General features: G+C 48.4%; 13 protein-coding genes across 23 annotated transcripts; 6 read left to right on the forward strand and 7 right to left on the reverse strand.

Annotated features, from left to right (window-relative positions):
• The first annotated feature begins 11,353 nt into the window (after positions 1-11,353).
• Positions 11,354-12,997, forward strand: AVPI1 (arginine vasopressin induced 1). Its single transcript, XM_065894843.1, has 2 exons — positions 11,354-11,640; positions 12,838-12,997. Exons 1-2 carry the CDS (start codon positions 11,354-11,356, stop codon positions 12,995-12,997), a joined length of 447 nt encoding a protein of 148 aa, XP_065750915.1.
• A 1,441-nt stretch (positions 12,998-14,438) lies between these two features.
• On the reverse strand, positions 14,439-41,344 carry PI4K2A (phosphatidylinositol 4-kinase type 2 alpha). Its single transcript, XM_065894611.1, has 9 exons — positions 40,897-41,344; positions 33,593-33,793; positions 29,093-29,224; positions 28,573-28,726; positions 24,132-24,193; positions 22,295-22,394; positions 21,189-21,322; positions 20,628-20,687; positions 14,439-16,866 (listed from the first exon to the last, which is right to left on the reverse strand). Exons 1-9 carry the CDS (start codon positions 41,329-41,331, stop codon positions 16,705-16,707), a joined length of 1,440 nt encoding a protein of 479 aa, XP_065750683.1. The 5' UTR covers positions 41,332-41,344; the 3' UTR covers positions 14,439-16,704.
• Positions 41,345-54,177: 12,833 nt separating this feature from the next.
• Positions 54,178-57,209, forward strand: MORN4 (MORN repeat containing 4). The gene is made up of 4 exons (XM_065894631.1): positions 54,178-54,244; positions 56,177-56,291; positions 56,702-56,811; positions 57,061-57,209. Exons 1-4 carry the CDS (start codon positions 54,178-54,180, stop codon positions 57,207-57,209), a joined length of 441 nt encoding a protein of 146 aa, XP_065750703.1.
• Positions 57,210-59,861: 2,652 nt separating this feature from the next.
• On the reverse strand, positions 59,862-81,126 carry HOGA1 (4-hydroxy-2-oxoglutarate aldolase 1). Of its 2 annotated transcripts, XM_065894612.1 has the most exons (7): positions 80,547-81,126; positions 69,703-69,831; positions 69,373-69,500; positions 68,745-68,879; positions 68,390-68,486; positions 66,540-66,673; positions 59,862-60,827 (listed from the first exon to the last, which is right to left on the reverse strand). In XM_065894612.1, the coding sequence occupies exons 1-7, from the start codon at positions 80,755-80,757 to the stop codon at positions 60,678-60,680; spliced, it is 984 nt and encodes a 327-aa protein (XP_065750684.1). In that variant the 5' UTR covers positions 80,758-81,126; the 3' UTR covers positions 59,862-60,677. The 2 variants fall into 2 exon arrangements, with proteins under 2 accessions (XP_065750684.1, XP_065750685.1); XM_065894613.1 differs by lacking the exons at positions 68,390-68,486; positions 68,745-68,879; positions 69,373-69,500; positions 69,703-69,831 and having other exon boundaries at positions 60,678-60,827; positions 80,547-80,757.
• C16H10orf62 (chromosome 16 C10orf62 homolog) lies at positions 76,074-76,778 on the reverse strand. Its single transcript, XM_065894933.1, has one exon. The coding sequence runs from the start codon at positions 76,776-76,778 to the stop codon at positions 76,074-76,076; it is 705 nt and encodes a 234-aa protein (XP_065751005.1).
• Positions 81,127-81,541: 415 nt separating the features above from the next.
• On the reverse strand, positions 81,542-91,350 carry ANKRD2 (ankyrin repeat domain 2). The gene is given in 10 exon segments (XM_065894614.1): positions 81,542-81,847; positions 82,855-82,953; positions 83,064-83,162; positions 83,798-83,896; positions 84,264-84,362; positions 85,849-85,956; positions 86,064-86,222; positions 87,746-87,850; positions 91,001-91,090; positions 91,092-91,350. Coding segments are annotated over 10 exon segments (1,086 nt in total). The 5' UTR covers positions 91,170-91,350; the 3' UTR covers positions 81,542-81,697.
• A 1,355-nt stretch (positions 91,351-92,705) lies between these two features.
• Positions 92,706-144,312, reverse strand: UBTD1 (ubiquitin domain containing 1). Its single transcript, XM_065894551.1, has 3 exons — positions 144,050-144,312; positions 95,183-95,410; positions 92,706-93,810 (listed from the first exon to the last, which is right to left on the reverse strand). The coding sequence occupies exons 1-3, from the start codon at positions 144,117-144,119 to the stop codon at positions 93,425-93,427; spliced, it is 684 nt and encodes a 227-aa protein (XP_065750623.1). The 5' UTR covers positions 144,120-144,312; the 3' UTR covers positions 92,706-93,424.
• A 657-nt stretch (positions 144,313-144,969) lies between these two features.
• Positions 144,970-176,800, forward strand: MMS19 (MMS19 homolog, cytosolic iron-sulfur assembly component). Its single transcript, XM_065894980.1, has 31 exons — positions 144,970-145,104; positions 156,071-156,119; positions 158,079-158,179; positions 158,923-159,008; positions 159,399-159,473; positions 159,883-159,952; positions 160,335-160,463; positions 160,549-160,610; positions 166,447-166,533; positions 166,960-167,034; positions 167,444-167,521; positions 168,040-168,178; positions 168,428-168,582; positions 168,848-168,926; positions 169,339-169,464; positions 169,660-169,741; positions 170,039-170,136; positions 170,241-170,390; positions 171,909-172,064; positions 172,877-172,976; positions 173,462-173,564; positions 173,715-173,783; positions 174,011-174,137; positions 174,831-174,931; positions 175,073-175,129; positions 175,277-175,463; positions 175,787-175,869; positions 175,995-176,159; positions 176,242-176,301; positions 176,592-176,692; positions 176,773-176,800. The coding sequence occupies exons 1-31, from the start codon at positions 144,993-144,995 to the stop codon at positions 176,798-176,800; spliced, it is 3,090 nt and encodes a 1,029-aa protein (XP_065751052.1). The 5' UTR covers positions 144,970-144,992.
• A 611-nt stretch (positions 176,801-177,411) lies between these two features.
• ZDHHC16 (zinc finger DHHC-type palmitoyltransferase 16) lies at positions 177,412-186,066 on the reverse strand. 6 transcript variants are annotated; one of them, XM_065893960.1, is made up of 11 exons: positions 185,878-186,066; positions 182,685-182,932; positions 182,309-182,503; positions 182,070-182,158; positions 181,640-181,668; positions 180,885-181,018; positions 180,701-180,748; positions 179,764-179,849; positions 178,986-179,109; positions 178,730-178,800; positions 177,412-177,959 (listed from the first exon to the last, which is right to left on the reverse strand). In XM_065893960.1, exons 2-11 carry the CDS (start codon positions 182,925-182,927, stop codon positions 177,878-177,880), a joined length of 1,101 nt encoding a protein of 366 aa, XP_065750032.1. In that variant the 5' UTR covers positions 182,928-182,932; positions 185,878-186,066; the 3' UTR covers positions 177,412-177,877. The 6 variants fall into 6 exon arrangements, with proteins under 6 accessions (XP_065750032.1, XP_065750033.1, XP_065750030.1 ...); XM_065893961.1 differs by lacking the exon at positions 180,701-180,748 and having other exon boundaries at positions 177,412-177,992; positions 185,878-186,050; XM_065893958.1 differs by lacking the exon at positions 185,878-186,066 and having other exon boundaries at positions 177,412-177,992; positions 182,685-182,928.
• Positions 186,067-186,251: 185 nt separating this feature from the next.
• EXOSC1 (exosome component 1) lies at positions 186,252-192,344 on the forward strand. Of its 5 annotated transcripts, XM_065894257.1 has the most exons (8): positions 186,252-186,306; positions 186,414-186,529; positions 188,342-188,416; positions 189,911-189,999; positions 190,785-190,818; positions 191,323-191,373; positions 191,503-191,587; positions 191,924-192,344. In XM_065894257.1, exons 1-8 carry the CDS (start codon positions 186,276-186,278, stop codon positions 192,028-192,030), a joined length of 588 nt encoding a protein of 195 aa, XP_065750329.1. In that variant the 5' UTR covers positions 186,252-186,275; the 3' UTR covers positions 192,031-192,344. The 5 variants fall into 5 exon arrangements, with proteins under 5 accessions (XP_065750329.1, XP_065750330.1, XP_065750331.1 ...); XM_065894258.1 differs by lacking the exon at positions 188,342-188,416 and having other exon boundaries at positions 186,276-186,306; positions 191,924-192,030; XM_065894259.1 differs by lacking the exons at positions 191,323-191,373; positions 191,503-191,587 and having other exon boundaries at positions 186,276-186,306; positions 190,785-190,822; positions 191,924-192,030.
• Positions 192,345-196,025: 3,681 nt separating this feature from the next.
• Positions 196,026-203,168, reverse strand: PGAM1 (phosphoglycerate mutase 1). The gene is made up of 4 exons (XM_065894110.1): positions 202,913-203,168; positions 198,781-199,055; positions 197,908-198,088; positions 196,026-197,117 (listed from the first exon to the last, which is right to left on the reverse strand). The coding sequence occupies exons 1-4, from the start codon at positions 203,049-203,051 to the stop codon at positions 196,948-196,950; spliced, it is 765 nt and encodes a 254-aa protein (XP_065750182.1). The 5' UTR covers positions 203,052-203,168; the 3' UTR covers positions 196,026-196,947.
• A 12,735-nt stretch (positions 203,169-215,903) lies between these two features.
• On the forward strand, positions 215,904-243,587 carry RRP12 (ribosomal RNA processing 12 homolog). Its single transcript, XM_065893742.1, has 32 exons — positions 215,904-216,042; positions 216,590-216,822; positions 218,582-218,665; positions 220,648-220,764; positions 221,835-221,973; positions 222,062-222,189; positions 223,129-223,227; positions 223,871-223,962; positions 224,527-224,638; positions 224,848-224,945; positions 226,160-226,274; positions 227,285-227,427; positions 227,645-227,766; positions 228,716-228,780; positions 228,868-229,030; positions 229,460-229,614; positions 229,881-229,948; positions 230,508-230,601; positions 231,446-231,604; positions 231,740-231,820; positions 232,039-232,144; positions 232,369-232,476; positions 232,990-233,147; positions 234,163-234,254; positions 234,428-234,586; positions 234,705-234,877; positions 235,112-235,240; positions 238,215-238,264; positions 240,459-240,528; positions 242,008-242,075; positions 242,387-242,469; positions 243,087-243,587. The coding sequence occupies exons 1-32, from the start codon at positions 215,904-215,906 to the stop codon at positions 243,187-243,189; spliced, it is 3,705 nt and encodes a 1,234-aa protein (XP_065749814.1). The 3' UTR covers positions 243,190-243,587.
• Positions 243,588-265,455: 21,868 nt separating this feature from the next.
• FRAT2 (FRAT regulator of WNT signaling pathway 2) lies at positions 265,456-266,139 on the forward strand. Its single transcript, XM_065893896.1, has one exon. The coding sequence runs from the start codon at positions 265,456-265,458 to the stop codon at positions 266,137-266,139; it is 684 nt and encodes a 227-aa protein (XP_065749968.1).
• The last annotated feature ends 6,894 nt before the right edge of the window (positions 266,140-273,033 follow it).

The raw sequence follows: 273,033 nt of genomic DNA on the forward strand, positions 1-273,033 counted from the left end.
TGGATGCAAACAATCTGGGTGTGGAATGCAGGAATGAAGAGGACCCATGCTTGCCCTCAAAGTGTTTGCACTCTGCTGGTAGGGGAGGGACAGATGTGGACACAAATGGACACAAAAAAGAGGCATGGATGAGAATTATAAGGAAAATACAAAAGGGAAAGAGTATCGTGATGGGAGGGCTGAGGAAAGATTCAAAAACGAAGTGTCATTTGAGGATGGATAGAGTTTTGACAAGCAGAAGTGGGGGATAGGTGTCTTGGAGGAGGCAGTCTCCCATCAGGCAGGTCCTGAGCATCCCTGAATGTTATCACTGAGTATGCCAAGAATGCAAGGCCATGACAGCTCTTTCCGCAACCATTTCTCAGTGTTGTTTTTGCAGCCAGCAGCTTTGAGGGATGAGGGAACATCTTCTCCCAGACACAGAGCAGACTCACTTATTGCTTACGATAAACGTGGTGAGGTAGGAGGGGACTGTGGTGGATTTTGCGAGCTCAGAGCCCCGGAGCTGTGGCGCGAACCCACTGCGTGTGTAGTAACATCCACCCGGGTCCCTCTGTAGTGCCCTCGAGAAACTTGAGAACAAGGGAAAGATGTGTAACGATGGTGCTAATGCTGCTCGCTGTGCCAACAGCGGCCAATCCTTTGTCTCTGACTGAGGAATCCTGTGTCTTCTGCCAGCATTTATGAAACGACAGCAGGCTAGCTTTTTAGCTTATAAATGCGGTAAATCCCAGCCCCTGACAGGTGTTCTAGGCAGAGGGAACAGTGTGAGCAAAAACGGGGCTAGCTTGTCTAGGGAACAAGTAGTGACACTAGATAGATACTGTGTGCAATGACATTCGATATGCCCAGAGGGGGAGGCAACCTGTAATAAGGAGGAAGGTGTAGCCCACCCTGAGATCCCACGATCAGCTCTTACTGTTCACAGTCAGATTCTATTCTGTTCTCAGTCTCTGGGCTACTGTAAACATACTGCATATATAGACCCAACTCACAGTGGTTTAACACCTTTTATGTCCCAAGCCCTGAGCTGGCACTTGACCCAAATCAGTAATTGTGGCGCGCAGGCTCAGTAGTTGTGGCGCACTTAGTTGTTCGGCGGCAATGTGTGATCTTCCCGGACCAGGGCTCGAACCCGTGTCCTCTGCATTGGCAGGTGGATTCTTTTTCTTTTTTTTTAAAGGAATTTTGCCTTTTTAAAAAAATTATTTATTTATTTATTTATTTTTGGCTGTGTTGGCTCTTCGTTTCTCTGCGAGGGCTTTCCCTAATTGCGGCAAGTGGGGGCCACTCCTCATCGCAGTGTGCGGGCCTCTCACTATCGTGGCCTCTCCCATTGCAGAGCACAGGCTCCAGACGCGCAGGCTCAGTAATTGTGACTCATGGGGCTAGTTGCTCTGCGGCATGTGGGATCTTCCCAGACCAGGGCTCGAACCCGTGTCCTCTGCATTGGCAGGCGGATTCTTAACCACTGCGCCACCAGGGAAGCCCCTGAATGGTGTATTTTTTTTCATGTTTCTATAATGCACCATTTGCCTGTAGGACTTTGTTGTTTTCAGCCTGTTCAGTTTGTAAGTTCACAGAAGAGGGTTGTTGTAAGTTGCTTTTTGTAACGTCCTAAGCAGAAGGATGCTTTTTAAAAAGTTTAGAATGATCAGGTCATTTATCAAGAAAAACGGAGTTGACTCAAGAGTCCCACTGTTGCTTGTCAAGTGAGTGTGGAAGTTCTCTCTGTTCTCCCCAGAACAGAACATTCAGCAATAACAAACCCATGGAAACAAGTCTCAGCCCCACTGGGGGATCATTTGTGACGGTCCAGCTGCTTGAACAATTCCTGAAGCATAGATAGGGAAGGAGTCGAATGCTGCTTTAGTGTCTGTAGCAAGGTTTATATTATGCACTGTGCCTATAGCACCTTACTTCATCCTCACAGCAATGCTCAGAGGTGGGTATGATTATTCCCATTTTATAGATGAGAAAATAGAGAAGCAGGGAGGTTAAGTTATTTGCCTAAGGTTAAACAGCTAGAACCCCTTTCCTAGACTCTACTCCCCTAAAAACTAGCACCTTGCTGAGCCATATTGGAACCTAGGGCGAAAGGAAAAATGTGTGCCCCTATGTGTACTTATCAAAACATCCTTCCATATTTTGAACCAAATGGAAAAAGTGGATAAAATCTCTACGATCAAAAAACACAACCATAGGGCTTCCCTGGTGGCGCAGTGGTTGAGAGTCCGCCTGCCGATGCAGGGGACACGGGTTCGTGCCCCGGTCTGGGAAGATCCCACATGCCGCGGAGCGGCTGGGCCCGTGAGCCATGGCCGCTGAGCCTGCGCGTCCGGAGCCTGTCCTCCGCAACGGGAGAGGCCACAACAGTGAGAGGCCCGCGTAACGCATAAAAAAAAAAAAAAAAAAAAAAAAACACAACCATATATAAAGCCCTGTGTTGCCCAATCTGTTCGCACAATATTGTCAACACTCACAAAGCCAATTGGCAGGAGACACAATGGCGGCCTTCCTGGGAACCGCGGGCTGATTGGAGATGACTGTTCCCATTGCAAAATGATAGTGTCATAAAACAAACAACAGCCTGTCTTTATGTTAAATGTCAATACTTTGTTCATCATGGATATTTTGCATTATTTTGATTTTTAAAGATATTACATTAAAATATTTATCCTAATTATGGAGTTTTTTGTTGCCCTCTCAAATATTGCACCCAAGGAGTGTTCCACTTGCCTCACCTTAATCTGATCCCTGGTAAAGCCAGGTCTTGGCCTGAATTACCCCAGGGCTCCATTCCCCAGGGTAGGCCTTCACTAAACAGGGCCCTGTTGGGGAGTGGATCCCAGATCCCCTACTCTTGCATGGCCTTACGGAAGTGCCTCATCTTCTCATCAGAAATATTGAATCACAAAGCTGTAGCAATAGAAATGGTTCCATTGTGTGGTAAGCACACAATGGTCACATGCCTGCAAAGATGTCTGGAGGCACCAGATATTCTCTACCCAGCCCTACTCACATCTGACCCAGAAGCCACAAGTCCCCGATTCCTACCCTGATATGCTCAGCAGAGCTCATGGCATCAGAATTCTTAGCCTCTCCAAGCACTGATATGCCAAGAGTTTGGCTTTCCTATTGTGGGGAATGGAGTAGAAGGAGTTCCTGGTTCAGAAGCCCAGATTCCTGGTTTAACTGTCTGCACAGTACTCTCCTTAGCCAAGCAGTTGGATGAAAGGCTTTGCAGCAATACTTTCTATTGGAGATGAACATTGCTGATTTCTTCATTCTTTTCAATATTTCCACAGGGCTTCAGGAAAGCAAAGAGAAGCCACTGTTAAAACCCTTTAAGCTACAATAAAGCACTTGCTGATAACTGTTTTTGTGCAGGACACAGAGAGGAATTAGAGACTGTGGGATGAGGAAGAACAGCTCCCAAACATACCCTCCACCTTGCCAAAAGGGACCCACAATCCCAGTGTGCTGGCTCTTACTCTTCCCCCCTGGGAACTTTTACAGAAGAGAACTCAAATGACTACAAAGGTCAGCTTTGAAGTGAAAAAGAAGTCAGGGAGACTCAGCTGCCTATTCCCAGGTGCCCTTTGTGACCATTTTTGAACCAGTGCACAAACAACTCATCTTCCAACGAAGCAAACAAGCACTTATCAAGGGCCTACTGGACACCCTGCATCCACTCCTGTCCCCCTAAGTTTCAAGCTGCAGCCAAAGTGAATTTCTAAAAACACAAATTTGTCCTGAGGATGAAATGAGCTACTATTTGTAAAGTGCTGACTGGCATCACTGGCACATAGTAACTGCTATAACGAATCTATTAAATAAACACATACAATGCTATTCCCCTCAGAGGACCAAATGGAAACTTCTTCACTACCTGCCTCTGCCTTCTGCTTCCCCACCTCTCTCTCCCTTGCTAACCTTACTCCAGGCCTCATTTCAAGTCCTCCTGAGTCAAGCTGCCTCCTGGCCTTAGCATGTGGCTTTCTCTCTGCCCAGACCCATTCCTCTTCATTTGATTAATTTCAACTCCTCCTTCACAACTCAACTGAAATGTTACTTCTGCCTTCTAGGACCTCCCCAAGGGAGCTTAGGTTCCTTCATGTTTATCACAATTGTAATCACAACTAAACGTTTTCAGTTTTTAAATGTCTGCCTCCCTTACTAAGCTGTAAATTCCCCCAGGGCAAGGCTTATTAAAGGTGTCTCCAGTTCGCTGCTGGTCAAGGAACTCGGACAGGGTGAGTCCCTAATGGACCACTGTCGAAGGAATGAATGAAACCTTTTTAATAGTGTCTCATTAGGAGGTTGGCCCGAGATTGCACAGCTGATTCAAGATTCGAACCCACGACATTCTGGCTTTGAAACCAAAGGTCTGACCACCGCACTGACTGTCCCTTCCTCTACCGCAAAGCTGCAGCCAGAAGACAAGTGGTCTGGGAGTTGAGTTTAAGGAGCTGCAAGTCTATTTATTTGCAGAGGGCCACATGCTGCAAGGAGCTCGGCGCCGCGCGCAAAGGCCTCGGGCCCAGGGGAGGGGGGCATCCGTCACGTGTAACCAGCAGGGCCAGCCGTCGCCGCACCCCAGGGCAGGAATGCGGCACCGCCCTCGCTCCCGAGCCAGCAAAACCGCGCTCTTCCTGAGGACTGACGTCAATGAAGGGGGCACCTCCGCGCGCTGAGCGAGGGCCGCCTGGGGCGGAGGGAAAGGGCCCGGGAGGACACGCCCCTCTCTGCTGCTCCGCCGCTGATTGGACCTGGGGCTTCTTCGCACTCGGATTTCGAGGCCTTGGGAAAGAAGGGGTCTAGGCGGGAAACGCCCCTCACCCCTCTGCCGCCGCCGATTGGCTCACGGGGTCTCCGCGTTCGATTTTGGAAGGCTCGCGGGGCGCTCACACCAAAGCTCGGCAGAGGATTGGCTGTTCCCGAGCCAGGGAGCGCTTTCTCTGGGCAACCGCGGCTGTGACCGAGGTGGCCCGCCTCAGGCGGCCAGGTACGTAGGTTCGGCAGCCTGGCTTGAGCTGCGGTGGAAGCGAGTGGGCGGGCCGTCAGAGCAAGGTTGTCGCCGGGACCCGAATTCCCAGGCCCACTTAGAGCCCGTCGTTGTGCGAAGCGGCCACGTCTGAGCCCGGGGGCGGACCCGTGCTGGGGATATCGCCGTGTGACCTCGACCAGGATACCCCCTCCCAAGGTCTTGTCCTGTTGATGAACGCCGTCTGGTCCCTGTAAGCACCGTCGAGGCAGGAAGCCCGCCCTTTCGAAAGCCGTGCAAGGGGTTGGGGTGGGTGCATCTTAGCTGACCCCATCCCGATTTGAGGTCTGTCGGCTCTGCCCTTCAGCGTGGTGAGTAATCGTTCTAACTCCCCGCGGGGCGGTGGAGTGTCGAGGGCACAGAGGCTGGCTTGGGAGACCTGACTTTCGATCCCTGCGCCTTCCAAAACCCGCAGAAGCAGATAGGCCGTTTCAGAGCCTCCTGGGTCCTTCCTCCCCCAGAAGACCTCGTCAGCCATCCGGCAGGAACAAAAATAGCAGTGGTTGAGAGCGTGCCCACGATCCCAGCCTCGTCACCCACCACCTGTGTGACTTTGGGAAGTTACTTAACCTTTGTGGGCACAGCTTTCTCATCTATAAAATGGGTGTAACAATAATAGTGTCTTCATAGGGGTGTTGTGAGGCTTAAAGATATTACTCCTCAGAAAGTGCTGTTCTGCACTTGACAGGGAGCAAGATGCCTCAACAGCAGCGATGATTTAAAAGTCCACAGATGAATCCATCTCCCTTTACTCTCTTCTCCCAAGAGTGAAGGTCCCTTTTGAGGGAGTTTCATGACAGTAGTGAGGATGAAAATGGCAACGATTCTATAGTCCCTGGTGGTTAAACAGCCTCTCCCCTGCATCATTCATTCACGATGTAATGTACTGGCATAGATGCTTTGGCATATTTTATCTCCCTATCCCCTGAGGGTTATTTATTCTCACCATTTTGATGATGTGCAAATTGAGGCAGGGGAAAACCGAGGCCTGCCAAGGTACCCAGTTATCAGAGGCAGAGCCAGAATTCAGGGTTCTTGAACTCTTGAAAAGAGTTATTCCTAGATCTAGCAGGAGTTTACTTCCAGATCATATCTGAGACTTGATCTGGGGGAAGGGTCCATTTCCTTTCTTTACCTCCTGGGACACAGAATTGGAGACCAGCCTGTGTCCAGTTCTCTCCTGGCTGAGCTAGGCCCACAAGGCCATTTGGACTGAGCCTCCTGCTTGAAGGAGCCACTGATTTTGGCTGCTGTCCAGTGGCATGTCGGTGCAGGGAAGCAGGCCAAGACCACAGGTGTTGATTTGGGCCTTGGGCCAGAGCCTCCAGTTCTTTTTCTAAAGAGGCCCTTGGCCTCTGATTACAGATTATTACCATCACCAGCATTATCTGAAGTGGGTGAGTGAGGGCCCAGTTGCCTCCCAGGTCATACAAGTGTGTTGTGCCTGTCATAGTTGCCTGTACCTCCCTGAGACTACAGAGAGAATGGCTGTCTGAACTGAACTTCATACGTTACAGAGAACGTTCAGCTGGGCACCATATTTATGTACTGCAAATTCAGTGCATGGTGAGTCACCTTTTAAATATATTTCTTTGTAAGAGCCCTGCAGTTCATTTATTGCCTGTTTCAAAACAAGTTGAACTTCATTTTCAACATTTGATATTTACTTTGGGAGTTCGTTTCTAAGCTAGTTTGGATCAAATTGAAGTATTTCACAATTAGTCTTTACGCATTTGCTCACAGACCCATACCTATTTTTTATGTCAGCTCTGAAATGAAAGATCCATTTATAATCTTTTAATAGATCCGTGGTTTCACTTTCCAGTTTAAAAAACTGCCATTTGTTCAAGTACACACTGACTTCCCTGGATTCAGGTCTTGTCCAGGAAATTCGTGGGAAAGTAACACATTGAATAAGACAGGAAATTTTTTTCTGATAATAAAAGTGTTCTGATTCAGTTTTCTCAAAGTTTAACAGATAGTCCTATGTGAAATCCACTGATGTTTATTCCCAGCCTCACTCTGCTGTCTGAATCCCAGAGTGGGAGGCAGAGCCAGGAGTGAGGGGCCTCAAAATCTGGAGGTGCCAAGGCCTCTCGAGATTCATGGAGGCTGTGGTTGAGGCTGAAGGCTCAGACTCTCCCAGATGGTTCCTTGTTGGTGTGTTTGTAACTCACTGTAACTCTATAACTGGCCGCTGGAGGCTAGAGGCAGGAGGCAGGGCCTTGCAGGGCCTTGCAGCCCTGGCAGAGGTGGCTGGACCATCTGGGATGTCAGGCTCCGAGCCACATCCTCCCTAAGGCAGACGCTGCTACTTGATCCCATTGCCATTCTCTCTGAAGGGAGGGTGAGATTGCCTGAGTCTTAAGAGGAGAACTGTCACCCCTTCTCCCACCACCAAGATCAGTCTGCTCGTCTGCTCCAGGCTTGGCCATAGCCAGCCTAGGTCACTAGAATGCTTTAGAGCAGTGAGTTCCCTGTCTTCTACCAGACCCTAACCCCACAGCCCACAGCAGCACAGCAGGGTCTGGCCTCCAAGAAAGACTGAGGAGGGCAGAAAAGGGAAGCTACTGGTGGGGAAGTTCCCTGGCACTTAATGAGCCAGACCTGTCCACACATGTTGCTCCTGGGCCCTGGCAGACAAGCAAACCCATCTCTGCTTCCCTACGGACCTAGCCTTGTCATGGAATCATTGACTCAACACCAGCACACATCCTTGGAGACCACAAGCATCAACCTGTCCTTTGAGATGTAAGAGGGAAACAGGCCCACAGAGGCCATGTGAAGTGCCTGAGGCCTTTCAGCCTGTGAGTGGCAGAACTAGGGCTCGAACCTAGTCCTCTGACTCATAAGCCAGTGCTCTGTGCACTGGGCTGGGTTGCAGTTCCAGATTTCTTTTGTGGAGGCTGGGGATCTTCCTCTTCAGAGTGCCACAGGTTCATGGCTTCAAGGCTGGGGCAGCCTGTCACCTGGTAAAGAGCTCTGGTGCTAGTGAAGATTAAAATAAATTCCACAACCCCACTCCTGCCTGGTATGTGGGACATTCACTGTTCTTCCCTTTCCACTGGCAAGTTTACCCTCTTTGTGAATTAGATAAGAATAGTGAAACAGTCCTCACAGAAATGATGGGAGGAACTGTGCTTTGAGCTGCCTGGCTGTGAGGGCAACTTGGTGGTTTAAAAGCTCGGGCTGCAGTCATTAAAATGAGGTTCTGGCCTCTGCTGAGCCAAAGATATGTATTTCAGCTACTCTTTAGTCCCCTTTGAATGGCAATGAGGATAACAGTGCCTGATTCCTAAGAACTGTTTTGAGGATGAAATGATATCACGCATGTCGCTGATTCAGAATAAACACCCCATAGTTAGCTCTAATTTCTCTTTATCAGCCTGAAAGTGTTACTTGGTGACTGTTGTTGTCTGGTCACAGTATATTTATATCATCCAGCACTGGGGGTTTAATTACCACGCATATTAGGTCTTAACTGGATTCTCATAATTGTGCCTATGGAGAGGCAGATTTTTTTTTTTTTTTTTGCGGTATGCGGGCCTCTCACTGCTGTGGCCGAGGCAGATTTTAAAATTCCCATTTTCCAGATAACAAGTACATTGTTTTTTAAACTTTTTTTTTTTTGGCCACGCCACGCAGCATGCGAGATCTTAGTTCCCTGACCAGGGATCGAACCCGCGGCCCCTGCAGTGGACGCACAGAGTCTTAACTGCTGGACCACCAGGGAAGTCCCCCAAAAAGCACAGTTTTTATGAAGTTAATTTATCTGACAGTCTTCTGAAGGTTTATTTTAGTTATTAAATCTTTTCAAGAGAGTGGGATTCTTATGATAGAAGGCCTAGAAACTGGAACAGGGTGAGTGTGGAAATTACTGGAAGGAGGATGGCTACTGGGATGAGGAGGGATGGCCAGGGCAAGGAGGGGGACAGTCATATCTGAGGAGTCTGAATGAGAAGGAGAGATGGCTCAAATTCTCAAGAGCATAAAAAGCAGGTGAGGGCTTCCCTGGTGGCGCAGTGGTTGAGAGTCCGCCTGCTGATGCAGGGGACACGGGTTCGTGGCCTGGTCTGGGAGGATCCCACATGCCGCGGAGCGGCTGGGCCCGTGAGCCATGGCCGCTAAGCCTGTGCGTCCGGAGCCTGTGCTCCGCAACGGGAGAGGCTGCAGCAGTGAGAGGCCCACGTACCGCAAAAAAAAAAAAAAAAAAAAAGCAGGTGAGACTAAGGGTTACTTCGGCAGGTGGGCTGAGGATGGATAGGAAACTGCTGATGCTCTTATTTATATGATTCTGTTTTTTTTTAAAAAATAAATTTATTTTATTTATTTATTTTTTGGCTGTGCTGGGTCTTTGTTGCTGCACGTGGGCTTTCTCTAGTTGCAGAGAGCCGGGGCTGCTCTTTGTTGCGGTGTGCGGGCTTCTCATTGCGGTGGCTTCTCTTGTTGTGCAACACAGGCTCTAGGCACGTGGGCTTCAGTAGTTGTGGTTCACAGGCTTAGTTGCTCCGCGGCATGTGGGATCTTCCCGGACCAGGGCTTGAACACGTGTCCTTTGCATTGGCAAGCTTAGCCACTGCGCCACCAGGGAAGTCCCTGATCCTGTTCTTTTGCACTTTTTACAGTGAGCATGTACATTTTTAATTTAAATATATTTTAAATTTGATTTCCCCCTTTGTAAGCCAGTTGCTGTTTGATAGGTATCTCTATAGCTGGCTGTGGAATGAGGTCTGACTTAGCAACCAGGCCTTCCTTGTTAGGCCCAGGACTGTGAAGGGTGAAGGGAGCACAGGCAGGCCTTCAGCTGGCTCAGGCCAGGCTGCTCAGAGGAAAAGGAGGGTCTACATTACACCCCTGACCCAAGTAAAAAAGTCAAGGAGGCCAAGAAGGGGGGCATTTGCATTTATTTAGCTCCCATTGGGGACCTGATACCACACTAGACCCATTTAATCCTCACAGTAATCCTGAGAATTGATTATTAGCCCCATTTTACAGTTAAGCAAACAGGCTCAGAAAGGTTGAGTAACTTGCCTAAGGTCACAGCCAGGAAGGTGGCAGAGCTGGGATTCAAACTCAATTCTGTGTAATGCCAAAGTCCTTGGTCTCCTGGTCTCCAGTCTATTTTCCAATGCCATAGCTTTTTCAGGCTGTAGTGAAGATAAGGATAAGGTGGGTGAGCCTCTTATCCCTTTATCATTGAAAAACAACTATCTAGAACTGAAGTAATTCGATTTTCATTTCTTGCATGTGAGGAGGCAGGGGCATTGACCAGAGCCTAACTTTTATTGAACTTAGTATTGATTTCTGCCTCTGCCCTGATAGGATATTCTAACCCTGTAACCCCTTCTTCTGCCCCTACCTTTGCCTCTGTGGTGCTCTGGGCTGTGGTTAGATATGATTGGTCTATTTCATACTGTGTTTACTAAATTATATGGACTAGGTTCATCCCCAGGGTCTTGAAAATAGAAAATGAGATGACCCTTCTCAATGTTGTAGATGGAAAAGCAAATGAGTGGTCTTAATGCTTTATGTGTCTTCACTCAGTCCTCACAGGAGCTCTGCGAAGTAGGTACTAGTATGGCTAAGTTACACAGGAAGCAGATGAGGTGTGGAGGGTCACCCAGCCAGTAAGTGGTGCAGGCGGCCAGAAGCCGGATTCCCACCTGGGGTGCCCAAGTCCACAGCCCCTCTCTTACTTCTGTGCCACAAAGCTTAGGTCTCAGCATCAGAGTATTCTGGATTGTTCTTCAGTTTCCTCATCTGTGACATGAGGAGGTTAAAAAGTACCTTCCTCATAGGGCTGTTGTGTTCACATTTCAACGATGTCATGTGAATACAGCTCTTACAGTGAAGCATGATACGTAAGTGCTTAACACGTTTCAGCTGCCGCTGCTACAGGCATTATCACTAGGACCCGGGGTCTGCGTGGACTCCACAGCCAGACAGACTTGGGTTCTACTTCTGGCTCTGCACTTACACATGGCTTTGTGCCTGCAAGAAAGTCACTTAACATCTGGGGTGCGTTTCTTCATCTGTAAAGTGGAGATAAACAATCCTCACCTTCTGTGACCCTTAAGTTAATACATACGTCAGGCACATAAGCACTTTAAAGTTTGACTGTCATCATCATTATTATTTCCCCAAGGTGCTGTGGGAAATTAGAGTGATTTTAAGTCAAGACTTCCTCCACTTCGGCTCCTGGAGGATAGAAACACCAGAAGCCCTTGCGTTAGTCAGGACCCCAGGGCTTGGGAAGGGCCCGCTGAGCTGCTGACGTCCCTCCCTGTTCCTTCCTCGGCACCCAGGATGGGTACCCCCGCCTCTGTGGTGAGCGAGCCGCCCCCTGGGCAGGCCCCGACGGAAGCCCGGGGCCGCAAGCAGGCCTCAGCCAACATCTTCCAGGACGCTGAGCTGCTGCAGATCCAGGGCCTGTTTCACCGCAGCGGGGACCAGCTGGCCGAGGAACGAGCACAGGTCGTCTGGGAGTGTGCAGGGGACCACCGTGTGGCGGAGGCCTTGAAGAGGCTGTGCAGGAAGAGGCCCCCTCGGCAGAAGCCCCTGGGCCCCTCGCTACACCACTGCAGCCGGCTCAGGTAGGCCCCTGGGGCTGGAGGGCCGCGGGGAGGAGAGCACTAACACGCCCACTGTACCCTTTCCTGGCTCTGGGGCCTGGAGCTGCTAACCTGGCCTCACCTCTACGTACCTACCACTGGGGTTGTTGTGAGGTCTACACAGCGCTTACTTACCACGTGGTTGACACTTAGAGGTTGCTCTTACTACTGGAATCATCTCTGACCCTAACCCTACTCCCATGGGAACGGGTGCCTGGGTCCTCTCAGTGCCACCTCATTTCGCAGTGATTCTCCACCAGGTGCGAGGGACTATGGTCTGGAAGAAAAAACAATCCTGTTTACCTATTGCTGAACAGGTAACATTCAAAAGTAAGCCTGGTGAAAACCTTGGCTGTGGGATTACTAAGAAAATAGCATAAGAGAGTACTGTAGAGACATCAAGGGTTAAAAACGGTTGAGAAACTTTACCTTAAACTTTCCCTAGTCCTCCACCTCTTTGCTTATTAGGTCACTGCCAGCTCAGGAACAGCAAGCCCCAAGAGATGGAGTTGAACCACATGGCCTAACCAATCACTGTGGGTTACACGCTGGGCCCACACTCAGAATATCGGATCCGAGCAGGCCTTCTGAGATCATCAGGTCCAGGGGCAGCAAATCAGCTTCATTGCTCATATTAGTTCCAATTGATTAGTAATCCCTACTGAAATCATCTTGAGATGGATACTTGCCCTCTGGTCTTGTATCAGGACAGATTAATGATGTCTGCCATGAGTACAGGATGAGGAAGACGCAGAAATGCTGAGTGTCTCACCCCCTGATCTAGCCCCACTCTCTTTACAGAAGAGCAGTCTGAAAGCTTTGCCTTGTCATGCAGCTCTTTGGCCAGAGATAAGACCAGGGCCCTGGTCTCATTTGGCCCTGAACAATGTTTGTTTTGTTTTTTAATATTTATTTGGCTACGTCAGGTCTTAGTTGCAGCATGTGGGATCTTTTAGTTGCGGCATGTGGGACCTTTAGTTGCGGCATGTGGGATCTAGTTCCCCGACCAGGGATCGAACCCAGACCCCCTGCATTGGGAGTGTGGAGTCTTAGCTACTGGACCACCAGGGAAGTCCCCCTGAACAATGTGTTTTAATAGTTCACCATGACCAAAATCTCTTCAGTCCCTGTACTGTCCTTCCTATTGATGTTGGCTTAAAACACACTTGTTCCCTGCAGAATCACAGAGCCCCGCACTCCACCGGCCGACCCACAGAGCACTGCCATGGAGATGGCTTCCAGCGGGCAGTATCTGAACTCCAGGAGGACCAATGCCAGGATCCGCCGGAACTGGAGGAAGCCAGGTCCCCCAAGCTACCTTCATCAGATCAGACACTGATCCGGGGAAAGGGCTGGGAACAGCTCTATCTTCCCCAGGATTCATAGGGACTTTTGCCAAAAGGTCTGGGGAAGCGAAGAAGGAAGAGAGCTGAGGCAGACAGCCCCACTGCTGGCACCGGCCTGCTCGAGTCAGAACAGGCCCGGAGGCTTCCACTGAGCTGTTATATGGGACCCATTCCTCACCAGATTGAGGAGAAACAGTGACCGTTCCTGCCTCAGCCCTTCTCAGTTTAACACTATACCTGGGCTGCATGATATTCCCCTGGGAGTCAAGGACAGGCACTCAGACTCAGCATCTCACCACTCCTGCTACCGACCCTCCTACTACTACCGTAACCCGTGGTCCAGCAGCTTGTCCCACACCCCTGCCCCTTCAGGCCAGCACAAGGAAACCATAGTTTAAGTGGCAAAATAAAACCATTTGCATCAAGAGCTTTGTGAGTCTGTCACAGAAGGGGAAGATCCAGAATGGACACTCCGGAGCTGGGGGTGAGGCACTGGGCTCGCTGCAGGGGGGGAAGGAAGGAGAAAATAGGGCTGGCCTCCTTTACCAGAGGCAGTCAGACTGGGAGGCGAGATGGAAGCCTCTCCATAGGCAGTCCTGGTCCAAGATGAGGAGAGAGGGTTCTTGGCCCCTAGCCAGCTCTGGAAGGGGAGACTATTACAGTCAGCCCTGCGTAGTGGGCCGTGACCCTAGGCCGGATGAGTCTGCTGTCAGTGTAGTGGGCACCAGCTCCTCAGCTGGCTTCTGCATCCCTGTGGAGCAGCCATCCTGAGGCAGCTCGACAGCTGCACCAATCATGCCTTTTGCATTACTGAGGTTTCCTGTAGCCTGAAAACCTTGAGGTGAGGATTTTTGACTACTATTCTACCTTTGGCTCAAAAGAAGCCTACTGTATGTTCATTAGCATTCAGCTCCCCTCACACCCATCCTATCTGCTTGATTATCCGTCACTTATAGGAGCCAGGGTTCAAATTGCTCCAAGTGGGCAGTGATGCACACACAGAGCAGAGCTGCCCTCTTATGGCCAAAAAGAGAAGCCAGTCCACATTCCTTACCCCAAACCTTTGGGAGAGATGATTTTGTAATTTAGAAATTTTTGGCTTTTAGAAAGGAGTTATTGCAAAAACTGTATAATCCCTATTGGGGGAGCATATCATAACAGAACACTAATATTTCTGCAACAAATATTCACAGTAAAAGGGATACATGATGATTACAAATAGCTTTGCATCTGTGTAGGTGCAAGTCAGGTGTTGGTGTCAAATGAGTTATGAAAATATTTTGGGAAATGAGGACCTGTACCTTCCTCTGCTAGAGGAAAAGAGACTCAGGAGCCATATCTCAGTAACTCCATGGCAACACAGGGTTCTTTGTCCTTAAAATTGCATCCTACCTTGTCTTCCTTCCACCAAAGAAAACTAGACAAAAAAGGTCAGAATTGGACTTGTTATTCATACATCTGCATTGATTTAAATACATTACATACAATTTCTACAGTGCATTAGAACAGTACAGAGGCAGCAGCACTCTACAGCCCAGCCTCTACTCCCTGACACTGGGAGACAGGGCCTGTGGCTGGCAGAGGGCCGGGCGGTTCCTCGAGTGCCGCCCAGAAGCCTGCCCCGGCACTCTGGGCCCTAGCTCTCCCAAAGTCCACATTCAAGGCAACCTGAGTACAGGCTTCAAGGAGAACGGATGTGGGCCAGGAAAGGATGCCCCATACTCTTTGGCCTGCCAGGACTGGGACCAGCTCCCTCTTACATTGGACCCAATTTCCTTCTCATCCCAGAGCTGGTCTGCCTGAGGACAATGTGCAGATCTGCTCGGTGAGGGAAGCACCGGGCTCTTTAGACTGCTCAGGCTCTCTCAACACCCAGGTGGGGGCTTCACAAACACGTTTGCACACAGATGTCTGGAGAGTTAAACACACCTGGGTCCCCTCCGGCCTCTGGGAGCCCTGCTGCTCCCATGTTCTCGCAAAAATGATCCCGAAGGCCAAAGTCGGGGTCGGCTCAATGGGATTGTCAGGGCTGGGGCCAGCGGGGAGCTGTGCCTTGTCCACAGGGCATGCGTACCCAGCTCCAGAGACTTCCTGTCAGCAGGGTGGAAGCCTAGGATAAGCTGGCTCCTGGGGGCTGGACTGGAAGGGGCCCAGCCTGGCGCAGCTGACGAGAGAGCTGCACATCTCCTGCATGGTGGGAGCTAGGCAAGCAGAGGGAACACAGCCATAGTCCTTGCTCCCTTTCTTTGGTTGTTCTTCAAACCTTTGAGATAGTTTCTTTCCAAAGCTGATTGACCAATCGCAGGACGCCGGAAACTTGAAACGTCCAGTAGCACAGGGCTGCCCCACAGCCACGGGTGGCACCCTCTTTACTCCCCCCTGAGGCCATTCTTTGCTTTGGTGTAGAAAGGGCTCGGACAGCTGGTAAGGGGGACAGCTGAGGGAAGAGAGACATGGAAGCAAGAAGATGCACACTGGATTGGGCAGCCACCAGGGGGCAGTGTGAAGGCCTCTCTCCTTAGGGCCCTGCCTTTCCCAAGAAGCCGTGGAAAAACTGGCCTGGAACAAGAAGTGGGGGAGCAAAGGGAAGCTGCCAACCAGGAGGCGGAACACCAGTCCTGTTACCTCCAGCAAGCAACAGTGGTAGCGGAAAAAGAAGTCCAAGGACCTAATATCCTGTCCTCTTATGTGCTGAGACCCACCCCAGAACCCTCATCGAGAGCCACTCCAGAACCCAGAACTGAAGCACTAACTCAAGAGTTGAGAACAAAACATCTAAAACAACAGGAACAAATTAGCAGACTGGGAGAGTTTACCTTTGGCTACGGCCAAGGACTAAGGAAGCAAGGCTCGGATAAGTTCACCCATAGACCATTATAGTTCCCAGCATATACCCAGGTGGTATGGATCACATTTGCATGCTGGGGAGTCAACTTCCTCCCTCCTGCCTTTGCCTGAGTGACAAGCAACCTACAGGCCTAGACTAGAGGGGTTGGGTCCCCAGCAGGGAAGGGAGCAGAGGTGATCTATACCATCACTGTAAAACTGCTGGGAGTTCTAGAGCAAAAGTCTCCCCACTGTGAGAATCGTGTCTGGAGTCAGCCTGTTGCACCAGTGGGAGGAGAAGGGGAAGAAGACTTGGCAGAAAACCAAAAGGAAGTGTGGCTTCTGTCTGTCCCAGCACTGCGAGTCACCTAGCTGCCTTGGTCCGTGGGGGTAAGGAACTGTGAGACACCTGGATGTCTGGGCCCATGCAAATTTAGGTCTGGATCAGAGGTTTTCTGCTATAAGAGGTTCTGGGATTCTGCCTGGGTTTTATATTTAAATTTGTATTTGTTTTTTTCTGATGCAGAATATAATGAGGAATAGCTACAGAGCAGGGTGTCAGGAAGGGAAGGGAGTTTCCCAGCCTTCCCCCAGGAGATGCTGGAAGGGAGATGCTCCTTCCCGGGCACCTGGACTACTTGCACGGAGTGCCAGCCCCCCTACGCCAGCTCTCAGAAGGGCCCAACAGCACACACTGTCCTTCTGATTGTGCTTCTCCCTGTGCTTGGGAAAGCTCTGAGGGGGTGGTGAGCAGACAGGGAGGGCTCTTAAGGGCACTGATCTCTGCCGGCTTCTCTGGCTCTTCCTGTAACCTGCTCCCCAGGCTTTCTCCCAGGCCAAGTCTCAGACAATGTGCCTTTGTCTGCCTCTGGGGCTACCACCATGAAAAGAAGGGCTTCCGACTCTGAAAGCTCTGTGTGTAGGACTCGCTAGCAGATCGCTGGTGGGAACGGGCCGTCTCGACAATCACAGGTGGCATCTGGACGAGGTGCAGGGGACTCTTGTTGTCTTTCAGGGCCTGGGTCAGATTTAGGATCTGCAGTGGGAAAAATGAGATCAGTGAGGGCAAAGCCTAGGCATTCTGGTCTGCCTCTGAAGGGAGACCTGCAGATAGAGTGCTCCTATGAATCAAAACAAAAATAAACAATCCACTAATGGAAAATTGTACCAACAGGCTATTTACTAAAGTAAGAATATAAGTGGGCAATATACAGAAAATGGAAACCTCTCTACTCGCTGAAAAAAAACAAATACCTCCTATTTTTTTGCCCTTCTAGTTAGTAAAGATACAGAAGACGACGACGACTCAGCTGGGGAGAGTTCAGAGACATGGCTGTGGGACTGGATCGTGGGACAGTTTTTCAGAAAGGCAAGTGGAACATAAAGGCTTAAAAGTGAACAGGCCCTCTGACTCAGCAACTCCATTGTTAAGGACTAAGGGAACAATCGCTGACATGCACAAAACACTTAGTTTCAATCAACACAGTGCAGTATTGTTTGTAACAGTGAAAATGATATAAATACCTGAGTATGGGATCAGCTAATAACTTAAGGGATTAGAAACAAGCAGTTAAAAAATATATTCTCTTGGCATGGAAAACGGATCACAAAGTCTTAGATGGAAAAGAAAGGAGATAAGGAACCAGTATTATAGTGTGACTCCACCTTTATTTTCTTATCTACTTATCTACAGAGAAAAAAAGTCTGGAAGTTGGCAGTGATTATCTCTGGGTCAAGGAAGGTGACCTAGAGATAGGGTGATTTTTGTTTATCCTTATTTTCTGATTTTCCTACAAGGACCATGTATTAAACAAAAAAAAGCCATTTCAGTTGAATTGTCCCTTTCATGCTGTCTTTTCATCTTTTTTTTAAATAAAACTTTTACTTTGGAATAATTTTATACTTACCGAAAAGTTACAAAGATAGTACAGACAGTTTCTATGTACCATTTACCCAATTTCTCCTAATTTTATCATCTTATATAACAGTGGTACATTTACCAAAACTAGGAAATCAACATTGGAACATTAGTATTAACCACACTCCAGGCTTAATTCGGATTTCATTAGCTTTTCCAGTACTGTTCTTTTTCTGTTCCAAGATGCCACAGTGCATTCAGCTCCTTTCCAGTTTTTGTCTGTATTTTACATGTATTTCAGATATGTGTCCAAAGGAACACATTTTCTTCCCCTTGTCAAAATCACAGTCACCACCATTTATCGTCTCTGGTAGGACAGTACAAAAGCTGAAGTTGTCCTATGACAGCCTTCTTTAAACCACTGGATGTTGAAGATTTTCACAGCCAGGCCAGACACATGGGAGGGGAAGCTAGGCGGCACCCCCATATCACACAGGCCTCAAGCCATAAATATCCTTGGCCTACAAGTGCTGCCCCAAAAGAGGCAGAGATTCACCTGGAACAGAGGTCAGAAGTGAGAAGTTGATCCTACCAGTAATTAATTTCATTTTTACTTCATTGTTTAGGTATTGCCAGCACCCTACACTGCTTAGAAGAGCCTTGAGTACAAGATCAGGCCAGAGAACTAAAAGGAGCTTCAAATGGAATCAGTGAATTGTGCAGGAGACCTGCCCAACTTAAGAGACAGGAGTTCACACCTGCCCTGGCTGGGTCTCCCTGTGCTTTCTTTGGTTCTTCGGGTTAAAAGCCACCTTTCCAGCATGTTTAAAATGGGGTAAAATGTCAAACTGTCTACAACTTACTTTCAAAAGATTTGGCCAAAAACAAACAAAATCTATCTATCTAGGGAGAGAGACAAATTATATAGATACATTAAAGAGAGAAATTATATAGATATATAGAGATAGATACTATTCAGATAGATAATATTTAGAGAAATAAGATAAAGCAAACGTGGCTAACTAAATGTAACAATTGGTGAAGTCTAGAAGACCCCACTCATTCTTTCAATTTTACTGAGGTTTGAAGTGTTTCAAATTAAAAAGTTGAAGAAAAATGTATAGCAGGCACATAATGCCAAAAAAAGAAATACTGTCTTTGAAAATGTTATCTAAAGAAGCTTTCCCTCAGACTCTGCATTCTTTATCTAACTCCTGGTTAGAAGCCTTTATGGTGAGGAACAACTTCTATCCCCCAACTCCATCTCTCTGGGGGTTCCTCATTCTTCACCTTTGACTCTGGGCCATTGTACAGCCCACTCTGTGATTACAGCTCAGGTAGGTAGAAGGTGGTGCCTTCCTTTCACCTGCATGCTAGGAGGAGGAGCTGGACGCTCACGGAACCTCATGGTTTCAGAGGGAGGCACTCTAGGTTGTAAGATGCCACAGGCCCTCAAAGGACATTAAGAGCACAAGTTGGAAAGAAAGCTAAGATTGCACTCTCTCAATCCACGCCCCCACCCTGCCTTTTGCTACTCTAGATAATGGTCCGAATTAAATATCATGAGAGGAAGATTGCTATGATGTTGGCAGGAGACTGGAGTTGGGAAGGGAGTAGAGAAGAAACTACAATAGGGACAGAGGTACAGCCTACATAAACTTGAGAAGTTTGTTCCTTTATGCTGAGTTCCATAATACCAGACTACATCACGTGGCTTTTAAGGTTTCTACAAATTCTGCCAGCCTAACTGGGCCCTTACATTATTTGGGAAATGTAGGAAGACCATGTTATGGTATTCAGGCAGCTATAATAACTGCAGCTCTTAAAACCCGTCTGTCCCATATCTAGAGAAGATGGGCTTGGTAAGCTCAAGAGTTGCTCTCACCAGAAGCCTTTTGCTAAATGGAAGAAAGAGGTAAATGTATAATTATGACCGAGAACACCCTCTTGTCCTTCAAAGATGTGAGAAGCTGTATACAAAGTCATAATCAAAATAGCTAACCCATATTGAGTACTTCAGTACACCAGCACTACTCCAACTGTTTTCAATGATTTATCTCATAATAACCCAACGAGGTAGGTGCTGTTATTAATCCCATGTTACAGATGGAGAAACTAAAAGAAGGAGAGATTAAGTAACTCAACCAAGACCTCATAGCTAGTAAATGGCAGAGCCAGGATTCAAACCAGGCACTCTGACCAGTTTGTGCCCTAACCACTAAGCCATCCCAGCTATCTTTAAGACTTCAAAGTGATAAGCAGAATGTCAGTGTCCTACAGAGTTTTTAGACAATTTTCAAGCTATTCTTTACTATGCTTTGGAAGGTCAACAACACCCTGGGGGTTTCCTTGATTCTCTATGAAGGTGAAGTGGAGAAAAAAGAAATATGGCTTGTAACTATAACAACAAAAATTATAACCATGACCAGCATCTGAGTGCTTACCATGTGCCAGGCATTGTTTTTACTAAACACTTGATACACATTATCTTATGTAATCCTCTGGCCAACTATGCAAAGTATGATTACTGTCCCATTTTATAAAGAAGAAAGCAGAGACTTCCTGCCCAAGGCCATAATGCTGGGAATGGTGAAGCAGCAGTCTGACTCCGGAGCCTAGCTCTTAACCACCAAGGCACATGGCTGCCTTGCACAACTTGAGGACACAGACCATCAGGTAAATTTACCAATGAACTATCCAGCAAGGGGCACAGAGCTAAGCACATAGTAAGTGCTTCACCAAGCACCAGATACCACGGAAGAGGTGGGAGATTTGGGATGGCTACCTTTCCCCCTCAGGTGTTAACAGAGAGTTACAAGTATGTATGGCATAGACTAAAATGGGTTTAAAATACAAGCTTTACACATTTACTCAACATGAGCATAAAACCCTCTCAGAGAGATCCCAGGGATGACACCAGGAGGATGTCCCAGGCTTACCTGTCCCCGCATGACAGCAATCTGCTTATGGAACTGGCCCCTATCGAATCCAGGATCTTTCTGCAAAAGAAGGGCAGAAGGAGATGGAACCTGCATGAATCCCTCAGAAGAACCCGTTTTCCTCCCCCAGTTAGAAACTTTCTAATAAAGAGAACCTACATGAAGCTTCAGAGACTTAGTGAAATTAACCACCACCCCAAGAACTCCCTGTTTCACAGATGGGGAAATAGAGAACAAGTAACTATTTTGTCCTCAGTCTCTTTATTAATGCTAGAGAACTCCAGGTGCTAGTGCTCCATTTGAAAATGAGAGCTCTGCAGATACACTGCAGCCACATGACACAAAGGACACAAACCAGTGTGATTCATCACAGCTGCCAATTTTTTTCAAACCAACTCAAACCAGGTCTTGCTGTCCACAGGGGGGAATCTTGCTCTTCATTGGCTAACACAAGCCAGAAGGGTGTTTCCATTCTCTTTGGGCTTGTATCAGGACCAATTAGAAAAACCACTGGAATTCTTTCTTCTATATGGTTATAAGGCTGAGGTTCCCAGGGCTAACCTTGAAGAGTTCATATAGGTCCTCCTCCAAGTCCTTGACGAAGTTAGGGTCTGATATCTTTGGAAGAATCAGATCTTTGATCTCCTGAGAGAATGGGACTTTTGCCTGGGGCAACCAGGCCCAGTAAAAAGGATCTGAAAAGAGGAAAAGTCAAAAGCAAAGCTGGTGTTGAAAAAATCCCTGCCCATCTATGTCCTCCACCTATCAGAGCACTGGCAAAAGTAGGATACTGCTCTTATTTGAAACACAACAGAAAATGGAAGTTATAGGGGGGCTTCCCTGGTGGCGCAGTGGTTGAGAGCCCGCCTGCCGATGCAGGGGACACGAGTTCGTGCCCCAGTCCGGGAAGATCCCACATGCCACGGAGCGGCTAGGCCCGTGAGCCATGGCCACTGAGCCTGTGTGCCCGGAGCCTGTGCTCCGCAACGGGAGAGGCCACGACGGTGAGAGGCCCGCGTACCGCAAAAAAAAAAAAAAAAAAAAAGTTATAGGGGCTGTTAACCCTAAAGGTTACACAGTAAGTGGAGAAACTGGGCTTCAAACCCAGGTCTGCCTAATCCCTGAGCCTGTGCACTTTCCCAGACATTATATGACTTTCCAAGATGTAAGCCTATCTAGAAGCAATTACTTGCCACCGAAACATTGAGATGCTCCTTCTGAAAAGACAGACAAGTACTGCAAAGGGACTAGTGACCCTCTACTTGTATCTTTCCCTTTCTAAAGGTTTCTCAGTTATAATGGAGCAGGGGCTGGCTTCTAGAATGTCAACATGGAAGACAGAACACTGACAGCAGCTTGTATTTAGAAACACAAATAGAATAAATTATGATAAGACAGTCCTCAGAAAGAATAAGAAAAATGCAAAGCAGAGATGCGAAAACTCAACTCTGTGCTTCAAATGGGAATAATGTAAGGTAAAAATTATAATAGCTTACATTATGGAGTAGTTGCCATGTGCCAGCCATTGTGCTCAAGTGCATGAGCTGCATTATTTCATTAATTCTTAGAACAATCCTGTGATAGAGGAATTATTATCTTCATTGCACACATAAGAAAACTGAGACTGAGCAAGAAAAGAGCCAGACCACAGTGGTCTTGAGACTTACACGCCCTCCAGGAGTCAGGATGTTTCAGGGGGAAAGCCAGCCCATTGTCTATGGCAGCCACCTTGATAACAGGCTCCTTCACCACCACCCAGTCTGTGTCCTGAAGAGCAAAGGAAGATTAAATATTTATTGAGTCCCACCTGCCCCAGGCCCTTTAAAGTAGTAGCAAAGCATCCCATCTCAACCTCCTCAGGCATCAGTTCTTACTCAACCTCTGAACTGGTTTCCATATTGTTACCTGACTTAATACATTCATGGCACTTTGATTTGGCTAATTCAAGCTTCCCGGAGTCCCTTTCTTATCTTAGAAAAGGTGCCCTTCCCCAAGAGTTGCCACAGTCCTTGGTAACATGGGAAATGACAATAACAAAAGATAACTATAAGCCATTCCTCCTAGGGAAAGGCAGTGAGAATCCTGCGAGTATAAAAAAAAAGAAAGAAAAGTCAATTATCAGTCAGCCAAGGTCCTTTGGTGTGGACCTTGACTCAGATGCCACTTCAGTGGTGGTGACCACATTTTCTAGTAAGATAACAGAACCATGGAAGATAACAGCTGGCTGCTCTTGCATAAGGGAGTCTGTTCCCCTGCTTCAGTGATACATTAAAAGGAAAAGGACAAGAGCTGAATGCAGAGAGAGCGGAGCAGACTGCCTGTGACAGCAGCCCATGTCAGACATTCCCATGACTGTCTACTTGGCTCTATGTTCAGGTTAACTAGTGCCACCACAGGAATAGGGCATGTGGGTCCAGGATACCTGCATCAGAATCCTCTGGGATACCTTATTTAAGGTGTGAAATCCTCAGTTTTACCCCAGACCTAATGGAGGAAAGGCTTATACTTATCTTACGGAAAAACCCGAGTGAACTTTTTGGCCAACCCAATAAAATCTGTACTTTTTTTTTTGGCCACTCTGCACAGTGTGTAGTATCTTAGTTGCCCAACCAGGGAGTGAACCCGCACCACTTGTACTGGAAGCACAGAGTCCTAACCACTGGACCGCCAGGGAAGTCCCCTGAATCTGTACTATTTTTAGTAAGCTCTTCAGGTGATTCTGATGTAGAGAATTTGAGAACCACTATTACAAAAGGAAGTAAAAACACTATGAGGATGTGTTAACTAATCTTATCGTGGTAAACATTTTGCAATATATACATCAAATCATCACATTGTACATCTTAAACTTGCACAATATTATATGTCAATCATATCTCAATAAAGCTGGAAGAAAAAAAAACACTATAAAGAATAAAAGCCAACCTCACTCTCCTTCTCCAGGTAGCCCTCCTGCTAATTTTTTTAAAAGTGCAGATTGAACAGGGATGGGGAAGTGTGGTGGAGTATAAAAGCAATGAGAGGGTAAAGAAAGTTGCAGGAAGCAGCTTTTTCTAAACTGATGTTCTGTGGTATTGTATTCTTGTAAGAAAAGTATTCCATGGTCAAAAGGTTTAGAAATCACTGAGCCAAACAAAATCACACAGAGGCACTAACGCACTATTTCTCAGACCTGTACTGTGCTACTATGCAATGTGAATCTCCAAAAAAGGCACAAAGTATGTAATATGTTCCAAACTTATTTGTACTTTTCTTCATTCTATCCCTATCATTATTCCTTAAAAAACAAATTGAGAAAAGCTCTCAATTTATTCTTTTAAGAATTTATTCTTAAAAAACAAATTGAGAAAAGCTCTTCCAAATATTAACCTATCAATTTTAAAGACATGTGCTATCCTGATTCCTCTGAACTTATGTGACCTAAATATCACCCCACTACATGCTTTCATATTATGCATATACTACACCTCATCCTCTCCTTCAAGATATAGATCAACCACTTACCCGAGAGCTAGCACTATCCATTGGACAGTCATATTTAATCAGCCAGTTGTCATTGCCTCGATCTGTGAACAGAAATATGAAGTTAGTAGAAAAAACTGGGGTGATTTTCACTTTCAGCAATGATGAACTAGATACTCTGGACACTTGGGGACCAATCATCCTACTAAGAACAACTACAAAAAAACAGATAAAATATTTTTATTCTTATTTATTTATTTATTGGCCATGCCACATGGGATCTCAGTTCCCTGAACAGGGATTGAACCCACTCCCCCTGCAGTGGAAGCGTGGAGTCTTAACCACTGGACCGCCAGGTAAGTCCCTGGATAAAATATTTTTAAATCTCTTGAAGGCACTGGAGATTTTATAAGACCCTTAAGAGTTAAAGTGTCATGATCTGGGAGAAAAAGGTAATCCAGAGAGGGGAGTCCAGCATTCGTGACTTCTTTTCTCTTACAGCACCTGCTGATTTGGGAAGAGGTGGCTGTGAGGTAGAACAGTGTTCTAATAGCACTGGGGACCTAGGAAGACAAAGTTGTAGCCTGATGATGGATAAGGTGGGGGAACCCTGATAAATCATCCATGCTTTTGGTTGAAACCTGAAAGGCTACAACCCTGGAAGTAAGCAGAATTTCCCAGCAATACCTGAAGTTAAAGTGATCCTGGGTTGCTGATGACCCTAGCTGCTTGCCAAAAGCAAACATCTCCTTCCAGACAGGATTTATACCAACATCTTAGGCCTCCAAATGTTTCTATAATTTCTGATATACGATATCTGACAATTAAAAATAATGAGGTATACAAAGAGACAACATGACACAAATAAAAACAAGAAAAACAAAAGAAAATTAAAACCAAATCTACAGGGGCCCCAAATAATGAACATAGAGACTCTGAAATGTTCAAGGTAAAATCCTTAATATGTTTAAGAAGATAAAAGGTAAGATTAAGAACATCAGCAGAAAACAGGAATCTATGAAAAGAATCAAATAAAAATTCAAAAAATGAAAAATACAGTTAACAAAATTAAGAACTCAGTAGATAAGTTTAATAGCAGATTGTGCAAAAGAAAGTAGTGATTTAAAAGACAGACCACAAGAAATAAATCAGAATAAAGCACCCAGGAAAAAAAGATATATACATGAATGTATACCTAACAACATATAATTTGGAGTCCCAGAAGGAATAGAGAGAAAAATAGGCAGAAGTAATATTTAAAGAGACAATAGCTGAGAATTTTCCAAAAGTGACAAAACATATCAAACTATAGATTCAAGGAAGCCTGTATATACAAAGGAAAATATACCTAGGTATATCACAGTAAAAATGTTGAAAACCAAACACAGAGTAAATCTCAAAAAGATCTAGAGAAAAAGACAGATTACATTCGAAAAGGCAACAGTAATATGGACAACTTACTTCTCCACAGAAACCGTGGGAGCAAGAAGATAATGGAATTTTTTTTAAATACTGCTAAAAGAAAATAATTGCCAATCCCAAATTCTATACCCAGCAAAAATATTCCTCAAAAATGAAGCTGAAATAAAGATATTTTCAGACATCAAAAAATAGGAAATTAATCACCAGCAGACTAATAAATAATAAAAGTCATACATGAAAAACCCACAGCAAACATCATACTCAGTGGTGAAGAGACCAAAAGCTCTTCTTCTAAGATCCTGAACAAAGCAAAAATGCCCACTTTTACCATTTCTATTCAACATAGTACTGACAGACCAGAGCAATATGCAAGAAAAAGAAATAAAAGGCATCCAAACTCCAAATAAAAAGGTAAAATTATCTCTGTTTGTAGATGATATGATCTTATATGTAGAAAATCCTAAAGATTCCACAAAAAACTGTTAGAACCAATAAATAAACTCAGCAAAAGTATCAGGATACCAAGTTGACCGCAAAAATCAGTTGCATTTCTATTCAATAACAATGAACAATCCAAAAAAGGAAATTAAGAAACAAATCCAGGGACTTCCCTGGTAGCGCAGTGGTTAAGAATCTGCCTGCCAATGCAGGGGACACAGGTTCAAGCCCTGGTCCGGGAAGATCCCACATGCTGCAGAGCAACTAAGCCTGTGCACCACAACTACTGAGCCTGTGCTCTAGAGCCCGCGAGCCACAACTAGCAAGCCCACGCACCGCAACTACTGAAGCCTGCACGCCTAGAGCCTGTGCTCTGCAACTAGAGGAGCCGCTGCAATGAAAAGGCCACATACCGCAATGAAGAATAGCCCCCACTTGCCACAACTAGAGAAAGCCTGTGTGCAGCAATGAAGACCCAATGCAGCCAAAAATAAAAACAGAGAAAAAAGACTCTGTGCTCCCAGTGCAGGGGGCCCAGGTTCGATCTCTGGTCAGGGAACTAGATCCTGCACGCTGCAGCTAAAAGATCCCGCATGCCACAACAAAGATCCCATGTGCCACAACTAAGAGCAGCAAAGATCTCATGTGCCACAACTAAGACCCAGAGCAGCCAAATAAATAAATAATTATTTTAAAAACGAAAGAAAGGAAGAAATCCATTTACAATAGCATCAAAAAGAATAAAATACTTAGAAATTAGTTTACCAAGGAGGTGAAAGACTTGCATAATGAACACTACAAAACATTGCTGAAAGAAATTAAAGACATAAATAAATGGAAAGACACCCCACGTTAATAGAATGGAAGACTTAATATTGTTAAGACATCAATACTACTTGAAGTGAAGCAACCTAGAAATTTAATGCAATTCTATAAAAATCCCAATGATCTTTTTTGCAGAAATAGAAAAGCTCACCCTAAAATTCATATTGAATCTCAAGGGACCCCAAATAGCCAAAACAATCCAGAAAAGGATCAAAGTTGGAGGACTCACATTTCCTCCAAAACTTTCAAACTTACTACAAAACTTACTACGAAGCTATAGCAATCAAAACAGTGTGGTACTGGCATAAAGACAGACCAATGGACTAGAACAGAGACTCTAGAAATAAACCTTTGCATTTATGATCAAACAATTTTTGACAAGGATAGGAAGACCATTCAATAGGGAAAAGACCGTATTTTCAACAAATGGTGCTGGGAAAACTGGATATCTATATACACAAGAACGAAGTTGGATCCTTACCTAACACCATATACAAAAATTAACTCGAAATGGATCCATGACCTAAATCTAAGACCTAAAACTATAAAATTCATAGAAGAAAACAGAGGGCAAAGCTTCATGACCTTCGATTTGGCAGTGATTTCTTAGATATGACACAAAAGGCATAGATTAAAAAAAGGAAAAAAAATACTTCATGAAAAATTTTCAATTAATTGCATCAAAAGACACTATCAACAGAATAAAAAGGCAACCCACAGAATGGGAAGAAATAGTTGCAAGTCATGTATCTGATAAGGGATTAATATCCAGAATATATAAAGAACTCCTACAACTCAACGAAAATAAAACAACCCGATTCAAAGATGCGCAAAGGACTTGAACAGACATTTCTCCAAAGAAGAAATGCAAATGGCCAAAAAGCACATGAAAAGATGTTCAAGATCACTAATCATTAGGGAAATGCAAATCAAAACTACAATGAGATACCACCTCATACCTATTAGGATGGCTACTATCAAAAAAACAGAAAATAACAGGTGATGGTGAAGATGTGGACAAATTGGAACTCTTGTGCACTGCTGATGGGAATGTAAAATGGTGCACCTGCTATGGAAAACAGTACGGCGGTTCCTAAAAAAATTCTCAGCATAGAATTACCATATGATACAGCAATTCCACTTCTGGGTATACACTCAAAAGAACAGAAAGCAGGGTTTCAAAGATATTTGTACACCCACGTTCATAGCAGAATTATTCACAATAGCTAAAACGTGGAAGCAACCACGAAGCAAGTTTCTGTAGACAGATTAATGGATGAGTGAAATGTGGTATATACACACAATGGACTAGTATTCAGCCTTAAAAAGGAAAGAAATTCTGACATAGCCTACAATATGGATGAACTTTGAGGACATTATGCTAAGTGAATAAGCCAGCCAGAGAATGAAAATGCTGTATAAGTCCACCTAGATGAGGTATTTAAAGACAAAACTGTCAAGTGATAGGCCAGGCTACCATGAATGACTAGAGATCAAGGATAAGAGGACTCTTCGCGTTGCTTTGGGAGAGCCAAAGTGTCTTCTGTCTGGGACCGGGAAAGAGGCAAAGATAAAACGTAAATACTCACCACTCCTGATAACTACACATGATGTGCCTGAACAAGGCTTGTCTAGGAAAAGTATTTTCAAGACCCTCTCCAAATGTGCATAACCCTTATGTCTTAGACTAAACTCATCCTGATAGGGTACTCTGATACTAAGCTCTGCAAGCCTCCAGGCCTCCCCCGTGCCTCATCACAGTCTGGCACAGGGCACAGGACCACCCACAGCTGCTCACCAGTGTTGCGGATGATGTAATCCAGCACCACCAACCGCTCAAACTGTAGCAGTAGTTGCCGGTTAGTGTTCTCAGGGAGAGGTTCTGCTTCAAAACGACGTAGCCAGTAGTCTGCATCTTTGTACCCTTCAACAAAGAGCTGGAATGAACCAACCTGCAACCAAAAAGGAAGAATAAAGGTATTTCCCTACAGCCCAAGTGCAAAGATCCCAGGAGTAAGCCAGGTACCCACTAAGGCCCTGTGGAGTTTATATCAGGAAAGGGTTGTGACAGTAATTGCTCATCCAAATTCAAGAAGCCCAGCTAAATGGTCCAGAGGAGTAAAGTGAGAAAGTTAGGGTCTCTTTGGAGAATTATTCCTCAAACCTTAGGCCCTTAACAGAAATGAGCAAGACAGAAGCCTCCCGGCAGACTACTCAAGAGTCCGTAGGTAAGTCTGTTGACACCTTGCTTCATCACTTGGATGATTATGCCACTATAGATCATCACCTTTGGTAAGCCACCTAGGCGCAGTCTATACCTTTGGCGGTAGCCCGATGCGGTTAAACCGCTGCCCAACTTTTGGCACTTTTTCCAGCGCAAGCCGCTTGCCCCTGGACTTCACTCGGTCAATGGCACTGTAGTTGAAGGTCTCACTGGCCAGGTATACTACCTAGAGTGGAAATAGAAGAGACACCTAGGTTAGAGTCAAATTTAAGGAACTATACCACTATGGCAGAGAATAGCTAGATGTTCACCAATACTGTTCCTCTTCCGCACATAGAAGGAATGCATTTCTCAGCCTTTCTAGCTGCTGAGTATATGACTAGTTCAGGCCAAGAGAATGTTGACAAAGTGATGTATGCCCACTACTTCCAGGCCTGGCCCCCAAAATCTCCCATGATCTTTAGCTCACGTTCCCCAATCTGTGCCGCTGGAAATGAAGGGCTCTGAGATGGCAAAACCACATCATGGAAAGATCCCAGATCTCTTGCCGCCATCTGGAGTGACATGGGATCTAGGAGAGCTGCCTAACTGGCATGGGTCTTGATGTGAGCAAGAAATAAACTCCTACTGTGTTAAACCACTGCAATTCAGGGGTTGTTACAGCAGCTAGCATGAATTACCCTGACCACTACAGCTACCTCCTGGGTTAGGAGAAGATGGCCCAGTGCCTATTTTCTCTCCAAATAAAAACAAATTGCAATTTACTCTATACCCTTTTATTTCCTGTTGAATTCTGTACCATGTACAATTATTTACATTCAAAAATTAAACAAATATTAAAATTGGTTTTAATTTTTAGTGAGTTGCTATATATTTACATAGACTGTATCTAGAATATTACACAAGAAACTAGTAATAACAGCTGCCTCTGAGGAAGGAAACCAAGTGGCTGGAAGACAGGGGTGGGAGAGAGGCTAAATTACTCTTCTTTGTTTACTCTACTGTAATTTTTGCACTAGATGCACGCATTACCTATTCAAAAAAAATTTTAGGCCACCAATATTACAATTGATTGTCAAACTGCAGTGATATCACTGTAATCCATAATCCATATGTGTGTCCATTATCACACTTATTCACACTGTCTCGTGATTATCCATTTGTATATCTAACTTGTTTCTTAAGACTAAAGAAATGTGGGGTGGATGAGAACATCTTATTTACATTAGCATCCCTAGTACCTAACACAGTGCCTGGCACATGCTCATTTATTAAGTGAATGAATGAATGAGTTACGAGCTTCTTTCAGAGATAGCTATAAGTGAGTTTTACCATATAAATACCTAAAATCAAATTTATAAGAAAATTCTTTCTTTTCCTAAGCCTTGCAAAATTCATTACAAATAACTAATTATTTTGCCCCCGAAATCTCAGAGACAGCATAAAATAATTCCCTTCCTCCCATCCATCCATCCATCCATCCATCCAGTTTTAACAGAGTACCTAAAACGGATGTGCAAAGTACTGTAGGTTAGCACTCTCTGCCTTACAAATCTGGAAACACAGGCACAGGAATAAAGGGGAAAAAAGGCTTTCCTAAGACTACCTTGCCAGTTTCCATGGTGAAAACACTGGCTCTCAAGCCATAAACCACCCTTTCCCCCCATGAGATTTATTTTCGATCAATTTTTGTAACAAACCACTCTTTCCCTATGACTAATGAAACTATCACAACCTGAAACCTTGCAGCAACAGAGAGCAGAGATAGCGATCGAGTGAGAATTACAGCCTTACTGTTTGAAGCTCCATCTCAACATGAGCCCCGTTTCCATAGTGACAGATGCTCTGATCAACTGGATAGAATCCTGTCACAAGGGTGGGGACGGAGGGAGGGGAGAGATTTCCTCTTACTATTGTTCAACAGCTGTAATGTAAAGCTTGCAAATATATGTGGGTATTTTTGGCTTGTTTGTTTTGTTTTAGCATTATTTACTTATTTATTTATTTATTTATTTTTGGCTGCATTGGGTCTTCCTTGCTGTGCATGGACTTTCTCTAGTTGCGTTGAGCGTGGGCTACTCTTCATTGTGGTGCATGGGATTCTCAGTGCAGTGGCTTCTCTTGTTGTGGCTTCTCTTGCTGCGGAGCACGGGCTCTAGGAGAGCAGGCTTCAGTAGTTGTGGTGCACATGCTCAATAGTTGTAGCTTGCAGGCTCTAGAGCGCAGGCTCAGTAGTTGTGGCGCACGGGCTTAGCTGCTCCACGGCAGGTGGGATCTTCCCGGACCAGGGCTCGAACCTGTGTCCCCTGCATTGGCAGGCAGATTCTTAACCACTGCGCCACAAGGGGAGTCTCACAAATGTATGTTAAGCTTGCAAAGTTCTGTCTCATCTCAGTCTCATGGAAGACAAGTGTTTTTGTTGTTGATTTTTTGATGTAAAGGATCCTCAGGCCTCATTAAGGTTCTCTAACAGGGAAAGAGGAAGCCCAGAGATAAGGAAGAAAGGGATTGTGTGACATTAATGATTAGAATAGTCATAAAAATACCACAGGCGAAGATGTACGGAGTGTTTATACTGTGCCAGCTGCTGGGCTACATGTTCAACATGGATTAACTTGGGCAATCTTCACAGCCACTCTCTAAAGTAGGACCTCTTTACGTCCCTATTTTTATAGTGAGGAGACTAAATGGGCAGGGGATGTGGGGGTGACTTGCCCAAGGGTCACCCAGTAAAGCGCTGCAGCACCAGAATTTGGACTCAAGCCTTCTGATTCTTAGGCACGGCACTCGAGGAGCACAGGCAAAGCAGACAGGCACAGGGCATGGGTGGTCTGCTATTTACCCAGCAAAGAAAGGAAATTACAGTGATGAGATAGAAGCATTTCTAGACTCTAAGAGGGGCCTAGTAGGAGGATTTCAGGTTAGGCAGGAGATCTTAGGAGCTTTAATTATCATACAAGATGTTCAATGTGCCGTTTAACCATACGCACACAGAGAGAACTAAGTATAAAGGGAAGGAATGAGCTGCACAAGGCCAGGCAGTGACTCAGGTGTCAGATGGGAGCTACAAGCCCGGAACTACAATCAAACATTCTCTCCATTGGCCTGAGGTGGGGGATCTCTGTTACTGTTTTTTCATGGTTTGGTATCTATCCACTGATTCCGCTGGTACTTAAGGAATGCTTACTATAAGTATAGTACTTTGCTAGGTGCTAAGAATGAGAGAAGGAAATTTCAAGAAGTGGTCCCTGATTTCTACAACCTTAACAAATTAGTTGGCTTATTTGAAGTTTGGTGGCAAAGGAGCAGACACAGTTAAACATCCACAACAATCACATTTTCTTTTTTTTTTTTTATTATTATTTTTTTAATCACATTTTCTTCTAACATACCCTGGGAAAACAGAAAAAGCAGATTTGAAGGGAAGCTCCTGTCTGCTGATCAGGCTCTTTGCCCACAGCCTGCTATCTAAACCGGCAAAGAAAACCTTAAGCAGGGGTTTTTAATCTAGATCCTATGGGTCAAAGGGTGGACTTCAACTTGTCTATGAACCATCCTCCTGAAATTATATGCAATAATTGCAAATATATGTATTTTTTGTGGAAACAAGATTTATAGCTTTTATCAGATTTTCAAAGAGGATTAAGACCCAGAGATACAAAGATGCCCCTGCAGCCTTAAAGCATCAGATCAGAGTTCCACCTTAAATTGTTACTAAATCTCAGGGAGCCACATACTAAATGAGTGACGACGTGTCCTTAGATGTTCATATGCTGACCAGCAGACTTCTTCCCCTCAGAACCCTTGGAAGGTTTCATGAGACACCCTGTAGTACAGAGGTTCTTAACCTAGTGTCAGTAAACCTCCTGAAATTGTATGCAATAAATTCTATATTAAAGCATGTTTTTGAAAGGGGCGAGGGGGCGAGGGGGTGGGGGGCGGGTATGGTCCAGACCCTTCAATAGAACCTCACCTAAGTCTATAACACATACAAGGTATGTACAAATCCATTCTAAGTGTGGAATGTGGAATTGCCTGGATCTGGGAACCCGATTTTGTTATGTTCAGACAAGTACCAGAATTCCATAGCATAAAGATGGGTGAGGAGAATTCCATGTCAGTTCCCTGTAGGTGTTCAGGCCAGACCTTTACTCTAACCCTCAGCCAATCCTAAAGTCCTCCTTGGCATACCTTGCATTAGTGCTTAGCTGACATCAGCTAGTCCATTCTAGACTGTATCTAAATCCTGGAATAGCTCAGAAATCTAACAGAGTAAGCTACAAAAGTAGCTAGGTTTCTAACCAGCTTGGGGTTACCTGGGATCCAAAGACCCAGGGAGCCCATACATGGGCATCAGGTCAGTGAACTTCCTGAAACTGTGTGCAGAAAATTTATGTATATCCTTCTCAGGATAGCTTTCATCACATGATCAAACCATGAGCTGAAACCTACCACCCCTACCAAAAAAAAGGGCTGAGAACCCTAGACTCAGGGCACAAATAGCCGTCACTGGATCTAGCAGTCCCATTAACACGTAGCAGGGCTTAGGTCCAGGAAAACTCTGGCCAGGCAGTAAGGCTTCCTGGAGACTAACCTTTGTACGGGGTACAATGTTGAGTTCCAGTTTTTGGTCCACCAGGCTGGCCCCTGCCTCTGAGAGATAGCCCTGGTTGAGGACAAGGCAGTCACGGCCAAAGCAGCAGGGACAGCACAGCTTTTGTAGCCACTTGGTCCACTTAGGATTAAGATGCCCATATGGCTCTTCATTCTTGGGTTTGAAAACAGCAATGATTTTCTACAGAGACAAAAGAAAAAGAGGATGTTAGAGGCAAGTTGATTAAAGTAACTCACAGACCAGGTCAGCAGGAATCTAGAAAGAAATGAGAGGGCATAGGCAGACAATCCCTACGTACAGTTAGACACTGGCTTCTCCCCCAGCTTGTAAGGGGAAGACACCAGCTCACATGAGCAGCTGAGAGACCCCCTGCCAGAAAGGGCTGTGGCCAGAGAAGATGCCAAGTCTGGTATATACGGTACAACAGATTTTAACACCATCAAACCCCAACTTCTAAGGTACACTCATACATGCTGTTGTTCTGCATCAATTATGGAAAGACTCAAAAAAGTATCAGCTGAAAGAAAATTAGTAAGGTCTTATAGAATGAGGTTAAGAAAGTTCTTTCATCAATGGTAGTTTCCTCCATCGGCCTTACTATTCCACACCCACCCCCTCTGCGTGTTAACAAACCTTAAAAAAGTTTAGGAATGACAAACTAAGAAAGCAATGGAAGAGAAAAATCACAGCAGGAAAAAGGATCTGCTACCTGGTTAGAATGGGGTTCTTTTAAGTAATTCTGATAGGCAAGAGATCAGGACATGAGAGGCCACAAAGATTAAGATCCATCTTCTCTAGCAGACAGTAACTTAATCCTCAAAGATCCTTGGACCTATGGGATGCTGCTGCAATCTAGAAACTAAGGCCTTCCCTCCTGAAGGTTTCTTCCCCAAGCCAGTCAGCCCTCTGAGGTTGTTTTATATTTATGTCATTCCTTCCAGTCCCCAAGCTGGTACTTTCAAAGGAAGAAAAGTAAAGTAAATATGCTATTCAAGTGATTCATCTTTATATCATATGACTCTCCCTCTCCCCTCACCCCAGAGCCAACTCAAGCTAGTCTAGGTCATAAGTCATTTTCCTGTGGGTGTCACTTCCTGAATCGCTGGTCACAGCAAAAAACATAAATCCACCTGCCTGCATTAAGCACTCATATTAGGAATTGGCTAGGCACATGTCTAAAACAATAACTGGTCAATCTTGAGGACAGTCCCTTCAAGAAGCCTTGCAAGGATTTGAGAGGGCAAGAGAAATACAGAACTTTCCTCCTCCAAAAGAATCAATTTATTCTTAATGATAAACAAACTTACTTATTCACCAGAAAAAGTCAAATGCATATATTCATATTATTAGTCTTCAGAATTACATTCTTATCTAAAGTGGCTAGGAAGAGGCCTATTTTAGCAATCTTCCTCTCTGTCTCTGTACCCCTGGAACCCTGGGCTCTGAATCACACAGCAGCAGTAGTAAGTGGCTTACCATACAGAGAATGACTGATGACTCCAATGTAACTCTCTGGAACCTGGGCAGTGAAACCACAGTACAACTTGAGGCCCACCCCAGAACCCACCAGTCAGTTCAACTGAGGCACAATGTGGAGTTCTGCAAGCTGGTCCCCAATGAGAGGGAAACCAAGACATTCCTACTATTAGTGAGGCTGAAAAATAACAGGGCTGAGGCTTAAATACTTCCACTTAAAGAAAGCAGAATTCCCTGGCAATCCAGGGGTTAGGGCTCTGCACTTCCACTGCAGGGGGCACAGGTCTGATCCCTGGTCAGGAAACTAAGGTCCTGAAAGCCACACGGTGCAGCCTGCAGCCGGGGGGAAAAAAAAAAAAAGAAAGAAAAGAAAAGAAAGCAGAACTTGAAGGCCACCATTGCAGCCAAGCATCTTTTATAGACTGACCTCTCAAATTTCTCAATTTCCTTCCACCATAAGGAGAATCAGAAAGCACTTTGTTGACTCTAAAAGCATTAGTAATCGTGGTTCTCTCAGTATTACAAGGGTTTCATTAAATAATAATGCCTGGAATGGACAAATAGGGGAATGGCAGGCTGGGAAGGATGGAGGAACAGAAGGACATTCAGACAGAAGGGGAGACAAGTGCCTTTCAGGACTAAGCATTGCCTCAGTTCCATTCAATTCTGCCAACATTTGCTCAGTACCTAGTTCTTATAAGACAGTGCATCAGCACTCTGTGGGTTTCCTAGATAGACACATAAAGCAGCCCCTGGCCTAATTTCCAAAGCTAATGCTAACGTCAAATAATCAACTGTGTTACAGAACACTCAAGAATATTCTCCTGGGGCTTCCCTGGTGGCGCAGTGGTTGAGAGTCCGCCTGCCGATGCAGGGGACACGGGTTCGTGCCCCGGTCTGGGAAGATCCCACATGCCGCGGAGCGGCTGGGCCCGTGAGCCATGGCCGCTGAGCCTGCGCGTCCGGAGCCTGTCCTCCGCAACGGGAGAGGCCACAACAGTGAGAGGCCCGCGTAACGCATAAAAAAAAAAAAAAAAAAAAAAAAAAGAATATTCTCCTAATTCATAGAAAACAAACTCTAAAGCCACCCACCAATATTTGGTTGAGAAAGAAAATAACTACTGCCTAACGTTTCACCAACCTTTCTCTTCTTTAATATACTTTCAATTCCTTTATCACATTTAGGAGAAAGCTTCAGTTTGATGCCAATATTTTAAAAACACCCTCCCTTAACACCCACTTACTAAAACCCCTTTTAATAAAGGGGTTAAGGTGCAGGTAGCTCAAGTCGCAGCAATCCATGAACTTGGGGATAAAAACAGCACGGCACAAGGAAGCAAGGGGCCACTCACTGGCTGGTGCCAGACCCACAACCAGTTCCTGAAACCTGGAACCCAAAAGGGTTTCCTATATCTATGCAGCAGCCCCACGGAGGAGTGTACTATGCTGTGCTAAAATCTAACACAGTTCAAGCACATCACTCATACTATGCAGTGAAATATGCAAAAATAACGCATAATAAACAGGGGTTTTTTTAAGTTTGGTAAACACAAAGTGGACGGTTCTCAAACTTTTTGGTTTCAAGGTCCCTTCAAACTCTTAAAAACTATTAAAGACCCCAAAAGCTTTTATATACACGGGTAAAATCTATATTTGCTGTACTAGAAATTAAAACTAAAATGTTAAAACTATTTATTAATTTACCTAATCATAAAAATAAGCCTATTACATGTTAACATAAGTGACATGTTTTTATGAAAAATAACTATATTTTAAAAAACATTTAGTGAGAAGACTGGCATTGTTTTACATTTTGCAAATCTCTAATGTTTGGCTCAATAAAAGACAACTATATTCTCACATCTTCTTTAAAATTCAATCTGTTTCAATATCATACATCATGCGACCTCTGGAAATCTCTGCTGTACACTCATAAGGAAATGAGAGTGAAAAAGGCAAGTCTGTATTCTGTAGAGGTTGGATGCAAACAGCATTCTTTGACTTAGCTATTTAGGTAGAGAAGGCTTATTTACATGTTAACTTTTACAAAAGAGAGGGATGGACTACTCCAAATATATGAGACTCTGAAAGAAGATGGGATCTAAGTAGAATGTAATAAAAGAGATTCAGCCTGTATTTATTTTCCTATCCACTGCCATCGACCCAACCTGCCTCATCCATTACAACTTGCAGCCTGGGACAGCTCCCTATAACAGATGGCAGTTGATGCTTAAAAATCTCCAGAACTACACCTATATATGGTATACAAACATGACTGTGTCTTAACATTTTAGTAATCAATAAGTTACTCTGTTTGAGATCTTTATTCTTTATTTGGCTATTAGTGTCATTCTCAACTGAATGTTAGGACATCAAAATTTCCTGGAGGGCACAGGTGGTTAGAAGAAACACATTCAATATTACAACATAATTTTATATTTGAAAAATGGAAAATAATACTGTACTGTTTTCATGACAAACTCTTGGTGAATAAAGTATTTTTAAAAGGTTGAAAATTACTGATACAAGGCCAAGCTCCTAGAACATGTGAGCAGTACCTGTAGAATTGTGTCGCAAACACCTATGAGCATTATCTAATGAATTACTATTCTCAATATGAAAGGATCATCTCAGAATTATACTACTTTTGCTTTATTCAGTGCCACGTATCCAAGAAAGCCTAATCCAGAGGTCAGTGGGCATGTAACTTAAAAACGAAACAAAACACTCTGAACTCCTGCTAAGCACCAGGAATTAGGCCAGGGGCTTTCATGTGTGGTACCTCATTTACTCCTCCCAATAAACTAGTCAATCACATGCTGTTCTATGTTTTAGCAACATGAACACCTAGAATTACTAGCCTCTCAAAACAGAAAATTCTCAAAAAATACTTTCGTAGATGATTGAGCATGAGACCTGAAGCACAAGGATGTATGTAGATGAGGAGGGTAATATGAGCACTCTACCATGACTCCTGATCCAGCATTTTCCATCTTACTGTTCCAGGTCCCTTACTTGCTCATCCTGAGGAAGGAACCACCCTACAATGGGAAATGGAATCAGGGCTGTTATCTTTAAGAACCTTTCAGACTATCCAGCTCCAAAGTACCTGTGGCAGAAACTGCTGGTTCCCCCAATCTCTGTTCCCTCTTCTTCCTTGGACACAGGTCCCTGATTTTTAGCTGGGCAAAATAAAGACTACAGTTCCCAGCCACTACTGCAGCTAAGTTCTGGACGATGGGATGTAAGGAGAAGAGTCTGGTGCAACTTCTAGGAAACGTCCTACAGGGAAAGGGCATCCTCTCCCTCTTCCTCTCCCTCTCCTTCTTCCAACTGGCTGAAAAGCAGGCAAGATGTCTGCAGTTTGAGCAGCCATCTTGGATCACGAAGTGGAAGCCACATGCTAGGGATGGCTGACCAGCCGGACGGTCGGATGCATATTGTTCATACCGCGTCCATGACAAAGGAAAATGCCATCCCAGCTCTGAGCAGTCTGTAGACTTCTTTTAGGAGAGTCAAATGTACTTTTAGTCAAGTTATTATTATTTTAAATTTTCTGTCACACACAGCCAAATTTAGTCTTAACCAATATGGTAGCTGAAGAGAGAAACCAGAGATTCAGATGACTAACTCTGAGGCAGCAGGACATAGTAGTTAGGAGCATGAACGCTGGAGCCAGTCTGCCTGGGTCTGAATACTGCCTCCTACTTAATAGCTGTGACACCCTGGGCAAATTAGGTATACTGTGTGCCTCAGTGTCATCATCTGTGGGGGCAATAATAGTACCTACCTCTGAAGGTGTTATGAGTATTAAGTGAATTATTATTTGTAAAGCATTTTAAATAGTACCTGGCATACAGTAAATGCTATCTACGTATTTTTAAATAAAATAGTTAAACACATTTGCAGCAGGGCCAAAGATGACAAAACTAACTACAGTGAGTCTATGCTCCAGTATAACCCACCATAGCAGTTAGGGAGTGATCCTCTGCTCTGAACCACATTTTCCTCAGTGTGAACAGGATGGTTACACTAATAAGTTTTATCCAGTCATATGTGTCTTGACTTCCCCTCTAAGAAAGGACAGTGGCCAGGAAATTTGAGTGACTAAGATCCTGCAAATCACCAAGAAGCATACCCATAGTGTGTCATTCTCTGTGGCCTATGTACTGAGGTGGTAGTACTTTACCTGCCAGGTAGAATTGAGAGATCATATTACTCCCACCTGTCAGAGCACCAGAACACTTCTCTGCTGACCTGACACACTTCCAGTGTTACAGTGGAGCTGTAACAGTGTCATGAAAGAAAAACAAAAACCTTCCTCCTGCTTCTATACCTAACAAAGATAATCTTAGCCCATTCTTACATCAGCCAACAAGCAAACAACTACAAAATAAAATAAAATCCATTCATATCTTAGATCTCACTCTGGTTCCTAAATAAAAAAGATGAAAACATCTTGCTAACATTTAAACTTCAGGACACCCACATTTCTTTTCTTCTACAAGTGATGGTTCCTGTTTGAGCTTTCGATTTAACTCACTGCTGCCTTATTTGAAAGACTTACTCCTCTCAAAGCTTTCCCCCGTCTCAGTTTATGTTAACTGATTTGATGGCAGAATTGCTCTCTGGTTCTTGGTGATAATTCAGGGACAACAACATCTGGGAGAATTAACTGAATCCTTCAATGAACCTGACCAAGAGCTACAAGTCACAGTCCATCCTGGCCACTCAGCACTCCTGCCAAAAGAACACACCACCCATCTCAAGAGTTCACACAAGAGAGATGCAGAGAAAATGTGAGGGAGCTCTGATACCCATCATTTTAATAAGCATAACAATAATACATTTTCCCAATAAACCATTCTGGTCCATCTGAGAACTTTAACAGGGAAGATTTGATTTTTTTTTTGACTCATTGATATTCCAAAGATAACTCTAGTTTGATCTAAATGCCTTAAATTCTCCTATGGTTATCAAAAGAATAAAGGTCACTTTTCAGCCGCCCTGGTCACTCCATGCCCCATCCCATCCCCCTTTAAACACATACAAGGGGCAAAATAAAGGTCAAACAAACATTCCGTCTTTGTTAAAAAAGCAAACTGCTGACAGTCCTGGGTGAGAAATGAAAGTAAAAAGTAGCTGACAGTCCCATGTTTCTCAAACTTCACATTCTAAACTGAGGAGCCACAAGAAGGATTTGAACAATTTCCCAGAAGTGAGCAATAACCAGGACAAATGAAACTGATGAGTCCACCCACTCTTACAACAAACGTCTGCCAATAAGGGGCCTGGGTTGGTGGCAGGAGACGTCCTCACAACAGAGAAAGCTGGGAATGAACCCTCAGAGCCCCTGATGGGTCACCCGTCCTCCTCAATGAACAGCGACAACACTGGTTCAGTCCAAAAAGAGAGGACGGGCTCAAAGCTCAAAACAGTACGTCAGTGGCCGAATAAGGAACCTACTAGAAAGCAGCATCTCCCCGCGCGTCTCTGTCCAGAGGCCGACTGCCCCATCACACCGCTGGGCCCCTCGCCTGTATCTGGTCAATTTCCTCTTTTCATTCTCCGCTCACTCTTCCCCTACCAAATAAGTTCTGATTTATTTCTTCATTCCGGACAGCTTATCCGTCTCCAGTCCTCAGTAGAATTCCAAAATCCTGCCAAGGGGCTCTGCACTGTTAAGTTTCTCCCTTTCTTAGCCTTTCAAACGCCCGTTCTCCCTCTGGCTGTGCGAACCCTCAAACTTCCCCGGACAGGCCCACCCTCCCCGATGCCGGCGGTCGCGGTCCCCAGCCCGCTCTCACCCCCTGAGGGTCCTTGACGAAGTAGCTTCCGCTGGAGCCCTGGTAGATGCGCTCGGGAAAGATGCAACGCTCGATGGCCACCTCGGCCTGCCGCACCACCGCCTCGAACTCGGGGTCCTCTGGGAACTCGTTCCGCTCGCGGTGGGCCTGCGCGGCGTGCGCGGCCGCCGCGGCCTGGGCGGCCAGGGCTTGGGCCTGCGCCGCCACGGTTTGGGTTTGACACTGGGCCGCCGCGCCCCGGGCCCGATCCAGCAGTGGCTGCCGCTCCCGGTCGTGGCCTGGCGAGCCCTGCGGAGAGGGGGCCGGGCCGGCCACCGCCGCCACGCGGACCGCGCCCCCCGGCACCTGCGGAAAGTGAGCGGCCGAGGCGGACGGAAAGGTGTAGTCCGGAGGTTGGGCCCGCTCAGGGGACACGAGTGGACTAGTCTCGTCCATCCCTCAGGCCGCGGGCTCCAGGACCCGGTGCGCTTCACACAGCTGAGATCCCGGCTGGGACCAATCCGCGAAACCCCCAACCCTCCCCGGGCCAACCAGGTCCCGACGCCTCTTTGGCCCCGCCCCTACCTTCCCTGTTTACTTGGCGACGAGTAGACACGACCCCTCGCGGGCGAACGGTAGCCAATCAGAAACAACGCCTACGCAATAGCGTCCTCAGCACTTTTCGCTGATCACTTTCTGTGAAGACTGCGCATGCTCCAGGAGCCAGCCCCGGGTCAGACACTCCTTCTGCTCTTACCAGCCCAGCCCCGCCCCGCCCTTAGATTCCGATTGCTGGCCCTTGTTTGGAAGTTTACAATAAAGCAGCCAAGCTCCTCAGTCACACATTCTAGTGATGTATATATGTCATTCCTAATCTCCCAATTCGTCCCACCCTCTCCTTCTCCCCCTGTGTCCTCATGTCCATTCTCTACGTCTGCGTCTCTGTTCCTGCCCTGCAAATAAGTTTATCTGTACCATTTTTCTAGATTCCACGTATACGCGTTAATATATGATATTTGTTTTTCTCTTTCTGGCTTACGAAAGCACGGAGTCAAACTCTGGACCGCCAGAGAGGTCCTACATCATTGATCTTACAGGACTATATATTTGGTCAATCATTTCAAGTCAGCTAATCATCATTAATTTTATCAGGGGCTCAGTCACACATTTGGTAATGTGAGAAACAATCCTGTAAAACAGGCAGAATACAAGTAATATAGCTAGTAACATTAATAAAGTCGTAAGTATTTATGCTAAGAACTTCTCTTATGTGCAGGCTAGTATCTCCCCAGATCGTCTAATCAGTCTGTTCCTCACTAATCGCTATCTTTAAGGGAAATGATACATTGGAATTGTACATAAAGTTCACCAAATATGTCTGTACACACAAGGATTGAGAAAGGAATGTTATTTTCTAAGGAGTCATATGGTTGGCGCCAGAAGAAAAATTGATCTTGTATTTCTGCTATTGGGGAGGTCTGGTTAATGCATAATGCAGATGCATAACGCACACTAGAGAGGAAGAAAGCCCAAACTGGCAGAGAAAATTTTTAAGTTTTTCTTGTCTTGCCTTAAAATGTGAATGTTTATTTCATCATTGGGAAAAGAGTGAATCAAAGACGTTTGAGTTTGAACCCCAGCGCCACACTTATTATTTTGTATGTTACTTAACTTTCTAAGCCTCAGTGTCTTCCTCTATAAAATGAGAATAATCATCCCTTCCTCAACTGGTTAAATAAGAATCAAGATAACGTACATAACAACTTAGCATAAGGCTTCCCTGGTGGCGCAGTGGTTGGGAGTCCGCCTGCTGATGAAGGGGACATGGGTTCGTGCCCCGGTCCGCGCAGATCTCACATGCCGCCGAGTGGCTGGGCCCGTGGGCCACGGCCGCTGAGCCTGCGTGTCCAGAGCCTGTGCTCCGCAACGGGAGAGGCCACAACAGTGAGAGACCTGTGTATAGAAAAAAAAAACTTAGCATAGTGTTTAGTACATAAAAAGCACTCAACGAATGGTAGCTTTTTATCACTGCTCAGGTTATTGGGTTTTTTGAAATATTTATTTATTTATTTATGGCTGCGTTGGGTCTTAGTTGCGGCATGCAGGATCCTTCACTGGGGCGTGTGGCCTTCTCTCTAGTTGTGGTACGCCGGCTCCAGAGCGCATGGGCTCTGTAGTTGCAGCACTCAGGCTTGGTTGCCCCTCAGCATGTGGGATCTTAGTTCCCGACCAGGGATCGAACCCGAGTCCCCTGCATTGGAAGGCTGATTCTTAACCACTGGACCTGAGGTTATTGTTGATGTTGTTTTGGTTTTTACGTTTAAAGTAACCAACAGACTAGAGGCATGGGTTTTCTCAAAAGATGACCAGACCCCTAGTAACCAATATTTTAAAATCATTCTTTCTTGAATCTAATTATTGCCACAACTAAGTAGAAGTACTGAACTGAAAGAATTGTTTAATTGTACGTACGGTGTTAAAAAACAAAATTCAACTGGATAAATTTTAAAGATCTTACGGGCTTTATTCAATGATTCATGAATTGGGCAGCATCCCACGTAGCAGATAGAAAGGAGCTCTGAGGAGCTGTACAACGTGAAAGACCTTTATAGGCAGTGGGCCAAGGAAGTTATAGCTGAAAGCAGATTGGTTGTGGCAACATTCACCTTCCTTTCGGGCCGGGATGCAGGGGTCTATCAGAAAGATTACCTCACTAGTGCTGACCAGGTGAGTCCAGATTGCCTCGTTTAAGATTCCATGTCTGGGAGAGGCTGAAACTGTAATTAAGTAAAGTATTAAGTTTGGGTTTAGTGACATAGGGCTTAGCATAGGTGACTCCCTTTGGGGCCTGTTGTCTTGTTTTTAACAATAAGAATATCTTAAACTTTTTTTTGTCAAACAAACCATTCTAGGCAAAGGTCCATACAGATGGTTCAATTTCCCCTTTCAGTTACAAGACATGTTATTTCCTTTTCCTAACAAGACATCAAATAATTAACTAATACTTGCCTCTTATGTCCCAGAGGCCATAGCCACAGAGATGACCTCTTAGTATGATTCATCTCATTTAGCCCTTAAGCTTCAAATTATGGTCAAGGAAAGCTCCAAGATTCAGAGTTCTCCCTTGAATTCTGAGTTTTCTCTATGGAAAACCCTCAGAAATTATTTCTGTATTTACTTCTTAGAACTTGATTCTCCTTTTACTGAAAAGTGTCAATACATTCTCTATTGCCATTTAAGAGCTAGCACCTACCAAATGCTAGGCATGTGGCAAATATTGTTTTTTGTCCACTACACAGATTAAGCCACGTAACCGGCATTACAGCCCCTATGATGTTGGAAACTGAGTAAAGTAACTTGCTTGTGGTCATGCAGCTGGTAAGTGGCAGAACTGCATCAAAATCCAGGCAGACTAGCTCCATGCTTTTAACACTATATTGCTTCTTATTAATTAATTCTGTGAAATGTGTCTCATGTTTACCCCTTTCTTTCCATCCTCACTGATAGTGCATTAGTTTTGAGACTCTCAGGATGTCTTAGCTACATTATTGCAACAGCTTCTGAGTTTCTCTGCTTCCAATCTCTCTCTGATCATCTCTGGGTATCGCTGCCAGATTAATTTTCTTAAAACACTGGTTTTATTGTGTCACTGCTCTGATCAAGAAGCTACATTTTTTTATTATGGCAAAATATATGTAATATTTATCATTTTAACCATTCATAAGTGTCCAATTCAGTGACATTAAATAGATTCACATTGTTGTGTAACCATCACCACTATCTATACCCAAAGCTTTTTCATCATCCCAACAAAAACTCTGTACCTGTTAAACAGTAACATCCTCTTCCCCTGGCTCTTGGTAACCTCTAGTCTACTTTCTGTGTGTACAAATTTGCAGATTCAAGAAACTACATTTTGCAAACCGTATCTTCTACTTTTTCAGGTCTATCCATAATTTGACCACAATCTATTTAACCTTATTTCTTCATATTTTCTAAATACACATTCTCCAATCTAATATCTGTTTTCTTGACACTCCGCTCCTCAACTATTGTAATTATATCCATGGTTAACACCACACAGTTCAGCATGTTGAACCAGTGAGTTAGAGCTGGATTGAATCTTATAGATTTGCTAGTGCAATCTCATTTCACAGGCTAGAGAGCTTACCAACTTGCTTGAAGTCACACACAGTTGGTGGCAGAGATGGGATTTGAAAACAGAATCCAAATCTTTTAGAACTACAGTTTATTGAGCACTTACAATGTCAGACACAGTACTGAGCATTTTACATTGTATTTTCATACAAGTCTTGGGGAGACTTTATCATTATTACTATTATCATCCCTTCTACAGATTAGGAAATCCAAATTCAGAGAAGCAATTTGCTTACTCTCTTCATTCGCCTGCCTTCTCTTAATAATTAAGTATATAATAATTAAATATAGACTTGGATTTTTCCATGTACATGAACTTTTTCTTCTCCACATCGAGGCCGTAAATCCTATGAGAGCAGTGTTCATGTCTATTCTAGCCTGGCAGAACCTAGCATCATGCTGTATTCACATTGTTCGGTAAATAAACATATGGATAAACCGGTTGGTGTGCATGGTATTTGGGAGGATTTGTTCCAATCTTGGCACTATATTTTAAATACAAAGGATATGAGTCAAGACAACGGCAACACAAATCCGTATAATGAATGCAAAAGTGCCCTGGTATCATCACAATGCTGGCACAGGGCTGATACTCATGAAACTGCAGCTGCCCCATCCTGCGCTTCACAATTTACAAAGCCGCACCTCAAAGGTCAGTTTTGGGTTCTGTCCTTTAGCTCCGCGTCGGTGCCATTGACAACTGTGGAGATCGGAGCAGGATCGGAGCCGCTTGTGTAGGTGGTGACTGTTGCTTCTGACACAGGTTTGGTTTTTGTTTGGTTTGGAGTTGACATTTCAGCTAGGCTACCTCTTGGTAGGCGAGATCTGAGTTCTCTGGGTGGCTGAGGTGTCACCGTGGGTCAGCCCCACCCCTCTTTCTGGTATTTGGCCCAGGGTTCTCGCAACACTCAGCCCCGCACAAAGATGGCGTAGAGCCCAGGCTGGGCCAATGGGGAGTGGCGTTGCTCCCGGTTGCCTAGGTAACAGCCAATGGGCTGCGGGAATTGTGCCCAGTGCGGCTGCCCGGGATGGCGGCGTCAAGCGCGGCAGGCACTGGAGGTGGTGGCGGAGAGGCAGGTGGCAGGGGCGAGCCCGGCGGAGCGGAGGTCCGCCCCGCGTCAGGGCGAGACGGTCATCCCGGAAGGCCGAGCCCAGGTTGGCTGGCAGCGCGGGTGGGAGGGGGCCGGGAGAGTGTGGTCTGGGAGGAAGGGACTGAGGAGCCCAGCCCGAAATGACAGGGGCTGCGGGAGCGCGGCTCCATCCCGAGGGTTGCTGCCCCGGAGGTCCCAAACCCGGGCCTCCCGTCTCTACCGCGGGGTCCGAGGCCCGAGCCCATGGCCTCCGGGATAGAGATCGGGGTACGTGGGCGCTGTGTGCAGAGGAGATCGCAGACCAGTGTGAGCTAAAGACCCCTCCCGCCCTGGAGAGCGGACCCGGGGTGAGGGAAGTAGCGGTGCTGGAAAGCCAGAACCGGGTTGGAGAAGGAATGGGGAGGTCGACGAGTAAGTGTTGCCTTGTTGCGGTCTAGGGCTTTGTTTGCTCTGGGTCCGCCTCTGTCACACTCTGGTGGAGAGACGTCCCTCACACACATCCTTGGGAAGTAGGATGCTTAAATTAGTTGATGGTGGCATCCCTACTGTCTAGCATCTCCAAACTGCTTAGGTACCACCGGGAGTCACTCGGTTGTATTAGAACCCAGCCCAGGAATTTTACTTTCTCATGAAATAGAATAGTATCCTGGCAGTCCGCATCACCCCAAGGCGTCTGGGGTTTTTCTGTTTGTTTTGTTTTGTTTTGAGCTTCTTTCTGGTGTCAGGATTTTCTTCCCACTTTCTTCAGTCTAGCTGTCCCACAGTCTTCCTAAATAAGACCTTTATCTAGTAGCGGTACATTTGTTTACTTTTCCAGTGGAAGGAAGAATTACAGTGAAAGAGACTTACAGACTTAAAACAAAGACAGTTATTTTAAGCTCACTTAAAGTACTTTGAAAAGAACATTTGACTTTTTGTTCTAGGTCCATTACAAGCCTGATTTTTGTTCATCAAAGCCTTCATTTTCTTCTCTTTAGGATTCTAAATGCCTAAGAGCTGCTTTCTTTATAACTGAAAGAATTTCAAGACTGTCATACCCTGGGGAGGGTGGCTTTAGGGGGACAATGTGAAGCTATATGTAGATAGTTAAGGTGGATGCCTCCAAAAAATATTCTTAAGCTGAAAATCTATTCTCTTTTATGTTAGTTTTTTTTTATTAATCCTCTGGATTTGGACACAAGTTACTGAGGATGCATAAATATTTTTTAACCAGTTTGATTTCTGAAATTAAAAAAAAAAAACAAATGGAATGGAAACAAAAGTTCTCATTCCTGTCTTCGAGTTCTGTTTGGAAATGTCTGGGGTGGGAGAAAATAAAGATAGCAAGGATATAGTCTATTGTGCAGACTAATAGTGTGTTGGTTTATAGGCACAAAATAGTCATTTTCTTTTAGATAAATGTTTGGATTGATCCTTTGCAACCCATCTATCAAGAGAGAGAAAGGGTGGGCATCTGTTAAGAAGCACGAATCATCTTGGCTTTGTAACTAGATTCCACATGTAAATCTGAAGCCTAAACTCCTAGGCCATCTGTTCTCTTTAAAAAGATTTTTTGAGGGCTTCCCTGGTGGTGCAGTGGTTGAGAGTCCACCTGCCGATGCAGGGGACGCGGGTTCGTGCCCCGGTCCGGGAGGATCCCACATGCCGCAGAGCAGCTGGGCCCGTGAGCCATGGCCACTGAGCCTGCGCATCTGGAGCCTGTGCTTCCCAGCGGGAGAGGCCACAACGGTGAGAGGCCCGCGTACCGCAAAAAAGAAAAAAGATTTTTTGAATAGCTGATACAAATACCGATTTGCATTCCTTATTTTTTTAATATACATTTATTTATTTTTGGCTGCGTTGGGTCTTTCTTGCTGTGCATGGCCTTTCTTTTCTCTAGTTGCGGGCAGGCTTCTCATTGCAGTGACTTCCCTTGTTGCAGAGCATGGGCTTAGTTGCTCTGCGGCATATGGGATCTTCCTGGACCAGAGCTCGAACCTGTGTCTCCTGTATTGGCAGGCAGATTCTTAACCACTGTGCCACCAGGGAAGTCCCTGCATTCCTTTAAAGTATTGGTTTTTTTAGTCTGCATCAGCACTGGCTATACTTTATTAAACTAGATTTGTCTCAAGGACCATGGTTACTGATAGAGTTCTTTTTGGGGTCAGTGGCTATACAGCTATTAATTAGCATGGCTAACTACAGAAGTCATAAATGAAAACCCTGATTCTGCCTCAGGCAGTGACAATATCAATTATATGGACACACGTAGAAGTTTCAAGTCAAGTGTGTTAAACCATGGCCTGAGACACATGGAGTGTACATGTGTTTCCTTTAATTAGCACTTCTAATTGTGTTCTTGGGAATGGACATCGTTTTGACAAGCAGCTATTGAAGTTTGCTATATCTCCCTAGAACAAAAAGGAATGGGAATTTGTAGTATGTGCTTTTGAAAACAAATGGGAGAGGATGGTGGCAGGGATAGGTTGAGGGATGATGTTCCCATTACAATTGCTGTGTAACCAATTACCCCAAACTTAGCTGCTTAAAACAACCATAGGATGCTCACAGATTCTGTGAGTCAGGATTTGGGAGATAATCTCTCTCTCTCCTCCATGATACATCAGCTGGGATGTGGGCTCAGTGGCTGGGGACTGGAATCCCTGAAGGCTCCTTCACTCACTCCTGGTGCCTGGGCTAGGATGATTCAGAGATGAGGACTGCCAAATGGAAGCACCAGCACGTGTGACTTTTTATGTGGCTCGGCCTCCACTGAGCATGGTAGCCTCAGGATAATCAGACTACTTATGTGGTGGCTTAGGTCTCCAAGCTCAAGTTTACCAGTTAGCAAGATGGAAATTGCATTACCTTGTATGATCTGACCTCAGAACACACCATCGCTTCCATCACGTTCTATTGGTTGAAGCAATCACAAACCTCGCCAGATTCATAAATGAGGAGTTAGCCACTACTTTTTGATGGGGCAGTGGCAAGGTCAAATTGTAGAAGAATGTATAAGACAGGAGATATGATAGAGAATATCTTTGGAAAATTCAGTCCATTCTGTTTGGTAATGAGAAGCTAATCTTTCAAGTTTCATTGGCTTCTTTGAAATATTCAGGATATATTGCCCAAGAGCTAACAGCATACCAAAAGAGTGGGTAGGTTTACAGTTGGAGGGGCTGGGTAGTGCTCGGTCCCTAGATAATCCTCAAACTGGAGAAGAACCGTTCCCTTTCTTTCAAGTTCCTTCTACTGGTGGGATGCCACTGTTTGGAAGTGTCACATAGCCTTGAGAAAAAGTAAACGCACAAGGGGCTGAGCCCCTGTGTTGTCAGTCTGGCTCCTCAAATTGCACTGAAATAACTCCTTCCAAAACTTCGAGTGGGGCTTCCCTGGTGACGCAGTGGTTGAGAGTCTGCCTGCCGATGCAGGGGACGCGGGTTCATTCCCAGTCCAGGAGGATCCCACATGCCGTGGAGCGGCTGGGCCCGTGAGCCATGGCCGCTGAGCCTGCACGTCCAGAGCCTGTGCTCCGCAACGGGAGAGGCCACGGCAGTGAGAGGCCCGCGTACCGCAAAAAAAAAAAAAAAAAAAAAACTTCGAGTGAAGACAAATTAGTCAGCTGCTGCTGAACGTTGAAAGGAAATGTCCTTATCTTATCATCTTCCTGTAGAAATAATGATTTTGCATTTATGTGTCAGAACGGTTGTTTTGTTCTAAGATTTAGTAGAAGATGTAACCATTCATATTCTGACTTGTTTTGAAGGAATGAAATAGCTCAGATTTGTGCCATAAGCTGACTTTTAGTTCTCTGATGTAATTAGTTCTCAGAAGAGCTGATGGTGACCTCTAGCTGTCAACATGCCTTTCTGGACTGGAAAGCGTTTTCCTCTGTACTTTCGATGGAAAACTGCTTCTCTTCCTCTCATTAATGTTGTATTTGCAATAGAGTCATGTTGACCTCTACCCCAGGCATACTCTGATGCTGGGCTGATGATAAGAGGCTCGTGAGCCTGAAATTAGATGCTGACCTTGTGGAACATTGATGGGACAGAGATGGCACACCAGGTGCCAGCCACTGAGAAAATAGCCCCCCAGAGGTACTGCGGGGCATTAAGACAAGAAAATGATACTGATCTTGGGATATCTTCTACAATGAACATGGACCCTGAACATGGAGCTCCTGAGTAACTAGAAAAGTGAGAAAATCCCTGTTGTACCAATGGGAGTGACTCCAAACATCACCAAAAGAGCTTCCACAAAGCTGGCCTTCATTATGGGGGTAGAAATGAATGTCTCTCCATGTTTGGGTGAGAGCACAGGGCTTCTGCTCTGTTCAGGCCAGACTGTCTTCACATCAGACCATTTCTGAGCTTTCAGCATCTGCATCAAAATCATTATGACATAGGCCAAAATTAGAATGTCCCATAGGGTGCTTATAAAGAACAGATGAGTGGCTATAATTTACTTTTCCCCTACTTAGTACTTACCTCATTAGTCAAAATTGCTGATATTTTTTCAAAATGTCATTTGAATTTGTAAGGAAACACAAAAGATCCTGAATAGCCAAAGCAACCTTGAGAAAGAACAACAAAGCTGGAAGTATCACACTCCCCGATTTCAAACTATACTACGAAGTTACAGAAATCAAAATAGGATGGTACTGGCACAGAAACAGGCACATAGATCGATGAAATAGAATAGACAGCCCAGAAATGAACCCACACTTATATGGGCAATTAGTCTACCACAGAGGAGGCAAGAATATACCATAAGGAAAACACACTCTTCAATAAATGGTGTTGGGAAAACTGGACAGCTACATGCAGAAGAATCAAATTGGACTACTTTCTCACACCATATACAAACAAACAAACAAACTCTCAAAATGGAGTAAAGATTTAAATGTAAGTCATGACACCATAAAACTCCTAGAAGAAAACGTAGGCAGTATGCTCTTTGACATCAGTGTTAGCAATATTTTTATGGATACGTCTCCTCAGGTAAGGGAAACAAAAGCAAAAATAAACAAATGGGACTTAGTCAAACTAAAAAGCTTTTGCACAGTGGAGGAAACTATCAACAAAATGAAAAGGCCACCTCGTAAATGGAAGAAGATATTTGCAAACAATGTATTTGATAAGGGGTTAATATCCAAAATATACAAAGTACTCATAAAACTCAACATCAAAAAATCACACAGCCTGATTTAAAAATGGGCAGAGGTCCTGAATAGACATTTTTCCAAAGAAGACATACAGATGGCCAAGAGGCACATGAAAAGATGTTCAACATCACTAACCATCAGGGAAATGCAAATCAAAACCTCAATGAGATATCACCTCACACCTGTCAGAATGGCTGTTATCAAAAAGACAACAGGGGCTTCCCTGGTGGCGCAGTGGTTGAGAGTCCTCCTGCCGATGCAGGCGACACGGGTTCGTGCCCCGGTCCGGGAAGATCCCACATGTCACGGAGCGGCTAGGCCCATGCGCCGTGGCTGCGCGTCCGGAGCCTGTGCTCTGCAACGGGAGAGGCCACAACAGTGAGAGGCCCGTGTACCGCCAAAAAAAAAAAAAAAAAAGACAACAAATTACAGGTGTTAGGGAGGATGTGGAGAAAAGGGAACCCTCGTGCACTGTTGGTGGGGATGTAAATTGGTGCAGCCACTGTGGAAAACAGTATGGTGGTTCCTCAAAAAATTAAAAACAGAACTACCATATGAGTGGAAGTGGAGCACTTCCACTCCTGGGTATTTATCTGAAGAAAATGAAAACAGTTCTTAGAAAAGATACATGCACCCCTATATTCATTGCAGCATTGTTTACAGTAGCCAAAATATGGAAGCAATCTAAGTGTCCATCAATAAATGAATGGGTAAAGAAGATATGGTATGTGTGTATATATTCCATATATATATATATATATACACGCACACACACACAATGGATATATATATATATATGAATACTACTCAGCCATGAAAAAGAATGAAATCTTGCCATTTGTGACAATATGGGTGGACATAGAGGGTATTACGCTAAATGAAATAAATCAGAGAAAGACAAATGCCATATGATTTCACTTATACGTGGAATCTAAAAAACAAAGAAAAATGAATAAACATAACAAAACAGAGTCATAGATACAGAGAACAAACAGGTGTTTGCCAGAGGGGAGGGGATGGAGAAATCAGAGGAATAAGTGAGGGAGATTAGGAGGTACAAACTTCCAGTTACCAAAAAAAAAAAAAAGGAAAGAACGAGAAATAGGGATTGCATTTAAAAAAATATGTCAAATGATTCTATTTGTCTCTTTATATTTATTGATGTTTTGGGTATCTTAACTCCCTTCTTATAGAATATCCTTGAGTATAAATATTCTTTTACCACTCATATGAAGCTATACCTAGCCAGTCTCCAAATGTTACCAGGTTTTTTTGTTTATCCTGTGATATATCTGTGATAATCATTCCTGCTCCCATTACCCTGTTATCTCCCTAGTTCAGGCTTTATGATCTCATACCTGGGTATATCAGTTAGCTTTTGCTAGGTGTGTTATTACACACCATCCCCAAAACATAGTGCCTACAACAACCGTTTCTTTAGTCCGTGATTCTGTGGGTCAGTAATTTGGGGCTGGGCTCAGGAGGGCAGCTCTTCTAGTCTTGCCTGAGCTCACCCACGCATCTGTGGTCAGCTGGGACAGCTGCTCCACGTGGCCTCTCACCATCTGGCAGACTAGCCTGGGCTCATTCACATGGAGGCAGAACAGTTCCAAGTGCAATAAGAGAGCAAGCCCAACAAACAAATGCTTTTCAAACCTCTGCTACGTCACCTTTGCTAATGTTCCATTAGCGAAAGCAAGTCAGATAACCCACCCAGATCCAACAGGCAGAGGAATAAATAAGCTGCCTCTTAATGGAGGATCTGCCATGTCTGCAAGGGCATGGATGGAGGGAGAACACTTTGTGCCCATTTTTACAATTGACTAAATGATCACATCTCCTGCCTTGCAGCTTTTCTGGCTGTAGGCGTTTGCTGTTCCAGTCCATCCTGCTTCCTTCTGCCACATTCATTTTCCTTAGACTCTGCTTTCATATTTCGTATTATAACCCCCAGAGGTTTCTTATTTTTCATACCTTATCAGCTATCAACCCTTCTGCCTAGCTTTCAAAGGTCTCCTTAAGCTGGCCTGACCCTAAAAGCAGAGCACATGGTACAGGGGAAAAAGAACTAGCAGCAGTCAGGGGAGGCATGGGCATGAGTTCCATCATCATCATTGTTCACTAACTAGTTTTTAACCTCTTGGGGCTTCTGTTTCCTCCAAATGTTTCTCCCTGCAAAATGAGGGAGTTTGGATTAAATCTGAGAGGTTCTTTTCAGATTTAAGATTTAGGCTGAAAAAAAAAAAAAGATTTAGGCTGGGTGTACGTAGATGAATTTGTTTCCTGTTACTCCCTAAATAAACCTTCAACTCGAATAAGACCCGGCTTCTTAATTCCCACCGCACATGTCGTGTTTATATTGCTCTTTGTGCTTTCATTCCCCACGTTTTCTCAGTCTGGCATTGCCCTTTGCGTTCTTCACTGCTTGTTTTCAATTCTGCCCATCCCTTGTCTTTGTAATCTCTGCCATCCAGTTTGGCACTTAATTATATTATCTCTCCTATTCAGTGTTTCAGTTGTTAGTCTTATCAGCTAGATTATAAACTCAACGAGGAATGAGACTATATTTTATACATTGACTAAGCACATAGTAGGTATCAAGCAAATATTTACAGATTAATCCTAAATTTCCATCCCAGGTCTTAGAAAATTGGAACCGGCTGAAGACTTTTAAGACAAGTAGGAGGATAAGACTGCTTGGGCAGAGGTGGCGATGATGGTGGTGGTGGTTGGAGAGGGGGGATTTTTGTTAAATGTACTCAAGGTAGTTTATACTTACCAGGCTGGTAGCCTTTAGAAGGTATCTATAAAATTGCTTTACAGGCCTTTCCTCCAGCCATCCTATGACACTGGTTCTCCTCTGCTTATTTCTTGCAGTTTTCATCCTTCTGTAAGCTTGTCACCATGACCCTGACAAAAGGTTCCTTCACCTACTCCAGTGGGGAGGAATATCGTGGCGAGTGGAAGGAGGGTGAGAGGACCCGTGGGTAACATCCAGTGATGTACACTTCATTTGGCTGAAGGACGAATACATCAGGATATATATAAGACAACTTTATGAGTCTTCATTTCTAACTTCTAAAGCCAAAGAGTGCCTTTCCTTTATTTGATTTTAGGATTATAAATAAAGGAATTGGAAAATGCTATTGTTACTCCAATCTCCAGAAATAAGTTAAATCTTCCCACTTCTAAATTTAAAGTGTTTTAACACTCTTTTTTTTTTTTTTTTTTTTTGCCACACCTCGTGGCTTGCAGGATCTTAGTTCCCCAACCAGGGATTAAACCTGGGCCTATGTCAGTGAAAGTGTGGAGTCCTAACCACTGGCCTGCCAGGAGAACCCCCAACACTTTTTTTTTTTTTTTTTGCGGTACGCGGGCCTCTCACTGTTGTGGCCTCTCCCGTTGCAGAGCACAGGCTCCGGACGCGCAGGCTCAGCGGCCATGGCTCACGGGCCTACCCGCTCCGCGGCAATGTGGGATCTTCCCGCACCGGGGCACGAACCCGTGTCCCCTGCATCGGCAGGCGGGCTCTCAACCACTGCGCCACCAGGGAAGCCCCCCCAACAGTCTTTTACCCTTTAGTGGTATTACTTGGGAATTGTTTTTATAAATGCTAAGGTACCCAGCAGAGCAAAATGAATTATTTTTAGGGCCCATAAATTGCAAAGTACAGATTCATCGTAATGACTTGATTCTAGTGAATCTTAAGGAAGAAATTAGGGCAGACACTCAAGAGCAGATGACATTCATTGCCTTGAATTTCCTGTGACAGCTCATTACATCTGGAAGTATCTATTCATAGGAAGGGTAGAATTCCTCCAGCCTGAGGCTATACAGGAAGCACTTTAATGGTGTTCAGTTTGGAAACAGTCTGGCCACTTAAAAGTCTCATGGGTCCAGTCCTAGCAAACCCGGAACTGCCCCAAGGAGACTTGACTCTCTATAGTTGTGCCAAGGAAGAGCAGTTCACACCCTTTCCAGACGCCTCATTTCTTTTCATGGTAGATCCCTTCAGCTGATGAATTTTTGAGCCTTGAGAGGAGAAATTGTGCACATGGGATGTGACCTTGCCTCCGTACATCCACAGCCTTTTCTCCTGCCTCCGAAACACCTACTGTCCCCTTTAACGTGACCTTTTAAGAGGAGAGTCTTCTCGAGGCTCTGCTGGGCAGTCTCTATCCACCAAAAGAGCGCCCTTGTACCCGGAATGGCATTGCTGCTTCTCCAGTATCTTGCTCTGTTCTCTGGTCAGTTCAGTGGGTAAGCACAGCCCTATTGATGGAACAAAGCTCAAACTAGTATTGCCAGTCAGGCTGTTAGGTTTGCCCAGCAGCTTCATGGTGTTGGAGGGTACTTTAATTTTTTTCTCAGAGTGTCAAGGCAGTTAAGTGTCGAGGGCTCCAGAGTCAGTCTGCCAGCTGCATTTGCTGTCTTGCTCTACCACTTGTAGTTGCTCTGTGGTCTTGAGTAAGTTTTTAATCTTCTCCTTGCCTTGGTTTCTGCATCTGTTAATGGATTGGGCCTACCTCCTAAGGTTGTTGTGAGGATTAAATAAGATGATAAATACAAAGTGCTTAGAAGAGTGTATGGCACATAGTGAAGGCCCTGTGAAGTTAGCTATTGTGATTTTTATTTAAAAATTTTTTAGGCTATTGTGATTTTTCAGTGCTCTCTTATCTTCATACTTGGGGAGACCTGCTCCAAATCTGATGGTGTGACTTAAGAAGGGAAGATCTTAGAGGCCAGCTTATTACTCTGGGTAATAGTTCTCTGCCCTGCTAATGTCACTGCTTCTCTTCTTTCCTTTGTGGGTGAGGTGATGCAAGGCAAGGGATGTTGGACCGTGAGAGGGGACCCTGAAGCTGCCCCATCCCAACCTGACACCTGTCTTCTCTTTGCTCAGGCCGCAGACATGGTTTTGGTCAACTGATGTTTGCAGATGGTGGCACCTACCTGGGCCATTTTGAGAATGGGCTCTTTAATGGCTTCGGGGTACTAACCTTCTCAGATGGCTCGAGGTGGGTACTGGGTCATCACTCCTTTCTCAGCCTTAAACTAGGGAAGGGAAGTTCTGTTCGAAAAGGGATAGTGAGAAACATCTGGTCAAACCTGAGCTTGTCCCGGGCCCTCTGAAAACAGGCAAGGAGTAGCGTTCGTTCTTTTATTAGTTACTTTATAAATACATCTAAAATTTGAAATGGCAAGGAGGTCAGTGACCTCCCACCCCACCACTGTCCTCTTAGGTTATCTCCTTGAGATTAGAGCCTCGTATCATACACACTCTCTGACCCTTCTCTGCTGGGTGGGTGGGTGGGAGCCCTGGAAGAGTGGAATCAGCTTTGCTCCTTGGCGTTGATAAACCACATATTTGGTGTTGGCAGCTGCCTGACTCAGTTATCCTGAAGGCTGACATCTCGTGTTTCTGCAGGTATGAGGGGGAGTTTGCCCAGGGCAAGTTCAACGGCGTCGGAGTCTTCATTCGACATGACAACATGACCTTTGAGGGGGAATTTAAAAACGGCAGAGTGGATGGTTTGGGTAAGTTGCGGGCCAGCAGGACAGGTGACTGACAAGCATAAATGGGTGGAAGGACACCTTTGCAGCTTTAATCCTCCTGTGGATGCCCAGCAATGCATAGTGACTGGGCGCCGATGCCGGGTCATCGGACTCACCAATAGACTACCCAAGGGCTGCAAACTTTTCTCTCCCTCCGCCTCTACGTAGCAAGCAGACCTCCCAGCCACTAATGCCACTGTCACACCCATATTTTCTCTGTCCCCCTCAAAGGCCTGCTGACTTTCCCCGATGGTTCTCACGGAATACCCCGCAACGAAGGTCTGTTCGAGAACAACAAGCTTTTGCGGCGCGAGAAGTGCTCGGCGGTGGTTCAGCGGGCCCAGAGCGCCTCCAAATCAGCCCGGAGCCTCACCGCCTGACGTGGCGCTGCGCCCAGCTGACAGCAACGCCCCGCCACCCGCTGGGGGTGAACAAAAGAATCCGATGTGAGAGGAGATGAGAATGACCATGGAGCAGAAGTCCCGGGAGGGGCCCCGTCACCTGCCAGGCAGGGCTTCGGTTACAGAAGGTCTGAGGCTAGGGCCGCTGGCCTTGCAGCAGTGGTACCCGGTGTGCCCTGCCCTTCTCTTGCTCGTTGGTACTCTCTGTCCCTAACACCGTGGGTCAGCCAGTGCAGACCTGCTACTTCATTTTCTGCCAAGTGATACCGAGTCTCTTCCTTCTGCCTCTATTTGGGGCAGATGATCCCAGCCCCAGATTAGGGCCAGTGCTCTGTGCTGCCCTGGAGAAATAAGGAAAACGATAGGAGTGGCTCAGACAGTACAGCGGTCCTGAGAAAGTCAAGGCCAGAGCTGTTCTGTATGTTACCCCTGCATTCGCTTCTGGTTGGCATCATGGCCCCAAGCCTTCCACTTTGTCTGACCAGACTGGTCCTCGTGTCTACTTATTGCCCCTGTGAAGGGTTCAGTGAATGCTATTTCCGTCTCCCTTGACTTTACAAACAGATAATTTGTGCTCCTCTCTCCTTCCTTAGACATGGGAAAGGATCCCTTTAGTCAGAAAGAAACCGATATAAACAGTCATCTTATAACTTGTATTTATAACTAACTCCAGGGCAAGGGCAGATATCTGTGGGTCTCATCAGGCCCCTGTCATGGAGTGAACTAAATCCTTAAGGATGGCTTGGGCTGACACAGCTTCTTCCCAGTGGACCAGTAGGTCAGACCCACCTCAACCCCTTGGGGTTCAGGTAGAATTGGACCCATCTTGGGATGGCAGTGAACTAAAAGAGCATTTGGTTCACTGTAACTCTTCCACCATGAGCCTTGGCCATCAGGCCTAGGGATCAGATCTTGATCGACTGGATCCCTGCACAGTTCATCACAGAGGCCTCCAGTTACCCTGTGACCCAAACATGCCCCCCCTCAGCCCCTTATCCTCACACTGAATGTCTCCTCAACAGCAGATTGTGGTGGAAATTAGAGCCGTGTGCCTCTATTTATTCTCTGAATTGTACTGTAGAAACAAGTGCTTATGAGGAATAAACAAATCACCAGAACTGCCTATACTTAGTTTTCTTGACTCTCTTGCTGTACACCCTTATGAATATTGACCCATTTGCTATTTCTAAAAGTTAATTAGAGATGGGAGCTTGAAACTGACACTGCACACTTTACTACATAATATCATCTAATTCTGCAAGGTAGGAACATTATAAAAAACACACACACAAAAAAGCCAGGCAGGGCTTCCCTGGTGGCGCAGTGGTTGAGAGTCCGCCTGCCGATGCAGGGGACACGGGTTCGTGCCCCGGTGCGGGAAGATCCCACGTGCCGCGGAGCGGCTGGGCCTGTGAGCCATGGCCGCTAAGCCTGCGTGTCCGGAGCCTGTGCTCCACAACGGGAGAGGCCACAGCAGTGAGAGAGAGGCCCGTGTGCCGCAAAAAAAAAAAAAAAAAAAGCCAGGCAGGCTCAGGTTGCCCAAACTAGTAAGTGGCAGAGCTGGGTGGGATTTGTATCTGGGACTTTTTGACTCCAAAGCACTTTCCACTGAATTCCTCATCTCCTTGAACGTCAGGGTGCCCAAGTCCTGAGACCATTTATTGTCACACCTGTTGGGTTACCTCAGGCAAGTCTTTCTCTGAACATTCACCTTCCATGCTAACCCATTCACTTGCATGATCTTATAAGCCCTGAGAGGAAGGTACCATTATTATCCCTGTATTACAGATGAGGTTCAGGGCAGTTAAATAGTTTTCTAAGGTCTTGCAGACACTAAGGTGCAAATCCAAGAATGGAAATCCCAGAGACTGAGCTCTTCACCAGTATACTAGGCTGCCTCCCTAGCCCTAACTTTTTGCCCCATCCCTAAACCTGATTCTCCTCTGAGCCCAGATCTTCCAGAAGTTGCCTGTGAGAAGAGCCCAGGTGCTAAGCCCCAAGCTTCAGTGCCAACCAGATGCCCAGTTTCTGCTGAAGACTGATACCTTTTATATTCTCTCCTTTAGCCCTTGCCCTAAACAAGGATCTGTTTACCTTTCTTTTAAACGAGAGTAGTTTTTATTTATTTATTTATTTATTACGAGAGTAGTTTTTTAAAAATTCATCTCAGGTTTTCTGCCACTAGTCAGATATCACTGAATAAGGTTAAACTTTTTTTTTTTTTTTTTTTTTTTGCCGCGTTGCTTGTGGGATCTTAATTCCCTGACTAGGGATTGAACGCAGGCCCTCGGAAGTGAGAGCACGGATTGCTACCACTGGACCGCCAGGGAATTCCCAAGGTTGAACATTTTAGAGAAAGCAGCCTTTTAAATGAATGTGCTAAGTGTTTCTAAATATCTCACTTGAACCTATTTGCCTCTTACCTCTACCATTTAAAACGTCAATAACCTTTTCCCTAGGCCTCCAATAATCTAATGGTTATGTTTGCTCAGTATTCTTAGGGCCTCTCTCAGAGCTGGCAAAACACAGACCCTGGGAACTAAATTGCCTCTGGGAAGGTTCTTGATATCTGGGCTGGAAACCTAAGCTCTGCATAGCAGTGGAGTGTTAATCTGTACATAGCCACACTAATTTAACTTATTCAACTTTATTGCAGTAACAAAGTAATTGTTCCTAACAATAAAAGCAGAGTGTGTATAGGCAAGAGGATGGTCCTATCTCAGGCCAAGTCCCCTTTCCTAATGCTTCAGACCTGGGTTGGCTAGAATAGCCTTCTAGAATGGAACATCTATCCACCAGGTGTCATTATTTACCAGTTCTGGCAAGCCACTGGGCTGTCTCACTGGTGCACGTGATGGTTGGGATCAAGGCTAGAGACAATATGAGATCAATCAAAATAGATTTAGGAAAGGATTAGAATGCAGCTTGCGGGGGGCGGGGGGTGTCTTTGAGAGACCAGTGACACATTTCTGATCACGTTTCCCAACCTACTGCTTCCCCTGGAAGGAGTCAGAACTTGGCTTCTCAGGAGTCACCCTGGCTTCCTGCTGCACTGTGTTGGACTCAGGTTTGTACCCCCAAGTCTAAGCAGTCTTCCTTTCAGTAAAACATGGCCCTTCTGTGCCCAACTGCCCCGTGACTTTCCCCTCTGGCTCCTGGTTCACGTGTCTCAGGGGATAGAAAAGCACAGTAGAGAGACAAGTAAGTCATTGCTCCTTCCCAGACTGAAGGTCTCTAGAGACCCAGAGTTCAGGATACAAATGCGAGAGATCATGGGGCCGGGAGAACAGGAAACGAGCATGCATGGCAGCGCCTGGAGAGAGGCTACCTGGATGACTGAAGTAAGAAGAGGGGCCTTGAACCCTCGTCCCCCCGCGTTCCTCTTCAGGCTGCTACCGCAAGGCAAGAGGCTGGGATGGGCGCGATCCGGCTGTCCTGTCCTCACGCTCAGAGCCAGCCGTTGCTGGTGAAATCCAGGCGCAGTGCCTCCTCCTGGGCGGCGCTCAGCTCCCGCAAGGGGGCGCGGCAGGGGCCTCCGTAGTAGCCAAACCAGTCCATGGTTTTCTTCAGCCCCGGGATCCCGAAGCGCCGGGTCACCTGAGGAGCAGGGCCTGTTAGAAGAGACTGGGGAGTCCCCTGCACACACACATCTGGGACCCAGACATGTTTCACTTGCAGAAAGTTAGGGTTCCCACCCTTCCCTCCTGGTAAACTAACTACCAAATCTATGACACCCAGGGTAGGTCACCAGAAGGCAGGTCGGCAGTAGAGTACACAATGCCAAAACCTAGAATGAAGGAAGGCACCTGCTTTGGTTTTAGGAGAGAAATCCGCCCCATCGGGGAGGAGAGTGGCATTCGGTCCTCAAACTGGGATGGGAGAAGGCAGCAGCGCTGTGGGTCTGGGCGGTAGAGACTCACTGGTCTGTAGCCCAGTTCCCTGGAACCTGACTCAGGGCACACCAGGAGTGGAGAGTCGGAACAGCCCAGACCTCTACTGCCCCCGCAGCAGGGTCCCTCCCCATGCACCCATAGCTCCTCCCTGACCCCAACTCCAAATGCTCTCACAGGGAAAACAATGCATCCTTGTCCAAAGAAGTTTCACTCTGTAACCTTGTATCATTAACTTATCCCTGAGCAAGTTCACTTGCCTAAAACACGAGGGGGCCGGATAACACAATCTCTAAAGTCTTTTCCATTGTAGTGGGAGATCTAATTTAAAATCATGCATGGAGTTTTACAGAAAATGAAGAATCAAGTTTCTTTGTGTTTAGCATAGCAACGGGTTGTTTCATGCTGATGGGAGGTGTTAGATTAATCTTTGACTACCTAAAAACCAAGAAAGTAATTATTACTTAATAAAGTTTCATTTTGACGGAAATAAAATCTTAGAAATATGGGCTTCATGAAGGGTAAAACTAATAAAAGAGGTTGTTTGGGGTAAAGAGGCTGGGAACCACTGATGAATGACTGGCTAATAACTATTCACCACTAGAGGCCAGTAGACTTTAGCAAGCCTCCTCCCAGACCTGGCCCCCATCATGTTCTAATAACCTGAGCATTTCACCCAAAACCTGACTAGGGTGGGAAAGACGATGGAAACAAGAAGTACCTAGAGGAAAGCTTTCTTCCACATAAGGGTCTGAAGATCTCTGATTTGCCCCTCTTCAGATGCTGAGAAAGGGTTGAACACTTTGGAGGTAAAAAACAGGGAAAATCCTAAATATAGCCTGGGCAGGAGGCCGGCTGGGTGGGAGGGCAGTGGACGCACATTGTGTTCGAGCAGCGCAGGGCAATAAGGTGACATCAAGCTGCTCTTGGGGTGGCTGAGCCTAGAGCCCGGGCAGCAGAAAGGTGTTCCAGACATTCCTGAGTGTGTGCCCAGAGTTGGCACAGGACGGGGCGCAGAGTGAAGGGTAAGGCAGGATGGCATGCCAAGGGCTAGGAAGGCAGCAAGTATCCTCTCTTCCCAAAGGACAGCCCAAGCTGCTTCGTCTATCAAATTAGGAGGTAACAACATCTACGCCATGTCACAGAATTGGATGAGAAAAATGCCACTATTTAGGCCAGACCTCAAGCGGCCTGGAAACTCCTCTTCCTATCCGGGTGGTCTGCAGGTTCTGGGACCTTCTCTCTCACAAGCAGATGGGAGTGGGAGAGCAGAGGTCCCGCCCCAGTGGAATGTCAGAATGTATAGTACAGCCTGGGCCCTGATGGGGCTCAGCTGAAAGGCCCTCATTTCTGCAATTCTTACACCCTATCTGTAGCCCGTCCTATCCCAGGAGAACCTTCACATCCAGGGAAACTCGTGCTTGCCTCCTCAGCTGTCCTTTCTCTAAATCTGAGTTTATCTGTCCTTTTGAGGTAAAGATATAAGCTGTGAGGGAAATCTAGAGCCCGCCCACCACTTTCCCAAAGAAAACATTGCCAAGCTCCGTCTGGGACTATTGCCTCAGAGGCAAAACTCAGTCACAAGACAAATATTTAATGCAATATTAAAAAAAAAAAATGCAAGGGCTTCCCTGGTGGCACAGTGGTTGAGAGTCCGCCTGCTGATGCAGGGGACACGGGTTCGTGCCCTGGTCTGGGAAGATCCCACATGCCGCGGAGCGGCTAGGCCCATGAGCCATGGCTGCTGAGCCTGTGCGTCCGGAGCCTGTGCTCTGCAACGGGAGAGGCCACAACGGTGAGAGGCCCACGTACCGCAAAAAAAAAAAAAAAAAAAAAAAAAAATGTCAGTGGAGGCCACACAAGTAGCAGTAAGAAGGCACTTCTACCCCTTCCAGCTAGGGAGGTATCCGAAGAGGCCTAGTGTGGAGCCATTATTATTTCTAAACTCCCAAAAAAGAAATCTCCAGGCCCATATGGTTTCAATGGAGAATTGTTTTTTAATGTTTAAAGAAGACTTAACACCAATTCTCACAGCCTCTTCCAGAAAACAGAAGAGGAGGGAACACTTCCCAATCAATTAATGAAGCTATTTTTACCCTGATACCAAAATCAGACAAAGATAGGAAAGAAAGAAAGAAAGAAAGGAAGGGGTGGCAGGGAGGAAGGAAGGAAGAAAGAAAAAGGACTACATACCAATATCGCTCATGAATATAGGCAGGAAAAACCCTTAATAAAATATTAACAAATGGAATTTGGCAATATATAAAAAGTTATACACCATGTGCAAGTGGGGTTTATCCCAGGGATATAAGTCTGGTTCAATATTTGAAAATTATTAATGTAACTTACCATATTAACAGGCTAAAGAGGAAAAAAAATCACATGATCAAATCAATCAATGCAGAAAAAATTTGACAAAAATTAAACACCCATTCATGATTTTTAAATACTCTCTGAAAACTAGAATGAGGGAGAACTTCCTCAACTTGAAAAACAGCATCTACAGAAACCTATAGCTAACATTGCACTTAATGGTGAAAGGCTGAATGCTTTTCTTTAAGATCAGAAACAAGGCAAGGATGTCCACTCTCCCTACTCTTATTCAACATAGTGCAGGAAGTTCTAGCCAGTGCAATAAGGCAAGAAAGGAAATAAAAGGTATGCAGATCAGAAAGAAAGAAATAAAAAAAAAAAGAAAGAAAGAAAGAAAGAAAGAAAACATCCCCTATTTGTAGATGATATGATTGTCTATGTAGAAAATCCCAAGGAATATAGAAAAAAATCTCATGGAACCCATAAGTGAGTTCATCAAAGTCATACGATACAACATAAAGAAGCAAAAATCAACTGTGTTTCTATACATACTAGCAATGAACATATGAATAGTGAAATTAAAAATACAATATCATTTATAATCACTCAAAAAATATGAGCCACTTGGGTGTAAATCTCTCAAAACTTGTATAGGACTGGTTTGCCAAAAACTGCAAAGTGCTGATGAAATAAATCAACGAAGGTCTACATAAATGGAGACATAACCATATTCAAGGATTTGAAGACAACACAGTAAAAATGTCAATTGTTCCCAAGTTGGTGTACAGGTTTAACACAATTCCTATCAAAATTCCAGCAAGTATTCGTAGACATACACAATATTTTTCTAAAATTTATATGGAAAGACAAAGGATTTAGATTAGTTAAAACAATTTTTTGGGGAAAAAAAGAACAAAGTGGGAGGAATCCATCTAGCTTAAAATCTTAAAATCTGATTTTAAGATTTATTACACACCTACAATAATCAAGTCTGTATGGTACTGCAGAGTGATAGATCAATGGAGAGAATAGAGAATCCAGAAATAGACCTACACAAATACACCCAACTGATTTTTGACAAAAGTGCAAAAGTAATTCAGTAAAGGAAAGATCCATCTTTTCAGCAGATGGTGCTGGAGCAAGTGGATATCTACAGGCCAAAAAAGAACAGAAAAAAAATGAACCTTGATCTAAGTCTCATACGTTTTACAAAAATTAACTCAAAATGGGTCACAGGCTTGTAAAATATAAAACGTTTAGGAAAAAAATAGAAAAACTTTACAATCTAGTGCTAGGCAAAGAGTTCTTAGACTTGCATCAAAAGCATAAACATAAAAGAAAATATTGATAAATTAGACTTCCTCAAGATTAAAAACTTTTGCTCTGTAAAAGATCTATTAAGAGAATGATGAGACTAGCTACAGACTGGGAGAAAATCTTTGCAAACCACATTTTTGACAAAGCACTAGTATCTAGAAGGTATAAAGAACTTCCAAAACTCAACAGTTAAAAAAAAAAAAAAAATCCAGTTGGAAAATGGGCAAGAGACATAAACAGACATTTCATCTAAGAGGATATATAGATGGCAAATAAATACATGACAAGATGTTCAATAGCATTAGCCATCAGAAAAATGTAAATTAAAACCACGAGATGTCACAACATGCCTATCAGAATGGCAAAAAAAAAAAAAAAAAGTCACAACACCAAATGCTGGTGAGGATGCAGAGAAACTGGGTCATGCATACATTTACACTGATGTAAATACAATATGGTACACTCACTATGGAAAACAGTTTCTTAAAACACTAAACTTGCAAACAACATACGACCCACCAATTGTGTATTTATCCCAGAAAAATGAAAATTTATGGTCACACAAAAACCTGTTCGTAAATGTACATAGCAGCTTTACAACCAGCTTTCCTTCACCAAGAGAATGGTTAAACAAGCTGTTTATGGCCACACCATGAGCTACTATGCAGCAATAAAAAGGAACTATTGCTTACATGTGCCTGAATGAATCTCCAGAAAATTATGCTGAGTGAAAAAAGCAAATCTCAAAAGGTTACAGACTAAAAGAAAAAAGAAAAAAAAAAGATTTGTTCACAGAGGAAATAAAAAGGTTATAGGCTATCTGATCCCATTTATATAACAGTCTTGAACTGATAAAATTATAAAAATGAACATATTTGTGATGCCAGGGGTTAAGGAGGGGGTGGGGGCAGGAGGCGAGTAGGTGTGGCTCTAAAAGGATAACACGAGGGATCCTAATAGTGCTGGAAATATTCTGTATCTTGACTGTATACATGTCAAAATCCTGGCTGTAATTTCATGCTATAGCTTTTTAAGATGTTACCATTGGGGGAAACAGGGTAACGGGTACTTGGGATCTCCCTGTATTGTTTCTTATAATTTCACGTGAATCTACAATAATCCTAAAATTAAAAGTTTAATTTAAAATATGAATAAAAGCATGTCTCCAGGGACACACGTTTTTCTTTATGCCTCAGACTCCAATACGGCTCAGCACAGCACTGCCTGCAATTGACAAGCATTCCATCTTGCCTCTTCTCCTTGACTTGCCCAGCAGAGTTGGGGTACACAGTCTGACTACAGAATGGATTATGTGAAGACAGGACTTTCCTGGGAAAGCTGCGCTCTGAATACCTCCAGCCTTTCCACTCCTTTATTACTCTCAATCATTCTATTTTTCAGGATCTGGCCCCTTATAAAGCTGACATAAAGGCCCATGTTTCCCTCTCTTTAGGCAGGGCATCTCTAAGTAAGGTTCCAGGATTCCTGATGTCACAATCACCCAGGATGCTTGTCTCAATGACTGTTCCTGAGCCTAAAGGAGTAGAATTTTAACAGCTCCCTAAATGAATTCTAATGCATACGTAAGTCTGAGAACCAATGTGGTTCGACTTTGTTCCTGAAGTCAAGATTTTCTGGGGAGGCACAAAGAGTTCCCACACTGGGATGTTCTCTAAAAGGACTTTCTGAAAGGGAAGAGACCAAGTGGGGACCCCTGTGCCAGCACTGGCTCCTGTTCCAATGAGGACACAGACCACCCCCACTCTGGGTCCATTGGCTGGGAACTCACCGCAGTGTTTGGCTCGATGAGGCGGTGCTGTAGCTTCTGGGCATCTTCCCATTGCCCTGTGAGGCAGAGTCGCTCCAGCTGGCACACCTGAGCCCCCAGGACATTGGCCAGGGCACACACGCCCCCTACAGCTCCTGCCACAGAGTAAGATGCAGAATACCAGCCAGAGCCTCTGCCTGTAGAGAATTCCAAATCCTGGTCCCCAGCACCTCTTTGCTCTGGGCAGACAGGCTGTGCATTTCTAGGCCACTGGTTAGCCATATCTGAGACATGCTCTGTGAGTTCACAGATTTCCAGAGAGAACATTTCCAGCATATTCAAAATAGACTCCCACAGGCTGAGGGGCAGGGAGCAGAACCTGACGGCTTACTCAAGGACAGTTCCTTCCCTGCACACCCCTCCCTCCACCCCCCACCCCCTGCAGAGTAGAGTCCCACCTGCCAGTTGACACCTCCACGATCCTCCAATAGCCCCCTGACTCATCAGTCCTGGAAGGGGATGGAGTGGATGGGAAGCCTTTGCTCTACTGAAATTTTATTCCCCGCAGTGAATTCAGCCTGGGACAGCAGTGAAGGAGAGGTTAGGGGAGGGGAAAGAGCACTAGACAGAGGCAGGAGACCCGGCATTTCCTCCCACTGGCTGCATGAACTTGGACAAGTTATCAACCCTCTCCGGTTCTCTTTGTTCTCATGTGGGCAATAAAAACGGGCTGGCTGTGATCTCAGAGGTTCCTGCCACTTCTGCCAGCCTGTGAGTGTGATTCCAAAGCTAGTTAGGGGTGACTCAAAGCAGAGTGGCCTCAAGACTGGAGAGAGAGTAGACATTTCAAGCTAATGCTAATATAGCTCGAATGAGCTAATATAGATGCCATTTATTGAAAACCTACTATGTGCCGAGCACTATGGCAGACATAGGGCCAATGCTCTCTAATCCTCATAACACCTCCCTGCTTTGCAGAGTAGAAACTCAGGCCCAGAAAGGTCATGTACCTTGCCCTGTTGGTTCTCAGTGAATAAACGGCAGAGCTCGGATTCCAGCTCAGATCCCCAACTTTCAGAGCCTGTGATATTTCCATCTACCACACTCTCAGGAATGAAGCATAAACGGGTCCCTTCTACTCTCCCCTTTAGAGACTGTGACAAGGCAGAGGGGAGCTACACAGGACCTATACTACAAGTCAAAGTCTGCAGAGACAAGAGAGAATAGGAACCAGCATTTTCCCCTGCATCGTTGGAAAAGTAACTCAAATCTACACTCACTGGGGCTTTAGCTGAAGGGAGCAGATGCTTCCCTCCGCTCCATGGCTCAAATCCAGTCTGAACCCAAGGACCTTGACCCCAAGCAGATAAGAGCAGTTGGTCTAATGGTGACATTCCTAGGATCCTGGACTGGAACAGAGGCTGATCAGACAGCTGAAGATCCCCAGCCCAACCCCGCAGGCCTGACAATTCATTCTGGCCTGGACCCACGGAGAGAGGAAAATGCACTCCCAGACTAGTGGGAAGGGCCCCAAGGCCTCTTCCCTCAGAGAATGATTTACAAGGTGAGATTAAAGGAGCTGAGTTTGTCACCTAAGCAGGGAGCTTGGGACTTCGAGCAAACTGTAGGCATCCCCCCTACAGGCCAGGGATTGTACTCGGCCACACTCCTCTGCCCAACAAGGTCACCCACAAGCACCCACTATTCAGATAAGTAAGCGGTGTGCCAGACCTCTGAGGTTTCTGAGCAGGCAGGCTGGCAAAGGCCCCCTCTACACCCAGTCCTGGCCCTCACCATCTCTCCCAGCAGAACCCAGCTGCCTGTGTATATCTTGGTCACGCATCACAGTGTGCGAGCAGTGAGAGGCCTACCCACGGCATAGCTGGCCAGCAGGAAGCCAGCCGATCCAGCCAACACCTGGAAATCCTGCCTCCTGGTCTTGTGAACAATCAGCCCGATCCTGGTCACCTGTAATGGCAAACCTGGTGTGAGAGCTGGGCCAACAAGCTCTGCCACCAGCCTGGATGGGGGCTGGGCAAGTGTGGGAGAATGAGAGCCCAGGTCCCAGAGAGATGCCTCAAAGTTCAGGTGAGCCCCAGAGAGCCCACAGGACAGAGGGAACCCACACAGGAGCCCAGGACTGAAGCGGGTCCCAGAGCTGCCCGGAAGTTGGTAGCACAAGAGAAGAGGAGGAGGGCACCCCAGCCGAGAGCTGCTGCCACTCACATCACCACCGCTGTCCTTGATGCCCACGATATTCGGGTGCTGGGAAAGCGTGACCACCGCATCCACAGGCAGGTCCAGCCCCGTGTTGGCTGGGACACTGTAGAGCACCACAGGAATTGGAGACAGGTCAGCAACCTGAGGGGCACAGAGAAGAGAGGAGAGGGCAGCTGCCCCAGGCCTGAGGCGGTCCAGGCTTGGGTCTCTGCAGGGCTACCTGGACTGGCCCACCTGCTGGGCTAGGAGTCACAGTGCTATGCACCCTGATTGCAAGCACTAGTCCTGGCTAACACTTAGGAGTGCTTTCTGTGTGCCAGGCACAGTTCTAAGTCCTTTATGTTTTGATTGAATTTAGTCCTCACAACCACCCTGGAGGAAGATTCCATTATTCCTCCCGTTTGGGAGGGGCGGAAACAGCAATACAGCTTGGTTAGGTCAGTCACCCACTGTCACACAGCTGGTACCTGGTGGTATCCCTCCCCTTTCCCAAAGCTGCCATTCATGGGAAGTAGGCTCACCACTCTGCTCCCAGCTTCTCTCATCTCCCCTCCCCTCCCCAAGCAGTATCTCTGCCTCACCCAGCTTCCTCTTGGCCCCAGACCTCAAGCCCACACCCACCCCTCACACCCACCTTGGTGTAGTGGTGAATGAGGGCGGCGCTGTTCATGCGGCCGTGATAGTAGCAAGGAGTCACCACCATGGCGGCGTCAGCCCCGACCTGGGCCATGCTCACCGTCATCTCCACCGTGGTCTGAGTGGCTGCAGGAGGAAGGAGCAAGTCTTCCCTACAGGCCGCGGTGGGCGAGGGTAGGAGGCAGAGGACTGGGCTAGGACCCTGGGGCAAGCAAGGGGCGCAGAGCAGAAGAGACAGAGCAAGCGCTAGACCGGACCCAGCCCCGGATCAGGGAGCCCGCCCCCGCCCCCAGCAGCTACCGCCAGGGCCGGGGCATTAAGGCCTCACACTCGCAGCCCGAGCCGGCTAGCAGGAGCTTGTCCCTGGGCAGGGCCTGGCGCACGCGGCTCACCACCTCCAGGCGCTCACTGCTGGTCAGGAAGGGGAACTCGCCGTTGGAGCCCTGGACCACGAAGCCTGCAAGAGAGGCAACACCTTCCCACGTGCTTGTGAAAAAGCGGATGTTGGACTTATGCTCACCCAGGCTCCTACCTCCCCGACACCATCACACATTTCCTTCCCAGTCCTGATGCAGGCAGAGCGTGCTACCCAGTTGCCGTGACAGTGTTCACGCTATTTCTCTTTGTTTTAATGAGATATTTTAGGCATGCCAAAAAGAATAGTTAATAATAGAATCCACATCGGTGTACCCAGCACCCACGACACCTGCCCCCCACCCCGTCACCGTCCTCTTCCTCATCTCTGGCGTGTCTCAAGTGGTTATTGTTCCCATTCATGTCTTTATACCCTTAAAACATACATCTGGACCCATAAACAATCTATAAGATGGGTTTTGCCATTTAAAGCATTATAGAAATGGAATCACACTGACACAACATACTGCAGTTTGCCGTTTTTGCTCACCATTGTGCCGTGCACCTTGGCCACAGCAGTACAGGGAGCTCTGATTCGTTCACTTTCATTGCTGTATAATAGTCTCTTGTGAAGTTAGACCACAATTTACTTTTCATTCTCCCTTCGATGACATTTAGAATACATCCTAATTTTGCTATTACAGACAATGCTGAAACAAACACGTTTAAAAGTTTCTCTCAGTTTAGACACTTAGGCGTGTAAAGGCTGAGTCGCATGGAAATGCATCTTCACGTGCCAAAATTCTAATTAGCCAGTTCATACCCCAGCAGCACGTAGAAAAAAATGTTAGTGCTCATCCACACCAATACTGAGTATTGTCTGAACTAATTTTTGCCAATTTTCTGGGTGGAAAATGATGTCTCACTATTTTTTTATTTTTATTTTTTGCGTTACGCGGGCCTCTCACTGCTGTGGCCTCTCCCGCCGCCGAGCACAGGCTCAGCGGCCATGGCTCACGGGCCCAGCCGCTCTGCGGCACGTGGGATCCTCCCGGACCGGGGCACGAACCTGCATCCCCTGCATCGGCCGGTGGACTCCCAACCACTGCGCCACCAGGGAAGCCCACATCTCATTATTTTATTTTGCATTTTCCTTTTTTAACCATCATCTGTGAGATTTCTAACTTTACCAGATAAAGGTGTCAACCCTTTTATATCCATGAGAGACCAGTAGAATTGATGCTCTTCAGCTGAATCTAAACGGAATGTTAAACCATTTTCCTCTCAGCTTTTTTCGTTTTACTTTCTCTTTCCTATTCTTTCTCCTCTCCATTCCATTTCAAAAATTTTTTTCTTAAATACAGCGTACAATAAACGAAGATTATTAATAAATAGAAGACCGTTTGGGAGGAAGGAAAGAAAAGAAAGCCAGGGGCGATGTTGGTATACAAAATCCCCGCCATACAGTTCTGATGGGCCAGAAATTTGACTTGGAGCTTCCCGACAGTCAAAGCTAAAAGGGAAACGTGGTCAGCTGACAGATATGTAGAAATCAAGATAAAGCAAAGCAGCTGTCCTGGAGAAACACAGAGTTTCCTGGCACTGGGACAAAGAGAGATTGTTCCTATGAGTCATCCTTAAGGGGACACGGTGTGATGGGGAGACAACTTTACACCACAAATCTCTCTCTGTGCTGTTCGCTCTACCGTTAAAGTCCACTGAGTGGGCTGCCAGAAGAGCTCACCGGATACTGAGCATATTTCCCCCAGTTTTTGCCTTGGTAACATCGCAGCGAACATCTGAGGCAAATAGATTTTGGCTTCTGTTGCATTGCCTCCTCAGGATCAATTCCTCCGTGTCAGGCTAGGGGCCTACGGTGGGAGCCTCCTTCTGTCTTGCTCCATAAGGCCACAGTGATTTCCCAGTGCATCACCCCACTTGCAGAGTTGCCAACCCCAGAGAGGGCTCCAATCCAGCCACGATTGGACCAGCACCCTCTGGCTAAGAATTTAGAGAACAAGCTCTTGCCACTGCCTCCGCAACATTTCCTGCCAGCCCCCTTGAAGGGGGCTTCTTGCTTCGGACATGTCTCCAGACACAGTCACTCACTCCCAAGTCCCCTTTCATTCTGGTGGTCAGTTCCAGAAGCCTCCAGTCCCCACAGTTGGACTTGACCTAAACAGCAGGACAGCTGGGTCTTGAGCTCCCCCTGTGCTCAAGACTCCTAGTGGCTTCTCCTCATTTCATTTAAGGGAGCATCCGACCTGGGCCTGACTCCCAAGAAGGAAGAGATGCCAGGCTGGGGGAGAGGAAGTGTGATAGAGTCAGGCAAGCGCTGGACTCCAGTCCCTCTGGCTACTGGGCAAGTCACATCGCTCTCTGAGACCCCATTTCCTTTTCTTTGGGATGACAATAAAGTCACTTCAATCCTACCTTATAGGGCTGTCTTAAAGGCTCAAATGAGAAAATGTAGGAGAAAGCAAGCACTTTGAAATCTGTGAACTGATACTGCCAAGACCCCCCTCCTTCTCCTTGACCAGATGTCCAGTTTCAGGTCTAATGTGCCACCATGGTGTAGAGGTGGGGCTAAAGGAGAGGAAAAGGCCAGGGTTCCAGATGGGTGGGGAGTGAGGAAAGTGAGCGGTGGGGAAGCAGGGAGCAGCACAGTAGGGTCGTCAGAGCCCGGGTTTAAGTCCCAGTGTGGCCCCTCACCAGCTCTGAGCCCTTGGGCAAATGGTTTAACCAAACCTCAGCTTCCCCAACTGAAAAATGGGGGTAATATTGGTGCCCTTTTTCAAGACTTGTGAAGTTTCAATGAGATACTATTTGTAAAGTGCTTGGAATAGCTAGAACCTGGCATTCAATATGTTAGCTGTAATCATTATATTAGTCAGAGGAGTGCCCAAGCCTTAAATCAGGAGGGTGGAGGGTGGCAACTTTCAGTCTGAGGAGGGGGAGGATGGCTGGTGTGGGACGGGAGGCTGCACTCAGGAACCTCTCAGGCCCCCTCCAGCTCTAAGAGGAAAGAGACTCATTTCAGAAGCTTCTCTCCCTTGCCCCCATGGTTATTCTGGCTGCTCTGGGGAGCCAGAAAGGCTTGGTGAGGGGAGTAGGTCGGGGCTGAGGACACACAAGCAACAGGGTGATTTACTGTGGCCAAAAGGAATCACAGTCTCTTTTATGTAAGTAGTGTCCCCAGTCAGTGTTATACCCCTTGGCCCATCATCATTGCCACCTCCTCCGAGAAGTCTTCCTGGGATCAAGCCTTCACTGGACATCTCTCCTCTGAACTTCCATTACCTATTCCTTGTCCTTCCCTGCTGCCTACTCAAAAGTGCACAGAGATCCTCAGAACCCTTCAATCTGCCCGACCCCCACCTGTTGGGACTTGACAAAATTTCTCAAACTGGCCTCTGCTGTGAAATGAGGAAACTGGATGGGACAGTCTCTTAAGTTCTCTTTGCCTTGAGGCTTTGGAGTCACTTTTCGGGCTTTTCCTCCTCCCTTTTGCCTATCTCTGAATGTTCCCCTCCAGCCAAACTTACTATCAGAGTCCCCAGACACACTGCCATCATCCTGCCTCTACACCTTTGCTCCTGTACCTTTCTCTCTGCCCAGAACACCTCCCTAGTTGCAGCCCCTCAAATGCTGCAAGAACCACGAAGCCTTTCCTTAATCCCCCTCTCCCTTGTGCTCCATAGTATTTTGTCCTTGCCCAGCACTTGCCCTACCTTGTCTAGAAGCATCGAGATCAAAGATGGTGTCTTCATTTTGGCCTCCTTCGTGACACCCAGCACACTGCCTGTTGACATGTGCGTTGATAATTTGTTGTATAAAAGAAAAATTGTCCCAAACCTGGTCTAGGACAGAACTTTTTTGCATGATGTAATTCATAACCTCCCACTAGGAAGACATGAAAGTTCCTGATGAAATGCTTAAGCAATTTCCTAATGAGCTTTAATGGAATTAAGCCTTGGTCTGGGAAACCAGCCACTCTCCCAGCGGACTCTCAGACAAGAGTCTAGTGACTGTTAACCTCTCTTCTTTCTATCTAGTCTAACAATGATTTAACCATTCTCTTTTCTTATAAAAAATATCCTTTCCAAGAGTATATACTTGAGTCGGCTGCTTAGAAGCTATTTTCCTTACAGCACGACTGTAATAAAACTTTGATATCATCTCAACTAAATTGCCTGAAAACTTTTTTGACTTTTAATTTGAACTACTTTCCAATTTACATGAAAGTTGCAAAAATGGTACAGGGCATTTCCATACATCCCTCTCCCAGCCCCCCGCTAATGACAACATCTTACCTAACTAGAGTACAATGATCAGAACCAAAGACTTCACATTGGTACAATGCTAACTACACACTTTATTTGAATTTTGCCAGTTTGAAACTTTTTAAAAGTTAAGATTCCAAAGTCATAATTAGTTAATCTGAAATTTTATGTAATACGTTTTTAATAAGGGATTTAAGGTCTTCCAGGTAAATGCATGCATTTTATGCATTTGAACAATCACTTCAGAAGCCAAACCTCACCGCTCTCGCCTTCCGTCTAATTAGCAGCTTCCAACATTTTCCAGTATGATTGACCCCATTTTTTTCCAACTAAGATTTTTATTATGAAGTACTTTTTTTTTTGGCTGCGCTGTGCGGCATGGGGTATCCTAGTTCCCCAACCAGGGATCTTACCTGCGCCCCCTGCGGTGGAAGCGTGGAGTCTCAACCACTGGACCGCCAGGGAAGTCCCTATTATGAAGTACTTTAAATACACAAACACACACACACACACACACACACACACACACACACACACACACACATCAACATTTATATAAAGTCACTTATCAGTAATGTCAAAAATATTCAAATACTCGCAACTATGCTCCATAAAATCAGTTGACAACATTTAGGGTGTTTATATTTATAGATTTACCCATCCTTTGCAATGATTCTGGGCACCTTCTTCCTGGAGTTGGAGGCCCACAGGTTGGGAACCACTGGTAAATCCATAATAGATGCAAATGCTAAGAAAGTTCTATGTAAAGGAGACACTGGAGGTTAGACAGTGCCATGTAGCTGAGTCCTCTCAAGTTTCATGACAGCTGCCTCCCGTTAACTGCCTAACTGGGGGTCACTGCTTGCTCCAGAAATGACTTTGTGAAACCCAGGAAGAGGAGGCAAGGAGAGTCCCAGGCTTGCTGGAGGGCACAGCGAGTGTCAGGACATGTGGGAAGAGGACAGGGATAAGTATAAGAGAGATAGGCTCACTGGGGGATGGTGGGCATCGGACTCGGGGGCAGCACAGGGCAGGGGTTCGGGGTACGGGCTTTGGAGTTAGGCCAAGCTGGGCTCTGACCCCAGCAACATCACTTACTGTCTAGGCTGTCTCAGGAAAATTACACCTCTGAGCCTCACCTACAAAATGGAGATAACATAATACCTTCTTCATGGGTCTGTGCCGTAACACGACACAGAACATGGGATATACTAAACACTCAGAAAAAGGTGGGCAGAGCTACTGGTAGTACTAATCCTGCTACGGTTTAGCAGTACTGCAACAGAGGCAGCCCCAGAGAGAGTAGCATGAACAAGAAGAGAGCATATGGTACAGTAGCTCTGAAGGTAGGTGGTGGGGAGGCACCAACACGGATCCCAGTGCGCGCAGGGAGAGGGCGGTAGTACACAGGGTGACCTACATCCCACCCCTGCTTACTTCCTGGCTTCTCAAAGCCTGTCTCTCCCTACCCCTCCCAACTCCCAGCTGCTCCCTCCTTCCTTGGTAGCAGCAGGTCGGTGGCAGTTGAGCCCCCTGGAGATTCTCCACGCCCAGAAACTGAGACCCGGGAGGCCGAATTATGGAGTCTCGAGTCAGCCCACATGAAGAGGACTGTGGGAGGAGGAATCCTCTCCCCAGAGGCCCGCCCACACCTGGGGCTGGCCACAAAGCCCTCAGACCCAGAGTGAGGGTATACAAGGCTTTATTGGCTCAGTTCCAGGCAGCTGGCATCAGCGTGGTGCTCTCAGCTGCTCCTGGGATCTGCCTCGCGCATCTTCTCTTGGTGGGTCTTCCGTGGTCTGCGAGTCTGTCTCAGCTGCTTCAATTCTCCCCAGCTCTCCCTCCGTCAGGGGCCATCAGTGGCAGACCCTGCTCACAGAATCCAAGGGGCCCAGGACCCTTGTGAGGGCCTGACGAAGAAGGGATTTAAGCAGCATCTGGGCCACATAGTTTGCCCCATCGGAGAGACGGACCACATAGGATGCCTGTGATTGTGTGCCAGCCCTATGGGGGGAAGGGGCATCTCCATCTGTGGTTAGGTGGCTTTAAAGGGCTGGTAGGCCTAGTGGCTGCTGTTCGGCAGGCTGTGGCACGGGTGGCTCGGGTGGGTTGGATAACCCTGGTGGCCATGGTGGCAATGGCTATGGAAGGTGTGCGTGTGGTTGGCACCAGCTGTGGTGGTTTCCTGCTGGGTGAGGAAATTCCCTTTCAGCTTCATCTCCACCTCCTCGAGGGCCTTCAGCTCCTCCTGGCTGATGTCCTTGGACTCCAGGTGGCCTGAGTTCTGGCAAGCTGTGGCACGCTGCAACATGGAGATAGCCAGCTGCTGCCCCTTGGTGTCAATCTCCTTGGTACAGGCAGCCACGACGGCCCACGTGGCCTCATCCGTGGACGAGGATTTCCCAGACTCCTCGTGGGTCTCTTTGGTCACTGAGGTCCCAGACATCCTCTGCTTGCTGGTCAAGGGCTCCCGGTGAAGAGCAGTGCCCTCTTCTCCTTGCCTCGTGGTGAAGGTGTCCACACGAATCGTGGTGCTGGCCTCCCCGCTGCCGCTCTCAGGCTGGGCAGCAGCACCGCTGCTGCAGGCCCCGGCGCTATGGCTGCAGGTGGGGCTGCTGCCGGCAGCCAGCTTCTCTTCGGAAAGACAGCTAAAGTGCGATTTGATCCAGCTCTCCTTCCTTGCTTTGTCGCTTTCTGGTGGCTCCTGCTTGTCTTGTGCAGTCTCAGAATCCTTCTTCCTTCTCCTCTTCCTCTGCATCCACAACATGAGGACTCCACCTCCGAGTAAGAGGGCGGTCCCCAGTACCACCCTGCGTGATGGTTGCTGGATGAGCTCCAAGAAGGTCTCCAGGACCCCACGCCAGGCAGGCAGAGCTAAGAGCACACTGGGAGTCGGGGAGCCCAGATGGTATGGCTCATGCTTGAAAGGACAGGCTCCCCGAGGTTGTCTGGCAGGCAGGCCCCCCGCTGTGCCCTCCCTAGGCTGCCCCTCCCACCTCAGCAATGAACCCCATTGTGATGAAGGTGGTTGAGGGGCGGGGGCGGGGAGAGGTCACAGGATCCTTTATGTCTAGTCTGACAGGCATGGGCTGAGGCCTGGGACCTTTCTCCTACCCTGACAGCTGTCCCCAAGGTCAGTGGAAGGGTAGCTTCCCCAATTCTGAGTCCCTTCTGCCTCCTGCTTGTGACCTATTCTGCAACTCAGGCCTTCTTATCCTCCAGTCTTTGGTTTCTCTTCCTCCCCATCTGATGGCACCCAAGGGACAGAAGCTGCTGGGTCAAGCTGGCCATGGTTGAAAGACCCCCTTGGCTGGGCTGGCATCCATTCCTGGCTGCCTAAGGCTAGTGTCTCCCTCCATGAAGGGCCGAGCCCCACTGCCAGCTCAGTGCATTCCATCCCCACTTACAGCCCCCAGCCCCATAACAGAGAGGGTCTGGAAGCCAAAGGGGTCCAGAAAGGAGCTCATTCTGGAATAACATGAGGTCACAATTGGGGGGAAGACAGGCAGTAGGCTGAGAAGGCAGAATACGCAGGACAGGAGACTTCAGCCCGTCCCAGATCCTTGGGGCCATTTCAGGATGGGGGCTGCTACCTCTTGCCTTAATGCACCTGCAAACCCAGAATTTGCCCCCAACTCCGCTGTAAGTGGGCAGAGTTCAGGTTATGAGTGGGTGGGCCAGCTGGCCAGGCTCTCTGTGGGTACAGACAACTGAGAGTCTGACCGTCAATCCCAAATTATACCCAGGGCCTCTCAGGGCAGAAACAGGCCTGGGCCACTCCCAGAGGCATATGACACATTTTTCAATGCCAAATAGGGTTATAAAAACTGTGATATTTAGGGCTCCCCTGGTGGCGCAGTGGTTGAGAGTCTGCCTGCCGATGCAGGGGACACGGGTTCGTGCCCCAGTCTGGGAAGATCCCACATGCCGCGGAGCGGCTGGGCCCGTGAGCCATGGCCGCTGAGCCTACACGTCCGGAGCCTGTGCTCCGCAACGGGAGAGGCCACAACAGCAAGAGGCCCGCATACCACAAAAAAAAAAAAAAAATTGTGATATTTTAAACAAAATATTTTATTTAACGAACTAATGGCTTTAATATACACAAAATATTATACCTTATCACGAGAAACCATAGTCTTCCCTTCATAATAAGGGAATAAGACAGAAGCTTAAGGTTTTCTGGGAAACATCACCTCCCTGATCCTGCTGGAGTAACTCTGGGGTCATCCACTAACCTCATTTGGAAATAACAATTCAAAGTTCATCTCTGAGGTTGTTTGTGGGTGTGAGTTCAGGGACCAATGGCCCTTCTGCAAAAACCCTTCCCTCTGGTCTCCGGTTATAAGTTTTATTTAAAAAGAATACTCTTTATTCAAATAATTAGTACAAATTAACTATGCTGAAAAAAAATAAGTAAGTAATAAACAGAGCTGCACAGTTTCAGGCAATGCCTTTCAGAAGAATCTCTTAACTCTTCACTAATTCATCAAGGGCAGGTTCCCATCTCCTCTTTGGAGGACCTTTAACTCATTGCAGGAGGCCCTGGCAATGTGATACGTGATGGTTCCCTCCCCTGCCCCTGAGTGTGGGCTGCAAAAGGGGGTGAGGATCCAGCAAGAGAGACATAGATTTTCGCGCTAGAGTGGCTCATTGTTCCCTTCCCAGGCAACCTGGCTGCATCCTGGGAGCTGTGACTGGGCCCCCTGGCCCTATGTGCCAGGACCTCGGGTTTGGGTTCCTTGGGAGGACTATGTTGAATGCTATGGCCCAGTTGCCATTCTAAAATGAGGAAGCCGGATCAGAGGTTCAGTGATTTTTCCAAGGTCGCCGTAACTAGCAGAACTAGAACTCCTGCAGGTCTTCTAACTCCGGGTGTTGGGCTCTTCTACACAGTGCCCCACCGCACCTCCCATGTGCGGGGGTAAGAGAGAGCTGAGGTGGGAGCTGGTGCCTGCGTAGTTTACCAACGGCCAGCCTGCCAAACCCTCTGCAGCCTGTGCTCCTAGGCACCCCTGTCCCCACTGCAGCAGTGAGTTGGGGGGAGGGGGAAGGAAGGGTCCAGAGAAGAGCCTGGGGCGCAGGCAGACACTGGATGCAAAGTCTACCCTCCCCACCCCCTGCACTAGGGTGTCCTTGAAGCCGGGAGGTGAAGCAGAGTCTTCGTTTAGAGATTCAAGGAGCTTCTCACTTTGCTTCGAGAGATCTGGGCCTCAGCCCAAACCTTCAGGCTCCAATGAGCTGAGCCCCAGCAGAAATGTACTTAGAGTTTGTGTCACTGCTCAGTGTGGACGTCCACAGGGCATTCACTGGCCGCTAGGGAAGGTTCACATCGCCTCAGCACTGAGATACGAATGGGGTCTCAGTCACGCCAGCGGGCACCGTCACAACGCGGCTCTGCCCGCAGTGGCGATCATACTGTCATTCCAATCATCATTATCACTGGAATCCACACCTTCTAATGTACATACCCTTCACAACTTACAGCATGCTTTCACTTGCATTCTCTCAGATTCTTCTCCCCACCCTCCTATGATGTGGCCATTATTACTCCCACGTGTCAGATGGGGAAACTGAGCTTTAGAGAGATCTCACAGCTAAGTCAGTGGCCGAGCTGTGGTTTGAATCAGGAGTGCACGTTCCCAACTGCTCCACTGCATTACCCCAGTCGGAACCACTCCATTCCCAAGTTGGTGCCCATCAGGGTCTGTTTATTAGAATCTGACCTAGCGACTCATCATTCAGTGCAGTGGAGTGAAACCGAGCATGGCTGTGCAGTCAGACCTGAGTTCAAACCCCAGCTCAGCCATTTATTAGCTGAGTGACCTTGGGCAAGTGATCTCGTCACTCTGAGCCCCAGCTTCCCAGTCTGTGAAATAGGGCTATTGAGAGCACTGCCTCAGGGCACTGTCTCGGGTGATGGATGAGGGTGGGCAGGGCAGGATGGGCAGAATTTGCCGCTTCTTTTATCTTCATTTATCGTGCCTGTGGCTGTGTTGTATGTTGAGCGTCACAAATATGATCTGGTCCCTGATCTCAGGGAGGGGAGGCCCATGTGTAACAGGGGAAATGAGTCAGAGGATCCAGGACAGGAATTAATTTGGCCGAGGGAGGCTTTGCCCAGAAGAGAGTGTGCAAACAAGGCTTTGAGGGAGATGAGCCCGCTGGCGGGGCTGCCACGTGACACCCCGCTACCCTTACATGTGCGCAGAGTGCCTGGTTGACAAAGGCTTTCACACCCATTATCTAGCTTGATCCTCACAATAACGCTGGGCTAAGAACGTCAACAGTTTACAGCTGGGGAAACTGAGGCAGAGGAGATTCAACCCAAGATCACAGGCCAGCAGTTAGCTTCCTGCCTGTCTCCTGACTCCAGACCAATGCCCCCTGTTCCTCTCCCATAATAAAATGACTCCCAGGGTACCCGACTGACCAAGAGCAGCTCGAAAGAGCCTGTGTACCCTCCTCTGGTTGCTGGCTGAGGAGACCAGGGTCATTCACATCTCCCCAACTCCCACAGCGGACAGACCCCACTTACCTCGGAAGGGAAAGGTGCCCAGTTTGTGCAGATTCTCCTCCAGTTTCCCATAGTCCACCTCGGCCGTGGCAGTGAAGGGGGTGGTCACAGGGGGGTAGATGCCTGAGATGTCCACCTTCCTCCCCTCCCCTGAGGCCCAGCCCCCCACGGTGCTGGACAAAGCCCTGCTCAGCCCCTGCCTCACAGAGGACCAGACTCGGGGGCCCAGCATCTCCACAGGAGGCTCAAAGCCCAGCTGGTCTCTGCCCCCGAGGGATGCTGAATTTGGACTCCTTCCTACCCCAGTTAATGATCTATGTGTCTGGTTAAAAATTTGCTGCCCCCTGACTTGTTGGCTCTCAGGCACGCCCGGGCTGGGTGTTTCCAGGGTCAGAGGCTAGGCCTGTTGGCTCCAGGGAGGTCTTCCCTCCCCCTGGGGAGCAGCTAGAGAAATGCCACAACCCAGTGTCCCTGTGGCCAGACGGAGGACTGGTTCCTGGGGTCCTTACACAAAAGGGTGCCTCCAGTGGGGCCCGGCCCTCCTCCCACAATTCCCAGCCCCAAAGCCAGGAGCCAGGCTGGCTTCCCCGCTTCCGCGTGGCAGTTGAGAGCTTGGCGGAGCCGATTGGCCGAGCCGGCCCTTCCCTGAGGGAGGCGAGGCTGGCTGGATGAGACCTGTGATCTGCCGCCGGCAACTGCCCCACTCCCCTGCCAAGCTCCTCCCACCAAGCCTGCCACGTGACAGGCCCGTGCTGGTCACACACAGCCCCACAGGACAGCTGTCACCAGGAAGGGACCCCAGGACAAGTGCCCTGGGAAGCTGATCCACGCTGGAACTTGGGAAGTGGGGTGGCAGGAAAGAAGCAAAAAGAGGCCTTGTTAGGAAAAGCCGCAGGGCTGGCTCAGGGGGGCCAAAGGGCTCCAAGTTCCCCTCTTGCCTGGGCCCACCCTTGTCCCCAGTCTTCCTTCATTCCTAAATGTTTCAGGCACAAATAGAAATGAACATCACACACAGCAAAAATGACTTTTTTTAAAAAATTGCGGTAGCTTGTGGGTGCTCCCAGGGCAAACACAGAGGAATGGTGTGGTCCTCAGCTCTGGGGGCCATTCTTATGACCCTCCGGCTGTACGCAGGGGACAGGCCAGGTGCCTGGCTGGGCTGGGACAGTCGTTTACTGGGCTGGCACAGGCTGGGGGGTCTCCCGCCCACTCTCGGCAGACCCCTCCAGCCCGTTCTGCTCTGACCCCGGCTCCGGGTGCTCCAGAGCGTGCCGGGTGTCAGCCTGCCAGAGCTGCACCAGGTCCGTGGGGGTCTTTCCTTCCTGGGGGAAACAAGAGGATATCTAGTCACCGTTCAGAAGTCTGTACGAAGAGGTGCCCTCATCTACGCCAGTGGTTCCCAACTGGGAGCAACTGGCAATGTCTGGAGACATTCTTGGTTATGACACTGGAGGAGGGGATGCTACTGGCATCTTGAGTAGAGGCCAGGGATGCTGCTCAAACATCCGGTAATGCACGGACAGCCCCCCCACGACAAAGAATTATCCCGCCCAAAACGTGTGAGGTTGAGAAGCCCTCATTTACACCTTCCCCTTGTCTTCCTAACTTCCCCATTATCTCCTCAGCCTCTCTTTTTTCTTTCATATAGCTAGCTTTTTTTTAAAACATTGAAGTATAGTTGATGTGCAATATTATGTAAGTTACAACTTAGAGTTATTATAAAATATTGGCTGTATTCCGTGTTGTACAATATATCCTTGTAGCTTCTATCATACAGAACAGTTTGTACCTCTTAATCCCCTACCCCTATGTTGCACCCCCCAGCCTTTCCTGAGTCAAGGTCCCCCCTTACCCAATTCTCCTCTCTTCTGTGATTGCTCTGGGCCCCAAAGAAGAGCTTGGACGGGGGGGACATAGGTTCCTAAGGGAACTGGAGGACCACAGGAGCCAACACAGGGTGCTAGGAACAATCGTGCTGACTGAGTGCTTAGCTTCCTTCCGGCTCTGTCCCTCCACGATTTTGGCCTCCCTGAGCCTGGACATTAGGACCGCCTGTGGTCTACTTGGGGGCCTTTGGGAAATCCTCCTCCTGTCCCTTCCTGGCTGTTTTCTCCACTTAGATTTTCTGGATGTAGAGAAGCATAGAGAGAGTTGGGAAGCCGGGTGGGCCCCCAATCTCCTGGGGCCCAGAGAAACCCTCCACTGTGACACTGCCCCAAGGGCAGGCCGGCCGAGTCCTGCTCAGTTCTGTCTTTCTTCCGAGTGCCCAGCACAGGGCCTGGGAGGGCAGCGCACACTGTTTACTGAATCAGGAAAGGAGTGAATTTACCAGGTTCTTGCTCATCATGTCAGCCCCGTGCAGGAGCAGCAGTTTGATGATTTTGTAGCGATTGAGCCTCACGGCGTCATGCAGGGCACTGTCCCCTTCCTAGAACCAGTGAGACATTCAGCATGGCCCACGGGGGCATGTGGGAGCCCTCAGGGGGCATATGGAGCCCCCTGTGGTGGGGCTGGGCGTGAAGGAACCCAGACACTCACTCTGTCTTTGGCATTGATGTCCAGGCCCAGGGATAGAAAGTGTTCCACGATCTCCACGTGCCCCGTCCGGACTGCCACATGCAGGGGGGTGCTCAGCAGCTGGGTGGGGAGGAATCAGGAGATGCTGGCTGAAGGGACCTGGACTGTGATGCCTCTGGGAGGCGGCCGTCTTAACTCTAGCCTAATCCTTCTCCCAAGGAGGGGCAGGGAACGCTGTAATTTCCCATCACCCTATCTGATGATCAGCTCTAAGGCGTGACATGCCACCTCCTCGGGGAAGACTTCTATGATTCCCCTCTCACCCTATAAGACATTTTATAGATGAGCAACAGAGGCTCAGAGGCTGTCACTTGTTCAAGGTTATATACAAAGGATTGAGTGAATTAAAAATGGTGGATGAATAAGTAAGTGAACAGATCAATAAATGAATGGATGGATGGATAGATAGACAGATAGAAGGATGATGAACGACGGCATGGGTGAACAAATCCTGCATCTTTGGGTGGTTCCAAAGCCGCCAAGCTAGTGGAGCTCTTCTCCTCCCCTCTCCTCTGCTCTTCCTCCCATTCCCAGATGGTGGTCTCCAAGGGGCTGCAGCTGATGGCAAGGACCCATCCCTGGGCTCTGCAGCCACTCCAGAAACCAGACTAGCTCACTACCCTCCTGCTCTCTGCTTCTCTCCCCCCCACCCCTCCGCCCTGCTACCCCAACATCTGTGAGCATTATGGCCTCACCTTATCCCTCACGTTGGTGTCTGCTCCCCGGCTTTGCAGAAGCTTCACCACCTCCAAGTGGCCCCCACGGCAGGCCCAATGCATGGCTGTGCAGTCCAGCTAGAAAGGAAGGGTGGAGCCTAACTGCAGAGCTTCAGGGAAGAAAGTGCCCTGGGGGAAAGGACCCCAGCCAAGAGGGCAGGCAGATATCCAGGGAAGGATAGGGCCACTCCAATGACTGAGCAACGGATGCAGTGGAGCCGAAGAACCCTCGGGCTCCATCTCGTCCAAGCCAGATTTACAGAGGAGGCTCAGGGAGGAGATGGGCCCCCCCCCCCCCCGCCAAGGTCATACAACATACTAGAGGTGGAGCCTGGCCCCTGAGGCAGCTTGTTTATGTCCCAGGTTGGAGGTTTGCAGGGATAGGGAGTCTATGAGTGCTGGACCCACCTCCTGCCCCTCACCCAATACCTGGCCTCTTGCTCACCCGATCCTGGAAGTCCACAGTGACCCCACTCTCTAGAAGCTTCTCCAGGATCTCCATGTGGCCCTCCAGGGAAGCTCGGTGCAGTGCTGTCCGGTGGAACTGTCCCCAGAGAAACTGTCAGGGCCTAAACTCTGGCCCCAGGCCTGAGCCCATCGCCCACCCAAGTTGAGCCCAGGCCTTATCCCAGCCCTATTCTGACCCCTGTGCCGGGTCCCCATATCTTCCATGTTCCGCCAGTTCCTTCATGCTCTATCTGGACCAGCCTTGGAGGCCTCCTGTGCTCTGTGGACTCTGACCTTCTCACTGCCCCCTAAACACACGTTGCCTGTGCCCAAATGCCCATTTCGCCCGTACTCCCTGTGAGTGCTTGATGAATTCTTGTAACTCCATGAAGATGCAGCTCAAGTGTCATCGACTTCTTGAAACCTCTAGGCCATAGCTGTCCCAGGGGTCCAGACAACCCTCCACTGTGATAGACAGTCAAAGGCAAGCTGAGTCTTACTTGACTATTTCCCCTGAGTGCCTTGCCCAGGGCCAGGATGGGCAGGTGCACCCTGATTACTGATTCAAGCAGGGAATGAACTTCCTGTCCAATGCAGACGGCTTTCTGCTTTGGTCTCTTGACACACTCAGGCCAGAGGGCATATCTTTCCATATTCTAATGATCCGGTTGTGCAGCAGTCTCCCAGCTACTGTCAACCCTGGTCTTTTTGGTTTTGTGCTCCTAGCACAACACAGAGGCAGGAGATGCTTAGATAGACCAAGAGGACTAAAACTCTGGAATCTAAAAAGTGGAAAGGACATGTAGTCTAAGCCTGCAATAATGCAGGCTGAAGGGGGTGACCATTAATTTGCTCAATCCCAGGATATGATCTCGAGAGAGCATCCTACAAAGTATGAAAGAGGCAGTTTCAGGGAAAACAAAAAGAAGTATGACGGGTGACGGCAACGGAAACATTTTGAAAATCGTGGGGATGGGTGCACAACATTATAAGTGTAATTAATGCTGCTGAGTTGTCACTTAAAATTTATTTGGCGTGTCTCATGTTTTATATATTTTAACCATAAGATAAAAATAATTGTTAAAAGTGTGATGATATACAATGCAACACAAAATATCATATCCAAGCACGTGCTTTAATAGTGTTTTCATTCGATAAATATGTATTGAAGCACTAATATTCTATTTGATCCCCATAACATGCTCTGAGGGGAGGAGCCAGTTTTACGAAGAAGGAAACAGGCACAGAGAGGTGACGGGCCCAGCCACAGGTCACAGAACTAGGGAGTGGTACAGGTGGGATTTGAGTCCAAATCTCCTGGTCTTGGACTCTGTATTTGATTCCATTCCATTTTTTCCCCTAAAAATCCAGGTGTTTATTACTCTGGAGGTGGTTCAAGTTGGAAAGGGTCTAAGGATTTAGAAAAACTCCTGTGTGGGGAAGGGGGCATCCCACATCTTCTGAGGGGCCCCCTCCCAAAGGACACCCACGCCTCTTCTCAAAGAATGCACAAGCGGGCGGGGTGCAGGCATCAGCTCTGAAAGGGAGGCCGGCACAGGTGCAGGGCCCGATGGGAACATCACCTGATCGCAGGTGTCGGGGGAACCCCCGTCCGCCAGGAACTTCTCGATGACCTTCATTTGCCCCTCCACCGCCGCTTTCAGGAATGTCTCCGCGTCCACGGGGCCAGCCTGGAGAGAGCGAATGCAGTCCCTGGGGGCCGCTCCGCTGTGATCTGAGCCATTCCCCCTTCCCCGGCCTCCCCTGCCCACACAGGTGTCCACCCCAGGACCCTTACGATCTCCTCCGGCTCTGGAGGTGGCTCCTGGGAGGCTGCCAGGGCTTCCCGCTTCTTCTGCTTGCGTTTTTTCCGCAGCTGGATGAGGTTCTGGATCCCACCCACGTCGATGATCTCCCTCCGCAGGTCTAGGGATGTTTTACGCACGCGCTCTTGACCCTGCGTGGGGATAGCCAATCAAGCCCCGCACTGGGGCACAGAATGTGGGGCTTGGGGACCTCTGAGCTAGGCTGGAGGTGGAGGACAGGGAGAGCCTCTCAAGGGAGAAAGAATCCAGGTCTAGCTCTGCCGCCTAGGACTAGGTGAAGCCAATGAGACAGACACAGATGCACAGGGGGCTTGAGGGGGCTGCTTGGGAGCTGCCCAGCTCCAAGGCTCCACATAGAGTGGGAGTTGATGAAGAAATCTCAAGGGCAGTTCTTAGCCCAGGCCTCCAGAACAGGGTACGAATTCTCATCTCTCCATGCAATTCTCTCCCTCTCCCTCCCTCCGTCCCTCCCTGCCTCTCTCTCTCTCTCTCTCTCTCTGGCCATAAAAGTAATACAGAAACATAAAAGCTCTGAAGAGAAAGTCCTTCTCTCCCAGAGGAACTTCTATCATAGCTTGGTTGATGCCCTTTCCTACGGGATCAAACTCCACACAGTGGTCTGGAAACTCTGCTTTTCTCTTATCAGCGTGCAGATGTCTCCTGTCAGCACACACAGCCTCCCCCAGCCCACTAACACCTGCATCATGCCCTGTTGTATGGCTGCCCCATCACTGCAGCTTCCAAAATGAGTCCCCTGGGATCTCGTACACATGCAGATTCTGACTTAGCAGATGTGGGGAGGAAAACTTCCCCCCTCTTCACTTCTAAGTTCTTTGGCTGGTCTGATAATTAAATTGATGTAAGACGGATTAATAGGAGAAAAACAAATTTAATTTCATATGTATGGTAGTCCATAAAAATATGAGACTCAAAGAAGTGACCAAAGCAGGCAGCTTTTACACATTTTAGACAAAGAAACAATTTGTGCCACATTGAAAAGACAAAGGAGTTTGTTTTTGGAGGAACTAATTAGTGAAGAAACAAGTTTTGTTTATATAGCCTTCTCAGCCCTGAATTCCTGAGATCTAGTGATAAGGAAGCTTTCTACTTTCCTGATATAAGGAGGGTAACTTCCCATGGCAGATTTATTTACTACTTTCAGGGGAACAAAGGAGGGTCAGAGTGTCCTTCATGCACTGGCTGTTTCTCAGATAACTTTAATTAAAAATAATCAGTATGGGGCTTCCCTGGTGGCACAGTGGTTGAGAGTCTGCCTGCCGATGCCCGATGCAGGGGACACAGGTTCGTGCCCCGGTCCGGGAAGATCCCACACGCCACGGAGCGGCTGGGCCCGTGAGCCATGGCTGTTGAGCCTACGCGTCCGGAGCCTGTGCTCCGCAACGGGAGAGGCCACAACAATGAGAGGCCCGTGTACCGCAAAAAGAAAAAAAAAAAAAAAATCAGTATGCCAAAGTGGCATATTTGGGGGTGGCATATTCTGCTCTCCTTTACAAGTATGAGATGGGGCCGAGATGCTGCATCGCTAACATCTCGCAGGGGTGCTGAGCTGCTGGAGGAGCACCAGGAGGGGCAAGGCCGTAACTGCCTTGTCTGTCTCCGGAGCGTGCAGATACTAGGTTCTCCTAGCACTTACCTTAACCTTTTGTAAGGATGGACTCTGAGGCCTGTGGTGCTTCTCATCCTCCAACACCAGCATCTCCATGGGCAGCTTCTGATGGGTGGTGGTTCCTCTGAGTTTCTGGTGAGCCAAGGACAGGACGGGTTCCGGGCCTGCCTGCAGTGCCTCGGGGGCCAGATAGCCTCGCCCACAACAAATTCAAGGACCCCAAGGACCTCCTCCTGTGTGACCTCCCAGCCCGTCATCTGCCCCACTCCTGTCTGGTCCAGGAGGCCCCAGGTCAGAGCCAGCCTCCCTGGCCCCAACCCCAGTTCAAACACCTGTGTACTGACTGCCGTGTGTCCCCAGCAAAACAGGATTAAGGGCTACTGGAATGAGTTTTCATGAAATTAAACATACTCACTTTTTTCAAGCACTGAGGTTTTGGTTTTTTTTTCTTTTTGGCGTTTAAAATTCACTTTGATGAAATACTTGAGATGATAGTTTTTTTTTTTTTTTTAGTGGGCTTACTTGACAATACAAAAATTTGGCAGCTCTGTCAGTTACCAACTTCTTTCCCTCAGATTTTACTGATCCGTGAAATCCTAGAGCATGGAAACTGTTGCTCTCAGGGAACCTGAGGGGTGGAACCCGCAGCTCCCCAGCTCTCAGCTTGATGTGAACTCTAAGTATTAACCTTATTCTCGTTTTAATAATATGGGGGAAACTCTGTCCAAGTCTCCTCCCCACTTGTAGCTCCAACCTGCCTGGACTACTTCCTCATGGCCGCTTCCTCTCTTCTAAAGGAAAACACTCTTTGTTAAGTGCTGGCGCCCCTATCTCTGAAGTCCCCATGTACCGGAAACATTCGTCCAGGCTGGAGAGTGCTGAGTACAGGTGGCAGCTGGGGAGGAATGATCTCCCTTACAGAGCTCTCAGCTGCCTTTGTCGTTCGACACCGAGCTCCGGTGTTATACTCTTCAAGTGTCAGTTGAGGGCTGATTTTCCAGGTCTTTATTTCGAATGTTCTGTTGCCCACTGGCATCTCCCTTCCATGTCAGGCTTACATGGTTTGAGGTCTCCCCAGTGCCGGCCTCGCCTGAAACGCTGCACCCTCACCCGGGGACAAGATCACCTAGGGCTTCAGCTACTACTGCATGTGGAGCCCTGGCTGGGCTCCTGGAGCATCTAGAGTGGGCTTGGTCCTAATCATCTTGGCATCCCCAGCACCGATGACAAGAGTTAGCACACAGTAGGTGCTCAGCAAATGTTTGGAGAATAAATGAATGAATGAGTTCACGGATGGTGGCAGGCGGGCTCAGCAGCTCTGCACACCTCCAAGTCCTCAGTGATGACCTAGCCCAGTAAGGCCCCTGCAAGAGAGCCTCAGCCCCTGGGCTGGTCTCCAAGACCCTCCTTCCCTACCCACCCCATGAAGCGGGTGCAGGCGGAACAGCGGTTCTCCTCTAAGAATGCTGCTGGGCTGGGGCCTGGTGGGAACAAATGGGGACTCTAACGCCTGCCCACGCCTTACCCAGACTCCATAGCCCCTCGCTTCAGATTTGCCTCTGTAGGTTGGCATACAGTAGGTGCTCAAGAAATGTTTATTGAATTGGGTGTTTGTCGGTGAAACACAACCCAACAAAACTTCCACCTGACTTCATAGATGGTTGCACAGAGGAAATGAGAGAATGCCTATCCAATGCGTAGCACGGTGCCTGGCATGTAGGAGGCAGCAGTGGTGAGGGTGGCTCTGTGGGCACCCGGGGCCCTGACAGCCCTGCCGCTATATTTGTTGGATGAATGAATGGATGAGGACTGTTCCGTGTCCCCTTGCTGAAGGTCTCTGTGTCCAGTGGCAGCATTCCAGAAATGGCCCAGCAACATGACTCCCCTGCCTGGCCCTGGTGCACATGCCCTTGGGGGAGTGAGAAATGGCATTCCTGGAGATCCAGGGATGCGCCGGCGGGGACTCAGCAGGCTCAGTCCAGGTCCTTCCCAGCCAAACCTCCCCTCCCTTCCCTAGCCCTCATCTCTTCGTCCACCAGCGTCCTGACCCTTCCCTCTTCCTCACCTCCATTCAGTCACTCTTCCTTTTTTGAATGGAGTCTACATCTACACTGATTTATCTCCTCCCTCCCATTCCTGTTAGGGCCAGTCTTTCCCCCTCCAAGTCCTTCTCAGGGCTGTCAGAGCTGCCTTCCCCAAACAGGTCAGGTGGCACCACCGTGCCTCACTCAACAACATGCAGTGGCTCCCCACGGCCCCCAGAATAAGTATCTGTCACGTGGTCCTCACTGTCTGGTTTGTGCCCTGTCTCCCTTCCCAGCCTCAGCCCCTCCTGCCAGACTTTCTCCCGACAATCGTGCTTCCACTCACCCCGACGACAGGCGCCTGTTGTTTCCTTAGCCTGGAACACTCTCCCCCCTCCTGACCTCCATCCTTCAAGGGCCGTCCTTGAAGGCCTGGCTCAAATGCCCTCCTGTCCACAGAGAAGTCCTCGAGGGCCCACGGTCGGCATGCCTCACCCACCCTTGGTGCTCCTTCGCTTCTGAGTTACATCTCTATCTCACCCTTTTCCACTCTGCCTTGTTTCTTAGTTGACCGTGCACCTGGCAGATGTCGGCTAAAATGAACACAGAGCTGGTCAAGAGGAGGCAGGGGCTGACCTTCCTGAGCCTCTCATTCTTCCCAGCACTGGGCTCTTGGAAGAGTAGAGTCTAGGTGAAGTATTCATCTCCATAAAATGAAGAGTAGGACCAGCCCGCACCCCCCTGCCCGACTTCTTTATTCCAGAGAAAATACAACTGCCCGGAGCCCCAGTGCTCAGTCGCCTCCCCGGGTGTGGCTGGTGGTCCTAGAAAACCCATGCTTCCTTTGCCAGCATCCCTTTCTCACTCTGCTCCCCGTCTTTATCAAACACTGGAGCTTTTCCTGTCCCAGCCTCCCAGCTGGCAGCTGGGGGGATCTCAGGGCCCCAAGCTGCAGGCAGCATCCCAGCTGTCCTGCTCTGCACAGCTCAGCCTGTCTCCTCGAGGCCCAGGTGGGTGGACAGGGTCTCGAGGAACCCAGCTTGGCTCGCCCACTCCACTGTCTCTCAGATTTGGGGGCTGAAGCCCCCGTCTCCCACTGCCAGCAGCCCCCTCTCAGGAGCACCCTGCAGTAGAGCCAGCTGGGCCCCTGGGGACACCTGTCCTCCTTCCTTCCAGGTACGGCAGCCAGGCTCTTCCTTCCCTTGACAGCAGAGCTGGGTCTCCTCAGCACCCCCTTGGGCCCCACACCCCGCCCTACCTCATTCTCCTCCTCCTGTGACAGCCGCTCCTCGATGAGTGCCGTGGCCCTCTGCACCTCCTCGGAGCCCGCCATGGCACCGTGAGCAACCCGCCCCTGCAGGCCCCGGGGCCCCAGGGGCTTTATATGCCAGGGCTCCCACCCCCGCCCTGCTAGGCGCCTCTGCCATGAGCTCACCGGCCCAATTCTCCAGCCGCCTCCCGACCTGTCACCTTCACCCCAGGCAGCCCCGAGGAGCAGGAGGCGGCAGGGACAGTTGCCACCCCCCAACCCCTGGCCTATTGGAGCCGGAGGGCCCAGTGCCCCGGGAGCGAGAGCGAGGGCTGCAGGAAGGCGCCTGCCCAGCCTCTGTCCTGAGTGCTGAGGCCCAGATGGGCCGGGCAGCCGCGCTGCACAAAGGATCGCTGGCTGCCCTTAGCCCTGATGGCGGTGCCACCTGCTGGACGCCTGGAAACCCTGCCCAGCCCGTGCCAGTGAGGGAGCCTAAAGGCCAAATGTGGGGACCCAAGGTAAGCCCGCATCCCCAGGCCGTCCCATGAAAAGGCCCTGCCTGCTCTGGGAAGGGGCAAGACTCTGCCTCATCTGGGCTGGAGTGCCAGGCAGTGGGTGGAGGTAAGGGCAGCCGCCTGCCTCTTTGCCCGCAGCTCGCGCGGGCCTTTGCCTCTCTGGGGTCCCACAGCGCCCCCTAGTGAAGCACCGCAGCATTAGGCTGCAAGTCCACTTGTCCCTGACAGACCTCAGCCATCAGTCTGTCGCAGGGGGCCTCTGTGGGACTTACAGGGTCTTGCTTCAAGGAGCCACTGGAAGGGCTGGAACGCAGCGCCAAGCCCCGCTGACGAAGACACCAGCTCTGACTGATCATCCTGCCCTCCCCGGTTTCCCAGTCAGGCCAACCTGACCGGTGCTCACTGAGAAAGAAAAATACTATCAACTGGAGAAGCAGCAGACCTGTACTGCTCAGTTCCGCACCTGGAACTGTGGGAGCGAGGCCTGGGTCACCACGACCCAGGTTGAACCTGCCAGTGAACCACAGACACCACAGCCCTGTGGTTCCGTGACGCTCACGTGGCCTGCCCTCAGCTAAACCACCTTATCTAAGGTCCCCCTCTCTGCTTACGTGCACATTTTCCCCTAAGGAAGCACAAGACCCAGCTCCTTCTTCCCTCTGGTTCCCTTGCTGGCAAGGGATGAGCTGACACAGGCTCATCATCGAAATTTATCAGGGATCTTGCTGTCACGTCGCCAAGGGTGCGTGCAGCATCTGCAGGACATGCGCACATCTCAGCCCTGAAGGCCCGGCTCGGGGGGCTGGAGCCCGAAGCCAGCGCCCTCGTGCTGCAGGAGCCGCCTTCCTGAGGGGCTGCCTTCGCTTTCAAAGCGAGTTCACACCTGTTATCCCATGGAGTCCTGCCAGCAGCTGAGAGGGGAGGCAGGGCAGGCGGCATCACCTCCACTTTGAAGACAAGCCACGCGGGTTCGGAGGTTAAGTGGCTTTTCCGGAGGACCCACGAGAACACAGGCCCGCATACTGGCAGTTCACGGCTCGCTCCACCGTACTCTCTGCGGTGGAGAGCACGGAGCAGTAGCTGCTCTGCCCGGAACAGCTGGGGAGGCCGTGCACCCGCCTGCTCCCACCCCAGAACTGGCTCCAGGGCTCCAGAGAGCTACAGGAGAACCCAAAGCCAAAGCCAGGCAAGAGAGAAGGAAGGAGCAAAAGGCTTTATTGATAAATATGCAGACATGTCTGCACACAGGGACCTGCTGCGGGGCCGTGAGCGGGCTGCAGACCCCCCACTGCCGGGGTTACAGCCAGGAGATGGCCCTGTGCAGGCCTCTGCCATGACAGCCCAGCCATCGGCCACCACCTCATCTCTGCCAGCTGTGCTGGGGGCTGGGAGAGGCAGAGGCCGGCCTCAGGCTCCCCACCCCCGGGGCTCACGAGTGGTCCCCTCCCCTCTGGGGGGCTGGCACTGGGCCCAGGGCAGAGTCAGGGGGTAGGGGCGAGGGAGGGAGACAGCAGCTGCTTCAGACCCTGAGCAGAAAACCGGAGTGAGCACAGCCGGCAGCACCAGATGACAGATCTGGGCTCCAGGGGCCTCCGGGCTGGCCCTCGTGGCTTGAACCTGCCGCGGGGGAGAAGCAGGGTGGAGGGCCCCGGTTTGCCTTTTCTCTGACAAGGTTGGCAAGGCCTGTGTGTGGCAGCACACTGTTTCCTGGGTGCTGGGCACTGGTGGCCCACGGAGTCCCTGGGAAGCAGGGTCCCCTCAGGGCTCGCCCGGCAGCCATACACGGGAGGCTCCCCTGGAGAAAAGAACGGCTCTCAAAGGCAGCGGCAGGGCGGGGGTGCCTAGTGCTCCAGCCGGGAGGCCTCTCAGCCCTGCGGAGGCCTTCCCTGGTCTCTCTGCCCAGGGGTCCGTGGGCTCCTCAGTCCTGGGGCGGCGGGGGCTGGTTAATGATGACCTGGATGACAAAATCTTTCTGGATCTTGGTTTCCTGGAGCCGCGTGCGATCTGTGAGCAGCTTTCCAGAGAAGAACCATCGCTGCCAGGACGGCTCGATGCCCTCCTGGGTGTGCAGCTGCCTCTTGAGCTGCCCCACCGTGTCAGGCAGGCTGGCGCTGAGCCTCACGTCCTTGCCCGTGGAGAGGCGTACCTTCAGCGGGAACTCTCGGCGCACGCTGGGGGTGGGCTCGGGGGGGTCCAGGTTCTCCTCCTCAGTGTGCTCCAGAAGCAGGTTCACGGGTGGTGACAGGCAGTAGATGGGCAGCTGGTAGCGATTGCCCAGCTCATCGTAGCATTCACAGAGGGTGCCTGTGGGAAAGGCAGGGTGGTCAGAGTCGTCTTGGGGACCAACTGATATGGATTAACTTGTGTCCCCTCCACCAATCTCATGTATTGAAGCCCTAACCCCACCCCCACAGTGTCACTGTATTTGGAGATAGGGGCCTATATGGGAGTAATTAAGGTTAAATGAGGTCATATAGGTGGGGCCCTGATCCGGTAAGGGTTAGTGCCCTTACAAGAAGACCAGAAAGTTCAAGCTCTCTCTCTTCTCCCACAATGAGGACATAGAGAGCAGGTGGCCATCTACAAGCCAGGAAGAGAGCTCTCACCAAAAACCAAATCAGCTGCCACCTTGATCTTGGGCTTCTCGGACTCCAGAACTAAATTTCTGTTGTTTAATAAGCTACCCAGTCTGCAGTATTTTGCTATAGCAGCCTGAGCAGACTGATACACCTGTCATGGTCATCCCACAGTCCTCAAACCCACCCTACAGGCAGGTCTTCCTGGGACAGCTGGTGGGAGCTCAAGGTAGAGGCAGGAAGACCTGGGCTGACATTCTGGCTCCACCAGGTACTGGCTCATTCAACCCTAGAAAAGTACTTAACTTTTCGTTTGTTCATTCAACAACTCCTTCCTGAGCATATGTGCTGGGTGCTGGGGTTACAAGGATGAATGAAATAGCATAGGCCCTGCTTTTCATGACTTATACCCAGTGGGCCTCAATCTTCTTACTTGTACGATGTGTTACATATAGTAATATATTGATATTTACTGTATCTTGAACACCAGCTCAGTGCTGGGACTGGACTAAATGATGTTATGTGTATCTTGTTGAATCCTAACAGCCATCCTATGAGGTTGGTATCACCACTTTATAATTGTTTAGTCACTGAGGCTTTAAATTCAAGAAGCTCACGGTCACATAGCTAGGAAAGAGACACTTGGTTAAAACCCAGTCTCTGACTCTATAGAGTTTCCATTGTTGCCCTCTGCTTTACATAGTCCCAGGGGCCATTATGAAATTAAATGAGATAATGCAGCAGAAGCTTCTAGCTCGGTGCCCAGCACATAATAATACTCAACAGGAGGTTGTTACCTGAGATGTGCTGGGATCTCAAAGGGCCCTGAGCAATCTTTAGCTTGCTCTCATCACACCGCCTTGAGGTTTGCTGGTGTCTTTCCACGCCCTCGTTAGGCAAGTGGGAACTGTGTCTCATTTTTCTTGGTGTCCCACTCCTGGACCATGTTCATGAGGGCTGCTTGAATGAACAAGCGACTAGCCACACCTGCCACCCACCAGCCTGGATGGGAGCTCCTGACATGGGGCTGGCCACTGGCTCTCCTCCACCCTGACGGCCCCCTCACTCCGGTGGGGAAAGCCCCCGCCCTGCCTGCTCACCATGAGGCAAAGTGATGCTGGCTCCGTCCAGGATGGCCTGAGCCAGCTCGTGGTCGTTGGCCTCGGCTGCATAGGCGGCAGCCTTGAGGGCATCCCAGATCTCCTTGCGGCCCTCGAAGGCGGGCGCTGTGTCCCAGAACTCATCCCTCTTGCTCCGCAGCTGCCCATCGGTCATTGGGTAGTCGCTCTTCCACTTCAGCCGCTCCTTCTTCAGGGGCTCGTTGCGTCCTGGGCAGGACAGAAGGGAGAAGCTCAGCATCTAGAAAGCCAGGGCTGTGGTCCACCCTCTCCCAGCCCCGCCTCCCTGGCCCTCACTGCAGTGGCTCCTGAACGTTCGGGTCTCCGGGCCCTTTCCTGGAGTCAGTGAAGAGTCTGGAAACTGCACACACCCAACCTGGGGGTGTAAACCACTTCTGTTAGCAGACACAGCATGTACTGCCTTTGTTGTTGTTGCTGCTGCTGTTGAAGTCTTAATTTTACTCTCTTTCTTTGATAATAAAGTAGGACGTGTTCAGTATTTTTAAAATCTGTAAAGAATGTAAAAAAATTTTAATCTGAAAAAAATAACTGCCACGGTTTACGGAGCCAGCTTGTGCCAGATCACAGGCTGGCATTGTAGCCTCAAAATGCCCCGGCAGACGGGGAAACTAAGACCCAAAGAGCTCGTCATTGGTCTAAAGCCACACAGGTACCAATTTAATACCAGGCTTCCTGACTCAGAAGGCCACCCTCTGACCACTGTCTGTACCGTGCTGCCATTGGGGAAAACTTACTTAAGAATTCCACCATTCAGAAGTGACTACTGCTGACACTTAGACGTATTTCCTTCCAGCTTTCTTTCCCCCATTTTTCTCAGTAGAGTTGGGCTCATATCATACAATTTATTTTTAAAATATTCCTTGTTATAAAGAGGATTTTAAATGTTTTCATGCCAATATACAACTTTCTGTTTATTTCACACTTATATTACTGTCCATGTATATTCCCATGGCTAAAAATTATAAATGTTTTTCATGTCTTGTTATTAATGTTCCACTATAAAGTTACAAAGAATGTTTTTAGAACCATAACCAACCAACCAAAAAATCCCTGCAGCCTCTGAAGAAGAAAACAATTCTGTTAAATGTCATCATTCTTGTTACCCAGCTCCAAGACAACTCCAGACCTCAGTCAAGATTGAGGGAAGAAGCATCTCTCAAAGGCTTTCGGAAGCTCAGTCACCTCAAAGCTGAAGGCAGAATGAGCCATAGGAGTGAGGTCTAGAGTACTTGGCTCCCGCTATAACTCAGATCCTGGGCGAGATGCGGAGCTAAGGCTGAGGACTGCCCCCACGGGCTGGGGCAGGAGTGGCGGCTCCTCAGGGGAAGAGAAGGACATTCACTGTCTACCAACTGTGTGAAAGAAAACTGTGTAAGCACTTTACTTATATATATCATCCCATTTCACCCTTCCAACGGCTTTAGGTGGTAGGTGTTATTATTACTACTTCACAGATGATGGGACAGGCAGAGAGATTAAATGACTCGCCCGAGGTCACACAGTAAGTGACAGAGTGAGAGTTCCACCTCAGATCAGACTGAATCCACAAACGGCCCTCCTGTGGGTTTGCTGCTACCAGTGCAGACAGAAAACTCTCAAGCCAGACATTTAATCTGAAGTGTTCCTAAGTTAGCCGAAGGAAATGCAAATCCTCTTTGTAGGAAAATAACTTCAAACCAGGCCTCAAAGACTTCCTGAGATGAAGTTCCAAGAAAAACAAATAATAAGGTCATCGTTTTTTTGTTTTTGTTTTTGTTTTTGAATCACAGCATACAAAGAAACAAGGCAATATGAGTCTGAGCCAGCAAAAACACCAGGCAATAGAGTCAGACTCACAAAGACTTCAGATGTGGGATTCCTCAGACACGGATTACAAAAGAACTGAGCTTCAGAAAGGAGAGCCTTAACAATATGAAGAGGGTATGGGAAAAACACCCACATAACTGTCTTCAGAAGTATTCTGTGTGAGCAGTAGAGAAGAAACACTAGAGATTTTTCTTTATAATGGGCTACTGATAAATGATGTTGGGACTACAGGTTCTCCATATAGAAAAACATGCAACAGGAGTCCTACCTCATTGCCAGCCACAAAAATCAAAGCCAGGTGACTCGGGACTTCCGTGGTGGTGCAGTGGTTAAGAATCCGCCTGCCAACGCAGGGCACATGGGTTTGAGCCCTGGTCCGGGAAGATCCCACATGCTGCGGAGCTACTAAGCCCGTGCGCCACAACTACTGAGCCTGTGCTCTAGAGTCCACGAGCCACAACTATTGAGCCCGCGTGCTGCAACTCCTGAAGCCCGCGTGCCTAGAGCCCGTGCTCCGCAACAAGAGAAGCCACTGCAATGAGAAGCCCGCAGCCCCAGTTCACCGCAACCAGAGAAAGCCCGCACGCGGCAATGAAGACCCAACACAGCCAAAAATAAATTAAAAGAAAGAAAAAGAACAAAAAGCCAGATGGCTCAAAGGTTTAAGTGTGAACGACAGAAAGGAGGCAGAAGGCAGCACAGAAAATGACAGTATTGTCCATGTGCTTTTTTGAAAAGGTTTGGCCTGGAGGTGTTTCTGCCTGGATCAATCAAGTAGCTCTGCATCGTGATTTCTGACCCCCTTTCTCTTTGGTCCTTTAGCATTGATGACTCACTGACAAGAGCTTTGATCCATCAGGACTCACAGGCATTATGCAGTGACACCCTCAGGACCTCTGGGGTGCAGCATTTCTGCCTCTCCACTCAAGGACCCAGACGTCAGGCCTTTTTAACTTCTTGAGCTGTTTTCTAAAGTTTTCCTTTCTCCTTCCTCTTTGCCAGATGTCACTTCCTACTGGTCTCCATCCAACTGCAGCTCCTATTGGGTAGAGGTCAGGCCCAGCTAATGGGCCACTCCTAATCTGCTGAGAGTTGAGAAAGCTTTGTCAGCACTGTCAAAATTGAGAGCATATGGCTCTAGGAAAGAGGCTTCCTAAAGAAGAAAGAGACTAGGCTTCGGGACATGTGTTGTTCCTGCTCAGATGCCCCACCACCCCCTTACTTAAATGGTCAGGTTTTGGTTCTGTCCCTGACAATCAAGGTTGCTGGACTGGTGACCTCAGGCCACCTGACATGTAACTGTGTATGAATGCATCTCACTCTTTCTTTAATATGAACACAGCCCCATGGTGTCACCTTTCAAAGCTGTCACCTCAGGAGGCCCCCAGTACCTGAGGGATGCTTTGCTCGAATACCTGGCCTTCAGAGTCCCCTCCCCTCCACACGGAGAACAGCATGCTTTCCTGTCTGCGCTGTCAGAGACACACTTCTCACCCCAGGATGGACACGATGCCGGTGAGCCTCCCCAAGTATTAACTGCATCTCCATCACCCAAGACACAAGGGCTTAAAATTTCTTCGCCCTGCACGCTGGTCCTTTCAGGCTGAAAATATGAGAAAATATTAGAATGGGGTGGGGGTGGGGTTGGGAAGGGGGAGGGTTGATGTAAGAAAAGGGCAGCAGGAGCCCAGCTGTCTCAGCTGTCACTGCACTTCTCTGCCAGCAGGGGGCAGGCGCAGCACCTCGGGCCAGGGGCTGGCTCCCTTCACAGTGAGTCAAACACAGCACAAAAGTATGCAGCACAGCTTCCCTCGTGGCGCGGTGGTTAAGAATCTGCCTGCCAATGCGGGGGACACAGGTTCGAGCCCTGGTCCGGGAAGATCCCACATGCTGCAGAGCAACTAAGCCCGTGAGCCACAACTACTGAGCCCGCGTGCCATACTACTGAAGCTCACGCGCCTAGAGCCTGTGCTCCACAACAAGAAGCCTGCACACCGCAACGAAGAGTAGCCCCCGCTCTCTGCAACTAGAGAAAAGCCCTCGCGCGGCGATGAACACCCAACACAGCCAAAAATAAAAAAAATAAAAATCAGTAGCCCTGAAAAAAAAAAATATATATGCAGCAAAGTCCCCCAGGCCCAAGGCAAGCATGCATAAGAGACATGCCAAAATGTCCAGATCCCTACACACTAATGCTGACAATTTTAGGCACAAATATAGACAAGACAGAAAAGGAAGTTTTTACTCCAAACATTAAAAAAAGCAAATTGATGACGAGTATTTTAAATTTCATTTACTTAAAAAAAAATGTTTTATAGTTAGTTGAGTCAAAAAATATTGGGCAGTGGAAGGGGTGTGAACACTTTTATATGCTGTACAAATTGCTACAAACTTTCTGGAGGGTATTTGCTATGATACCAAAAAACTTAAAAGTGGGCTTCCCTGGTGGCGCAGTGGTTGAGAGTCCGCCTGCCGATGCAGGGGACGCGGGTTCGTGCCCCGGTCCGGGAAGATCCCACATGCCGCGGAGCGGCTGGGCCCGTGAGCCATGGCCGCTGAGCCTACGCGTCCGGAGCCTGTACTCCGCAGCAGGAGAGGCCACAACAGTGAGAGGCCCGCATACCACACACACAAAAAAAACACGTATGTAATATTATATATATTAAAAAGACTGGAAGGATTTACACCAAAATGTTAACAGTGGTTGTATCTGATTGACAGTTACCAATGATTTTACTTTGCTTTTATTTTCCAAGTTTCCAACAATAAGCATTAATTACTTTAGTAATAAGAATAATATAATGAAAGTTGTTGACAAGTAAAAAGGGTACATAAAGTTCTGAGGAGAGCCACAGAAAAGGAGGAAGAGTTTGGGGAGCTGAGGGGTGGGGTTTGAGGGTGGTAGTGAACTGAGAGCTCAAGGCCCACAGCCTCTAGGATTTCAGTTGCTGGCAGCTCTGGGTGACTCTGTTCAGGGCCAGGCAGGCTCTGTTGGTTTCAGCAGCAACAGCAGCAGCAGCATCTAGTGGCCTCTACTTATGTCTCCACCTGTCCTAGATAAGCTCCAGGTCAAAAACAGAGTAACAGAAATGGTCCTTATCCCCAGTGAAGTTGACAAAAGAGAGATTTAAAAACAAAATAAAAGATCAAAGTACACACCTGTATGGGGAGGGACAAAACACCCATGACAATCATGAGTCTCTATGATTGTGGTGGGAAGGGAACTGAGCAGAGAATGTATGTTTCTGAGTAGACGCAAAAGCTGGGGTGTTGAGGGTTGCCTGAAATACCACTTGTGTTAGGACCTGCTGAGGTGCTGGTTAAAAAGGCAGCTTCGGACTTCCCTGGTGGCGCAGTGGTTAAGGATCCGCCTGCCAATGCAGGGGAAATGGGTTTGATCCCTGGTCCAGGAAGATCTCACGTTCCGCGGAGCAACTAAGCCCATGCGCCACAACTACTGAGCCTGTGCTCTAGAGCCCACGAGCCACAACTACTGAGCCCACGCGCTGCAACTACTGAAGCCCGCACGCTCTAGGGCCCGTGTGCCGCAACTACTGAGCCCGCGTGCCACAACTACTGAAGCCCATGCGCCTAGAGCCCGTGCTCCGCAACAAGAGATGCACCGCAGTGAGAAGCCCACGTACCACAATGAAGAGTAGCCCCCGCTTGCTGCAACTAGAGAAAGCCTGCGTGCAGCAACAAAGACCCAATGCACACACACAAAAAAACCCAAAAAACAAAAACAGGCAGCTTCCCAGGGCCCACCTCAGACCCACTGAGCCAGAGTTGCAGGGCTAGGCTGGAGTAGGTACTCAGTTCTGATTGAAGAACGCCACTTGTGAGCACAGCAAAACAAAGTGGAAATGGCCTGCTCATCCATATGTTAACATCAGCTAGCTCAATGGATTGCCTCCAAAGTTGCTGCTGAGAGCAGATTCAGAGGGTAAAGGGGGAAGAGAGCGAGAGGGCACAATGTCTGGGTTGGGGGAGGATAATGATGGTGGACGCTGTGGTTTGGCCTGGATAATGAATGGTGTCTGGCAATACCACCCCCAAGGGACGGTGGTGAAAGGAGAGTGAGAGAGAGAACACTAAAGATCCTTTCCAATTTGCATAGAGCTGGAGTGCATCTATGCACGTGTGTGCATATGTGTGTGATTCACACTGCTTAACTCAGAATAACTACACAAGAGGGGATTCTCAAGAACCCACGGAAGGACAGCGGGCCTGGCTGCTTCCCTCTGAATATCCCTGGCCCAGTGCAGGTTCTCAGCAAGTGTCTGCTGAGTTGAAAATGGAACTGACAAATGCACAGTGAACGGTGTGGGAGCATGGTGGAGGAATCACAGCTGAGAGCAGCAGTGGGCAGGCAAGGGAAGTGGGAGAAGGGGCTGTCGTGAGGGAAAAGTCAGGCAGTCCCTTTGCTTGTTGATCTCAGACCCCAAGAGATCCTTATTGTGGCCTCCGGGACTGGCATACCTGAGTCACTGGGACGTGACACCAAGTCTGAGACCAGCCAAGGGAACCAGAGATTTCCCAGGAGAGTCAGTCCACCCAAGCCAGGAGACGGCCCTATTTATACCTGTGGCAATCCCCAAGCTCTATTTCCACACTCGGTTACCAAGCTGCATACCCAGGTCCCTGCTCCAGGGATGGGGCCAGCCATGTTCTCCCCAGAAGTACTGATTATGTGACAAGCCTGGGCTTGCTCTGGCTGGTGGGAGAGATGAGGCTTCAGGCAGAAGAAGGGACAAGGGCCTCCCCATCCCAACAGCCTGGGCTGCAATGGCCCTTTGACTAGGATGCAGACTCCAATCTCTCCTCCCCTCCCCTTCCGCCCTGGCAGTCACAGCTGGGCAGCAGGGGGCTGGAGAGATGTGGCTGAAGTATGGCACCTGGCAGAGGGGATAAGAGATTCAAGAGAACAGCAGGCCCAGAAAAGGATCAGCCCAGCCAAGGAGGGTGCAGGCAGGGGAAGCAGAGCGCAGGTAATCCCTTCAGGAAGCACAGTATTTATAGTTAGACTTAGCCCAGGATGACCCTCCGAGCCTGGGTAACCTTCAAAAGGAAAGTGCTAGCCCAGCTCTGCTCAGCTGGGGCCTCCCCACCTGGCCTCTTTACAGCCTGGGCCCATCTTCCCCATTCATTCCCTCGGGCCCAGCTCTAGGATTCAGGGAGGGAAAGGGGTGGAGCCAGTTGCTAAGTGACAGCCTAGGTTTCCTAAACTGCATCCCTTCCTAGGGCACGTTGGGTCCCAGGGATCCTGGGCAAGGTTGAAGGACTCGAGGCTCCTCTGGGAGCCCTGAACTCAGCTCTGTGATGGCGCCCAGCCTGGGGCAACTGCAGTTCCCTGAAATGGTCCAGTTTGTCCCCCTGAGGCTGGGACCACCTCCAGTTCATCACTCGCATCCTGGGGACAGGCCCCGGTCTGGCACACAGCGGGTCTCAACCACTGTTTGCCCAATGAATGAGTGAATAAAGTGAACGAGCCATCTGGGAAAAGTGGGAGGAGCTGGAGAGGGCAGAGGCCAGATCAGAGACGGGGAGCAGAAGAAATCTGCTGGAAGAAATCCCAGCAACGGAGAGAGGCAAAAGACAGGGGGTGGCGGGAGTGGCAGTCCAGGAGGGACAAAACCAGTTCCGGAGAATGAGGGCCTGGGTGTCAGAAGCCTCGCCCAGTGAGGGCCTGGAAGCTTCGTGGCAACGGGAGAGACGGAAGTGTAGCCAAGAGAAATAACCCTACCCAGAGCCCCCCTGCTTGGGCGGCTGTGAGTGTGGACAAGGGGGCACACAGAACCGTGGAGACAGTGTGCGCTTTCACTGTGGTTGCACACAACGCACACACTTACTGGGGTGGACTCAGTGGAGAAGGCCTTTTATCTGCTCTCTGCTCTGTGCCCCCAGCCCAGGGCCCCCGGCTGAGAGGCCAGGCAGGGCTAAAGGTGGCATCCCAGGCTGGGCTCTGACCGACTCTCCCACTCACCCAAGCTGACTTCCCCCAGCCGTTCCCCTGTCCCATTTCCTGAGGGAAAACTGGAAGGCTGGCCTTTCTGATCTCTACAAACAGAACCCCCAAATCCCCAGGGCCTACTCTGGGATCCAGCCTGCTATACAATCAACAGCTCCTTTTCTGGGGCTGGCTGGGAAAGAATGATGTATTTCATAAGCGGAGTTATAAAACGTCAGGTGTTTGGGAAACGACAGTGATTCTTCTTGTTTTAAGTTCACGTGAATTGAAAACAAAAACAAAAACCCAGCCTGTTCCTTTCCTGTAGTGAATATATTCCCATCTTCTTCATGGGCTGATTTTTTGTTCCCAGGTGTAACAAAGTCCCGGCCTGAATGTGAACGGTTCCAGGGCTACCAGCTCTAGAAAGAACCTAGATTACAGATAACCATGACTTGAGACACATTAGCATAGGCTCTCTCTCCAATCTGGCTACTTACTTATGCATGGGCTTCAGAGATGGATGGGGTGGGGGTGGGGGCTGCTCTGGCTACTGACCACCTGTGTGAGTGCAGGGGCCCAACCTACCATTCCAAGCCTCAGTGCTCCCATCTGTAAAGAGGACGTGACTCCCACCTCACGGGACTGCTGTGAGGATTACAGAGACCACCCTGCCCGGTACTTAAAAGGCGGTAGCTATTGTAATTAGTGAGCAAGCCGAGTCAATCGTGCTCGTTATCATTACACAATTAACAGAATGAAAGGTCACCATCTTTTTTTCCTTTTCCATAAAGTTGCTGTGATTTTGGAAACTGTGAAAACCCCTGCTGTAGTGAACGCTTGGTCTCTACCTCCCCAGTGCGGTAGGATGCAGGGGTTAAATGAGGTTAAGTTTGACAGGGACAAAAGAGCGGGCTTGATGGTTGCCCGCTTCCCTGTTCGGTTGCACAGCATAGGGTCAGCACTTTTCCCGGGGCAGAAGAGTGAGGATGGCGGCTAATAAGTTAAACAGGAACTTCCCAGAGGTTGCTAGAAAGGTCTCTGGTATCTGGCCAGCTCCCCTTGCTACCTCAGGACTCTAGGGAGGAGAGACAGGTCATCTCTACCACTGCTTTCTACAGCCCTGCTGTCAAGGAGGGTCCCCGCAGGGAGGATCCAGACCAGCACCAGCTTGGCAGCCAGGTGCCTAGAGGCCTGACTTCTGACACCCAAGACTCTGTCCTCCTGGGTGTCAAGCGCCATCTGTGCTTCACTCAGACATGTGCCACTCCATCAGGGCAGGTCCCCCAGAGCATGGCAGAATCCTGAAGCCAGGAGTGACCTTAAAGTCATCTACTCTAGTCCCTTCATTTTAACAGATGAGGAAACCGAGGCTCTGAGAAGTGATGTGACCTGTCCCAAAACCCACAGCTTTTGCCCGTGTGTGTGTCGGGGTGGGGGGATGGTAAATTGTTTCTATCAAACCACTCCACTGCCAGTGAAAGCTCAATTGTAACTAGAACATTAAAACGATAGGCCTTTGACCCAAAGATGATGAAAACTCCAACAGGAAAAGCAGTAAGCAGAACACGCTTCAAGAGCAAGAGTGGAAGAGTTACAAGTCAGTCTGTTCCCACTAGGAAAGAACGAAATCTAAGAGCGGGGCCTTCCCAGGACTCCAGGGCCTGACTGTGCATCCAGGTCTCCTGTGGGCTAGACAGAAACACAGACTCAGGCACTAGCCCAAGACTCTACTTCCCCATGGCTGGTTTGGGGCTCAGGGATGGAGACCAACCTCCCACCCGTATGACACTCCCGCGGGGGGCAATTCAGCCTCTGTGGGCACTTCTGGAGACACTCACTATGCCAGGAGGAAACCTTTCCCATTGCTGGATGGATCAAATGGTTAGAAAGTTAAGTGTTATAGTCACCCTTCACTGAGCACTAACTATGAAGCAGGCAGTAGGACCGAGAAACACAGAGACCGAAGGTCCAGATTTTGGAGTCAGACAGACCAGGGTTTTAACATCAGCCCCATCATAAATTAGCTAAGTGACTTTGGGTAAATGTCTTAAGCTTTCTAGTCTCCTCTTCTGAGAAGCAGGAGTTAGTAACGGCCCACTTCTTAGGGAGGCTGGGAGGATTGAAAATCTACACATATATATTACATTAGCTAATAGGATCAAGACGATGATACATAATAAATCAACTCACCTAACACCCCACACCCTAGGTGCAGTGTCCCTAGCACTTCAGGTTGTTTCCTCAACCTGAAGACAGACAGACACACACACCCCAGCACCGTACTTACTACAGAGGAGGCACTATTATTGTCACTGAAATTGTTTTTGCCATTATTAAGATTATTATTTTGACCTGGAATCCACTGGCTCTGCTCTCTGGAATGACACAGAACAAGTCACCACGACTGTCATGGTGACATTTTGCTCTTCTCCAGACTGAAGATCCCTGTTCCCTCTACTGTTACTCCAGCTTCTTTACCATCCCGTCCACCCTCCTCTCAACTAACCAACTCACCTAACAGCCCACGTGAGATCTGCCCAGCAGCAAACCTCCCTGGGCTCTCGCTTCCTCTGCCTGAGTGCCAGCCCCTCTGCGTCCACAGCAAACACGACAGCGAGTCTGCCCAGCACTCCTGGGGCTAGAAAAGACCCCACAACCGTTCCCCTGGCTGTGCCTCTATACTCTCTCTGGCCTGGTGTCAGTTTACAATCCACACCCTGTCTTTCTTTCCGGCCTGTCTTAAGTGGGTGAACTTGGAGTGAGAAGGCCTGAGTCTGTTTCCATCGCGGCCTGTGCCAGGTGACCTGGGGCATGGCCCTTCACTCTCCAAACACATCTGCCCAATTCTGTGGACCTCAGAGATGCTGAAATACTCCAGGGAGCTTCTGTGAGAAGTGCCTTGGTCAAGTGTGAGGTGTACACAGAGGCCTGACATCCCTGAGACCTGGAACCCCACCTTTTTTAGGCTCACCCACTTCTTCACATGCCACAGCTCAGAGCCTGCAACATTCTGTTTGTGGATCAACAGAGAACTCCTCGTCTGAGCACGTTCATTCTCCTCCAAAGCCAGGCTCAGGCCTTGCAGGCAGCTAGCTGTGCCTGACTCATTCTTTCCCCTTCTTCCTCTACAGCCCCTGAATCACTGGCCCTGTCAGGCCAGCATCCTCCTTGTTTCCTTCCCATGCTTTGCCTGGTCCTGACTTCCATCCATCAGAATGCAGGCCAGAAGCGTCTTCCCTCCGGGACCCACATGTACCTCAGCCCTGGCCCCATGGGGTGTGACTGTCCCACACCGCCTTGAGTCACATGCTGACATGTGTGCGTGTCCCCTGCACATCGTGCTGTCCCTTCAACTTGACCGTCAGCTCCTGGAGGGCAGGCTCTCGAGAGGCAATACAGGCATCAAAACCACAGCTGCCTGGGACCCAGCCCCAGGGATTCTGATTTAATTGCTCTGGGGTATGGCCTGAGCATCAGAGGGGTTTAAAAGCTCTCCAGATGATTCTAATATGTGGCCAGGACTGACAAGCACTGATGTGGAACTAGGCTGGCTGCTTTGACTGTTTAATGAGGCCTCTGAGAGGGTCTGGCATGGGGGTACTCAGGGAGAACCCTGACAGTCCATCTGGACAGTCCTCTCAAGGCTCGCAGCCAGGCTGGTCATAAGGCAAGGAGTGGATAGCTCAGGGGACCCTGTGCCTTGGGAAACCCGGCTGCAATGTCCAGAGGATACAGGGCTAGGGCCCTCTTTGCAGATAGGAGTGGGTAAGCCAAAACGAGAGGCCAAGAGCAGGGCTTTGGAGTCAGACAGCCCTGGACTAGCTACCTCACACTCCTTACTAACAAGGAGGGCCCCTTCTCTCGCCACTCTACTCAGCCCGGGGCCTGCTCCCTCGAGCCTGTGTGGCCAGCACCCAGATACCCTTTTCTGTAGGGACACAGGCTGAGCCACAGACTTCTGGAGAGAAAATATGTAGCTCCAAGGCATTGGGGGACAATGGAGAGCAGAGGGAGGGAGGTCCTGTTTCCTAACAAAACCCCCACCCTCTCCCCAGCTGCTCTGGGCAAGGAGAAGGGAAAAACCTGACTCACCAGTGCTGTGTGACTCACAGGCCAACAAAACTTACTTGCCAGACCGGCAGGGAGGAGAGCCTACTGCTCCCACCACAACCGGGGGCCGTGGGCAGGTAAAGCCCATCCCTCCATCCCTGCCCACCACCAGCTGCCAGGCCTGAGTGGCGGCCTGGCAGGAGTGTCTTGCTCAGCTTGGCTCCCTGACAGCCACACCCTCCCGTGGCTGGTTCAGTAACTTACCAGCAAGGGGTGGTGCGGGACTGGGAAGGGGAGAGAACTCAGAAGGTCTGGAACGTAGAGAGGTGGCTTAGGGATCAGAGAGGACCTGGGTCTGACTCTCATGTCCACCCCCTCACAGGTGTGAGCCCAGGCAGCTGAGCCTCTGGACTTCAGTTTCCACATCCATAAAATGAGAGCAATGATATCCACCTTAAAGAACGAGTGTAAGGATTAAACAAGGTACTGGCGCTTCCCTGGTGGCGCAGTGGTTAAGAATCCGCCTGCCAATGCAGGGGACACGGATTTGAGCCCTGGTCCAGGGAGATCCCACATGCTACGGAACAGCTAAGCCCGTGCGTCACAACTACTGAGCCTGTGCTCCAGAGCCTGCGAGCCACAACTACTGAAGCCTGCACGCCTAGAGCCCATGCTCCGCAACGAGAAGCCACTGCAATGAGAAGCCCACACACCGCAACGAAGAGTAGCCCCCACTCGCCGCAACTAGAGAAAGCCCATGCGTAGCAACGAAGACCCAATGCAGCCAAAAAAATAAATAAAATTAAATAAATAAATTAAAAAAAAACAAAAACAAGGTACTGTGTGTAGTCTAGTATTGTGTGAGGCACCAAGTAGGGGCTCAAAAACGGTAGTGATTATTATTAGTCATGTAAGTACTAGACTTAGGATTCCAGAGAGATTTTTTTACATCATTTCACTTAATTCTTACAACAACCCTGTATGGCAAATAATGTTACTCCCATCTTACAGATGAGGACGCTGAGGTTCAGGAACCCTGGAACAGTGGCAGGAATCCAGTGAGTGGTTTCAGATCCTCTCACTCTCAGCCCTCTCAGTGCTTGTCCCAGACCCTGTCCGGCATGCCATCTCCCCAGGGCAGTGAGAAGAACGCCCTGGCTGGAGCTGGGAGGGGGGTGGGAGAGGAGGTGACCCCCCTCCCCTCCGACACACATAATTTTTTTTTAACATCTTTATTGGAGTATAATTGCTTTACAATGGTGTGTTAGTTTCTGCTTTATGACACACACAGTTGACAGGCACAGAAGCAGTTCTGCCTCTAGCCCAAAAGGGGAGGCCTAGCTGGAGGCACCACTGACCAGTCCTGTGTGTAGTGCAGCATTGCTGTCAGTCCTGCCCTGCCTCTCACTCAGCCTGGCTTGACTCTAACCCATGTGGTGCCTCTGGAAATTCACTCAGTGATGCCTATGTGTGTGTTGGCCTCCACGCCAGGTGATGAGCTCTTCAAGGCAGCACCTAGTCTCGTTAGTGTAGGCACCTGAATGCCTAGCCCCTAGCCTGGGGCCAGCTAAGTAAGCAGCCCAGTCCGGCTGCCAAAAGCCTCAGACTCCAGGCCTGAGATGGAACCCTGGCTCTGCCACTTACTTGCATGACTTGGGCATGTTATTTAACCATTGAGAATCTCAGTTTCCTCATCTGGAAAATGGGAACAATAACCGTCACTACCTTACAGGGTTACGATGAGCACTACGGTAAATACCAGGACATTAATAATCATGGCTAACATGTATTAAGTTCTTATCATATGTCAGACACTGTTCTAAGCCCTTTACATGTATTAAGCCACCTAATCCAAAGGTCACACAGCTAGGTGGCGGGCTGGCTCTGAAACCCCCATGAGATACGGCCTCTTGGACTTCCCTAGTGGTCCGGTGGTTAAGACTCTTTACTCCCAGTGCAGGGGGCCTGGGTTGGATCCCTGGTCAGGGAACTATGTTCCGGCATGCCGCAACTAAGACCTGGTGCAGCCAAATAAATAAATAAATAAATGCTAAAAAAAAAAAAAGATACGGCCTCTGCTGAGCGTCAAGTGCTTGGTAGGTCATGAATGCTCATCACACAGGAGCTAGTTTAGCAAACGCTCGGAAAGCATTTCTGAGCCGAATCAATGAATGGACCTCCTTGGGTCTAATTTCCTTTCCACCAGCAAGCATTTACCACTGAGTCCTATTTTGTGTACAGGCGAACTGGGTTATTTGAAGTTCCTGTGAAATATAAAGCAAAAACAGAAAAACAAGTTTTTTAAAAAGCAAGCCCTCATCACCCCTCTCAGGAGGGTAATGGGATCCAGACTGCTGGAGCGAGAGGCAGGGATCCCAACCCGGGAAGTTCCCCAGGCCCCTCCCCCTTCCTCAGAGAACATTCCAGATGGAAGGCGCCAGCCCTCAGGAGGAGAGGGGACAGAGATGCCCAAAGGTGCTGGCTGTCGTGGCCCTCCAGGGAGCCTCTGAGGAAGGGTCTCTGGGCGCCTCACGCTGTTTGTTTTGGCAACGCCTGAGGAGGCGGTGGGCTGGGAGGGCAGGGAGCTCACAGGGGCTGAGCGGCCTCCAGGAGTGGGCCTGGCGTCTGTATGGAGTGCAGGGCCCCGTCCTGCTACCAGCCAGGCCGCAAGGGCAGGCCCTCAAGCTAAACAAGGAGAGGTCTCCCCAGCCAGCCCCAGGGCAGCTCTTCTCTAAGCAGCAAAACCCTCGTTTCAGAGAAAAGAGGGAACGGTTTTCAGAGAAGCCCACTTATCATGGGAGGCAGGTAAAGTGGACCCGATCAGGGAAGGCGGGGAGAACACGGACACAACACACTGCCCACCCCTCCCGACACCTCCCCAGTGGCCCCCAGAAACCCCAGGCTCCTGAGGCACAAGTGAGCTTCAGCTCCCACCCACACTGCCCTGCCCACCGGGCCTCTCGGGGACACACCCCTTCTTCACCTCCAGGGCAGCTCCCGACTCAGCTCTGAAGGCTGCACACTTCAGCCCCAGGACCACCTGGTTCATTCAGCCCCTGTGACCTGGGGCACGTCATCTCCCTGCAGGCCCTCTTCTGGCCCCCATCTGGTAAATGAGGCAGTCGGACTAACAGATCCAGGGCCCCTCCTGGCTCTAAGACTCAACTCAAATCTCCTTGTGGAGAGACCTGTGCGGGGCCAGTGAGGGGCACAAAGACAACTAAAGCAAGATCTCTTCCTTCAAAAACTCAGGGGTCCCGCCCAAAACCACAAGGCAAACCATACGTGTGATCCTGCATGCACTCAAAGAGCTACGACATTCTGTGCACAAAAATGCTGCAAGACTGACAAGAGAGAGAGACTCTCAGACACCCATGGGATCCCTGCTGAAGTGGAAATGGCTCGGATCTCACACAACCATCCACCAGCACCAGGCACTGTGCAACCCAGGAGAACATGACACGTCCCAACCAGATGAGCTTCTAACGTCACCTGGGCCGGGGCTGAATCGCGCAAGTGATGCACGGTGATGCCTTCTGGTTTTGTGATACATTATGTTCATGCTCCCTATTCTGAAAATACTTGAATGCATCATTTAGGAAACCCTTGTAGTATCTTACTCTGCAGCACATTTTTAAAAATAAACAAATGCATAATAAGTAAATGATGTGCCCCCCACACACGCAGGCAAACTGCCGCGTGCTAGAGCAGAGGTACCTGGAAAGCATATCGGGAGCCACACACTGACAACCAGGCCTCGTTTACGCATCTGTCAAAGGGGTGGGCAGGAGCTGGGTTAGAGCATCTCCGCAGCCGGCAGCTTCCACCTACGACCCTGTGTGACAAGGACTCTGCAAGTAGGCAGGCTCCAGTGGGCTAGGAGGGCAGGCTAGAGGAAGCCTCCCCCTTGTGCTCACATTTCAGACTTCCCATTTCTCCTTCCCCAGCACAGTGACCCACTCTGGCCTCTGCTGCTGCTAGAGGAAGAGGCAGCTTCCGAACTCTGGGCCTCAGTTTCCCTCTGGGGTTATGGGGGTGGCAGGGGCGGGGAAGCGTCCCTGATGGAGGATCCAGATGCAAGAGGCCCAGTCACATGTAGAGCCTCCAGGCTGTCTGGAGGTCGTCAGCCCCTTCTCTCTCTCTCTCCTGCCCCCTGATGCTGCCGGGCTTGGCCTGGGAGCTGCCTTGCTGGCCCACACCCAAGTTCACAGGACCCTGCCACCCCACCCCCAAAGTAACCCAATTCTTCTCGGTCAAATGACAGCTGGAGGTGGGGCTAGGGAGCCCTAAGGCGGGAGAGGGCTATGGTTACTGGCTCCCAGGGTGCTGACGCCCAGACGAAAGGGTCATGGCCTACATTCATTTCAACACAATTCTGAACACCCACTGTGTTCAAGATCTTACCAGGCACTCAAGGGGCCTGAGACTGTGAGGATGTCATTTTAATTACCTTAAGGTTTAAACAGCACCTGCTCAGAGAGGCTTTCCCTGCTGACCTAACTAAGGTGGGCTCCCCTGTTCCCCATCCCAGCCCCTCTCCTTCTAAGTAGTGTCGATCCCAATTCTGCTGTGGTTAGTTTACTCATTTTTCTGTCTGTCTCCCCATCAGAATGCCAGCGGCTCATAGGCAGGGCCCTGGTCTCTCCTTCACAGTGGCACCTGGCACCCTACACATAGTAGGTCCTTAGTATTAGCTGAATGAATGAATGAATGAATGGACAAATGAATGAATGACTACACCACCAGACAAGCCAGAAGTGACATAAAAAAGACTCAGAAGGCTGTGGGGAAACAAATGAGGGAGTGAGCACATCTGTGAGGCTCCATGGAGGAGGTATAACATTGTGAACTTGGCCTTGAAGTGGGTGACAGAGGAGGCGTTCCAGGTGGAAGGTACAGAAGCAGCAAAGGCCTGGAGTCAGGCTGGGACAGTGAGTGCCAGGCAGCAAGATGGGCTGAAGTTTGATGAGTCCGCCCGGGCCCTGATGGGTGCCCTTTCTCCGGCCCACTGGCCTCCTACTCAGCATTGCTCTTCACTCTTCGTTGACAAGGTCAGGACTATAGAAATATCTGAACAAAAGTCTGCAGTGTGGTGAGCAGGGGTCATTTCTAAATCAAACTCTCGCTGTGGCATCCAGGCTGTGCCCCGCTTTCTTCTTTTCTAGTGTCCATCCCTGGCTGACTGGCTCCGGTTCTACACAGCTATGCCACCACTGGGGGACGGCGGGGCAACTCCCAACCTGGTCGTGACAAAGACCTTTTATTACCCTCCCCCCACAAGTCTCGAAAGAATTTCTCTCCAACTACATTTAGATTATAATTTTTCTAATGGAAATGCTAAGACATCTGTCAACTAAAGCTTCTGATCAGCATATGGAAACTAGTGGCTCACGGAGCTCATAGAATTCCAGCCCAGAAAAGATGCTTTGGTCAATTCTGGAAGGTTGTGATGCTTCTGTGACTCAAGTTCTTGAGGTCAGGAGATGGGGGAAGAACAAAGGAGGTGAGAGACATGGTCAGAAGGAGGAGGAATGGGCAGAAAACCCCAGAGGTCCCACTTCTAGATCCAGGTGGGATCTCCCCACTGCCCACACGCTCCTCTTCAAGGGAAGAGGAGTCTGGGGTGCAAGCGGGGAAGGGGAGGTTGGCAAATGAAATTCTAGCCAATCAAAGGCTTTCACCACAGAGCTTTAGATCCTGACTTGGTGCAAAGCGGGGAGGGTGGGGGGAGGGAGCAAGGAGGACTGTGAGCTTGACGCCATTTTTCTGGGTAGAGGTCTAGGGCTGGAGTAACTGCCACAGGTAGGTGGTGGCCCTTGGAGGCTGTGTGCTTCCCAAGAAAACAGGCAGCTCCAAATGAGCCCGAGTTTATAAAGACAGTGTTAGCATCAGCGAGCAAAAAAATCTGGGGGATACACACCAGTCTTTCCACTGGAGGGGTGTAGTGATTGGCCTTTAACTTTCTAGAATATATATTTGTATATGGATTGACTTCTTAAAAAAAATAAGGTCTCGTGTGTGTGTGTGTGTGTGTGTGTGTGTGTGTTAAGCTTTTGTTTAAGTGTGGTTTGGTAGAAAACTTTATAAGCCTTACAGGGAAAGGCAATAAAAGATCCTTGTCATGACAAGGTAGAAACAACTCAGTCAGGACTTTGGGTGTCTTCTGCCCACAAGGCACCTCTAAGGAAAGATTCTTCCTCGCTGTCCTGGATCTGATAAAACTCCCATTTAAGCCACTCTGTAGGAGTTGCGCCGCAAACAAACTGTAAGGGCAGGGCTGGGCCTTAACCATCTCTGGAGCTCCAGGGCTCAGGCCAGTGCCTGGCACACAATCGGTGCTCAACAAAGGCTGAGAGAAGGATCAAGGGAGAGGATCACACGGTGGGGTGGTGAGAGCCCAGGTCTCCCGGGCAGAGATGAGGGTGAGAGTGGGAAAGGGGACAACGGAGGGGAAAACACCTGACCTCCTGGTGGAGCCGCCCTCAGGCCTTCGTCTCCGGGAAAGGCAGCCGGCTGTGTGGCTAGGAAAGATGCAGCTGGCCCTGCCTGCGGAGTTTCCCAGAGTAGAAGGCTGCAGGGCCCAGCCCGTCTCGGGCAGCTCGGCCGTGGCCCACATCACCTGCCCTCCCTGAGACAGTCTGACGAGGACTGAAGATCTGTGTCAAGCAAGAGCTGAGTCAGACTTGAGGGGACAGGTCAGGCCTCATCCTCTCAGGTGTGCTCCACCAGCCCGAGGCCAGGCAGGAGCAGCCTCTTCATCCTCCCCTCAATCCACCTCTGGGGCAGAGGAGAAAGGCAGGCTCCCAGGGTGCTGAAACCCAGAAGAAAGCAAGGCCCTAAGAAGGCCCCCTGGCAGACAGGATGCAGCTGGTAGCTGTGTGCTAGGAGACCACCTGTTTTGCCCCAAGCCTCCTCCCCGCCGTGGACTGTGCAGACAGGCTCTGGCAGTGGGGAGAAGGAGGCGGCAAACCCCGGGCAGCAGGAGGTATCTGTTTTCAGCACAGCCACTAAAGGGACAGGGAGGGAGCCCTGTGGGCTGGGCTCTCAGCTGCTGGAAAAGGCATCCTCTCAGTTTCAACTCAGTTGGGGTCAAGAACTGCTGAGGCCAGCAGCCCTGCACGGGGGATGCTATTTACTTGCGTGTGAGCACCCTGTCGCCGTGGCGACCCTGAGACGCACCAGGCAGGAGCCAGCCACAAGGCCAGGAGCAGAGCCCTCCCTGCTGTAGCCCTGGCCTTGACCTTTCCAGCTAGGAAAGCAGGTTCGAAGCACTCCTCCACCTTCGCTGGACCCGACCACGGCCTGTGTGGACCGCAAAGATTCATGAGACTTCATCCTGCCCTCAGGAGGGCCCAAGACACGCCCAGAAACAAGAACACAAAATCAGAAAGTGACAAAGGCCATAAGAAGCATGAACAAGGACCATTGGGGCTTTAAAGGAAAGAAAGAGCTCACCTTGATGGGGGACATAAAGGGAACGATTCAAAAAGGCTGCTGGGAGGAAGACGGCATTAGATAACAAGCAAACACGCCCCACCCCTACCCTGTGGACAATCCCAGCTGCCTGGTTAGCTCCAGAGCCAAGAGACTACAAAGCAAGAGCCCCTTGGTTCAGGGGTGCTCCCTCCAGTGGGTTGCTTTCCTCAAGCCAGTCAGTCCCCTGCTACCTGCTCCCCAACTGTCCCACTTTTGTAACCCTCAGTGTCCCACTTGGCTGCCCCTGCCCTTCCTCATACCTATCAGGTGGCTCTCTACCCAGCCCCCAGTATCACAGTGAACCTACTGGTCTTGGCCCTCAGATCCGGGCCCCACCCCCATCCCATCCCAGCTCAGCTTTTCTGTTCTGGACCCGTTTGGAGACTACCCTGGGGTGGCAAATTCTTACCAAATTCCCACCACATTCCTCACCTGGAGACCTGGAATGACAAAGCAGCCTGCTTCGGACCTAGGAATCATCTACGGCAGTTTCCAAGGTCCCCGGTCACTGGGCAGTTTCTCAGAGCACCAGGATGCTGGAGCTCAGAAAGCGTAAAGGGTCGGGTTCTAGACCCAGTGCCGGAATCAGTCGCAGGACCCAGTGAAAGGCTGTGGCCCAGGGCTGACCCCAGGACCCGCCATGCCAAGCACGATCAGGACTCCTGTCTGACTGCTCTTCTTTTCATTTTTTTGTGTTGTTTAAAAGGTGACATATACTAAATAGAGAAAGAGTACACAATAAAACACAAAAAGAAAACAAATTAAAGTCACCCAAATCCTGACACCCAGCAATAAGCACAAATAACATGCTGAGCAATTGTCTTTCTGTTCCTCTCAATGCACGCATGTGTTGCCGGGATCACACGGTGTGTACAATCCAAACTCCCACCATTAGTATGTCCTCAGTCCTGCTTTTATTTTAATCTGCTAAGCCAGTGATTTGCAGCCCTTGCTGCTCATCAGATTCGCCTGTGGAAGCTCTGTAAAAATGCAGATGCCCAGGTTGTACCCTGAAAGGTCAACTCAGGAAATAAAGGAAATCCAGAATAAATAAGACACTTCCAAAAAATCCTGTTGTTTTCTGTCTCACATAGAATCATTCAATAAATATTTACTGGGTACTTACTACATGTTTAGCACTGTACAGGATGTACTTTTTCATAACAAAAAGCTTACATCATTCTCCAGTCATTGATTCACTCATTCAAGAAAATGTATTGAGCTTCTCCTATGTACCAGACCCCATGCTGGGGAACAGAGACACAAAGCCAGTAAGACAGGCTCTCAAGGTCAGAGCTGGTAAGGGAGACAGACACATAAGGAGATAGTAGAAAACAACATACAAACGCAAGGACTGCGATCACACGGGACCACGGGAACACAGGAGACGGGGTCTCACTCAGTCTATGAGAGGTCCTGAAGTCGGCTCCGAGTCTAGGGATGAGCAGGGGTTAGCCAGGCAGTGGAAAGAAGGGGAGCAAGGGCCTGGAGGTGAGCAGGGGAAGCACAAGCAGTGCTGCCAGAGTGTGACGTGCAAGGCAGGAGGCGGCTGGAAACTAAGCCAAAGCAGAGGTGAGAGCAGGCTATGGAAGGTGTGAGGCCAGTGTGGACACTACCCCCAAGAGCTGGAAGAACCCAGAAAAGATGCTGCAGAAGAAGGACATGCATTTTTTTAAAATAAATTTATTTATTTATTATTTATTTATTTTTGGCTGTGTTGGGTCTTCGTTGCTGCGCATGGGCTTTCTCTAGTTGCAGCGAGCGGGCGCTACTCTTCATTGCAGTGCACGGGCTTCTCGTTGCGGTGGCTTCTCTTGTTGCGGAGCACGGGCTCTAGGCGTGTGGGCTTCGGTAGTTCTGGCACACAGGCTCAGTAGTTGTGGCTCGTGGGCTCTAGAGCACGGGCTCAGTAGCTGTGGCACATGGGCTTAGTTGCTCCACGGCATGTGGGATCTTCCTGGACCAGGGCTCAAACCCAAGGGACACGCTTTTTTTTTTTTTTTTTTTTGGCTGTGTTGGGTCTTCGTTTCTGTGCGTGGGCTTTCTTCTAGTTGCGGCGAGCGGGGGCCACTCTTCATCGCAGTGCGCGGGCCTCTCACTGTTGCGGCCTCTCTTGTTGCAGAGCAAAAGCTCCAGATGCACAGGCTCAGTAGTTGTGGCTCACAGGCCTAGTTGCTCCGCGGCATGTGGGATCTTCCCAGACCAGGGCTCGAACCCGTGTCCCCTGTATTGGCAGACACATTCTCAACCACTGCGCCACCAGGGAAGCCCAGGACACGCATTTTTGATCATTCATTCTGGAATCCATGCATAGGGTGGGTTTGAGGGGACTAGACTGGCAGCAGGAAGACCAGTTAGGAGGCTGCTGCATTAGCTCAGGAGAGAAAACAAGGACCCGGACTCCAACTGTACTGAGTGCCTATTATGTGGCAGGCAGAGTTTTAGCGGGATGGAGATGAGAGGTACTTGAGTCACACATTTAGATAATTTCTAATTTTTCACACTGGGACGAAAGTCTTCATACATAAAGCTTTGCACATACTTTGGCTTACTTTCCTATGACAGAGTCCTCGTTGAATTTCTAGGTTAAAGGTATCTTTAACAATATCTTTAAGATACTTGGTTACCTTTTGCCAAACTGCTTTCCAGAAAGACTGTATCAATTTTCACTTTCACCAGTGAAGTGCACAAGAGTGGCTGTTAGACCTTCTTTGGCCTCCAAAAAGAAAAGTATAGGTCAGCTTACATCCACCCCACTGCTAGGAATGAAGACTTGCCAGAGACTGAATCTCTGCTCGGCCCCGAACAAAATGACCGTGCCCACGAAAAGGTTTCCAGGCTGCACAAACGGGGCATTAGGCTGAAGGGTATATTGCTGCAGAGCTGGGGTAGGACCAGGGAAGGGGCACTTTCTCCCTGCTCCAACCCATCTTCCTGCTGCCAATAACCTTCCCTAGAGTGATTGTGCCACTCCCCTGCTCAAAAAGTTTCCGTGGCTTCCCACTGCCTACAAAATAAAAGCCCAACTCTTTGGCATAGAAATCAAGGTTTTTGGGCTTCCCTGGTGGCGCAGTGGTTGAGAGTCCGCCTGCCGATGCAGGGGACGCGGGTTTGTGCCCCGGTCCGGGAAGATCCCACACGCCGCGGAGCGTGAGCCATGGCCGCTGAGCCTGCGCATCCGGAGCCTGTGCTCCGCAAAGGGAGAGGGTACAACAGTGAGAGGCCCGCGTACCAAAAAAAAAAAAAAAAAAAATTTAGAAATCAAGGTTTTTGGGCTTCCCTGGTGGTGCAGTGGTTGAGAGTCTGCCTGCTGATGCAGGGGACACGGGTTTGTGCCCCGGTCCGGGAAGATCCCACGGGCTGGGCCCGTGAGCCATGGCCGCTGAGTCTGCGCGTCCGGAGCCTGTGCTCCGCAACGGGAGAGGCCACAACAGTGAGAGGCCCACGTATCGCCAAAAAAAAAAAAAAAAAAAGAAATCAAGGTTTTCCAAGAATATGATCTTCAACACACATTTCTATTCATTCATTTATTCATTCAACAAACATCTGAGTACCTGCTATTTGCCAGGTACTGTACAAAACAAAATCCTTGCTCTCATGGAAATTTAATGGGAGAGACAGATGATGCACAGGTCAATATAGATGTGCCAGGTATTTATATGTGTTATGCTCAAAATAAAGCAGAAAAATAAAGTCATGAGAGGGGGCACAATTGTAGAAAGGGTGGCCAGGGAAGGCAGGTGAAGGAGCAGGTGCAGAGGCCAGAACGGAGCAAGGAATGAGCCACACAGACATCTGGACTCGCTCCCACTGTGCTCAGACCACACCCGGGCCAGCAACCCTGCACGGGTTTGCAAGTCTGCACGCCTTCGCTGTTGGTCTTCTCTCCTGAAGATTCCCGCCTCTACCTGTTGAAACTGAACGCTTCTGTGCCTGGCTCCAGTGTCACCTCTTCTATGAAGCCCTCCTTATTCCCCAAGCCAGCCCTGCTCCCAGCACTTCACTTCCATCTCCTAGACCACACGACTGCCCGCATATGGAGGCCATGTGTGGTCCTTTAGTTCTGTATCTGCAGTGCCTCGCACACAAGAACAAGAGGATCTCTGTGTTGGCACTTACAGACTCTCTGGCCTCCACACTTGCCCTCTCCAGACCACACTGAGTTGCTAAAAGGCAGGAATTGCCTTACTCAGCTTCTGGTTCACCCAGTTTGTGCAGCATTGAGTCTGATGCACAGATGTTTGCCAAGGAGGGAGGCATGTGTACAAGTTATCAAAGAGAGTGGCCACATTACAGGCAGGGAAACATTCTTCATATCAGCACATGCAAAGGAAAATACTCTCCATCTTTTGTGCTAAGACTGGCAGTTGTCTACCCAAGTCCGTTCTGCCCTCCTTCTTGGCAAGCGGCAGCCCAGCTGGACCACATTTCCCAGTCTCCCTTGCAGTCAGGGAAGTCCCTGTAAATACATTCTTGTTCTTGCCAATGGAATGTGAGCTGTAGGGACGTGAGTCACAGAGGACCTGGGCCTAAGGACAACAGGCTTGCGTCCTCCACCTCCTCTTTTCCCTTCCCCTGGTTGGAAACCAAGCTTCAGCCATGTGGACAATGATGTCCTGTGATGCAGCAGCGCTTCCAAAGGGAAGGGATCCCAGAATGACCACAAGCAGCAGAGGTGCCCTCTCACCCAGTCTGCTCACATCAGGGAGAATCAGGGCCACTACATGAGACAGAAAAATAAATTTCTCACTCTTCACAAGCAATTGTATCATTAGGCCCCTTTCGTACAGCAGAATAGCTTTAACGTGAATAAACGCACTTGCCTTCACAGGGTAAGCCAGGCACCAATGGGACATAAATCTTCATCATCGTCAAATACCTTTCTCAGTGCCTACTGGGCAAGGGTGAGTCCTAACCCCCACACAAGCCTCTAAGATCTAGGAGTGTCAGGAGAGGAGGCAAGGTGAAAGGTGTACAAGTGAGAGCAAACACTCTGTGAGGAACCCATAAGGAGGCACGAACAGGGGTGAAGAGCACTGTGGTGAGAGCAGGAAAAAGGCAGCATCAGAGCCAATGGACAGGACCAGAAAAACAAACCTGGTCCCCAAAGGTTTGAAAGCCTGACTCCCACTGTTAAGAAAGGGTTAAGGGATGCAAAACCAAATGCACACCAACATTTATTCTAGTCCCTAGATGGGTCCCCTCACACTCAACCTGCTGGCTGTCATGGGGCAGAAGGTGCAGAGAACCAGAGAAATGGGGAAGAAGTTGGCCCAGGAGATGGTGGACATAATCTCACCAATACCACCTCTCACAGAGGTACCAGGAAGCTGGTCTTCGTCAGCCTTGGGAGCCTGCCGAGATCAATGGCCCTGACATAACTCTGGGTCTGCTACACCCGGCACCACCGCTCCTCATTGCACTTCTGGATGCTCTCAAGCTTGGGTGCCCACTGAGTCACGCCCAAACAGAAGGTACAAGGACCGAGGACAGCCACTGCCTTCCCCCAGCCCACAGGTGCCTCAGGCATCTGCCCAACCATCCCAGGTCTACCCAGCTCACCAGGCCCCTACCTGACAGCCCCATCCCACCTTCTACGACCACCATCACATGTTCATGTTCACGACAGGTGCTGGGCTCGGCGCTAGTAGGAAACACTGAAGACAGAGGCCCTGTAGAGAGGCAGCACAGACCAGGGGAAGGAGCTTGGGCTCTGGAGTCAAGCAGAAGAGGATTCACACTCTGACCCCACCCATTAACTGGCCCTGGGACCCTAAGCAAGCTTGAGTTCTCGCATGTGTAAAACAGAGATAATGGTGCCACCTCACAGGCTCACTGGAAGGAGAAGCTCGCCCTGTTCCTGGCATGTGGAAAGTGCTCCACAAATTACTCATTTCCTTCTATTGCCCCCAAACGTCCTCTTGTTGGCATGCCATGATACATCAAATTCCTACCACCGGACCTGTCCTTCAGCATTAAGGCACTGTCATGAAATGTCACTGTGAAATAAGATGTCACCTGCAAGAGGTAATTAAATGTTCTGGGCAGGCTGGCAGCCAAGCATCCAGACTGTCTGGTTGAGGCTCAGTGTTAAAGCTCCCAGGTACAGACAGGAGTTGCTCTGAAGTGGCAGGTATGGCTGCAGAGCCCTGAAGGAGAAGACGTTATAAAGAAATATGATGCGTCAAGGATGCTAAACCTTAAGATCGGGAATCTCCAGGTAGACAGAAGAGAAGATGCTAAAGAGCTGGAAGGCAGAGCAGCTCAGGGCTGCCTCACAAGAAGAGAAAAAGGAGAAAAGCCGAAAGAAAAAGGAGGCAGGGAGATGAAAGACCTCTGAAGGAGAAAAGGAGGGAGTTACCAGGGTGGCCCCAGCCTCCCGTGGCGGTGGCCCTTCTCCAAGGCACTCAGCCATCACACCCTGGCCCCCCTCCAGATCCCTCCTCCTTGCTGCTATGTCCTGTTCCTGGTGCCATGTGGCTCCTACGTGTCCATCCCCACACTCACCCCACCAGCCAGGTACATTCTAAAGAAGGAAGCCAAAAGCTTTAACCTTGCTGTTTAGAAGTCTGAATCTTGCCCATAAAACATGCCAGAGATCAGGAAGGAGGCAGACTGTGCCTGTGCATCAAAGGACAAGACCGAGCGTCTCGGGGGCTGTGGTCCTTGCCTGGCCACACATGTGGGACGACTTGGGCAAGGCCTATGCCTTATCTTTGATCCTCACCACGCTGTAAGACAGGTCACCAATGCTTACCCTGGATTCGTGTTCCAGGAGTGGTAACAGGAAAACTTCACCAAAGGGAAGCAGACGTGCTCATGCAGAACCAGTGGGTGGGAGACACAAAGAAAGCTTGCCCAGGATCACGCAGGCTCATTGAATACAGACCCCCTCACAAGGCCACGGTGAGAGGCAATAAGGCAGTGCATAGGAACACACTCTGCAGAGGGCCAGGAAGGAGTTCCTCCTCATTAGAGCCATCCAAAATTAGCCTTGTTGAAGGAAAGCCTGGCCGACTGCCTGGCCGGGGTGCTGAGTGGAGCAACTCCACGCTGGGTGTGTAGCTGGACAATATCACCTTTAGGGCCTTTCCAACTCTAATTTCTGGTCAAAATGCTCTGGAGTGGAAAAGGCGATCTCATCCATGTCTTGCAATTCTTGCAATGTCCCCTGCTCCTGCAGCCTCCTGTGTAAACCACTGATATCAACTCACTCGATGTGTGGCAGGGGCTCAAGAGCCAACCCATACCCTTCTGCACCCTGGAGCCAGCCACATGGCCACCGGAAGTCAGTGAGGCAAAGTGAAAGGCACAGGACAATCAATGTATGCATGTAAACATCTGTAGCCCTAAAGAACCCAGAATAGGTGCGTCCACTCCAATCTGCCCTGCCCTGAAGGCCAAACAAGTGCCAGCTTCCACGCCAGGGTCCAGAGGCCTGGCCATGTGGTTGCGTGGCCCATTCCAAAGGGGGTCAGGTGCACATTCCTGCCCAGCTCCTTTTGGAAGAAACCTGAACCCAGCCCTATAGCTTGGGCTTCAGGGAGAACAGGGAGCAGAACACAGAGTCCAGGCTGGGTTGACCCAGGAAGTCTGAGTACTGCTGCTCATGTCAGCTCAGTTCAGAAAAAACCCCTAGCAGGCTAAGACAGGAGAGCTTCAGCTTTTGTAGAACCAGATCCCATTGAAGTTGAAGATCCTGGGAGGTCCTGCAGTGTTAGCTGGGCAGCCCATTCTAATTTCAGACCGTTCTCCTTTAGGAAGAGAAATCACCCTATGGGGAACAGGAAACTACCTTCCTGGAGCTCCTACCCACGAGTGCCAGCTCTAGTTTCTGAAAGCACATGACAAAATCTCTAGGCAGTGCTGTTGTGTTGGTTAAAATCTCTCAGCAATTATGGGTCTGGGAGTCAGAGAGACCCATTCTAAATCTCAGGTAGACAATCTTGGGGGGGGGGGCATTTAATCTAAGCCCCAGTTCCCTCCCTTATCAAATATAGATAATAATATTCTCCTTTTTGGATTATTGTGAGGATTAAACGAGATTGCGTATGTGAAGCCCCTAGCACAGTGCCTGGCACAAAGGAAGGGCTCAGTAACTGGTAACAATATCACGACAACAGTTCTTGGAGGATTTAAAGACCACGTTCCTGATCCCCCTGTGCCTTTGTGTTTTCTTGCCAAGCAGTCCCAGTTCCCCAAGACATGATTTCAAGTTCCTCAAACATCCCTTAGTTTTTCTGTCACTAGGTAGCTGTGGCCCAGTGGCAGGCCTCGGGCAAAGGGACAGAAACCTGGGTTCGAATTTGGACAGCCTTCCTGGAGAGATGCTGAATCTCCAAATAAATCTCTCTATCATACTGAGCACCTGTGATGAGCCAGGCATCAGGCTAAGCACTGCAGATTCACCATCAACAACAGGAGCCCTCCCGCCAAGAGCTTAGAGTTTAGTCCACTCCATAAATTAATGGTCCATGTGCATCCATGCACCTAGGACTGAACTCAAATGCCACTTCCTTCCCCAAGGCGAGCAGAGCTCTGCACCCAGCAGCCATCATTTGCATTTGAGTCCGTCATCCCTACCTGTGGAATGAAAGGCTGTGTGTCCCAGGTAAGACAAAGAAAAAGGTTAAAGGTTCATGATATTCCAAATTGGCAAGATTAGCACAGAACTTGGCACAGAGTAGGTACTTGTCTTGGGGTGGCTGAATGGAAGCTGGAAGGCCCTGGGCTTTGGTCTCTGTCCTGGCTTCCCCAGAACTCCCTCCTAAGGGTCTTTCTCTCTTCCTAGGACACTGTGGAAGGGACATCTCCTGTGGGAAGAAGGTCGGAGCAGACGTTCACCAACTAACTATGGCCCCATGGAAGCCAGGATCCAAGTGCTTGTTGGACAGCCTCGCAGCTCTGGACAGTGCCCCAGACGCGGCCTCTCTCTCCTTTCTCCTTGAAAGGGAAAATACCTCCTTACCAGGGGAGAAAAGCTGAGGTGGCAACTGGCTTCTTCCAATGGCTTCTTTCACTTCTTGGAAGGCATCAAGCTGTTTGCTGTCCAAGGGCCTTCACTCACGCAGTTCCTTCTATCTGGCTTGGGTAATCCTCCCCCCACACCTCCCCGCCTTGGATTGTACCCAGCACATAAGCACCAGGACCAGGGGCCAGCTCATGTTCAATCATCAGCAATGGGCCCTAGCAGGACTGCCTCTGCCCAAAAGCATCTTCTTCTAATTTATCTAGAGGTGTCTCATGGGCCAGCAAGTAGTCCTGGCCAAAGTGGAGTGTGGTCACATGAGACAAACGTGGCTCCCTCAGTCTCAGCCTTCAGGTGTCAGCTTAGGTATCCTTGTCAGGGAAGTGTTTTTGATGGTCCACCCCAAAATAGTTCATTCCCCCTACCCCACAGTTCTCTCCCAACACCCTCTTCTTCCCTTTGTCATATGCATTTTGATTATTTGGGCATAATCTGTTTCCCCACTACTCTGTGGGTTCTATGAGGGCAGGACTATACCTGTTTTGTTCAGTTGCATACCCAGGACCAAGCGTGGGGCCAGGCATATACAAACTCAATGCACGCCTGAGCTTTATGAAGGTATATACTTCAGATAAGCTTTGAACTCTCCAGGACCGGGCCTCCACACTAGATATCACCTTCATTTGGCATACAACAAAGCCATCGGGTAGGCCACCCAGAGCCCCAAGAGGGTTCGGTCCAACCGAGACAAGGCAGGCAGGATGCCCCCATATAGTGCGAGCCATCCTGAGGCACCTCCAGTAAACACTTGTAGGGCCGCAGGACACAGAACGACAAGACAATACAGTCTCCTGTTGGAAAACCACGTTTCCCAGCCTTTTTAAGCACACACCCTTTTGATAAATACAGACTTCACACACACACACACACACACACACACACACACACACCCAAAACTGTGCCATGCCCGACTTGGGAACTACTGTAACATCAGGCAAGATTTTTGCCAAACTCTACCTTTGATAGTTTACATTTTAAAAATGGTTTATTTTCCAAACCTAAGATGTGATTACGATACTGGATATGCTCTTTCAAACTCCTATATGCCCCAATCCCCAGAGATTTTGATTCAATCTCTCTCCCATTGATGATCACCGCTCACAGACAAGAATAGAACACAGAGGGCCAACTGCAAAGAGCAGAAGTGTTCTAAACAGAATGTGTGGAAGAGGCAACCTCTGGGGCATAGTTCTAGCACACTCAGAACAGAATGGCAACATGATCTCAGTGGGAAGAGTATCGAATGGAAGTCAAGAGATTAGACTATTATTTCTAGTTCTGAAGTTCCTTTGTCAGGATAATGTCAAATTAAGTTCTTAAGACTAGGAGGATGTAGAAAACAAACTGATGGCTACCGGGGTTAAGGGTGGGGGAGAGAGGGATAAATTAGAAGATTGGGATTGAGATATACACACTACTATATCTAAAATAGATAACTAATAAGAACCTACTGTACAGCACAGGGAACTCTACTCAATACTCTCTAATGGCCTATATGGGAAAAAAATCTAAAAAAGAGTGGATATATGTATATGTATAACTGATTCACTTTGCTGTACACCTGAAACTAACACAACACTGTAAATCAATTATACTCCAATAAGAATTAAAAAAAAAAAGACTAGGAGGCATTTTCCCATCTGTAAAATGGGACACTGGTATGGGGGAGTCCACAGCAAAGAGAAATACTATGAGCCCTGCCACCTGAAGGTCTTTCCATTGTTTGGGGTACGGAGAAACGAGAAGCAAAGCACAGCTCTGAGAAGGACACTGTAAGGGTTCCTTATCTGGGCTAGTTACTAGTTTCAACAGGCAACTGGGGGAAAGGTGAACTTGGAAATTTAGGTGGGCTGAGGGGATGCCTGGCCCTGTGGCAACTCTCCTCCTCCAGTGGAAGGCAGATAGGTCGCCAAAGTTAGGAGATGGGCATGGGAGTCAGACCCACACGAGTTCTACTCTCATTCTACTCTCATACCTGCATTCGCAGGTAATGTCAGACAACTTACATAACCTCTGGAGCCTCAGTTTCCCTCAGCTGTGAGAGGATGACTATACAACTTATGTCTCTAGGTTATTATGAAGATTAAATGTAATAAGGCATGTAAAATACTTAGCACAGCATCTGGAAAATGATAAGTGAAAATGCAGAGTATAAGCATTAGCTTTATTATTTTTATTACTATTACTGTTTCCCAGTAGGATTGCAGGCAGCTGGAAGGGGAGCCCAGAGGCACCGGGCAACCCTCTCATTCTCATTTTCTATTTATTGTCATAAATGACATGACCTCTGTGGTCAAGGACAAGAACAGCTGGGTAGGCCAGCAAAATGCACAGCTGCTGCGATTTAGAAAAAGTAATACTCCAAGGGGCCCGAGTTTGGAAAGGAGCTGGCAGGAGAATACAAAGTCTCACTTGGGCTGGGAGGAGCAGAGGCTCTGTAGGAGCGAAACAGACAGAAACAGCCAAAGGGGCTGGAGGGGGAAAAAGAGAAATCACCAGGGAAAGACCCAAACCAAAGACAGGAGGGCACAGGAAGCCGGCCTTCCCAGAGACAGGAAGCTGCAGGTGAGCCAGGAGGAAGCCAGGAAGCACAGGACGTGGGCAGCTGGGGAAAGCCGGGCCACATCCTGAGGGAGGGGTGGCTGGGGAAAACGAAGCAGGCTATCAGGCTGCCGGATGCTACTAAATGGAGCAAGGTGGGGACAGAAGGGGAAGGAGGGCCACACGCTCTCCCCTCATTGACCTTGGGTCTCCTCCTCAAGCCTCTGTTGCCCCAACTCGGCAGGCCCCAGGATTTCACCAGTACTCCTGTCACTGCCACCATCTATTGTCCCCACCTGGGTCCTCCTCCCTAGGCTGGTGGCAAAACAGGATGCAGGTTTCATCATTTCCCCTTTTCCTGGGAACTTTGAAACAAGTGCTCCGTGGTTTTCTCTTTGGGGAACAGGCCAAGGAGGCCCACGTGGGGGAGAAATCACCTTCCAGCTCCACTCTGAAATGTACATGGTTCAGCCTGCCCACATCCCGCCCTTCCCCAACTGCCTCTTCTCCTTCTCCTGGAGGGAGAGCTCAGCCTCAGTCGGCCCACTGGACTCCACACACACACAGCACCCATCAGGAGAATGCTTGAAATTGGTGAGGGGTGACTAATCTTAGACCTAATCGGCCATCCAGGTACCCCCAGGCTCAAATTCCAGAAGGGTGCTGATCTCAACATGACCCCAGGTAACATGGAGTTGGCAGCGACATCATCCGGGAGTCAGGGGTGGCTACGGGAAGGAAGGCTCCCTGACCCTGCAGAGGGGGTCACCATGCAGGCCGGCACACCAACAGCCACAGTAACAAGGCTGCCCGCATCTGTACAAGCTTTTCCTGTGCACAAAGCATCGCCATGTGTGTGACCTCTGACCTTCCTCACATCGCTAGGAGGAAGACTGGGCAGATATTGTTCCCATTTTGAAGATGAGGAAGCTGAGCGCCTTGGGCCGGATCACAGTTCCTAAGAAGCAGAGCTGGTGGGCCCAGGACCCATTCTCCAGAAGTCTCCTTCCTTTAGCCTGGGACTTCCCTTTCCCTGTTAACTCTGCTCAGCTCTCCCAACATAAAACAACAAGCACTCCAGCAGCCCTGCTGCTCTGTAAGGCTAACGATCTCTCTCCTTAGAGGAGCCTCCCTTCCCCAAGTTCCCAGTGTCGCTAGGCCCTCCCCAATGTTCCCACCCCTCCCCCCACGCCTCTGGCCCTCCTGCTTCCCACAACCTGTCACCCAATCCTGTGGATTCTTTCTTCAAAGGGACTTCCACTCCCAACATGTCAGGGCAGACCTTTCCCCTCCTCCCCCTAGTTGGCATGGCTGTCTTCAGCCCTGCTCCATCCCTTCCCCAGCCATCCTTCTCAGCCTCAGAGTCCAGGGTACCCTTTCAAGTCCCCGGCAGCGTGCCCTGGCCACACGTTCCCAGTGGCTTCCCATCCCCTCCACACCCCTGGCCCACAGCTCAGCTCTCAAGGTGCCTTTCAGGCCTTGCCTCTTACTGTCCCCTCCCCGAAGCACGCACTGGCCCCCCAGCCCCTCCCTGCACCCTTGCTTCAGTTCAGACTGGTCCCCCTTCCTGAGCCCCCTCCTCTCTTCCATCTTCCAGGCTCCCCTCTCCTCTGTCCGCAAGCATTCCCCCTGACTGCAGGAGGTATGAGGAGACCATTTCTTAACACCTGCCCTGCCCAGAGTCCTGAAAGGGGCAGCCCCGCATCCTGCAGGATCAGGCGCCCACCTGCTGCCTGTACCTGGGTGGTCCCTGGCCACAGAGTAGCCAATCTACTCGCTGCCAGAACTTGGCACTGGTGTGCTGTCACGGAACAAGCCGATGAGTAAGAAGAGAAGGCTGGGTCTACGGAGGGGGAAGCCAGGAGCAGATGCTCAGACACAAGCGGAGAGGCCAACAGCCCCCAAAAGACAGAGCCGCCTCCATTCCTGACTGCTCTTCAGGCCCAGCTCCCATGAGGCCGGCAGCCTCGCTGTAATCCTGCCGCCTCGCTGTAATCCTGCCAACAAACCCTTTCCCCCTGAGCTAACGCGGAGGGGCCCCTGCTCTGTGGGGAACACTGCCAACACCAGCCCAGGGAGCCCTGTCGCCTCCATCTGACAGCCCCAACTGGAAGAGCCGTGTACTCGGCAACAAGCAGGCTCTGCCAAGGGTCACTTCTCTTCCTGTCTCCCTGTGAGCCTAGTAAGTGCTCCTCTTACACCTGCTCCTGCCCTGGGACTGGAGCTCCTCACTGAGGGCTGGAGGAGCACACAGCTTTGCAGCTGTCTGTGCGGCTCACAAGTGCCCCTCTTCTATAGCTGCCCCGCATCCGCACGGGGTCAGAAGTGGCCCCCACGAGACAGGTTTTACTGCATGTGACCCCACCCCCTGGCTGGAGCTGAGTGGACCAAGCTGGGCCAATTGGACCCACTGCTCTGGTAATCTGGACTTTGGGCTGGGAGAGCTAAGCCCCCCTGAGTGTGGCTGGAGCTGCAGCAGGAACACTGGGGCCATGTGGCCTGAAGGAGGAGGAAGCCCGGCTGCAGAGACAGGAGGAAGCCCAAGGAGAAGCCGAGTTGAGGGGAAGAGGGAGAATCTGACAAGGTTTTTCCAATCCCTGCTTAAGGCCAGGCAGCAATCTTGCCGTGGGGTCCTGCGCACCCCCTGAAACCTTGTAATTAATCACCTTTTGTGCTTAAGCTAGATTCAGCTGGTTTCTGTTAACTCGAAATCAAGGGGTCCTAACAAAGCTGGGATCTCCCTTATGCTTCTCCAGGAATACAAAGCAGGTGCCTGACAAACAAACTTACTGAATGAAAAAAACTGGCCCCAGATCCTGGCTTTCTGATTCCTGCCAAAGGTACCACCATGCTCTGCAAATACTCCACGTATCAAGTATGTAACTCAGCCCCAGGCAACTTAAGTTAAATGCACGTTCCTTGCCTGAAGTGCATTATATCCTCATTTTCATCTCATCTTTGGGACAAACCAGCACTCAAAGGAAAGGCAAGCGGGAGCAGGCTGGAGAAAATAGCCCATGGTGGTGCGGGCCAGCACGTCCAACTGGATCTGCAAACTGTGCTCCCCTGGGCTGCCCCCACTACAGAAACCTCTGCCCCGAGATTTCTGTCCCTGTACCATTCTCCCCTCCCCCAAGATGACCATCAAAGTTTCCAAGAGGTCACAAAGTTTCCACCCCTATTGATGGGTCATTTATGCCAGAGGCCATTGCAAGGCCAGACCATGAATCCTAAGTCTAGAAGAAGAAACCTCAGAGGGTTTTCTCACCTAGTGGTTTTCAAATTGTGCACTCTGCGGGACCCTGAGACTTCAGTGGAACCTCTCGGGGCTCCAGTGTCCCCAGCCTCAACCAGGGGCACGCCCATTTGGTTGTATATATCAGGCTACCTTGTAAGCTTGCATCTGAAAGGGTTCCAGTGGCTTAAACCAACAGTACAAAACTCCTGGGCTTCCCTGGTGGTGCAGTGGTTGACAGTCCGCCTGCCGATGCAGGGCACACGGGATCCTGCCCCGGTCCGGGAAGATCCCACATGCCGCGAAGCGGCTGGGCCCGTGAGCCATGGACGCTGAGCCTGCGCGTCCGGAGCCTGTGCTCCGCAACGGGAGAGGCCACAACAGTGAGAGGCCCGCGTACCGCAAAAAAACAAACGAACAAAAATACCTGTTCCAGACCAATTCCTTTATCATTCAGATGAGGAGCCAGAGATTCATAGGCATAAGGCCACACAGGTGCCAAGTGGCTGAGCTGGAAGAGAACTCTGGGCTCTGAACTCTCCCTACTGCCCCTTTCCCTAGGCAGCTCCTTTAAAGGCTCTCTTGGAACTGGGAGGGGTCAGAACCCCGGTCCTGTGTGGGTGAGCACTGGCTGGGGAACACAGAGAGAGCGCTGAAGATACAACGCAGAGCCCATCTGACGGGCGCTGAGTCCCAGGTGACCCTGTCTGCATCAGCTGAAGGGCAATGCTAAACGGTCAGAACAATATGGAGATGTCGTGATGCTAGTCCTCCGCTATATATAGTTTCTCCCCTGAAATGACCTCAGGTAGCAGCACAGCTTTGTGGTGTGGCAAAATCAGCTGTGTGGCCCCAACTCCAGGGGAGGAGAACTCTGCTCGAGAAACTGGATGGTAAGTAAGAAAGAGAGGAGTCTGTGGGATGGGGGTGTGTCGGGGGGAGCGAGCTTTTGAGATGACTCAGGACAAATTCTTTCCTTTGACCCCCTGGGAAGCAGCAGTGAGGAGTAAACCTGAGACTCTTCTGCAGTGGGCAACGAAATCTGAGTCCCAGCTCTGGGTGGAGGAGCCCCTGCTTCCTCACAGGGTCCGATCCCATCTGCTCATGGATGTTGGGTGCCTCTTCCTGAAGCACTTCATTCATTGCACTCCATGTGTAAGGAACCAGCAGAGGCTTGCTCTGACCTACGCTCCCCATTTGCTATTCGAGGCCTTCCCTTAACCTTGGTGTACACCGCCAATTTGATTCTACTGCCTAAAAAATAAAAAAGAAAGAAAGGCTAGAAGAACAAACACCAAACGGGAATGGAGACTCTCTCTGGGTGGTGGGAATATGAAGGAGATTTTCTTCTTTGGGCTTTCTGGTATTGCTCACATTTTTTACATAAACACAGACTGCTTTTACAATAAAGAAAATCGTATTACTTGCTTCTCTCCAACCTGCACCCCTTACTCAAATCACTAACCCTTCTGTAAACTCTCCTCACTTACCCTTAATATCTGCCCTATCCAACCTCGACTCTTTCTCAAGTGTCTACACGTTGCCTTTGTCTCTACCTGTCTACACCGCATGATTCAGCACTTGTCTACACATTATCTTGCTTGAAATTGTATCACACCTCCATTTGTCTTTGCTCCTTCCCCCAGATAGACTGTAAGCCATCACGGATGATGAGACATACATGTATAATATGCATACACGGGAATGAGGCAGGATGTACAGAAAAGACACAGGAAATGGAGTCAGATTCCCTGGGTCAGGTACCAGCTCCACTTCTGACTGCACAGGACAGACCACAGACCAGGGGCTTGACATTTCTGAACCAGTTCCTCCAGCCGAATTCCTTATTAACGCCAATTCTCTTCTAAAAGGTAAGGGTAGATTCTGAGCAGCCCCACAGCTTTTGGATCATTTCACCTCTAAAAACTGAGGCCCCAGGCCCAGCCTACAAAAGGGGTCCCCATCAATCCATATCCAAACCAGCATCAGGTGGTGAGCCAGACACATGCAGAACAGGGCCCACAGGCTGAAGTCTCTCCTTGGATATTTCCCCTGGGCCTAGGCCCCTGGCATAGATGAATGCCCAAGGAATGGTGCTGTCAACAGTAGCAGACTGAGAATCTCTGTCCGGGGCTGCGGGAAAACGTGCTTAATGGTCAAAAATGGACCAGACATCCAGGCCCTGAATCTTCCATGGGACATACGTCAAAGCAGGGCAACGCTAAGCTCAGCTTCAGATAGGCGAGGTCAGCTACAGATTAAAGGGTCCAATGTAGCTTTCCTTCTGCCTATGGACTCCAAAGACTAGCCCACTCTGCTCCTCAGGGAGTGGGACCAAATAACAGCGCATACAGCATGTTTCAAAAAATAATTTGGGGCCTTATAAAAAGCCATAATAGCAGCAAGTTTCCAGTCAAATAAGGCTTCCCTTGTCCTCACCAGCCAGCCCTGCACTGGGCCACAAACAGGAATATCACACTGGGCCAGACCCGGATGAGCTCTGGGTTCTATGAACCTGATGTGAGAGCCCAGAGGGAAGAAGGGCAAATAGCAAATGGAGAAGTAAACCTGGGGCATAAACACAGCTGTACAGAGTACTGCCAGCTCGCCGGGGACTGTCCCCTCAGCTCACCCTGCAACCTTGGAGCTGTGTGTCATGAATCTGCACACCTGGGTGTGCCCACATGGAAATGGAATAAATAAAAACAGATCACAGAAGCTCAGTATTATTCAGCCCACCACACCGTGAGCTCCTTGAGGAAAGGAACTGACTCTTCACGCTGCGCCCTGTGCTAACACCATGGCCGGGACAAGGCAGTTACGGTGAATATTTAGGGGCAGTTTCCCATAGCGGTTAAGATACAGGCCCCTGGGGTACAACTACTAGGATTCAAACAGCAGTTCCCCCACTTTCGTGGACTAGGGTCTTAACCTCCCTGAGCCTCAGCTTCCTCATCTGTAAAGTGGAGGTAATTATGCCTACCTCCTGGGGCTGACGTGAACACTGAAGGCAGTGATGTCAAACATGTAGTAGGGTGCCTAATGCACGTGGTAATCACCACGTAAACAGGACTGCTTCAGGGGTGATGATTCCTGGAGCTGCTGTGAGGGTTCGTGAAAGGAAATGCTCCGGCCACGTGACAGTCTATTTTGGGGGAACAGAGCACATTGCATAAGTGAAAAAAATCAATGCCATGTGTGATATCCCATGTTACAGAGGACAGTGTGGTCTGTTTAGCAGACACTGCAGTAGGGGTAGGTGGGGAGAGGTGGAAGGGGGGACAAACCCATGAAGGCTGTCGCAAAGTGCACTTCCTAACATACTCAGGATACACAGTGCAAGAACTGGCAGAAGCAGACTATTTGATAGTCATGGGTGGCAATGACGTCAGTAAACCAGCTATACCTGTTTAGGGCCCGGTGAGCCCTCAGTTGAAACTGACAGTGAGGCAGGTGTTTCATGGAAGGAATGCAGGGCTGAAAATGGAAAACAGTAATCTGGGATCCGAAATCTTCCATTTCTCACCATGTGACCCTGGGCGCAATAGTATCACGGAGCCTCTCCCCTAATATGAGGACAACATCACTTGCAGTGAATTAACAGGAGGATTAGAGGAGATGTGTATGAAGTACCTACTGCAGGGCCTGCCACACAGTTAGTACTCAATAAACAGCAGTATATAATAACTATAAAACAATTGTTTTTGAATCCAGTTGCAGGGAGTTGTGTATCAAGTGTGGACAAGTGGCCCTGCTGTGATGTTTATCACTGCTTTCTTGGAAGTTCATGGAGGAGGTGCCAGGCTCCAGGAAGGAAGCCCCAGCAGACCCAGACATGTTCTGCCAAGCTGAGGATGAGCACACTGAGGGCACTCCCGAGCCCTGAACCTACCAGGCAAGAAGTGTTTGCATCTGTTCCAAGAGAGCCCAGAAAAGTAGCTACTAGTTGTTGCTGGAATCGGCAAGAATATGCGGGACATTGCAAGAGACCTGTAACTAACAAGAGTTGAAGTTCTCAAGTTTTTGTGAATGATTCACATTTTTAAAAAAATGAAGCTAGGGGCTTCCCTGGTGGTGCAGTGGTTGAGAGTCCGCCTGCCGATGCAGGGGATACGGGCTCGTGCCCCGGTCCGGGAGGATCCTACATGCTGCGGAGCGGCTGGGCCCGTGAGCCACGGCCACTGAGCCTGCGCGTCCGGAGCCTGTGCTCCGCAACGGGAGAGGCCACAACAGTGAGAGCCCGGGTACCGCAAAAAAAAAAAAAAAAAAAATGAAGCTAGATTCAAGGCTATCTCTGCAATAATATCACTCTTGTGCAACTTGCCTCCCGTTTGTTTTCCTGAATGAGTGGAGTTACAAGAATGGTAAATAGCCAGGGTACAGAGCAGAAGCTAGGTCTTGTATATGAACTTCACTGGCCATATATCTCAGCTTGGGGGGAAGAAGAAGGCTGGGGACAGCTGGCTTAAATACAGTGCCAAGCATGCTGATAATAATGAAAAAATATAACTACTATTTACTGAATATTTTAATATGCCCCAGGCACCAGTCTAAGCATTTATGTGCTTTAACTCATTTCATCCTCAAGACAACCCTATGAGTAGATACTGTTATCTCCATTTTACAGGTGAGGAAGGTGAGGCCCCCAAATCCAAAACAACTTGCCCAGATTACACAGCTAATGAGCTGGAGGAGCTAGGATAAAAAAATGCAAATGGATACTAAGTGAATAAAATATTTGTCATAATTGTCATAATTACCTGTTACCAAACGAAAAACTCTACCTTATAAACGTCCTCTTTGAAAGACCTCAGATTTTGCAAATCAAAAGAAATTCAGGGTCAGCCCTTGCTATACACTCTGAGTGCAGGGGAAGGGCCAGAGGGTGGCCAGAGTCGGACTTCCCAGGTCAAGGTAAGGGAGGCTACACTCTGCTCTTCCCCATACTCTGAGCTGAACAAGAGTCAGTAGAATACAAGTCCCCAAAGAAACAATGAACTTAGCCTAGGTTATTGTCATGAATGGCCTACTGCCATCATTTGCTAAGCATCTCCCTGTGTGAGCATTGCACTGATCACTTCACACAAATCATCACATGTAATCCCTGAATACCTGAAGTGGTCTACTCTTGTCCCTATTTCACAGATGCAGAAACCTGAGGCTCTGACAGCAATGGGAAGGGAGTGGAGTGACTCCAGTCCTCGCAGCTTTGCAGACTTCACAGCCACCTCCCGATTCTTCTCATGGGGATGGGAGGAGGCAGCACAATGGAATGAGCTCAGAGCACTGAAATTTGAGTCAAAGTATTAAAGTGAGTCCCAGCTCTGCCTCTGCTCAGCCTGTGACCACCAGAAATCAGTTTACTTTCCCCTATGTAAATTGGGTAGGAATGTTCTCATAAGGCAAAATGAGGAGAATCAAAAGATATGATTGAACAAGGTGAGCAGGGTGCCTGAAGGTACTCAATAACAAACTCTTGTTTCAAAACAAAAAAACCCTGTGCTCTCTTCCTCCCATTCCTGGGAAGGTAAACTATACAGGGGCCAAAACCTCAGGCTCTGAGATCAGGCCCTGCTGTTTACAAGCTGCATGGCCTTAGAGAGGAGACATTACCTTTCTAAGGCTCAATTTCTTCCTCTGTGAAAAGGTGATAATAGTATCCACCCATAGGATGGATGTGAAGATTAATCGAGATACTGCACAGGAGGCTCCTGGCACATGGTACACACCCAGCAAAGGTGAGCTGTTGCTAATTTCATCTCTACAAGCCCTTAAAAAGAACAAAATTCCAAGTCCACAGGCTCGCCTCTAAGATCCAGGCTGCCTGGTAACTGGCTTGCTGCCTAGGTTTGGGCTCTGGTGGCAGCCTCCCAGAGGAGACAGGTACAAATGAGGAGCCATTCCCATCCCCCTACTCCCCCCACCCCACACCCTGCGCCAGCCCTTTTCCTGACAGGTTCCCCTTTCCGAGGGCAATAAGGGACACAAGTTGAGGGCCTGGGGCTGGTCAGAGGTGTGAGGGCACACTAAGCTTGGTCCCCCTTCCCTGTGGGCTCAGAAAGCAGGGAGATCTTGTCCCCAACAGCTTAGAGAGAAGCACATGGCCTGGAGCAGCGGACAAGTTCACCAGGAGGCCATGTCATTATAATACTCCCTGCCTTTTACCCATCCCAAGTGCTCCCACCTGAGCCATAGTCCTGCATCTCTTGTGCAAAAGGGAGCACTCAATATGAGTAAGACAGCATTAACGTTCTTTGGGAGCCACATGAATTGTAACAACAAAGAACTGCTTTGCTTAACTGGAAGCCACTGTCCATCCATCCCAGCCATCGACCACATTATTAGAAACCCAGAAGCAAGCCAGATTCTGACTGACCAGAAAAGATGTCACAGAATCTACCTGCCCAAACTCCTGTACTTCCCTCTCTGGAGGGCCCCTCGGGCTTCACTTTGAGCCCATCTACTCTCTCTCTAGGTACGAGTCTAACAATCTCAGCCATATGTTCCCCCAGGAAACTGGAGGGGCTGCTATTTGAGCCTGGTAGTCAGGATCTCAAGAAGTGACCACTATGATGAGATGCCTCTACACACCCATTGGGATGGCTATTATCAAAAAGGCAGAAAATAACAAGCATTGGTTAGGATGTGGAGAAATCGGAACCCTTGTGCATTGCTGGTGGGAATGTAAAATGGTGCAGCCGCTGAGGAAAACAGTATGGCAGCTCCTCAAAAAATTAAACACAGAATTAACATATCATCCAGCAATCCCACTTCTAGACATATACATAAAAGAACTGAAAGCAGGGACTCGAACAGATATTTGTACACCCATGTTCATAGGAGCATTATTCACAATAACCAAAAGGTGGAAGCAACCCAAGTGTCCATCAACAGACGAATGGATAAGCAAAATGTGGTATAGACATACAATAGAATTCACCCCTAAAAAGCAAGGCAAGTGACACATGTACAACGTGGATGAACCTTGAAGATATTATGCTAAGTGAAATAAACCTGACACAAAAGGACTAATATTGCCTGATTCCACTTCTATGTGGTACCCAGAGTAGTCAAATTCATAGAGACAGAAAGTAGAACGGTGGTTGCCAGGGGCTGGGGAAGGGGAGAATGGGGAGTCTGTGTCTAATAGGTACAGATTTTTAGCTGGGAAGATGAAAAAGTTGTGAAGATGGATGGTGGTGATGGATGCACAGCAATGTGAATATACTTAATGCTACAGAACTGTACACTTAGAAGTTAAGGGGCTTCCCTGGTGGCGCAGTGGTTGAGAGTCTGCCTGCCAATGCAGGGGACACAGGTTCGTGCCCCGGTCCGGGAGGATCCCACATGCCACGGAGCAGCTGCGCCCGTGAGCCGTGGCCGCTGAGCCTGCACGTCCGGAGCCTGTGCTCCACAACAGGAGAGGCCGCAACAGTGAGAGGCCCACGTACCGCCAAAAAAAAAAAAAAAAAAAAGAAAGAAAAAAGTTGTTAAGGTGGTATATTTTATCTTGTGTATATTTAACCACAAGTTTTTTAATGAGAAAAAAAAAAGTGACACTGACTACCAGGGAGAAGACAGAGCAACAATTATAGGTGGAAACGTGAACCCCAAAAGCACAGCAGCTGGGAACCATTTAGTTTGGGACCCAATGCCCTACATTCTGAAAAGCCTGGGGGCCTCACACTGTCGTGAGTACAGTAACTGATCAGGCAGGACTGCTATTTTCATTCAGAGCCCAGAACAGGGTGCAAGAGCGTACCCACACCAATACTGCTTGGGACCTCGAGGCAGGCCACTGTGTAATGGGCTCTTCCTCAGCAATTTACCTGCCACCTGCCACAAGTTCACCCTCACCTTCTTTCAGAGATAAAGGCTTTTGAGAGAAAGAGGCTTTTGTGGTCCCCATCTCCACCAAGCAGGGCTTTGTACATACAGGTCCAAACTCAACACCCCCAAGTTGCAAAAAGGAGGTTATTCATGCTCAGTATACTTTGCTGGGAAGCATATCATCCGTTTCAGAAAGATTCCCATCCAAAAATAGTTTTTAAACATTTCTTTTATAGTTTTGCTCTTTAAAAAAGAGTAAGCTTCAATGATCTGGGGAAAATCACTGGCTATGGTTTTTGTGTGTAAAAATCCTCTACCTTTGAATAATGGGAACTTCATAAGTTCACAAAGTCTCCTTTTATCCAGGATTGCACTTGATTCTTACAATCTCTCTGGGAGGTGAGCAGGGCAGCAGTCATCCCATTGTACAAATGGGGAAACTGAGGCTCAAAGAGATCAAGAGGCCTGTCCAAAGTTGCACACACAACTAGGAAGGAGCAGAGAACCAAGGCCTTATTTCCCATCAATGGCAGATCACATTCTGGATTGGGACCTCATATCTGAGCAGACCATTAAGCCATGAAAGTGATTTTAAAAACAATGTTAGTTTATTTTATCCCCACAACATCTCTCTGAAGTAAACTGGAAATATCATCTTTTTTTTTTTTTTAAGAGATGATTAACTGAGCAAACAAATGACTTGCCCAAGATCACCATTCAAGAAAGTGGCAAAGAGACCACACCCCCTCCCTTTTGAATATGCTCAACTTTGACCACAATTTCTTGACCTTAGCATACTCAAAACTTAAAGGAGCTTATGCAGTTTTTATATAGTTTGCACCATATTTCTGTGAACTTGGTAGGGAGTAGACATACCTTTATTCTCTTTTTAATAGCTGGAAAAGAAAAAGAGGTTAAAGAAATCTTTAAGTTCCTTTTCAGCTCTAAAATTCTATGATTCTAAAAATTCCCCAGCAAGTCAATTCAATGGCTAGAGAGGCCTGGAGTCCACGTCACCCGCCTTCCTGCCTCACACTCTATCAGACCACCCCACACCCACCTCTTGAGTTAATGACCACAAATACCATGTGTGCCTGGGAGAAGGGTCCACTCTTACATAGCTGCACACGTAAAATAACAAAAAAGTGCTAACTGCTTGGTTGGGACCCTAGTAAGGGGCTTCACTCTGTCCTCCTGCTTCAGCCCCAGCAACTCCTAGCAAGAGGCTCCCAAACCATGGGAAATTACATCCCAGGTATTTGAGACCTTACCCAGGCCTGGGGTGAGAGAGAAGCCAGTCCTAGGAACAGAACACCACTTTGAGGTTGCAGTTAAATCCGTCCATTAGGATACATCCACCCACCTAAGATGAGACAGCAATCAGGGCTGCTCATTCCTGCTCTTCTACAGACTGTACCCGCTCTGTTCTACACACTAGCTTCATCCACAAATATTTATTATGCACCTACTACATGCCAGGTGCTGCTCTAGGTGCCATGGAACGAACAAATAAAAATCTCAGGTCACACGTAGTAGGGGAGATAGCCAATGTCAGGTGATGGTGAGTGCCAGGGAGAAAAATAAAGTAGGGAAAAGGTGGTAGATAATGCTGAGAGCAGGTAATGGAAGGAAGGGGATCAGTTTTAAAAAGGATGGCCTGGTGGCGCAGTGGTTGAGAGTCCGCCTGCCGATGCAAGGGACACGGGTTCGTGCCCCGGTCCGGGAAGATCCCACGTGCCGCAGAGCGGCTGGGCCCGTGAGCCATGGCCGCTGAGCCTGCGCGTCTGGAGCCTGTGCTCCACAACGGGAGAGGCCACAACAGTGAGAGGCCCGTGTACCGCAAAAAAAAAAAAAGGATGGCCTGGGAGGCCTTGACTGACAAGAAGGGAGGAATCTTGGAAGAGGAGAGAGAGGGACCCATTCAGATTTTAGGGGGTGGAACAGGGGATGAAGAACAAGAGATAGCTGAGGAAAGGCAAGGTGTTGAAAATCCTATCGTGTCTTGTAGGCTAACACAAGGACTCTGAATGAGACGGGGAGCAAAGGAGTAACAAAGTCTGACTTACAGTTTACAGCATCTCTCTGGCTGCTGTGATGAAAATAGTCTGTCGGGAGACAAGGGAGGAAGCAGGAAGGTCAGTTAAAAGGCCAGTGGTAGCTTAAACCAGGGTGAAAGTGGTGAAGATGGTGAGAGTCAGGCTCTGGATACATTTAAGGCAAAGACAACAGGATCTATTGATTAAGTGGAGGTGGGATTAAAAGGGAGGAGTCAGGGATGAGATTAGAGTTTTGGGGGCCTGAGCAACTGGAAGGATGAAATCACCATTGGCTGACTTTGGGAGGACAGGGGGTGGGGTGGGCCTTCTTTCTGTTCTGGAAATGTTAGACTGAGAAGCCTTTTAGACATTAGGTGTGTTGAGCAGGCAGCAAAATATACAAGGCTGGAGTTGGAGAAACTGGGCTGAAATTATACATGTGGGACTCACCAGCATATATAATAATACAAAATTGTATGTATTATCATACAGGATTTCTATGTATGATCACACACACTTTGTATGTTTACTGTCTGCGCCCCCCAAAACTATAAGCTCCATGTGGCTAAGGACCCTCCGTCTGTTCACAGCCAGCAACGTGCCTGGCACTCAGTAAATATTTACTGAGCAAATGGAGAAGTTGCCCAATTACTCCCTCAAGAATAGCCACAGCAGCCCACACAATGAGAAGCAGGCTCTCTTGCAACCACAGAGCCAAGCCCAGCCAGCCCAAAACAGGGCCCTGGGTCTGTCCACCCCGAGCTTGAGATTCCAGAACGTAAGTGGATATGCTTGGCACATCACAGATAGCTGGGTTTCAGCCCTGCCACACTCTCAAAGGGTGGAACTGGGCAAGACACCTGCCTGTTCTACCACCTCTATTTCTCCCCGGGATGGGCCTGGGAGGGGCTGCCTCACCCACTTCATGGGCAGAGATATCAGATCTATCCAGGGTATATGCATGGGTTGGTGGGAGCCCCCCAAAGGAGTAATTCCCCACGTATTCTCTGGAGCATGCAAAGACCACCCAGCACCTGAAGGGGAGAACTCAGACTTACTGAGAATGTATTAAGAGTAATAGGTTAAAAAAAAAGAGTGACAACCACAAATCTTGATGAGATGAGAGTACCGCCTAATCCTTCTAGCTCTTGGAAGACTCCCTGACCGGTAGGCCTTGTGTCTCTGCTTCACCCATCAAGTGACTAGGAAGACAGAACAAAGGCCAAAGAGTGACATAAGAATGCGTAAGATTTCAGCTCATTAACTTTCCAGTGTAGAACAGCTGCCTTTGTGAAGATGGTAAAAACAGCTCTAATGATCTGGTATAGCCCCCTCCCCTTCTGAGATATTGCAAGGGTGACCCAGAGAGGGTTAATGACTTGCCCAGGGTTACCCAGCTGCAGGCCTAGACCTAGAAGTCAGGTTTTAGCTCTCTGTTGAGGGTTTCTTCCCACTACGGCAGTGGCGAAGGAAAGATAAGAGTTATGGTGGGAGGCAGGGGGAGTTTTAGGCATTAGTCTTACAACATGAAACTATGTCCTTGTCAAAGGGTAAACTGCAGATGTCACAGGAATGCCAGGTGCACGCTGTGAAGTTAAGAAAGAGTCCGCCCCGGGCTTCCCTGGTGGCGCAGTGGTTAAGAATCCGTCTGCCAATGCAGGGGACATGGGTTCGAGCCCTGGTCCAGGAAGATCCCACATGTCGTGGAGCAACTAAGCCCGAGCGCCACAAATACTAAGCCTGCGCTCTAGAGCCCGTGAGACACAACTACTGAGCCTGAGTGCTGCAACTACTGAAGCCCGTGTGCCTAGAGCCTCTGCTCCGCAACAAGAGAAGCCACCGCAATGAGAAGCCTGTGCACTGCAACGAAGAGCAGCCCCCACTCACTGCAACCAGAGAAAGCCCGCGTGCAGCCACGAAGACCCAACACAGCCAAAAATAAATATATAAATAAATTACTTAAAAGGAAAAAAAAGAGAGAGTCCGTCCCTTATACCAAACTTGTCATCCTCCAGATTTCCCCTTGGCTTTGGACTGTATGAATAAAGCTATTCATAGTAGGACCCACAGAAATGAAATAAAGATACACTAACAGATTTTTTTTTAAATGCAGATATATACCTCAGTAAAACATTTAGGTGAAAATTTTATTTATTTATTTAACTTATTTTTAATTATTATTTTTTTTTTTTTTGGCTGTGCCACATGGCTTGTGGAATCTTAGTTCCCCAACAGGGACTGAACCCAGGCCATGGCAGGGAAAGAGCCAAGTCCTAATCACTGCACTGCCAGGGAATTCCCATGTAAGCCTTCTAAAATCAACAAATATTGAGTCCTTCCTCTGTACAAATCATTGTGATAAGCGCCTAGTGTGTGTGTGTGTGTATGTGTGTGTGTGTGTGTGTGTCTGTGTGTGTGTGTATGACTATATGAATGAGACAGAGAGACAGACACACACACACACACACACACACACACACAAAGGTCTTCAAGGCTTGCAGCGCAGTTGCTGATATGACTGTAACATCAAAGAAATGACTAATAATATGGAGTAGATAATTAATTGTTAAGTGGTATAATGGGACTGCAGGAGTTCTCAGAAAGAGCAATCATGTTTGCTGGGGGGTGGGGGGACTTGTCAGGCAAGGTGCTTCCAGAAAGATAAGGGATTTGAGGTGGACCTTGAAGAGAAGAAAGGCTCTTGATAAGAAGGGGGAAAGGGCATGAGCAAACACAGGTGACATTAATGTCAAAGAAGAGAAAGAAATCACGCCTTAAAAGGTAGGACTGGACCAGACTTGAACAGCCTTGAAAGTTAAAGTTCTTGTAGGAGTGGGAGGGGCAGAAAGATTTCTGAACATAGAACTTACAGGGTTCAGAACAGGTTAATTTAACAAATGCCTTCTGGGACACTACCATGTGCAGGCACTGGATGAATAACTGAAGATGTATTTGCCTTTGGTGGGGAACTAACTTCAGTGTGGGAGATGAGTTGGCCTTGAGGTGACAAGGGGCAGGTTTGTAAGACCTGCTGAAGGAAGAACCAGCAGGGCCCAGAGAATGACTCCTCCAGAACATGGAGACAAAGACAGCAGAGAGAATTCTTCAAAGTATAAATTTAGGCAGCTGGAAGAATGCAAGAGTAAAGGGAAGCTAGTTGAGGAGGAGAGATACAGAGCTGGTTTTAGAACTGTTGAACCTAAGGTTAACTACATCTGTGTCTAGTGGGCATTTAGATATATGAGTCTGGGGTTGGAGAGACAATAGTTGAAGATACAGCATAGGGGCCTTCCCAACGGACGAGTTGGGGGGCTGAGTAAGATTCCTCTGGGAGGGAGCATGATGAGAGAAACAAACGGAATGTCAGACTGAACCATGGGCATCCCACACTAGGAGGTAATGGCGGGCGGGAGTGATCAGAGAAAAAAACAATGCCAAGGAGGGAAAAGTTGGGGGAGGTGTTGGAGTTTCAAATGGGAGAGGGTTGTCAACAATAAAAAATGCTACAAATCAACTATGTGGGCTGAGCACATAAATAATAAGTATTTGTTGAATAAGTGAATGTATGAAAGGAAGAAAGCCTTTGGATTTGAGAATCAACTTTCCTCAGTCAGAAGAATGGCCAGGGTTGCCCTCAGACAAGAGGACTTCAACGCTAAATTCTACATCGTCCTCCCTATAAACACGTGTTGCTTCTTGCACAAGTCATCCTGTCCACCACACAGACATCCTTCCCTGCTTCCCCCATGTTTCCCCTCATCTTCCGTCCCAGTTTCCGGAACTCAAGCAACACAAACCTTCGGTGTCAAAGGAGACAGGAAACTCCAACTAGAGTTTCTACTTCATTAACAACTCTGCCTGTGGCTCCTCTTACATAAAGGGATATGTGGCAACTGAGTGGAACAGGAGACTGCATTCTAGCCCCATCTGTACTACTGACTAGCTGTGTGGCTGGGGACAAGCTGCTCAACCTCTCTGGAGCTGGGCTTTTCATAGACAAGAGGAGGTAGGTCTATCTGGACTCTAGACAAGTTTCGAAGGTCTCTTTCAGCTCTAAAGTCTGCGATTTTATCATTCTCAGAAGGCCCTCGCAACACCCTCAGAGAAGGAAGTGAAGTGAGTACAAGACCCGGGTAAACGAGCGCCAGACCTCTTACCCAGGCGAAGCGCCAGGATAGGAGGAGTGTACCCAGAAAGTGAGAAGGAGCTGCCGGCCCTCGCGGATCACCAGGGAGCAGATCCCATTCCCAAGGCTGGGAAGGATCCCAACAACCCGAGTGCGATTCCCACCCCGCACCCCACCTTTCCTAGACTCTCAGACGACCGGGAGGCTCTAAAAAGCCCTGCGGGAAAAATAAAGATTTCTTTCCCAGAGTCCTGCGCTGCTTTTGCAAGTCGGATTCCGGCAGACACGATCTGCAGCCCGATAATGACACAGTCTTTGGAAGGAGCGACTGTTCTCGTTTCGCTCGCTCCGAGTTCTGGGGACGCCTGGCCGCCCGCGCCGTGCCCCGACGGGCGGGCGTCCGACCCCGGCACCGCTGACGGGCCAGCGGCGCCCCCGCCCGGGGCTCTCCTCCCCGCCGCCGGCCCAGCTGCGGTCTGCAAACATTTCCTGCCCCCGCCCCCACCCCCACCCGGAGCTTCCCAGTTGGAGCGAGTTGGGCTCGCAGCCGGGTCAGCGCTCGCGGTTGCCCCAACTCGGCTCCCCCGGCCCGCGGGGCTGGGCAGGGGGACCCCGTCTGGCTCCGGAGCAGCCATCGGGGAAACCCAGGCGCCAGGAGCCGTGGGAGGTCGCTCGGGAAGCCCAACTCTCGGGCAAGAAGGAGGACAACTGGCGGGGCGCCGACGACCCTGCTCCCTTCCCTGTCGTTACCTGCTCGCTTGCGGGGGTGTCCTGGGGCGGTCGGCCTCTCCCGGCGCTGTCTCCCCACGCAGTTGCCCATGCTGGCTCCTCAGCCGGGCCCCATGCACCGGAGGCGGAGGGGTGGTCGGCTGCTCCGCGCTCCTGCCCCGGACGGCGGCGTCCCGGGTCAACGGCTCCTGCCGCCCGGCATCCGGCGCTCCCCAATCTCCCCCGGGGGCGTGCTCTACCCCTGCACCGGCTTCGCCACAAACTTTGCGGGCGAGGGGAGAGAGGGAGGTGGCCGACTACCCAGCACAGTCCCAGGTGGCCGGGCCAGGGGGGCCCGCGACAGGGGGGCCCGCGACGGTGCCCGGCCGGAGACCAGCTCCGCTGGAGGGGCGGAGAGAGGGGGCGGGCACCGCCGCAGCTACTCCCGGTTCGCTCGGGGCTCCCAGCTGGGGCCGGCCCCCCGGAGCCTGTCACTCACCTGCCTAACCCCGCCCCAGCCCGGCCCCGCTCCCTGCCATCCGCTCTCGGTGCCCGCGCCGGCGGCACCGCCCCCCCAGGTGCGCATGTGACCGACGACACCGCCCCCTTGGGCCGGCCTTGTTTTCTCATTGGCTTCCCCCAGGGTGCGTACCGCCCCTCGGCCCCACCCAGCCAGGTGCCCGCCCCACCGCCCGTCTCCCAGGGAGCTGGGCTGGGAATTATTCGCCCTCAAAGGCCCCCGGCTGCGTGCCCATCAGCCGCCCTCCCTCCCTGAGCCACCGCCCCGACTCCAGGCCCCGCCCCTTGGGGAGGGACCGTCCCATCCCTCCCTGGAACTGCCGGGCCTGGAGCCGGCAGGCACGTAATCCAGAGAGCGCCCCGCCCCCTCATCTTTCGCCACGCAATTGGCTCAGGAGGCGCGTGCGCGGAGAGGCCCGTCCCGTGCCACCTCCCACTTCCCCTCCCACGGTTTCCAGTTCGCGTCATGGCCGCCGCCGCCGCTCTGGAGGCGGTGGCGCCTACGGGCGCCCTGTGGGGCCTCGTGCAAGACTTCGTCATGGGTCAGCAGGAGGGCCCCGCTGACCAAGTGGCTGCAGGTACGGCCGACGGCGCCGCACGGCTTCCGCTTGGGGGCCTCCAGTAGGGAGCGGCCTCAGCACAGGCGCCGGGAGGGAAGGGAGTGAGGGACAGCGGTGACTTTGAGAGATTAGTCCGGGGCTGGTTGTGAGCACCGCGTGCTTAAGAGCCATAACAAATTGCGAGTCGCTTGCAGTCTTCCTTAAAGCGCCCTTACGCGCCTTGTCTCGGTTTATAGCCATCCTGTGCGCCGGCCGGGGTTAGGAGATTAATTACCATTTCACAGATGAGGAAACAGGCCCAGCGAGGGCAAGAGACTCTCAGATCAGGCCGGTGGGGGAGCTGGGACTCATACCCAGTTCCTGCAGTTCAGAATCACGGGCTCACGCCGCAAAAGCACGTTGTTTCTAGGAAGTTGACGTGAGAAGAAGCATCTTCAGCGGCATCAGCTCCAGTCGCGTGGCATGCTGGGAGTGGCCGGGCGGCCGGATATCTGACTGGCTGTAGTTGGAGAGAGGAGGAGAGAAACCAGTCTAGGGGGAGTTTGAGAAGTTCTGCGTATCTTCCTTAAAGCTTTCCCTCCGTTTCTTGGTAAAGTTCTTGATTAATTTGCTTTGTGACTTTTTAACGTGGAGTTTGTTTTTATCTTTTCCCCAGAACTCCACTTTCCTGCTTTTGATCAGTTTAGGGATCTCTTAGTTCTGACAGCTTATCTAAGATTTGAATAAAACAAATTACAGATTTCATTGGAATTCTGAGACTTTCCACTCTTTTAGAAAAAAAAATCTAAAAAGTTATTGAATATTAGGAGGCCTTCAGACCTTGTGTTTAAGTAATAGAATACAAAATAATCTTGTCAGCACAGATGCTTTTTGTCTCTATTTTTGGAAATTTTGTGTGTTTGGGGAGAAGTAAAGGATACATTTCTCTTGAAAATTGAACATATTCACTATTAGAATATGTGAGAAATGAATAATATGAATCTGCCAGAAGTATAATACTTTGATCCTTAGCAATATTTCAATTTAATTTAATCCTTCCACCATTATTGAACACATTATTCTTGAAACACGATGCAAAGTAATAGGGATATAAATACAAATTACGCTAGATCTGTGCCTGCCAGGGACTTATAATATAGTGGGAGAGACTGCCATGCAAACGGATAGTACACCATGAAAAGGGCTGTAAGAGGTATGTGCAGGGTGACATGGAAGCATCAAGGAGCAAATAAATGCCTGATGTAGCCTTTCCACTAAGTTAACTTCTTACAGCTTTGTGCAGTATAGTGTGTCGTCAGTGCTTATGATTAACAACTACAGTGTATTATCAATGTCATTTTTTCCCATGTTTTATTGTGAAAATTTTCAAACATACAGCAAAGTCTAAGTAATTTTTTCATAAGAAAAACACACATACACCCACCACCTAGATTCTGCCATTAACATTTTAATATAATTTGCTTTATCATGTATCTATCTGTCATTTAAATTGCAGATAGCAGTACACTTCCCTCTAACTGCTTTGGTATGTATATCATTGACTAGGGTTTGTTTATAGTTTAATACAAATTTTGGTGTAAAATTTGTATTCAATGAAGTGTACAAATCTTAAGCATACATTCACTGATTTTGAAAAATGCTTATACCTACCCACTATCAAGATAAAGAACATTACTATAAAAAGTGTTACTTGTAACTTTTTTCATGTTTATACATTATGAACACAGTAATTTAGGGTTCTTCAAATTCAGAACACACTTGAGAAGTCAGCATGAATAAAGACCGCCAAGTTCTTATAAATATTTTTGTAGAATTTATATTTTTTGAAAAAAAAGTGGCCTAAACTGTTGTCTAGTTTAAATTTAGCTCAGCGAAGACTGTAACACTAGCCCTGTTGTAATTTAGCTCTCCTGATTAGGAAAGGAGGTTGGTAATAACAGATAACTAACAGAGGGGTAATAACAGATAAGGTTGAAAAGGTTTGGTGGGGTTGGATGATGCCTAACCTTGGATTCTAAACAGAGGGATTTAAATGACCTATTGTAGGTAATTGGGATCAATGTAGATCCTTGAGCAAGGGAGTCATATAGTGAAGATGAATTTGAGAAGGATTAAATCGGTATTCTCAATCTTAGATCACAGCCTTAGTTAGGGTTGTTGAAGGCTGACAGAGTTTTAAAGCATCCCCAGAATAAGATGTGTTTTCTAATCCTCCAGCCTAAATCAAGCTTCGTTAGTGCTGAAGGGACCAGCTTTCTATTCGGCCACTCATAGCCGCAGCCTCTCCTACAAATTGTAACTGCAGAAGGAACGTCCTGTGATCACAAAGGCAGCCACCACCAACTTTGTTTTGCACCTGGGTTCCTGATGAGAGTAGGTGTCAGATGTAAAGGTGCAAATGATGGAAGAGAAATGACCTGGCAGCCTAAGAGTTAAAGGCTGCTCAGCCAGGCATTCAATGGCTACCACTCCTCTCCTGGATCTTTAGTTCGAGGCAGCCAGTTGATTTGCTGTTCCCCTGATTGCTTTGCTTCCCAGATCCCTCCACTGGCTCCATCTAATTAAAGTTAGGCCTGGGATTAAAGGCCCAGTTTGAGTGCTCACTGCCTGCCCCCAAGTGTCTCCTGATTACTCCAGCCAGACATCATCTCACAGTTCAGATTCTTTGTGGTACTTATTTCTCAACCACTCATACTTATTTGCAGACTGTTTAGTAGCTACTTCTGTACACATCTCTGCATCCTACCTGCCTGTTTCTACCACCATAGTCTCCTGGAGACTAGCATAAGTAGGTGGTATAAATGAATGGAATAAAAGATGCTGAAGGAAGAATCTGGAATTTGAGGGCTAATTAGTTATAGGGCTTGGAGGAAAGGGAGGACTCTTAAGATGACCTCAAGCTTTTGAGCCTGAAGATGAGCAAAAGAAAAGTACTGTGTCCAAAAATTGGGAAGGGAGCTGATTTTGAACATGTTGGATTTATAGGTGATGGATATAAATTTTCTTCCTCTTGGTTATTTGGATTTGCCTTCATTTCAGTCTTTATTGTATTTTCCTACATTTGTAATTCCATGAGGAGACCACTATTCTTGAAACCAGAAAACTGTTAAAGAAAAGTAAAATATAGTTCTGAGAAATGTCTGTGGCATTCTCAACAGAAAGGGCATTTTGAGAGCTTGATTGGAACTGAGTCCTGATTGGGAATTTTCTCTCTCCTGTTCCTTCACATCCTCCCCCCTCTCCCCTTCCCCCTTGGCTGCTACTCCAGATTCTCAAGAGGCTGCAACTCCATCAGACAGAGGTCTGATTGTGCATTCTATGTCAGTGCTCATATAAATACTCCTTTGACGACTCCTCAGTGCCCCACACGGACTGGTGCCCTGCTGAGGAAAGAGTGGGTATTTAGCAGGTGCTAGTAGGTCCATTTTTAGAGAACAAATCTTGGACACATTGGAAAAACTTAGCCAACCTATATAGGGAAAGGAACTTACATTTATTTTTCTTATGCCAGTGAGACTACCCCTAGGAAAATTAACTTTTTATTAGCTTCTTTCATCCCTAGAGTCCAAGTGCATAATTAACAGTACTTCCAGGTATTTTTCATTTGGAAGAACTTTTATTGTTAAGAGAACTAATCACTTAAAGTTAGTGATGGACGGTCCCATACACCCAAGAATTTTACTTCTTTCCTATGTTACCCCAGGCTCTGTTTATGTCACTGTGGTAACACTGAACTTGTTGTTCTTTGATTGTTTTAAGTGTCTTTCTGCCCCAACAGACTGGGCTCCTTAAAAGCTCCCTGTCTATATTTCTCTCTCCAGTCCTAACACAGTAATTGATTTATAATAGGTATTCAATAAATGTTGAATGGATAAATGAAACCAAACGTACATGACAATTTTTTTAAAGAATGATTCAATGAACGTGTAAGAGGGAGTAATTCTGTTTTGGGAATCAAGGAAGGCTTCACAGAAGAGTTGCCATTTGAGCTGGGTCTTGAGGAGTTGAAGTTCCTCAGACTGACAAGGGCAGGAAAGAGGCATTCCAAACCAAGGGAATGTGTTTCCAGGCTTAAGGATATGGAAGAGCTTGACATGTTGAGATTTCATGTGACTGAATGATAGGAGTTATGATCAAAGGTGAGGCTGGAGGGGATTGAGGGCTAAATCGTGAATGACATCAAGCCAAGGAGTCAGGTCTTAGGCAATGAGGGGCAAAGGGAGATTGGTGAGCAGGGAAGTAATTGTGCATTTTAGATAGATTAGGGATGGATCAGAAGGCTTTTTTTTTTAATTGAGATAAAATTCACCACTGTAACCATTTTAAGTGTACAAATAAGTGGCTTTTAGTATATTCACAATATTCTACAACTACCACCACTATCTAAAAATTACAGAACCTTTTCATTACACTAAAAAGTTGAAGGCTATTTTGACAGCTGTCCCTGTATAGTCTGGTTATAAGGGATGAAAAGGAAAAGATGAAAATTTGAAAGACGTTCTAAGATAGGCTCAACAGAACTAGAATAAGATGTTAGATTTAGTTACCTTTGTGAAAACATCTTCAAAATGCTGATTCTAGTTCTTTGCCACCTTATTTGCCATTTTCCTTACTCTTATTTACTGTTGCAATAGCTTTATTATTTCTTCATTTTTTCCTAATTTTGTATGACTTTTGTACTTCACTTTTATGTTTGTGCTGCATTAATTCAAGATGGATTCTTTGTGAAAGTATGAAGACTAAAGGGCTTTGCCAGGACAATTCACCCATATACTGGGATTCAAGAAATCACATGCAAATGGATGTTTCTTTGTAATTGTAAAACAGCCAGTTTCATAATGATGTATACTGAATGCTGAAGAACTCTTTTTCATTTATAAGATTTGAGGCAACCTGTATCAGTGAGATTGACTAGTAGAGAGTGTGAGGGAAACTTTCTCTGGTGGTAGAAATATTCTATATCTTGATTGGGGTGTTGGTTACTCTGGGTATACTTTTGTTAAAACTAATCAAATTATATGTTCACTGTGCATTCCACTGTATGTAAATTATACCTCAATTTTTTTTTTTAATGAAAAAATTAGAGGTGACTGAGTGAGGCCTAATAGTCAGGTACTTTGTCTTAACAGCACTTGAGGTACTTCCAAAGAGAGTCCCTAGCCCAGCATACACAGAGGACTTTGATGGTGTTGCTGAAGAAGGATGATTCAGTTCAGTAACAGTTATCAGTCCCCTATGGCTTCCTATGTGCTAACACCCTTGTGGCCGCTACTGAAATTATTTTTTACATGGGTTTTTCAGCAGAGTTTCCTGGGTTCTGTCCAGGAGGTTCCAGAAAAGTACCCTTTTCCACCCTCCCAAATGGTGCAACTTTGTAACCCAGAAATGGGTATCTCTCTTAAGTACTGATGTTAAGGAATTGGGTGTAGAACAACTGTCAGTGCCTTGGTTTGTCCTTTTAGTCTAGCTGCTGCCCCTTCCCCCACCCCACAGCTTGCACATTTTTCCCTTTGGCTCTTTCTCAGGAGCAGGGGCAGCACTGGGCCTTCCACATCCTGGCACGAGTAAGGCTAAGAGTGCCTGATGTCTAAATTGGTGCCAGTCACGAGCTATGATTCCCAACTAGAGCACTCCCTTCCTCAGTCAGATCGGACTTCTTACTCTAGTACCAGATTGCGCCTCAGCTCAGTTCACAGCTACTGTTCAGAGACCACAGACTTAAGGGGACTGGAAGTCCAGGAGTTTTCTCAAGCCTGTTTTTCACCTAGCCAAAGTCTGGTGTTGTCGGGAGCTGACTAATTAGGTCTTGCATTTAGAAGTAGGTGGGTTGGGGACCCAGAACAGGCTGCGAAAGTAATTCCCTGATTGCCACACCTTATTGAGCTAAAACTCCTCTACGTTAATCAAACGCTTAGGAAGATGGCTAACCTTTGCTCTTTGTTTCTCCTTTGAAAATTTATCCCAAGATGATTCTGTTAGATCTATGTGAATTACCATTGTGCTGTTAAAATTGCATTTTCAAAAGTAAGTAATACACTCACATGGTGCAACATTCAAAAGGTGCAAAAGGATACACAGTGAGAAGTCCCCCTTCCATCCCAAGATGGCATGCAGACTGTGACAAATGAATTTACTATATTACTAGTGTATGATATATCCTTGCTAAAGGGGGTGGGGGGAAAAGCAGATCTAAGTGACTTTGGAAAACGGTATTTTGTCTGGAGACTATAGGGCTAAAGACAAAACTGTACATAAATACTGTACTCTGCTTATAAATTTGTTTCTCACAGAGGCTGACAATTCTGAAAGTAGTTTATTAGCTACACTAGTGTTGAAAAGAATAATAAATGGTATAATAGATAATGGGAACCAGGTTTCTCACTGTCAGAGAAATAAATTACAAATAAGCAAGGGGGAAGGCTAGAATGAACCCTGTGGCACTAGATTAGAGAGGAGACTAATATGATCTTATGTTTAGTTTAATATATATGGGTAGATACAGACATAATGATAATATGTGTGTATACGTGGGTTAGAATATGTACATATATTTCCCAGCTCTCTCTGCTGAGGAGGACCTAGAAGCAGTGACACCCCAATAGCAATGAGCACAGTTACACCCAGATCTTGGTTTTTAATACCATTCTCCAATAAAAGGAACCAGGGCTTCTTGGAGAAAAGCCTGACTCAAGGGTTGGGGCAGGGAAGTTACAAGATGACCCTGTAGTATTTTGTAGTGCCAGAAAGTAAGAAAGCACTTAAAAAAATAAAAGGATGGGGCATGTCAAAGGGACACTGGTGCCAACCTAAAAAAGCTCCCCATGGCCAAAGATAGAAAATTTGAGCAACAAAATAACCTAGTATTGGGGCTTCCCTGGTGGCGCAGTGGTTGAGAGTCCGCCTGCCGATGCAGGGGACAGGGGTTCGCGCCCTGGTCTGGGAAGATCCCACATGCCGCGGAGCGGGTAGGCCCCGTGAGCCGTGGCCGCTGAGCCTGCACGTCCGGAGCCTGTGCTCCGCAATGGGAGAGGCCACAACAGTGAGAGGCCCGCGCACCGCAAAAAAAAAACAAAAAAACACCTAGTATTGGATTATAACCCAAGGAATAAAATAAATATACATGAGCTTATGCTGATGTAAACAACTGAATAAATGAAGAAAAGAGAAGAGATGAATCTTCCTTAGAATAACTCCAAATAACATAGATAGATAAATACTCTCCTTCTAGGAAATGAAGCTTAATCTCCCGTTTCCCCTTAACTGTGGACTGGACTTAGTGACTCCCTTCCAAAGGAAAGAGTGTGGGAAAAGAAAAAATAGTAACAGTATGTATGGTGCAGAGACCTGCTGACACTACCTTAACCAAGTGATCAAAGTTAAAATCACCAGTGATAAGTCATGTTGATATACTGTACCTATGATATGATGTGATGAGAAAGGTGCTTCACCTCTATGCTATTCTTTCTCCAAATCCATAACCCCAGGCTAAACATGAGGAAAACATCAAAGAAACCCATATCAAGGGACATTCTATAAAGTAATTCTTTTAAAATACCAAGGTCATGAAAAGCAAGGAAGACTGAGAAACTTTCACAGACTAGAGGAGACTAAGGATTCATGATGGCTAGTTGCAATGTGGTGTCCTTAATTGGATCCTGAAACAGGAAAATTACATTAGTGGAAAAACTGGTAAAATCTGAATAAAGTCTAGAGTTTAATTAAAAGTAATATACAAATGCTAATCTCTGTTAGTTTTGACAGATGTACTATGTAAGATGGTAACATTCAGGGAAACTGGGCGAGGGGTATACAGGAACTCTATACTGTCTTTACAACCTTTTTTTAAATCTAAAATTATTCCAAAGTGTAAAACATTTTTTTAAGTCTACCTCTCAACCCCCAGCTACCCGTCTCCCTCCCTAGAGACAACCAGTGTTACTAATTCCTTTCATCTTCTAGAGATATAAATAAATACAAATAGAAATAATTCTCCCTCCCTTTAAAAACAATGCTATGCACATACTATATACTATTTATGTACACTCTATGTTCTGCTTTTAAATCTTTTCCCACTATCAGTATAAATATACAGGTTCCTCAGTCTTTTTTCAATTTTTTTCCTAAGTAGTTACAGAGAATTCCATTATGGATGTACTATAACTTATTTAACTTGTTTCTTTTTTTTTTTAATTTTATTTATGTATTGTTTATACAGCAGGTTCTTATTAGTTATCTATTTTATACATATTAGTGTATACATGTCAATCCCAATCTCCCAATTCATCCCACCACCACCACCACCACCCTCCCCGCCACTTTCCCCCCCTTGGTGTCCATAGGTTTGTTCTCTACATCTGTGTCTCTATTTCTACCTTGCAAACTGGTTCATCTGTACCATTTTTCTAGATTCCACATATATGCGTCAATATATGACATTTGTTTTTCTCTTTCTGACTTACTTCACTCTGTAGTCTCTAGGTCCATCCTCCTCTCTACAGATGACCCAATTTCGTTCCTTTCTATGGCTGAGTAATATTCCATTATATATATGTGCCACATCTTTATCCATTCATCTGTCGATGGACACTTAGGTTGCTTCCATGTCCCAGCCATTTGTTGTTTGCAGTCATTCGCTATTATAAATCATTCTGAAATGAAAAAACTTGTACATGCATTATTTTGCACTTTTACAAGTATGTAGGATAAATTCTGAGAAGATTCCCTGGATTAAAGCCTACGTACATTTGTAATTTAAAAAGTATTTTCAAATTGCCTTCCATAGGGACTTCTCTGGTGGTCCAGTGGTTAAGACTCTGCGCTTCCACTGCAGGGGGCGCAGGTTCGATCCCTAGTCAAGCAGTTAAAATCCTCCATGCCCCACAGGCGCGGCCAAAAAAAGCGGGGGGGGGGGGGGGGGGGTGCTCCATAAAAGGGCAGTACCAATTTTTACTCCACCTACAGTGTTTAAGAGTGCCTTTAAAAAATAAAAAAAAAAAAAGAGTGCCTTAATTCCACGCACCATCACCAAACATAAGCGTGATACAAAATGTTTGATCTTTGCCAGTCTAGTATGTTAAAGACCAACGTTTTGGGGAGTTGAATTTGCATTCCTGTTGTTAATATGGTTGAGCATCTTTTAAAATTGGTTGTTGGTCTTTTGTCTCAATGACTTGTAGAAGTGCTTTTTATATTGGTAAAATAGCCCTTTGTTATAAGAATTGCAAATATTTTTTCCCAGTTTGTCTTATGATGTTTGTTTTTGCCTTGCAGAAAATCCAATTTTATTTTTTAATGTAGCTGATTTTAACCAATCTTTTCTTTTATGGCTAAATATAACTATGTTATACTTAGAAATGTTCTCGTGTGTTTTTTTCTTTAATCCATTTGATATTTACTTTGGTGAAAGATTCAGAGCCATTGGTTTGTTTGTTAGCTTGTTTCAAATATTTACCCAATCATGCCAACACCATTTATTGAATAGTCTGTTTTTCATTAATTGAAATATGATTTTTAAAATCATATTCTCATGTATTTGTGTCTCTTTCTGGATTTGCTATTCTATTTCTATACCATTGATTTCTTTGAATATGAACTCATACTACACTGGTTACTTTTATTATGGAAAACATAAAGTATATTCAAAACTATACAGTATTTTATGGGCTTCCCTGGTGGCACAGTGGTTAAGAGTCCGCCTGCTGATGCAGGGGACACGGGTTCATGCCTGGGTCCGGGAAGATCCCACATGCCGCGGAGCAGCTGGGCCCATGAGCCATGGCTGCTGAGCCTGCACGTCCCGAGCCTGTGCTCTGCAACGGGAGAGGCCACAACAATGAGAGGCCCGCGTACCGCCAAAAAAAAAAAAAAAAAAAACAAAAAACTGTACAGTATTTTAATTACTGTGACTTTATAACAATCTTTTACTATTTGGAAGAACTGCCTTCCCTCCCTCCCTCATTGCTCTTTTTCAGAATTTGCCTGTCTAATTATGTATTATTTTTAACACAGTAACATTCTCAGTGGTTCTTTAAAGTTTTCACCATTCAGATATTCACATTTATATATATATATATATTTTTTTTTTGCCTGCGTTGGGTCTTTGTTGCTGCTTGCAGGTTTTCTGTAGTTGCAGTGAGCAGGGGTACTCTTCGTTGCAGTGCGTGGGCTTATCATTGCGGTGGCTTCTTCTGTTGTGGAGCACAGGCTCTAGGCGCGTGGGCTACAGTAGTTGCAGCACGTGGGCTCAGTAGTTGTGGCACGCAGGCCATAGAGCGCACGGGCTTCAGTAGTTTTGGCGCATGGGCTCAGTAGTTGTGGCTCTCAGGCTCTAGAGTGCAGGCTCAGTAGTTGTGGCACACGGGTTCAGTTGCTCCACGGCATGTGGGATCTTCCCGGAGCAGGGATTGAACCTGTGTCCCCTGCATTGGCAGGCAGATTCTTAACCACTGAGCCACCAGAGAAGTCCCCAGATATTTACATTTTTTGTTAGGTTTATATCTAGGTATTTTTCTCTCTCTTTCTCTCTTTTTTAATTTTTATTTGTTGCTATTGTAAATAGGCTCTTTTTTCCTTTATATAATTTTTCAGGCTATTGTATGTGTGTATGTGAAAGTTCTTAATTTCATATTAATAGTTTTTATTTTTATTTTTTTTATTTTTTTATTTTTTCATATTAATTTTGTACCTAGCCACCCTAATGAATTATTTTGTTTGTAGTATTTTTTTCATTTATTTCTCTTGGATTTTCTAGATAAACAGTTACCTGCAAATGATATATTGACTTTCTTTTCAGTTTTTATACTTGGAGCTGCATACTTGAAGTGTTACAGAAATGCTTTTCATGTAGGAGAGGCTCTTGGCAAGCACGGTGGGCCCCATGGTGTAAGACCTAGGGTAGGCAAAAACATTGGTAATTAGAGCCATTGAACCCTGGGATGGAATTTTATTTTTGTTTTTTCAGATTTCTTTTTCTTCTTTCCTTTAGATGTGAAATCTGGAAGCTATACGGTGTTACAAGTGGTGGAAGCCCTTGGGTAAGAGCCTCTGCTCCAGAATACCAGTCTTCAGCCCTGGCGCTGCACTCTGAAAAAGTTACTTTGTCCTGAATTTCTCCTACTGTAGCCCAACACCCTCCTCCCCCTCCCATATCAGTACCTCAGGTTAAGCCAGTGTTTCTCCTGAAAAATGATTCTTGCCACCTGACTGAGGCCCCTAAGGAAGTGTTGGGAACACCGCCTATGGGTCACATTAGGTCCTGGGTCAGCCCACAGGTTTAGGCTGAGATGGGTGGTTGAAAGCCATCAACTGTTAGTTAATTAGAGCTGGGATTCCTCTTCTGCTTCTTTAGACCCACCCTCCCCAATAGGATTCTAGTCAGCCTACATCTGACTCAGACCTGCTGTGAGCCCAGCCTGGGGAGTGGTCAAGAGGCTGACCTTGCACCAGGTTCCCCACTATAAGAAAAGGCTTGGAAAAACAGCTGGAAGACCAGTGTTACCACCAGATATTCCAAGCTCCAGAGGAACTATATGCTTGTAGTCTAATGTCTGCTTTCCTCATATTTCATACTTGGTAGACCATTTAAATTGACATTTAAATTAGCGAAGGTTGTTAACTGTCATGGCTAGCATGTCTTCTAAAACAGAAAAAACTAGAAAATTGGGGAGAGGGTGGAGGAGTAAGGTCACTATTGCATTTTTCCCACATAAGAGACCTTTTGGCCTTTCTCCTCATGTTGTGGCCTTGGTCCATTTTTTTTTTAAATAACAGCTTTATCGAGATATAATTTATGTATCATGAAGTTCACCATTTTAAAGTGTGTATTCACAGATTTGTATGACCCTTAATCACAGTCAGTTTTAAGACATTTTCATCACCCCAGAGAGAAACCCCACGCCCATTAGCAATCAGTCCCCATTCCTTTCTCTTCCTAGCCCCTGGCAACCACTAATCTACTCTGTCTCTGTGGATTTGCCTATGCTGAAAATTTCACATAAATGGAATTATACAGTAATATGTAACCTTTGTGATTGGCTTCTTTCACTTAGCATAATGTTTTCAAAGTTCATCCCTGTTGTACATGTATCAGTACTTCATTTCTTGCTGAACAATATTCTGTTATATGGGTATACCACATTTTGTTTAACCATTCATCAGTTGAGGGATATCTGAGTTGTTTCCACATTTTGGCTATTCTGCATAATGCTGCTATGAGCATTTGTGTGCCTTGGTCCATTTTTAAATGCACAGTTTTCTACTTCTACCTTTCTATAAGTTCCTGTCCTAAGGATCCTGTCAAAAGTGAGCTTCTTTTTACCCCATTACCCCTAGCTATATATACTCTTAACCTTGAGGTTTAATTCATGTATCCTGGCCAGTTCTCCTTCAGAAGTCTTCTACCTCCTGCATTTACTTAGATTCCTTCTGGTATGTCTAAATGTGAGTTGTTTTGAAGATACATCACCTCCTTGTTGCTTCAGCCTAGGTCCTCCCATATCAATAATCCTAAATAGTTAAAACCTATACTCTGACCATCTTACTTTGTAAACTTCCAATTATAAAGACCATAATGGTCTTCCAGTTATAAAGACGATATGGTCCCTAAGACTATAGTGGTTGCTTTAACAGTGATATATTTATTCTCCTCCTGTTTTGGTAGAAGCTGCAGCTGCCAGTCATCTCTTGAGCCCTGTGGTTAGCTGCTAAGCTCTGTTTCAGAGGAATGTCACAGTTGTATGAGAAGGAGTAAGCCCCATACCCAGTCAGTGCCTGGAGATGGACACTTCTGTTGGCTGTGGTGTCACGTATGCCTCTAATGATGTCAGGTCAATCTGGGGATTGGCCTTAGTGTTGTCTGTAATGCTAAGCACCTCCAGAATACCTTCCTGGGCTGGCTTCCATGCCCAGGGGGTGAGTGTAACTAATTGCAAAATATTTACTTCAAAAGTTTGAACTGGGTAATGTCAGGCTGTCTCTATCTTACTTTACCCCAGGTCCTCTCTAGAGAATCCAGAACCCCGAACTCGGGCACGAGGAATCCAGCTCTTGTCACAGGTGCTACTGCAGTGTCACTCCTTGCTCCTGGAGAAGGAAGGTACTGGCATCGCTAGTAGGAGTGCTGAGCCAAGGCCTTGTCTATTCAAGCCAGCTTTACAGGGAGGGAGGGAGGACATAAGGTATCTGTGAACTCTTAATTCAGGGTCTTCATTCCTCACTGGTATATGTGGCAGAGAAGATAAGAATTGAGACACAAGACACATGGATTTCAAATGTAGCCTTAGACAGTATTTTTCAGTATATCTTCCCCTCTTTGTAAAATGGACAAAGTAGTGTTTCATAGATGGAGTGGAAAAGTAATGAAATATCAAAGTGTTTTGAAGTCCTGAGGAAAAAAGCCAACAACTTATTTATCTTCTATAAAGCTTTATTAGCATCTAGCCATGCCCATTTATTTACCTATTGTGTATGCTGCTTTTATGTTACAGTGGCCCAGTTGAGTAGTTTTGACATACTATGTCCACAAGCCTAAAATATTTACTGTCTGGCCCTTTGAGAAAATTTGCCAACCCAAGTTCTGTAGAAAGGCAGTTCTCGGCTTGAGAATGGGTTTGATTGTGACCTAGTGAGAATGGATAATAAAAGATGTTCACCTATTTTCCTGACAGATCAAGGAAGTCACCCTCAAATGGGAGGGCTTGGAACATATCTCTCAGTGAAGGAGAAAATTTGTAGTGAAGCCCAAGGAGGAACAGCCCTTATAAACTTTGGGAAGGAGCAAAGCCGGTGGGCCCTCCTCCAGCCTGTGTAAACTAACGGCTGAATTTCTGGTCTGTGCAGTGGTACACTTGATCCTATTCTATGAGAACCGGCTGAAGGACCATCATCTTGTGATCCCATCTGTCCTGCAGGGTTTGAGGGCACTTGTGAGTTCTTTTTTGTATTACATACCATGTTTGCAGGAACCTATTTCCAGTGAATTCTCTCCCTCCCCTTAGAGGGTGAGACTTCAAGTGCTTCAAAGCAGATGCCCAGATGTGGGACTAAACTAGTCTCAGCCAGCTCCACTTCTGTTTTTAGTTTGTAGAGTAAAAGTATCCTTTGGGGACTGGAATTCAAAGCCAAACTGGAAGGAGCTGCAGAGACCTAATCAACTTGAGAAAAGGGACCATGTATCTCACTGTTAGCACTTCTTCCCAAACCTGGATGTTGTGATTCCCACTGTAGCTAAATAGCCCTGTTTTAGGCTTGTGTCTTGAAGGCTGTGCTAGAATTCCCAGAATTCCCTCTGTGCTCACACTTCTCTTCTCCCCCAGAGCCTGTGTGTGGCCCTGCCCCCAGGGCTGGCTGTCTCCGTGCTTAAAGCCATCTTCCAGGAGGTCCACGTACAGGTGAGTGATAACAGTCACCTTGGTGTTCTCCTCTGTCTCCCAGCCATTGACATAACTAGAATTAGATGGCAAAAAAAATTGCCTTCTAAGTTCTGAACTCTTTCAGGTCTTTGACCATGTTCACATGCTATCCCTTGCTACTGTATAAGGAGAGCGAGGCATGCCATTATGTCTGACCTGTGTCCTCTTACACTAAAGTAAGGCATACAGCAGACAGGTTTTGGTTATCGGTTCCACTGCTGGACTGCTGGGCAATAGCCGTATCCTTTCTCTACATTTCCTCTGAGGTTCATCTTATACTGGTGTAAAGAGCACTGTCCACTTAGAGATTGTGAAGCAGGAAGTAGTTTCGTCAGCTGAGGTATTCTTTGGGCACTTTCTTTACTTACTTCCTGTCTCTCCTACTAAGTCCCTGCCACAGGTGGACCGACACACAGTCTACAGTATCATCACCAACTTCATGCGAACCCGGGAAGAAGGTAAGAGGCAGGGCTCTCTGGAAAACCTGAAAAGTGAGCACATCTTTTTTTTCCCCCATTACCAGGACTCATTTTAGCCCGGGGGTGATATAGAAGAGCCAGTACTTTGAGAGGATGATAAAGGGAAACTGGGAGCCACTCACTCCCCAGGAAAGTAAAGAAACGGTGGAGTTTGAGCTGATGTTTTAAATTCTTACCTCTGTAACAATTATGTATTGTTGCACATCTTCTCTTCACTGAGAACTCTCTTGGAATAGGAAAACAGAAAGGGCCTGCTCTGGTAGGCAGGAAAGTCAGTGATAGCAGAGGGAGAACACAGGCCAAAAGAAAGCCCAGCTTTCTATCCCACGGGACAGTAATGATCTTGTTCTCTCCTCCGCAGAGCTGAAGGGCCTAGGAGCTGATTTCACCTTTGGCTTCATCCAGGTGATGGATGGGGAAAAGGATCCCCGTAATCTTCTGGTGGCCTTCCGCATCGTCCATGACCTCATCTCCAGAGACTATAGCCTGGGTACACCCTTGTAGCCTTCAATTAGCTGGTTGGGGCTTGTCAGATGAGAGGCTTATAAGTCCTCATTCTTTCTCTGTTGCCTTAGGACCCTTTGTGGAGGAGTTGTTTGAAGTGACATCCTGTTACTTCCCTATTGATTTTACTCCTGTAAGTAGTACCTTTCATTCATTCACTCATTCAAATATTTGTCCAGTGTCTGTTATGTGCCAGGCCCAGTTCTAGGCCCTGAGGGTGCAGCGGTGAACAAAAGAAACAATCCCTGCCCTCAAGAACTTAATGTTTTAGTAAACTGGGAAGTGGAAAAACATTTGCCATGGGAGGAACGGTTCAATTCGGCAGGTATTTGGGAGACTCCTTGACAAAGTATGTAGTGCTTCGAACTACAGGATTGTATAACATGATTCATGTCCTTGAAAGTTGAAACATTTAAGTAACAGTAAGAGATTGTGGACCAAAACAAGTGGTGTTTTAATTGTTCAAAGAAGACAGAGTTTAGTTTGAGCTAGAGTAGGCAGGAACTGACTTCACAGATAAGATAGGATTTCTCTTGGTTTCTGCAGGATGTGTAGGATATGATCCTGGATTCTGAGGGTACATCTCAGGCAGTAGAAACAAATTGACTAAACAAAGACGACACAGTTGAGCATAGTGTGTACAGGAGGTGTTTGCTCTGATGCCCTCGGACTTTCCTCCCACTCTGCATCTTGATTTTCCTTCTTTTTCCAAATATTCAAGGTCTCATCACTATATGGGTACGCATGGGTATGTGTACTGCAAGCATTAGTGATTTGGGAAAAATGAAAGGAGCTATACCACAGCATACCAAACTACATTGGAGCACTGACTCTCAGTGCCTTTAAAGATACACAGCCATTTTTGCCATAGGGAATTTCTTAACCAGCTTATTCTAGTTGACATCAGTTGCTTGGGACCACCTCTCTGATATTCTTTTCATCTCTTTTGTAATCAGTATCACTGTTTCTTCTCAGAAGAACTTAAGCCTTTTAAATAGGGACACCTGGCTTTTAGTGTAACAATTTATGTTAGAAATATTCTTTATGGTCTTACCAATCTGTTTTGGCCATTTGCCATCCTCATAGTGGATCACATCAGTATAAGTGATGGTTCCTATCCTGTGTGTAGGGGTCAGCAAACTTTCTATTAGGGCCAGATAGTTACCATTTTAGACTTTGCAGGCCATATGGTCTCTGTTGAAGCTCCTCACCTCTGCTGTTCTAGCACAGAAATGGCCATAGACACTGGAATGTGGTACAGTGGCTATATTGCAATAAAACTTTATTTATGGACACAGAAATTTAAATTTCATATAATTTTCATGTGTCACAAGATACTATTCTTTTGATTTTTTTTCAACGACTTAAAAATGTAAAAACCATTCTTAACTTGGCCATACAGTCTTAACTGGTTGCTTCCTACTCTTAATGCAGAGTAGATAATCTTCCTTTACCATCACCTAGGGATTCCTTTGTCTTTTCTCTTGGATCGGATCTCTTATCTCCTGGGTTTATGTACTTCCTATTTTATAGTTTACTCCCTCATTTTGGTGGTGCACATCCCTTATTAGCTTCCCCAGTGTGTAAAAAGAGTGAAACATTTAGATTTTTGTAAATCTAGAATGTCTTCGTTCTTTCCTCCCACTTATTGACAATATGGGTATGAAATTGAAGGCATTGCTACATTTACCTCTAATTTTCAGTTGCTGTGAAGAAGTCTAAATTCTTTTTGATTTGCAAAACTTTATGGTCACTTTTTTTCCTCTTTTCTGGAAGCTTTTAAGTTTTGATTATTTTCCCCCAATATATTGAAAATTCACAATTATGCGCCTTAGTACGGGTCTGCTTTCATGCATTGTATTGGGTACTTGGTAGGTCCCATCCATCTGGAAACTCATGTCCTTCAGTCCTGGGAAATTTTCTTGCATTCTTTCTTTGATGATTTCTTTCCCTCTGTTTTCTCTGTTCCTTCCTTTTAGAACTCCTATCAGTCTTCTGTTAGACCTCTGAATCTCCTACTTTTCTTTCATATTTCTTACCTCTACCTTTTTGTTAGTTTATAAGAAAATTCTACAATTTTATCTTTTCTGTCAGTCAAAGTCCAGGCATGAAAACAGAAACCACTTTGGTATTTAAAACAGAAATAATTTAATGCAGGAAATTGTTTTTACAAGTTATGGGAAAGCTGAGAAGCCAAACGGGATAGTGAAGCAACCTATCAATAGCAGGAAGTCATTATCACCCCTAGGCTGGAGGGACAAAGGGAAGAGTTGATGTTACTGGACCTCAGGGGCTGAGAGTATGACAAAAACATAGGCCTATCAGTAGAAGCTGGAGCCATGGAGGAGATGCTGCCAATGCTGAAAGCGCCCACTAAATTGGAGAAGTGGGAAGAAATGCCCTGGGTTTTCCTTTCCTTCTGACCTGCATTCTTCTACAAGTGCTTCCCGTTGGCTGAACCCAGGCCATTATGGGAGCCTGGGAAATGTAGCCTGCAGTGGTCAGCCCAAGGAATGGCTCTGAGGGCAGAAAGGCCCAGGACTAGCACATCTCCTATTAACCCCTTCTATTGATTTTGTTTCTCATTTCTGCTCTCATGCTTTGAATTTCCCAGGACCTTTTTTTTTTAAATTAATTTTTATTGGAGTATGGTTGTTTTACAATGTTGTGTTAGCCTCCACCGCACAACAAAATGAATCAGCCGTACACATACAGATATCCCCTCCCTTTTGGACTTTCCTCCCATTTAGGTCACCACAATGCATTAGGTAGAGTTCCCTGTGCTATACAGTATGTTCCCATCAGTTGTCTATTTTATACATAGTATCAATAATATATATGTGTCAATCCAGTCTCCCAATTCCTCCCACCCCACCCCTTTCCCCCTTTGTATCCATACATTTGTTCTCAACATCTGTGTCTCTATATCTGCTTTGCAAATAAGATCATCTATACCATTTTTCTAAATTCCACATATATGCGTTATTATACGATATTTGCTTTTCTCTTTCTGACTTCACTCTGTATGACACTCTCTAGGTCCATCCATGTCTCTACAAATGACCCAATTTCATTCCTTTTTATGGCTGAGTAATATTCCTTTGTATATATGTACCACGTCTTCTTTATCCATTTTCCCAGGGCCTTTTATTGTCATTTTTGATGATCTCTTAAACGTCTTTTGTTTTGTTTTTTTAAATATTTATTTATTTGGCTGTGCTGGATCTTAGTCACAGCACGCAGGATCTTTGTTGCCACATGCAGGATCTTTAGTTGCACCATGCAGGATCTTTTAGTTGTGGCATGCAGGCTCTTAGTTGCGGCATGCAGGATCTCGTTCCCTGACCAGGGATCGAACCCAGGCCCCCTGCATTGGTAGCTCGGAGTCTTAACTGCTGGACCACCAACTTAAGACTGGTGGTCTTTTTTTCTTTAGCATTCTGTTCTTATTTAATCCATGAATGAATTACTTTCTTACTGTTTTTGAAAACTCTCCCCACATATGTGGTCTTTGTTTCCTCCAAGTTTTTTTTTTTTGTTTTTGGTCTCTATTTCCAGGTTAGAGGCTTTCTTCAGATATCTGGTAATCCTTGGGAGTTTGCACATGTTTCAAAGTGAGAATTATAAAGCTGAGTGGGAGCTCTGAGCACAGGGAATGGGCTGGCTGAGGATGAACTTCCCTGTATAGTGGCTTACATGGACAGCTTGGGAACCCCCATTGTATTCTTCCTCTTGGGCTAGTCAGGTTCTTCTAGAAAAAGACCTTAGATCGGCCTAGAGGGAGAAGTCTGGCTACAAGCAAATAGGGCTTGAAGGGTTGGAAAGTCTCAATTCTCAAAACTGTATTACTTAGACCTTTTTTTTTTTTCTCCTGCCATGCCATTCCCCAATCAGGGGTTGAACCGGGCCCTGGCAGTGAAAGCACTGAGTCCTAACTACTGGACCACCAGGGAATTCCTACTTAGACCTCTTTTGATTCAGCACCCAGGCCCTCAGCTGCACCTATGTCTCTAAGATTAGACCTCTGTCTACCCTCTCTGAAGAATTAAACCTCCAGATTCTACTGCAGCTAGGGAGGACTTGAGAAGCAATCTCGGAGGTCAGATTGCTTCTCGAACCCCACTCGCAATTCCAAAGGTACCTGGTACTTCTGGTTGTGAAGCCTTTTGAGGAGACTGGTGTATATGGGGAGTTACTCAGCATTCCCCAAGCCTACTGAGGATTCTGTTCTCTTGGCTCTGCTAAGTCATTTTCTTCTTATCCATCTGCTTTTCACCTTCTACAGTTTTGTTGCTAACATCCCTTATCCTGTTCTCGTCAACCTTTAGCTTTATAGCTTTAAAAAAAAAAAGAAAAGAAAGGAAAATCCCTTTACTGTATTTTTGGTGGGGTTTCTAAAGAGAAAAGGAAAATCTGATGTATGTTTTCAGTGTGCCTTCTTGACATACACGTGGCCAACAGGCACATGAAAAGATGCAAATCAAAACTACAATGAGATATCACCTCACACCTGTTAGAATGGCCATCATCAAAAAGTCTACAAATAATAAATGCTGGAGAAGGTGTAGAGAAAAGGGAACTCTCCACTGTTGGTGGGAATGTAAATTGGTGCAGCCACTACGGAAAACAGTATGGAGGTTCCTTAAAAAACTGAAAATAGAGCCACCATATGATCCAGCAATCCCACTCCTGGGCACATATCCAGAAAAGATGAAAACTCTAATTTGAAAAGATACATGCACCCTAGTGTTCATAGCAGCACTATTTACAAGAGCCAAGACATGGAAGCAACCTAAACGTTCATCAACAGATGAATGGATAAAGATGTTGCGGGGGGGGGGGGGGGGGGGGTGCGTGTGTGTGTGTGTACGTGTGTACACACACACACACACACACACACACACACACACACAAATGGAATACTACTCAGCCATAAAAAAGAATGAAATAATGCCATTTGCAGCAACATCGATGGACCTAGAGATTATCATACTGAGTAAAGTAAGACAGAGAAAGACAAATATTATATGCTATCACTTATATGTGGACTCTAAAAGTAATATAAATGAATTTATTTACAAAACAGAAACAGACTCAAAGATAATAGAAAACAAACTTTATGGTTATCAAAGGGGAAAGGTGAGGAGGAATAAATTAGGAGTATGGGATTAACAGATACATACCACTATATATAAAATAGATAAACAACAAGAATTTACTGTATAACACAGGGAACTATGTTCAGTATCTTATAATAACCTATAGTGGAAAAGAATCTGAAAAAAATATATATGTATATAAGTGAATCACTTTACTGTACACCTGAAACTAACACAGTATTGTAAGTCAACTATATACTTCAATTAAAAAAAATCTGCCTTCTTGACGCAGAAATCATGAAAGTTTTTATAATGCCAGAATTACAGCTTTTTATAATGGTAAAACAATAGAAATGTCCATCAAAGGGTGATTATCCAAATAAACTGTGACTCAACCACACAATGAAATAGTATCAGCCACTAAAACTAATACTATGAAAAAATAACAACATGAAAAATGTACCTAGTATTAAGTGAAAAAATAGATTGCAGAAAATATATTCAAAAGATCACATTTTTTAAAAGTGTATATATTTTAAAGGGAATACCAATATACCAATCACATAGTCATAATAGTATATATACAGAGAAGAAACTCGCACCAGAAAGTTAAGGGTGCTTATCTCTGAGTGGTGAGATGATAGATCAGATGGAAACTGTGTGATCAGATAGAAAATAAATGCCCGACAGACAAAAATTCCCAAGGAACATGTAAGAGCAAGCAGTCTTCCTGCTGGGGCCTCATACCATAAACTTCTGCCAGATTGGGTGTAAATCTCACCCTATTCTGCAGGGTTGCCAGGTTCACTCCTGTGTCCAGGGGTGGTCTGAAGAGTTATACAAGCTCACGCCCCCTTCTCCCTTTTCCAGCCACCTAATGATCCCCATGGTATCCAGAGAGAAGATCTCATCCTGAGTCTTCGAGCTGTGCTGGCTTCTACACCGCGATTTGCTGAGGTGGGTCTAGCCAAAGTTAGGATATGTAGCCTCAACCCACAGAAGGGTCTGAAGAAAGAACAGTAAAAGCATGGGGGAAAAGAAAGTTCCAGTATACATTTTAGGTTATGGCATCTTGCAAGTGTCTTCAGACCTTCGAAGTAAAAAACTTCACCATCTCTTCATTTAAAATAGTAAACCAATCCCTATTTGGTGCTATCTTTTGAAATTCTTTAGCTTTGCCAGCTAGCCCACTTCTCAGGTCACTGGGAGTCTGGCCATGGATTGAGAGGGAGGTTGGTTTACAGTCACAACTCTCGACTCGAGTATAGCTCCTTGATGTAACACCTACCCCTGGGAACTGGTGACAGTGAGGACATGGTTGGCCTTAGTGTGGCTGCAGCACTACCCATATCTCACTCTTTAGTTCTTCCTTCTCTCCCACAGTTCCTGCTCCCCCTGCTGATTGAGAAAGTGGATTCCGAGATTCTGAGTGCCAAGCTGGATTCTCTGCAGACTCTGGTGAGTGATTGTTCTCTTTTGAGGATCCAGCTGTCTTTAGACAATTTAGGGGTGCTAAAGGATTATGAATTGATTCTTGGAGAGCCAGGGAATAGTTCATTGGCCTCAAGAGAGGGATACCCAGAATCCGGGCCTATATGTTGACCTAAAGCCCCCAGTTGCATTTTGTCTTGTTCTGTAGTAACTGAGTGGCAGCTGAGGAAAGGCTGACCAGGGCTCCCTCTTCATGCTTGTTTTCCATCAGTCAGGACAAGCTCCTATTTTTCAGTGACCTGGGTAGGATGGTTATGAAATCCTGCTTGTTTACTGCTGAGAGCCGGGGTCTTTCAGGTGCCATTATGCTGAGGGGCCTGCATATCCTAGGAAGTCTGAGTGTGTAGATAGCCTTTACCTGTGCTTTCCTTGGCAGAATGCTTGCTGTGCTGTGTACGGACAGAAAGAACTAAAGGACTTCCTCCCCAGCCTTTGGGCTTCTATCCGCAGAGAGGTGAGTGTTACTGAGATAAACTCACTACCATTAACTCCTGGTTGTCGGGCACGAGGGGAAATAACACACCGTATCCTTTTCCCTCTGTTGCTGTGCTTGGTTATTCAGCAAGAGGGCAAGGGGGCATACTTCTAGTTGAATGACAGGGGTAGGGTCAGCTGTTTGGTGGTGGCACATGATCAGTCTCGCACAGTGCCCAATTCCTGTCCTTCCATGGTAAGGAGCATAGGTCATGCTGAGTACAGCGGGAGAGGAAGAGACTTAGGAAAGGGGTTCCCAACAACCACTGCTCAAAGTCGTATTCAGTTTCTCAAAAAGTATGTGTATCAATCCTAGTGGGACCGAGGACTTAGTGAGAATACACCAATTGAGAAGAAACTCATTTGGGGGGTTAATTTCCATTGCTGTGCCCCAAAGGTTCTCACCACCCCCTCCCCGCAAAGGAAATAGGCAGTAGGTGGGCGAGGTCTCACCTGGTGCAGGCTCACCTCAGTAGCCATGGGATCCCTCCCTGACAGGTGTTCCAGACGGCAAGTGAGCGGGTAGAGGCCGAGGGCCTGGCAGCCCTTAACTCCCTGACTGCGTGTTTGTCTCGCTCTGTGCTGAGGGCTGATGCTGAGGACCTCCTTGACTCCTTCCTTAGCAACATTCTACAGGGTAATGGGACCATGGCAGCTAGAAAGGGGAGTGAGCACAACAGAGAAATTCCTTAAGGCCAGTGACCTTTCATGAGTGGCCCCCATGTTCAGTGATTTGGGTGCTGGAGCCCTGCTTTGAATTGAAAGCAATTTAAGTGGTAACTGCTAGCCAACTGTCCCAGGGCTCAGCCTCCAACTTCCATGGCCTGCAGGGGAACCAGGCAACATTCAGCCTACTCCCTAGGTCTGTGATGTGCTGCCTTTCTAGACTGCAGGCACCATCTGTGTGAACCAGACATGAAACTGGTGTGGCCTAGTGCCAAACTGTTACAGGCGGCTGCAGGTGCGTCTGCCCGGGCCTGTGACCACATCACCAGCAACGTGCTGCCCCTACTGCTGGAACAGTTCCACAAGCACAGTCAGGTAAGGAAGCAGAATCTGTTGGGGAAATGATGGGACCCCTTGCCAGGATCGCTGTCTCACAGAGAGAGCGCTAAGCATTGAGCTTAGGCCTAGATATAGTAGATCTCGGGTTTTGCTCCCATTTGCTGCTGCTGGTTCCCTTGTTCACTCTTTTCCTGACACTCTTATGTAAAAGGATAATTCTCCCCAATTCTGCAAGTAGCAGGACTGAACTCCTTTAAAAATAAAGTATTTTTAGACTTGAATACCCCTTAAAACATTACAGAGCAACCAGCGGCGGACAATCCTTGAAATGATCCTGGGTTTCTTGAAGCTGCAACAGAAATGGAGCTATGAAGACAAGGGTGAGGCCATCTTCTAGATGTGGTATCCTGGGGGCTGCTGAGCACTATAGCCCTGTAAAGGATGGCAGGCAAAGAGCGCTACAGAGAAGTAGTCTAGAACAGTGGACCTGTTGTTCTGAGGATGTAGCCCAAGAGAACACTTAACAGTTGAGAGCTGTTGATTTCTTTCCTAGTGTACTTCCCAGATACCCAATGGATTAAATTCTTTAAATCTGCCCCGGGAATTCCGTGGCGGTCCAGTGCTTAAGACTCTGTGCTTCCACCGCAGGAGGCACGGGTTCGATCCCTGGTCAGGGAATTAAGATCCCACATGCCACGCAGCACGGCAAAAAAAAAAAAAATCTGTCCCAGGTTATCTTTGCATCACTTCTGAATAGGATTTCCCTCTAACCTGGACTCTGTCTCTTCCTAGATGAAAGGCCTCTGAGTGGCTTCAAGGACCAGCTGTGCTCACTGGTATTCATGGCCCTGACGGACCCCAGCACCCAGCTTCAGCTTGTTGGCATCCGTACACTCACAGTCTTGGGTGCCCAGCCAGGTACGCTAAAGGGAAAGAGAAAAGATAGGAGTATTGGTCCCTTTCTTGTGATTTTCTGTCTTAAGTGAAGAGCAATCTTAATTCCCTGGTTCTCACTACAACTCTGGATGATTTGGGACTTCTTATAGGACTTTAGGAAGGGTTTTGATGGCTGTAGGGGAAGAAAGATGAGGTTCGTGTTTCCTTCCTGCACAGATCTCCTGTCTTCTGGGGACTTGGAGCTGGCAGTGGGTCACCTATACAGACTGAGCTTCCTGGAGGAGGATTCCCAGAGTTGGTGAGAATATAAGGCAGCGAGATGGAGCAAGCTGTTCCAGGGCTCTGTGCTTCCGACCCTTGGGGAGGTGGGCCCTGTGCTTGGCTCTGGCTGCTCCCCGGTTGGAGGTGTGGGAATGCTCTCTTTTCTTGGGCATTAAGAAGCCCGGTCCAACTTAGTGGTGTAAGTACTGGAATCCTACTCTTCAGCAAGGTGGCCTCAGAAGCCCACACTCCTGAATCTGCCTAATGGCAGGCCTAGGCAAGAGAGCCATGGATCAAGGCTCAGCTGATGCTCATCTGCCTTGTGCCCCGGCAGGGTGGCAGCACTGGAAGCATCAGGAACCCTGGCCACTCTCTACCCTGTGGCCTTCAGCAGCCACCTAGTGCCCAAGCTTGCTGGGGAGCTGTGTATAGGTATGTGTCTCTGATCTTCCGTGGCTTACCCCTTCCCAGGGAGGCTTGGGGGCCTTCATGCTTGCCATCACACAGTGAAACCTTGTCTCCTGGGTTGCTTTCAGAGGAGTCAGATTTGGCTAGAGGGTATGGGCCCACCAAATGCTCCCGGCATCGGCGCTGTCTGCAGGCCTTGTCAGCTATATCCACACATGCCAGTATTGTCAAGGAGACCCTGCCTCTTCTGCTGCAGCATCTCCGCCAGATGAACAAAGGTAACTACCAGGAACAGTCCTCAGGGAACTGGGCTGAAGGGGGAACCATAGTCGGGTTTGGAGTTGATGCCTCTAAAGCAGTGGTTCCAGTGGTGGCTATAGTAAGAGTCACATGGGAACTTTTAAAAAGTGCTGAATGCGTGGGTCTTAGTCAGTCCAACTGATTCAGCCTCTGAGGAGGGATGAGACTTGGGCAACAGTTATTAAGAATGCCCACGGAGGCCATTGAAAAGCACCACTGGGGACTTCCCTGGTGGAGCAGTGGTTAAGAATCGCCTGCCGGGCTTCCCTGGTGGCGCAGTGGTTGAGAGTCCGCCTGCCGATGCAGGGGACACGGGTTTGTGCCCCGGTCCGGGAAAATCCCACATGCCGCGGAGCAGCTAAGCCCACGCACCACAACTACTGAGCCTGCACTCTAGAGCCTGTGAGCCACAACTGCTGAGCCCGCGCGCCACAACTACTGAAGCCCACGTACCTAGAGCCTGTGCTCTGCAACAAGAGAAGCCACCGCAATGAGAAGCCTATGCACCGCAACAAAGAGTAGCCCCCACTCGCCACAACTAGAGAAAGCCTGCGTGCAGCAACGAAGACCCAACGCAGCCAAAAATAAAAACATAAAATAAATAAAATTTTTAAGAAAAGCACCACTGTAAGGCCAAGCTACTCAAAATAGGGTTCATCAACCAGCAGCACGGGTATTATCTGGGAGTTTATTAGAAATGCAGAATCTCAGGTGCCACTGATCAGAATCTGCATTTTAACTGGATCTCCAAGTAACCTGTACATACCCTGGAGTTTGAGAAGCACTGCTCCTCATAAGTGACAGCAGCTATTGCTGTTGTGGACCTGTGCATGCACACCATAGAACCTCACGAATTCCCTAAGCGCCCCACTCTGCACTGCCCGGCCCTTCGTGGATGATCCAGCACCTGATGTAAAGTAGAAAGAACACTGGACTCAGAGCGTGGCCTGGGTTTGATTCCTGACTTTTTCACTGTTACCCTGGAAAAACCACTGGTAATTTATTGAGCCTCCACATCCTCCTCTATAAAATGGAGAAAATGATATTTCTAAGAGAGTTGTTATGAAAACTAAATGAGAATGTACAGCTGACCCTTGAACAAAACAAGTCTGAACAGCACAGGTCCACGTATACAGATTTTTTTCAGTAGTAAAAACTATAGTACAATATGCTTGGTTGAGTCCACAGATGCAGAACTGCAGATATGGAGGAACTGTGTAAAGAGGGACCATTATAACTTGCACGTGGATTTTCGACTGTACAGGAGGGTCGGCTCCCCTTACCCCCGCCTTGTTCAACGATCAGCTGTGTATGAATGCTTCTGTTGCAGAGCTGGCTGGGCAGGTCTCAGCTCCTGGATAAAATGACTTGGCTCTTTATAAGACACTCTTGGTCTCTTTAGTTACTTGTCTTCGATTATTCTTCCCATATTCTGTATGTGACAGACCTGGAAGTGCTTTTAAGAAAACCTTACAGAGAACTTTCTCACCACACAGGGAATACGGTTGCAGGAACAAGTGAAGTTATTGCTGTCTGTCAGAGTCTCCAGCAGGTGGCAGAAAAATGCCAGCAAGACCCCGAGAGCTGCTGGTATTTCCATCAGACAGCTATACCTTGCCTGCTTGCCTTGGCTGTGCAGGCTTCCATGCCAGGTAACTTCCTCCACCTCACCCCTCCCTCCTCCCGAATCAGCCTTCCACTAGTGTTGAACAGCACTGCCACCCTCGGGGTATCACTGGTATAGCATTTTGTACCAGCAGAGGCTTCTTTTGAATCCTGTGTCCACATAATGAGATTTCACTTCAAGCAGAGGGTGCCAAGCTGACCTTCGGCAGGAACCAAAATCTACTAGTGTTAGCAACACTCAAAAGGATGCACACTTTTTCCCCCTTAGTTGCTGTGTAATTAGATTAGTTAGAATTAGGCTCTGGAGTCAAGCAGACCTGGTTGGGTTTCGTGGTCAACTCTACCACTTGCCAACTTAGATGAAGATAGCCTTTCTAAGCTTCTGTTTCCTCACTTTATGGGGTTGATAGAGAGTAATATCTATATCACAGGGTAGTTGGTAAGGATTAAATAAGTTAATGTGCAGTGCTTGGCAACAGTAATGTATGTGTGGTAGCTGCTGTATAAAAGGACCCATGAAGATAAATCCACGTTACCTTTAAGTTTTTGAAAAGACTAACATTTCTGATGTTAAGAATGTTCACATTAGCTAGCCTTATTTTCCACTGTTGCCCAGTCAAAAGGACTGCACAAAGTTCTCGGGAGCTCCCTATGGCCTGCATTACACACTCCTACTTCTGGTGCCTTGCTGCTTCTCAGGGCTACAGCACTACTAGAGGACAGTTTAAAAACTGCTCCTCTCATAACTAGAGTCAAGGCCCAGAGTCATGATGATGACAGGACCTAATCGTCTGAGCCACAGTCATGGCCTGTGATTGTGTGTGTTTTGATTTTGCAGAGAAGGAGCACTCAGTTCTGAAGAAAGTGCTGTTGCAGGATGAGGTCTTGGCCGCCATGGTGTCTGTCATTGGCACTGCCACCACCCACTTGAGCCCTGAGTGAGTATAATCATGGATGTGACTTGATCCCAGGGAGGACAGAATTCTTGGGAAGAAGCAGCAAATAACTTCCTTTTGAGCTGTCCTTTTACCCAGATTGAAACATGGAGGCAGCTTTTGTTTTGTTAAGTCTTGCTGGCAAAGTAAGAAGGGGCCTTTTAGCATCATGGACTGGGGGCCAGAGACTAATGGCTCTTAGCTGCAGATGTGCATGAGAGTCACCTGTGGAGCACTTCTGAAATACACATTGAGTTCTCTCGCTAGATCGTAAGGTCCAGGAGAACAGGGATTTGATCTGTCTTGTTCACTGCGGTAGCACCAAGGCCTAGAACAGGAATGGTTCCTGGCATATAATATGTGCTGAATCAGTATTTGTTGAAGGTGTGAATGATCATGCTCTGGCCCACGGACTCAGTGACCACCAGGAACCCCAGGGCTGCTGTAGAGCCCTGGCTCCTCGGTGACACCTAGTGCTCTTCCCCCAGCTTGGCTGCCCAGAGTGTCGCCCACATTGTGCCCCTTTTCTTGGATGGCAACATCACCTTCCTGCCTGAAAACAGCTTCCCTGGCAGATTCCAACCATTCCAGGTAAGGGTCTGATGGATCAGATTGGGGAGAATCTTAGGACTTCTGTCCTTCAGATTTTTAGGGCTAACCTGGGATGGGTATCCTCAGGGCAGACAAGCCTCTTGCTAGCAGGACAGGCTTGTTAAGGCTCTTCTTCCTCTTCCTCTGTAGGATGGCTCCTCAGGGCAGAGGCGGCTGGTTGCACTGCTTATGGCCTTTGTCTGCTCCCTGCCTCGAAATGTAAGAGACCACAACATTTGGGGAGTACCCCAGTTTAACCCTGACCCGGGGAGGTGAATCCTGGGTGACTTCTGGGCTGAAATTTGTCACAAGCTAAGCTGATTTTCTGCTTTTCCCACTGGAGAGTTTATTTCCCATCCACCCTGGCCCCTGCTGCCACTCTCTCCTGGGTGTCTCTTAGAGTTCAAGTGTTCTCTGGGTCCATGACATGGCCAGGTTTTCTATAGGTGGAAATCCCTCAGCTGAACCAACTCATGCGGGAACTTTTAGAGCTGAGCTGCTGCCACAACTGCCCCTTCTCCTCCACTGCTGCTGCCAAGTGCTTTGCAGGACTTCTGAACAAGCATCCTGCAGGTACTGGAGTGAGGCTGTGGGTTGGGAGCCTCCCTGAATCAACTTCTGATGAAATCTTGACGTTTAGTTCTCATTCTCTTTTTAAAGGAAGTTAGCTAATATATCAATAATAGGGCTTTCCAAGGGACAGCCCGTGGGACAAGAGTCAAGACCAGAGTTGGGCAAAGCTTTATAGGACATAAGATAAGGGCTTCAAGCAGAGTGCTCTATCTAGTTCTGTCATCCTATTCCCTACAAAGAGCTATTAGGGGTAAGTCTTTTTTTTTTTTTTGCGGTACGGGGGCCTCTCACTATTGTGGGCTCTCCCGTTGCGGAGCACAGGCTCCGGACGCACAGGCTCAGCGGCCATGGCTCACGGGCCCAGCCGCTCCGCGGCATGTGGGATCTTCCCAGACCGGGGCACGAACGCGTGTCCCCTGCATTGGCAGGCGGACTCTCAACCACTGCGCCACCAGGGAAGCCCTTAGGGGTAATTCTTTATTAGAAGTAGACAACTCTTTTTCGAATGCCAGCACCCCTACATTATGGGAATACCAGGCTCTTGTGCTGGTGTCCTAGAGCTAAGTGGGCCAAATCCACAATCAAAACAATATTGGTTTTTTCTAATGGCTTCTACATTTAAATGATTCACACCTTTGTTGGTAAAACGGACATGGGTAGCGTCTGCATCAGCATTTCCTCCCTCCTTTTTAGGGCAACAGCTGGATGAATTCCTACAGCTGGCTGTGGACAAGGTGGAGGCTGGGCTGAGCTCTGGGCCCTATCGTAGTCAGGCCTTCACACTGCTTCTCTGGGTAAGGAGTCGGAATGGATTCCAGTTAGACAGAGCAGTTGGTCTGGTTAAAAAGAATTTCTCCATTTAACCCTGAAGCGCATGCATGCTTCTCAGGGTTTGAGTGTCATGCCCTGACTGTTCTCTTACTCTCTGATAACAGGTCACAAAGGCCCTAGTGCTCAGATATCATCCTCTCAGCTCCTGCCTTACAGACCGGGTAAGTCCTTGCTGAAGACAGCAGAACCTAGGACCTAACAGGAACTTCCCTGTCGATCCTCTTCTTCCCAAAAATGACTACTGTCCTCCTCTTGGGTATTTAAGATTCTTCCCCGCTGATGTACCTCAAAGGCTCTCTTTTCTCCAGCTCATGGGCCTCCTGAGTGATCCAGAACTAGGCCCAGCAGCAGCTGATGGCTTCTGTCTGCTCATGTCTGACTGCACTGATGTGCTGACTCGTGCTGGCCATGCTGAAGTGCGGATCATGTTTCGCCAGCGGTTCTTCACGGATAACGTGCCTGCTTTGGTCCGGGGCTTCCATGCTGCTCCTCGAGGTGAGGAGAGTCTAAAGGAAAGTCCTCAAATATATAGACCTCTCCATTGGTCAGGCCACAGTCTCTAAAATAATTTAGGACCTGAGTGCTTCTTTAGAGCTGTAGTGTGACCTGTACCTGAAGCGCTGAACATCTAGATTCTTGACCCACTCTTTTCCTTTGATTGGCATATCTTGGCTATTCTGAGCTTGAGGGGCTTTTTAAAAAAAAGAAGAAAAGACTTTTTGTAGGCTAATGTCCCAGCTTCACCAGAGATTAGAATTGAATTCTTAAGCTCTATGTCTGAGCCCAGTTTTTCCCCTAAGCTTTTCCATTTTTTACAGATGTGAAGCCAAATTACCTGAAGGGTCTGTCTCATGTACTTAACAGGCTGCCAAAGCCTGTGCTCTTGCCGGAGCTGCCCACGGTAAGCCTCGCAGTCACAGCCTCTAAGCAGGGACCAAGCCATTGTCCCCCAGCTGGGGCTAGAAAGGGGAGGAAAAGCAGGCTCATCAAAGATGTGGTCATCCCACCCTTCCTGTGGCCCCTTAGCTGCTCTCCTTGCTGCTGGAGGCCCTGTCCTGCCCAGACTCTGTGGTACAGCTCTCCACCCTCAGCTGCCTTCAGCCTCTTCTACTGGAAGCACCCCAAGTAATGAGTCTTCACGTTGACACCCTCGTCACCAAGTTCCTAAACCTCAGCTCCAGCCCTTCCATGGTGCGTTGAGCCTGAACAACTCTTTGGCCTGTCCATCTCCCATTCGTGGGTCTCCCCTCACCTCCTTATGGTTGTGTTCCAGGCTGTCCGGATCGCTGCACTGCAGTGTATGCACGCTGTTACTCACCTGCCCACCCCCGTGGTGAGTACCGCAGATGTCCCTCTCTGGCTTGGAAGCTTCTTAGAAGAGCCAGAGGCACCTTTCTGCCTTAGTCAAGAGGGACTGGCCACCCTGCTGTGTGACTGAGATATGCACTGTAGGGTACAGATAGGCAAGGATCTCCTGACTACCGTAAAATATAATGGCCAGCCTGCCACATAGCATTCTCTGGAATCACTAAAGAATAGGAAGAGTATTAGTTGTAGAGTCAGAGCAGCTTTTTTGGTTGTCTTGGTTGAACAAGGCTAAGATTAGCTCCTCTAACTCCACAGCTGCTGCCGTACAAACTGCAGGTGATCCGGGCCTTAGCCAAACCCCTAGATGACAAGAAGAGACTGGTGCGTAAGGAAGCAGTGTCAGCCAGGGGAGAATGGTGAGTTTTTAGGTCATGGGGAGAGATGGGACTGAAATGAGCCTCACCACTAATGCTGTCAACATTCTTTTTGCCTACAGGTTTCTGCTGGGGAGCCCTGGCAGCTGAGCCCTCCATCCTGGCCTACACTGTTCTGACAGACAATCTAACCTGAAATTACTAACTATCAAGCCATCTTGCCCAAAGCAGGGAGATGACTGGCTTCTGATTGCCTTTCCCACAGACACCGCACAAATGCTGGGCCTCTGTCGCATGGCTGTACAAGAAACATAGGAATCCTGACTTCTGATGGATTTGTGAAGTAACTGAGTGTGAGACTACTTGTGTTTGAAGAATGATCTTGGTCTTGGGGCTCTTCCATTTATATGTCAGAAAAAGTGAGACATGCTGCTGAGGGTGAATACAGATGAGCGTGGCCCCGAGGACCAGGGATGGTGGCGTGTGTGTACCTGCTGGAGAATAAAGATTCTTTTGGTAATGGGGCCATCAGTTATTTCCCTCTTTCCACTTATGCCTCAGCAGTACATAACCAGAAGCAACACTGCATAAGCTAGAGGAACAGTAGTGATAGGAACTGGCCAGGAATTCTTCAGGACATCCAACCCCTCCAAGTGGGGCAGAGGTGGCAGGACCGTAACACCCACTCACTAGGCCTTGACCCTGACTTCCCCCTTCCCCGCCCTACAAGAGAAAGGCAAAGAGTGAAAAGCTACATATCTTTAAAAAATCAAATACCTTTATTTTTGCTCCCTTCAGCACATGAGAAGTGGCAGTGACCTCAGCAGTAGGCCTGGTATCTTTGCCCTGTTGAGAAGCCAGGATCTCAGCTCTACCATTCAGGTGTTTTCTCAGACGGCAAGTGGAAGAGGTGGTAGCCAACCCCAGTGCTGTAAGCTGGAGGAGGTCGGGGTCAGTACCTGGCAAGGTTGCTAGCTGCCTGATCTCCAGTCTGGGGCTGGAACTTCTGTTTGCCTGAGTAAAGGGACATCAGTCCTAGGGTTTTTCCACATCATGCCTTGCTTCCGCCATGGCCGGGAGACTGGTCCTTGAGCTGTCCCTGCATGGTACCGTAAGGCAGGCCCACTGGCTCTTTTTGCTCAAGGATTCCAAGAAGCTATCCTTGGAGGCCCTTGAGGCAATGTCGCAAGCAGGGTGGTGCTCAAGTTGTGGCTGACACACTCCAGCTCACACTGCCATCACAGAGGCTGAGTGAGCGGTCACCCAGGGAGGGGGATCCCAGCTCATTCCGTTCCCATGGGGCAGGTGACTGGAAGGTAACAACACCCGAGTCAGCCAATGCCTATAAGAGAAGACAGAAATACTTGTGAGATCTAAGATTTCCTAGTCTTCCTTCCTGAGCCTCATTCCTCAGCAAAGATATATCAAGGTAGTCTGAAGCTACCCTGGCATTCATCGCAAAAGTAATAAAAGTTACAGTTTTGTCCAATAAATGTGCCCTCTGGTGCCTTGAAGGCCTTTAGAGGTTTTGAGCTAAACTTCTAAGGGGCCACTGTAAGCACAGTGACAGGAGTAATAGGATGGGAAAGGGAGAGGGCAGGTACTTCCAGTCACCTACTTATTACTGCCTCAGTAGTTGCAATCTGAAGAATGATTTACCTTTGTCTCTTGGGCTGAGGGAACTAGCTTCATTTATTGTCTTAGGACCTCTGTCACAAATAGATGACTTCAATCCCACAAATTAGGTGCTTGAAATCCAGACACTGCCATACAAATGAGAGGTGACTGGTGGCCAGCATACCCTAACTAGAGGTCCCTTCTCGAGAACAGCTTTCTAAGGATTCTGTCGTAGTCACCTGCTACCGTACCAATATGGGGGCCACTAGCCACACATGCCTAATTAAATTGGTGAAGATGAAATTAAATTTAAAATTCAATTCACTGATATACTAGCCACACTGCAAGCACTCAAAAGCGGTATGTGACTAATGGCTAGTGTTTTAGATAGCAGAGGTATAGAATATTTTTCTCATTCCAGAAAGTTCAATGAACAGTGCTGGTCTAAATATTTTACTTTACCTTCCTGTGTCCACACCCAGGAATACCTTCCAGTTGTCCAAGCAGCCATAGTTGTAATGATTCCTAAAAACCTAGAGCAAAGAAAAACATGTTTCTATGAATCCCTTTCCTTAAACCAATTTTGAGCCTAAATTGGCCAGGCAAGTTCTGGATTTCATGATGCCTGCCTTAGTTGGCCCTGACCATGGCCTCTGTTTATAGGATGGCAGGTTCAGTTACCTACCCATCCCTCCACCCCAATCCCGGCCCTACTCACTCTGCCCTTGGCCTGCAGTCGGCGTCGCTCCTTCTTGTTGATGTGCCTTTCGATACTAGTCTCACCTCGACTGATGAGAACAGCATGCCATACAGTTAGGGCACCCAGGGCAAGTGCCACGGAACTGAGAAAAGAGGGGCAAAGATCATGGGGTAGTGTGGAGGGAGTTAGAGGCCATGCGTAGGTCTGAAATTGAGCAACAGTGACTGCCTAGGGGCTTATGTCTAAGTCTGCCTTAACTCCCAGCGTACGTGTCCTAGACGGACTTTTACTTCACTGCATCCATGAAAAAGCATCAATGTGGACTAAGAATAAATGATGTGGAAAGCAAGATGGGGAAATAAGTCTATTTCTATTAATGAAAATGTTATATATTTCCTAAAATACCCATGCTTGGGAGACAGAAGAGGTAGTAAAAGCACTAACAATTAGAATAAAATGGCACAACGTTCAGGTTCCAGCTCTACCATTCCTAGCTGTGCATCATGGAACAAATCACCTCACCCCTCAGATCTGCAATTTTCCTCATCTATGAAATGCACCTGCCCTTTAAGTAGGAGTTTAACTTCCCTTGGCACATACCAAACACTCAATGCCAAATCTTTAATGTTCCCTGCCCCCAAATGCTGAAGAAAATTAAGCCCTACTCTTTGCCAACCTAAGTGAGAATAAGAACAGCAGCAGTTTACACGGGGATGGGTTCCTGCCTGGCTGTGGGCACCGAAAAAGGTTTTTCTGAAGCTGCCCCTCAAACTGTCAAAAATGAGAGTTGAGATACCTGCACAGAAACCAGAGGTAGACAAGACTCTTGTGAGTCACTCTTTCTCGGAAGGAGAAGGTGGGTGGTGGGGTCTGGTGATAAGTCTAGAAAAAGAAAACAGCAAAGTCTGGATCATTTGCTCCATTGGTCTGTCTCTACCAGAGCCCAACACCTGCAGGCAGGGAAGTGATCCAAGCCCATGATGAGAAAATAGGGGGTTAAGCCACAGAGGAGTCAGGGCAGCAACCAGATGGGTGGACCAAGCTGGCGGCATCATCATGGACAAACACGGGGCAGAGCAGGTCTGGACAGGATGGTAAAGCACAGGAGGGACCAACCCTGGGCCTTTAGCTCTGACAACACAAATGGGGCTCCAGGGGAAGCCACTCCACTCCCCAGCTAGAACTGTGTGGCTGTAATCCCCAAGAGGGGACGAGACCCATACCCAGAATGGAATAACTGGAGGGGGAGAACTGTGAGCCCCACTAAGGACCGAAAGGGCAGCAGAGACACAATCACAAGCCCAAGATCTGCTCAGAATAAGGAGTCCTAAAAGGCCAGGGGAGAAGGGACGATCCTGCTGTGGACGCAGACAGACCAGGAACAAAGGATGGTCAGACTGGCCCAGCCCGACCTCTGTCCCCTGGAACCCCATTACACAGACTAACATAGACTCCTTGCTGCTCAGGCCATCACCAAGGCAGAGCCCTTGCTCAGCCCAAAGAAGGTGATAATGGAATAGAGCCAAAAACTGTCACGTACCAGGGACTCCCAGCTTGCCCCTAGGCCACTTAGTCTGCCCACGGCCGACAGTGCCCAGAAACACCCCGATCCAGTCTCGACTGGCCCCTTACCCCAGCCTCTACAACTCGACTAACAGGTGGGCCCCAGTTGCCTAAGCAACTCTATACCCCTGGCCTGAGCAGCAGGAGGCAGTGGGGTGGGGACAGCCCACCTGGTTGGCAACCGCCTGTAGTTTGTTCTTGTCGAGCTGTTTCATTTTCTAAGGGGATGGAAAACAGTGCTGGTTATACTCCCAGACCTCTAGGATGGGGGGGTGCTACCAGCCCCACTCCTTAGGGACGGATTCCACACCCCAAAGTGCTATAGAGCTGCCCTGCTCCTAACTACAGGCTCACCTCGATGGCAGCATAAGCCTCCCGGAAAAGGTCCCAACTTCCGTAGCTGCAGTAGACACAGCCCAGAGTCATGAAAAAGCAGAAAGAGAAGAAGTACCGATGGTTATAGTGGCCTACACAGTTGTTTAGCCAGGCTGGTGGGGGTAGGATTAAGGACAAGACCAAACACACAACTTCAGGGGGTGTCCAGGTTTCTCTGGTTCATCCTTGGTTCCTGACAACATCATCCAAGCCCAAGGCTTCCTGTCACCAAAGGCAGGAAAATATGGGACTTCCTTGAAGTTGAGGTGAAAGTGTTAAAGCTTTTCAAAGCCCTCACAAGTCCCATCAGGAGATCATGAAAACTGAAATCCTTCAGTAAAATGAGTCTGCCAATACTTCAACCTAACGGGTTAACCAGACATCTGTGTGGGACAGCAGCAAGGGACCAATGGTTCTATCTGGACACCTACTGAACAACCCACTGAACCAAACGTCTCTTTCCATCCAATAGATGTTAGCACGACAGTCTACAAAAGAAAGAGCTGTTAGGGATGGGTGCCTTGCTCCAAGAAGATCCATCCCAGAATGCATGTAAGCCTCCTGCTTTTCCCAGGAGATGTCAGCCCCAAAAACTGCTCTTCTACAAACTTCTCATGAGCCCAGTGTTCTCTGCAGGGGGATGCTAGAAGCCTTGGGTTTGTGGCCCTTAAACCTCTGCAGTGCTCTGGAGCTAAAGAAGGAGGCCTCAGGCAGAAGAGATAATAAAAGGATACGGCAGTGATGATCCATCTTCAGCACACACCTGTGAGGGAGGGACACAGGCTCTGTTACGGTGGCCAAGGATCTCGAGATGTCAGTGCCAGTCCTTTCCTATAAGGACCAGCACCCTGCTGAGGCGGAAAGGGCACAGACTTTGAGGAGAGCCAGGCCTTGCTTCAAACCCTGCTTCACCGGCTACCTGACACTGGACAAGCTAACTCCGGGTCTCTTGCCTACCCTGGCCCATCTCTCTGAATCTCACTTTCCACAAGCGGTGAAAACGCGGAACTTGCAGGACGATCCTGAGGACCAGGTGTCCCGATATAGAGGGCACACTGCCTGGCACATGAGGGGTGCCTCATACATGTCCTGTCAAATTCCAGGTCTAGGTTCTGCCCTAGAGCTACAGCAAAAGGGCCACAGCTGGGGTTCCCAGAGACCCACCTATTGCAGATGCTGCAGTGGTGTGTTCGGGCTGGCTTGGGGTTAATGCACTTCTTACAGATGGAGACTGTTGTGATATCATTCCTGCCCTGTGCAGAGGGAGAAAAGCACCATGACAACTGTGGCAGCACCGGTTTCGTACCTCCAAAATACCAAGGCACTCTCCCTCCGCACTCCTGGAACTGGCTCCAATAGCCTGCAGTTCTCTCCCTCCCCCATGCCCCTGAGGGGGGACCCACCGGGGGTGGGTATCCAGGTGGAGTGGTGATAGCCTGGTAGTAATGGAAGACGATGAGGATCAGATTCCAGTGACTATAGAAGAAATGCCAGCAGAGTCGTGGCACTGAGTAGGTTTGAAGGATGAGGGGCAGGATACACAGGTAGGCGATGGCCACGATGGAGCTGGTCAGCACGATCACCAGCACCACGAACACCTGCCGACACCAGGGAGGTCAAGAAGACGCAGTGAGAGAGCTCGCCAACACCCAGGGTAGACTCGGGAGTTACCCCAGGGTAGGAGGCCAGTGTGGGTCCAAACCCAGTGTAGGTCCATCAGACACATGTCCCTCTGCTACCCCCAAACATCCCTGGTTCCTGTCCCCAGGCATTACTCACCACCCCACACCAGCGGATCACGTTGTCCACCACCCAGTAGATAGGCTCAAAGGCAGCATCCACAGCGGTGTCACTGCCTGCAAAGGAGTTGTAGAGCAGGGAGCGCAGGCAGACCTTGCCATAGCGCCAGCGCTGAACCAGGCCGCGGAGCAGAGGTGGGCAGCGGCGCCTGTAGCCCAGGAGCAGAAGCAGGCGCAGGCAGAGGCGGGCAGGGCCCAGCAGCAGGCTCCGCTGGCCCCGCATGGCTCCTAGGAGGGCACACAACTGTGAGGGGCCAGCCTGGGTCCTGTCTCTCCCTGCCCCACCAGTGGGGCACTTAGAGGCAAAGACCTAAGACCAAGGCCCGCTGGGCCAGTCAGTAGGTGTGGGAAGTAGGGAGGTGACTCCAAGCCAAAGCAGGATCTCTGGAGTTGTCTGTGTAGACAGACCACTGGGTGGAGCCCGACCAACGTGCACAAAGCCATCCACGTGCCTCTGAGGGCCTGACCACCGTAGCAGAGGTGTCCCGGCATCTCCTGCCTGCCCTGGCCCATTGGCCTACCTCCTAACAATTGTCTTCACCAGGAAGCCAGTGGGGGAGTGAGTTCACAGCATGTGGATCCTGCACCTAGATCTTCCCTGGTGCCACCTGAGTCTTGGCAAAAGATACTCATCCTTCCTGCTGACGTTACAGGCCTGGTGGCATGAGAGTCCCTGTCTCCTGTCAGGACAGCTCAGCTACCCCTTGCATGACGTAAGATGCTTTGTCTCCAAGTCTAGTCCCAGCCCCACCGCAAGCTTACTGAAGCCAAGACAATTTCTGGTGTTCAGAGCAGAACACCACCACAGGCAGGAGACACTGGCAGTGGGAGGAGGGCTGGTGGCTCCTGAAGACCACAGGGCCTGCCCTCTGAGTGATGAGTCTCCCCTGCCCTGTTCTAGTTGGACACTCGAGAGCTTTCTCTGCGGCTGCTGTCATTGGCCCCAAGATTCCCAACCAACCTTCCCAGCTCTTTAGCCCTGTGCGTGGCTCCTCTGCAAGTGCCTTCACCTCCTCCATGTGGTTTTTACCTCATCTAACAGCCACAGGAGGTCAGCTGCCCAGGCGATGCCCAGAACAGAAGACACAGATTCCTTCGATGACAGTCTCATCAATTCTGCAGATTAAAGGCTTTACCAGAAAGGAAATTATCTGATTTTCTCCTACGGCTACTTTGTCCTCAGCAACTCCACTGACTTATTTAACAGGCAGCTCAAAACCCAGCAGAAACTGGAGGAGGCTGCTCCACTGTAGGGGTGGTTTCATTTCAGTAACTGGAGCAAGGTACTCTCCTTGCACCCTGGCTCATCCCCACAAGAGGCCTTTCAAAGAAAACTTAATTATCTCCTTCCACAAGCCCTCTAAAGACCTAAGGCAAAAAGAAATCCAGCAGACAAGGCCAGCAAAGAGAAGACAGACAATTCAGTAGGGACCTACTCTCTGTACCAGGATAGAGTAAGTCGTCATTCCCATCACCTCCGAGGGTATAAGAGAATTAAGGGGCAGTGTAGAAAAAAGAAAAAGGAAAAGTTCAAACTTCTTCCCACCTCCTTTGAGTTGGACTCCTACTGTGTGGAATCATGATTTGGCTTGAGCACGAATTTTCGAATAGTATACAGCTGAAGTCTAACATAAGAGTGGGACAAAACATTTTACCCCATAGCAAATCCAGGTGACTTAGGCCATCCGCATATTGTTCATTCCCTTTCTGTGGCTAATGGAGAGTTTCCTATTTACTAAAATACTTTTTATAACAATAGCTTTCAAATAAGATGCATTCCTCATCTGTAATAAACATGAATTATATGCCATCTCTCCTGTCTACAAAAAAAAATCTCCCTTCTCTGACTCTCCACTTTTCAGCTTGTTCTCAACCACTTCCAGAATTACTGAGCTCTACAGGAAATGCCTGCCTCAAGGATGAGACTTACCAACTCTCACCTGCCCCATAACTCGACTACTTAGGGTTCAATTCTGCCCTTAAGTAGTTCTGTGACCTTGGGCAAATCACCAAACCCTGTTGGCACTCAATTTTCTTGTGTTCCCATTCAGTGAGAGGGTAGGATTAAATACTAAGGTCCCTTCCTGCTCTACCCCTTTATGAAAACCATTGTTAGAATCATAGCACTTAAGAGCTAGAAGTCATTTTTAAAAACGAGTCCAACCAGAAATCAACCCAAACATGTAAGCCAAAAGCTTGTAGGTGCAGAGCTAAAGATCAGATTTGTGTAAAAGAAATCTGAAGCCAAACCCGCCACACCCCTTATTTAGTGGGGTTTGGGGGTATGGGAATGCCAGGGAAGAGATATGTAGTCCATGGGGCCACAACTGAACATTTCATCTCAGGAAATTGAGGTAAAGCAGAGCTCAAAAAATTGTGTGGTAGGGGCGAGGGGTGGTGATGGAAGTGAACAGGGCAGGAAGTAGAGCACGCACAGTTTCGCTATCACCCCCAGCACAAGCTCTGAGCACTCTGATCCCTCAGTAGTAGCCACTTAGTGACATCTGCCACCAGATCAGAGGGGACTGCAGGCCACATCATCCCCCTCTTCCCAAGGGTCTAAGTCACCATCTCTTTCCCAAGGGGAAACCGTATATGAGGGACATAGGGCTGGGAGTGGGAGTACACACACAGATTCCAAAGCCACCAGAAGGCAGAGGAAACTGAGAAGAAGGTCGACAAATCTCATTTGGACAAAGGCTGTTCTCAGGATGCTTACAGCCTCAAGCAGCAGATGTCAATCATCAGTCAGAGCAGCATTTTATTCATGTGCAGACTTCCCTTCCAGACTAACATGCTCCGCTTGACAGGATCCGACAGCAAGATCGGAAAGCTGCAGTTACAGAAACCGGGGAAAGGTTTTATTTCTCAAAGAGCCTGGCGTGGCCAAAGTATGATGGGCAGGAAGTAAAATAACTTGGGTACCGGTTTGGTCTCTAGAGACACTGTACAAGTCAAATCCTATCTCTGGGGCTGAGTTTCCAAATCTGTGAAATGGGCGAGCTGGGTGGGCTGACCTTCCAATTCCGCGCCTTAAGGCTGCCCGGAGGGTGAGCTCCGCCCGGTTCGAGGGCAAGGCCGTGCAGAGCAGGAACTCACAAGGCCCCAGAACAGGGCCCGACCCTAGAAAAAGGGAAAGGACCGGGCAGCAAAGGCCGCGGCTTCGCTCTTACCTGCCACCGGCCGACTCCCCAGTCAGCCAAATCGAACCCTGCAGCCTCCGCCGCCGCTCACTGCCACCCCCTCCAGCTCGGCGCCCCGGCCCGGCCTGGCTCAATCCAACCAACCATGGCCCACAGCCCACAGCTTCAGCCTCCAGACCCGTACCCGCCGCCCGCCCATCCTTATCCGCAAGCGCAAGCGTAAGCGCAAGCGCATGCGGGCCGGAGCTCCGCCCCCGGTCTCGTCCCGGGGTAACCTGGGAAATGGAGTTTACATCTCAAGGAGGCGCTCCCTGTGGTCACGTGATAAAGCTCACCAATTGGCACGCTTCTTACTGCGGAACTGCACCTGGATGTTGGCCAATGAGAGGTCGGCTTCATTTTCCTCCGGACTTGGGACAGGGGCAGTCATGGCGCCACCCGTGAGGTACTGCATCCCCGGTAAGTCAGCGGTGCCCAGAGCGAATCCTGGGCAGGGACGGAGGCAGGAGGGCCCGACGACCAACAGCTTCTGCGGACCCGTGGCTGATGCAGCGTTTTTTCCGCAGGCGAACGTCTGTGTAACTTGGAAGAGGGCAGCCCCGGCAGCGGCACCTACACCCGGCATGGCTACATCTTTTCGTCGCTTGCTGGCTGCCTGATAAAGAGCAGCGAGAACGGCGCGGTAAAGCGGGCGGCTTCCCCTCTTCTCCGTCTCTGCCTTTTTCTTAGGCTGCCTTTGATTTCGCAGTTCTTAGGCAGGGGATCTGCGGGCGCGTCTTCAGTGCCTCGTTCAGTAAACGAAGTTGGTCTCTTAAGTTTTAACAGCTGTGGTCCCCGCTGCCGGGCACTTAGCCATCACAGAACAGTTTTGTTGGTCCGGCTTGGTTGTGTTGCTGACACTCGGGGAAGCAAGTTGGGGGAAGAGTGGAGGCGAGCTCAGCCCTGCAGTGAGCTGAATCCTGTCCGAATGTCGCCTACCTCTCCGACTTTATCTCGCTCCGCTACCCGCGCCTCACCCTCTGCTATCTAGTACTACTGGCTTCTTTCAGTGTCGCCAGTGCGCCACAGAGCCTTTGTACACACGCCGACTGGAACACGCTCCTCTCTTCCTTGCCTATTCAATTCCTACCTACCCTTCAGATAGCCTCACTAGTATCACTTTCTCAGAGAAGCTGTCCTAGCCACTAGTCGAAAAAAGTTTTGTTTTTGTCTGTTTTGTTGAACACTCACAAAGAGCTGTATTCTTCCCTTTCTAAGCACTTAGCTCAGCATGTAATTAAACACTCAGTTATATCAATAAGTTCCCCATTAGACCCTTCTCCCGTAGACTTCATGAAAGCAGGCCTCACTCCCATAACTTCCGCGCCTAGCACAAGATAAATGCTCAGTAGATGTTTGTTGAATGCATGATTAATATTATTCTCCCTGGTTCCAGAGGCTGATCCACGATTAGCTCAGGATCAGATAAGCAGTTCTTGAAGGAGCAGCTTAAAGACACGGAGCATAGTAGAAAGAGGATTCAGAGTTAGAACACTTCAGTATTGACTAAACCTTGATTCTGCTTTAGATAAGAAACTTAAACCCTCTGGTTTTAGGTTCTTCCTCATCTATAAAATGAGAGACTTTTTATTCGATCAATTTGGGAATTTCCTTAGGATTTGAAAGTTTGTTCATTTCATAGCTATACATATAGCTATCTATGGAGCATTTTCATGTGCCAGGCACAGTGCTGACCTCTAGGGATGTTGTAATGAGCCAAATACACATGGTCTCTTATCAGGGGGCACAAACACAAACTGTAAGCAAATATATGCTCGAATGAATGTATGCTTACAAATGTGATTCCTGCTCTGAAAGAATATTACGGGGTACCATGAGAACATGTAATAGGCAAACCCACCCTAGTCAGAAGTGACATTTAACCTGAATCTTTAACCTGAATATTTATATTTATCCTGAATAAAGGATAAATAAGAGTTGAGTGGGTGAGCATAAAGAACAGGTTGAATAGAGATCCTGAGATGGGAAGAAATTTAGTGAATTCATGAAACTGAAAAAAGGCCAGGAGAGCTGAGGCATAGTGAACAAGGTGCCATTATGTATGCTATTATATAACATTTATTTGGAAATTCTAGCCTGTCCAATAAAATGACAAACAGAAAGAAAGATAACTTTGGAGGAAAGAGTCACATTATCCATGATTACAGGCAATATAGTTGTATGCCAAAAAGCTCTAAGAAAATCACCAGAAAACTTAGAACTCGTCTGAAATGGTTAGATTATGTCTTCTAGCAGCTTTCTTCCTGTGGCCCCTTGGCCATCCTATAGCCTAAAATGTCTAAGGCTTTCTGCTGTGGACTGCAAATGGATCTGTAGTCCACCTGCCCTTGTGACCCCAACTGTGGCCCATGGCATTCCTATATTATTCTCAATCCACAGACACTTTTACCCAAGACTTAGCAAGGATATTTATGTTTTATTGTTCTCTCTGTAGCTTCCTGTCATATCTGTGATGAGAGAAACAGAGTCTCAATTACTGCCAGATGTGGGAGCTATTGTAACCTGTAAGGTAAGTTGGTCCTAACCTCCCTGCTTAGGATACTGTCCAATGCTGAAATAATGATCATTGTAGAGCTGCACTGTTCAATATGGTAACCAGTAGCCACATATGGCCATTTAAATTTAAATAAATTAAAATTAAACAAAATTTAAAATTTATTTTCTCACTTCCACTAGGTACATTTCAAGTGCTCAGTAGCCACAGGTGGTTGGTGGCTGCCATATTGGTCAACACAGAATATTTCTATCATCACAGAAAGTTTTACTGGACTATGCTGGTCTAGAGATTTCTAGGATAATGATCAATGAGGTCAAGTTCAAGCTTGCATAGTTCTTTCACAGAGCTGATTCCCTGAGTTTGTAATTTTTTACTTTTGTCTGGGAGACAGGGGCACCAAAGGGTGATAAGGAAGCCCTTTTTTTTTTTTTTTTTTAGTATTTATTTATTTGGTTGTGCCGGGTCTTAGTTGCAGCAGGTGGGCTCCTTAGTTGCAGCATGTGGACTCCTTAGTTGCAGCTCGAGGACTCCTTTAGTTGTGGCTTAGCTCCTTAGTTGTGGCAGGCAGGCTCCTTAGTTGTGGCTCACGGGCTCCTTAGTTGCAGCATGCGGGCTTCTTAGTTGTGGCATGCAAACTCTGTTGCAGCATGCATGTGGCATCTAGTTCCCCAACCAGGGATTGAACCCAGGCCCCCTGCACTGGGAGCACGGAGTCTCAACCACTACACCACCAGGGAAGTCCCAGAAGGCCCATTTTTGAACAACTGAAGCAAAACTCTCTGCAGAGAAACAAAAGATTTGATAAAGTCTTTGAGGGAAAGTACACATTAATGCGATACTGGTCAGTAACTATAACATATCAGTACTCCCTGCCCATCCCCACTCTCTGCCAGTTAAATTAACTTGCAGCTCTTAGTTTTTCTCTATAAATTTCTCCAGCAGAAAATCTATGTGGGGATTCCCTGGCGATCCAGTGGTTAGGACTCCGAGCTTTCACTGCTGAGGGCGTGGGTTCAATCCCTGGTCAGGTAGCTAAGATCCCGCAAGCTGCGAAGCGTGGCCAAATTTAAAAAAAAAAACAGAAAGGGAGAGAGAATGTATGTGTTATTTTGAAAATAACTGGAGAGGCAGTGATCTAAATATTATGCAGCAGCTGAAATGGAGACTTAAATTCTGTTCACACTACAGGGCTCATAGTAAGATCTGTTAAAGGACTAGCTAGATTTGCTATATACTATAAATACCCTTGTGTATTTATGTTAGACTTGTATATTTTTCAAAACCTATTCCATCTTATTTGATTTCCACAGTAACTCTATTAAGTGGCCAGAGTGGCTCTTATTCCACTTTACAAATATGACTTATACAGGGATAAGTAGGAGTTAACTTGTCTTAAATTCTATACTTAGTAGGGTTGCTTGGACCAAAATCCTAGTTTATTCCCGCCTCCTTCAGCTGCCAACGACTAATACTCACTCTAGTGCTGCTCTTTTCTCTATTGCACAGGTCTCTAGCATCAATTCACGCTTTGCCAAAGTACACATCTTATATGTGGGGTCCACACCACTTAAGAACTCTTTTCGAGGAACTATCCGGTAAGAAGTATTTTTGTCTTCATATTTGCCTCAGCACCTGGAATGAGATTAGGATAGAATGGGAGCCTGGAATTTTTAGGAACAATTACATTCTCTATTCCTGCCCATTTCTCTCTTCCTTTGTGCTTTGATTCTCCCCAGGTAGTAGCCAAAGAAAACGTTAAAACATGTGAGTTAGGACAAAAGGAAAATATTAATGAAATAGGGCTTTAAATAAAACAAAAAGGGTTGAGCTAAGCTGGAGATTAGCATTGTAGGGATCATTCATAGCAAACAAAGTAGAAAGCATTTTAGGAAGTACCTTTCTTTCTTGAATTTAAAATCAATTAAACCCAAGGACTGTAAAACAATAAAAAGGGTAGTGGGTGAAATGGTAAATTTTTTTCCTATGGGTTCTTGGGAAGGGACAAACAATTCTCGTGAGCTAGATAATTTAACATCTGAGGCTCTTTCCACCCTCAGGATTCTGTGTTGTTCTGTGGTGCTTCTGTTCAAGCTCTCCTAAGGCAGTGAAGTTCCTTATCCTTCCCTGCTAAATCTGATCCACTTTTCTGTAGTGGGAGGTATTGATATTGCTGCTCTGTGTGATCCAAGAATGGGAAATGTGGTTTTCTCCTCCAGGAGAGGACTAGGGATACATCTTCACCCTGCTCCTCTGGGTGGCCGCTGGGTCCCCATTAGGACTTGTTCTCTCTGCTGTTGTAGCTCTTTGTCTGCCAGGAGTCTGCAGGATAATTCTTTCTCACAGATAATTAACCTTTCTGTTAATTCTTTTTTCTTTATAGCAAGGAAGACGTCCGAGCTACTGAAAAAGACAAGGTTTGTTGGTTGGTTCTTTTTTTTTTTCATGGCTTTAGGAATCTCAATCCTTTTAAATTATTCCAGTGAATTTGAAAAGTCTATGGAAATGTGGAGTCCAAGGAATTTTAAGGTGTTCCCTTCTGGAAGGTGTGGAATTCACTTCACTGTCCCTTTCCTCTTCATATCATTTTTGTTCACTTTGTTGACCAGAGAGGGGCTAGTTTACTCTTTGCCTTTGAAGCCACGTATTTATTCATTGCTGTTTCCTCAGACTTACTCTGGAGCCTTTCAGAGCAACTATAGTACTTTTGTCCAAGTCAGATTCCTGATTAGGTTACTGAGTTCAAAATCTTTCATTTATGTGATGATGCCACAGAAACAATAAAAGTTGTTGATTGACTTGAGTAGTGATGACTTCTACCCTCTGAGATTAGAAGTTGACTCGTTCTGCCAGGGGTGTTAATAGTTTCATGTAGACCTGATTCGGAGCTTTCACTTAACACTTCTGTTCTTTCTTTACAGGTTGAAATTTATAAGAGTTTCCGCCCAGGGGACATTGTCTTGGCCAAAGTGGTATCCTTTATTCCCCTCAGACTTGTGGTCCTTTGTCAAAAGAAGAAATGGAAGTAGAGAAACCACTCAAGTGGCTATGGGAGGGATGGCTTATAACTCTGTTTTCCTTTACCAGTGTGATGTGACTAGATCTCCCTCGGTGATGCACAGTCCAACTACCTCCTAACCACTGCTGAAAATGAGCTGGGAGTGGTGGTGGCCCACAGTGAATCGGGTGAGTTTGTCCATGCTTCCACATGCTTACCTTTACCTAGGAGCTAGGGTTTGGGATTAGTCCATTGTTTTCCCTCATTTCCCTTGTTTTTTAATTATCTAAAAAGCAATACTAGTGTAGATACTTACTACTGAGATTAGAATGATTTTCCTTATATAATCTAAGGAAAAGAGGCGCTCACTCCATAAATCAGTGGCATAAACAAGGTTTTTTTCCTGTATGAGGTGAGGTTCACTAGGCAGCTTGGTGACACTTCAGTTCATACCCAGCTGAAAAGAGAAGAGTCTCAAGCAAATATTTGGGGTCCCATCTCCAACTCCACCTTTTCCCTTCCAGGTGTCCAGATGGTTCCCATCAGCTGGTGCGAGATGCAGTGCCCTAAGACCCACACTAAAGAATTCCGGAAAGTGGCCCGAGTACAGCCTGAATTCTTACAGACCTAAGAAGCCACACTTTACCCCATGCATAGGAGTAAGCTCTTTCCAAGAGTACATGTGTGAAAGTGACATCAGGGTGCCGTTGTCTTCATTCAGGCACCTGGGGCTGGCCAGCAGCCACCTCTAGAAAAATCTTACTCTATAGGCAAAACATTTTTCCTGTGAATCGTTCAGTGGATTTTATCCTCTTGAGTGATAAATTTCTCTTTTGGAGGCACCAGCAAACCAACTGTATGATGGTGGAAATAGCCTGTTCTTTCTGACAGTCTTATAAATATGTATTTTTTGCTGTGAAAAAGAAAACATTTTTACGAAAAGAATTTTATGGTTTCTATTGAGTAGGGAAAAGAATCTAAACAGTGTCATGACATTTAGAGCAGGGTCTTGCCTGGTGGCACCGATTAACAGACATGTGTTATATGCTTTCTTGCTCTAGACAATGCCTAATTGCCAATCTTTTTTGTATATTCTGATGTACATACTTTTGCTTATTGAGTACTTGTTATGTGTCAGGCACTAGGTTAAGTACTTTATATACATTCCCTCATTTAGAGAGATTATGGTTTAGTGAAAATGATGGGACACATGTGGTGATTCAGGTAGCATGTTAGTAATTCTGAAAGTAATTTGGTAAAGAAAGTATTACTGATACAGTAGATACTCCAGGAAATGTTAAATCTGAATCGAAAAGAGGTACAGAACACTATCATGTGAAGTGGCCAGGAAAGGATTTGTAACATGAAGTGAAAGGAATTAAAGAACTAAGATAAGTGAGGTGAAGATATTCAGAGCAGAGAGAGAAGCCCAAGCAAAGTGCAGAATCAGGAATGTACACACAAGCTTGAGGACAAGCAAAGGATGAGGGTTAAGCATGGGGAGGTTGCAGAGAGAGTGAAAGGAGAGATGAATTATGTCACTTCTTGAGATGTTATTAGGGAGCCCATGTCTTCTCTGTGAAGTGAGAATGATTGGGGTAAGGTTTAGAGTCATCTCACCTGGGTTTGTGTCCTCTCATTGCCTTAAGCCGGGTTATACGTTGTTTTGTTTTTTTAATTGAAATTTTTATTGACATAATTGTAAGTAATTGCAGTTTTAAGAAATAATACAGAGATCCCTTATGCACTTTTTCCAGTTTCCGCCAGTGGTGACATTTTGCAAAATAATAATATGCTGTACTATAGCAATCAGGATGTTGAACTGATACTTAAGCAAATTATTTATTTCTTTAAGTCTGTTTCCTCATCTGGAATAGTATGACCTCATAGGATTATTACGAGGAAATGTATAAAAGTGGTTAGTACACGCCAATATTACTGTGATATATTACTGTTGTTATTATATAACTGATGGCCTTCTATCAGGTATCTACTAAATGCCAGGACTTAATGCTAGATACTTCAGTGTAGTTTGTATTGATATAGTCAGTCTCCTATTGATAGATATTTTTAAACTTTTTTTCTTTTACAGACAGTGCTGCAGGGAAAATCCCTATACCATATATCTTTGTGCATGCCTATGATTCTTTTGCAAAACAAATTCCTAGCAGTATAATGCTGAGTAAAAGAATATGCACATGTAAATTTTTGGTGAGATTCTCCCTTATTGCCTTGCAGAAAGATGCTACCGATTGATTTTCTCAACAGTGTTAGCCATTTTACTTACGTTATCTCTGAACTTCACAGTGACCCGGAAAAGTAGCAATTATTTCCACATGTTACAGATAAGTAAACTAAGGCTTAGAAAAATTAATAAATCTCACAGACATCAAGAGGCAGAACAGTGTTCAAACTCAGATCTGTTTTACTGTAAAGCCTGGGCCCTTCCTTCTGTACCATGGTGCCTCATTCTTCCAAGTATTGAACAGAAACCTCAGGCATGCAATTAGAGGCTCTCCAAATTGACATTGGTTAATTATATGTGCTTGTTGGACATCATTCATTCATTATATAAATATATTCGAGCAACTCCTCTGCCCACCACTGCTCCAGGAACTAGGGAGTAAAGCAGTGAACATGATAGAATCCTTTCCTTGTGGAGCTTACATTTCTAGTGGGGGGGGGGACCATTGGTGGGAGGGGAGACAAATGAAAAGTAAACAAATACGGAAATGTTATAATTTCAAACAGTAATTTTAAAAAGTGTCATAAAGAAGAACATTTGAAACAACTGGGTAATGGCCTTCTGATTTGCTGCGAACCCGGTTAGATTTTCTCACCCTTAACCATGCAATATTGTATTACATGTTTGTTAGTTGTGTGCGTGTCTCCCCTACTTACCTTAGCTTTAAGGGCAGCATGCTGTCTTCTCTATCTTCAAATCTCCAGTACCTGGTACTGTGATTAACACGTAGCAAATGCTCGATAAAAATTTTTTGAGTGTACTCATAGCTGACTGAATAGCTATGCCCAAACAGTGATTGATATGTAGTCATGGTGATATTTGTTAATCTAGAGACAGGGAGGATATACTTTCTGTGCCTTGGAAAAGTGGTTCTCAGCCTGGGTTAGGTGAACTTCAAAATTGCCTGTAAGTGGTAAAGGGGTAGCAGGGGGAGTGCAGGGGGAAAAAAAGACTGCAGGTGCCCTAGCTCTGCTCACAAATCTCATGGTTGAACCTGTGGGTGTTAAGGGTTTGTTCAGCTCCACAGGTGATTCTGATGTGCTACTCTGGCTAAGAAACACTGTCTTGGAGGGATAGTAGTTGTTGGCCTCCTAGCCATAATGGTAAATGAGGATGGCTTTCTGTTATTTTCCTGCCCATAAGGCAGGAGTTCTAGCCAGGAGTCTAAGTTGCAAGGAATGGAGACTGCTGTAAACTCAAGTGATGTCAGGACATAGAGTAGTAGTAATCAAAGCTGATCCAGCCTGATTTGGGTGAAGAGCACTTGATCAAACAAAATTACCAACTTCTGGTCTAAGATTTAGTACAAGCTAAGTAAACTAACATCCCACCAGGCTACTGGAGACTTAAATTACTAAAGGTCTTCCTAGGATTAATGTGTAGATCAAATAAAAAACTAAACTTGAAAAGCAAGATGCTTAAAAGTACTTAAATTTTAGAATAAGAATCTTTGATTTAGCTGCAGTAACATTCATCTGGGTTCCAGTACTTAGTAGTGTACCTTCTGGCAAGTTTCTGTTATCGTTTTCAGCATGTTTCCCCTTCTGTAAACTAGGGATGCCAGCCCTTTCAGAGGTTGTCAAGATTGGAGATTATGTAGGTAACGTACTCACCCAATGGCTAGCATAGAGGCACTCCATAAGAGCTTTATAGATGGTGTTGCTTGCTCCTACTAGAAGAGAAAGGCATTATGGGCTTTCTCATGTTCCAGTGATCTTTTCAAAGGCCTTAGAGAAAAGGTAAACGTGAGTAGTGCCCCTTCCCTGTTACGTATATAATTAGTCGGCCCTCCCTATTCATGGATGTGAAACCTGTGAATACGGAGGGCCAACTGTACTACTTAGTTTTACATAAGGCACTTTAGCTTCTGTTAGTTCTGGTATCCACAGGAGTCCTGGAACCAGTCCCCCACTGCAGAGACCAAGGGATGACTGTGTATCCCTTTTCTCCTGCATGTGTAACTTTTGAGGATGTTAATTAGTTGACTGATAGGGTTAAAATTTTAGGGGCCAAAAAGAAAGGTGTGAATCAAGTTTAAAAGTTACTAACAAAAAAAGGGTTGGCTTTTTTAAGTCTAGTAAACAAGCATTTACCTTACTCTAAAGAGGGCATAATAGTTTCAGAATTTGATTTTCCAGTGTTCGGTAACCAGCACCACTGAGCAAGAGCTGTAGAGAGGCAACAGGAATACAGAGTTCAGCTCTCCAACACTGAAAACCCAATGAGATACATGATACTTGGACCAGGCTATGTAAAGTTGTGACTGGTTGTCCTAAAAGCTCTTAATCTGTCATACAAGGACTTGGGTAATGAGAGACATTTCAAGTTGAATGTTTGAGTTGATTTCCTCAGATAAGACATACCACACATGACACAGAAAATATTGCACATCACTCCTTTATCATACTGACCTGGAAAAAAGATCTACTACAGTTATGCTCAAAGGAGTACTGGGCCTAAGTGGTGGGCCAAGCAACTGGAACATGATTCAGAAATCAGGCACAGTGAAAGACACACTTGGATGTGATCAAGAGGCATTCCGCTGCCATAAAACAATAAGGCGGGGGAGGGATTCTAAAACACACAGCAGGATGAGCTCCTACACCTTAGGAGTCAAGAAGCTTATCCCATGACGGTGTAAGGAATGGCTCATTTTCTGATGACCACATGTGGGAATATTTCAACCGCCACTAGAAACCCCAGAAGGGTTTTTTTTTAATTTATTTATATATACATATAAATTTTTCTTTTGTAAAAGTAAATGCAACACATAAACATTCAGGATTGATCCCAATCTTTTGGAGTCAGGGAGGAAGTGTTTGACTGAATCACCATGCAGGTTACATTCATCTTCCACTGGAATGACTAGAGCCCCCAGTCACCTGAAAAGAACAGTGCCCAGCTAGCCTCTGGGAACACAAATAGGCACTCTTGCTTCTCATTGGTCACACCTTGGCATGGTTCCTCCCTATCCCCTACTCAAGCAGGTCCTTAGTAATAAACAAACCATTAGCAACGCCCCGCCCCAGTTACTACCTCTCAACGCTCTTGGATAAGTCTTCCCTTGGCTTGGACTGAGGACCATGTCCCAGAGGTGCCATTCTGACTAGACTGTATGAAGGGAGTGGGTGCAAGAGAGAAAATGGCTAAAATGAAATTGGGAGCCACTGCTCCCCATCCGCAGCTACAGCTTAAGATGCCTAACAGATGTCGTCAGTGTGACGTGTGCAGGGGAGAGGTGCAGAGGAATGGATGGGCTTGGGAGGAAGGGTAATCCTTGGGAAGGTAATCTGCTGCTCGACCTCACTTCTTGGCCTTGCCCTGGGCAGCCACAGCCTCCATGGCTTTACGCACGGTCTCTTCATCACCCAGGAACTGCATTGGCTTGATGGGCTTCAAGTTCTTGTCCAATTCGTAGACAATGGGAATGCCAGTCGGCAGGTTCAGCTCCATGATAGCCTCCTCGGAGAGACCTGAAAATACACCCCGCTATGATCAGTCAAGCAAGATATGAATCCACAGACCTCTCCAGCGTTGCTATTCATTCTCCAGGTTGGGAAACAGGTCCTCCAAGGACTTTCGTAGGAATTAAAACAAGACAACCTTTCTGGTATTTGTCATAGCAGTAATGATCTGTGTTATAGTAGATCGCTCACCCAAGGAATGCCCCCGTAAGTTATTTCTCAGTCACTGAAAAGCAAGAAAAAAGGATGAAAGGTATGTCTCCCAAAGTGAGATCTGGAAGCCCATAGTAAAGCAGGACTATACATATCTCAAATGTCCTATGTAGTCCATCCAGGCTGCCAAAACTCAGCACATCTGGGCCTCTAGGCCCTTGGGTGAAACAATTTAAGATGCAAATTGAGATTCATCTGTGGAGTTGAACCAGGTTGTGATTAAGAAGGATTTTTATCAGCAGTTTCGACCGGTAATCCTAGTCTAGAGGTAGGCATCTCAAACTTCCATGTGTATCTGAATTACCTGGGTGATAGATGCATCTTCTCCATCAGGTCTGAAGTGGGGCCTGAGGTTCTGCATGTGTAATAAGCACCCAGCGGGGTCCGGCCGCCTCTGCTTCTGCAGAGGATGCTTTGAGAGACAAGGATAGAGAGTGTGTCTCTACTAGGAGACAATCTGGACTGTCTCTAAGGCTAGCAACATGTCCAGCCCTTTCCTGAAGGTCTCCTTCGTACTAAATAAGTCCAGATTAGTGACAGTTCTGCTTTAGCCCTCTTTGAGGGCCCCTCTGAAAAACGTACATACCCTCCAGATGCTTGACGATGCCCCGAAGGCTGTTGCCATGGGCTGCAATCAGTACTCGTTTCCCCTCCTTGATCTGGGGAACTATTTCTTCATTCCAAAAGGGCAGAGCTCTGGCAATAGTGTCCTTCAGACTCTCACAGGAGGGCAGCTGATCTTCAGTGAGGTCTGCATACCTACGATCCTAAACAACAAAAAATCCAAGCGTATCAGTTATTACCAGTTGCATCCATTCTGCCTATTCCTCATCCCCTGAAGGATCAAAGTGATGGGTGAAAGTCTCTCACCAGGGCACTGAGAGCTTGGGAAAGGGGATAATTATTATCCTGCCCCTCCCTCCCCCATTACCCTCCATAGGGAAGACTGACAGTTCAAAAGAAACATAACTTAGGAAAGGAGAAAAAAAAAGGCTACAAGGCTCTAACCAATTCACTTTATCTTGCAATTGGCTTAGGAAGGCCCTATCAGCTATGGATGGGTTTTTTTAAAACATGGCAGTAGATGTAAAAAAGGTATATTCTTTTTAGATAAACAACATAAACTCTTAACTAAATCTTTTAACAAGTGGAGGTCATTCCTTTGAGAAAGGGGATTACAATTAACTATTTTAGGGAATTCCCTGGTGGTCCAGTGGTTGGGACTCTGTGCTTTCACTGCCGAGGGCCCAGGTTCGATCCCTGGCTGGGGAACTAAGATCCCACAAACCCCACAGCCAAAAAAAAAAAAAAAAAGAAAGAAAAGAAAAAAGTAACTATTTCATCATAAATTAGAAACTCAGTGGGTCTAGGCAGACCCTAATAAAAGCTAAAACACTGAAGCCCAGATTCTAACACCCTGGTCCTGGGTGGAGCGAGCCAAACCTCCATTTGTCCATACCTTACTGATGTTGCTATAGAAGGGATGGTCGGGCTCCATCGGAGGTGGTGGGACATCATAGGAGCGCCTCCAGATCTTTACTTGGGCCTCACCGTGCTTGGCAGCAGTTTCTGCCTTATTGAGGCCAGTCAGACCCCCATAGTGTCGCTCATTAAGGCGCCAAGTCCTCACCACTGGCAGCCACATCTGGTCAATGGCATCCAGCACTGTCCAGAGGGTCCGAATTGCTCTCTTCTGCACTGAGGTGAAGCAGATGTCAAACTCATAGCCGGCATCTGGAAATTATAAGTTCAAAGTGATAAGCTAATCAGGTCCACTCTAGAGCAAGAATTCTCTTTCTTTCTTTTTGGCCGCACCATGTGGCTTGTGGGATCTTAGTTCCCCAACCAGGGATTCAACCCGGACCCTCGGCAGTGAGAGCTGTAACCAGTGGACCACCAGGGAATTCCCTAGAGCCAGAATTTTCTTACATATAAATTTCATCACGTACAGACAACCCAAATGAAAATTATTTGGCTAAATATTTTATTTTGTACACCCTAGCAGGAAAAACAATATTCTGCCTTCGGGGAAGATAAAATTTGTTGATTTATGTTGCAGTTGACAATATACTTCCCAGTGGTTCCCCAATAATTCATCTAACCCAAGGCCCAAATGTACTGTCAACCAGCTAACCTGAGATCTGGGCTACTTTTCCTAATCCCCAGAGTGCTGTGATCAAGCACACTTTAAGAATTTATTTGCTTTAATTCTTTCAAGGTAAAGATTCAAAAAACTTGGAATCTCTTAATAAATATAATAGCTAGTACTTATAGAGAGCTTACCATCTGTCAGGCACTGGACTGAGTACTTTGTATGTGTTTTATTTAGTCTTCATAACAATCCTGTAAGGTTACATCATTACAACCCATCTCACCAGGTGAAAATAGAAACTAGAGGAGTTAAGCAAACTATCCGAGCTCACAGCTATTACACAAAAGAGGTTAAAACCCAGGTTGTATGACTCTAAAATCTAACTCACAGGGGACTGCCCTGGTGGCGCGGTGGTTAAGAATCCACCTGCCAAGGCAGGGGAAACGGGTTCGAGCCCTCGTCTGGGAACATCCCACATGCAGCGGAGCAGCTAAGCCCACGAGCTACAACTACCAAACCTGCACTCTAAAGCCCGCGAGCCGCAACTGCAAAGCCCACGTGCTGCAACTACTGAAGCCCGTGCGCCTAGAGCCCGTGCTCTGCAACAAGAGAAGCCTGTGCACCGCAGCAAAAAGTTAGCCCCCGCTCGCCACAACTAAATAAAGCCCGAGCCCAGCAACAAAGACTCAACGCAGCCAAAAATAAATAAATACATCAATAAATTTATTTTAAAAAAATCTAACTCATAACCACCACCTCTAGCTATCTCCATAGTTTGCTAATTTCTAAGGATCCTGATGTTTGTATTTTAGTTAGAACTGTCATTTCTGATTGATAATTATTAACATACTTCAGTCCTCTCTAACCTCTGGTCTAGGAGAAATGGGATTTTGAACTCTCAACAATCAGGACACAGCAAGAGCTCTTAGAGGATGCTGATAAAACTAGTTTGTTGCATGAAATTATACCTTCCCTAGAGTATGGAAATCACATCACAACCTCTTCATCCACAGTTCCTTTCTGCTATTGTCAAATTACCTCACTATCCAGGGAATATAATCTACCTACGTCAATTGTTAAACCAAGTTTAAGAGAAGCCACTCATTGGAGAAAGAGCAAATGCTGTGCACTGTCTGATGCATTTGTAAATGGACCTCTCCTCCATACACAGCGGTTACTGAGGGGTGGTATCAAGTTATATTGGCCCAACCAGTAAGTTACAACTATTTGTCTTCATGTTTCACAAACGATTATTCTCCCTCCCACTTTAATGGGGAGATGGCCCTTTCCTTAAGTAGTGGACCAGGAAAACATTCCTGTTTTCTTCCATGAGGCTACAAGGCCCTCTTTGAAATTCAGCACAAACTTTCCTGCACATTGCCTCATGTTGAGATGGCCAACAGTAATTAATGAAATGTGAAGTGAATTTTCCTGCCAGCCGTTCAACTGAGAATAAGGCCAGTAGGAACTACACTGATGGGGGAAGGGAGAATTAATCACCAAGAAACTCACCACAACCCACAAGGGAAAAGACACAGATTTCATCACTAAGGCTCACTGACAAGTGCGAGTAGACTCACTTACCATCCCCTCCCTAATCTTATGGGGAGGAATGGCTCCCCAATAAAAGGGAGTCACTGGGAATTGAGTATCCACAGTGCAAGCCTCAGCTCCCATGCTGAAAAGCTATTGGTTGTTTCACTGCATTTTCCACTTGCAATGGAGTGCTGCACATCGGATACACAGGTCAGTCCCTGAGGAAAAGAGCAGTTCCCCTTACAACTCTTAACAGAGAACTCTAAATCCTCTTCCTTCAACTTGGCCATCAAACAAAAGCATAGTCTAGGCCACTCCCAGGGATGGGGTTAGCTGGTGTTGTGCAGTGTGGACTCCATCCGCCCCCCAGGAGCAAGACGGCATGGGAAAACTCAGTTCTTGGTAGCTTCCTCCTGAAATCATTCAAGATTTTATAAACCCTATAATACTTAAAGCCCTGGTGAATTTAATGTTATTTTAGGTCTTTAACAGTATTAGATTATTCATATGGTCTTCATCATTCAGTTTTTGCTTTTGGTCTTTCACTTTTTATTGAATCATCTGTGATGCCCCTAAACAGTTATTAAAATTTTAAATGGGATTTCTTTTGAAACTAATGCTACTAACATTTACTTAAAAACTGAAATAGGGTCTGTTATTTTAAGATATTACAAGTTAAGGCATTTGATCAGTCTTTAGAGGACAGCTGCAATTTGCTTTGTCCTAGGCTAGTCATCAGCAAACCACCACAGACCCATACAGTTCTTCCTGCCAGACAGCAGGAGAGAAAATGGCCTCCTTTACCAGCACTTTCCCTATCCTGGCCTCTCCTAACCGGTATGAGGTCACACCAGGCCATCCCAAAGTATTCACACACATCCCCAGCAGGATTACATTTCCCATACTTTCCGAACCTTTGCTTCATTTCTAAAGGATCTACAGTGAAGGCAAGAAGCTAGAGAGAGCAAACTGGGGCCAAATACCTGATTCACATCAGCCAGGAATCAGTGACCCTTTTTAATGGCTGCTGCTTTGTCCAGAGGTTAAAAGGGAGCAGGGAAGGATTGGTGGAAGCACCTCCTCGGTCCAGAGACGCTTTGAATTGCTGGCAGCAGGGAATGCTTCCTTATTAGCGCTTCAAAATCACAAAGAGCTGTCTGCCAGCGGGGGCAAGCCTGGGTAAGCCAGCTTATCTCATTGCCACTTCCACCTTTGCCCAAACAGCCTACCAGTTCCTCGCACTTACCCGGTACTCAACCCCAGAACAGAGGCCAGGGTGGCAGACTAGGAATAAGATGTGACCTTGGACAAGTCACCTTTCCAATCCTCACTTTCCCAACTAGAAAAGAGGGCCAGGGAGGGATGGGAAGGAGGGGAATAAAACCTGTATAATTTATAGGGCTGTGAAGAGGATCTACTCAAATCATTCATTTACTCAATTACATTTGTGGACGCATTTTGGACACAGGATTTGCAGAATGCTGGTAAACAGCATTCTACACAAGCACGTGGATGTCTTTGTACCTAGAGCCTGCTGGTCGTCCCCCGCCCCTCCCCGGCCCCGGGGGCCGCGTCACTCCCCCGCAGCGGGGAGAAGCATGTGGCCTGCCGCTTCACCAAGATCCCCAGCATCCTCTTGAGTAGACTTGGTTATAGCTGCTGGAAGACACCGGGCATCCCATTTAGCAACCCGTCCCCGAGTTACTAAGTGCTCGGACTAGGAAAAAGGGGACTTTCTCAAGGCTGTGTCGTGGAGAGCGCAGCTGCGGAGCTACCGCCCGGGTCCTCTTCCTGGCACTGCCCCTCACACTCCGCTGGGTGACCTTGAGCAAGTCGGTCCCCCACCCTGGGCCCATTTTTTCAACTGTAAAATAAACTGTTGGAGAGAAGGGGCTCACCGAGGGGGCGCGGCGCCTGCCCGAGCCTTCGCAGCCCCCACCCACTGCCCCGGCCCTCTCCGCACCTCGCAGCGCCTGCCCACCGCGCTTCGCCTCCTCGTGCCCGGCCGGGCTCAGGTCGGCGTCGTACCAGCCGCTGAAGCGATTCTCCAGGTTCCACGCGCTCTCGCCGTGCCGGATCAGCACCAGCTTGTAGGCGGCCATGGCTGCGGCTCGGGGTGCGGCGCAGACTGGGGCTCACCGAGATTCCGGAGTCGCGGCCTTACCCCGGCCGCGCCTGCGCGCTCGCGCTCCACCGGCCCGCTCCCGCTCACTTGCTCAGCCAAATCTTTCCACTGGCTCGGGGCCGTCCTCCGCCCGCCGGATGTACGCATGCGCCCCGTGCGGACGCTGCAGCCGCCAGGGGGAGGGGGCGCCCTCCAGAACGCCAGGGCGCATGCGGCCTCCGTCGTCGGCCCCGTGTCCGCCGCGGTAGTCACGGAGCGCACGTAAGCGCCGAAGGGAGGTGGGACCTTCGGACTGTTCCCGGTTGTGCCCGCTGGCCGGAGTGTGGTCGTATTGCCGTTATTCATAAGCCCTTCGTTGTAATCAAATGGTCTTTTATCATTTGAATCGCGCTTGGCTCGGCCAGGTCACACTTTCCCATCCATACGCAGGGTGTGATTCACACACCTGTGTTACAATCTTCACTCTTCCATTTTATTCGCTTTGTATTTCGCTTAACCTCGCTCAGCCCCATCTGTAAATGGACGTAGTAAATACTTAGCTGGTGCCTATCTACCTGGAAGGTGCTCAGTAAATGGTGGTTGTTTCTATCTCATTTCCATGGACACTGATCTCCATAACGACACGGGTTCTGACCGCTGGTTCGAAAGCCACGCTCTTTATCTAACACACGGCCTTTTGTCCCACCTTCTTCTAGTTTCTCACAGCCTCTGGCCAGTGCTTCCTGGACCAACCACAGTGAAGCAAATTCTAGGCCGATCAAACACTCCAGGAAGAGAAGAGTTACTGCCTGTGCCTGCCCTACACCCAATCACAGTTTCAGTATCTGCTTTATCTGGACAGCTCTCTGGTGCCCATGCCCCTTTTCCTGGTTTATTTCAATCTAGCCACTTTATTGAGCACCAAACATGAATCAGGCAGTGGGCTAGGGTCAAAGATGGGTTGAATGTGTTTTCTACCCTTCATAGCAGGTGGAGTGCAAATAAGACCCACATGGAAACAGCTAACAATGAAATTGTGCCGTGTGCTATACTTTGACAGATTATAGAAAAATTTTCAGCATGCACTCGTAAAGCACCTACTACATGCCAGGCAGTGTTATGAGTGCTTTACAAACATTAGCTCATTTAATCCTCATATCCTCATGATGACCTTATGAGGCTAGTACTATTGTGTCCCTATTTACTGATGAAGAAACTGAGGGATGAAGTAATTTGTCTAAGGTTATAGGAACCAAGATTCACGCCTAGTATGGCTGGCTCCCAAGTCCACGCTTATCTGACCTACTACTCTCTGCGGCCTCCACGTATTTGTTGCATTTTAGGCATTTGTTGACTGAAGAGTGGGAAGGTTTGAGAGGCAGAGAAAAGGCACTTTGGGAATGACATGAACCAAAATACATAAGACTGGCTTTTAGATATGTCATCTACTGTTTGTGAAAGTTTAGCGTGTCAAGTGTTTTAATGTATTATCTCAACCTTCCAGCAATTCATATAATATAGGTACTATTATAGCTCCATTCCACAGATGAAGAAACTGAGGCCCGGGGAAATAATTTGTCCAAAGTCACAGCTCGGAGCAGAAGTGAAGAAGAAACCAAGATTCAAACCCAGGCAGGGCAGTGGCCTAGCGTGCACTCTAGCCACACCTTCCTCCTCTGCAGCTGGGAGAAGATGGAATTCAGGAAGGTGACTGGGATGCGGTCCAGCACTAAAAGCTGCACTTGGAGCTTACAGTCTCCCAGGGCTGCAAAGCAAGAACTGTCCTGGAAGGCTTCCTTGTTCAAGCTCCTGGCATGGCCCACATGGGGGACCTTGGAAGAATCCCTCTTTGGAAGTTCTCCCTCTGGTCATTCCTTCTGCTTGGTCATCCCAGTACTGATGCCCAGGCCCTCCCAGGGTTTTTCACACCAGCAAATAGCCATAAATAATAATAATGTATTATTAATAATAAATACTATTAGCAATGTGATCAAGAAGACAAAAAAGATTTAATGAGGTACCGATTTAGAGCATATGAATCTGAGGGTCTATGGACAGATTTTCTCTCCAGGAGGATGCCTGGTAAGGGATCCCTTGCCCACTGGGATTGGAACTGAGCAGATAACTAGGATACTTTGGGCAGGAGGCCAAGGGCTTCTGTGCCACCAGCCTTGGGAAAGAGCCCGGGAAGTCCTACTTTTTTGCTTTCACCAACCCCCTCTGCCTCCAGAAGGGATCTCTCATCTCCTTGGAGTTCTGAGGAGCTCTGATTAACTCACAGCATATCTACCTTGGAGCATCAGAGATTTTTTTATGTATGTGTCAGATCCACTCAACTAGAAACTCCTTGAGGGTGGGTACTGCATCTCTATTTTATACACCCATACACAAGCACTAAGCATGATGCCTTTGCCCATGGCCAACTCCCTGAGTGTCCTTGAGTGTCAGAGCTAGGAGAGACCTTGATAATTCTCCACTGCAAGTCCCCACCTCCAGCCACCTCCAGTCCACATGTAACAGATGAGGAAAGTGAGGTGAGCCTTTCAAAAGCACAGGAGATGAGCAGGGGACTGGGTTCATAAGTGAGAAGTCAGAGGCGATCCACGGAGAAGGGCCCCAGAGTTGGAGCTTGCTGTGTCAGGGAAAGGCAGGAGCCTGGAGAAGTCTGGAAAAGAAGGGGGCTGGGGGGAGCCACGTGAGGACTGTGAAGGCTTTGCAGCTGGAAGCCAGAATTCCTGGGCAGAGATTGGGATTCATTCAGCATCTACCACAGCATCACAAATCTGGGAAGAAGCTTAGAGCCTATCAAACCAAGATTTCTCAAATGACAGTAAAGGGTAAGGATAAACCAGTGTATGTTGCCCTCTACTACTTTTTTTTTTTTAAATCTTAATTGTTATCTCTCCTGAACACAAGACACACAGACATTTGTCAGGGCTGATCCCTGGGCCCTTCTAAAGAAGTGGGTGGATACAGGAGCGCATTCACATAACCTGAGAACGGAGCAGTGTGAAGGCTCTGATCACAGCTTGGGGGCAGCTTGGGGAACAGCCTGAGGGACCCACTGCACAGCTCCCAAACAGGTCACCTCCTTCCCTCCCTGCCCGGCAGGGAGCAACGATGGCCAAATAAGCCCTCCTTCCTGCATGGCGCATGGGGGTGGGGGCCTGTGCTCCAGAGCCTTCTTTACTCTCATCTCCTGGTCAAGGACATTCATCAGTGACAGCTCTCATCTCTTCCTGGGGCCCCCAGCCAACCTCTAATCCCTGAACTCTTAGGGCAGACAGCCTCCCTTCTAGCTCAGTGCTCTAATTCCTCAGGCCTCAGGGAAATTCCCAGGACTCGAACAGCTTCCAACCACCAAGCTTGTTGGTTCAGCTGCTACGAAAAATCAGATAATCAGTGATCACAGCCCTATTGCCCCCGCTTGTCCCTTAAAATAATAAAGGCCTCTGTCAAGCTTCCCTTCCCATTTATTTTTTTCTGCAGAAGGGTAACGCCCTTATCAAGTACCAAACATTCAGTGAAGGACCCGATTTAGAATCCCCGTGGGGCGAACCGCGTTTTCTACTGGGTGGAAGGTGGGGCGGGCGGCTGCCGTTCAGCCCACAGGACTCCCCATCAGGACGTCTTTATTTGTTCAACATCTTGCAAACTCATCGCGTGATGCTCAGATCTCCCCAGCTCAGCTGGTACCTCAGGAGGAGAGGACTCCTGCCTTGGAAAGTGAGCCCAGATGATTGTGGCTTATGTCTCAAGACTCTGAGCTTCTAAGAGAGGAACTAGGGCTTCAAGGAAGGGTAAAACACATGCTTCACAGCCTTCTACAGTTGCCATCTGAAGATAGAGCTGGAACTGGCTGGAACTGGCTTCCTACAGCTCCCCTGACAAAACCCTTTCTTCTCCAACCTCAAAACCCAGCTTCAGACTTGAGTGTCCAGCCCAGCCATAGTAAAAACCCTTCTCCAGGGATTATGGAACTCTCAGTCTCTGAAAAGAAACCACCAGGGGTGCACGAGGTCCTCTGCCTCTAGGCCCTGTGTGTAAGAACTATGATGATAAAAATGCTCAAAACAGGGCAATAAGCCAACCCGTCTATTCTCCTTCACATCAGACTGTTTTCCCAGTTTCCCAAACATAGACTCCTCTGTTTCTTTGGATTAAATTCTAAGTGTAAAACAGACATCTCATTAATTTGAGATGTCTGTTTTTTGTGATTAGCAGTAAACTTTTGATGTTTGACTACATGGGGTTTTTTTTGGGGGGGGGTTGTTTTTTTGTTTTGTCTTTTCAGCAAACACGATTATGTATCCTGGCTCCACCCTTACCTTCCCAGAGCAGTTCCTCAGAGCTATCTGAGAGGCTGTCTCCCTGGCTATAGTCCTCAGTAAGGTGCCCAGATAAAATTTCATTCACTCCTAGGTCTTATTTTTGACTTGACACGTGACGTTCCCCCAGGCCGGGACCTTCCCCTGCTATACAACTAATTTCCCTTGTCCCTTATTGGGATCACCCCAGGCCCAGGATTTGGAGGGAGATGACAGAAACTGGACCTTATTGCCACTGCCTGGACCAGGCAGGTGTCTCGCCCCAAACAGCCCCTAAATTCCTCTGGAGATTTAACCCCTTGAGAAACATGGTCCATCGTTAAAGTAAAACGCCCCTGTGGGGGAGGGGTGAATGGTTTAAGCCAGCTGTCACTTGAGGAAAAAAAAGTTCTCATACCCCAAAGACTGTCCTGTTGCCATGGCAACAAGTAACCACCCCAAAGGGTGTTAAACCATTTAAGCAATGATAACTCATCTCCCTTTAATTGAACAACGACAGTTTGCCTCAGTGACCACTCTTCTGTAAGCCAGCCAATCAGCAACAGCCACACTTCAGTTCACCAACCAATCCCTAAAGTCTCCCTTCCCTAAGCATGCCCATCACTGACCTTCACACCTCCCAGCACCGCATAGAGGGTCACTCCCCTGCTCCACTCAAGGAGATTGCCCCACAGACAGTGCTCTGTCTTCCTGAAGTAAGTCAGAGATTCAGCTTCTTGTTTCAGCTATTGAGAGGTGGTGTCTTCCATAGACACCCTCCACTAATATTCTGGAATGTCACCTCTCTGGGAGTAATTTTTCCTCCTTTCAAGGGCTATTGCTAGTCTCTATGATGTCTTGGTTAATTAGAAAAAGACCAACCCTTCTTCTAGACAAGGCTCCAATGAAGATGGGATTTCAGATCCCTCAGCTGGGAAACTGAGCAGTCCACAGTCTGCACAACCGCACACTGCAACCCTGCTCATCCCTCATAACTGGTCAGTCAGTGAGTGCTGCCCGTTCCACCTCCTAAATATACTTTTCAATCTATCCTCTCCTCTTTGCTCCCACTGCCACTGCTTTGGTGTCAGACCTCATTCTTTCTTGCCTGTACTGGTGCAGTAGTCTCTAACTGGCACCCACCTCTAGAGCAAACATGTTATGGTACCCCTAGCCTCTGTGCCTTTGCAGCTGCTGTTCCCTTGGCCTGACCCATACCTCTAACTTTCCTTTCAGGTCAACTTCAAGTCACTGTGCAGCTCCAATGTCACTGCAATGGACTGAATGTTTACGTCCTCCCTAAATTCATCTCTTGAAATCCTAACCCTCAATGTGATGGCAGTAGGAGGTGGAAGCTATAGGAGGTGATTAGGTCATGAGGGCTCATGGGATTAGAACCTTATAAAAGAAAGCCCACAGTGTTCCCTTGCCCTTTTTGCCATGTGAGGACACAGCAAGAAGACAGCAGTCTATGGATCAGGAAGTGGCCCTCACCTGACACTGAATCTGCCTGTACCTTGATCTTGGGCTTCCCAGCCTCCAGAACTGTGAAAAACAAATTTCTGCTGTTTATAAGCCACCAAGTTTATGGTATTCTGTTATAGCAGCCCGAATAGACCAAGACTGTCACTTTTACCTGAAAGCTGTCCCTGACTCTCCTCTGAGGCCTGCCCACACCCAGCCGGCCTTGAGGCTCCCGTCCTCCTGGGTGCACCTGGATGATGGCACTGATCATCACCACCAGGTGTTTTTGCTGCCACCCCAACCAGCTTGTGAGTGCTGGATGTGAGAACTAGGCTACTTTCATCTCTTTGTAACCAGCTGGTCATGAGGCAAAGGACTTGAGAGAAAAGTAAGTTACAATTCCAACTCTACCATTTAATGCTGTTGGGAACTTAAGCAAGTTACTTGACTTTCCACAGCTTTGGTTTCTCCATCTGTAAAATGTGGATAATGATGTGAAAGGAAAATCAAAATGGAGTCAGTGTTGCTAAGACAGCACTCTGAAATGGAGCTGGGAGGCCTCTGAGGAAGTGTGACTTATGCATGTCTAGGCCTGGATAGAAATCTGACTTCTGAGCACGTATTACCTTAATGCAGGCATCCAGGACATCTGCCCAATGTTCCAGAAACTCAAGGTATTTATCAGACCCTTACCCTAAAGCACTTGTGACAGCCTATCCCTTAAGGACAAACATCTCCTTTCTTGTGCCAGAGTGCAGCCTGTGGCTTTTGCCTTTAAAAGCCCCTGACTCCCTTCCCTGGAACACTCTTTAGGTTTCACCCAAATTTGTGTCTCTAGAATTGCAATTCTTAAGAACAAAATAAACTCTCCCCTTATTTGCAGCCTTGTATGTCTGTGTGTGTGTGTTTATTGTTGTTATTGTTGTTTGGTTGACAATAATAACACCTCCTGCACAGCCTGGTTGTGAGGACTCAGCAGGATCATGAGTGTAAGATGCTTCCGAAACTTCCTATTAAAATTCAGACCCCTGGGACTTCCCTGGTGGCGTGGTGGTTAAGAATCTGCCTGCCAATGCAGGGGACATGGGTTCGAGCCCTGGTCCGGGAAGATCCCACATGCCGCGGAGCAGCTAAGACCGTGTGCCACAACTACTGAGCCTGTGTGCCACAACTACTGAAGCCCATGTGCCTAGAGCCTGTGCTCCACGGCAAGAGAAGCTATCGCAATGAGAAGCCCACGCACTGCAGCAAAGAGTAGCCCCCATTCACAACTAGAGAAAGCCTGTGCACAGCAACGAAGACCCAACGCAGCCATAAATAAATAAATTTATAGAATAAAGTTTAAAAAAAATTAAAAAAAAATAATTCAGACCCCTTAGCCTGGCCCTCAAGGCCAGACAGAATCTGTTCCCAATCTACCTTGCCAGTTTTACTTTCAAAAACTCACCTTCTGGGGCTTCCCTGGTGGCGCAGTGGTTGAGAGTCCGCCTGCCGATGCAGGGGACACGTGTTCGTGCCCTGGTCTGGGAGGATCCCACATGCTGCGGAGCGGCTGGGCCCGTGAGCCATGGCCGCTGAGCCTGCGCGTCCGGAGCCTGTGCTCCGCGACGGAAGAGGCCACAACAGTGAGAGGCCTGCGTACCGCAAAAAAAAAAAAAAAAAAAAAAAAACACCTCACCTTCTCATCAAAGATAGCCCTCTGATGGTGACTTACCTGGTGGCCTAGAGGGTAATACTCCACACTCCCAATGCAGGTGGCCTAGGTTCAATCCCTGGTCGGGGAACTAGATCCTACATGCATGCCGCAACTAAGGAGTCCGAATGCTGCCACTAAAGATCTCGCATGCTGCAACTAAGACCTGGCGCAGCTAAAATAAGTAAGCAAATAAATAAATAAATAAAATATTTTTAAAAAAGAAAGAAAATTAGTTACATATCTAAAGTTCAGCTTATTAAAAAAAAAGAAAGATAGCCCTCTGACAGCCCCCTTATGAGGGGACATCTTCTTAGACCCCCCCAAAGATTTACCCAAACCTCTCTTGTGCCTCTAGCTGAGCTCAGCTAATGTCATGTATTCATTTGGCAAATAAATGTATTGCACGCCTACTATGTGCCAGACACTGTGGTGGGCTCTGTGACACAAGAGTGGACCAGAGGGACTTCCCTGATGGTGCAGTGGTTAAGAATCTGCCTGACAGTGCAGGGGACACCAGTTCGAGCCCTGGTCCAGGAAGATCCCACATGCCACAGAGCAACTAAGCCCATGCGCCACAACTACTGAGCCTGTGCTCTAGAGCTCGTGAGCCACAACTACTGAAGCCCGCGCACCTAGAGCCCATGCTCTGCAACAAGAGAAGCCACTGCAATGAGAAGCCCGCACAAAAAAAAAAAAAAAAAAAAAAGAGTGGACCAGAATGGTCCCTGTCCTCAGGGGGTTCACAGTCAGCGGGAGGCAGAGAAGCAAAATGAAAATCTTTTTTATTTTTTTTATTTTTGGCTGTGTTGGTTCTTCGTTGCTGCGAACGGGCTTTCTCTAGTTGTGGCGAGCGGGGGCTACTCTTCATTGCGGTGCGCGGGCTTCTCATTGCAGTGGCTTCTCGTTGCGGAGCACAGGCTGTAGGCGTGTGGGCTTCAGTAGTTGTGGCATGTGGGCTCAGTAGTTGTGGCTCGCAGGTTCTAGAACTCAGGCTCAGTAGTTGTGGCGCACGGGCTTAGTTGCTTCACGGCGTGTGGGATCTTCCCAGACCAGGGATTGAACCCATGTCCCCTGCATTGGCAGGAGGGTTCTTAACCACTGCACCACCAGGGAAGTCCAAGATTGACTTTATGGGAATCAGGATGCCAGGTAGTGGTGATCACACTGCCTCTCCTTACCCAGACTCCCTTCTGCCAGCCATGGACACCTGCTGTCAGGTGGGAAGAAAGGGTGGACTCCACCTTGGAGACAGTTCTCCCTTTGAGCAAGAGCGCATCTGCCATGCGCAGACACCGGTCCTCTCTACACCGGAAGGGAAACACGCTTTCTCTTTAGTACACCCAGCCATTCACTCGTGCCCCTGTGCCAGGCATGGTGCTAAGCATTTGGCACGTGTGATCTCATTTCAGCCTCCAAACAGCAGCCCCATTTTCAGATGAGGAAACTGTGGCTTAGAAAGGTCAGCTGCCTGCCCCCAGGCACACCTAGGAGGTGGTTCCAAATGCAAGCTTGCCTAAGCCCAAAGCCCGATTGTTGACACAGTTCCAGCAGTTAGGAAAATGCTCTGGAGCAGTTGCAACTCCACTGCCTGGGTCATGATGGGCTGCCCAGGGTGACAAAGCCCTTCTCCCCGCACCAGAGCTTGAGCCCTAAGTCAAACATCCAAACCATCGCTTCCTCTTTGTTTAGGGCAAGAGGCTGAGCATCAACTTCTGTTTCCTCCTGCCTAGTGTCATAACAGATTACAGCCCCAATGACCTAAAAAAGGCCTTCCTGCTGGCCCTGGGCTCAGTGCTTTGGACGCAGAAGCCCTGTTCCTTCCACATGAGCCTCAAAGAGGCTTTTAAGAGCAGTGGCTACAGGGGGTGCTCCTTGGCTAAGAGTTGGATCTCCCAGCTTTTGCCCATTGATCGCCTGTGTGACCTTAGGGGTGTCACTCAACTCTTTGGAACCATGTCTCCCCATCTGTGAAGTGAGGACACGTGCTCTGTCCTCCTCAGTTAGATAGTAGCTGAGAAGCTGTTTTGTTACTCAAGAAGAGTGTTTTGCATTATAATAATGAGCTCACATTTATTGCCTTCTCATTATGTGCAAGGCAGTATTAAGCACTTTTGCATGTGTTACCTTATTTAGTTCTCATAAACCCTATGGGCAGGGTAGGCATTCTTATCTCCATTTTACAGATGAGGAAAACTGAGGCTCAGAGAGTAAGGTGACTTGCTCAGGTCAGACAGCAAGTGGTAGTACTTGAATTCTAACGCTGAGGGTCTGACTACAGGACCCATCCTACAAACGTGTGTGGTCCTTATTAGCCATATATATGTGGCTAGTCATGGAGATGGCTAATGCCTCTGGGTGGAACACATTGCTGGAATTCAGGGTTGAGGTAGTTAGTCCTTCACCAAAAAGGTGAATCCTGGGGTGCAGGGTGGGAAAGAGTGTGCTCAGGACATCTGGATGCCTCTTGTCCCCTCTCCTGGCACCACATGTCTTCTTGAGGAGGCCCTGAGCAGATGCCTCAGGGTGGAGGGCCGGCAGAGAGGCTGTGGACCTCCAGTGCTCATTCTAGATTGATGGTTCATCCAGGGGCTGTATCCAGTCATGACGCAGACTCGGTTTGCAGGCCCGCAGTGTCTGCTGTCTAGGAAAAGGATAGGAAGGCTGCCACTACCCTGGACCTTTTCATCTCCGCATCTGATTTGCAAAACCCCAGCGGCTCAGCCATTATTGCTGTTTGCAGCTGTCTCTGGTAGGGTTTTGGCTTTAACTGCTTGTTTGCAGAGCTCCCTCTGGTGGCAAAAGTGCACCATGGCACCCTTTACAAGGTACCACTAACAACATTTACGGAGCTGTACGCATTTTGAGAAACATACCTTTCGCATTGAAACCACAGAGAGAGTAGCCCAGTGGGTTCAGTAGTATTATTACCACTTTACGGAATATGAAATGCAGACTCAGAGAGGTTAAATCCTTGCTCCGTGTCATGTGGAACGTAAGTCCAGACTCGAACCCAACACTTAACGTCTGTCTTCTCTCAAGTAACTGTCTCCACAACTAGGCCTCTGGTTGCGAGCACCGGCTTGCTTCAATAGTTTCCAGATTTGTCTTCCTCTTCCTCCTCAGGCCACCAGTTCCTTTTTCTCAGACTTACAATCCAGCTCTCAGCCTGTGTCCCGGAATGGGGCCCGATGGGAGGAGCTGGTGGTGACCCGTGTAGCTGAGTCAATGCTCAAATGCCTTCGCTGCCTTTGCTGCAGTGACGCTTTCTCACGTTAACAGTCTGGATGCTTCCTCTGCTCTGTGTGCAAGGACGACTTTTTATTTGTAGTAAACCAGTGAAGACTAATATATACACAGAAAAGTGCACAAATTATAAGCTCAATGAGCTATCACGCAGTGAATACATCCATGTAAACTCCCTTCTGATAAAAAATTAGAATATTACCACTGTGCCCACTCTCAGCTGTTACCACCATGAAAAGTGCTATCCTGATTTCTAATACTGTAGATTAGTTACGGCTGGTTTCGAGCTTCAGGGGAGCCAGTGTGGCTGGTGAGGCCCCTGGTTCATAGCTAGTGCCTTCTTGCTTTGTCTTCACATGGTGGAAAGGGCTAGGCATCTCTTTCATAAGGCACTAATTCCTTTCATGAGGGTCCACCCTCATGACTTAAACACCTCTCAAAACTCCATCTCCTAATACCATCATCTATGGGGGTTAAGATTTTAACATTTGAATTTGGGGGTGATGCAAACCGTCATTTCATCATTTTGTAACAAGGGGGAAAATTCACACTGTATCAAGTGAAGGAAGCAGAATGCAAAATCTTTGTCAGCTTCTGGTTCATTTACAAGATGGACTCATTGAAGTGTCTTACTCAGTGAGAGCTAAAAAAAAATGTTTGTAAAATGAATGTTTAAAGCCTAATCAGCCAAAAGCCCCAGGATCAAGCCTTAGTCTGACAAAATCATATTTACTGACTTGAATTGAGGGAGGGAATTCTGGAGGAATCTTGGAGTGCTGCTCTGCAAGAGAGGGGAGGAAGCTCTTTTGTAAAGTTTGGGCTCTGGCTAAAGGATTCTGGGGAGTGTCTCAGGGGAGTGGGAATCTGGATTGCTTTCTGGTTCTGAAGTGGAATTAGGAGAAGAGGATATTAAGTAGGTGGGATTGAGTGCTATCATGAGGCAAGGGTGGTTTAGCAAGTGGGTATCCACAGTAATAAATGAAAATAGCTAAGCGTGTTTAGACCATCACTGCCTGCTTTTTTCTCTTTCCAACCCAAACTAGTTTTCACTCCTCAAGTCTGGCCAGGTCTTAACTCTTTTTTTTTTTTTAATTGAAGTATAGTTGATTTACAATGTTGTGCCAATCTTTCAAAGTGATTCAGTTATACACATACATACTTTTTTAAAAAATTAATTAATTAGGCTGTGCTGGGTCTTTGTTGCTGCACGTGGGCTTTCTCTAGTTGGCAGCGCGTGGGGGCTACTCTTTGTTGCGGTGCACGGGCTTCTCATTGTGGTGGCTTCTCTTGTTGCGGACCACGGGCTCTAGGCACGCAGGCTTCAGTAGCTGTGGCACAGGGGCTCAGTAGTTGTGGCTCATAGGCTCTAGAGCACAGGCTCACTAGTTGTGGCGCATGGGCTTAGTTGCTCCGCGGCATGTGGGATCTTCCCGCACCAGGGCTCGAACCCGTGTCCCCTTAATTGGCAGGTGGATTCTTAACCACTGTGCCACCAAGGAAGTCCCCATTTTAAAAAAAATATTCTTTTCCATTATGGTTTTTCCCAGGAGATTGGATATAGTTCCCTGTGCTATACAGTAGGATTAACTCTTTCAAATAAATTTGTTTCTACGCTTAAGTTTCGAAATTAGATTTTTAAAAAATAATATAAATGTACGTTTGTTTTTTAACCTGCAAAGGAATTCCAGTTTTATAAGACTCATTCCTGGGTGGGATAAGAAGGGTGGGAGGGAGACGCAAGAGGGAGGAGATATGGGGGATATACGTATATGTATAGCTGATTCACTTTATTATAAAGCAGAAACTAACACACCATTGTAAAGTAATTATACTCCAATAAAGATGTTAAAAAAAAGACACTCCTGTGGCCAAGAACCCTAGCCCTGGAATAAGAGCCCCAGCTACTCCCTAACACCGGCACTTCTTCCCTAGGAACTGATCTCCTCGGAGTCCCTCCCAGATCGGAGCCTGGAGAATACGTGAACCGGATGTTGACTCTCTTGCCATGGTAACGGACGTGAATACGGAAGTTACGCCAGAGGAAGAGGAAGTGGAGCGGGCTGGGAACCCACGTGAGTCCTGAGTGTGCTTCTAGGTCTTTGGAACCCGGTCCTTTAAACTCACCCCCGGCTTAGTAGACATGGGTCGTTCGGGGAAGTTGCCCTCCGGGGTCTCGGCCAAGTTGAAACGCTGGAAGAAAGGCCACAGCAGCGACAGCAACCCGGCCATCTCCCGCCACCGCCAGGCCGCCCGCAGCCGCTTCTTCAGCCGGCCCTCAGGTAGCAGGGTCGCGACCCAAGCGCCGCCTGCGGCGGTGTTCTGGGCGGGCCTGGGTCTCAATGGATTTCAGCCTCTCTGCAGGCTGTGGGGCCCAAGCATCGGACCTTTCGTCTCCTAAAATGTCCGATCTGGAGCCTGTTGTAAAGGTCCACCCTCCCCATTTAAGAGATGCAGAAACTGACTCCACAGGAGGGAGATGACTTGGCTAGGCTAGGGTACCACGAGTATCAGTCAGTACTCACGCCTGTAGTTAACCGTGGTGGCGCTTTACAAAGCGCTTTCACCCTCTTCTCTTTCCCAGGCCCCTCACTGCAGCCCCCACCCGACTCCCACCGGCGAAACTTTTACCTGTAGGGTTCCCTTTCTGAATCTGATAAGTTCTAGGTGTACAGTGGACTGCCGAGGCAGACCGCGTTCAGAATTTAGCCTCTCTGGTTGGGGGCCTGGACTCCGCCTGTTTGTTTCCTAGGTGTAGTTCTTGTTCTCTTAGCCAAAAGGAGGTTCGGGTAAGAGTTGGGGGCCTTACCCTTTGCCTCCGGTTCTCAGGAAAGAGCGACTTGACAGTTGATGCGGTAAAGTTGCATAATGAGCTGCAGTCAGGATCCCTGCGTCTGGGTAAAAGCGAAGCCCCTGAGACTGCCATGGAAGAGGAAGAGGTGGCGCCAGCTCTCACCGAGAAGTCTTCGGGCACCTTCCTGAGCGGCCTCTCCGACTGCACAAACGTCACCTTCAGCAAAGTGCAGCGCTTCTGGGAGTCCAGCTCGGCTGCCCACAAAGAGGTAGGGGGGACTCTCAGGACAGCCGGAGGCTAGTGAGGGGAGGCCAGCTGACTGCTCTCCGGTGACAACAGGTGGAATCTCTGGATGATGTGTCTCCCCTCCTACCCTTTGTGTCTGCTGCTTATTACCCCTCCTAGGGCAGGTTCCACTTTCTGATTTTTCTAAGAACATCTTCCTGGCTCAAGTGTAAAGTCCCTCACGGTATTTTCCTGACAGTTTTCAAATGTCCAAAACATTTTTTGCAAACATTTATCTCTTCAACTATACTTAAGACAGGCCTTTTTATATATTGATAGAATGTTTTCAGGAAACATTTGTTGAGTAAATTAATACTGAATAACAGTGGTTAAAAAATGTTTTATCTAACAAGACCTAAATGTTATTTACCTTTTTTAGTTTATAAATTATATATACATATATTTTCATTATTTAAATGAAAAAATGTCAAAACTATAAATGATAACAAAGTGAGGTGAGTAGAATAAAATATGAAAGTTGTTCTCCCAGCTTAACTCCTTTGTGGTAGTTGCTGTTAACAGTAACAGTACTTTTCTAGACCAAAGCTGTCGAAAAGAAATGTAATGTGAGGCACATACATAATTTAAAATTTTCTAGTAGCTATGTTAAATAAAAGTAAAAAAGATGCAAGTGAAATTAACCTTAATTTTATATATCTCATTTAACCCGGTATACCCAAAATATTGTTGTTTCAACTTATAATCAATATTTTTAAAAGTGAGGTGTTTTTGCATTATTTTTATCGTACTAAGTCTTCAAAATCTAGTCTGACACCTCCATTTGGAGGCTAAATCTTCATTGGCAATACTTGATTTGTATTTAAAGTTCATAAAACTTACAGTTGCAAAAGTAGATTCATATACCCAAGTAGTTCTAAATCTGTTTCCCAATAACTGGATAAAGTATTTGTTTTTTTTTTTTTTTTTTTTTTTTTTTTTTTATGCGTTACGCGGGCCTCTCACTGTTGTGGCCTCTCCCGTTGCGGAGGACAGGCTCCGGACGCGCAGGCCCAGCGGCCATGGCTCACGGGCCCAGCCGCTCCGCGGCACGCGGGATCCTCCCAGACCGGGGCACGAACCCGCGTCCCCTGCATCGGCAGGCGGACTCTCAACCACTGCGCCACCAGGGAAGCCCAGTATTTGTTTTTAAATATAAATAATTAAAAACTTTTAAGATGCAGTTCCTCAGTCACACTAGCCACATCTCAGGTGCTCAGTGGCCTCTTGTCAAATTACCGTTGTAGACTTTTTTACCCACATTTTGTTTAGGTTTACTGAAATGCCATTATATTTTATATATACTATTCTACAACTTTTTTCGCCACTGATCAGTGTTTCTGAGTTAATCTACGTAGTTGTTCACCATTATTTTCAATAGTTACATAGTGTTTGAATTTGTCATTATTATACAATGAGTACATTATTAATCCCTTGTTGACGGCTGCTTTATTGTTCCAATTGGTTGCGGCAGTGAACACTTGTGCTTGAATGTTTACACATTTGTGCAGGTATTTCCATATATAAGGGGTAGAGCCTTAGAGGTGGGTTTTGGGCAGATGTGTGAGTTTTCCTGTTGCTGGGCCCCGTGTGTGTTCCCCTGTCTCTGCTCTGGCTGCTGCTCATCTTGTCTGCTCTGGGCTTTATCAGGAGAATAATTTGTGAAGGAGGAAGGAGAAGAGGCTACCCTGCGGTGGGGTTTGATCGGAAATAGATGTCATAGGTACCTTCTCCCTCATGTGCAGATCTGTGCTGTCTTGGCTGCTGTCACCGAGGTGATACGCTCCCAGGGTGGGAAGGAGACAGAGACTGAGTACTTTGCTGCCCTGGTGAGTGGGTGTGACTTGCAGGTGGGCGGGCTTTCGGAGTAGCATGTTATTCAGGCTATAAGGAGAAGGCAGGGGCCCCTGCATGCGGGGGTAGAGAAGGACAACCTTAAACAGGTGAAAGCGCTTCAGTTATTCTCAGGTGGCTTGGTAAGCCTGGTGGGATTTGCTACATTATTCTTGTAAAACAAAATCCACTACTCTCGTTTATTTTTTTCTCCTAATCCATGAAACTGAGTTACACCCAGGGGATTCTCTAGTAAAATTGTTTTCAAAGTGTAGTCTGGGGGTTCCCAAGACCCTTTTGGGGGTTGGTTAAGTCAAAATTATTTCCATAATAATGCTAAACCATCATTTACCTTTTTCACTCCCATTCTCTCATGACCGTACCCTAGAGTTTTCCAGAAGTTACGTGATATCTGATGACATTTTGACAGCTCATGGAATTGTGCTTGCATATTTGTGTGTTTTAAAAAATTCTCAGTTTTAATTTTTAATATGATAAATATTAATGGATATAACTTTTGTAAACCAAATTTCTTTGGGGAAATCCTCAGTACTTTTTAAGGGTGTAAAAGTGTGAGAACCACTGCTGTGGAACAGGGGCCAGCATAATCTGACTCGTGGCCTGTTTTTGTATAGCCCTAGGCCTGGGAATGGTTTTTACATTTTTACAAGATAGTTAAAATACACAAAGAAGAATACGCGGCAGAGACCATATGTGGCCTGTGAAGTCTGAAGTATTTATTATCCGGCTCTTCACAGAAAAAGCTTTCTAAACCTCTGCTCTAGACTAACGAAGCAGATAGCACTATATGGTTTTCATAATGTGTCAGGCAGTGTTCTAAATGTCTGATGTATATTAATTCAATTAAACCTCACAACAACTTATGATCCCTATTTCACAAATGAGGAAACCGAGTCACAGAAAAGTTAAGTTGCTAGTCCAAAGTCACAGTGGTGGAGCTGGGATTTGAACCTCTGACACCAGCGTTCTTGGTCATAACCGTCCTGCTGGGCACACGGTGCCCCCATACCCCATTTGCCCAGCGTGACACATTTCCCATTCACACCCCATGGTCTGGCCTCAGATGACAACAATGGAAGCGGTGGAGTCCACGGAGTCTCTGGCCGCTGTTGCTTACCTGCTGAACCTCGTCCTGAAGCGGTAAGTCCTGGCTCCTTATAGGGGGAAGAAGGGAGTGAGGGTGGAAGGGAGGAAGAGGACCAGGGAATTATTAAAAGGAACAAAAAGATGCGAAGTATCAGGTGGCATTCTACTGGCTCAGGCTCCAGGGTGGCCTGGGATGTTACAGGACAGAGTGTGAGTGCTGGGGCCCGGGCAGGGGCAGCCCTGTGCAGCGAGTCGGGCAGGAGGGACAGGGTGGAGCGTTGAGCCACGACGTCTGGGCATCTGCAGCCAGGGGGCAGGTGGGGAGAGGACTTGGGGGAGTTTATAAGGGCCCATCTGGTGGGTAGTGGAGAGCGGGTTGTGGAGAAGGTGGGGCAGGCAGGGAGCTCAGGTGCCATGGAAACGCACTGAACTGGGTGTCAGAAAGGGTGGGTTCGCAGAGTGACTGGGCCAGTGCTGCCCCGCTCTGTCCAGCTTCTCCTCCAGACCAGCTGCTCTCAGAGGCCCCTCTAGTCTTCTGACCTTCTTTCTTCTCTCCCTGTAGCGTGCCCAGCCCTGTGCTCATTAAGAAGTTCTCTGATACCTCCAAAGCCTTCATGGATATCATGTCAGCCCAGGCCAGCAGTGGCTCCACTTCTGCCCTCCGATGGGTCAGTGTTTGGGTCTAGGTGTCCCCCTGCCGTCTTCCAGAGCCCATCTGATTTGGCTACAGCTTGGACACTCCCTGGGAGGGGTATAGGCACTCTGTGGACCCTCAGAAAGCCCTTTGGCATTTTCTGGAGTTGGTGAGAAGCCGGGCTCTTTCCCACCTGGGTGAAGCAGGTGGAACTGAGAGACTGCCTCTCCTCTGAAGGTCCTCTCCTGCCTGGCCACCCTTCTGCGGAAGCAGGACCTGGAGGCCTGGAGCTACCCCGTGACCCTGCAGGTGTACCATGGGCTGCTGAGTTTCACTGTGCACCCCAAGCCCAAGGTGAGGCCGTGGGGCACCAGGACGTGGGAGGGGGCAGCCGCTCTAGTAACCGGGCTGGGCCTGGCCTGCTGAGTGGACTGGGGAGGTCGCCCTGAGTGCTGGGCTCTTGTCCGGAGGTTCTCCACCTGCCTGAAGCCCTATCTGCTAGCTCCTCCTACAGGAGGGAGGGTCACAGTCAGGCCCATTTGAGTCTCTGCTGCCTCATTGGTCAGTGACGTGTTTAGTTACAGTGGCAGGAGAGTGGGCTGGAGGGGGGCTTTGAGTCACACAGACCTGAGTTGAATACTGGACTCACTGGTTGTGCTGTGACCTTGGGCAAGTTACTTAACCTCTCTGAGTCTTGGTTTCCAAGCTGTAAAATAGGGATGATAATAACAACTTGGCTGCAAGGTCACGGTGACACTCTGGTGCTCCACACAGGCCTGCTGCAGGTCCTGGCTTGTAGTAGGTGCCCAGTAAGTTGTGCTTGGCCACTCTGCTTCCCCCTGAAATTTAGGGCGGGGAACGTGTAACAGTCGTAAGAGTCACTCCCTGTGCTAAGTGCTCTGATCCCAGGCAGGCTCATGCCTCCTTCCCTGTGTATCCCTCCAGTGGTTCCCTCACTTGCTTCAGGTCTCTGCTGAAACGTCATGTCACTGAAGTGACACTTTCCTGATCACCGTATAAAAAGTAACAGCCCCTGTTTTATTGTCTGCAAAGTACTTTTACCTTCTGGTGTACGTTTCTTTATTTCGTACCTCCCAATGAGTTGTTGGTTAACTGCTGGACACTGCATATTGCTGGACAATTGCATGAATGAAGGAATCCGTGTTATAAAGGGGAGACACTGAAGCTCAGAGACTAAGTGGTCTGGTTTGCTCAAGGCCAGTTGGTGAGTTAGCAGAAGAGCAGGAATGGAAAGTGAGGTCTGTCTTACTCGGCAGCCCAGGGGTCCACACACACGCAGCCCCAGGCGTGTCCTTGGCCCTGTAGGAGGTGTGCGATCAGTGCTCATTACTGGTGGTCATGAGAACCACACACACTGCTGGTTGAACACTGACCCGGCCCTGTCCCCCTTCCTTGCCCCTCAGATCCGGAAGGCTGCCCAGCATGGAGTGTGCTCCGTCCTCAAGGGCAGTGAATTCATGTTTGGTGAAAAGGCCCCTGCCCATCACCCTGCTGCCATGTCCACTGCCAAGTTCTGCATCCAGGAGATCGAGAAGTCTGGAGGTGGAGAAGCGCAGTTGAGAGTGGGCGGCGGGGGGCAGGGCCTGCTGCAGAGAGTGGGCTGGAGTCTCAGCTGCCCTCTGTCCACCAGGCTCCAAGGAGGCCACCACCACGCTGCACGTGCTGACCCTGCTGAAGGACCTGCTGCCCTGCTTCCCGGACGGCCTGGTGAAGAGCTGCAGTGAGACTCTCCTCCGGGTCATGACTTTGAGCCACGTGGTAAGCTCGGGCCCCGGCGCGTGGGGACGCGCCGAGGAGGAGGGAGGGCAGAGCTTCAGACCCCAGGCCTGTGGTGCTGGCACTTGGGAAACTCACTGTTCAGGCCAAAAGCAGGGGCCGGGGTCTCCCGGCCCCCGAGCTGCTCTTAGCTACACCCAGGGACAACATCTCATCCCTGGTGTCGGATAGACTGGGCATCTTCTGTTGGGAGATGAGGTGAGGGAGAGGGTGGAACCATGGCGGGGCTGGTAAAGCATCAGTCCTCCCCCTACCTTGAGCTCTACCCCAGCCACAGACATGGTTATTTCTCTCTGTCTTTTTTTTTTTTTTTCTTAATAACGTCAGTATGACAACTTTAAAGATACATAAAAACGATCCCTTGCATTTGATTTGCTAGCACAATTCTGTTAATCTCTATATATTCTCTTATACTGTTTGTTCACATACGTATTTTAAAGCATTCATTATATAAATAACATGATCATTGTTTAAAAGGGAAAAAAAACATTCTGAAGTATATAAAGTAAAAAAATAGAAGTCTCTTTTTCCCTCCAAGTCTCATTTCCTAAGATAAATAGTACACAGACAACTTGCCGTGTATCCTTTCAGACATTTTCTTTTTAGGTAAGCAAACACATAAAAACGTGAAAATACAGCTATAATTATAGTATGCCAACCATTTGTAGCCAAGCCCATTATGTTAAAAAAACATTTTGTTCACATTTCTCCATTGTCCTTGTTTAAATCATTTTTTTTCCTGGTGGCTGCCAAGACTTAATAAAGCAGCAGTCCTCTGAGTGTCCAGGTGTAGGAGGCATGTTTGAGGTTCAGGGGGCCCAAGTCCCCGCAAGCCCACTGGCTGGAGTGGGATATTGAGGAGCACAGGGCCACCGTGGGCTTTGCGGTGGGTTCCCCACTAAGCCTCCGTGTCCTCTCCAGCTGGTGACAGCCTGTGCCATGCAGGCCTTTCACAGCCTCTTCCATGCCAAGCCAAGCCCGGGTACCCTGCCAGCAGAGCTCAACGCCCAGATCATCACGGTGAGGCCTGATGGGGGGACGGGGACATGGCTGTGCTGGGGGGCGGCCCTGTTACTTGTCTGCAGAGCGAGGTTGGATGGGCCGGGTTGGGCCGCCCCTGTGTAGGAGTCAGGTAGACGGGCAGCCAGGAGACTGGCCACCAAAGCCACATCAGTGTCAACGGGAGCTGGGGGCCCTGACTCTTGACTTTGTGGTAGTTAACCTAAAAAACCATTCAGCATGGTCTCATGGTATTAACAGGTACCTTGAACAAAGGTTCTCAGTGTTAGGGATCTCTGGGTGGATTTGGGGAAGGCGGCACAAACCCCCCCCCCCCAAATTGCAAAACGTGTGTATATGCTCACGTACATTTTTCCGGAGAAGGGTTCTGACTTTTGTCAGGTTCACAAAGGGTTGTGTGACCCAAGTTATTTTTGACTGCTCCTAGAGACTTTTTTCCCATAGAAGCAGAAGCGGAAGGGCTTCATTGAGCAGGGAAAGGAAGGCCAACGGGGCTGTGAGTGCAGGGGGCCCTGTGTGCAGGCCCTGGGACAGGACAGTCACGGGGACGTGCTGTTGCCTAGGGATGGGAGGGGGTCGTGTCATTGGGCTGCTGCTGAACACACTTGCTCAGTCACCTGCTTATTCCCTGTCCCGCGCCTAGGCCTTGTACGACTACGTTCCCAGCGAGAATGACTTACAACCCCTGCTGGCCTGGCTGAAGGTCATGGAGAAAGCCCACATCAACCTGGTTAGGTAGGGATGCGGTGGAGGGCGGTCCCTTGGCCTCCCGCCAGGCCCTCTGCACTGCGGTACAGATGGGAGGGACATGAGCCGGAAGCTGGAGGGGGTTCGGCTTTCTGGGGGGGGGGGTGGTTCTGCACTGAGTGTGTGCAGACCAGCTCTGTGTTCGTGAAGGTGGGGCCAGGTAGCACAGCCTGTGTTAGCCAGGGCTGCTGCCTTTCCTGCCAGAGCTCCGAGGAGCTGAGCAGCAAGGCGGCCGAGAGCACCTTCCCCACCGAGAGGTGGGGCCCGGGTGCCATCCTGATTCCTGTCACCGCTGCCGGCTGTGCGGCTGGTTTACTTCTCAGAGGATATCATCCCCTTTCTGCGGCTCCACCCTACTCCCCACCTGGGTTAATGGTCCCCTCCTCTGGGATCCTCAGTCCTGTGAACCCAGTTTCTGTTTTGTGTCTCCGTCATAACAGTCACTCTTTTTACGCGGGCCTCTCACTGTTGTGGCCTCTCCTGTTGCGGAGCACAGGCTCCAGACACGCAGGCTCAGTGGCCAGACCCCACAGAAGCCTTTTGCGTTGACAGGTTGCATCGGGACCTGGGACTGGGCCACCTCCCTCGCTTGTTTGGAACTGCGACAACCTGCCTCCTCTCCCCCCACTCGCAGGTGGTGACAGCTGCCACCCAGTGCCTTCAGGTACCTCAGCCCCCAGCCCAGCTTTAGCGAGGGAAGCAGAGAGCCTTAGAGCTCCCAGAGCTCACCCCAGGCCTCTAGCTGTGTCCTGGGGAGGAAGTTCTCAGAGTGGGGGTCAGCTTCCTAGAAGCTTCAGGAAGCAGTCAACTGGGAAGGCTGAGTGGCACTGGGGGGCTCTTTTGGGCCCAAACAGCTGTGGCCTCTTTTTGCAGGAGATCTTGAAGGAGTGTGTCGCTCCCCACATGGCTGACATCGGCTCCGTGACCTCCTCGGCCTCAGGCCCTGCCCAGTATGTCGCCAAGATGTTCAGGTGAGAACACAGCCTCTGTATGAGGAGGGAACAATGTGTGCCTGTAGAAAGTTCCTCGTGATGACAGGTACTCCTCTTGTCACTGTGGTGGGCCTTGCGCACACTACCAGAGCAGCTGCTGTCGGTTTGAGCGCTGGCCACACTCCAGGTGCCATAGTGTCATGCTCATGAGTGTGGACTTGGGAGCCCGTCATCTGGGGCTAGTTCCTCCACCTCTCAACACCTCAGGGTCCACATCAGTCTAATGGAGGTGTGGACTGAATGAGGTCATATATGTAAAGTTCTCAGAACAGTACCTGGTGCGTAGTTAAGTTCCAATAAATACCAGAAATTACTGGTAGTCCTTACAGTTCTAGGAGATAGGTGCTGACCCCATTTTACAGACTGGGAAAGCTAAGGTCACTCAACTAGTAAGTGGCAGCCTGACCGCAGAATCCACTCTACTCATGTGCTGTGCTGCCCTCCATGCCTACAAGAGAAGCCATTCACAGACCGGCCTCCAGCCACCCAGGCCCTTCCAGCCGCCAGTGAGGAGTGTCAGAGCACCAAGAGCCTAGGATCTCTGGTGTTTCCTCTGGGTCTGTCTGCTCAGCTCCAAGGTGTGATGCTGTGGGTTCTGTTCCTAACGAGGACATAGGCCTGTTTCTTCTGGATACACCTGGATGAAGTTTCTGGAAAACTGAGGAATAGAGCTGCTCCACCCCCAGCTCACCCCTTTCCCCACACTAACCCCTGTTGGCCATTCTTGCCTAGAGCCTCTGGGGCTCGACTTCAAGAGATGAGCTGACCACAGCGTGCCCGGGCCAGAAGGGGCTAGCAGCCGGCCGGGCTTCCCCACTGCTGTGGCTTTCCTCCCTCTGCCCAGTCCACCTGTACCTACCCCATCTTCCCACCTCTGGTCAGACCGAGAAAGCATGGGACAGTGACAACATGGGCTTTGGCGGCCCAGTTTGGCCACTAGAAGAGTGACACTGCTGGGCTACTTAGTCCCTCTGAGCCTCAGTTTCCCCATCTGAGGATGGAACAAATAACCTAGCTCACAGCTGTTTTTTGAAGTGTGAGGATTATATAAATGAAACTCTTAGCACGGGGGGTACTTGGTAAACACTGGCTCTCCCCCTTGGCCTTTCCTGGGGCCTCACCCTTGCCGTGGTCTGTAGTTCCTGGTGCTGGCCATGGACTTACATGGCCCTGACTGCCCACTCCCTTGGCAGGGCAGTGGAGGAGGGCCTGACATACAGATTCCACGCATCATGGAGCTCCGTGCTGCAGCTGCTGTGTGTCTTCTTTGAGGCATGTGGGAGACAGGCCCATCCCGTGATGAGGAAGGTGACTGGGGTAGCGGCTGGGCCAGGGCAGGAGGTGGCTGGGGCTGCTAGAGGGGCACGTGTCTCCGTTACCTCTGCGCTTTACTCCCCCACTGCCAGGGTCCACTGCAGGTGCCCAGTACTGTGTCCCCAGGAAGGCGACTGGGCCAACGTGGGAGGAACGAGAAGAGGGCTAAAACCACCCCTCCCCCCCACCGCCTAATGCCTTCTCACTAGTCTTAGCTGGAGTTGATGGTTTTGAAACTCACAGGGAACCAGTGTGATTCTCCCTCACCCCTATCTATTATCTTTTAATTTTTAATTCTCTAAATTTTCTGTAACAGGTAAGCATAGTATTTTAAGCAGCCTTAGGTCCCAGGGAGGTTACCAAAGCCCAGAGTAAACCATTTAAGGCTCAGGGATCACCCGGAGATCCTCCCCAGCTCCAGGAGCAGGTGGGAGCCTGAGGACAGGGCACAGACCCCTCACCAGCAGGCGGAGCAGCTCACGGCCTCGTGGGGCCTTCCCCGAGGGTAGGGCCTTCCTTGAGAGGCCTGGCCCAGGCCCCGCTAGATTAGGTTGGCAACACCTGGCTCCTGTGAGAGGTCCTCAAGGAATGAGGCTCGCAGAGAGGCTCTGAGGGGCTGTAGTGAACCAGAGGAAGCAGCTCTGGTCTCGAGGGGCAGCAGCTCCGCAGTGCCTGCTAATTTATACTAATTGTACCGTGGGTCTGTGTTTCCCATACCTTCCCGGTTTTCAAGATAAACCGGAAATCTGCATTTGTATATGAAATCTCCTGATTTTTACACTTTACTAACAAATACAGAATTTCTTTTTAAATCCTGGGGCATCGAGGAAGGCTCAAACACATCCAAGAGTTGAATTTGGTTAATGGTCTGTGACCTCTGGCGAGAGCGTAACCTGACCCCACGCCCCCGACCTCGTCCTCTTGGAGACTTTGGCCCAGCCTCAGCCACAGGTGCCTGTGCTGCAGGCCCGTCTTAATGTCTGACCCGCGTCTCTTTGCTCCAGTGCCTCCAGTCCCTGTGTGACCTGCGCCTCTCCCCCTACTCCCCCCACATGGCAGCTCTGGACCGCGCAGTGGGCGCTGCCGTGGCCAGCATGGGCCCCGAGGTGGTTTTAGAGGCTGTGCCTTTGGAAATTGATGGCTCTGAGTAAGTGCAGCCCTGCTTGGCTTCCATTCCAGCCCTAGGAGAGCCACGTGGCTTGTTCTCCGCTGGGAGGGTGTCCACACCCTCGGCTGACGTCTCCACATGCCGTGCGGGTCAGTGGGGGCGGCCAGAGCAGGACCTGTCCTGTTCCTCGGCTCCGTGGGGAGACAGCTTCAGGCCGTCACCCCTTCCTCACTGCGCCTCCCCTCCCTCCTCCCAGAGAGACTCTGGATTTCCCTCGGAGCTGGCTGCTGCCTGTCATCCGAGACCATGTCCGGGAAACTCGACTTGGTTTCTTTACCGCTTACTTCCTGCCTCTGGCCACCACCCTGAAGAGGAAAGGTACGGGCCCACCACAGTCCTGGAGCCTCACTGGAAGGGTCTGGAAGGGCTCCTGGTCCAGTGCCCCAGCCTTAGGACGTTCGGCAGCCTCCTTGGGCCGAGCAGGTGGTCAGCCAGTGCTTGAGAGCCGTCATCAGCAGGGTCCGAGGCGTGGCCTGGCACCCCTGCCCCGAGGCAGGCAGACAGGGGCCTTTTCTCCCACCAGAGGAATAATTAGACAAGTACACACCGATTTATATATACAAAGATGTTCCAAGTAAAAATCCCGACACAGCCCACACATCCCTCAGTGGGGCTCCAATGAAGTCAGTCGTAATAAAGCCCCACCATGGGACACAGAGTGCTCACTGTACAGAAGGAAAGAGACCGACAGGGGAATGGACGTGTTTAGTCCATGGTGAGCTGAGTAGATTAGATTGAAAGCTCAGCTCAGCTCCTCCACCGTTTGGTGACTTCGGGCAAGTTTATTCAACTCCCCTGGGTCTGCTCATCATCTGTAAAATGAGGGCAATAATTGCGATGGTGTGAGGATTAAATGCAATGATCACGTAAGTGCACATTACACAGGCTGCCACGTCGAAACTGCTTGATAAATGTTACCAGCTTTATTCTCAAGTAAAACCAGGTTTCAGAAGAATATATTTATAAGACAATCCTTTTTACATCTTTAAAAGTGTGCACGTGCTTGGAGAAATATAAGAAGGTCAGAAATGGGGAAGAAGATTTGCGGGGGAGATTGTGGGGAGATGTCGCTTTCTGTTTTACATAGGTCTTTTCATTTTTTTAGAACAAACGAGTGTTTGTTTAATAATAAGTGTTATGTTTCGTCTGTGGAGCAGGGGAATTGCCCATATTCCTGTCCTCATCATTGGGCTTTTGGTTTGGGTAAACATGAGGCCTGTCAGTCAGGAGTGTGCCCAGGGTCACACTGTGTCCTGTGTCACTCTAGCAATGGACCTGGCCCAGGCAGGCAGCACAGTGGAGTCCAAGATCTACGACACGCTCCAGTGGCAGGTAAGGGGTCAGCTGGGGGGTGTGAGGAGGACAGGTGGGCACAGGTTGCTGGTCGTCACTCTCCTCTATCATCCCCTCCCTCCCCAGATCTGGACCCTCCTGCCTGGGTTCTGCACGAGGCCCACGGATGTGGCCACCGCCTTCAAAGGGCTGGCGCGGACGCTGGGCACGGCCATCAGTGAGCGCCCAGACCTGAGGGTCACTGTGTGCCAGGCCCTGCGCACCCTCATCACCAAGGGCTGTGAGGCGGGTATGTGTGAGCTCTGGGGTCGGGGCTGGTGGAAGGTGGCTGTGATGGTGTGAGTCCCCTGACCCTGCCTGTCCAGCTCATTGCTTGAGCCACCGCTAATGCTTTTCAAGGACCTGAGTGTCCACTGGGGACCCGAGGAGTCAGTAGGATGCTGAAGACGGCCCCTTGTCTTTCTTTACTCTCAGTGTACTGAGAGCTGCTGGGAGTTGTCCAGCCTTTACGTGGGGCTAGCACTTGGCTGGCCCCATAGACTGTGGTGGCCCCTCGTCCTCTGTGCTCTGGCTTCAGCCTCTCCTGTCCCAGAAAAGCCCCAAACCCATGACCCTGTCACAGGTCCCCCACAAGAATGCCTCTGGGCTGCAACCACAGTGGCCTTTGAGGCAGGGTCATCTCCTGGCCCTTCTGTGCAAACTTTGGTCCTCCTGCCAGAGGCCGACCGTGCTGAAGTGAGCCGCTTTGCGAAGAACTTTCTGCCGATCCTGTTCAACTTGTACGGGCAGCCCATTGCAGCTGGAGACACCCCAGCCCCTCGCCGGGCCGTGCTGGAAACCATCAAAACTTACCTCACCATTACTGAGCCTCAGGTGACCTGGTAGAGGAGGGGGAGGAACAGTCTCCGGTGGGTGAGTGTTGGGTTGGGGTGTTGGAAAGGTCAAGACCCTACCCACCATGGCTTACTTGGCCCTATGCCTCCAGAAGAACAGGGGACCATATGCCAGCAGTAGGCTGGGCTCGAGCCTTCTCAAAAGGGAGGAGAGGAGGGGGAAGAGACAAGGGTGCAAATCTGTGACCTGCTGCTGCTGTGTATTTTCTCTTGAACAACTCCCTCCTTATCCCTTTGGGCTGCCAGTTGGTGAATGGTTTCCTGGAAAAAGCCAGTGAGAAGGTGCTGGACCCTGCTAGCTCTGACTTCACCAGGTAAGTGCCCCACTTGAGCTGGGGCAGCCCAGGGAGCTAGAGAGTATGTCTAGCAGAAGCTCTGTGTATCTGTCTGGAATTATTTAGGAAAGTCTTGAGATATTGAATGTCCCAGCTCTACCCTGAGGCCTGACCAGTTCCTCCATCGTGGAGCACCATTGTAGTCTGTTAGGGAAGTGTGAGGACCCTGGAGACACGCTGTCCGGATTCAAATCCCAGCTCTGCCCCTTATAAGCTGTGACCTTGGTTGAGTTATTTATCTACTCTACTCTGTGCCTTCATCTGTAAAATGGGCATGATGATAATGCCTGCAATAGAGTTGCTGTGAGGATTGAAGGAGTTAAGACATGTAAAGCGCTGGGAACAGTGCTGGTACCTTACGAGTGCTGAGTTAGGCTACAGGCAGTGATTATTGTTCCTGGGCTCCTTCGAGGCCCCTTGTCCTCCTCACCCTGACCTTTCCCACCTCCCCCGTACCCAGAAGACACGAGGACACTGATGGTGCATACCCTTCCCCAGCCTCCACTAAGCCCCTCCTTGGTCTCCTGTTGCTGAGCAGATTGTCCGTCCTGGACCTGGTCGTGGCCTTGGCTCCCCGCGCTGATGAAGCTGCCATCAGCAAGCTGTACTCCACCATCCGGCCCTACCTAGAGGTGAGCCGTGGCGACCAGGAGCCCCACACGCCCACACTTGTGGGGGGGCGTGGGCCCTGTCTCCATGCCTTGCTGCTGCCCAGGATCGGGTTTTAATCTGCTTTCTCATGGCATGGCTGCCCTTTGTATCTGTCTAGCCCTGTACTCTATCATGTAGGTGCCAGAGTGACAGAAATGCACGGCCATGCTTGGGCCTCACCTGCTAAGATGCCTCTTGTAGAGCCGAGGCCTGACTCACTCACTAGGCCCATCACCGCCTGGCCTGATCTTCATCCTACCCAGCCTCATCCCCCTGCTGCCACTCCGGCCTCATTAGGCTGCTTTTAAGGGTTCCAGATATAACAGCCCCTTTGTGCCTTTGCACGTGCTGGGTCCCCTGCCTGACATGCTCGCCCCTGCACGCTGTGGCTGACCACCAGGCAAAAGTCAGGCCTGCGTGATCTTCTGAAAACTGTCACCATTGGAACAGTATAATAAGCAGTTACCCAACAGCGTGAGAAGTGTTCTGGTGGAAGGTGCAGGCAGACACACAAGTCCAGGGCAGAGTCACCTAACCTCGGGAGAGGTGTCCCAGCGGGGAGCGGAAGGGATGGAGGGCTGGGTAGGCTTCACTCCCCTCAGCGTCCCCTGCCTGGCCCAGAATCAGCCTCTCATTAACCTGTGTTCTCCCTGCCCTCCCATTGGATGTCACGAGCTCCAGAGGGCAGGGCCAGCTTCTCTGAGTCCCCACCAGGGCCAGTCACAGCTCACGTGGCTGCTCTGTGGATGTTATTGGACTGGGTGAGGATGGGCTGCCGCGCAGCCCCCTCTCTCACCCACCCCTGTCTACCATACGCCCTCCCAGAGCAAGGCCCATGGGGTACAGAAGAAGGCCTACCGCGTGCTGGAGGAGGTGTGCGCCAGCCCCCAGGGCCCTGGCGCCCGCTTCGTGCAGAGCCACCTGGATGACCTGAAGAAGACCCTTCTGGACTCGCTACGGAGCACCTCCTCGCCCGCCAAGAGGGTGCGGAGTCCAGGGGCCCCGCTCTGCCCGAGGGGGGACGAGCAACACCAGGAGAGGACCAGCGTGGAGACGCTTAGGGACTTCAGGGGCGGAGGTGGCACTGAGGGTCCTGACTGTTGTCCCTCTGTCCCGCAGCCCCGTTTGAAGTGCCTCATACATATCGTGAGGAAGCTCTCCGCCGAGCATGAGGAGTTCATCAGTGCCCTCGTCCCGGAGGTGCGGGGTGCGGGAGGGGAGTGTGTTGTGATTTGGGGTTCCTTGGAATGGGGCTCCTGAAGGCCTACCAGGATCAGGGGAGGGCAGTAGTGGGAGTGGGGGTGGGCTGGATTCACTGTCTGGGAGCGTGAATGCCCTTACCCGTCTGCTCTGCCTCAGGCTGCCAACCCTGGGGTGGCCAGCTTGGGGAGCCCGTGCTAACGGGGCTGTCTGGGCAGGTGATCCTCTGCACCAAGGAGGTGTCGGTGGGAGCTCGGAAGAATGCTTTTGCGCTGCTGGTGGAGATGGGCCACGCCTTCCTTCGGTTTGGCCCAGACCCGGCAGGTGAGACCCGGGTGGCATGGGGCTGGGGTGGGCGCTGTTCTCTCGGCCTGGGTGAGGAGGCACCCCGCACTCGCCCATCAGAGAGAAAAGATAGAGGGAGCTGCTGGGCGCTGGCCCTGGGCGGGCTGCTCCTCTCTGGTGGGAGCCCCCCTTCCGGTTGGGCCCACGATGCAGCGCACACGGTGGGCTCTGCCCTGGGCAGCTCCTGCTCTCTGCCCTCCCAGAGGCCCTGCAGCGCTACCTCGTCCTGATCTACCCCGGTCTCGTGGGCGCTGTGACCATGGTCAGCTGCAGTATCCTGGCCCTGACCCACCTCCTTTTCGAGTTTAAAGGTAAACGCTATTTCCTTGAAGACCTGGGAAGCCCTCGGGGTAGGAGAATGCCCAGGAGGTCAGGACAGGGTGGCTACCGAAACAGGGAAAGGTCCTGGGACGGAGGACGAAGAGCTGGAACCAGGCCTGACCGCCTCCCGCCTCCTCTCCTGCCCAGCTCGGCTTTCCTCATCCCACAGCTGCCCGTATCCTGCTTTCAGAGTGGGTCGGAGGAGGTTAGGTCCCACGCCTAGATTTTCGTCCCGGTTCTGCCTCTTACCAGCTATGTGACACCTTGAACAAACTTAGGAACATCCGGAACCTTACTCTCTCATCTCTAAAATGGAGAAAACCAGCACTTGTTCACAGGGTGTCTGAAGGACTAGAGGAGATGCTGGCAGAAAGTGACTAGACACGTGCCAGGCACTTGGAAGTGTCCCCCAGGTGTCAGCTCCCACTCTTGTGACGCGGCAGGGGTCTTAGGTCTGGGTGGGGTTCCAGGTGTCTCTGACAGTGGCCCTCTGGCCACCACAGGTTTGATGGGGGCCAGCACGATGGAGCAGCTGCTGGAGAATGTGTGCCTGCTCCTGGCCTCCCGTACCCGCGACGTGGTCAGATCAGCACTGGGCTTCATCAAGGTGTCAATGGTCGTCATGGACATGGCACACCTGGCCAAGCACATGCAACTGGTGGTGAGTGTCCCCTTCCCCTCGGCCAGTGGCATAGTGGCCCGCGAGCTGCCGGCAGAGACCCAGTGAGCCTTGAGGCCAGCCAGCTTCAAACACTTTTCTGGCTACACGCTGTCTTGTGCAGCAGAAGGTCATGCAGGAGCCCTGGAAGAGACCAGTGGTGGAGGTAAAGGGCCACAGCACCCAGGCTGCCACTTGTCACCCCCCGCAGCCCCTCCACAGCAGCAGGGGCTCTGCAGGGCAGGGGGCGGTGGGTAGGGCCACCCCCTGTTTTATGGATAGCAAACTGAGGCCAGAGATTTTCCCAGGTCACAGTGCTAGTGAGAACAGTCCTGGGAACAGAACTGCGACTCTGGGATGTCCCTCGGAAGGGACCCAAACCTCCCTTTTTATTTTCCCTCTTGCACTGTGACCTTCTGGGTTTGAGAAGGCTTCTCTAGATGCCCCTGCTGGGGTGCAGAAGGGCCTGAAGAGCCCTCTGGTATTGGGTCCCTGGCCCCCTCTTGCTGGGCATAAGGCGTGCAGCAAGCTGGGACTGTCCTGTGAGCCCTCCATCCACTGCACCCGCCGCCTCAGTTTCCCACTTCCAGCTGGGTTGAATCGCATCAGGGCTCTAGGTCCCTCTTGCGTGTCATCTTTGCATCTGGCCTTGGGTTGGGTCAAAGCGAGAAGGGGCAGATGAGAGTCAGGATGCCTGCCCCTGCCTGCCAAACCCTGCCGCCTAACTGGGGCCAGCGATGGGGAGGACGGCCTGAGCGGTGACCTGTCCTGGAGTGACTAGGTTTATACAAGCCTTCAAAGGATCGAGGGGGCCCTGCACCACCAGCCTCACTGAGGGACACTGCAGATGATACCTGCTGGCCACGTGTTTCTCACGAAGGCTGGAGTGCGGTCCAGCCAGAGATTCATGCAGGGCAGTAGGAGGGACTCGTGGAACCAGGAGAAACCCGTGGTGTGGGGGGCAGACAGGGTGAGGGGGCACATCTTCCCCCTGAAGCCCTGCTGCTCTGCCCCGCAGATGGGAGCCATCGGGAAGCTCTCGGACGACATGCGGCGGCACTTCCGCATGAAGCTTCGGAACCTGTTCACCAAGTTCATCCGCAAGTTCGGGTCTGTGCCCTGACTAGGAGGGAGTAGGGGAGGGGTCGAGGGGTTTCCAGTCCACCAGGACCGCTGCTGAGAAGGGGCCAGGCTGGGGGGCTGGAAGGGCTCTGGCTGGACACCTCGCTCTGGATAGCGCTCTCTGGCCCGGGCACCTCACCGGCCCGTCTCTATGGCCTCAGGTTCGAGCTGGTGAGGAAGCTCCTGCCAGAGGAGTACCAGAAAGTCCTGGTGAACATCCGGAAAGCAGAGGCCCGGGCCAGGAAACAGCGGGCCCTGAGCCAGGCCGCAGCGGAAGAGGAGGTGGAGGAGGAGGAGCCCTTCCGGGGCAAAGGTGACAGGTGAGACGCGTGGCGCGACGCTGGGGGCCGGGTCTCCCCTGGCCCGAAGCCTGACCAGGCCGTGCCCAGCTGCCCTCCCTCTCCTGGAGCGCCCTGACTGGGGCTTGTCTGTCCTTAGCATCGAGGAGATTTTGGCTGACTCGGAGGACGAGGAGGACGAGGAGGAGGAGAGGAGTCGGGGCAAGGAGCAGCAGAGGCTGGCCCGCCAGAGGGGCCGCGCGTGGCTGAAGGAGGGTGGCGGGGACGAGCCCCTCAACTTCTTGGACCCCAAGGTGGCCCAGCGAGTCCTGGGTGAGTAAGAAGCGGCTGGCCCATGGGCACAGGGGACAGGCTTGCCCTGGGCCAGCTTTAGGAGCGGAGTGGCCTCTGGAGAGGCCCGCGGGCACCCTGGCCTCCCACACATGCACATCATAGTGCCGCGGGCACTCATCCGAGTCACAGACCCAGGCTCGTCGGTTCTGATGAGGGTGTGAGTGGGCTAGGACGGGCCTTCCACCTCCTCACCTCCCGACTCTGCCCCGCCAGCCACCCAGCCTGGGCCAGGTCGGGGCAAGAAGAAGGACCACGGCTTCAAGGTGAGCGCCGACGGCCGGCTGATCATCCGTGAGGAGGAGGATGGCGACGCCAAGATGGAGGAAGAGGAAGGCGCTAAAGGTGGGGCCACCTGCCCATCCAGGAGCTGCAGCTGGCCTGGGCCAGGGCCGCACTCGTTTGCTCATTCATTCACTCATTTGTTCACTCATTCACTCAGCGACCATTCTGGGGGGAAACATAGGTAAAAGCAGATATAAGGAGCTTGTATCTCGGGCAACTTTCTCAAATTTTTTGTTTCTCAAACTCTTTTGACCACATTGAGAAATCTTTTTATGGTGTAACCCAGCCACTTATACAGTACTTCCATAATTCAAACAAAACTTTCAAAAGGCAGTAGTACTTCCTCTTACCATCTGTGATACACTCTGTTAATCTCTCTTCTATTGTATTCTGTTCTGGTCTGGTTATTTGCTTGTCCTCCTCCTTTTTGAAAATTTTTGTGTTTTTTTATTCCAAGCGTAAACTTGGCTGAGGCCTGGAAGCTCATTTATTGGTGAAAAGAGCCAGACTCTCCCGAGTCATTGTCTCCTGTTGTCCAGGGGCTGCTCAGGTGTAACATCTCCAAGTCCCATTTCGTCTTTCCTGTTCCCTCTGCCTTTATCTCTGTATTCACGTATGTCTGTACATATCACGTAAGATCACAAAAGCCTGGGTCTTCTAAATTTTATGTTTTCCTCTTTATTTTGGTTCTCACCGCCTGCTCACCGCAGCCACTCAACCAGTGCTGTCACTGCTGCCCCTGCAACCTGACTTACTAGTTGTGTGACTGTGGACAGTCATTTAACCTCTCTGTGCCTCAGTTTCCTCACTCCAAAGCGGGTGTAATACCAATACCTACTTCAGAGGGTTGTAGTGAAGATTAAATGGTGACCTGAACAGCATATAGAGGTGCTGGGGGTAAATGTGGTGACACCGTTTCCAGATCTGGCCTCGTCATTGTCCCCTTCTCACCCTCAGTGTATCCCGTCTCCTTGCTCCCTTCTTGCGCATGGAACCCTGACGCTAAAAATGCCCACCCGCCCCCTGCCCCCCACCTTCCTAGCCCCTCTCCACTCTTTCAGATCCAGTGCAAGTCCTTCTTTGTGGCCTTTGCACGGGCCCTTGGCTTCAGCCGTGTTCCCTCAGAACTCCCGACAAGCCCAGGGACTGCCAGGCTTCCGTACTTAGTCACACGCTTCTTATGACGTTTGGTTGTTGATTGACTTCACTTCAGTTTGTCTTCCCTCCAGCTGATCAGTTTCAAAGTTCTTTATTTTTTTAAATATACTGGTAGCTTTTTTAAAGAAATGGTAAAATATGCGTAACATGTAATTTACTGTCTTAACCATTTTTACGTGTACGGTTCACCAGTGTGAAGTACATTCACATTGTTGTACCACCTATCACCAGAACTCTTCATCTGGCAAAACTGAAACTCTGTACGCATTAAACAGCAACTCCCCATTTCCCCCTCCTCCAGCCCCTGACAGCCACCATTCTGCTTTCTGTCTGTATGAATATGAATTTGAATGTGAGTCGAGGTTCCTCATATAAGTGGAATCATTCAGCATTTGTGCTTTTGTGTCTGGTTTATTTCACTTAGCATAATGTTCTCAAGGTTTATCCATGTTGTAGCTTGTGTCAGAATTTCCTTCCTTTTTAAAGCTTGCCTTATTCTGTTGTATATCTAGACCACATTTTGTTTGTCCATCATCCATCAGTGGACATTTGGGTTGCTTCCACTTTTTTTTGTTTTTTTTTCTTCCACTTTTTGACTGTTGTGAATAGTGCTGCTATGAACATAAATATACAAATACCTCTTCAAGATCCTGCTTTCAGTCGTTTGGGTATATGCCCAGAAATGGAATTGCTGGATCATATGGTAGTTCTGTCTTTAATTTTTTGAGGAACTGCCCTACTGTTTTCCATGGTGGCTACACTATTTTACATTCCCACCAGCAGGACAGAAGGGTTTCAATTGCTCCACACCCTCTCCAACCCTTGCTGTTTTCTGTTTCATTGATAGTAGCCATCCTAATGTGTGTAAAGTGGTATTTCATGGTAGTTTTGTTTGCATTTCCCTAATGATTAGTGATGTTTAGCGTCTTTTCATGTTTGTTGTCTATCTTTTTGGAGAAATGTCTACTCAAGTCCTTTGCCCATTTTTGAATTTTTTTTTTTTTAACATCTTTATTGGAGTATAATTGCTTTACATTGTTGTAGTATCTGCTGTATAACAAAGTGAATCAGCAGTACGTATACATATGTCGCCATATCCCCTCCCTCTTGCATCTCAGGTTGTTTCTTTTTGTTGTTGAGTTATAGGAGTTCTTTCTTTATTCTGGATATTAACTTTTTATCAGATCTATGATTTGCGAATACTTTCTTCTATCCCGTAGGCTGCGTTTTCATCCTGTTGATGTGTCCTTTGACATACACAAGTTTAACATTTTTAATGGAGTCTAATTTATCTATCTTTTGTTTGTCTATCTTTTGAAAGTATTTTGCAAATACCTTCTCCTGTCCTGTAGGCTGCCTTTTCATCCTGTTGGTGTGTCCTTTGGCATACACAAATTTAACATTTTTAATCGAGTCTAATCTATCTTTTGTTCATCTATCTTTTGTTGCCTATGCTTTTTGTTGGTTCATACTTCTTTATATCGCCACACAATGCCTAGCACAAATGCAGGGAAAGGTTTTTAAGCAGGGGAATAGGGCAGTCTTCCCAGCAAAGTGGAGTGTATGTGGGGCTGCGGGAATGCCTGGCTCCCCAGGAAACCTGGGGCTTTCTTAGAGTCTCAACAAAAGCTGTATTCACTTTAGAAGTCAGGTCACCGCTTCCTTGAGGGGCTGTCGTCCGTGGGGCCCAGGGTGGGAAGGAGGAAGGGGCAGGGTCCAGGGGTCTTATCTTCCACGGGATAGGTCTTCTGGGGCTGGAGTTGGCAGCCCTTGCACCCTGATGAGCTGGGAGGAGGCAGGTTGGAATTTCTGTGGGCTCTGGAAGGACAGGGGTGCTCCCTGAGTGTTCACAGGTCTCTCTTCTTTTTGGCTCCAGGGGAGGATGAAGAGATGGCTGACCTGATGGAAGACGTGGGCGTCAGGAGTGTGAGTAATTCCTGCTGCTGGAGGGCCGGGGCCCTTAGACCTAAACCTTGGGCCTCATAGCTTCTCGCCGTCTCCCCGCTCCCACATACTCACTTGCCCTGCTTCCTCACTGCTCAGTGGAGCCTCGGGGCATGCAATGTCACGGTTGACCCCTCTGTGGGGCGTAGAGAGGGCTTGGCTCCCTCTGAAGCACCCAGTGCCTCCTTCGGTGTTGGCTGTATTGTCCAGCTGAAGGAAGAAAGAGACGGTCCCTTGTCTCTCCGCCGAGGGCATGTGCTGTGCAGGCAGCAGGGGCAACAGCCGGCCTGCATGTTGCCAGGGGCCGCCTCCACTTGGGGGAGGGGCACCCACCACTGAGGAGTGCTGAGGGCCCCATGTGTCACCTCACTGATCCTCCCAGGAGATGGAGTCTATCATCCGCAGCCTGCCTGCGGCCACAGGCGTTGTTAAAAGTGCCTGTCTCTGGCCCCAGACTGAACTCAAATCCCAGCTTGTATGTAAAATGTGTGGCACTTAGTCACACTAAGGAAGTGGTGGCTGTTCATCGTCGTCACCATCATCATCATTATTACATTTTTCCTGGAAATCTTTTTCTGGCTGAAGCCTGCCTGATTCCTTGAGCACATCTTCACAGGGGGCTTTGCAGTCCCTCTGCAGCCTACCCTTGTTCCTGGCCAGGGGAACTGACTGCGGCTGTGGAAGGATGGCCCCCAGGTCAGCAGAGCAGGGCTGGGGCACCTTGTCTCACGGCACCGAGAGGGTCCCAGGGTGGCCACGCTCCCGGTTGGCTCATGGCATCCATCACCTGCCATTGGGACCCCTGGGGGCTTTTTTTTTTTTTGCGGTATGCGGGCCTCTCACTGTTGTGGCCTCTCCCGTTGTGGAGCACAGGCTCCAGACGCGCAGGCTCAGCGGCCATGGCTCACGGGCCCAGCCGCTTCGCGGCATGTGGGATCTTCCCGGACCGGGGCACGAACCCGTGTCCCCTGCATCGGCGGGCGGGCTCTCAACCACTGCGCCACCAGGGAAGCCCTCCCTGGGGGCTTTTTTGCGTAACAGTTGCTTAGTCTCACTCCTCTGCCCTCAGTCGTGGGAGCATAAAATGCCAGCTGCAGTTGCCAGTGGGCAGAACTGTTGCCAGGTGCCAGCTGAACCAAGAACAAACTGAGCCATCACCTCCATGATGCGGCCACAACCACATTTCCAGCCCGTTTCTGTTTCTCCACGAGGAGCCCCTTCTGCTGGGTCTCAACTAACAAAACTGGATGTCCTGGTTCCCCAGACACACTTGTGTGTGCTGCAGCCTCATTCCCTTTACCTGGCACACCTTCTCTTCTATCTGGCCCCTAAGCCAGTGAATGCCCCTCAGGTGCCCTGGGTCCCTGGGGAACTTCAGCCTCAGGAATCTGTAGTTTGGACAGGCTTCCCAAGCAGTGTGGGAGCGACACTGTGGGGCAGCCAGCCCTGCGAGCTCAGGTCTCCCCACACAACGGCCCTCCGCCTTGCCTGGTTGTCAGTTTCCGGGCTCAGATCTCCTGGTGGGCTGGGCTGCTGTCAGGCCCACCTCTCCCTCTTGGAGCTCCCAGCATGGTGCCTGGCGGGTAGCATTTGCCTCGTGCTTACAACTCCGGGGACAGTAGCATTGTTGAGCGACTGTGATGACTGACTTGAGCAGGGGTCTCCCACCTGCCTGAGGGCCCCAGGAGCACAGGAAATGGGTCTTGTCCCCTATATCCCCAGGGCCTGCACTTAGTCAGAGATCAGTGAGTCTGACTAATGGGGAGGGTGCAGTGGAGGTCATGTGAGACGAAGTACCGATAAAGCTGTTCTCCCCAGAGAGGCTGAGGACCTCATCCCCGTTAGGAAGGCTGGGCTAAACTGAGGTCAAGGTTCCCAGACGGGCAGCTGTAGCCCTGTTGGGGGAGTTCAGTGTGGAGAGGCCTAGCAGTGGAGCAGCCGACACGAGCTCCGCAGTGAGGACCTGGGCTGGAAGCTGCGCCTCTGCTGCCGAGCAGTGTGGCCTTGCTTGGTTACTTGCCCGTTCTGAGCTTTCGTGTCCTCGTCTGTATGGGGGATTGAGTGCTTGACAGAGAACCTTTTCTACTAACGCAGGATACGATTCATTTTGCGGCTACCATTAGTGAGTTTCATCATGTCCTCTTGTTTATGAACTTTGCTTGTTACCTCTTTATAGAAAAAGCACCAGAAGCTCAAGCAGAAAGAGGCTGACAGTGAGGAGCTGGAGATGCCCCCTCAGTACCAAGGTGAGGCTTCCTCTCTCCTCTCTTGCAGCAGGTTCCCTGTCACCTGCACTAGGCAGGGTGTGTTGCAGGCAGGGCCAAGAGGTTGCATGGCCTGGTTGTACTCAGTTGGCACCAGCAAAGATTGGCTGATATGTCCCATAAGACTGGGCTGGGGACCAAGGGGGTCTGTGGGTGAGGGAGAGCCTGGGGGTTAGGAGATCTGTACACAGAACCCCCAGCCCTTCTGGGGAGCCCCTGAGCCCCATCTCTTCCCCACCAACCCAGGCTTTCCTGAGACTTTTGCAGCCCACCCTTCTCCTGGGAGATGTCTGCCTCTTTTTTCTGGCTTTGAGTCAGGCCAGATTTGACCTATGTTGAGGGTGGCAGTTGGGAGGGCTGCCCAGGGAGTTCCCCTGTACAGTTGTTTCTGGGCTCCCAGGCTGTTCCTTTCCCCAGAATAGCTGCTAGAGGCACCAAGGTGGCTGCCCAAAGCCAGGAGAGGCCTCTGTTGCCTCACCTTTGCCTCCTTTCCCCCAAGGCAGCCCCCGCAGGGCCCTCGAAGCAGAGCTCTTGTTTTGCATCTGGAGGTCCAGGGGCTCCTCTGGGAGGTCCCTGATGCCAGTAACAGGTATGCTCTCAGAGCCCCACGGCATCCTCACCCAGCTGGAGCGCCTCAAGGCTCCTTCTCTTTCTGTGGCCCCCCAGGCCAGGGCCCAGCTCACCTCCTCTGCTCTGAGATGGTGTGGTGCAGAAGCAGTAGTACCACACGATGCAGCAGGAGGCCTGGGTTCAAGACTGCTTGGCCAGCTGCTCTTAGCTGTGTGACCTTGGCCTGGTCACGCTGCCTCTCTGACCTTCTAGTTTCTCACCTTTAAAGGAGATTCATCTGGGTCATCTAAGAGAGCCCTCCCTAGTCGCCACTATGTGATTCCATCCATGACTGTTTGGAAGTCCGGGCTGGAAATAACACTGGCCTTGGAAGCACTTCGCTCTCTCAAAGCCGCAGTTTTCACATCTGTACGATGGGATAAGAGCTGCCTTTCTAACTCACAGTTTTGGTGTGAAGCCTGAATGAGATCAAGCCTTAGTGCCTCATTTTACAGATGAGCTTAAGAGGCTCCAGAAAGTTAAGAGCCATGCTTACGGTTAGAGCTGGGAGTTGAACCCCAGTCTGTCTGGCTTCAAAGCCTATGTTCTTTTCCCCAGAACAAATGGAGCAGATTTAGTTTGGAGAGGGTGAGGTATTTTATGTTAGTCGAGGATATATGTGTTTCCAGAGGTCACTGGTAGGTTTCTGGATTCAGGTCAGTCTGAGGAGCTCAGTGGTCTAATTGTCAAGTCACTGGACAGTCCCTTCTCGAGGAAGGTCTTTGTCCTTTGTTGGTAGGGGACAACCATCCGGTCCTGGCTGTGACTCATCTCCCCCGCAGCTCTCCGGGGAGAAGGCTGCCCAATTGCCCTGGCCTTACCTGACTCATGGCCTCTGTGTTCCCCCTCTAGCGGGAGGCTCTGGCATCCATCGCCCTGTGGCCAAGAAGGCTACCCCCGGGGCCGAATACAAGGCCAAGGTAAGAGCTGCTGGTGGGGCAAGGACTCTCCTGGCAGAGTCTCTGGGGAAGTGCGGGGCAGCTGTGCCCATCACTGCCCTGGAGAGGCACCTTTGTGGAGCCAGCCTGAGGCCACACTGAGGGGTACACAAAGGTTTTGTTAGCACCTGAAGTCCAGGCCTTGTTGGATGGCTGTCCAGGGCTGCAGAAGCTCTTTGGCACCACCTGAGGCAAAGAATGAAGGGAAGGGAGGATTCAGCCTGTCAGGTCAGGGGCAAGGGTGGAAAGAGAAGCCCACCCTCCTGGCTGACTCTGTTTCTCTGGGTGAGCAGAAAGCAAAGGGTGACATGAAGAAGAAAGGTCGGCTCGACCCCTACGCCTACATCCCCCTCAGTAAAACCAAGCTCAACCGCAGGTACGGCGTGTGCAGGGTCGGGGGTGAGGGCTGTGCTCGTTACACTCTCCACTGGATTGCTCAAGTCTCTTCCGGTTTTTTATTAATTAATTTATTTATTTTTGGCTGCGTTGGGTCTTTTGTTGCTGTGCATGGGCTTTCTCTAGTTGTGGTGAGCGGGGGCTACTTTTCATTGCGGTGCGCGGGCTTCTCTTGTTGCGGAGCACGGACTCTAGGCGCACGGGCTTCAGTAGTTATGGCTCACGAGCTCTAGAGCGTAGGCTCAGTAGTTGTGGCGCACGGGCTTAGTTGCTCTGCAGCATGTGGTATCTTCCCGGTCCAGGGCTCGAACCCGTGTCCCCTGCATCGGCAGGCGGATTCTAACCACTGCGCCACCAGGGGTCCCGGTTTTTTATTCTTACTTTTTCGCATGCACCTTCAAGTATCCTTGACTTGAACTGCCCTTTTAAGCATGATGGATGTGGTCTGCGCGGATCACGTGCCACCCACCACCTGGCAGCGCCCCTTCTCCCCTGTTCCTGCTGGTGCTGGGGTGGGGACACCACCCTTTGATGTTGTGGGAAGGGGGGCTGCCTTTTCTCGGCGAGACGTGACCCTTCTGATCCTTGTCCCTGCAGGAAGAAGGTGAAGCTGCAGGGACAGTTCAAAGGCCTGGTGAGAGCTGCCCAGCGGGGCTCCCAGGTGGGACACAAGCTCCGCAGAAAGGATCAACGGTCCTGAGCCCCGGGACCCCCTGGGCTGCTCTGGTCCAGCCTGAGGCCCCTTTTTAGCCCTCAAGCTGCCATGACGCCAGGTCCAGATGCAGCAGTCAGTGGGAGAGCCTGGACTCAGAATGACTTGCTGGAACCAGGACTGGTTCCCGGAGGTGCCCTGGATTTTGGAAGCTCCAAATGGGAGTCACCCTTTAGAGGTGTCCCTGGGGCCTGGAGATGGGAATGTGGCCTCAGTGCCTCTGGGTAGGCTAGCGAGAAGGCTGTGCTTTCCGTCCAGAGTGTTTGCAACAGAAGAGATGGTCTTCCTTTCCTCTGGCTGCCTGTCGCCACGTGGCACTCTGCCTGGCTGCAGTCTGGCTTTGTGAGATTTGCTATGATCAGACGTAGAATAAAGATGCAACACCATGTGTTGTACCTAGAAACACTGTGTTTTATCACCTGCCCCCACCCCACCCCACCGCAAGTACAAGAACAGTGTCTGGTCATTGGCAACAGTGGCTTGACCACTTGCTCTCCTGTCCCAGCGTGCTGTCGGGGGCGCATAGCATGATAGCCCTGGGTCAGGCTTTGGATCTTGCCCTTTGTATCTTTTAACATCTTTATTGGAGTATAATTGCTTTACAGTGGTGTGTTAGTTTCTGCTGTATAACAAAGTGAATCAGCTACACCTATACATATATCCCCATATCCCCTCCCTCTTGCGTCTCCCTCCCCGCCTCCCTATCCCTCCTCTCTAGCTGGTCACAAAGCACTTAGCTGATCTCCCTGTGCTATGCGGCTGCTTCCCACTAGCTATCGGTTTTACATTTGGTAGTGTATATATGTCCATGCCACTCTCCCACTTCATCCCAGCTTACGATTCCCCCTCCTGGTGTCCTCAATTCCATTCTCTACATCTGTGTCTTTATTCCTGTCCTGCCTCTAGGTTCTTCAGAACCATTTTTTTGTTTTGTTTTTAGATTCCATATATATGCGTTAGCATACGGTATTTGTTTTTCTCTTTCTGACTTACTTCACTTTGTATGACAGACTCTGGGTTCATCCACCTCACTACAGATAACTCAATTTTGTTTCTTTTTATGGCTGAGTAATATTCCATTGTATATATATGCCACAGCTTCTTTATGCCCTTTGGATCTTGACCCACCTGTGTCAGGAAGTCTCCCTGACTTCACAGTCCCAGTTAGAAGGTGATGTTTGTAGCACCAGAAGGGGCAGTGAATGCTCTGGGGCTGGTCTGTGGAGCTGTGGTTGAGCACCAGGAACTCAGACTAAAAAGGGGAGGCAGGACATCCCTGGTGACGCAGTGGTTAAGAATCCGCCTGCCAGTGCAGGGGACACGGGTTCGAGCCCTGGTCTGGGAAGCTCCCACATGCCTGTGCACCACAACTACTGAGCCTGGGCTCTAGAGCCCCCAAGCACAATTACTGAGCCCACGCACCACAACTACTGAAGCCCGCGTGCCTAGAGCCCGTGCTCCGCAGCAAGAGAAGCCACCGCAGTGAGAAGCCCGTGCACCGCAACAAAGAGTAGCCCCTGCTCACCACAACTAGAGAAAGCCTGCGTGCAGCAGTGAAAACCCAACGCAGCCAAAAATAAAATTTTTTTAAAATAAAAATAAAAAGGGGAGACAGCCGGCTGAGAGCTGCAGCACTGGCTGCCCCAGGGCACAAGTTCCTCCCAGCAGCTTTGTTCACTGATTCAACGGACTGTTTACTGAGCCCCTCTGTGTGTCAAGTGCAGCCTGATCACCCAACTTCCTGATCTTCACATTCTCTTTTATCCCAGACAAGTTGTGGTACAAAGAGCAATGTGATTCCTACTGTTCAGCTTTTGTTGGTCTGGAACAGAGAAGGGATTGGTGCAGAGCTCCCATTGCTCCTAAGGTCATTTGTCCCATCAGCCCAGGGAACCCCTTGTGTGTGCTTTCCCAGCAGGAATCAAGAAGCAAAGAACCGCACCCCCAGGTATGCTTGTCCCCTGGCACTGGATTGATAATTTTTATCATCTCAAAATCTCCCCATTTGAAATGGCTCCCAGGAGGCCCTGTGCACCATTCCACTCATCCTCTAAGGGGACACAAGTCAACTTGATCAGTTGCCCCCAAATTAGGGCATTTTCTCCTGCTGATTTTGGGCTAGGAAGCTGAGAGGAGCCACGCTCCGCCCAGAGGTGGCGCTGTTGACATGCCTTGTTCACAGAAAGTCTGAAATTTGAGAGCAAGCAAGAAAAGTCAAAAAAAAAGTCAAAAAAGGTGGCTATTAGACTTGCAAAGGTGGTGCAACCACGACCCCCTGTCGTTACACTTCTGGACACAAGGTAGGTCAAATTAAGCTAGCCCAGCCCTTTCCTGTTCCTTTTCTCAGGAAATGTGAGCACATGCAGTAGGAAGCTTCATGTAAAATAAGTATGGGTGGGAGCCAACTGCCCAGGATCGATGTCTTAAAACTTTGAAGCAACTTGCTTATTATGGCGTATTTTCCGAGGAGCTTTGTTTCTTTCAAAGGTGGGAGGGGCGGGTGACCTAGAAAGGTTTGTGTTAGTGATGTGTTGAACTCCATATCCTTTGGGAAGTAGGTTTCAAATGCAAATTATCTTGATGCAAAGGCAAGAATTAATCTGCTCCAGAAACTTACAGGTGCTTGAAACATGTTAGGAAAGTCAGTGCCGCTTTTGTTTCTACAGTGGGATGGAGGGGAATTGGGCGTATTCATCAGCGCAAGACTCATTTGATTTCAGGGCAACTAGAATGGTGGAGAGCCTCCAACAAGATCCAGATTTACTACTTTAATTTCGTTATGCTTTTGACAGTGTCAGAATCTGAGACTTCAGGCTTTCTTTTCTGGGGTCCATCCTCAGAAATGGAAGACAAAGCATACCCGCCCTGGCTGCACCAAAACAGCAACCTTGTGCTGGCCGAGGATTTGGCATCATGCTGGGGATTTGCAAAGGCAATCTGCTCGTGTCCCCCATCATCATGACACTTCTGGACACAGGTGGGTCAGGTTAAGCCAACCCTCCCCCTTCTTGGGAAATGTTGCTTCTCAAGATGGCATCAGCAGGCCTGATGGTGGCTGTCCCCACAGTTCATTCCTGGCATTGGCTGTCTTATTAGGTCTTTGGCTTGTTTGCAAGCCTGCCTCAGTCCACATGTTTGATCCTGTGTTTTCTTTGTTGTTTGCAACAAGTGGGAAAATTACTTAAGACGTTTAAGTAGTCTGTGTTTTCATTCATCTTGGTTGCATACGTTTCTTCAAAAGGTAACTTAGAAAATTAGAATGTATTCTGTATTTTACTTAAAATTAATGAAGATTTGGGAATTCCCTGGCGGTCCAGTGGTTAGGATTCCACGCTTTCACTGCTGAGGGCCTGGGTTCAATCCATGGTCGTGGAACTGAGATCCCACAAGACGCGCAGCATGGCCAAAAACATAAATAAATAAAAATAAAGTTTCACAGAACGTTTGAAAAAAAAAACAGAAAAGTGAAAAATGGGCTAGAATCCTTCCACCAAATTCTCACTGTTAATCCTATATATTTCATCCCTGTTTCCTTTTTCTATACACAGGGCTTTTTTGGATAAAAAATAGAGTTTTAAATTACAAGATTATATTCTAAATTTGCACTTGGCTATCACAGAATTTTTAACCTACTGATGTATAAACACTTCATAAACATGTTTTCAATGTCCTGGCTTAAACATCTGCCCAGTAGATGTAGCTCAGTTTACTTAGAAAGGATCTTTGAGTCCATAAGTATGTTGCTCCTTGATGTATGCAGGAGTTTAATGCCATCACTAGATGCTGGATCATGTGCAAAGCAACATTTAGAAAATGACATGATGACAGCTCTTTGTTCTATTTTTTGGTATGCATTATTATGATTGGGTAGATGACTGTACTCCAGAAAAGCACCCTGATTTGGGGCAGTGTAAGCTGGCTCGCCATTTCCTGAAATTGCGCTTAATGTCACTGCTGCCATTAGAAATATTTACTAGGCTCCCGATGAAGGGGGCCTAGTTTCGATCCCTGGTTGGGGAACTAGATCCTCCATGCTGCAACTGAGACCCGGCACAACCAAAATAAATAAATATGTTTTAAAAAGAAAGAAACAATATATTTACCAGGTTGTTAGAGGCTGGCTGAGTCATCCAGGCCCAGGGTTGCAGTGCAGGAAGGTTTTCTCCCATCTGGGGCTGTGGTCAGTAGTCTGTAAGTATTGATTAAGAAAGTAGGTGAAGGTGTGGTGGCCTGCCACTGCATGTGCAGGCTGCATGCACATCCCCGGGTGAGGTCTGGATATCAGCTTTGCAAACCTAAAATCAGAGTTGATCGTGTTCAGAGAAGAAAAAATAGACTCACAAGAGGCCTAGTCAAATTTGCCATTTATTAATTTGTAATGAGAAATATAAGTGCTACAGGGCCAGAGACTTGGTGTCATGGTGACTGCTCCATTCATGCGGTCCCCTGCAAAGAGAGTCAAAATCAGAGGCTTTAGTGAGCATGAAACTGGGCAAAGGGAATCACGTGAGTGATATGTTAGTAATGTCATTGTGGTAGGATGGCTGACCTTGGTGTATGGGATATACCTTGTCAACTGGGTCCCTCTCTGTTCTGGTTACTGTTGCAGAACAGGCCTAAGGTCTGTGGTACCTTCTGGGTTCTTTGGAGCCACTTACCTGCTGTCCAGAAGCTTTTCTGAGATTTCATTTGGCTCCTCCACGTGCAGGCATGCCTGGATCGCATTTCCAAGCCCAAGCAGGGAGGCATCCTGTTCCCTCTGGGGCCTTGTGCAGATAACTTATCCTGTCCATCGTGTGTGGACCTGAAGGGTTTGACTTCTAGAGGGCAGCTTGATTTCCAGATTCCAGGGATGTCACCCTGTAGGTCCATAGGTACCCATTACAGAGCTGATACAAGTTTAGGCCAGAATTTCAGAGAGGACCTGAGGCGCCGCTTACAGGCAGATGAATTTGTGAACCATGCCAGGAGTAGTCCATACAGTCTTTATGGCTCCTCTGTAGGTCTTACAAGATCTTGAAAAGTCTTGCTTTGCACCAGAATTGTTGCTATGCCGTAGATCTTGGACTTGAGGCAACTGAGCCTGAAGTACATCCACAGCCAATAACCCCGGGACCAGCCCTCCGTTGAAAGTATGCTCATAAAAATGACGAGGCACAGTGTTACCCGAGCAGATTTTACACGGTCGCCTGCATGCCTGTATTGATTGGATCCTTGTGTGATAATACTTATCTAAAAATGCCTTCCTTAATCATTCCAGCAGCTAGTTCAACTCCTTCCGAGTAGGTGCGTACACCTCCAAAACAAATAATAATCAGCTAGCAAAGCTGACATCTAGTATTTATTCTGAAGAAAGCCCCTCCCTCTCCACTGGAGGGTCATTAGAGGGAATCACATGGATCCCCTCCCTTGGGACTTCACACAGGGACATAGTCACACCTGATACACAGTTGCCAGATTCAAATCTCCTGTGCAGGTACAGAGGCAGTTACAACTCGAGCTGTGCAGAGCCTCGTCACGTTAAGGTGATTACCGTCATGATTCCCACTTTACAGCTGAGACCCCAAAGGCAACATTAAGCAGGTGGCGTTAGGGAGCACCCAGGCCTCCAGAGTTCAAGCCCACACTGCCGGAAACAGAAGTACCTTAGCCCCGGGTGAGCACGGTGTTGCAAAGAGGCTTGGCTGTGAATTTCAAAACGCCGCGTGTGATTGGGACACCAGAGTCTGTTCTTCCCATAAGTCGTCTTGCAGGCTATTCACCCCCAAAGCCCTGCAACTCAGACTAAAACTAATTGCAGAGGAGGTTTCTTTGTACTTGGTGAGGGGAGGGTGGAGCTGTACCAGGACTGACGTTCTTGAGGGCTGGGAGGGCCGGGAGGGCTGGGAGGGGTGGGGTGGGGTGGGGTGGGGCAGCGCTGCTTGCTGGGTATTCATTCCTCTTCCTTGTACCCTTTCAAGGAGGGGTGGAGTCAGCCTGCAAGTCTTTTCTTTCTTCCTTTCCATCATTTTCTTCATACACCTGCACTGTGCATTTACTCTGAACAAAGGACTTCCTTCCTTCCTTCTACAAAAACATTTTGGGAAGCGTGGGAGATACAGTAGTACGCAAAGCGGACAGGAACTTTGCCTTCACAAAGTTTATGAGGAGGGGACAGACAAAATAAATATAAAGCACACGGGGACTTCCCTGGTGGTGCAGTGGTTAAGAATCCACCTGCCAATGCAGGGGACACGGGTTTGAGCCCTGGTCCGGGAAGATCCCACGTGCCAGGGAGCAGCTAAGCCCGTGCGCCACAACTACTGAGCCTGCGCTCTAGAGCCTGAGAGCCACAACTACTGAGCCCACGTGCCGCAACTGCTGAAGCCCGCGCACCTAGAGCCTGTGCTCCGCAACAAGAGAAGCCACCGCAATGAGCAGCCCACGCACCGCAACAAAACGTAGGCCCTGCTCGCTGCAACTAGAGAAAGCCCGCGCACAGCGACAAAGACCCAACGCAGCCAAAAATAATTTTTTTTAAAAAAAGAGGAAATGAGCAGACCTGCTGGGAAGTTGCTGTTAACAATCCAGACAAGAGGGGACGGTGCATTACGCTGGGGTGGGGAGTGGTGGCGTCAGTGGTGGAGATGGTGAGAAATGGCTCTAAGTGGTATGAAAACTGCCACATGAAGTTCAGTGCTGTTCGTGGAGGGATCTTCAGCCACAGTAGAGGGAAGCTGGGCCCCTTGTTTTCTGGACCACGAGGCCTGGACATATTTCATCCATTCCATCATTCAGTCCTTTTTTATCATTGCTCCCTATATGTCTGGCACTGTCCTAGGCACTAGGGATACATCAAAGAACAAAACAAAGAGAACTCCTAGCCTCAGTGGGGTAACCCAAAAAAGAAATATGGAATTGAAATATGTTAGCTGGCGATAAGTGTTACAGAGAATTATAAAGCAGAAAAGGGGACAGGGAGTATTGGAAGGGAAGGAGGGGTGATTTCAACTTTAAATTGGGCAATTAACTTTAAATTGATTAACGACTTGAATAATTGAGGCTTTAGATAACTCCTCTAGATGGAGGAAACAGCAAGAGCAAAGACCCTGAGGTAGGCATGTGCTCGGGTTATTCAAAGAAAAGTGGTTGGAGTTAAGAGGGAGATGAGCTGGCGTAGTGTCTTATATGCCACTGTAAGGACTTTAACATTTTCCTTGCAGTGGAAAGGGGCGCCATTGGAAGACGGTGAACATAGGGATCACATGATCTGGAGTGGCCATCAACTGAGATGGGAAAGACTACAGATGAAGCATTTGGGAGCTGGAGAGTCAGGAGTTCAGTTTTAGACATAATTGAGTTTGAGATGGCTATTAGACGTCCAAATGGAGATGGAGCTGCTAGAGCAGCTAGATATATGAATCTGGAACTCAGAGGAGAGCTCCCAGGGTAGGTGTATTCATTTGGGAACATGTGTGTGTCTGTTTCAAGCAAATAAACTGGGATATCAACAAGTGGGTGAGTATAGATAGAGAAAACACATCTAAGGCTAAGCTTGGAACACTCCAACATTAAGGGCAGATAAGAACAGCCAGTGAGGTAGAAAAAAACAAGACAAAACAATAAAACACAAAACAGGAGAACATGGTATCCTAAGTGAAGATAACATTTCAAGGAAAAAGAGGTTATTAGCTGCATCAGATCTGCTGAAAGTTCAAGTAAGGTGAGGATTATTGGATTTAGTAATACGAAGGTCGTTGGTGAGGAGTTCTGTAGCAATTCAGTCCAAAATTCTCTGACGTTCAACTAAAAAAAGTAGGATGCTGTGTATAAGATAAATGAGCTACAAGGACATACTGTACAGCACAGGGAATATGGTCAGTTTTATAATAACTTTAAATGGAGTATAATCTATAAAAATTTTGAATTGCAAAAAAAATTCTGAATAGCTTTATAACTATTTAAAGAGTTGGAACTCCACAAAGAAAACTCCTGGTCCAGATGGCTTCACCAGCAACTGTTTAAAAATAAAACTACATCAATCTTGCACAAATTCCTTCATACGGTAGATAAAAGGGAACATTCCAACCCTTTTTTTTTTTTTTTTTTTTTTTTTTTTTTTTTTTTTTTGCGGTACGCGGGCCTCTCACCATTGTGGCCTCTCCCGTTGTGGAGCACAGGCTCCGGACGCGCAGGCTCAGCGGCCATGGCTCATGGGCCCAGCCGCTCCGCGGCATGTGGGATCCTCCCAGACCGGGCACAAACCCGTGTCTTCTGCATCGGCAGGCGGACTCTCAACCACTGTGCCACCAGGGAAGCCCCCAACCCATTTTATGCGACTAGCATGACCCTGATTTCAAACTCTGTTAAGAACATTATAGGCATACCTTGGAGATATTTCAGGTTTGGTTCCAGACCACCACAATAAAGCAAATACTACTACAATAAAGGGAGTAACACAGGGGAATTCCCTGGCTGTCCAGCGGTTAGGACTCCATGCTTTCACTGCCAAGGGCCAGGGTTCAATCCCTGGTCGGGGAGCTGAGATCCCACAAGCCATGCGGTGGGGTCAGAGAAAAAGGGGAGTGGGGGGAAGTAACATGAAATTTTTGGTTTCCCAGTGCATAAAAGTTATGTTTGTGCTATGTTGCAGTCTAAGTGTGCAATATCATTATGTCTGAAAAAAACAACGTATATACCTTAATTTAGAAGTACTTTATTGGGGCCTCCCTGGGGGCGCAGTGGTTAAGAATCCGCTTGCCAATGCAGGGGGCATGGGTTCGAGCCCTGGTCCGGGAAGACCCCACATGCCGAGGAGCAGCTAAGCCCGTGTGCCACAGCTGCTGAGCCTGTGCTCTAGTGCCTGTGAGCCACAACTACTGAACCTGCGCTCCTAAAGCCGGTGCTCCACAAGAGAAGCCACCGCAATGAGAAGCCCGCACACCGCAGCGAAGGGTAGCACCCCCCCTTGCTGCAACTAAAGAAAGCCCATGCGCAGCAACGAAGACCTAAATAAGTAAATTTATTTTTAAAAGTACTTTATTGCTAAAAATAAAGGAAGTAGGATGAAACATTTAAAAAGACAAAACTTTTTTTTGAATTTTATTTTATTTTTTTATACAGCAGGTTCTTATTAGTTATCCATTTATACATATTAGTGTATATATGTCAATCCCAATCTCCCAATTCATCACACCATCACTTTCCCACTTTGGTGTAAAAAGACATAACTTTTTAAAAGCAACAAAAAGCTAACAGTATAGTGAGGAATTACCTGACCAAGCCTCAGGAGTAGATAGGACTCAGCCCAGCAAAAGGGAAATTTTTGTTTGGGTGGATGGGTGGTGGTGCAAATTACAAAGAGTCTGTTGTGAGGCTGAAATGCACTTGTAGGGGCCTCATGAGGTTAAGGAGACAAAAATTTGAGTTTAGGAATCACCAAGAGTGGAGACCCAAATAAATTATACACACACCTTAAGCTGGGACCCTAACAGACTACAAACTGGGACTAAGGATAAATCTAAGGTATGTCACATACACTTGCAAACTACCATCAAGTTGTCTGGGTGGCCCAGGGAATCTTGAGGCTAGGATTTGGAGTAAGGTGTTTCCAGACTCCTAGGGTCCCCAGGAATTTGATAGAAACAAACAAAAATCCTATGTGGAGGATGACATCATCCTAGCTCCCAAATTATTTGTATAAATAATTTTTCAAATACAATGTCCAGTATTCAATCAATGATAACCTTGCATATTAGGAGACAAGGTATGAGTAAGAAAAAGCAGAAACAATAGCAAGAACAGACCACAGGCAATCTGTTTATACCTCTATGACCACTCATCACACTGTGGTGTTGTGGTCTCTTTCTCAATGTGGAGATTTCTTGGTTGCTTCCCCAGCATTCATTCCATTCTTTTCCCTTCCGTACATTCTTGATTTCAGTTCTGGTAAAAATGTGATACTGGAGAAGTCAACTCTATCACCAGCTGTAGGAGTAGGGCATGTGAACTATCGACGGAGTCTCTCCTCCTGTCCACAAGATTGACCCGGGGTGAGCATGTGAACTAAGCCAGTCCAATGCGTGAACCCCAGACCTTCTGGGAAAGATTCTGAAACCCAGACTCTCTACTCTTGGATGAAGAAGCATGTCCCTCTAAGAGTTGCTGGCTGCAACACTGAGAGTAGCTAGCTACAGGATGAAACCAACGCCATGGAAGAGCAAACTGGAAAGAAATCAGGCCTTTAGTGACATTTTTAAGCTGCTAGATCAAGGTTCATCTGAAGCTAGACCTGCTTCTAGAGCAGCACTGACCAACAGAAGTATAATGCAAGTCACCTATGAAAATTTTCTAGTAGCCACGTTTAAAAAGAAAAAAGGTGAAATTAATTTTAGTAATATATTTTATTTAACCTAGTATATCCAAATATTATCATTTAACATGTAATAATGTAAACAGTTATTAATGAATAGCTTTCATTCTGTTATTGATGCTAAGTCTATGAAATCCAGTGTGTTTTTGGGGGGTTTTTTTGGCTGCGTTGGGTCTTCGTTGCTGCGTGCAGGCTTTCTCTAATCGTGGCGAGCAGGGGCTGCTCTTCACTGCAGTGCACAGGCTTCTCATTGTGGTGGCTTCTCTTGTTGCGGAGCATGGGCTCTAGGTGCACAGGCTTCAGTATTTGTGGCACGTGGGCTTAGTAGTTGTGGCACACAGGCTTAGTTGCTCTGCAGCATGTGGGATCTTCCTGGACCAGGGCTCGAACCCGTGTCCCCTGAATTGGCAGGCGGATTCTTAACCACTGTGCCACCAGCGAAGCCCATCCAGAGTGTATTTTACACTAAACAGCACATCTCAATTCAGACTAGCTACATTTCAAGTGCTGAGTAGCCCTGTGTGGCTGGGGACCACAGCTCTAGAGTTTTCCTTTATTGACAATAAATTTCCTTAAAGCAACGTTTAACTGCTTTGTTGATATATAATTTATATACCATAAAATTCACCCACTGTAAATGTACAGTTCTATGATTTTTTTTTTTCCAGTACGCGGGCCTCTCACTGTTGTGGCCTCTCCCGTTGAGGAGCACAGGCTCCGGACACGCAGGCTCAGCGGCCATGGCTCATGGGCCTAGCTGCTCCGCGGCATGTGGGATCTTCCCGGACCGGGGCACGAACCCGTGTCCCCTGCATCGGCAGGCGGACTCTCAACCACTGCGCCACCAGGGAAGCCCCAGTTCTATGATTTTTAATATAATTTATCAACAACCTCCAGTTTTAGAACATTGCCATCACCCCCAACACTTCCCTTGTGCCCCTTTGTTGTTACTCTCTGCTCCCATCCACAGCCCCGGGCTGGTCTGCTTTCTGTCTCTGTAAGTTTGCCTCTTCTGGATATTTCACATAAATGGAATCAAGTAATATGTAGTGTTTTGCATCTGGCTTAACATAGTTCTTCTTTGACTTAACATAGTGTTTTTGAGGTTCCTCCATGTTTTAGCATGATTCAGTAGTTCATTTCTTTTTATTGCTGAATAGTATTCCAGTGTATGTACACAGTGTATACACACATTGTGTTTATCCATTCACCAGTTGAGAGCCATTTGGATTGTTTCCACCTTTGGGTTATTATGACTAACACTTCTAGGAACATTCACGCCCAAGCCTTTTTATGGACTTGTTTCCATGTCTCTTGATAGAGTCTTAGGATTGGAATTCCGGGGTCATATGCTAAGTTTATGTTTAACCTCTTTAGAAACTGCCAGACTGTTTCCTTTCTTTCTTTCCTTCCTTCTTTCTTTCCTTCCTTCTTTCTTTCCTTCCTTCTTTCTTTCCTTCCTTCTTTCTTTCCTTCCTTCTTTCTTTCCTTCTTTCTTTCTCTCTTCCTTTCTTCCTTTCTTTTCTTTCTTTCTTCACCCTGCAGCTTGTTAGATCTTAGTTCCCAGACCAGGGATTGAACCTGGGCCCTCAGCACTGAAAGCACGGTGTCCTAACCACTGGACTGCCAGGGAATTCCCCAAAGTCACCTTTTTTTTTTTTGCGGTACGAGGACCTCTCACTGTTGCGGCCTCTCCCGTTGTGGAGCACAGGCTCCGGACGCGCAGGCTCAGCGGCCCAGCCGCTCCGCGGCATGTGGGACCTTGCCGGACCGGGGCACGAACCCGTGTCCCCTGCATCGGCAGGCGGACTCTCAACCACTGCGCCACCAGGGAAGCCCCAAAGTCACCTTTTTAAAGCACACAATTCAATGTTTTACAACTGTCACCACTAATTCCAGAACATTTCCACCACCCCAAAAAGAAAACCTATACCCATTAAGCAGTCATTCCTCATGCCCTGCTTCCCTTTCCCCATCCCCTGCTTCCCTTCCCCCATCCCCTGGAAATCTACTTCCTGTCTCTATGGATTTGCCTATTCTGGACATTTTATATAAATGGCATTATATAACACGTGGCTTTTTGTGTCTGGCTTCTTCCACTGAGCATAATGCTCTCAGGTTTTATCCATGTTGCAGCATGTATCAGTACTTCATTCCTTTTTAAGGCTAAATAACATTCCATGTATGGATATACCATATTTTGTTTATTCATTCATCAGTTGATGGACATTTGTGTTGTTTCTGTTTTTTGGCTGCTATGAATAATGTTGCTATGAATATTTTTGTGCAAGTGTTTGTATGGATATGTGCTTTCAGTTCTCTCGGTTATATGCCCAGGAGTGGAATTGCTGGGTCATATGCTAAGGCCATGTTTAACTTTTTGAGAAACTGCCAGACTGTTGCAGTATTTCACATTCCCATCAGCAATGTATAAGGGCTCCAGTTTCTCCACATCTTTGCCAACACTTGTTATTGTCTGTCTTTTTTTTTTTCCTTTTTCCAGGCAACTGGCACTTCTTCTTTCATTGTGATAAATTATACATAGCACAAAATTTACCATTTTGGCCATTTTAAGTGTACAGTTCAGTAGCATTAAGTACATTCACATTGTTGTGCAACCATCACCACAATCCATCTCCAGAACGTTTTCATCATCCCCAACTGAAATTCCATACCCATTAAACAACTCCCATTCCCCGCTCCCCCAGCCCCTTTTTGTCTTACTTTTTGTCCCCATGAATTTGACTACTTTAGGTACTTCATATAAGTGGAATCATGCAATATTTATTCTTTTGTGACTGGTTTATTTCACTTAGCATACTGTCCTCAAGGTTCATCCATGTTGTCATATGAGTCAGATTTCCCTTCCTTCTTTTTTTTTTTTTTAACTTTATTTTTTACTTTTGGCTGCATTGGGTCTTCCTTGCCATGCACGGGTTTTTTTCTCTAGTTGCCGCAAGAGGGGGCTACTCTTCATTGCGGTGCGCGGGCTTCTCATTACGGTGGCTTCTCGTTGCGGAGCACAGGCTCTAGGCACGCGGGCTTAGCAGTTGTGGCTCTCGAGCTTTAGAGCACAGGCTCAGTAGTTGTGGCGCACGGGCTTAGTTGCTCCGCGGCATGTGGGATCTTCCCGGACCAGGGCTCGAACCCGTGTCCCTTGCATTGGCAGGCGGATTCTTAACCAGCTGCGCCACCAGGGAAGCCCTTCCCTTCCTTTTTATGGAGGAATAATCCATTGTATGACTATATCACACTTGTTTATCCATTCATAAATCTGGATGGACATTTGGGTTGTTTCTATCTTTGGCTATTGAGAATAATGCTGCTATGAATGTGGTGCTTTCAGTTCTTTCAATTTGGGTTATATACCCAGAAGTGGAATTGCTGGATCATATAGTATTTCTGTTTAACTTTTTGAGGCTTAGAGCCACTTCTATAGGACAGGGGCCACTAATTAAGGATCCTTGGCCCCAAAGTTCCTACCTTACATTTGGTTGGGCTGTTTACCTTTTAGAGGATTTTCCCTTTGTGTAGGAACCACTAAGCAACCATGCTTTGAAATGATTTTATTTACAATGTACTCTCATTTTTCAGAAAAGAGAATAGCAAAGTCCCCTTTGAGGATCCAGGTTTGGAAGAAAGCACAAAACACAGCAGCAGCAGCTCAGGGGGGTTACTCATTGATGTATTCAGCTGCCTTTGCTCTTGCTCCGCAGCCAGCCTTCTTCTCCTGGCTGAAGGCTGCACGGGATGGGGCAGGCTCGGAGCTCTCATTAAACACTGGCTGAGGGCTTCCCTGGTGGCGCAGTGGTTGAGAGTCCGCCTGCCGATGCAGGGCACACGGGTTCGTGCCCTGGTCTGGGAAGATCCTACATGCCGCGGAGCGTCTGGGCCGCTGAGCCTGCGCTCCGCAGCCGGAGAGGCCGCAACAGTGAGAGACCCGCGTACCACAAAAAAAAAAAAAAAAAAAACACTGGCTGAGCCAGAAAAGTGGGTTCTGGTTAAAATTTTTTTTTAAAGTAGAGATTTCCCTGGCAGTCCAGTGGTTAAGACTCTGCACTTCCCATGCAGGGGTGTGGGTTTGATCCCTGGTCGGGGAACTAAGATCCCACATGCTGCGCGGTGTGGCCAAAAAATATAAATAAATAAAGAATTGCTCCAAAAGCAAGGGAAAAAAGAGTTTTTAAAAAGTAAAAGTAGGTGCCTTTCACTTTGGGTACTCCCAATCAACACCCTTCCTCCTCCTACAAGCATGGGAAGTGGTTTGGTAGAGCTGATAATACTTTTGTAGGGATATCATGGTGGTAAGAAGAGGGAGGATGAGAAGTTAAAAAATTATATGTGATAGTAATAGTAATACAAATAGTAATAACTACCATTACTATAACAACTACCATTGCAGAACGTCCCTTGAGGAGCCACGTTGCCCTCAGTGTTGAGGACCACTGAGTTACGGCGACCAGCTATCCTGGTTGGCCTGGGATTAGGGCAATTTCCCAGGACAGCAGGCTTTCAGGGCTAAAACCAGGAGGGTCCCAGGCAAATTGGGATGGTCGGTCACCCAAAGGCCAGTCCCCCACTTGCTAGCTGTGTAACCTTGGGCTGGTTACTTTACTTCTCTGTGCCTCAGTTTCCCTAGAGAGAATATCCTCTCTATATTATAGATCTCTATATTATACTATAGAGATGATCATATCTAACTCACACATTTGTTTTGAGGATAAAATAAAATGTATGTGTAAGACATTAAGCTCAGTACATGGCACAATAATAACTACAGATAAATGTTAGGAATTATTACCTAAATTCTTATCTAATTTAACCTTGAAGGTTTGTTTGTTCTTTGGGGGAGACAGCAATTTTATTTTACTTAAATGTATAGTCCATCTGTATCCACAGATTTATATAATAAAAGCCAAATATATGGCAAGACTGCTAGAAAAGAAAATATTAAAACCACATAGTAGTAGAGAGAAAAGAATGAACCCCAAATCAAGGCTAATAGGTTTCTAAAAGTGTACATTCACAGGGCCTGGGTTAAGAGGGAGGGGCCGTGGTTTACTTGGGGCTGTCAAGCTGGGCACCAGGTGCAGCTGGCTCCTCCTTCTCTGCTTAGAACAGCTCCTAAATTAGATGGTTTTATTATGTCCATTTTACAGAATTGGAAACAGAGTAAAAAGCACAAAGTCTTCCAATGCCCTTGTCAGTTTTTTCGGCACTAGCTGCTGGCCATCCTAATTTTGCAGGAGTAGTACGAGGAAGCGTTAGAGATTATGGGCCTGGATATCACAGCCGAGCTGCTCACGCAGCATCCTAGAGCCAGGGCAGCCTCCAGGAGTTGAGTCCAAACCGCTTGCTTTGCAAATGGGACCATGAGGCCCAGAGCTGGGACTGCTGTCCCCAGCATCCAGGTACTGGAGGAACCAAGACTACTACCCAAGTCACCCAACTCCCCACATGGTGCCCCCTCTAAAGTTGGTCAGGACCAGAAGGCTGTGGGCCCTGGACAGCTCACTAGACCGAGGGGCACAGGCCTGTGACGGGTAAGAATGAATTTAGACAATGTTCTCAAGTCTGTATTTCCAAATGGGCTTATGTTTTCCCAAATGAAGTCATGTGCTTTTTCTGAGGAGGAGACCAGCACTGTCTCCAAGGAGGTCTGGTGTTTTCCTGCACGAGTCTGAAGCAGGAAAGAGAAGTTCTCAGTGCACTTGTGTGTCAGGGTCTGTAGATGCTGGACTCACCTGTGCCTTCCCTCCCCCAAGAAACCAGAAGCAAAGTTACTCCAGGAGGAAAATCCAGAATGGCCTACTTGAAGCGAATGGGGGGAGGTTACAGCCTCCCAAGCTGAGCTCCAGGCTGTGGTGACCCTGCCAGGACTGCCCGCGCCCTATGAGGCCTGGTCTGTCACACAACCAGCAGCCCATTTGTCATCTTTCCTACTTTCCCTTATGATGTGACTTATAGAGAACTTAAAGAGCATATGTCTTTCATGTTCCAAGGCAATTTTTAAAATATTTATTAATTTATTTTTGGCTGTGTTGGGTCTTCATTGCTGTGCGTGCGTTTTCTCTAGTTGCAGTGAGCGGGGGCTACTCTTCGTTGTGGTGCACGGGCTTCTCATTGTGGTGGCTTCTCTTGTTGCGGAGCACGGGCTCTAGGCACGCGGGCTTCAGTAGTTGTCGCACATGGGGTCAGCACTTGTGGCCCATGGGCTTAGTTACTCTGCGACATGTGGGATCTTCCCAGACCAGGGATCAAACCCATGTCCCCTGAATTGGCAGGCGGATTCCTAACCACTGCGCCACCAGGGAAGTCGCCCCGAAGGCAAATTTTTGATAATCAACTTTATTGCGGTTATATTTCACATATAATTAATTTACCCATTTTAAGTGTCCATTGAGGTTTTTTCTTTTTTTTTTTCCAGTACGTGGGCCTCTCACTGTTGTGGCCTCTCCCGTTGCGGAGCACAGGCTCCAGACGCGCAGGCTCAGCGGCCATGGCTCACGGGCCCAGCCGCTCCGCGGCATGTGGGATCTTCCTGGACTGGGGCACGAACCCGTGTCCCCTGCATCGGCAAGCGGACTCCCAACCACTGCGCCACCAGGGAAGCCCCTCCATTGAGTTTTTTTTAAGGTTTTTAAAAACATTTATTTATTTAATTTATTTTTTTGGCTGCGTCGGGTCTTAGTTGCGGCATGTGGGATATTTCATCGTGGCACAGGCTTCACTCTAGTTGCGGCACGAGGGCTCCAGGGCATGTGGGCTCTGTAGTTTGCGGCATGTGGGCTCTCTAGTTGAGGTGCGCGGACTCAGTAGTTGTGGCACGCAGGCTTAGTTGCCCCACGGCATGTGGGATCTTAGTTCCCTGACCAGGGATCAAACCCGCGTCCCCTGCATTGCAAGACAGATTCTTTACCACTGGACCACCAGGGAAGTCCGAAGGGTCCATTGAGTTTTGACAAATATATACACCCATGCATCTGCCACCATAATTAATATATGGTGTGTGTGTTTACAGTTTGTTTTGTTGTACAGTTCTGAGTTTTAACACCGGTGTAGATGTGTGTAACCATTACCACAGTCAGGACACTGAGCAATTCCATCGCCCCCCCATTGCCCCCCAAAACTCCCATGCTCGTCTTTGTAGTCACAGCCTCCGCTCCACCAACTGAACCTTTGGCGACCAATGATCTGTGATCTGAACCTACAGTTTTTTCCAAGGCAAATTCTAATCATGATTACCTAGGTCGTAATTTTCTTAAAAATAACCCCTTTCCCTTTAGGCACTGTACTGTATCCACTTTCCCAACCAACACCCTTAGCACAAAGGAGAGAAGCAGGTAACCAGGAGAAAACTTTGGGATGGGAAGGATGACTGAAGATCTTTATCAGGCCCACCGTGGTCCCCTGGCTGCCTCTGGACTAGCCTTTGCGTCCTTACCGAGGGAAGACAAAGACCCAGTTCACCTTGGCCAGAAAATCATGCAACAGGAGTGAGGGAATCAGCTGACCTGATATCTTCAATGTGACTTCAAAGTCGAAAAAGAGCGGCGACCTGCATTGGAAGCATGGTGAAGTTGTGATGACTTCACGTCCCCAAATAGATTGCTGTTACAATTATAGAAAAAGAAAGAACTAGATCAAATACCAGATACAGCATAGAATTTTTCTTACTGAGGTGAAATTCACATGCATAAAATTAGCCATTTTAAAGTGTACAATTCAGTGACATTTAGTACACCCACAGCACTGTGCAACCACCACCGCTATCAAGCTCCAAAACATTTTCAGCACTCCAAAAGGAAACCTCGTACCCTTTAGCAGTCATTCCCCTGCCACCACCATTCTCGCTCCCCAGAGCTAAGCAACCACCGATCTACTTTCTGCCTCTATGGGTTTACTTATTCTGGATATTTTCACATGCATGACCTTGTGTTTCTGGCTTCTCTCACCTAGCATGTTTTTGAGCATCGTGTTGTAGCACATCGGCACTTCATTTCTTTTTATGGCTGAGTAATATTCCATTGCATGGCTATACCCCAGCTTGTTTATTCATCTGTTCATGGACCACAGCATAGAATTCCCCTTTTTTTAGGCTTACACATCACTATTTCTGCTTCTCAGAGCTTCACTCCAACATCACCCCTGCCAAGGTCATGTGATAAGTCTTCCCATACATTTTTTTTTTTTTTTTTTTTTTTTTGCGGTACGCGGGCCTCTCACTGTTGTGGCCTCTCCCATTGCTGAGCACAGGCTCCGGACGCGCAGGCTCAGCGGCCATGGCTCACGGGCCCAGCCGCTTCGCGGCATGTGGGATCTTCCCAGATTGGGGTACAAGCCTGCGTCCCCTGCATCGGCAGGCGGACTCTCAACCACTGCGCCACCAGGGAAGCCCCCCATACATATTCTTATGGTAATATAACAATTTTGTAAAGAAAGGATCACCCTCCATTTTACAGATTCAGGATCTGAGGCACAGAAGGATGACATGGCTGGATGCAGGTGGAGTTCCAAGCCTAGAGTCTATCTCTTCATCCCCGCTGGTGTGTCTGAGTACAGGTTACTGAAAACAAAGTCCAGGTGGAAAGCAAACTCCTTGCGAAGAATTTCAATGCAGTCCAAACAAGTTCAGAAAATCCTTGAATTCTGTGTCCTTCCACGGGTGATGCTGAATACCCTCCATGTCTCTTTCCAGGCAGGTGCCCAGCGTGCCAGGCACATAGCTCTCATCGCTTCCCTTTCTGATACCCTCTCATTACTTTTAATTGCATCTGAGCCTCTCTAGCATCTTGTATTTTGATTCCTAATTCAGGGCATTTCTCTGCCTCCCACTGGTCCAGCACACAGAACTTTCCTCTCAGAGCTCTCCAGAGAAGTGCCCCCAGAAAAAGGAACTGGTCTTTTGTAATGAATTCATCTTTATAATGAATAGTATAATATCCAAGTCCCGGCATATTTACATAGCAATCTCCACACAAAAGCAACATTACAAAGGGAAGATTTTTAAAAGAATGCCATCTCAGCTCCATTTCCTTTAGTACTAAGAACACTATGGGAATTACCCTGACAAGAAAAGAAAAACGACTTCCAGGGATGCTGGGTTAGAGACAATAGCTACACCAGCTCCATTAATGTTTAAAGTCAATGGAGCATAAAACTGCTTTTCTCTGCTTACTGGCAGGCATCATCTTACAGAGAGGAGAAAAAAAAAATCCCATTTATTTAACTCTGCTGAAATCCATAAGCCCTCCCCTAATTTTCATTCCCCTTGAAATTCTCCAGTAAGTACCATCAGAATGAAAATGAAAATCACCCTCTCTGGAGGAAATGGCTTTCAGTCCTCATCAGTAAAGCGTGTGAAGAGCCCTCCACAGAGATGCAGGAGGAAGGCTGCTTGTTGGGAAAGGATCTGTCAGCAAAACCTGCAGAACTAGTTGTAGGGGGTCATACCTTGGGATTTGGGAGCCTTTGGGCTGACTTCAAGAAGGCCTTAATCAATCCCAGGTCAGGGTGGTCCCGGGGCAGAATTCAGGGACAAGGCAGGTTCAAGGAAGTAATGCCTTGGGGGTACGTTTTACTTAGTGGGCTGTAAGGGGGAAACTTTATCATGAATATATTAGCTGATTCCCTCAGGGAATCGCTGGAATTAAGCCAGGCCTCTGTGAGTAAACCATTGGACCTAATCCCACGTTACATTTGTGTAATGCCTGACAAAGCCTGCTCCCATTATTTTATTTGATCCTGAAAGCAATCCTCAGAGGGAGGCAGGGCTGGGATTATTTTTTCCATTTTACATGTGTTTTCGCTTGTAAACTGATTTGCCAGGAGCCACACACCCAAACGCGGCAGGAATGAGACGTGAATCTCTTTAGGTCTTGGTACAACCTGTTCAAGGTTTTTCTCGACTTCGCACACAGACTGATCATAATATTCCCAGCCCCACCCAGTCCTTAAGAACCTTCGGCTTAACCAGCAGCTGGGAGCTGCTCAGGGCAGAGCTTGTGTTTACAGTTCCCAAACACCTCTGTCCTGAAGAACTACAGCCCTGCCTGACAAGCTCTGTGGTGGGAAAAAAATCATATCATCTCCCTGCACCAGTGACCAAAATGAATCCAGATGGATTTGAAAAAAATCAAGGCACTAGAAAAATCTCAGGAAAATAGAACGTAATATTTAATAACTTTCTGGAGGAAAGAAGACTAAATTTAGCATTGTGTTAGAAGTTTCAAAGGAAGGTACTTTATGTAGATTTGACTATATTAAATTTTAAGTTTTAGTGAAAAAAAAAAAACACGGGGCCAACAAAACCCGAAGAAATATTCACAGCAAAATATGAAAGAAAAGAGTGAACTGGCATGTAGAGGAGTCATGCAAATACAAAAGAAAAAAATCAATAGGAAAAACTTATTAGAGAACTATTCACAAAAAAAGGAAGTACAGTTGGTTAACAAACATTTAGAAAACTACTCTACCTAACTAAAGGCAAAGAAATAAATACTGAAATGAGATCCATTTCACCTACAAAATCAGAAAAATAACTATAATACTCAAGTATTAATACCAGTGAAGGCGCAACGAATAATGTATGCTTACACATGAATGATGAGAGAGTAAATTTACCCAACTGTTGGAAAGCAATTTGGTACATTTATCAGAAACTAAAATATCCATATCCTTTGACCTGAATTCCCATTCCTGGGAATATGTTCTTAGGAAAGAATCAACACGGAAAAAGTTTTACACACAAAAATGTTAGTCACGCACTTATTTACAACGGTGAAATGAGGTAAACCGCAAACGTTAAAGGAATTATTTAGTAAGTTATGGTACAGCCACTTAATGGAAACTTGCGTAATCATTACATGTTCTCAAGGCGCATGCAATAACACGAACACCGTTTACGGGATAATGCTAGTGGAAAAGTGTATAACGTTGTATACGAGTGGCTGTTTGTATAACACTTTTATAGGAAAAGGCTGGAAAAGAAAAACTTTTAATATGTGAACCATGTTTGAATCCTATGATTAGAGAGGTATTTTTCATCGCCCTATATTTCTATTTAAATCTTTTACTGGCCGCGCGGCTTTTTTTTTTTTTTTTTTTTTCTTAATGAACAAAGTCAGCTCTTCTTTAGCCAGGCGGTGGCGCGTCTTTCTCTCGCGCTGGGTCGTAGCGCTTGAGGACTAGGCGGAGGGAGCAGGCACCGAGACTCCACCTCAGGGCGATTCCGCCCTCCATTGCGAAGTCCCCTCCCCGCCCCCAATTTCCCCAGCCCCACCCCTCCCAAGCCAGCTGGTCGCAGGGCCCGCCCCTCCCCCACCACTCCCGGGCCCCGCTGACTGCGGGTGCGCGGGAGGGGGAGCAGGGCCGCCCAAGTCTTGCTGACACGTGGGGAGGGAGGAAGCGTCGGAGGATGAGTGGTTGGGTGTGTGGGTGGGTGTGTCCGTTAGTGGGAGAATCCAATCGTGGCCACCTCAGAGTCTCCATAGTCCTGCGCTGCTAATCCGGCCGGGGAAGTACGAAGCTCTCCCCATGCCCCAGATCCCCTCCTAAGCAAACACCCAGCGCAGACACAAGAAGGCTCCGGCCGCGGCCCTGCGCTGCCCGTGACGGCCCGCGCTGCGCCACCTCCTCGCTTGTCCCCCCCGCCCCGGCGCGGTGGTAGGGCCCGGAGGCAACGTCACCCATTGTTTACAAATCAACCCGAGCCGGTAGGATTCCGGCTCCCGCGACTGCTGGCGCGCGGCGAGAGTGCCTGGCGGGCTCCGGCTTCAGCGTCCGCCCCGGCTCCGGCTTCGGCCTCAGCACCGCGCCCGGCTCCGCCGCGGCCCACCGAGCCCCGGGGGCAGCCGAGCCGCCGGCGACTCCCGCAGAGCTCCGGGTGCCCGCGCGGGGGGGCCATGCCGTGCCGGAGGGAGGAGGAAGAGGAAGAGGAGGAGGAGGAGGAGGAGGACAGCTTCCTCCTACTGGAACAGTCGGTGACTCTGGGCGGCTCGGGCGAGGTGGACCGGCTGGTGGCCCAGATCGGCGAGACGCTGCAGCTGGACGCGGCGCAGGACCGCCCTGCCTCCCCGTGCGCGCCCCCGGGGCCGCCACTGCAGCCCCCGCGACCCCCGGCGGTGGTGCGGGCGGACAAGGCCCGAGCCCCGGCTCTGCCGTTGCGTCTGCCGCCCGCCTCGGCCGAGACTGGGGGTCCGGCGCCCCCGGGGGCCCTGCGCTGCGCCCTCGGGGACCGCGGCCGGGTGCGGGGCCGGGCTGCGCCCTACTTTGTGGCCGAGCTCGCCGCAAGCCCCAGCGCGCTGCCCGGGCCGTGCCGGCGAGGATGGCTGCGGGGCGCTGTCGCCTCCCGCCGCCTGCAACAGCGACGATGGCCCCCAGCCGGGGCGCGCGCCAACGACGACGACCCGCACAGGCTCCTGCAGCAGCTGGTGCTCTCGGGGAACCTCATCAAGGAGGCCGTGCGGAGGCTCCAGCGAGCCGTCGCCGCGGTGGCAGCCACGGGCCCCGCGGCACCCCCCGGACCCGGGGGCAGCCACAGCCGACCGGACCCTGTCGCCCTTCAGCCCTCCGGCGCCTTGCACTGACCCAGGGCCCCTGGAGGAGGAAGAAGCCGCTGCGGGGACCCAACGGCGTCCTGTGCCTTCCCCAACCTTGAGCTGAAGCCGCCGTTGCCGTCCTGGGAGCGACCGCCTAGGCTGCAAGGAGGCTAGTGGGGAGAGACCTCAAGCCGAGAAGTTACCCGCCCCGACGAGGCTGTAGGCGAAAACTTGAGCGTGGAGAAATGCACGGGCCAGGGCGCGTACGTGTCGCGTGAGAATTTCCCCGGCCACCTCGGGGACAGGAACCTGGGATAAAACTGGGAGAACTATGGCAGCTATTTGCATCAACTTGTACCTGACTTAACCCTTGGGGGTGTCGTGTGCTTGGATTGTTTAAAGATACGTCTCCAAGGGGCGAGAATCGCGAGGGCTTTGTAAGAATACTTGAAAACTGATGACGCGAATACATTTTATTTTCCGGTGGAGGAACTTAGTGAAAATGGTGCTACAGTTGCTGTGCAAAGAAATTCCGGAGGGAAGAAGAATGTAAAAGCGTGGTGGTGGGTGTGTTGGCATCGCGCGCCCCCTTTCTCCCATCACATCGGTGACTGGTCGAGGTGGGAGATGTGAGCTCCAGTTGTCGGGGGTAGGGAGGTGGAGAATTTTGAAGGTGGGTCGAGGTGGATGTGGACTTTTAAATGACTTGACCTTGCCACCTGTGTTTCAAGGTCACGGTGTGCTTGGACCGAAGGTTGTGGGCTTCCTGGGAGAGCTAACTGACCGCTGTGTCTTTTTTCTCTTGCTCCAAGAAGAGCCCTGTCTGTGCTTCGCCACCTCCTAGAGTCTCCAGAGGACACACAGGTGGAGAGGGCTGTGCGAGGAGAGTTATTTTTTTTCTCTGTTCTCTCCTTCTGTCCAGGGCTCCTCCTCCTCCCGTGAGGCCACTCTTGGCCGTGCCATGAGCTTTCTCAGAAACAGGCATAAACAATGTCTTAGGTCTCTTTCCTGTCCTCCCGGCTGGCCTTTCTTATTCCACCCTTTCTGATGTCTTCACTGCATGGATGAGACCCCGGCTGTTTTTCTGCTCTGTTCTGGCCCTCTGTGGAGCCATAGGCCTGAGCTTTCGTGGGTCTTCACCCCTCAGTTTCCTTCTGCCACCAGCTCTTTGTGAGTGACCGAAACCGTTTTTTAAATGGGACTCTCCAAGAGGAGAAACCGCAGGCTTTACCCGTATGAAACTTGACGGTGCTTTAAGTAAGGTGCCACCCCCAAACTGTAAAGGAGCTAAACTAATTTTTTAAAAAGATTCAATGGCTTGTTCATCCTCCAGATGTAGCTATTGACGTACACTTCGTACCGGAGTGTCTGAAATTGTGGTGGTCCTGATTTATAGGATTTCTTAATTAAAGTGTCTGCTGAATAAATTTGGTTTTTGTTTTGGAGCATGCTTTGGCTTTTTGGTGGAAGGTGGGGGGAAAAGCACAGAGGGGACACCTTTCATAATGAAGTCGTGATGGAGAGGGGACTTTGGGGTCGAGGTGTGAGATGGAGACCGGTGGAGCTGCAGTCGATGAGTGCTTCTGGGTCGATGTTCCACAAGATCAGAAAATTCAGTCCAGGTTTTTAAAAACGTGCTAGGTGGGCTTTCACGCCCTTTGTGGAATAAGAACATAGTCCAGAAACTTTCTAGGCTGGAGGGCAGAGGCCAAGCGATTTGCTGTATCTGGAGGAGGGTGGAGGGAGGTGAATTTTCTGATTTTTTTGTGTCTGAAGAATGGTGACAGAGCCTGCCTATTTTCTCCTTTGAGACTGACCCAGTCTTGAGCTGTGGCCTAGGGAAAGACAATAGGGTTTCATAGCAGTGTATTTGGTAGTTGTAAAATGGGGTGTTTTGAGCAGATGGGGGTTCAGTTAATTAAGTGGCCCTCCTGGTTCTGCCCTCAGTCTTATCTTCCCCAGGCTTGGAGCCCTTTCCCACAAGGAAACCTTTCTGGGTACAGCCCAGCTCTGCTAACCAGCCCCAGGGGCACCTGTCCTGCCCAGCACCTTCTCACACGGGCTGCAGGGGAAGGCTGCTCAGTGACTCAGTTTGACTCAGCCCCGCTCTTCAGCAGCTGTGTCATAGTAGGCAAGTCACAGCTCTGTGCGTTTTCCTCCTCTCGTGTATAAAACAGTAATACTTCATAGGTTGGTTGGGAGGGTAAAACGAGGACCTGAGGTGTCTGGGACACTTAAGGGCTTAAAAAATGACAGCTGCTGATTCTTGCTGCCACCACTGGCCCTTCTTCCTTCAGTGGCCCCCATCTGTCTCTTCAGCGTGCCCCACGTGCCCTAACACTTCAGCCACCCTTTCCTTTCCACTGTGAGCACAAGTCACTGCCACCTCTTTTGCTTCTGTATCATATAAGTCCCTTTTCCTGAACTTCCCGAAGGCCACCTCCACACACCTTCCAGATGGTCTGTCTCTGCTGTCATCATTCCGGGGGTTGGCACTTGACACACGTGCCAGGTACTGTTCTGGGTGTTTTAAGTCATTATCTCATTATGTCATGGCTTTATTCGTCATGAGGTAGGCACTATTTTCTCCGTTTTATAAATGAGAACACCGAGGCCCAGGAGATGAAGTGATTTGCCTGAAGTCACCACCTTTTAAGTTAAGGAGCTGGGATTTGAACCCAGGCAGTGTGGCTCTCGTTTCTCCTGCTTTCCTCAACCAGAGCTTCCAGTCATGCTGAACCACCTCCATGAGACTTTCTTGACACCATTTTCTCCCATGTTGGATTTATTAAAGTTCTTAAGAGCATCCCACAAAAACCTTGACCCAATAAATGCCTCAACACAATAGCATCACCATTTTCAAACTTTTCTTGCAGGCCAGCCACATATGTGCAAGGCGCTGGGGATCTGGGATGAGGCAGGGTTTCAGACATCCTGGAAGAACCCATAAGCAGGTTTGGGGCCGAGACCTTCACATAAGGTAATAGGAATTGCATAAGAGAGGCACAGATAACAAATGGTAGATGGCTGCTTTTTTTAGAACCTCAAGTCTGTAAGATGAGGGCATAGGGCCAAGATGGTGAGGTCTCACCCAATGCAGCTGTCTTCTGGGTCTGCAACATGGCCAGGACAGCACTCAGGAATGAAATTAGAGTGGTGACTGTAGACTGACAGGACCTGAAGATCTTCAGGAGCTGAGAAGCGAGGTGGAGAGAGGGAGAAAGGGGACTGAGCCCTGTTTGGGCAGGAACCCTGGTAGGCACCTTTTTGTTTTTGTTTTTGTTTTGCGGTACGCAGGCCCCTCACTGTTGTGGCCTCTCCCGTTGCGGAGCACAGCCTCCGGACGCGCAGGCTCAGCGTCCGTGGCTCACGGGCCCAGCCGCTCCGCGGCATGTGGGATCTTCCCGGACCGGGGCACGAACCCGTGTCCCCTGCATCGGCAGGTGGACTCTCAACCACTGCGCCACCAGGGAAGCCCTGGTAGGCACCTTTTACAAGATGGCCCTTCACTCTTTACAATGGGGAGGGGTAGGAATTGTGGGTGGTCGAACAGGATCTGAACTCATGACTCTTAAGCTGAACCTCTTACCTCCTGTCTGAGCCTACCCACACATTTCCTCATGAACCTCAGCCCCAGCTAACGATCAGCCGTTTGCAAAGGCTGTAGAGAGCAGAGTCCTGGGCCTGGGGAAGTGTCTGTGCAAGGGAGGCATTGGCCGTTTCCAAGGTGTTGCGGCTTGGGATAGCCCGTTCCTATAGTACTTGGCCCAGGGATGATTGTGGCTGGGATATCCCTAGTCCCTTGGAGTGGATGGGCACAGAACTGAGGACATGGGCATGGGCAGAGTTGAGACAACTCCATCTTCTGAAGGATCCAAGGTCTACGTTTCCCTGGTAACATTCTGCAAGTCTTGAGTCCAGAAGGACAAGAGTAATAGGGAAGTTGCAAGCAGCTGGTTGTGTGAGTGTGTGTGGTCGGGGAGGGGCTCGATTAGGAGTTTCATGTGGGAAGTTACAGGGACCGCAGCCTGGTGCCTCCTAAGTGATTAGGAGTTGGAAGAGAGATCAGGGCTGAAGATAAAGACTTGGCAGTTAGGATTAAGAGGGGTGGACGGAGCCTGGGAGATGCTGTCAGTTGGGAAGGAAAAACACTAGCCAATGTACGTAGCACTTACCATGTGCCAGGCTCTGTGCTAAGCACTATTACAAAGACCAATAGTAGAACCCAGAGAAGCCAAGGGAGGCGGAAGGGTGAACTGCAAGGGGTGGTCGGGTATGTGTGTCTACACGCACAGGTGCACACACACAAACGCACAGCTATAGCTATGTGATCTGTGTATACCCTCCGTGGTCAGGTCCAGGGTATATGGAATCAGAGCTTGCTCAGTGACCTTCACTGCCTTTCTTTAATCCTGAAGTTATTCAGCTTCTCTTCATCAGCACCGTTAAGCCGTGTGTTTCGAACATCTGCACTGTGAGTTCTTGCTCTGCTTACCCCAGCTGAAGAGAAGAACTATTTATGGTGCATTTGGAGAAAGGTGATTATGACTCCGGTGTCTGGGGAGGATTTTCAGGAAAACCTAGGAAACTGAATCTAATCTAGACAGTAAAAAAAGAAACGGGCAAAAGGCAGGGCAAAGGTAACAAGATGATAACCAGCTTGTGATTCTTTTTTAACCCACCCAAATCAATAAGTCAAACACACTCCCCGAACAGCCTATCAATTGTGGGTGGTGAATTTTACCTCCTGTGAGTCAGTTAATTGATAAAACGGAGCAGTTAATAAACCCCTTGGTATCAGATTTAGATTTCATTCTATTGTAGCATAAGGTACAGAGAAGAAGGCTTCCTTCACACGAAAACATACCCAGCCATCTCAGGCGTGAAGGGTTATACAAGGTTGTTTCAACAGCCAACTGGTCCCTGGCCTCCCTGTGGTAGGACAGTTTGTGACTTAGAGTGCTGTCACAGGGGACAACCACCTCTAAGGTCTCCCTGAGTCCTGCCCTTCAAACCTACCTAGACTGAGCGCCCCATCCCTTCGTGCCCCCTCTAGGAGCCTTATCCTTTATGGCATCTTCCCTTCAATTCCACCCTTTGCCACTGTCCTCCAACCACAGTGGGACGAGCGCGGGTCTCTCCTGCTTGAGCAAACCTTCCTTTGGTTCTGTTTTCCCTTTTTAGTTGCTGTCCCTCCTTTCCCATCCTCTCCTCTAGGCACCACAATTCATCATCTGTGCCCCAAGCACTCTCTTAGCCTCCACAAGTCTGTTGAAGTTGCCCGTTTGTTTGCTCTGCAAATATTTACTAAATGCCAATACCCAGGTGTTGTTACTAAATGCACCCATGTTTCAGACAGTGGCCTAAGCATTTTTACTAGCATTAGCTCAATGAATCATCACAACCTGATGAGGCAGGAACTTTATTATTATCAGACTTGGCAGACAAGGAATGGGAGGTGAGAGAGGGTTAGTAACCTGCCCAAGGTCACAGGAAGGAGCTTTAAAGGAAAGAGCTGAGATTGCGACCTAGGCAGTCTGGCTCCAGAGCCTGTATTTTAACAGCTACCTGGTACTGTACTGAGGACTATGGGTTTTCTTTTCGAAATGTCTCCCTTCTTGTCTTTTTCTGTCTTTTTGCGCCGAGACCCTTATCACCTGGTGCCTAAACTCTGAGTAAAGAAGACATTCACCTATGAGCCCCTGAGATAACCCTATAATGACAGTAAATAAAATGAAGAGTGAGAACAAAATGAACTTGAAGATCACCTCCTGTGAAGAAATTGCACAATTTTCTCAGTACAAATTATAGATGGGAGTGGACAGGGCAGGCATGAAGACCTACAGCTGAGCACTGAATTTGATTTAGAAGGATTTCTGTTAGAAATGGGGGAGTTAAGAGCTGTGGCTTCAGAATGCCCTCCCCACAAACCCTCCCCTTTTTTTTTCTGTACGCTGGCCTCTCACTGTTGTGGCCTCTCCCGTTGTGGAACACAGGCTCCGGACGCACAGGCTTAGCGGCCATGGCTCACGGGCCCAGCCGCTCCGCGGCATGTGGGATCTTCCCGGACTGGGGCACGAACCTGTGTCCCCTGCATCGGCAGGCGGACTCTCAACCACTGCGCCACCAGGGAAGCCCAACCCTCCCCTTTGTGATATTCCTGCTGCCCCTACTCTACGAGTCCCAGTCTTGAGCTGTTTTCAAGATTTGGCTTGAAGGGGACCTCCACCCTTTTCTGATTAAACCTCTTCTAGACTGACTATTCCCTTCCTCTACACTTCCCTTCGCACTTTATACAACAGGGGTGCATGTTTAAGAAACGTCTTATCTTCAGAGCAAACAGGTTTATGCCTTTTAAGAAACATATTGAAGAAGTCAATAAAAGGCAGGATTTTCCACAAAAGACTTAAAGTAGTGGCCTTAGTGCGGTAGCTTCCAGGAATGATGTTTTGTTTTATAAGAGTGTTTATTGGCTATTTTGCTTCTCATACATGATCTAATTTCACCTTCACCGTTTTCTTCAAGGTAGGTGCTATATTTATCCCCATTTAGCAGGTGAGTTAATTGAGATTATTGAGGTTAAGGATCCTGTCCCAAATCACACAGCTAACAATGCAGGGCTGCCTGCAGAGCCCACGCTCTTATGTATTACACCTCCTGGGACACATTGTTATGGGCAGGTCATTTGTTTTCCCTTCGGTTATGGATGGAAAACCAGGAGGAAGCACTGCATGGGAGAGTTTTGCTGCTTTGTCTGCACCAGCCTTCCTGGTGTTCAAATGGAGTGCACCTCAGAGTGGAAACCTCCCTGTGCTTCCATCTCTAAATGAGGGGGTAGCACTAGACCACTGAAGGCTGAGCTCTCCCGGGGCTGACATTCTGTGATTACTGAGCATCAGTGGAAGAGGGGGGAGCTAATTGAGTGAGTTAGTAATTTGGTTG

Source organism: Phocoena phocoena, chromosome 16 (genome assembly GCF_963924675.1).
Source record: "Phocoena phocoena chromosome 16, mPhoPho1.1, whole genome shotgun sequence".
NCBI lineage: Eukaryota > Metazoa > Chordata > Mammalia > Artiodactyla > Phocoenidae > Phocoena > Phocoena phocoena.

Bases quoted from the DNA above. Each gene is read 5' to 3' on its own strand.
- AVPI1 (XM_065894843.1), top strand. From the start codon at position 11,354: ATGGGTACCCCCGCCTCTGTGGTGAGCGAGCCGCCCCCTGGGCAGGCC. The intron at 11,641-12,837 runs GTAGGCCCCTGG...TGTTCCCTGCAG, and splicing joins CACCACTGCAGCCGGCTCAG to AATCACAGAGCCCCGCACTC.
- PI4K2A (XM_065894611.1), bottom strand. From the start codon at position 41,331: ATGGACGAGACTAGTCCACTCGTGTCCCCTGAGCGGGCCCAACCTCCG. The intron at 33,794-40,896 runs GTGAGAGCGGGC...TTGTCTCTGTAG, and splicing joins TCGTCAAGGACCCTCAGGGG to AAAATCATTGCTGTTTTCAA. The intron at 21,323-22,294 runs GTAAGTCTCAAG...TCCTCTTTTCAG, and splicing joins TCCTGACTCCTGGAGGGCGT to ATCCTTTTTACTGGGCCTGG.
- MORN4 (XM_065894631.1), top strand. From the start codon at position 54,178: ATGACCCTGACAAAAGGTTCCTTCACCTACTCCAGTGGGGAGGAATAT. The intron at 54,245-56,176 runs GTGAGAGGACCC...CTCTTTGCTCAG, and splicing joins TCGTGGCGAGTGGAAGGAGG to GCCGCAGACATGGTTTTGGT. The intron at 56,812-57,060 runs GTAAGTTGCGGG...TCCCCCTCAAAG, and splicing joins CGGCAGAGTGGATGGTTTGG to GCCTGCTGACTTTCCCCGAT.
- C16H10orf62 (XM_065894933.1), bottom strand. From the start codon at position 76,778: ATGTTGTGGATGCAGAGGAAGAGGAGAAGGAAGAAGGATTCTGAGACT.
- HOGA1 (XM_065894612.1), bottom strand. From the start codon at position 80,757: ATGCTGGGCCCCCGAGTCTGGTCCTCTGTGAGGCAGGGGCTGAGCAGG. The intron at 66,674-68,389 runs GTAGGCCTCTCA...ACTCTGTGGCAG, and splicing joins GCTGGCCAGCTATGCCGTGG to GAGCTGTAGGGGGCGTGTGT. The intron at 60,828-66,539 runs GTGAGTTCCCAG...CCTGCTCCTCAG, and splicing joins TCATCGAGCCAAACACTGCG to GTGACCCGGCGCTTCGGGAT.
- UBTD1 (XM_065894551.1), bottom strand. From the start codon at position 144,119: ATGGGCAACTGCGTGGGGAGACAGCGCCGGGAGAGGCCGACCGCCCCA. The intron at 95,411-144,049 runs GTAACGACAGGG...TGTCCTGCCCAG, and splicing joins ACACCCCCGCAAGCGAGCAG to GACGCAACGAGCCCCTGAAG. The intron at 93,811-95,182 runs GTGAGCAGGCAG...CCTTTCCCACAG, and splicing joins CAGCATCACTTTGCCTCATG to GCACCCTCTGTGAATGCTAC.
- MMS19 (XM_065894980.1), top strand. From the start codon at position 144,993: ATGGCCGCCGCCGCCGCTCTGGAGGCGGTGGCGCCTACGGGCGCCCTG. The intron at 168,179-168,427 runs GTAATGGGACCA...CTGCCTTTCTAG, and splicing joins CCTTAGCAACATTCTACAGG to ACTGCAGGCACCATCTGTGT. The intron at 176,160-176,241 runs GTGCGTTGAGCC...GTTGTGTTCCAG, and splicing joins TCAGCTCCAGCCCTTCCATG to GCTGTCCGGATCGCTGCACT.
- ZDHHC16 (XM_065893958.1), bottom strand. From the start codon at position 182,927: ATGCGGGGCCAGCGGAGCCTGCTGCTGGGCCCTGCCCGCCTCTGCCTG. The intron at 181,669-182,069 runs GTGGGTCTCTGG...CCTCCCTCACAG, and splicing joins CACTGCAGCATCTGCAATAG to GTGTGTGCTGAAGATGGATC. The intron at 181,019-181,639 runs GTATCCTTTTAT...TACCCCCACCAG, and splicing joins GAAGATGGATCATCACTGCC to CCTGGCTAAACAACTGTGTA.
- EXOSC1 (XM_065894257.1), top strand. From the start codon at position 186,276: ATGGCGCCACCCGTGAGGTACTGCATCCCCG. The intron at 186,307-186,413 runs GTAAGTCAGCGG...TTTTTTCCGCAG, and splicing joins CGTGAGGTACTGCATCCCCG to GCGAACGTCTGTGTAACTTG. The intron at 191,374-191,502 runs GTATCCTTTATT...TGATGTGACTAG, and splicing joins ACATTGTCTTGGCCAAAGTG to ATCTCCCTCGGTGATGCACA.
- PGAM1 (XM_065894110.1), bottom strand. From the start codon at position 203,051: ATGGCCGCCTACAAGCTGGTGCTGATCCGGCACGGCGAGAGCGCGTGG. The intron at 199,056-202,912 runs GTGCGGAGAGGG...TATAATTTCCAG, and splicing joins CGGTGGGCAGGCGCTGCGAG to ATGCCGGCTATGAGTTTGAC. The intron at 197,118-197,907 runs GTATGTACGTTT...GTGTATTTTCAG, and splicing joins CATCGTCAAGCATCTGGAGG to GTCTCTCCGAGGAGGCTATC.
- RRP12 (XM_065893742.1), top strand. From the start codon at position 215,904: ATGGGTCGTTCGGGGAAGTTGCCCTCCGGGGTCTCGGCCAAGTTGAAA. The intron at 224,639-224,847 runs GTACCTCAGCCC...CTCTTTTTGCAG, and splicing joins CTGCCACCCAGTGCCTTCAG to GAGATCTTGAAGGAGTGTGT. The intron at 238,265-240,458 runs GTGAGTAATTCC...ACCTCTTTATAG, and splicing joins AAGACGTGGGCGTCAGGAGT to AAAAAGCACCAGAAGCTCAA.
- FRAT2 (XM_065893896.1), top strand. From the start codon at position 265,456: ATGCCGTGCCGGAGGGAGGAGGAAGAGGAAGAGGAGGAGGAGGAGGAG.